General features: G+C 39.8%; 6 protein-coding genes across 6 annotated transcripts in view; 4 read left to right on the forward strand and 2 right to left on the reverse strand.

The window, feature by feature from the left end:
* Positions 1–81,898: 81,898 nt before the first annotated feature.
* On the forward strand, positions 81,899–105,067 carry LOC137661058 (desmoglein-4-like). The gene is made up of 16 exons (XM_068396386.1): positions 81,899–81,946; positions 89,284–89,319; positions 89,697–89,825; positions 90,525–90,680; positions 90,827–90,974; positions 91,874–92,037; positions 92,292–92,426; positions 92,978–93,163; positions 93,401–93,660; positions 94,684–94,826; positions 94,977–95,195; positions 96,373–96,933; positions 99,670–99,818; positions 100,322–100,382; positions 102,373–102,581; positions 104,048–105,067. The coding sequence occupies exons 1-16, from the start codon at positions 81,899–81,901 to the stop codon at positions 105,065–105,067; spliced, it is 3,624 nt and encodes a 1,207-aa protein (XP_068252487.1).
* Positions 105,068–119,515: 14,448 nt separating this feature from the next.
* LOC137660833 (desmoglein-2-like) lies at positions 119,516–142,955 on the forward strand. Its single transcript, XM_068395945.1, has 15 exons — positions 119,516–119,603; positions 125,722–125,757; positions 126,646–126,780; positions 128,052–128,210; positions 128,476–128,620; positions 129,787–129,947; positions 130,802–130,936; positions 131,082–131,267; positions 132,239–132,498; positions 133,360–133,502; positions 134,180–134,407; positions 135,192–135,422; positions 136,451–136,575; positions 137,691–138,035; positions 140,162–142,955. Exons 1-15 carry the CDS (start codon positions 119,559–119,561, stop codon positions 141,167–141,169), a joined length of 3,342 nt encoding a protein of 1,113 aa, XP_068252046.1. The 5' UTR covers positions 119,516–119,558; the 3' UTR covers positions 141,170–142,955.
* Positions 142,956–161,575: 18,620 nt separating this feature from the next.
* Positions 161,576–171,022, forward strand: LOC137661293 (transthyretin-like). Its single transcript, XM_068396790.1, is given in 6 exon segments — positions 161,576–161,614; positions 161,617–161,692; positions 163,060–163,094; positions 163,888–164,027; positions 168,721–168,856; positions 170,744–171,022. Coding segments are annotated over 6 exon segments (534 nt in total). The 3' UTR covers positions 170,852–171,022.
* Positions 171,023–172,825: 1,803 nt separating this feature from the next.
* On the forward strand, positions 172,826–179,216 carry LOC137661275 (transthyretin-like). Its single transcript, XM_068396764.1, has 4 exons — positions 172,826–172,905; positions 174,682–174,812; positions 177,099–177,234; positions 178,968–179,216. Exons 1-4 carry the CDS (start codon positions 172,837–172,839, stop codon positions 179,073–179,075), a joined length of 444 nt encoding a protein of 147 aa, XP_068252865.1. The 5' UTR covers positions 172,826–172,836; the 3' UTR covers positions 179,076–179,216.
* A 4,552-nt stretch (positions 179,217–183,768) lies between these two features.
* B4GALT6 (beta-1,4-galactosyltransferase 6) lies at positions 183,769–218,219 on the reverse strand. Its single transcript, XM_068396865.1, has 9 exons — positions 218,105–218,219; positions 200,958–201,074; positions 200,487–200,600; positions 191,039–191,163; positions 190,392–190,508; positions 188,571–188,758; positions 186,151–186,273; positions 185,199–185,300; positions 183,769–183,933 (listed from the first exon to the last, which is right to left on the reverse strand). The coding sequence occupies exons 1-9, from the start codon at positions 218,217–218,219 to the stop codon at positions 183,786–183,788; spliced, it is 1,149 nt and encodes a 382-aa protein (XP_068252966.1). The 3' UTR covers positions 183,769–183,785.
* A 66,969-nt stretch (positions 218,220–285,188) lies between these two features.
* Positions 285,189–288,358, reverse strand: part of LOC137661483 (opsin-5-like) — a 14,973-nt gene continuing 11,803 nt past the window's right edge. The window contains 2 exon segments of the mRNA XM_068397037.1: positions 285,189–285,454; positions 285,491–285,839. Coding sequence (XP_068253138.1) covers positions 285,189–285,454; positions 285,491–285,839 — 615 coding nt within the window.

The following is a 288,358-nucleotide window of genomic DNA, read 5'->3' on the forward strand; positions in this document are numbered from 1 at the left end:
TCAACACTAGTCCAAAAAGGGGAGCAGTCTGAAAATATAAAGTGTAGTCCTGCTATATACCATCCATTCTGCAAGGCCAGCTATGACCTTGATCAAAACCACTAAAGAATCATCCTACAGGAAGACAGGGGAAATGAAAGCTGCTTAGTTGAATTGTATTGAAATAAGAATTTTTTTATTCTCATGCATATCTCTGAAACATTATTTAAGGAAATGTAGAAATAATTCAGAAGCTAAGACAATGCTGGCATAGGTATTCAGAGTCAATCAAAAGGAGCCTTGAAACCTGCATACATTCTTAGAGATGTATGTAAAGATGTATTATGTTGTGTATCTTACGTTGAAGGCCATGTAATATAGTAACTGACACACACGCAATTGCATGGGTGACTTCACTGGTGTTTAGGACATATTGTTCTCCTACCAAATTTTGCTACACACAGGAATGGATGTAGGATATTTCTTATTGAACTGATTTTCTTTTTAAATTACATCTATTCCTAAGTTTTACAAATGCTTATTGCACACCTGGCTTTAGGAAAGAGCAAAATAAGCAGGTATATAGGGTGGCAAACTTCTAGGATAGTATAAAACAGACTTTGTAAGAGGCAGAGGAAATGGATGACTGTACAGCCCTGTGTACCGAGACTGAACTTGGTGGCCACACAGTTGCCTCCAAAGAACCAGTCCAAATCAGTGGTCAGCAGCTGGTTTTGGTTCCTTCTTTTAACAGCAGTTGCACCTTTCTCCACTCATCTCTCAGGCTTTGCTCGAAGGTCAGCAGCCCAGTTCTGCCCCTGACCACCCCCAGCCCAGCCTCACCCTTTCCTCTTTCCCATGGCAGGAGCAGCCCCATCCTGTGCACACTGCAGCACCCAGTATGGAAAGATAGCGCATATAACCCTCCCATATATCTCCGTATGGGAGTTTGAGTTGGCTGATGGCTGTGAGGGAGGTGTTCCAGATTTTTAAATCCAATCAGCTGCTAAATGAGGGATTTTGCAAGGACAAAAGTGGGAAGAGAAAAAGAAGTTTCTGGACCTCTCTGACACTTTCTACAGCCCCCTGAAACCTCCACATCCTGTCACAGGCCTCTACCCATCTTCATAGCCTGGAAACTCACTGAGCTCCTCCAGGCCCCAGAATCCACATGGGCCTTTCCTTTTGCCTCCAACACAGGTCCCTGAGTAACCCATGTATCTCAGCCCCACCTCATTACACACAGGTCTCTCTCTGAGCCTTCCTACCCTGCCAGATCTCCAGTATCTGACCAAACTCCCAGTTTACCCTATCCTAACCCACTTGCATGTGAAATGCCCTTTCCCACCACCTAGTTTTGCTTACGTTGTTGAGGTGCCTCAAGCCAGTTAAGAGATTAGTTTTGAGATATACATGCCCTGAAATATGTTAATACCCAGTCTTTATCCTACCATAATTCAGATAAATCATTATCTCAAAACAGCATTCATAGACCTATGAATCATTCGTTTTGTTCAGCCACCTGAAGTTACTAGAAGCTTTTAAGTCTGGTGCGTGTTGGTTTAAAAGACTGGCCAAGAGTCTTTCTTCTGCACTTTAGATACTGAAGTCACATTAAGTCATGAACACAGTCTCCCAAGTTCCCTCACTACTCTGTAGGGTGAGATGGGCCCCCTGCAAACAGGTTTGATGGTGAGGGGATTCACCTTTGGGAGATGCTCCTCTTTACTCTCAGTCACTACTGGCCTTGCCTAGGGGTCTCAGCTTATTTTCCTGTATTAGACGGTGTAAAATCAGGCTGCTCTGTCTTTGTTTATTTGGAGGAAAAAACAGTACATAAAATGATATTTTGACTTCTATTTTTGCTTTTTAGTAACTTATCACTCTTACTTTCCCTGTCACTTTACATGGAAGCATCTTGTATCCAGCTTTAAAGCTCTTTCAAACTTCTTTATTCCTGTCCTATTACTTATTCTGGCCCTAATATGATCTTTTTTGCACTTCTCCGTGCATTTCTGTAGCAATTTCTTCCGGGGCTGGAATAATATTAAAAAATTAGTTGTGATATCTGAAGGGAATTGTCAGTTAATAAAGGCTAGGGAAATTACCCCTGGAGACTTTTAAAGTTTTCTTTAACTGTTACCATATCTTGATTATAAGAAAATAAATTACATTAAAATAAGAGATGCCTTTTTTGTTGACAGAACATGCCTAAGCTGCACCTGACAATGTAATACTATATCCTGTCAAGTGATGATTTACAGAACCACAAAATCGCAGAATGACTGAGGATGGAAGACACCTCTGGAGATCATCTTACCCAACCCCTCTACTCTGAGCAGGGTCAGCTGGAGCAGGTTGCTCAGGACTGTGTCCAGCTGGATTTTTAATAACTCCAAGGATGGAGACTCCACAAACTCTCTGGGCAACCTCTGCCAGTGCTTGACTACTCTGACAGTAAAGAAGTTTTTTCTTTTGTTTAAGTGAAATTCCCTGTGTTTCAGTTTCTCGTCACCGCTTGTTGTATCACTGAGAACAGCGTGGCTCCACTTTCTTTCTTTCTTCCTGCCATCAGGTATTTGAGACTTCTCCAGGCTCAAAACTCACAGCTCTCTCACCCTCTGATTGCATGTCAGATGCTCCCAGCTGTTAATCATCTTTATGTCCCTTTGCTGGACTCTGCCCCTTGACCTATTTCTCCAGCCTGTCAAGATCCCTGTGGATGTCGGCATGACCCTCTTGTGTATCAGCTGCTCCTCCCAGTTTTGTGTCATCTGCAAACTTCCTGAGGGTACACACTCTGTCCCACCATCCAGGTCAGTAATGAGGATACTTAGCAGTATCAGTCTCAGTGTCAACCCTTGAGGTACTCCAGTAGTGCCTGGCCTCCAGCTGGACTTTGTGCATCTGGTTGCAACCCTTTGAGCCCAGCAGTTGAGCCAGTTTTCAGTCTACCTCACTGTCCACTTATCTAGCCCATACTTCACTATTTTGTCTGAGGATCTTACGGGGAAACAGTGTCAAAAGCCTTGCTAAATTCAAAGCAAACAACATCCACTCTTTTTTTGCCTTGGCCAGCAAGCTAGTCACTTCATAAGGTTGGTCAGACAGGATGTCTCTCATAAATCCGTAGTGACTACTCCCAGTCACCATAATATGTTCGGAAATGGCTTCGAGGATTATATGGTAAATCGCCTTCCTTGGGATCAAGATTAGTCTGACCGGCCTGTAGTTCCCTGGATCCTCATTCTTGGCCTTCTTGAAGATAGGAGTGACATTTTCTTCCTTCCAGGCCTCAGAAACCTCCTGCAATAGCCACAATTTTTCAAAGATAATCAAGAGTGGCTTTGAAATGTCATCAGCTAGCTCCCTCAGCACTTAGTCCCACGGATCTGTGTATGTTCAGTGTGTTTACATGTTCCCTGGCCTGATCCACCTCCATTGAGGGTAACCCTTCCTGGCTTCAGATTTTTCCTCTGGTCTCAGGTATGTGGAATTGCTGAAGGCAGGTCTTACCAGTAAAGGCGATGGCAAAGAAGGTGTTGAGTACCTCGGCCTTTTTCATGTCCTGGTGGAAGAATTATACCAGAAGCAGCAAATGAACACAAGTTTCCAATGCAAGGAGTCAACAAAGCAGAGTTAATATGACCCTCAGATATACAGAGATTGGGAAAAAAAAACAGAAGATTTACTTCTATATCCAATACTGGTGAGAACAGTACTAGAACAAAGTACCTGAGTCTTTTGGTACAGAATTTAAAGGCAACAGATAAAAAGTTGCAATTATTATTTGAAAACTGGTAGATACTCTACCCTGTGAGAGATTTTAAAAGTGTAGCATATTAGAAAAAGGGAGGGGGGGTTGTGGAGACTCAAGCTCCTGAAGATCTTAAATCAAGACCAGAGACTTTTCAGAATAATTACTTCTTAAGACCAAAAGGATGCTTAAGTATTAATCAAGCAGAAATTACTGGGCCTACTGGTAGAGTAGTTGACCTATGATGGAAAGAAAAGGTCAAAAGATCAGATACTGTAACAGTTTTTTCTGTTTAAGTTATCGGAATACTGAATCGGAGATTGACTGTTACTTTCTGTATACCATACGACATGAAAGAAACTAACCCCAGCTGCAACTTTTAATGGCAATTGAAGAAAGAAGAAACTTTTTTATACTTGGCATAATTTTAGTAATATATAACAGCACATTCTCTGTGTTGTCGAGTAAAATGCCTCATGCAATTCTGCAGGCATCGATAACACTTATGGCTGCATTTAACTGGTAAGCTTGGGTGTCCTCAGTGTTTCCTGCAGTCTTGGCCCTGTGCTTGCCCAAACGGAGAAATATGTAGCAGCATATTGCCATACAAAGGGCTGTCTGCGTGCACAAGTTCCCATCTATTAGAAATCAGGACACAAAGGAGAAGAGATGGTAGGAAGGTGGGATGATTTTCATTTCCATCAGGACATGGCTGGGTTCTCTGTTTGATATTGGAGCACTCCCAAGTATCACTGTATGTGCTAGAATATACATAGAATTGGTATACTACCAAAAGCTGTTTTCAAATTACAAAATAAGTATTTACTTATTTATAGAGAGTAGAAGGATATTTTAAATAAACTCACATATTTCACTTTGTATATTATTTCCAGATTGCTTACATTTGGTCATCTTTTTTCCATTTACTTTATAAAGATCAAAAAAAAATCTGCAAATATGTGCCCAGCTTGAAAAAAGAAATTTAAAATTGCCTTGCTTTATTAGGGCAAAACTTTAAATTTGGAATTAGGTATCTCAGTCCCTAGTTGATGTTTTTACATTGGTGAAGACATGCTGTTCCTGCTGAGATCAATTTCAAATTCCATAGAGTTTTGTTATGATGTTCTCGTTTGTTGACTACAGAAACCACAAAAGAAGAGCCTTTGTGATTTCTACAATGTGTAGAGTACATTTTGGATAAAATTATAATCCCAGAAATATTCATGTAGAATGTCTTTGTCCTGACTGCACCTTGCATTAAAATCTTGAAATTTTAGCAGCTTAATGCCATAAGGATTTTTCCTCTAAAATCTCGGCATTATGGCTTGCATTCACAAGAAATGTTAAAACTCTGACAATAACAGAGCAATTAACAGATGAAATGCTTGTTTAATTATTTCATTGATCGGATCTTATTCTCTCATGGGAAGAGGAAGCTGACCAGGTCCACCTCATCCACACTGCGTTGGTGATACATTCATTTAATATCACCACCTTAAGTAGCTTATACTCACGCACATAAAATTTTCTTTCACTCACTCATGCTCTTTCATGTTATTCAGTTTTACATGCTTTACAAGGATAGGTGTGGTTGTTTCTTTATTTTTCTAATTCCCTTGCCATGTTCTGTTTAAATTATTCCATTTGTAAGCATAGACAAGTTGATACACGTACGTTAGTTTCGGCACACGTTTAACATTTATTAGGTTAGGTGGTTTTTGAGATTATAAAGGAAGATGGCAGAAAAAACAAAATACTTTCCAGTCTAATTAATTTATACCCTTTCTTGTAATCAGTTTGGTTTATGTATCTTTTCTTTTTTCTCTTTCATTTTATCTCAACTTTTGTCTAATATTCAAAACAATGAACATCTTATTTAAAAAATAAAACAGTTTTAATTTCTTTCTTCATTGTGTTACTATGAGCAAATGACATTAAGAAATTTTTATCTTTGGTGCATTATTGCATTGTTGACTACCACAGAATAAAACAGAGCTTTAGCTAATTATGTGAAGATTAAGCAGACCTGAGTTCACATTACACCAGAATATCGTATACTATCTATAGTATTACCAGCATATATATCTGTCATTGACAGATGCAGATCCAGCAGACGGAGGCTTGCATTATGAGGGTGCACAACTGTATAGACAGCATGAGCTGTCCATGACAGGACAAACCTTCCTGGGTTTTCCTCCATCTTGACGTTTGTTCTTGAGCTCTTGTGTGAAGAATTAAACTATGCATCAGAACAAAGAGTTGGTCCTTCAGATTTCAAGCTGTATCATAAAACACCATTTTTGGTGCAACTCAGAACCAGAAATATGGTCATGACAGTCCTGCTTATGGGCCTGACTCTGCTTCTTGGATCTTTTTATAGAAATTCATGTTCATTGCAAAGTAAATTCAGATTAGACTTTGATCTTGTTTTATGACTTTGTACCCACTTTTTAGAAGACTAAATAAAAACACAAAGATGAAGACAGTTGCAAAAGAGTACAATCCTGTCACACATGTTTCTTTCTCATGATAAAATGAGAAAATGGCTTACACGGAGATGCATTTTTCATAATTTTCCATTATAGGGAGCTGCAATGAAAATATGCTAATCAGAAAGCATGGAGGAAGAAAGGAAAGAAAATGTGGCTGAGTAATCAATAATATCCAGTTGGATTTATTAAACCACCCAAACAACTGGTATTAGAAAAGGGAAAAAGAAAGAAAAATGACAAATACAGAAGTCAAACAATATTGGAATAGATGTTGGTGTTCAAACATACAAGTAGAGATCCCTGAAGCAACTTACCAGCATTACTAAGGTGTTCTATACCATATACAGAAAACACATTTCATCACTTACCACTTGTAAAAACTAAGCCTATATCTTCAGTAAAGAAGTTTATGTCTCAGCATTTAAGAATAAAAAAGTTCTTTTTCCAGTTAAGCTTACATGAACTGTGTTTCTATTTGATGGGCTGTTGTATACTGATTTAGGTATTCTGTATGCAAATAGCCTCAATAAAATCTGCTGAGGCACCTGTACTGACACTGAAATTGAGATCTCGTTGTCAGTACTTTTAAAAAGAGTAGTAATTCTTTCTAACCTCTCAGTTGAATTAGTTCATGAATAATTTAAAATGTCATTAAATACCTTCATTATGGAATTCATAGCATTGGACTTATTCAGACTCACAGAAACAAAACAGTGGACTCCACCAGCCTCACCAGCTGGTGGTCAGTGGAAGCCAAAAAGTTTATAATGTCGACTTAGTCAATTGTTGATATTCATGGTGCTTGAATTCCTTGCCTTTATCTATCATTATCTTTACTCTCCAGCCCTCCAGTCTTTCCACATCCTTTGTGCTCCACCCAATGGCTTTGGGGAAGTCCTCTTTCATGTTTTCATTCTTCAGGGAACCACCATCCCTTCTAGGCTCTCATTATCCTAGGAAAGGAGGTTGCTACCCAATATGGCGTACAGTGAGTCAGTCAAAGTGTGTTTACGGACTTTGCAAAGATAGCATTTTTTTTCCTGTAGGACAACAGTGTGTTCAAGTCAGCCTTCTTCCTCATTTGCTCTCCTCCCAGTCCTCTCCCTTCCCATCCCCAGGGCTTGAAAGGCTGAGCAAGCCATACAGGACACTGCCTGAAAATTATGAAAAAAATAACTACAGAGGAATTAGAGGAGGGATAACAGGAGTAAAAGAGGAACGTGAGGGAAGAACTGAATGGACAGACGGGGAAGAAATTCAGAAAGGAGAGAAAAGGAGTGAATGGGTAGAGGAAATAAGGTAACAAGATTGAGCAAGAAGCAAAAGAAAATAATGAAATTTAAAAAAAGAATATGGCAAAGAATATGGAAATATGAAAATAATTAGGAAGCAGGAAACATGAACTAAAGAAAAATAAAGCCACATTGAAAAGCCAGCTTTTAAAAAAATTGGTTTCTTTTCAGTGTTGGAGAAGAAATAAATACTACTTTGAGAAATGTCACAGCATAAGCTAAGGGCATGATTCACAAAAACAGGTAAGAAAACAAGGAGGAAAGTTGCAAAGGGTACCAAAAAAAAAAAAAAAAAGGCAAAATGGAAGGTAGAGGAGGAGTAGCTTAGGCCTTTTTAATGTTTGTTCTCGCCTTCTTTCTTTACTAATGAGCTGTCACTCCCTGAGCAGGGAGTGTTTGGCTAATGGAGTCTCAGCCCCTGGGCAGACAGGAGTGCCTCACCTCACCCGGTAGCCAGCACCTCTCCCTGTTTCGGGAGTGGTATTCACAGGCTGGAAAAAGGCTCCAGGAGAATCCCAGTGCGTGTCCAGTAAGGAGAAGGGGTGGACAACTCCGTACCAAAACTTGTGCCCCTTTCGTCCTCCAAACAATAAAAAAAAAAAAAAAAGGTGGCTTCGTGCTGGTGGTACAGCTCAAAAAGCTCCCAGCACTTCTGTCCTGTGTGTGTTTAATATAGGCTCCTGGAGCTTTGTTATAACTGGAATGGGGAGGCCCAGTTTTCTTCATCAGCTGTGCTGTTTTCAGACAGTATAAAACGACTGGCCTCATGGCAGCGACTGCCTTTTTGCCTCATTGGAAATTACAAGTCAATTGAAGTCCTCTGTTGGCTAACTGGGCACCATGGAATTAGGCCAACACAGTGGTTGTGCATTATTCAGCGGTCCGACTGATTTAGACTTAAGTAGTTTCCAGTCTGTAAGCAGGTAAGTAGACCCTGAGGAAAATAAAGTTCAGGTTAGACTTGTTGGCTTGTCTATAGAAGGCAAATTCCAGGGTCTGTACCCTGATCTGGTACGTGCAGATCTTCTTATTAATTCGGCTAGGTAAAAGCAAACAAAAAACCCGCAAAAAAAAAAAAAAAAAGACATGATACTAGATGGGTTTTCTCATGTTTTTACTTGATCTTCATGTGAACATGTTTAGTCACATGACAACGCCAAACTCCCTGCGTACCTCAGGCATATGGATACAAGTATAACTCTCATCTCATGCTTACTAGAAATGGGCAAATAAATATTGGTGGTTCCCATAAGCTTACGTTCTTTTTGAATGTGCTAGACCACATCTGAATATTTCACTCTTTAATAGCAGAACATCTTGACAAAATTTTATAAGTGTACAGTACCATTTATTCAAATGAATTCTAAATTATGTCATTTTAAAACTCCAGGATATATTGTGTACAAATACATTCGATTGGTGAAGAGATGTTTTGAACCAATTTCAGAAAGTTGCAGCAAGTGATATCATTTCTGATGAGTTCAGCAAGGCAAGCTCAGTCATGCCAGTTTGGTGAGAAAGCTGAACCTCACCCAGCTGTGAGATTTTGCACTGGAACCTCAAAGCATCATGAGCAATTACGTTTGAATGTGGGCAATGACTATAGTTAAAACAGCAAAATACTTTGTATGGGTGAAAACAGTCTATGTGAAGTTAGCGTAAGTGTTGTGGTTGAGGTTTTATTTTTTCCCCTGAATGAGCGATTTCTGTGTACGTGAAACATGACCAGTCTTTGCACAGGTGTACAAGAGGGGATGGGGGTTGCTCTCCCACTTCAGAGCCACCCTGGCTGGCCCTGCCTGGGGAGGCAGTTGAGGGCCAGCACAGCTTGCGGTGATGGAGGCAAACACAATTGTGGTGCAAGAACAGCACTGACTGCTTTCAAGAGATCCTACTTGCATGTAAATGCAGTCTGCTCCACTAAGAGTTTCAAGAGCTAGCCTTCTACAAAAGCAGTAAGAGGGCAGAGCCACCAAGTTTCTCTGTTTTCAAGGCTGATTCTGATGCAGTCCAGTGGTAAAGTATTCCTCCAGAAAAAGATGAAACTCCCAGTGCTGGTGTTTACAGCACTTAGATGTAATCTTGAGAAGAGACTTCCTGCAAATGCAGAGTAATGTGCCAAAGCAGATCTTTGAGGGCTGCCACATTTCCAGTGATTAATGATTTCAATTGAGTGATTATCTACCCTGACCAGTTAAGTCCTTCCTTCAAGGTGCAGCTAGAATATTTGTGGGAAATTCCTAAACACCTGTAATACACTTGGCTTTCTGCCAGGGCAATCATGTAGGTACATAGGAGAAATGTTTATAGGTCAGCATCACCAAAGTAATCAAAGTAATGGTAATAAGAAAAACAAGAGCAAAGTAGTTATGATTTTGACTTCTATAGTTATGAAGAGTGGACAGAATTAAAAAACCTGGCTCAATGCTTACTTTTGGTATAAAGAGGATGGGGCCAGACTCTTCTCAGTGGTACCCAGTGACAAAACAAGGGGCAACGGGCACAAACTGAAACATGGGAAGTTCCATCTCAATATGAGGTAAAACTTCTTTACTTTGAGGGTGACAGAGCACTGGAACAGGCTGCCCAGGCAGGTTGTGGAGTCTCGTTCTCTGGAGATATTCAAAACCCACCTGGACACGACCCTGTGCAACGTGCTCTGGGTGAACTTGCTTTGTCAGGGTGTTGGACTAGATGATCTCCAGAGGTCCCTTCCAACCCTTGACCATTCTGTGATTCTGTGATTCATTTACAAAACTCTCCTAACTTTCACTTCTTTGTGTCATCTTCCATATCTTTGGGTCATCATCTTTTCTTTTTTCTCTGTCAAAAACGAATATTCAGACATATCTGTCTGAAAATAAACTCTGTATACTTGTAATAAGAAACATTCATTAAGACTTAAAGTAAATCATATTCCTATGAAATGTGGAACTGCTCAGTGTAGGTTCATTTCAATGTCTTACTAATGAGCAATATGAACTATGATAGTATTATCACAAATGAGAGAAAATCACAACTGGTAGACATCAGCTATACATAAAAATCTCAAATGTCACTTGAAAATAATAAACTCCATGATTTTAGTTGCAGGAAGAAGGTGAACACAAATGCTTAAAGATCAGGACAAAAGCCCCATTTGAAAACAAATCTTTTTTTTTTTTTTCCCCCACCAGTGACATTATTTTAAAGTGATGCTGTTGTGCAGTATTACTTGGCAGTAATACACTTCAGTGCAAAAGTTAGACTTCCCAGTACAGATTTTTTTGGAAGAAGTCATCTATGTTTAGTATGTCTATATGTTCCATTAGGTATCATTATAGTATGCATCTTTTGACCCTTTGGCTTAAATATAGATAGTTTCTTCTTGTATTAAATTATAAATTACCTTTCACTGAAAGGAAAAATTACATATCCATTTTAACATATGTATAGAAAGGGAATAGTTAAAATTTGACATTGAATAGAACATATACTGATTACATATTCATAGCAGATATACCACAACCACTTGCCTTTCAACCACCATCTCTTCATCAGCTTCATTCCTGTCAACTCTTCATCACTGAATAGCTTTCCACTGTAACAAAAGCTTCAAAAAAATTCTCCTGACAAAATAAATAAACTTTACTTTCCCCAAAATATAACTCTACACAAGTATAACTATTTGTAAGAAAAATGTAGTCATTTGGAGGTGTTCAATATTAAAAGAGCATATTTGTACTGTAGATAGAGTAATAAAGTAGAAAAGCAGATTAATACATTCCATAAGTCTTTTCCTGAAAAAGAAAAGCCAATATTATTATTATTGCTATTGTCCATTATGATATCTACATACTTTTTAATTTTTTATGTTGTAATTATGGTATTAAGGCCTATACTTGCACAGAAAACTCTGTGGTATAATACTTCATGATTAAGGGGGTGATGAGAAAAAGTACATGAGTTTATATTATTTCAACACATAATGCAAACTTCTGATTTATTTTTATTATATTAATAGGCAATTCAGTATCAGCCTTCCCCAATACCTTTTGTTTATGCCTGTAAATTGAGTTACTTTTAATATTCTGAAAATGTTAATGTCTTGAACATAATTTATGAGAGTACTAAATTATTACTTTTGCATGCCCTTAGGAGAGCTTTCTGTTTATACAGAATAATAATTAAAAAAATACTGTTTCTTATATTCATTATTTTCTGAAAACAAAATGGTGAATTATTATTATTGGACAGTCAGTCACCAGTTCAAAACATTTGTAACAAGGCATAGCTAAAGTTGCTAACTGTGTAATAAATTTCAAGAAGCATACACCTTCTGAAGTCACACTCTGGCTTTCAAAGGTGATAAACCACTTTAATTTTTACAAGGCAATGTTTTTCAATCTTGTATCAAAGATACTAAAATAATTTGCCACAGAGTGTTTGAACCATTGGTGTTGACCTATAACATCTCTAAAGACAAAGGACTTCAAAATTATCAATTTTTACTAGTCTGAATTTGGCAGATCAACACTGAGCTTGTCCTTTTCCAGAGTTGCCAAGCCCACCATGCCAAGCTGAACTTGGAAGCAGGCACATTAACTGCTCCATGGAAGACCTGAGCAGGGCTGGCCACATGCAGTGCCCACAGCAGAAGACCAAGGCAAGCAGGCATGTACTTAACTAAAATAGTAGTAGGGGATCCTAAATCAATGCCTTACCAAGCCTTAGCAAAATCAAGGCCACATTTTTTTTATTTCCTCTGCAACTGCCCTAAATATCCGGTTAATTAGGGTGGAGCCACCTTTCCTGTTGAGGCTGGGCCCAACTTGGGCAGGAATGGGCAATGTAAGGAATCAAGAAGGAGCTTAGTGGTTAAAGCACTCAGAGTGCCCTAGTCCTAATAGCCAGAACCTTCTGTGCTTTTAATTTACAGATTATTTGACACTAACATATTTCAAATGGTAGTTATAGGCTGATGCAGGTTACAAGGCTTGACATTTGTGAGATAATGGTCCCTTCTGACCTTAAAATCTATGATAAGTTGATGTCTTTGAATGGCAGTCATACTCCTAAATTTTTTTTTTAATAAATAAGATTAAAATGTAGTGTAATAATTCATGTTTTAATCTAACAAACCACATTGCTGGGACTGTACTTGATTGAAGTGGGTCTGAGATCAAAGACTGATTGCTGCTTTCTTCCTATTTATTTGGGTTTTTAAATTACAATGTAAATAAATTGAAATTGCGAAGGAGTTTTAGAAAATTTTTCCTGTAGTCAGCAAAAACCTCATTTCTAATGTATCCCTTTTCCTGAAAGAAATATTCACAGCAGCTGGGTTTACATAGTGAATCTATCGTTGCAAGACAATTTCAGCTAATATTTATGTCCTTAAAGACTTCACAGAGTAAAAAAAATTCTTACAAGAGGTTGGCTTTTTTTTCTGATAAAGTATAAAAGAAGTTCATTAAAGTTTTGGAGAACTAAGATTTCTTTGGTATTCTGTGGTTTTATTGTTGAGGGGCAGGAGTGAAGACATTATGTAAAAGACCTAATGTGAAAAATTATGCTTTTTATTGGCTAATAAGAAGATACATTCTATAATTATATTCTTGTTCATACTACCTTTCTGCTTTGAAAGTTCATCCCAGTGTCAGGTGAATAGTTACAAGAATCACAAATGTTGAAGCTGTTTTCTTGCAAGGAACCAGCCCTATGGTATGGAAATAAGTTTGTTACTGATGTTTCACATAGGCTGCAAGCCTGCACGCATACCAGCTCATGCATAGTCCATTTTGTAATTTATACTTCTTGTATATTATATGCCATGAATATTAATGTAATTTAAATTTAAGCACACTCTTGTCCTCTAGCTTTGAAAGAATTTCTTTACATGCTGAACTGTAAGTCATTGAGATTACTAGTGGTTATTATGCACATCATTAAAAGTTTTCAAGATTAGGACGATTTTTTGGTTGGGGAATTCAAGAAGATTGTTTACATATGCTTAACAAATGTTCTTAAATTGCATAACATACAAAGCTGCATAAGATATTAGCAGAATGTGTACCTAGTGACAGAAAGAATCCATGCTGAAATATCTGCCTTTCTCATCATTGCTTGAATCAAAAAAATGAGTAGTGATGAAAAAAGAAATGTTTCTTTTGGAACACACAACCAGAGTACCTGAAAGTCACAGAGGGACTGAGGAATTTTGAAAGTAATTGTATTTCATATTCATATGACTGGTGATAACAAAAGTTAAGGAATGAGAAATATTCTGAAGTGCCTTGAAATTAGGCACATACAACTCTAGGCTCTGTCTTTGCCTGTGTTTCTCTTCTCACTGTTAGAGAAATGTGAATACGTGAAGAAGTTTATGGGTATCTGCCATGCTATGGTCACTTGTAAATTAGAGATTACAGACAAGATGTTATAAGTGTTAACAGATTTTCTATTAAAAAATAGGCAAGTGGTTACACTTTCAATGTGATACTGAGAGGGTATTTGATCAATAATCTAACTACCTTATTGGATAGGGAAGATCTTTCTTTTTAGAAAACTAGTGTCACATCATCTGATTATTGTAAACTAAGCAGATAGTTTTACCTGTAAACCAGGTCATTGGAGATGTCATGCACAGCGCAAAACTTAGAACTTCCTTTTATCTAAGGATAAATGGGAAAACTTTGTAATGGGAAAATTATCTCTGTCTACCATACTAACCCACACTTGCATTGTATTTAGTTGAAGCACTGGAGTTCAGAAATTGAAATCAGATTACTATTATATTCTTGCTCTTTATGGAGCTTATCTGTTTATGTACTTGTTTGTCAGTAAGCACTTATTAGTACGCTTAAATTTTGTACCATTTTTCCAAAAAGGACATGTATTCTTACACAAAAGTAATCTTATACACTCCCTGTTCTCTGCGTGATAGGAAGTAAAAATTGCCTTTGGATTCTTCACTCACCAAAGAAAGGGAAGAAATGCATGTGTCCAGTACTGAAATCAGGGGACTATACATAGTACGTTGAAAGTTTTGGGGATAAAAATTTTTGGTATGCGGTGATCCCAGGCATGAGATAGAGACCCACAGGAATATCTACCCTGTCCCCTGGGAAAATGTCAATTATACTCTTCGAAACAATGTTGAAAATATTATTTCTCATTTCTTATTAAGCAATGTTACATATTAAATATTGAAATGTATGTCATCGTATTGTGTAGCTGTATTTCAGGGTCAGATTATTGTCCATCTCAGCAGGTGTACAGCAATTGGCTGTGTATAAAAAGAACACCTTCAAGAAAGGTGTCTTGTACTTGAAGAAGACACCTTCAGGATGATCGAAATCTCCACCTGTGACGCTCATGAAAATAAATATTTTTATTGTATATTCCCACTACAACTGTTTATCTTGGCAAATAAAAAAGTATCGTAACCATAGTCTATACTAGTCCATTTACATTATTACACTCACATATGCACATCAACATACCCACGCACACTGAACTTATTTGCACGTATGCAACAGAGTGGTTAGAAATTGATATATGAAGGTATGCCTGTTACATTATACATCAACATGTATATTAGGACTTTTCAAAACACAGATGTAGTTTGTGGCACATCTACCAGGATTTCTAAATGTCCATTTTAGAAATCCTTATGAGAATTCCACAATGGGCTTAAACAGGGTTTTAGGTAGTAATTAACCTTACCAATTGCCGGAAAAGTGATCTTTTGAATTTGAATCTTAAGGATAAAATTACAGATGTTTTTTCAGTTTGGTCTTACGGGCCAAGTCTGATACATATTCAATAAGAAATTTGCCTAGCAAAGAGATAAAAGTTAAATTTCAGATTTGCCCTGTTTCTTGACTCTGTGGTAGTGGTTTGGTTTCCATATATGTTCTCTCAGTCATACATTTAGCGTAGTTCAAGTGTGCGATCTTCTGTCTCGTCTGGAACCTGGGATTTTTTCCTAAATAAATAGGATTGTGACATTAAATTCGAGAAAGCATAGCCCATTCTTTCAATCATATTAATAGTCGCTATTACAGTTTTAGATTAAAAACATATTATCTTCATCTGCTTGAAAGGTATACAATTCCTTGTCTCCTTTCCCCCACTTCTCTCTCATTCCCCATTTCCACACTGTTTTTGTTACACTTCTTACTTCTTACACATGAGCTCTGGTGTGCTCGGGTACTCAGTCCCCTTGGAGGTGTAAGTCCATAAGCAGTAGACTCATAGACACTCTCTCTTTTAATAAATTTAACCTCTTTTTAATAAATTTTACCTCACAGTAATCATGCCACATATTTCAGTGAGACTAATTATAGCTCCATAAGCTGATTGGGAGTGCCCTTGTGACACGTCAGAATCTACAATTCTATACTATTCCCCCAGAGGAATTTGTACCAGAGGTCTGATCTAGTTATAACCGAGCTATATATTTAAATCAGACCACATCAATGCTTTTATTTTGTAAAAAATGAAGACAGCAGCCACACCTTCCTCTGGTAGCAGCACATCTCCTAGACCCTCCATGCCAGGGAACAGGCAGTCAGGTGAAATCTCAACATGACTCACGTGCTCTTGCAATTGGATTTATTCATGTGTAGGTGTAGTCAATGCACAGAAGCTTGCCTTGCCTCTCACTTCTGCAAGACCAGATTTTGAAATGGTAATAGTAGTATGTACATGCCAGAAATATTTTATCAGATATTTCAGATTCGTGAGGGAAATTTCATTTGTTGTAGTGTTTCCTAATCTGTGTTTAACATGTTAAAGCTTTTGATCTTTTAATTTCATATCAACGTTCAGAAAAATAATTCATAAATCCTATATGGTTCAAATATTAGATCTCGGCAAACTCTCATGTGTCTCTACTAAAAGGAACAACAAGACAAAGCAAGATCCAGTAACTCCTTTACTTATTACTATATTTATCTTCTCACGGATCCAATTTTATTCGACAGATCAATAGGGCTCTGCCTAGACCTCCTTACATAGAACTACCAATATATGTTTTCCTGTTAATTATGACCAACCATTTTGGACTAAAATTACAAAACTTTTTACAATATATGCATAAGATCAAGAATAGATACATGCTTTGGAAAAACTGTCATGAATTTTCCCCATTTACAATAGCAATCTTATTTCCAGTCACTACTCACTAATCAGTAGAAGTAAAACAACCTTGTAAACAGTCTGTGTAAAACACCTTCTTTGCAGAAAACATACCTTCTGACAACACGCTTCTTTCTAAGATAGAAATCCTTTTGAAAAATCTCGATTATACATTTTCTTAATAAAGTAGGACTCTTAAAACATCTTTAAGTCATGTACATTGAAGTACAATGTTTGAAAATAACAGGTGAGTTTTCTTCTAATTTCGTACCGGTTTCTAGCCATTTTCAAGGGACAATGAGGGAGTATTTTAAAAATATTAAAATATTTATTTTTAAGATGTTTGTTAGCTTCTATCTCCCATTGTCTTACTGCTTTCAATGTCGGACCTTAAAATCCTAATTCCACATCAAGCATGGAGGCTTGCATTTATTCCTTTGGCTTTGCGAAGAAGCCTCACAGCTGGCTTCAGAGAGAAATACAAACTAAATATATTTCATAAGTACCCTTAAGAAGACATAGTAAGACAACTTTCCTTAAAAAGGCTTCTGATATATGTTATTGTCATAATTTTCCAGGCATAGATTGCTTTTCAAATTTTACATTCACAGACACACACACATCCCCACAAACCTAAACCCAGCTTTCCCACGTTGTTACAAAATTGCACAGATTAAAAAATGGTAACAGAAATCTCAGTTTCTTCATGTTACATTGTCAACAGTCCACTGTCTTTCTGTCCCTCATCTTCCTCCCAGCTTGCAGGGTTTTATGTTCACCTGCTGCCTCAGCCCCCTGTGCCCCCTGCCCCCATCTCCCTTGGAGATCCACCCTGAGGTCCCCATTTTGACTGGAATCAGACTCCCCTCTAGTGAGCCAGAAAAGAGGTATCAGAAAGTGATGCCATCTCCTGGCTTTCTCCTTTAGCGATTATCCCTGTTCCCTGGGTCACTGTGATGGAAATTGTGCATCTCTCTCTCCCTGCTTATTGGGTGTGTTTAAAAAAAGGCTCAGCATGGGAAACACAAAGAAAGAAACACAGGGGTAGGGAAAGCCCAGGAAATGTAGGGGTTCACCATGCTCAGCTTTTTGCTTACCAGAGGGAGCTCAGCATTGTAGGGTTTATTCAGGCCTGTAGGGTAGGACACAGCTGTGGAGACTTGGCACATTTCCATGGTCAGAGAAACAGCCCCAGTTGCACCTTGGGTAATTAAGAGGAGAGTCTTTGCAGGAGTACATGAAGCATGTATTTATACGTAAGTATAAAATAAGAGTTGAGGCTGGGTTAGAAAGTGATGACTGGGAGAAGAACTAAATATGCAGGCAAGTTGTTGTGTTTGCTTGGCATGGGAGCTGAGCTCAGCCAAGAAGGAGACGCTTCCATTGGTGGTTTTTATTTTTATTAATTGCATAAATGGTGAAGATAGGTTTGAGCCACATTTAACTCTGTTTTAAAAACAGTTTCTGTGGTATAAACCTAAATAATACACAATGCTTGATTATATGCTTTTATGGCTACTTTGTCAATGAGAGAGTGATTTATTAGTCCATTTGCTCTTGCTTTTCTACTACAGACTTGCAGAAATGGCCTTCCGTTCTTAAGGGAGAGACCCAGGCTGGGTCAGAGTGCGGTAAGGATGTTTTAAGGACCGCTTGTCAGAACATGGGGCGTATGCTGCAGCTGTGCTCGCTCCTCCTTAGCCCTGTGTTTGAAGCACCGTCTCTGCCAGGTCCATAGCTTCACAGGATTATGCTCTGGGGCTGTCTTGGCTTGTTTCGTTTTGCTCAAGGGAGGAGACTGGACTTGTCATTTGGCAATGTGGGTATTGTTTGTCTTCATTTCCAGAGCCATTAATTGAATCCTGTATTTTTTTCAGCATTTCTTCTTCACTTTTCATCCTCTTTTTATTTTTTTCTGATCTGTTTTGAAACACCAACACATTTCCTTTAAAAATCTGTAAAAAAAAAAAAAAATAATTTCCACTCTACAATTAACTTTTTTTCTACAGACACAATATATTGTGGGAAATGCAAATGTTTACTAGGTTATAGTCCCCTCCTTTCATTGGCTGCAGTGTGAAGTAAACACATTTCATGTGTGTCTTTGTGCATCCTCTGAAGTATATAAACTGAGTGATGTGCTGTTGGTCATTCTAAATTATTTTGTTGTTGTTTTGTTTTTCACATGAATACCAAACTACAACAAAGTATAAATCTCTGTAGTTATTAGCTGAAATATCAGCTTTCTAACTGTGGTCTGAGTGGCACCAGAGAAGCACAATTTATAAGTGTCTTTGTAGTTTTTATTATTTTTTTCTTCTTCTGTTTTCACGGATTATTTTTTGTATCGTTTTCATCTGTGTGCTTTTGAAGACAGCTGTGTTAAAATGCATAATTTAACAGGTTCCTACTTGCTTTCATGATACTAACTGCATTTCAGTCATGACAGCTTTTTGTAAGGGTTAAGAGTTATATTGATGTCTACTTAGGATTTACAGTTATGTTATTTCATAATGTATTTCTTTCAAAGTATCTAAAGAAAGCAGTAAAATACTGAAAATCAAAAGCAAAGATTGCAAGTGTATCTTGTAATCTAGTACACTATACAGCATTGCATACCCTTCACCCATCTTGTACATGTAACTCATTAACATGAGAGGTATGTGCTTCTGCATGCATTTGTTCCATTTTTCATATGTTTCCAACAAAATACATTTCAGGAGATTGATTATTATAGTTCGGTATTTCTCTTAACCAGGGGATTTCCTTTCTTAATATCTCTGTAAACCTTTAAAATTAACCTAAATGACTCGATTTGTCATGTAAAATTAGTTTGCTAATAAAAAAAAAAATAAAAAGTGAAATGATACGGTCAAACTAGCAAGGTATATATTTTCTTTCTGATCTTACACAACACTTTTGGCACTGACTCGCCTGACATGTTCATTGCTGCTACTGCAAGTATCTTGCAGGTTATTTTTAAAAAAAAAAATAAAATCAATTGCTAATGCTGAGAAGGTAGGAGATTTTAACCAGAAAAAAATCGCAGGTTTAGATATATTTTTAATGAATTAGTTATACGGGGTTATAAAACAAAGCTCTAAACAATAGTCTAAAGTAAAGCCAAATGTTGTGACACAAAAAACAGGAATTGTGGTCAGCATTATATTTTGAGGTGAAAAAGTTATTTGTAGATGTTGTATAAGCTAGCAGTGCTTTAAATGTTTAGGAACAAATTCTAGCTGACACAGCAGGCAGCGTGTAGCTGTGCCTGTCCCGCCTGCATCTGGGTGGCCTTGGGAGCACGTGCAGGTTTGCAGAGTCCAGTGTCCGAGCTGTTCAGCAGATCCTCTCTGACAAAACCCAACGACGCCTTAAGCATCACATGGCCCTTAGGAACAGGGTGTGTTCTGTACACTCTCCAGTGTGCCGTACTGGCCACCAGACACAGCCGACCCCTTCTAAGGAGGGAAAGAAAATGAATTCACAGAGTAAAGAGAGCTAAGACAAGGGCTAGGGAGCGTGCAAGCCCCATTGCATATTTGTTGAGGAAAGAGCTTGTTTAGGACTGCCCTGCAATTTTAGTCCTTCGTTTCTGAGAGAAAGGGATGGAACAGTGTGGTTTCTCTGCAATTACTCCAATTTGGCCTGCAGGTTGTAAATAGAAATGGTTAGATTAGAGCAAATTAAAATGCTAGTCATGCAATCCTTACTAGTTTGTAGTGTGGCAAAAGTAAAAACTCAGGAGCTAATTTGCCATCCTGGTTGAGAGCAAAAGGAAAGAAGTTTAGGTCACAGGAAACCACTGGTTTTTAGATATGAACTGCTCCTATGCACATCAATCCTCATCTTCCTGTACTTTTGTGAAGGTCTGTGGGTCTGGCCTCCCCAAACTTCCTAAACATTCAGAATTCAAAGTTCTTTCAGAATAAGATTTTTGAATAAATTTTGCATGACAGTATTTCTTCTTGGAACAAATTTGCTCTACCTCTGAATCAAGTGAGCTTTAAATCTATTAAATCCCACCTCCTTCAGCTAACCTTTTGACCTCTGTCTCTTTGCATCTATTCCTGTGCCTAATCCTTAAATTGATAGTGTTGCAGTTGTTCAAAATAGGCTGCAAATTTCTCAGGGGCGGGAACCTTGTCTAAATTTGTATTTGTAAAACACCATCCATACACTCTGCACCTGGGACACTATATGGACAGTAAATGACCTGAATCTTCTTAGTGAGTAACAGATGTGTCTAAAACTCATTGAAAAAAAAGCAACTTTTAAAGTTTACAATAAAAGTTATTGATTGGAACATAACATTACTGATACTAAAGATATTTAAATGTTATTTCTTTTGTCAATAATAAATGGAATTCAAATTTAATAACAGCAAGCAAACTTCACTATAATTACCACTTATCTTTCAAAAGCATTTATTTTTTCTAATCGTGTTATTACTACCATAAAGTAAGGAGGTATTGTCATAAAAATGTCACGTTTTTAAACATAATTTGAGCTTCACGAGGATATTTAGATCAAGTGTTTTGCCTAGGCCTACAGAAAAAAATATACACCTACTGTTGTTGGTTGTATACCCTTATAACTCCACAAAATTTCAATGCAATTACTCTTCATTTGCACTCTGCTGTAAGAAACAAGCATCATGTTTTTCCTCAGGAAATCACTGCACCAAAGTTTGCTGTAGGCTGTATGAGCTCACAAGGAACATGCCACCATATACCTGCCTTGTTCATATACACTTCTGTGGATCCATTATTGGCCCCTATCAGAGAGAGGGAACTGGGCCAGCTGTGGTTTTATTTGGTACGGTTGCTTTTACAGCCTTAGATGTCTGCAGAGGTCTAAAGCTCATCCTATAAGATGCAGACCAAACAAGTAAAATTAAAGTAAAATTAGTAAAATTACAACTGTTATTAAAAATTAGTAAAATTTTGCAAACTGTTATTAAATTAAATAAATTAATTTATTTAAATTTAATTTAATTTTTTTATTTTTTATTTTTTTATTTTTTAATTTTTATTTAAATTTAAATTTAATTTATTTATAGAAATTAAAATTTTACAACTGTTATTAAAAATTAGTAAAATTACAACTGTTGTTTAATAATCATTCTTGATACTTTTGCAAGAACCAACATGATTTAGAAGACTTGTTTCCGTAGACAAAAGCCTGGAGATACTCTTTCAGTCTTACCTGACCTTCTGCAACAAACCTCATTGGATTTGATTCTAATCTCACTGCAAATGAGAAGCAAACTTCAGGGAAATTAATGGAATGTCATAAAACTGGATTTTAAATTAGAATTGGGCCAATAACACTGTTTTAGAGGATTGTAACACAATTGACTTCAAAGAGCTCTCTATGATCTAAATGTGAAGATAAGTGGAACTTGGTTTATTGACTTGATTTGACATTTTAGCTTGAAATTACTCAGAATTTAGCTTCTTATTCTTACTTCTAATGTGGATTTTAATGCAACCTAGTTACAGTTCTATAAAAATGTGTAAAATCTGATGAAAAGCACAAAGGTGGATTGAACATGCAAGCACAGAGGGAACGCCAAGTTTCTCCAGCACAGTTACAAAGCGTAGATCTCATATTTCATGGGATTTACCAGATTGTACAGAGTTTGGCAAAGTTTATGTAGCTGTGGTGAACATCTGCAGTGAGCTGTAATCTGGGACAAGGTGACTGCCAGAGCTCAATTTTCCAACTTGTCCTGAGGCCTTTTTATGCTTATATATGCCCCACCTACAAATGTGCTTAACTAAAAGGCTAGTACTTACGAGTGACATTCAGTCAGCATTTTCACACGATTAACTTGCCAATTAAAAATGGGCTTGGTACTGAGTTTAGAAGTTAACTTAGATACTCCTAGCTTGGGCAGAGAGTTGCTTTCAGGCAGGGTGAGGCCAAGCCTGATTTTGTAGGAGATGTCAAGCCTGCTTGGAGAGAGACGCTGTGACTCGCCAGGGAGCTGGCGTGGCCTCAGCCGGAGCACTCGCTCCCTTCGGCCCTTTTCCCTGGGTCGCAGCCAAAGGCAGAAGCATCTCTGTGAGAGAGCAGCGTGACTTCCGTCCAGCGAGTGGCTGTAGCTTTGCCCAGTGCCTCTTCTATGTTTACTGTGGTTTCTTTCATATCCTTGGTATTACTGCCGTACTTTGGCATACTCTACTACATACGATGGTTGACAAAAATAATTTCCGTCATCATTTTAAATTCTTTAAATAATTACTCTGGGTATAGCCTAATTACATGTTGTTTGCACCGTAAGAGGAAAACCATATGTGTCTGAAATTTGATGACTGTAGAGTGGAAGAAAGAAGATTACAGTGTTTTAAGTATATTAATTATATATATTTTATACTAAGAGAGAAGACAGAAAGATACCACAAGATGCCTTTCCTCTATAGTGACGTACAGACAGAACAAAACAACAGCTGTTTGTCTTTGGAAATGTACCTCTGGGGGTTTTTTTTGAGAGGAAAATGCTTATCTTGGAGACCAAAGCATGAAAATATCTGGAAAATAATAAATTGTTCAGATGGCGTGTTGCACATGGAAAATGCACACTTCAGTCTGGAAAAAAAATGATTATTGAATGTATCTAATTATACATATGTATGTGACATTATTCAGTTTTTCAAATAATTGTGATAACTATGAATACAAATTAGTTGTCTGTCATTTACGCATATTGTGTCTGATATTTGGTTTATGTATTTAGACATTAACATGTGAGATGTTGCAACGTAAGGGGTTACTTTCTTCTTAACTTCCCCATGTAATAAACATGAAAATGTTTGGATAATCGGAAAACAGAGCTTGATTATTTTAAACAATTGCAACAATTACTTTTGGTCTGTACTAATATTCTGAGTTAGTCTGAATAATAATGAAGAAAATTATATTTCCCTATCACTGTCCAAATTCAAATTAGCAATACAAGTTCTCCCCAGCAGTACTCGTGTAGATATCGCTCATTAACACCTCCTACTCTTTGCGATCACTTCAAGGGCTTATCTGCTGTACAAGATGAAACTTGATTCATTTACATTTTCCCTTTTCAAAGCAACAGCCAGTAAAAGACAGAAACTCTCTGAGACCTACACTTTTCACATGTTCCCTGTCACTGTCACTCATGCCTTCTTAGTTGTTAGACATAAAAAGCATATTTTCCAGAAGAAATAAATAACACTGAAGCAACTCCCCACAGATTTGTCTCTGACCATCTCACTACCTTTGCTTTCTTTAGCAACATACTCCAGAGCTTTTCAGTGGAGGTATTGTGGTTTTTATGGTGTTATAGCATTTTCTGCATTATCGGTGCTTCCGTAATACAAAAAACCCCAATAATATCAATGAGACTCAAATGTCAGCAGACATATTCTAGTAGCTATTCCAACCAGTATTTTTATAGCACTCATAGGCTTAATTTTTTTTTCCAAAGATTACATGGAACTGTGGAAAAGGTCCATACCATTGAGCCTTAAAGTTTCTTTTTGACTCCTGGGGGAAATTACTTCTCTTTTGTTTAAATGTGATTTTCATTTAACATATCCTGCCTGAACTTTTTGCTCTATTTGTCAGTTTAAAATAATGCAAATAATTCATAGAGACAGAGAGCTAATAGCAGCAAATAACATTTAGTGTCAGTTCATACAGATTAACTGGTGTAGATAGAAACAAAAATGAAAAAGTATATGTAAACCTGCTACGGTGAGGCAGGCTTCCTGCATGCCGGACTTCTCAGCTCTGAAGTTCATGTGGTGATTTAAGCAAAACCAAGATCCTATAGTTTTTTCTTTGTTGACAATGAAATCTGGGAGCTGAATTCTGTCTATTCATTACATTGACTCTGTTTACCAGTAAGCTAAGAAAGACAAATGCACCCCATCAAATGCAAGTTCTTCAGCTAGCATCTATTGGCAGGTGTCTCTGAAGTGAGTGGCACTGTGCCTGGGTGTCACTCAGCATAAACACTTTACTAGCCTTCAGCACAGCAGGATTTTTAAATTAATCGCAGAAGGCTGCATTAACCACCCCTTCATGCAGCACCTTTCTCCTTCTGTCAATATTTGTGGTGCTATCTTTCTTCAGTCAGTCTCACACTGCAAAACACATTCACTGACCAATGTTAATCATGTATGTTCAATTTGTGTACCCAATGATGTATCCAAGTCTGTGCTGGCTTGAATATTCTATTGGTTTACAAGACTGTGTAATGATGTCTCAGAGACATACCTTGATTAGGAATTATACTTAAATTGCCTCATACTTCAATGTTTTTAGTTTTAAAACACTTAAAATAGGAACTTTAGTCTTGTAAACCATCCTACACTAGCTACAGACCATTGGCTCACTCCAAAGGAGCACCAGTTGTACTCCTTCCATGTATAACAAATGGGTTTAAGATCCTACATACCTGACTAACTTCTGTTTTGAAAATGTATTAGTAGGCATGGAAATGAGCAATAATGGGGAAAAGCAGATCACAATGAATTTAAGGTAATACAGGATAACAGTGATATATTTTCAGTTATTAAATAGCCTGATAAAACTATTGAATTCTTTTTGTGAGAGCCAAAAAGTGCCAGGGATTTAATAAGCACTTAGGATCTGCTTGACATTCAAAAGGCCGACACATTCAAGCAAATCTTTGTCCTCATTGTCTCCAGTCTGACTAAATGGCAATAAAATGATCAGCCCAGAGTTGACTTTCATAATATAAGGCTATAAAAGGCCTTTACAGGGTCACAGAGTCCAGCTCCTTGTAAGCAAAACGTCAGAGGTGTCCTTTCCCCAAAGTTATCAAGTTCCCATCTCCTAATAATTAGATGTGTTGTTCGCTGTCCTTTAATTATAACCTCAGTGACACTGCGGAAAACTGATCCTTTCTTTGTTTACATTGCTTTAATTCATTCAAAAGCAGTACACCTTTGGGTGGGACATGCACAGGGTTCTCTCCTTCAGTTACTGTAATAAACCTCTCCTATTACTTACTGTAACAAGATGTAGGTAAAGTGTGTATTACAAGACAAGGATTTCTGCTATAATTTGAGGGAATGGTGTATGATCAGCAATTAGAATATTTTTGTAATAGGACACTGATTCATTGTAATACAGCTTTGTAAAGAAATACAAACGAGAAGACAAAATAATTACTTTTTGTTCTTAATATTAAACAATATCTTCAGAAATCACTGTAGTTTTTTACAAGACAAAGCCAGAAAAATGTCCTTGACCCCAGATATAAAATAGTAATCTTTAAAGGGAGACTCTTTTTCCAGGTGAGAGGAAGGTGTTGTTCACAGGATCTCTGTCACACAGATAGGCATGACAGTCCTTAAAGAACTTCAGTCGTCCAAGGCTAACATTAACGAAAAGCAATATTTAGGGTATATAAGCATTTTTGTTTGTCTATTTGATTTTCCTCTAAAAATGCGGTTTCTGACTGTGAGGGTAAAGAGAGGTTTGAATTTAAGAAATCGGAGATTCCTAAAGGAAATAAATGTTTCCAATTTCAATGAGTCTGGCTTGGTAAGTGTGTTATATCTCAAGGACTTGAATGGCGTGGAGTAGCAGACTTGCAATCTTTGACTATGTGATGGAAATGACATAAAGTCCGACAACTGTAAGGTGTCTCAAAGTGACCAGAAGGGGACAGAGGCAGATTTTGCACTTCTGGTTTCTATGATTTGGCACTATTTCAGGGATCCTTTTAAAATAGAAATTCAATGATCTGACTTGTCTTCCAGTCATTATCACTTTGTTTTGAATTTCCCTCTTCCTTTTCTCTTTACTCAGTCTCAGCTACTCTGAGATGGAGGGGGAGTTTCCAATCCCAGTATTAGCTTTTATACAATCAGCCACATTTATTCCTCATTTCAAACTTTCAGGCGGGTTTGGTCATCTATTTCCCTGCTTTCCAAAGCCCTCTTCCTGAATCGTTCTTGCTGTTTTCCTTTATCTCAACATGATTCTATGTCTCCCTTTTCCATAGTATGTTAAACTTGGGCTCCTTCAGTGCTAACACGATTTACCCATCCGTTTTCAGTCTGGTTCCCTTCATCCCCCCTTCCCACACACTTGCTCTGCTTCACTTAACCATCCATCTCCTAACTGATCACTTAATCTCTTCGTGCCACCTGTTACTGGAAAGATCTCTTACTCTTTTCTGCCAAACTTCCCCCTGCAGAGACCAAGGCCCATCTCTGCCTTTAGATGATGCTTTCACCTTCTCTTTCTCCCTATCCCAAAAGTCACTAATTTCTCATAAACTAGTGCTTTCACTGTTTTACTAGCTTGTGGCTTTTTGTAGAATAATGAAACATTCTTTTTGCTTGAAAAAAGTGGGTTTGTTGTTATAACTTTGGTAGAGATTGTTTTTGATGGACAATATACTTACAATAAGAGGATCACTTTGTTTCTGAGTTTTTTTTAATGACAGCAGGCGGGTTTTTTTGCCTGACAGTTTGAGGCAGTTGTGCCGTATTACAGCTGGTCCATTGTTCCTTTTCTGTTAATTTGATGTGATGAAAGACCCAGAAAATGGTGAGGTTATACAGCAAAAATAATTTTATTAGAAAATGTTGTTAATTATATTTTTTATGTTTAAACATTCCTTTTTCACAGAGGAATATCCCTATCAGGTAGACCTGTGCATTAATCCATCACTCTGTCAGTTATACAGTATTATTGGTGAAGGCTAAAACAAAGGTTATTTTCTGAGCCTGCACGGGAAATTCAGTCTAGGATTTAAAATCAGAAAGTTAAACTATTTCTGGATACATGTATTTAATAACAAAGCAAAGCAAACCTTCTGTATCTCAGAGATTCTTTGATGCTTTTTTGTGTTTTATGCTATAATAAGATTTGCTAGTGTACAAGTCTGCATGCAAGTTGAAGTAGGTTGCAACCTTCAAAATAAAGATACTCAGAAGTTGCTGTTACTTTTTTATTCTCTTTCTTGTCAATTTATGCTATTCTGTTGTAAACAGACTGGGTCTTAACTTATGCTTTCTTTGTATTTGGATAATATAGTAGTGAACTACTAGAAAAGAAGAGGCACGTTAGGAAAGTGACTCCGTACCAAAGTGCGGTTTCTTTGGGCAGTGAACAGCCCTTCCCCTCCAGCACCTCCCAAAAAGGTTGATACATGGTCTCTGGTCCCATTTCTTGCTCTCTGGAGCAGTCAGGAGTCTCTGATTAGTCCAGTCAGATTTCTTTGATACTTCCTACTGGGGTCATGTGGGGGCCTGTGCTATGTGGCTCAGTGACAGGAGAAGTGCACAGGAAAAAGGAACTGCTGTTGATTTGTGTAGCCAAAGTGCTGGAAAGCCCAGGTGACAATCTATTTTCGTGTATTCCATCACTATTGAATAGATGTCCTTGTCTATTTGCTGCTGTTGATTTTCAGTCACTGTTACAGAGACAAATACTTCCCTCTTCCTCAAAGAAAGTAAGATGCAAAGAAGCGCGTAGCCCTTTGCTTTTGTTTATGCAAAAGTGTCATAACTTTCTCATTGACATCTGTGTGTTTTGTTGGCTGGATTCACAATGCCCTTTACAACACCTGCTTAGTGTGGCAAGTGAGCCACATCAATAACCCACTTATATTACCCAGAAAACGTAGACATAGCCTGGCCCCTTTTCCATCCTAAATCTCCTGAAAAAATATGAAATCATCAGATGGACCACATGAGATTATGTTAACCATGAGTCCTGAAACTACTTATCGATTTTTCAGTCTGTCTGAGCACTCCAGTTTTCCGCTTGCAACCAAAGGGCTTTTTACATCTGCCAGATGATAAGAGTAAAGCAGATCCACTAGAACAAAATTAATTACTTCTTCATGGCAGTGGTTTTCATTGAGGTCTGTCGAATGCCATACCAAAATTTTGACTTTTATATTACAAAATTGTCAAGTAAACACATACTTACTGTTCCTATTTCGATGATTCAGCCACCTCTCAATTGCAGGAGTTATATTATCACTAGATTTTCAAGCAAGACTAATAATGTAAAAGAGGTCATTATAAAAATTAACAGATACTAACTGCATTACAGTCAGATTTTTCAACCTATAATTGTCTGCCTTCCCAGTCCTTATTACATACTTTGTGCCTATTCCTTTCAGTTTTAATTGATGTGTATGGTTATAAGCAGAGAATGACTTTTAAAATATATATTTTAGCACTTAATTTCATTGATGGCAAAAGATAATCCTGTATGTATTTTCACAGCAATGTTAAAATCTCTTAAAAGTAGTATAGGCATAATGGAAGACTTGTAAAGACCTAAATTGTATATTTAAGCTACAAATATTTTGACTAGTATTTTATGTTTTCTTTCATTTTAAAATGCAGATCACACTATATTCATTCATATTTTATTTACATTCTGACAGGTTTGCTGCAATGTTCTTTGGGAACTAATTTTGAGAGACATGCTTATAGTTGTTGGATATGTACCCAAAAAGTATAAGTGCACTATATAAATATTCACAATGGTCAGTTAATAAACAAAGAACATGAGAATATCTGTTCTGGACCAGACCAAAATGATGGATAAAACAGGATACCAAGTGAAAAATTCTAAAAACAGGGCAAGTGAGTCCTGATACTTATCCCAAGCATTGCAACAGATTGATTATTTGCAACTTGCGGAGTTCATGAGCACTGTCTGTTCTGTGACCCAATAGATTTTTCTTCCATGAATTTATCCAGTTTGTCCTTCAACCTGTGCAAAATTTAACTTTCACAAAACCCTTTCACAAGTAGTGCTTAGCCTTAATATGTGCTGCATTAATAAAACCACCTCATTTTGTTTGTTTTGAACCAACCACCTATAGATTAATTTGATGTCACTATTTCTGCTATTGAGAGAGACAATGAACAAGTGATGCCTATTCACCCCTCCCATGCCACTCCTCATTTTTTCTGACTTTATCATATATCCCCTCAATTGTCTGTTTTCCAAGCTGAAGTTTCCTATCCTGTGTAATTGCTCCTCCCGTGGAAGTCATTCATGCCTTTGATCATCTTTATTGCTGTTCTCCAGATCTGCTACAGCTCTTCCAAATCCTTTTTTGAGGTGAGAGGATCAGGACTGCACAGAACATTTAGTATGCAGGGACAAAGCAGGACCCTGATAATCAGAAGAAATATTTCTCAAATAATTTTAGTGTTTCCATGTATTAAAATACTTGATTCTCTCAATTTCCTATTACAAGTCAGGATTTTAAATTCAAGTTTGGCTAATGTATACTGCTTTTGGCATAGCAAATTCAAGTTTGCTTTTAAGTGATACAGCTCCAGGCAAGCATATGTTTGCAATTTGAGTTTGACTATGCTGAAACCAGACAACATAGATCCAGTTCTACCTTTGAATGTTTAGATAATAATGAGTCATGCTAATATAGGCTGTCTAGAACAGTTCAACTCCAGCTCACTAAATAGTTTATTATAAAATATAAAAAACAGGGGCATAGACAGAAGTGAGTCATAGATGTTAACAGAGCAGAGCAGTCCAACGCACTGACAAGCAATGCGAGTGAGATGTGTCTTCCTAAAAGTGTCCATGCTCTAGTGATAATGCAGTTGGGACCACTTGTCATATGGTGTAAAAGAGCAAGACAAAGGAGTACACCCTGAAAAAGGACACCAGCCCTGTCCCTTTCCCATATTCTGGTGCAATTGTTCAAAAAATTACTCAATGGAATTTCAACCCAGACATCTGACAGGCCATTTATGAATGTAGACAGGGGATAAAATGGCCTGAATCAGCTCTTTCTGTAAGTGATGCGAGAATTCGACTTCATTTTTTATTGCACTTGCTCTAATTCTATCAGAATTATAACTTACAGGCATAGTTTTGTGCTATAATTATAATTCTGTTCCAGTTTTTTATTTAAGGAACAGAGATTTCTCCTATAAGTTACAATATTCTATTAAAATTAAATATTTCAGCAAGTTATTCTAAACATGGTACTTTAATCAATTTAGTCAATTCATTCCTGATCATATTGTCACATGACCTACTCAGCAGTACAGAGAAGTCTCAACAGATAGGCATATCTTTCTTGAATAAAACCAATTTCTACTTATATTTTACCACGGTGTTTTTACTTTAGACATTATTGTGTTTCTTGGATTTCTCACTGGATTGTTTTGCAAAATTAAAGCTATGGCAAGTATTTTTTTGTCTGTTTCACTTAGTTATGCATAAATTGTCTTTCCATAACAAGCTTCATTCAGGGAGTCCAAAGTGAATACATATTTTAATGAGCATTCATTTATTTCTATGTATTACTTAGCAAATGAAAGCAATGAGAAAAAAATGTTGTCAGTTCAACATTATGACTGAAAATTTAAATAACACAATGTAAAGATGCTTGAGGTTCACATTTCCTATCATATGAATAATTTGGAGTATTTGCATCTTATCACACTGCTGTGACAACTAAAATATTTCTCCCAGCCTTTGCATTCAGCAAGAAATAAATTAATTAATCACTACAACAAAAGCTTGAATTTCCTTATTTAGCACCTGTGAATTAATCAGACCCAACAATCTCAATATGAGTCTATATCCTATGCCTAAGACAATGTTACCAAATTGACACATTTCTTCAAAAACATCTAATGTCAACTAACAAGTTTTCTCTAAATAAAAGTTTAATGAAAAATCACCAAGAGATTCTTGAAATCACTCTGAAACTCCAGAATATATTGTCACTTACAATTTTTAAATGTGTAATGGAGATTTATACATCTATGCAGTAGTTTCCTTCTTGCTGAACAGGTTTGCGTTGCCATGAGTACTCCACCCATGCATGCATGAAAGATTAGCAATGAAAAGAACTGTTGAAAAATACAAGCTAGGTATGAATTAGTAAGTGTATGTCATATAAGTCCACTTTGCTTTGGGAGGAAACAATGGAAAATACTCTGGAATCAGCAAAAATACTACTGAATTTTTCCCATGTGCTTTGAGGATGGGGTTAGTGTTGTACAGAGCTCAGTAGTCACATTACACCCCTCAGGCATGTCTGGCCTTCCAAGATAGACATAAATTTGACTACATGGAGTCAAGTTTACCTTTACTCCCCAGCTCGCATTCAGGTTGCATCTATTTAGAGGAACATAAATAATACTGCAGTAAAAGGAGTTGCTGAATGTGTTGCAAGCAGATTTTGCAAGATATGGGAATTATGCTGGAAAAGCTTGTGATAAGGCAGGACCTACGCAGAGGGTTGTTCCAAGGAAGAGCTGATAACAGTCTCCAGCTGCATGTGACAAATGGAGTCAACAAAGAGAGAGGCTGCCTCAACGTGCTCCAAAACCTGAGACATCACCACGAGGGGACAGGCCGAGAGGGGGACAAAAGGGTGAGCGAGCCTTTACTCAGCACATGTGACTTGACAGGTCTGGACAGGCTGTAGATGAATCCTTCAAAACTGTAACTTCCTTGTTAAGGAATGAACAAGTGATAATGAATGTATGGGAGGTACCATGTTGAAATCACGTACCTTTTCCTTGCAGTCTGTTCACTGTAGTGTGGCCCAGGAAAGGGCTAACTACAATCCAGTTTTATCTAGTGAACGACTAGACATCATCTCTTGCAGTTACCCGGCTGTGTACAGTAGGAGAGCCATGAGAATATTTACAATTAAATTGGTAGCACAGAAACACAGCAATAATTATATGGTATACTGATACTGCACATAGGGCCCAATGCCAAAGTTATGTTTCACGCAGTCCAGCTATGATCATCCAATAGTAGGAAAGTAAGTGGTGTCGATACCATGACAGAGGAATATAAGAGATGAGCTGAAGTGGGGCAATAAAAAAACTTCTTCAAAGGTCTGTAGCCTGCAGTGTAGCCCCCAAGTTTACAGATCCCTGTTCTGTGTCAAAGTCGAGGTGACAGCCCTGTGATGTTTACTGGAAGTAAACCAGAGCTGATCAGGCCTTTGAACTGTTCTATCCTGTGAAGCTGGCCTGTGGGAAACTGATTTTTTGATTGATGATCACCTGTCTTACTCTGCTATTACTTCCTCAAGAAGGGATCATTTTAGGTAACAGAAAAGATTCCTGTAGTGAGCAATCACAGCAATTTATATGAAACTAAATAGAAGACCTTTCCTGCCTTCTGGTTGATATAGCTAGTGCACAATCTGTAATAAAGTTTTTAGTCAAATGAGGCTCAACTAGCCCTCTCATTAGAAAGGAGCACTTGATGAGTGAAGTTCATTTGCTCTTTCTTTGTGATATCTGTTGGCTAAATCCTCAAGACTCCATGGGCCTTGAGCCCTCTGTTCTGCTCTTTTATTCATAGTTTCCATGAAAATTCTTCCCACCTCTAGGACATGCTCCGTTAATGGACAAATCTGGCCAGCGTGATGCTGGGATTTGACTCTGCACCACTGAAGTCAGTGTGGGTTCAGCAGCTGACTTCAGCAGAGTTAGGAACAGTTCCTAACCACTGGAAGTAGGAGAAATATGCTATGTAACACAAGTTGTGTAAAGGGCGCTAATGTTCATTTTTCAGCCATTTCACCAGCAATAGACCACACAGCCCTTAAATTCAATGCCGAATCTTCCTGTAGTGTGTAGGGACAAAGCTTAGGATCCTATATGAGGAACCTGAAGAACTAAGGATCAACCTAAACTGACTACTCAGCAGTATTCAGGAGGGAAATATAGTGGTTAATCCATGACTATAAAGAAGGTTAAGAAGCCATCTATCTGCTAGTTGAATCTCTTGTTCGAGTTAGATGCTTAAATCAGTCCTTTCTCATAAAATGTGGGAAGATAGCATTTAATCCAGCCATCTGTAGTACTCAGGCTGTAGTACTTTATTTATGGGGAATATGCATTTAAATTCGTCTTCTGCCTCATTTCTGCACTACTTATGGGAGTGCCCAAGGTTATTAGGTATTAACCATCTGCAGAGAGAAATTAAGAACAGCTCTCCAGGAGCCTGTTGGTTTTCCCACTAGGCTGGGAGTTGGGAGGCTCAACTTTGAATCCCTGTTCCAAAGAACACAACGTTTAATATTTACTGGTAAATGGAGACTACCCACTCCTCCTCCAAATCTGTGGTTTATGTGTCAAGAGATGTCTTAAAGGGACCTCAAATAGGACCTCACGGAGCCAACTCAGGGTTTCTTAATGCTGGATCTTGTCCTAATAACTTGCCTTTCCATATCCAGACTAGCTTTCCTCAAACCCCAGTGACAATGACAGGGGTGTAAACAACTTTTCATCATGTATATTGTTAGATTTGAAACACTGTAGACTGAATACTTTAAAAATATTGACCTATACATGATCATTTATTTTTACTTAGTGATTTCCAGCTCCCTGTGGCTATCAAGGCTCTTGTGCTGTTGCTGCTGCCTCACAAACTGCTGGATAAACATAGACCTCAGCGGGAGTACTTATGGTGCAATCTGAACCATGGTGTGGCTAAACAATTTTGGGAAAAGAAAGCAATAGCACAGCTATGCTGTTTCTGCTGTTTGAGTTAGTGCATCAGGCCTGATGGAAGGTGCTGAACAAGAGAAGAGAAAGGGAAGGATGATGACAACAAGAAAAATGTGCTCCTATCATCGTTTTACTAGCTATCGTGCAGCTCAGCGTGACCCAGTACTTCTCAGAGATTTGAAGTCTCTGAATCTTCTTTTGTTTTCTATTCCATCATGTTTATATGGGCATGTAGGCCTGTCCCTCGAGGAAAAGTCTGCACTGATTACAGCCCATGTGTCAGCTGAGATACTGTCCAGGACTTCTGAAATTACTATTTAAACCCTAGGGACCTTCCTTTGTAGAGAAGATTCCTCCAGTATGTCTCCCCATACCTCCGGGAGAACTGAGGCCTGAGCTTAGCAATTCATATAAACAGGACATATGGAAATACATGCCTTTTTAACCCTTTGCCCTCCAGTGCATGACATAATGAATGCCGTGTGAAGGATGAATTTGTCTACATTGAAGCATGGAATTGATCCTGAAGGGCAGGTTTCAGTTGGGCCAAGCCACATGTATTGCCTTTCCCTGTCTCTGTCATCTCTAGAAAGCAGACTCATCTCCTATTCTCAACTTTGCTCCTCATGGAAAATAGAGACAGAAGTGGGTGCATGTGTAGAAGGGAAGGGAGTAAAGAAGTCTGGGAAAGAAAGTGATGGATTGCTGAGGGTGAATTACCTGTGTTTTAGGTGTGTCCTTGCAATGATTCCTATGAGTCCTGCAGGATACAGCTGAGCAAGTACAACAAGCACTAAAATTCGTTGGTGCTTCTAAGCTCAAACTGGATGGTTATTAGAGTGAGAGGGAGGAGAACAAGCTGATGGGTTTTATTAATACAGATACATATAGAAAGTTTGTGTTTGGGATTTGATCAGAAATGTCAGTAAAACTTCTTTTTTCTGGTCGTATCAAATATGGGATTCCTTAGGAAGAATTTGTTTTCTGTCCTCTCCTCTTTCTGTCTGTTGATCAATTATTTATCAATAAATTTCAAACACCTGCAAATATTTAGTACTATTTATTATGTTTTTATGATCAGTTTTCATTCAGCTGAATCTGGAATCAGTGTGCTCGGTATTAATGCTTTTAGATAAAGAAAGTTGCATCCTAGATACACTGACAAGTTACTTACAGCTACAGCCAAAAAAGGATGTAGGGAAATAGTTGATACTGTAGGTATATAGGCAGGATCTCCAAAGCCTCTGTCACTTGCTGTCTCCACTGATGGTAGCTGCATTCCTCCATCATTACATTACCACCAGTAAAGACCCATCCGCACCTAAAAGTCTGATGTGAGGACTGCCTGTAATGCCACTGAGCTTTTGTCATACCTGTGCCTCCCGCTGTTTGCCAAACTGAGAATGTGGATCCAGGCATGGCTTTAGGCGTAGGCAAAACAGGAAACCGTCTAGGTCAGTAGGCTGCCAAGTAATCACAGTGCCGGTGGAGGCACTACTGCCAGCAGCAGCTTTGCGCAGGCGCCAGGGGAAGGGCATCAGCTTTTCCAGAGGCTGGGATGGCTTGAGTGGCCGATCCCTGCCGTTTGCTTGGAGCATTTCGTATTGCTACTCCAGCTGACTTGATGATAGCTCAAAAGGAGAGCAATTGCTGTCTCTTTTCCCCAGGAGCCACGAAGCTTTAACTCCTGAATTCCAGGATACTTTTCCAGATTTTCTGTGGGTAAGAGAGAGACATAAAGATTCAAACAAAAATATGTTATTCACAGGTATATCAGAAACATTAAAAAACTCAGTCTTTATAGGGAAATATCAGATAGCAATTAAGAACCAGTTACAAGATAGTGTGACATTTATGGAGGGTATCAGTAATGAGCAGAAGGCCTTCAAAGGAATAGTAAGAAGAACTGTAGAAGAAACTCTACAGCTAACTCAGTGGATGAAGAATATTGTAGGAAAATGCTTACACTGTGTGGTAGGATCTTTTTACCTGTAGAGTCCTTTTTTGTACTCTTAGACAAACAGAAGGCCAAGAGTCTAGTAATGTTCACCATTACTTGGTAGAGAAGATGGAGCAGATGATAGAAATATTCATTGATATGTAAGAGACAACAAACAGTGCCTCAGGCATGCAACTGAGATGGCAAAAGGTAGACGAGCTAATTGATTTCGGTGGATTTCAAGCTCATTGCCACATGGAGAGAAGACTGAGGATAGTACTGAGATCAAAGGGCTTTTAGTTATTATCAGTGTAGAATAAAATTTGTCCTTCACAGAAAGCGTTCTAGGGGGAAGTAAGTTGGAAAGTAAACAATGTGTCATGTTTGTAGAACAAAGAACACGCTGCCAGAAATAATCTTTGTTTTTAATTTCTCACAGATCTTAACGGTACAAAAGTGAGACTTTACATACTTACTACCAAATTGTTTACCTTGTATCATATAGACTATATTGCACATTTTTTACTTACAATATTCTACACATAATGCAAAACAAAGTAAGTTTTCACATGTTCTAAATGTGTGGTGTTAAATATGTTTGTCCTACCTACCCTTTTCTTCTTTGTGCCCTAAATAAATAGAACTGTATAAGAAATAACATATGTTGCTATAGAATAAGCAACAGTGAAGTCATTTAAAAATATTTCAGAATGTATGTATGTATATATATAAATATTTAGAAGGACATATATTACAAAATTCTATGAAGGTTTACTTTAGCATGTCCTCAGTTGTGAATGAAACCTGATTTCCAGAAGACTGCTTGTTCGAAGTTGGGGAAAACATGATGATGATGCCCTTCAAAAAATTCACACTGCAAACAAAAAAATGGAAAAAGCAAACAGAATTTTGCTATTACTATCAAGACATAAGTTTAATAAAGATTCTGTTAATAGAGAATGAGCTTGTGGTTATTTCTTACATGGAACTGAGAACTCACTAAACTTATTTTAAAAATAGAATGAATTATTAAAATAAATTAAATTAAAATGAGTAATTGAGGTCAATATGCTAAAGAAATTGTATCACTGACTTGCAGATAATTGTCCAATTTGCAACTATCTCCCCTTGGACCGCTCTGCTTGATAGTCAAAACCACATATGCCTGTGAATGTATTTATGTGAAAACAGTGTGTTTGTCCCAATATTATCCTTAAATGGAGCAACAGCAATTAATTTCATTCATTTTCCATGGGTTGTACCATGAAAATTTTCATTGCACATAGCTGATTTCCACACTTCTGTTCCATTCACTGCTGCTGCTTTCAATGCAAGATCATTTTGGAAGCTTGTTAGTTGGTGTAATGCTTACTTAATGTGTTTGTCTGGAGAGAGCATACTTTTTATTATTTTGCTGGTGTCTTTGTGGTTAATAACTACTGATAATACAGAGCACACCTTCTAAAACGTCTCTTGCCATTTAATGCTTTGTAGTCTCTCCACAGTTGTTTAACGGGGTAAGTTTGCTAACTTTTCCCAGCCACTATTCCTTACAAGGCTTTGAAGCATATGGGACAGTCTTCCAGCTTCTGTTTGAAAGGCATGTAAACACTCAAAACAGTCAGTGCTTTTGCATGGTCAAGGTCGCACAACCCTATGAGATGACCTTGTTATTTCTGTTCTTTCCATGGCTTATTTGAGTTTCCTGGTGTTTTTATTGGCAAAGTGATAGATCGGTGCCACATCCCTTGCTCTGAACCCTATCTGTCCAGCTTGGGTGATCACAGTGTCGTGCTGGCACCACCACTGCCACTGCCACTGTAGTAGCTGTAGGACCATGGGAACACATGAGCTTTTCCACCACATCAAGGTCAAGCACTCGCTAAATGTTTGTTTTCTTGTTGTTTTGTTGTTGTTTCTAATATCAGTAAGTTACTTTTGAACTTGAACAGCTTACTATTAAAGCTTATGGGTAGATCACAGAAAAGTCACTAACTCATAGCTATTTATATAATAAATGTATACATAGGAGGGGCAGATAGACATAGAATAGTATAAGCAAATGAAATGGTGTGTAGAGACAGTGAGATGCATGCATACCACAGTGGGTTTTATTGGAAAAGAAGCAGAGGGCCCAGTGGTGATAAACATCAAGAAATACTGCGTGTTTTCTCACTTGTGTGTTCCTGGACCCCAAATGAATTATCACTAGATCAGGCTGGCTTGTTTGTTTCATTTTTATACCCAAGCTGACAAAATAAAGAGGGCAACTGTTTTGAACAAAGAAAGGTTAAAAATGCCAGGTTAATGCATTGTTCACTAAAGGAGAGTGAAAGCAGTCCTAAGGACAGACATTACTGGATCTTTTGCATATAGTCACTCTCATAATTGTGATGGTGATTGATGGGCAGCCATTAAACTTGATAGGAGGTTACTTACGGTTCTGTGGCTGTTTGTTCATAAAGAGCATCCTTTTCCTGAAACTTCCTTGAAACATCTCACAGAGCAGGAATACCAGTAGCCAGTTCTACAGGGAGGAAAAACAAGGTACAGAGCTGTGAAGTGACTTGTCCAAGGATGTGGACTCTGCTGGAAGGGCCCAAAAGAAGATTCAGATCAACTGGGTCCTGGTATAGCCTTCAACATTTGGCTGATTTGTTTTTCTTAAAATATTGGAACCAGGAAACTTGTAGAAGGACCTAAATAATGTAACATTTATAACATTACAGGGAAGTCTGTACTGTGCAATAGAGCAGAAATCCCTGGGCTAGTACTGAGCTAGCACAGTTAACTGCATCAGTGGGATGTTGTATTTAGACTAATTAGCTGAAAGCTGCTATGCCGTTTCAAAACCTTACCTAGTGTTTCTTCATGGTGCTATTACATGCCTATGAACACATGTGCTACCTCAGGTATCAATACACACACTCCATGGCATCACACAGATGTTCTCCTAGGTAGGTTTTTTTTTTTAGAATTTTAAACAATACAGTGTCCTTGTGATGAACAGACTTTGTGGAACATTCTGATACATAAAACGAAGCAGTTATTGACTTCTGTAAGGATTGACTTATTATTCTGTAGCTTAGGTACACAATATTTTCAACAAATAGAATCAGTAATTATTTCTGATGGCAGATGATGTGCATTTCAGGTGTCCTGTTTTCACCATGTACGGAGAATGCTGAGAAACAAGATTTTGGCCTTTTGGAAGAACTGTGCAATTATTTGCTACTTATGAATAAAGCAGTACTGATGACAAAATAGTATATATTTTTTGACATGTTTGTCTGAATGTCAAATGTGTCTTTGTTTTGATTTCTGTTTCGTTTCTATATTTGTCAAGGATGATAAATTCATCCAACTCAGATTATCCAACTCAGGTGTCTCCAACTAGGAGAGCTTTGGTTTCAAGGTGCTATAAAGCTGCAAACTTTTGTTTGTTTGTTTTCTACACAAGCTTTTTGTTTGTTAAAACAATGAATTGTCCCTGCCCTTCCTCTTCATTGCAGCCTTTCCTGATCTATCCATTCCTTCTTCAAACACTAATAATTTGAATCACTGCAATTCTTTAATGGCTTCCATTAACTCTCGGCCTCAAAGTGAAGGATTAAGGAATGGACTTACATCAGCATGGTGATTTGTGTGGAAGCAAGTCAGCAGGGACTTCTGGGTCACCTTGCAGCTCAGCTGCACACCCACGCCTGCTGTACCCAAAATGGGACAGTGGGCATCTGGGATGTACGATCACATCCTGACTTCTTCTGCCTCTCAGCTACTCAGGCTTCATTATGCATGTTCTCTGCTCTTCAGTCACATGGCAATATTCAAAAGCCAGCAGCAGAACCTGTGTCTTACTGCCTAATAGGTAAATCTGGATAGTTTTCTAAGCATTTGCAACAGTACTTTCATATTTAAAACACTGATCTAGAAAGAATGACAGATGGTATTTGCTGTGAACTTGGAGAGGGTAGATGATGCATCTTTCCTAACATCCACTTATAAATTCCAATCTTATAGAAAGTTAGATAGATAATAGATCCAATAGTAGGGGATGTTTTCTTGATAAATTAAAGTAGCTAGCATAAGACTAGGTCCTGAGCAATGTGCTGTAGGCAACCCTGCTTGAGCATTGTTAGACTAGGCAATCTCCAGAGGTCCCTTCCTATCTCAACCACTCTGCTTCTGTAACTAGAAAAGGATTCTGCTTTTCATGTATTTATCATTTCTCTCTTTCCTTCCCTCTCCTTTTTCACTAACACTTTTAATAACTCACTTATTAATAATTAAAATTAGTTATTAATTAAATTCAAATAATTCTTTGATATCTTCCCTGAGACAACGCTCATCTTCTAGAGAAACCAAGCTGAAATACGTATAGATATACGTGCTAGTTATATGACATGATTTACAACCTCCATTACAGGAATATCACTGATTTAAATACTGATTCAATTTTATTTTGCTATTCGTATAATATTAGGCCAGTAATGGTAGGAACACCTAAGAGTCACCTTCTCCTCATCATATGAGCCTTATTGTCCTCATGGGATATTAAATTTAAGGTGGAGCCTGTCATGTAGTGTCTGTGGGGTTTCCCTGTGTGACCCAAAAATATAAAGACAGAATCCATAAAATATATAAATAACAGTTATGTTTATCTTCTGGCTAAGTGGGAATAAGGCGGCTGTGTGTGAATACACTATTATTTTCCTCTGTTGAAATGTAACCTTTGATCTTTGGTAACTACTCCCACATGAACAGCACAGTGCAAACATCACGAAGGATGGTGTGAAGTTTCTCCCTCCTATTTCTTTGATGCCTGCAAAGCCCCTTGTTTTCCTGCACAAATATTTTTTGCATGTTTCCTGTATTTGCTCTGGCATGCCTTTTGCATATTTTCAGTAGCAATTTGGCTCTATGTCCTTATGCTTTAGCGAGGATATTCAGAGCTTATTTAGGGCACAGTTCTCACATCATATGCAAGACCCAATGATCTCAAAACATTTTACACCAAGGTGCTGTGCACAGTCCTAGGGGGTCCAACAGGCTCCTCAACATCTGCTCGGCTAAGCAGACCTCTGGGCCTTACTGTGGTCGCCTGCTCAGCACAGAGTCCTGCCTGCTGCAGACTTATGTATATCGGACTGCCCAATCCTGCCGGATTAAGCTGTACCCAGTTCCCATATTCTTGTTCTTTCTCACAGCCTCGATCGCAAAGGCTTTCAAGCTGTATAGCTCATCTTTCCAAGGACAAAAGTGATTTGAGTCTCACAGGTATATTTTTGGCAAGGGTTCAAAACCACATCAATCTTTATCAAGCATAAGAAAGAGCTACATATCCAGACAAAATAACAGCCAGCTGCATGTGCTTTCCTGCGTTAGCTGATTGCTGGGCACTCACTTAGGTCCAAGAGATATAAAAACACTTCCTCTCTCTCTGTTACAAACTTTTCCCAAAACAGAGAGCCCGCTTTCATTCCAGCAACAGACATTATGCTTTCTCTCACCCTCAGTTACCAGTGAGACATCAATATAATCACAGAATCACAGAATCACAGAATGGTTAGGGTTGGAAGGGACCTCTGGAGATCATCTAGTCCAACCCCTGTCAAAGCAGGGTTACCCAGAGCACATTGCACAAGGTCGTGTCCAGGCGGGTTTTGAATATCTCCAGAGAAGGAGACTCCACAGCCTCCCTGGGCAGCCTGTTCCAGTGATCTGTCACCCACAAAGTAAAGAAGTTTTTTCTCATATTTAGATGGAACTTCCCATGTTTCAGCTTGTGCCCGTTGCCCCTCGTCCTGTCGCTGGGCACCACTGAGGAGAGTCTGGCCCCATCCTCTTGACACCCGCGCTTAAGGTATTTGTAAGCATTGATATGATGCCCCCTCAGTCTTCTCTTCTCCAGGCTATACAGACCCAGCTCCCTCAGCTGTTCCTCATAAGAGAGATGCTCCAGTCCTCTAATCATCTTCGTAGCCCTCCGCTGGACTCTCTTCAGTAGTTCCTGGTCTTTTTTCAACTGTGGAGCCCAGAACTGCACACAGTACTCCAGGTGTGGCCTCACTAAGGTAGTGTAGAGGGGGAGGATAACGTCCCTTGACCTCCTGACCACACTCTTCCTAATGCACCCAAGGATACCATTGGCCTTCTTGGCCACAAGGGCACATTGTTGGCTCATGGTGAACTTGTTGTCCACCAGAACTCCCAGGTCCTTCTCTGCTATAATCATCTGTTTACAGTCACACTCCAGCATCTGTCTTCCTAGAAGCCTCCCCCAGATAAATCCATTTAGTTTCTTCCCCTTTGCTAGGGTTCAAACTAGAGAAATGAGTGTATCCCACACAGAGGCCAAATCATTAAAAGCAGTCTTCTTTGGCTCCTTACAAACAAAAACATTAGTAGAATGTAATGAAAAAAAATAAAACGTAATTTCCCCTGAGGAGAAATATAGACAAAGGAGCCACACATCAGCCTGATAGTCATGTTGCTTAATGTAACTTTGGAAAACAATTAGACAGGCACAACACTCAAACATGAGAAGAATGGGATCATTTTTTAAAATTGTCAAATACATGAAATGCAAAAGATGCTTTAATTTTAATCTAATTAACTTTTCTGGAGGTGCTGCATTGGAAATACAGATTTATTTTAGTTCCAGTGGAAAAAAGCATTATGTCAGTTTTACTTAGACACTCCCTAATTTATCATACCATAACCAAATTAAGCTTGAGAACTACTAATCAGTGGGTGTCTATTATACAGCAAAGCATTAGCCTTAGCATATACAATGCCTTTGGCATTCAACAAGGCATATACTGGAAATAAGAATTCCTTTGTCATTTGGCCAGGGAAGTAATTCTCTTCGTAGTTCATGATTTGTATAATAATCAGTTAAAATAAGGTGTGGCATCTGCAGAAGCTTATGAAAAAATTAACAATCTGGTTCTTATCTAGCAGCTTTAACTTCTTAAATACTTGCAAAGTTCCTGAAAACACTGACTGCATATTCATATAACCCTGTTTCTGCAGTGCTGCTTTTCCCTCCTCTCCCCTCCAAAATACACAACTTCTTTAAAAGAAAACTAGAAACATCTAGTCACATTTAGCCTACAGAATTCCTCACATTCTAATTTTATATCTCCAGCTCCGTGTATGCACAGGTGAACTACACATGTTCACAAGTTTATGCATGACATCAGCTCCTTGCTGCTATTTCCGTACTAGTGTGACAAATATTTCAGGTCAGATGTCTGAGCGAGGCATGGCCAGTGAGATCTAGCTCACCTCCATGTACCCTCAGGAGGCACTGTGTCCCTGAGGGAGCCCTCTGCTGCCTCTTCGTCTCCCTCCTTTCCGTTTTACCAAAGGAAGAAGTGATACATGTGCTGTGGACAACACCACTAGCAAATTGTGTCATCTTGTTATGCTGTTTTATATGGTGTTTATCTAGAGTTATTTACACTAAATAATGTATAAGCTATTATAAACACTATTTATTTAGTGTTTACCTAATCCCCACCCATCTGAGTGGAGTTACCAGGCATGAAATCTATGATAGTCCATATATAATTGAGCCCAAGGTCAGGTAGCTTATACCTAACTTCCCTACACAGCATGTGCTACAAAGTAGACCAGCCTTTTGCTGTTAGATAATTGCAAAAAAGGCTGCACTAATGGTATAACATCAAGTGAAAGAGGCTACTCCTATACACTTTTTTCAGTGACTTGGTTTTACAGAACAGAAAAGTAGTAGTAATTAATATAGAATAACTAATACTCTGTGATCAAACTTCAGACCACCATCCATATGCTTTCTTCACAAGACCTTGCATTTTAACCATTGAGGCTTGCAGGTGGTCATCAAAATCCATATTAACAGCCTACATTGTTGCTAGGAAACCTCCTCATTGCTGTGGATAAAACCATCTTAAGCATCACCTCACTCACAGTTCTCACATCACACACAAGACCCAAGTACTTAAAATCAAGTAAATGGTATCATAAACAAGTGTTTAAAGTATTTAAAGTTCTTATTTATTTCAAATAACATTATTTCTCCATCTATGCCAAGACTGTGTTTGTTAGGATGAACCCCTGGTCTAATGGATCAAGCCAGTCTCATGTACCTGTTCCTAAAATCCCAAATAATTTCTTCCTCCTCCAAGCTGCTGTCACTTACAAAAGTTGTTCTGATGACATCATGAAGAATCCTTTTGAACTTACGGTTTTCTGTAGGACTTCAAGAAAACTGTACTCTTGCCAAAAACCCAGCTGTAACATAGTGAGGAGAGCATGTACATAAACACATATGTAAAAACAGCAAGAAGATTTAAGCTACTTACACTATTATTATTTGAATTCTTCTACATCATATTGTTGAACTGAAAAAAAGAACATAAAGATACATTAGTCTGCTCAGAAAGTGACAGAAAGTGCCATCCAAAATATTTTTCCAATTACACATCTCATAGGTGGGAACTGAAGCAGAAATTAATTCATCAGTGTAAAGGAAGTAAGGGATCTTTGTGATCTTCTCATCTGATACAAATAGCCATGCACAAGCTGGACAAAGGGGAGAATCACACCTGGAATCAGAATTACCTGAAAAAGTGTTATTCAATTTATTACAGGTTTATTTTTACTCTGCTAAAAAAGTCATACAAAGCTTTCTCATCGGTATCAAAAGTATTAAATGCATTGACATTTCGGCACAGGTTCCATCTTCCTGAAAGGATGAATCCTGTGAAGCTAGAAAACACAGAAACTGTTTCTGTTTACATATTCATAGGAGTTATAACCACCTAATAAAGTTAATTGACTAAAATATTGTTTTTACAGAAGGAAAGAGGATACTTGCCTACCTACCTTAAAGAGGAAGCGAGCCTTTGGTGGCCTGTGGCCATACCACAGCATCCTGTCCAGTGACCCAGTCAGCCTCTCTCTATGCAGGGATAGCCCTTAATAAGTGGATGCAATATTTTATGGCAGGTGTAGTATAGTGGACTCAACAGAGCATTAAAAACCCAGCCTTCCTGATACCAGTAAGAGCTTGCATAGTCACTCGTATATATTTCTCTTTCCTCTAATAAAATATCTGTATCCCAAAACATGCATAATGACACCTTCCTTACAAATGTATTTTATTGATTTGTTGATGTTTGTAGTGTTATTGGAAGACAAGAAGTTCTTCAGATGTCCTCTTGTGTGAAATCATTACTCATTTCTAAGACAGATGGGAATTGTATTGTCTTCCAGGAGAATTTTTACTGAGTAAGAATCTCGGCTGTTATTGTTAAATTCAAATATTCACGCAAATTGACTGCTTAGCTTACCTTTTGAAAACTCTTATATGTGACATATGTGACAGATGCTGGTACTATTTGGTACTATCAATCAAGACATTTCTAACAGGTAAACATAGAAATACCATGGCAGAGAGGAGAAAAAAATGAGAGCAGAGGCAGGTAGAACCAGTGTCCCCACAATCTCAACTGCGAGGAAAAAGTAGTTTGTTTAAATAAGATACTGGTAACCATTTTAATGAATGGGCTGCTACTACTGAGACATAAGGTTAATGTTTTCTATAGATTTCCTGCTCAAATAATTGAGTGAGTCTCCTGAATGGTCCAGCTGTACCATTAAAAAGAAATCCAGAAGAAAACATTGAACAGATTCAGAGCACTGCAACAAGAAACGGGATTCTTTCTGCTTCTTGAGCTTTGACTTGGTGCCCAGGACAGAGTTATTGTATCTATAGAAGTTCTATTGTTTTTCTTTGCTAATCCTCCTAGTAGCTATGAGAAGGACAGATGATTGCGATAAATCTTTTGCTTTTTTTTTGAGACAGACTGAAGCAGTCTTGATGACAGTTGATGACTCATAAGCAAATAAAGGTAGAGGCTGTCTTTAAAAAAGGTCTCTAAAAGTCATTTTTTAAACTATGATCATAGTTGATGCATTCTTAAATGAGTTATTTTGTTGTATATAGTGTAATGTTTTACATATTTTGGTCATGTTCAGAATAAACGTTTTTAGCAGGTTTGCCCTTTATGAAGTTAAAAGTTTTAGCAGTGTTTACAGTATTGTGCTTTTGCCTGTTCACTGAAATTGATTTTAATTAGAGCTCAGCATGAGCTCAAGGTCTTGGAAACTCCTGTCTGCTTCTGGGAGAGAAAAATACATTCACATGTAATGTGCAGTTGGTCAAATATCTCATAAAATCCATGAAATAGTTTTGGATGCTGTAGTGTGTCATACAAAATAGCTGAGCTTAGGTAGTGTCTTCTCTGAAATGACTACCAGCCAAAAGATAAACCTGTTAGACAACTCTCTAGGGTGGGGACTTTTTGTGAATAATTAGCCTTGAGCAATGAAACTCCAGAGCCACACCTGGGCTGAATCTTTGATCTGTCTTTATACAGCTAGAGCCATGTTATAGAGTTTATGCATCAACCTGATGTTGCAGGCGATAAAATCTTCACTCTTGCATACATACTGCAACAAATACATATGTGTGTGTGTACGTGTATATATTTCTCATATATATATATATGGTAACAATGGATGTTAAGGCTCGCCATTCAATTATGTTTCTCCATTGTTCATTCTGGTGTTGTTTAATCACTTTTAGGATTTGTTATTTTTTCTTTCTTTCACATAAAAGATGAAACTCAATGACACATTCTTTCTTGATGGCATCAGAACAGTATGTACAACAATCAGTGTGCTGACAGGGCAGAATCTTTACCTGACCTATTTAGTAGTACACTTGTCAAAGCTTGTAAAATGAAAAAAATTAATTATTTTCAATGTGTATGTTTATTTTTTTACACATAATACCCATTTTTTTTAGACAGGCTTTATTAAATAAGAAAAAGCGTCAAATAGTCTCAGTTACCTGATCTAGCTGCATATGGTCTTTACTGGATAGTCTACAAGAAGTGTGAACTCAAAGATAATCAGTTTGTCCTCCATTTTAATCCTTGATGCATTTCCAGCTCTACCTGTGGCCTTGAGCAAATCCCTGAACTTCTCTGTCTATCTTATACCTGCAATAAGAATTATAATAATATAGAATTAATTGGTTATTTGTTGGCCATTTTGAAGATTGTTAGACACATTCTTTTCTTGTTTATACCACTGTAATATCCCAAGTGAATGAATTTGTGACTGCAATTTAGAAAAATTCAAACACAGTTTCTACCCTCATACTTAAAGTTGTACATCTCTTCTATCATTAAGTTCTGCAAATACACATGGGAAATGCCCATGTTGTTATGAAAATTGTCATGAATAAAAGACACTGCTTCTTTCACCTTGTGTAGCAATAATTGCTTCTGATTTAAAAAAAAATAGTTGCATGCCAACTATGTATTAAAACTCTAGGATGATTAGAAATATTATTCTCATGTAAAATTATTAGAAACTTGGTCTCCTTACACACTGAACTGAGAAGTTCACCAGACCGTCGTCTATTCAATTAATAAAAATAGGCCCAACACATTGTTGTGAGTGCTAACTTTTTGCTATCTGTAGCTCTTCAGTGACATCAACATGTATCTGTATGGCTGGGCTGTTGAACTTGCTTCAGTCACACTCCTCACGTGAATATTCGGATTTACTAAACTGATGCTGTTGATACCAAGAAGTAGTAACCATCTGACTAATGGACAAACCATCGGACAAGTATCTGTGAATTGTAATACTTTCATATCTTTTAGAGTGTTGAAGAAGTCAGGCTAACTTGCACACCCAAAGAGAAATTCAAGATGAGGGCAAAATTTCATTTTGCTTTCAATATTGGCATATTCAAAGAGCAACATTTTTTACACATTTTGACTTTTCCTGAAAATAAACTATTTTAAAAATAAAATGTTTATGAGCTAGATTAATTTAGAATAATATCTCTTCCCTTCTATATTAGCAGGAGTTTTAGTGAAATAAGTGCTTTACAGGCAGGTAGAAACAGCCTTTTAGCAACACTTTCAGAGCATTTTGCAATGACCATATTATAATGCATCCGATAAAAATACATTAATATTTTTCCTTACAGACAAAAATAAAGTGTCATATACTCCTATTTCCAGATATAACTCATGAATATGCATGTATTTCTCTTCACTTAAGGTTTTATGCAGCTGTATCAGAAATACAATAATAGAGATGTATTTCTGACATCTCTAATGTCAACTCTAAGGAGTTCCATACTAGGCTTGGACTAAATGTCTAAAAAGAGATAAAAAAATAAAGCTGCTTTAACACATTAAATTTAATAGATCATTTTTAAATGAATTCAATTTTTTGTCCATTTGTATCTCAAAAAAAAAACAAAAAGCACATTTCTAAGGACAAAAAAAAAGATTTTTCTGATCCCACGGATGCCAGGAGGCTCTGAATAGAAGACTGCTTATTTTTAAACTGCAAAAAAAAAGCTGTGAATCCTTCTTTCACCCTCTGCTCAGCAGTGATGGCTCCACCACACGGAGTACCTGGTGCGGGACTTGCTCCGGAGAAGTGGAGCCAGGGGGACACCGGGGGTGGGGAGCACTCTCCACCTCCCACTGCAAGGAAGGAACCTGCACAGCTTTTCAGCTCCAGCAACACGCTACTTGTACTGTCATCATCTGGGCTTGTTTTTGTACTCAGACTCACGGCTGATTCTCTGAGAAAGTCCAACGAATCTCACATCTGAGTGAGATTTCAGTCAAAGCCTCAAATAGCATTTGTTAATGATGTTTACAGTGCTGTGGTTTGAACTTCAGACTGAGAAAACAAATATTTAATGGGCAATAAAACTTTTAAGATACTCGAAAAGTAGGGGAATGTGGTTTTGCTTGGCTACACACTGTCTCTCATGCAGAGACACCAAGTAACATGTTCAGTGCGCGGTTTCTTTTTAAGACCCACGCAAAATGATTTTGGTAAGCTATTACAGGGCTAAAATCCACTTCAGTTAGCATTTTAGTTTGGGATCCAAGCACTCTAAAAATTATGCCAGCAGGGTTGGTGGCAACAGAACTGGATGACTAAGTGATTTGTCCAGCATATAGCTCAGAGGTAGAGTGCTGCCCGGTCTCCTCGTTAGCCTTATTTCCCATCACACTGCATAGCTCTTTCCATCATTTTCTGTTCCTGCTGTGGGTGCAGTGTGCTTCCCTATTTCTCAAGTATCATTTTTAAAAGCTGTGACTCTAGCATGAACTTTTCACTTGCATGCTCAAGATTCACTATTTATTTCTTGTTCTTTCTCCCTCATTTGCCCTGTTCTGCTAAACCCCAGCCTACAAAATTCTGCGTTAGTATGACACACGCTCCTGGGACAAAACACAATTCCCGCTTAGTTACAGGTTTGAGAATGATGGTACCCGTCAGCAAAAAATCCTAGTGGGAAAAGATGAGAAACCTCTATAACCTATAAGGAACGAGATAACAAAAGTAGTAAGAATTTCTTCCCCCCTCAGATTTCTCACAGAGTCAGCAAGATCAGGCCAGCGTTCAGCTGCTGTAATTCACGGTCAGGTGCATTAAGCAACATCAGCTTTGGTTGACATTAACACGCCAGGCTGTGAGCTGCCATGCTGGAGGAACTGGTTCACATCCACTTCTGTGACCCAGCTGTGGGGAGGTGACCACGAGCAGAGAGGTGGAGCAGGCATCCCCATTGCTATCCTTTTAAAATGCCTCAGCATTTGTTTTAGTATGAGGTGCTTGTAATTCTACAACTGGCAAAAAACTAGAGAGCATAATAGGACTGAGAAAATACAGGAAAAGAAGATTAAGATTTCAGGCTTCGGTGTAAACTTTAACTTTTACTCTAAATGAAACAGAACTAGTTAAACAAGTTAGGCTGTTACTTTATCCCAGCTGCTTTGTCCATAAGAGTCTGAAATAAAATTCACTTCAGAAAGGTGAGATTGTACCTTTCTGTGGTTAGCCAGGCTATGCTCCACGTCTCTTCCTTACATATTCTCTTCCGCTTAATGCTGTGATCACCTCTCTAAAGAAGCAGGCAGAGCTGATTTCCAGGCTGGTTGCAGATGCAGGCTTCTTTGCACTCGCAGCAGGCTCACGTTTCACCTCTGTGGTGTTAAAACAGTTCAAGCTTGCCAGGGGTGAAATATTTTAGAATCGTGCGATGTTCTGTTTCCTTATGTGGTTATCACCTTCAGACAGTAAATAGAGCGCACTGGTCGCCTAAGTTAGTTAAAATAAGAAATATTTTTTTATTAGTTTGAAAATGTGTCTTTCACATACAGATTTTGTATGCATATGTACAACATACACGCAACATACATGCAATACATATCTGAATAAATATAAAAATCACAAATATTATTATAAGTAAATGGTTTCCTGCACTGGTAATCACATACACATTTAAAAAAAAAAAAAAAATCTGCTTTGATTAGTGAGCAAGAATGATTTATTCCAGAACTATTTCTAAGCATTTTTTTTCATGAACTGGAATAAATTCTTCTAGAAGCATTTCTATGTAGTCAGGCAAACAAAAGGTCTTTGTTGTTAATACCGTTTTATTAGGCTATTTAGGACTGATAATGTAAGTAGAATACATACTAACACCCCTCCCATCCCATTCCTCAGGGTAGACTCAATCTCCATGTTTTCGCTAGGGAAGCACACGGATCCACGGCCAGCTGCCAGCAGTGCTGGACTTGTCCTAGCCCACCTGAGGTGCCAGAGCAGGGCTCGGGGTGCGTTAGCTGCTCTGTCACCTAAGGCATTGCTTCGGCCTAGGAGGACTAGAGCTCTACATCAAATGTGCGGAGGGCTAGATACTCCGGAATGAGAGCTAGGGAAAGTCAGAGCACTCAGCAAAACAAACCGGGGTGGCAGGGTACTTCTCTTGTCAGTATGATACCAGCTACGGCAAAAATTAAAGTTCACAGAAATAATAAACAAAGCATGTACTTATTTTTGAAAGAATGATTAATCTATATAAAATAAAATGATGATATCCTTTCAGCCAGCAAATGAAAATTCAGTGTTTCTACAAATGCAAATATTATAATAATGTAACTTTTTTACGGCATTTTGAACTGTGTGTGTAATTCACAAGTGTGCATTTTTTCTCAATAGATCTAATGTGGAAGCCCATCAAATTCTCTGTGCTTTTCTTCCTCCAAAGCAAATGGAATATGACTTAAATTTACTGTCAGTAATGAAAACACCTGATGAAATAATTTTTTCTCATTCTGTTGCTAAGTAGGTAATGAATGTAAAAACAAGCTCACAATTGCAGTTATTTGTGTAGCCTTTTCACTGCTTCATACACTGTTTTATGGTACAGCTAATACTAATATTTGATCATTTAAAGTAGATATTTCTTCTTTGATATATAGTACCATTTCAAAACAATTCTTTGTTGTATGAGAGTTCAGTAGTCAAGCTTTTTATACAAAAACTTGAAAATAATTAATTGAGCTTGCATTTACTGCAGGAAATCTGTCAGTTTCCTTTATGTTTAATAATTGCTTCCTTCCAGTATTAAAAAGATAAACATGTTTGTCAAAATTCTATTTTAGTGTTTGTCTGGTTAACACCCAACAGTATTTCAGTCCTTATCTGTTTTTTGATTGCTCTTTGTCAGTCTTTTCTCAGCTCAGTCTCCTGGGACAGTTCTGAAGATCAAGGTGCTCTCTCTTTTTGTTCCAGTCATATTAATAAACCAAAGATTTTTCTCCAGGTGTGGCAGAACATTGCCTACAAACTGAAGCCAAAAATGGCTGATGGCACAAACATGATTAAAGAAGAAGCCTCTCTAGGTATGACTGACCTTAGGAGATAATAAAGTGTTAAGTGTTGTATCATAAATTTAATATTTTGTTTAATTATGGTCAACAAAGATAGTTTATTTCTACCCAAGAAATTACTCTTAGGAAAGAGTTAATTACATCTAAGATTTCAGTAACACATTTTATGTGAGAAATATTAGCTATTTTTGTCCTTACTTTTAGTATCGTTAGTCAGCGTAATGCATAATGAACAATTTTGAGCCAATCAGGAGCACTGTTGTTCACACCTACTTTATAAGCACGATCCTGTTGTATGTCATTAGCCATAGTAGTCTTTCAGACAGGAAATGCTTTGAAAAATAAAAAGAAAGATGTCTCCAGAATGATTTAACTCCCTTTGCAGTCCTCCAAAATATTTTGATTGGCAGTCGAATGTTACAGTCCTTACTCAGTCAAATGACCTGCAGAATCAAGCACTCTAGCCTATGTAGTCATTTTTCCCTGTGGAAAGTGTGCAGAAAATAATTACAGTTATAAACACTTGTAATATGAAATATATAATTGCTACTTCTCACATTATAAATGACTGTACGAGGAAAAATGCAGTAGAGAGTAACAGAGTAGAGAGTAACTACTTAATCACACCTTCTGTGAACAACTGTAAGCACAGTGGGCCTTGTTTCCTAATAAACTGCACCTTTTTACATCTGCATAATACTGTCGATTTTTTTGAAACAGCTCTTGATAACATTGAAAGTAGCAAAGTGAACTGAGAAACAAGCTTACTTACTATTCTTCAAAAACATTAATATGCATGATGAAACACATTGGATTGCATGACAGTTAAGTACAGAGTAACTTGTCAAGACTTTTTTTCTGGTGTTTTCTTGGACTGTGTTATTCAGTCAAAGCTAAGCAACAGGCAGTATCTTGTTCTCTATTTGAAGTCTGTGTGCCATAAGGTTCTGCACAATCTCTGAAGTTCTCCAGAGCTCACTGATACGTTTCTTCACAATTTACCATATTTACACCAAACCAAACCACATCAAACTTGCAGAAGACAGCTTGTCCTTTTCACTGTTTATGTTTTTCTGGCATGTTTATCACTTTCATGATAACCATTACCTCAAAGATCATATAAAATCCACCTGAGATCTGAAACACTCAGTTGTCCTTTGTGTGGTTAAATGAAATTCAGGAGGAATAATTTAGCAAACCAAATCTACCTCCAGCCAGTTTTGCCCACCCTTACTTATCTCTCTTTTTGCAAAAAGCCAGGTGAAAACAATATTCTGTAAATGAATGTTAAACAGCAAATCTATTCCACCTTCAGAAGACTATAAAGACTAAAAGCTTTCTTACCCGTTTAGGCTTTCTTTTCCTTCTTTTTTTTTTGAGAGATATGCAGATGTGTTGTACTCCTAAACAAGGCTAACATGTACTGAAAAGAGCAAGGAATGCTCTGATTCATGTTAGTGGAATGCTATGAAAACCAAGCTGCAACATGCATGTTGATGTACAAATGCTAGTAGTGATTTATCAACGTGATTTCCACATACAAAAGTACTCCATTCAACCCACATCAACACGTTCAAACACAAAATACACATTCACTACTAGAAAACTTGTAGCTATGGGAACTAATTCTATTCAGTGTAACAACAGTAAGTTTGGCTTTAACATTATTCAGCAATGTATGTAGTTTTTAAATTTTAAAGGAGGAAGTAATTCCACCTGTGTGAGTTCTGTCAAAAATATACTGCTTCTGGATTAAAATACTTAGCTTCACAAATATGAGATGGAGAATGGCTAACTAAGTAAAAAACATGCAAAACAGATTCTATGGTTTTGAGGATCACAAGACGAATTGGATCCAAGGTTTTCAACTACTGCAGAAAAACAACCAATAGGAACAACAAAATTATTATTATTATCCTCATAACCCTGATATATAAACAGAGGCACTGTTTGTAAGACATACAACCAACTTTCTGACCTCCTAATCTCTGATAAGGCTTCATTTCATGTGGATCATTTGTAAAATGCCTACAAGAGAGCTACAAGGTTGATCAAAGCCCTGAGAAATTTGGCCTATGATAACAGTTTGAAAGAACTTTTATTGCTTAGTCCAAAGAAGAGGAGACCCAGAGGAGGCAACATAACTTGTCCAAAGCTGCTGCAGGAAGAAGAAAGTAGAAGAGGAGGGAGGTAGTTTCAAGGTAAATGAAACTGTGGGGGATCTGTGGGAGGATCTGTCCAAGGATCTCTATACAGAGGTGAGGTGGTCTGGGACAAAACAGAGGAAGATCCTTTCCCATGCCATTTGTGAGCATCTCCTAGCCCCTGAACATGGACAGTGTACCCGCCTAGCTTTCTTTCCTTACCTTCACCCTCCTGGACCATCTCTCCCATCCTTCCCTAACTTCTGGAGAGGTAGAGCTCTCTCAGAGCACCACTGGCCTCCCTTGACACAGGAACAGCCAAATCCACCACAGGCCTTCCTACTGCTAGTCTCTTTCCCTTCCCTTGTGCCTCAGTCATCCACATCAGCCTCCAAATTAACCATATATTTCCAAAGAACCTTGAATGTGGTCTGTGTGAAGGCCCTCAAGGACTTCATGACTGTCAAATAGTGCAGTTCTGTATTACTTGTAGGATAGCATAACTTGCAAGTCTGTTTTTGGGGAAGCCTAAGGGGTTGCAGAAACATTAACTACTTGAGCATTCACAATGGCTTTTTAAGTACTGTCATATGGTCCATTTGGTTTTCAGAGGGAAAAACAGATGATCCTGGGAAGCGGTGTGTCTTGCCATACTTTGATTGCAAAAGCAATCAACATCAAGGGAGAGAATAAACGATTGGAACTCCTGGGCCTTGGGCTTCAACCTCTAAATTCATAACAGTAAATTCATCTCTCTAGAAAAAAGAAGCATTTTACTATTTGGTAGACTTACACTCAGTCCTTGCTTTTGTATATCTGAATACTGATCTGAAATGCATATATAAAAGACTTACTTTAAGTGCCCCTATATTTGGACTGGTTGATTCCAGTCTTAACTGTTTGTCTCATTTCTGTCTATACTTAGATAATCCAGTTAGTAATAAGTTATGTTCTCCCTACTGAAAAACAGGTTCATTCATTATTTTGTGAACTCATCATTCATTTTCTTAAAGGCTCAAACCCAGGCCCCATGTTCTTCTGTTATCAGATGCTTGTTAAACTGCAGCACATCCACACGCTTTCTGAGGTCCATAAACTTAAAGTACCATTTCACTTCCCTGTGATATCATTTTGCAAATTTTGGATTGTTTTAATGAACCAGGCATACTTACAGATTTATACAAAGTCTGAATACCTTTTGGTAGCTTCCTGAGGCATGTTTTGTGGCCAGAGAACAAAAATGTAAGAAATATGGCTGGGTTTTTTGTCTGTTTGGTTTTATTTGTTTGTGCGTTTAGTGGATGCAAGAATGAATATTGCTCCACATTTTGAATAAAGCACACATTTGATTTATGACTGCAGCTATCTGTACTTTAAAGTTGAATTGCTGTACAAAATGAAACCACCTCTGACAAAATTCTTTATTCTTCATTCTAAAGTTTTTATTTATAGAGAAAGTGATTATTCCTTTTCTTGCAAAATGGGAGGTAAAGAACTAAAAAAGAAGATGATGGACTGGAGATGGCATTTCACCAAACCTTTGATACCTTAGTTATTGCATATGGTGATGATATTGGGACGATGAAATCATGTTGTTGAGGTAATCCACTATATTGGAAATTACCTTGTAGGGATCTTTTATTTTCTCTTGGACATAGAAATTAGCCCTTCCCATAGTAAAATTATTGTTATTGCATGTAATTGTGAAACCAGAGGGCCATATTCCATGAGCTAACTCACACCCAAGCTTTTTAGCACAACTTTCAGATTCTTAACAGAAAAAAGTGTATTTATAGAAATGCACAGAACTTTTAGTTTCGAAGTTTTTCTGGATTGCCTTGTCATTTATATTTGTGCACATTTATTTCTCTTTCCATGAATTCTTCTGTAAAATATAGTGCCTTAGAAAAGTGCAATCAACCAAAATTATCTCTTAGTTTTGGAGAAGACAAAAACATTGCCCTGTAACTACAGAATGTTTCTTTCTATTAGAAGGTACTAAAATGAAAATTGTTTTTATTCCACAGGGTTTACAACTGATTGGATTCCTCTACCATTTCCACCTTCATTCACACTCTCTTAAATTCACACATCAAAAAGAAAAAAAATGCTGTTACACCTGAGGTGTAATACTGCCACAACAGAAGCTGCGATCAAATGATAAAGGAAAGGGCAATATTTGAAAACTTATACTGCAACTCATTAGCTTCAGGTTCAGAAGGGGAAGTATTTGAGGGTGAGGCTGCATCCATGTATTTACACCATCAAGGGTCTTTGCTTGCTGTTGAAAGTAACTCTCCAAAAACATATCTGTCTCAGGTTCCTATCAAGGCAAAGAGGATGATGCCTGATAGCATCCTCTCTTTTCTGGATCCAGGCCAACTCCTATTGAAGTCACCAGAAAGAATCCCTCTGGCTTGAGCAAGAAGTTAAACTGGGCTTTCTTGGGTTTGTGGTATAGCCTTGAGCAAGACACAAACCCTCTGTCCCACAATTAATTTATCTACCTGCTACCTTCCAATATTATAGCAAGCCATGTTAATACTACATTTGGAGTGGTAGTTCTTTTATGTTGCATTTCAAGCAGTTCGAAGCAAAGTCTTATTTTAGGTACCTATATATAATTATAAAACTGAGATCATCAGATGTTAGAAGCAGATAAAATCTGTAGGGTACACAAGGATATTACAGAGTTGTTGGGGTTTTTTTTCTTCCTATGAGATAATTAACTTTCTGTTTACTATATTATCCGGAAAACAGACATCGTAAGATAGGGACTGGCTAACAAATAATAATAATAATTTTTGTGATATTTACATGTTTTCCCTTATGTTAACTTTAAAGTTATGGTACACAGATGCCAAAATACTGCATTATATGGATTTTTTTAAAAGTGAAAGTACAGATGGATTCTGCTTCTGGTATGAGAAAAAATACTTTTCATAAACTGAAAGCCTTTTCTTATGGCCTATACTCAGTTTTAGGCAGAAAGTTTCAATTTCTGAGCAAATTTGTAGGAAAATTAAGTAACAAAATGTATACATGCAATTTTTTATTTCAGCTGAAACATGATTTAAAGGACAAAGAACTGGGACAATACTTGCTTACAAACCCAAGTTGAAGCTACTATATTCTACAAAAATTAGATAAATCATAAAATCAGGCTTGCTGACCAAAAAGTATTTAATTGTTTTTACAATGTGGACCAAGTCTGACAGGTTAGGAGGATGTGAAAAAATTAGTAAAGGAAATATTTAACCTTTGTTCCCAAACCCCAAGGCAAGTATCGCAACCCATCTCTGAAAGTTAGCTAATATGTGGGGAATCGTGTGAGACTCATCTGACTAAATGCATGTTTACTACACTGACACAAACATTTGAGTCTGACATTTATAGTCAGCAGAGATCTGGCCAGCAGTTGATGGATATGTCTCATCCTAAACTAGATGCTTACATTTGGTCAGATTCGTTTTGCCCTATGTGGCATTGATTGTATTTACTCTACCTCCGTTGACTACAGGTGGTGACTAGATGACCCTAGATTACCTGTGTGACCACCTCAGATGTAGACATCTACATTGCAGACATCAAAAAGTTAGATAAATTAATATTGGCCTTCGTGATACTGTGAACATTGTTTTTGTAAGATTCACTTGTATGTTAAACAGACCTAATAGAAGAGCCTGAGCAAGGCATAGTTTAAAATAGCCAACTGATTAGATTACTTTCTTAGAACAGGAAAGACCTTGGGACAAATCTTTGTTCTTACTTACTCAAAGCAAGGACTGAAATCACTATATTGTACATCCTATCAAAGCCTACTAACTATGGGGCTACCATAGTTACTATTCTAATGTGAATGGCATTTAAAACTTTGGAAGCTCCCCTTTTCATTCCAGAGCACTACAGGATTCATTTGAAAATCTCTAATAGTTCAAAGGGATGGAAAAAATATCTTTTTGCTCAATTTAGGTCCACACCTTTTTTTGCTACAGTCTGTGCCTCCAAGGCACATTTGAACATCTAATCCTTTTGATCCATCTGGTAGAATATATACACAGAGTGGGAGTAATTTAAAAGAGGAGTTGATTTACTTCCATTTACACAGTCACATAGCTTTTTGCTATCTGCTTAACATGGCACACCCTTACCTGGTCTCTTGGCACACTAATTGAACTAGCCTTAGATTGCCTTGGAATTTCTTAGCCTTAGACTATGAAGGCTAAATTCAGAGGTGATCTATCAGATGAACAGGGAACCCAGTGGGGATCTAAGGTGGTTTACATACCTGGCAAATTAGGTAAACTTAGATTACCGCTAGAGTTATTTCATCTCACAGCTACAGTTACTTTAAATTCACATAAAACTTAATTCCTGAAGGTGGCAGCATCATGAGCAAATCTATATACAGCCTTCAACGCATGCAAACACCCAGAACATGACCATGCAATTGTGTTACTTTAACAGTAGTGCCACATACGACCTTTTAACATGTATAACTGAGAGTAAGTCTGTGCTAGCAGTTGGTTCGAGGTTTGCACTGAGTATTTCCCATGTTTTTCCTTGAGCTGTAAGACTTAAAACGAACATCCTTTCCCTTAGATGCCTTTTAGCATTTCATGCTACTGGTCTTCATGAATTATTATAAGCATTGCATACCAGAAATGGTGAATTTTGAACATTTTTGGCCTGATTATTTGTTTCACAAAGGTCATTTTACGTAACATAGGCACTGTAAAAGGACTCACGTCATAGATGGATTGTCTTCTCTGTCCACTTTAAAAGCCCTCTTCATAATGTGAAGTGAACACTGTAGGGAGTGTTTTGCCTACATTTGCCTACAAGTATGTTTGTTTTTTTTTTACTTCATAGTTACTAGCTGTGTTGGCTGTCTGGTTACAGAAAAAAGGAGGGGATAACCCACCATTGTCCCTATGTATACAGAGGCAGGAATCACCCATTTTTACATATACAATTTTTTTAAAAAACTGCCTTTGGCAGCAAACACTTGAGACCATACTGAAATCAGGGGGAAAAAGTTCCATTAAGCTTAAAGAGTATGAGATAAACCTTTTATTTAACTAGACTCAAATCAGAAAAAGCAGAGAAGAGGTACAAGTCACTCTTGCAAAGTCCCTGGGACAGCCAGAGGGAATCTCACTCTGCCCCCAGAGGAACACAAGCTTTACTCCATCCCCATCTCCTCAGAAAAAAACAGGCTTTTCAGAGAGGGCAAGTCCAGCCTTTCACATTTGGATAAGCAGGGCGAACCACCCCGTGCAGGGTGGCATAGCTACAGGAAGATAAAGCAATACGTGGGCACATTGCCCGGTGCTTCCTCCTGGAAGACAGAATTTGCATCATTCCTTAATAATGGCTACACCTAAATGTGGCAAACTAGCCCTTAGTTCTTCCTAGCCATTTTCTGGTATGCAGAGCACATTTTCCAGTCCAACAGGACTCTCTCCCTGCTGCAGCTCAGGCCTCTGTTTGTCAGGTTCCTGGAGCAGTAACCTCCAGACCAATGTTTTGCCTTTCGGTCTCCTTCAGCTGGTGAGAGTGGCCTGGCTTCCCTGCACCTCTCCTGGCATGCTGCTCCCTCAGAGGCACCCAGCAAGCAGCTGGGTCCCTAAAGCACATGCTATTTAATTCGAAAAAGCATTTAGGAGAAAACATGCCTTAAAAATGTTGAAATAGCATGAATAATACTTAGCTTACCTGCTTGTCTTGTTTTTTTCCACACTGAAATCCTTTAGAGGGTTTGCCTCTGTCTTGCTCAGTCTTACATCTGTCAGTGATGAGATGGGTAAAATGCCTTTTCTCTCATGTCAGAACCGAGATTCTTCGCATTTTCAGATCCTCCGTCTTCTAATGCTTCCCAAACCTGACCAAACTAGTCTAAGCTAGTCCCACAGGGCAATACTTCAAAAGGCTTTTTTTTCTGCTTAATTTTAGTATTGCAGCTTACCCTCATTATTTTCAGTTCCTACAGCAAGCACTCCCTGCATTAACAGATAAGCCAGGAAGACTAACAAACAACTCTGTAAAAATGTGTATATAACCTCAGTAAAGTCAGGATAGTTGCTAATGAATATTCTGTGTTCCTATAACATCTGTAATATTAGCACAGATGAAATGACACTGGTGCTGGCAGCTTGTTATTTGTATTGGGGAGCTCCTGATACAGCTTCTTCAGACTTTCACTCCTAAAATTTTTTTATCAGTTCTCTCTGGCAAAACTGCAGCTGTCAGAGATCCCCTGCATTGCCTCTGGCCCCAGCTCTGCCAAGGCAGAATTAGCTAATCTCTGGTGTGGTTGCACTATCATCAGTGTTATAGCTGTGGTTTTGTTTTCACCTTGGCCACTTTGCACTCCAGACATGCTTGTAGACTGAGACGTGAAGACATGTTGGGGTGCATTGCAGAGAAACCTGGGATGGCTGAGTGGTGTTACCTCAGCTAATGGCAAGTGTTACTTACCTGCCATTCTGAATGATCAGAATAAAAAATAATAATAACAGTGAGATTTAAAGAAAAATATATATACAACAAAGGAAAACAGTTAAACTGAGTGGACATGAGGTCTGTGTCTTCCTTCTGTTTCTGAAATAAAAGTAGACTTTTAGAATAGCCCTGAGTGTAACAGAGTGTATAAACTGGACTGTGCCCAGACACGGCAGGGTCCATCTCTAGAATGCGGTCCTTCCTGTGCATCCTTCTTGCAATGGCAGTTTGTCTGTCTTCTACCTCTGTATCCACTCACCTCTGGTAACTGTCACACAAAGAAAGCAAGAATCCCAGCTCTCTATTCCTCCTTCTGCTCCTTTTTCTCTAAAGAGCAATACTCTCAGAAATCTGTTTTCCTGACTTCTCCCCTGAGCTTTCACCCAGGCTATGACTAGATAAGCCATAAATACAGACCATTCAGGTCAGGCTGAATGAAAAGAAAGGTTGTGTAATTAGCTGCTGCTTAAAAGGTTTTCCAATGTTTGATTTAAATGCTTGTATTTTTAAATTAATTTAAAATTTTACCTGTTTTACATGCCAGATGAAAGTATATCACATATTTTGATGAGTGGAAATGAATCTGTATTTGGGGAGAAAGAAGTCAATGCAAGTGCACAATGAGAGCCTTGGAGCCTTTCCAGCATTTACAGGTTAAAAATGTCCAAAGGTGTTTTATAAAATGGAAAACAGAAACATACATGATCTCTTAGTCATAAGTAGAAAGTTTTACCATTACAAAAAATATTCACAATGTTTTTCTGACAGTGTGAAAGTGGCTGGAATTCATCACAGAGATTTTCTCCAGTTAAAATTACAAACAACAATGCCTGATGTGCAAAGATATTAGAAGTACAATGCAGCCTTCATATAAAAAAATCTTTTTAATGTACATGCCTGTGTTTGATCATCTAATACCTATAAACAGATACTTCCAATTTGTAAATATTTCCTTTTATTAACCTAGAAGAACCAAGGTTCACTGCATAGGTATTTGTGTGTTCTAAAGCATGTTTGCGCTTCTGCTTTTACAGACTTTACTCAGAGAAAGCCTCCAAATGAAGTGTTTCAATTGTATCTGAATCTCTGGATATTCAATAGATATCAGGCTTTCATGGGAACCAAGAGCTTCAGAAAATGGTTTTTAAATTAGGGTGACTTGGCTTGGGAGTTTACATTGGCTTCTGTCCAAGCAGAAAGATCCAAAAGAGCAAATTACACCTCCACACCCAGTTAGAAAGTCTGCAGGTATTAAGTTGTTTGTTAAGTAGAGTCATTGCGTTAGCAATTTTAGCTGTGTTTGTTCTTTGTGGAAGGCAACAGGCTCTTCCAGATAGTTTCAAAACATGGCAGGGTAAAACTTGATCTTATTAAAACTAAGTTTCTACATGAACTGTTGTTTCTCGCTTCACAGGTTTTCTCTGCTCTTCTCAGCCAAAATTATTGCTAATGTATCTTTCTCTGTGAAATATTTTTACAAACATTTATTTCAGAAATGGCACTAAAATCCTTTGCTTTAGGGAAAACAAGCAAAATTATAATGTACACAGCAGACTCCTTTGCCTCATGGGCCTGTCTTGTTGTCCTTGTTATTTTATATTTCTCACAATTGGAAGGAAAACTGTACCTCTCTCTTGCAGAAAAGTTCTGTTACCTGTTTTTTTTAATTTAAAATAAAACATGCTTGCACAAGGTCAGTAAATCAGATAAATGCTTTGTAAGCTTCCTTAGACTTCTGAATTTCAGGATTACTTAAAGCTGTAGCTCAATTCTGATCAATGAATGCCTAATTATGGAGGCCTGGACAGAAATATTTATTTTTCTGAACAGATTTGGCTTCAGAAAGCAAGGATGACAATACCATATGTGTCTCTTGGCCCTTTGCTGTTTTACTGGGAAATTGCTATTGGAACTTCAAAATGAGTGAAAAGGTCTAGAGCTGTTGTCTTTCCTCCATAACAGCAAGGAAACATCACAGCTGCTTTCAGTGAAGTGCAAGATTTACTCCAATTCACAGAGGTGTAACTGAAGGTAGAGTTTAGTTCAAAGGCTGATATACATGTAACCTACCAGCCCAGCTTGTTCCTCTGGCTCAGTGGGACTCCTCATATGAGGAGGAAAAGCAGGATTGTGTTTTGCAGAGGGAAACATTTCTTTAACTCTTAACGTATCAAACCACAACGTAACCCAGAGGAAGTCTGTTATGCAGGTGTCTACAGTCTCTGGCAAAGATAGCTTTCAAGCAGAGGATTCCAGTGAAATGCAGTGCCCTCAATCACCCATATATCTTTAGGGTGTCTGCAGACTACTGGCATAACCTTATGAGAGATGTAGCTGTGGCAACCAGACATGCAGGAATTGCAGGCACAACTCTCTCAAACTTCCTTTGACTTGCATACCACTGTGAAATTGCTGTGCAGACTCCTGTCCCCTCACTGAGGAGCTCACCTGTCCCTCAGGCTCAGTGACTACTGCTGACACTGGCTAGGGTGGTTTGAATTATGCCAGCTTTCAGAGGTGATTCATCCTTCTCATGCCCGTGTCTCCAAGCATGCTCAAAATCAGCGTATTTCAATTTACATATGGTTTCTAGGCCAAAAAAGTTCAGCTGCCATTGCTGTGGATTGTATGGTTAATTTCCAAGTTTAAGAGGTATGAATGCCTCCTTGTTGGCTGAATTTGTAATCTGCAAATGATAGGATAAATTTTCTTTTGCCTTCTCATACCTCTGTGGAATTTCTTGTAAATTCAGCTGCAGCATAGACACTGGAGCTTGTTTTGCAAGCTAAGCAGAAGTGGGCTGGTAACATATCTAAACAGAGCGTAAGCCTTGAGGCTTCTTTTCCAGCCAGCTGTCAAAGCTTTGAAACTATCATATGTTCAAGGCACTGAAAGGACTGTGGAGCATGAGCCTGATGGAATGTGTGGTATTCACTTATCTCTGGAAGTTTACATGTTGTGCTTGATGAATTAGAGCCACTAAGTGACAAATTAAAACATGAAAGAAGCTGCAAAGTAGTAAGAGTCTCTGCAGTTATACAAGCTGCTTGAAAGCTTGAGTTCACCAAGCAAAACTTTGGTCCTTCATTGTAAATACTTTTAGGGATGAACAATTGATCTTGTACCTGGATGGACTGCACACTGATGGTGCTCGACTCCAGTATGATTTATAACAACCACTCTAGAAGAGAACAGTATTTTCCATTAAATGGATAGTTTGAGCATTGAAGCCGAAACATGAGTAGATGCCTTACCCCGTGTCGCAGAGGAAGGGTGACAGGAGAGGCCACGTGTACACCCTAACCACAGTATCATCCTTCTCTCTTTTTAGGAGTCAGCTTTAGCTTTGTGCTAAGCATCCACAAAGATCTGCAGATGACTGTGTAACCAATCTGCAGTTAATACTGTATGTAGACAGCCTGTATTGCAAACTACTTTGGAGTTAAGAGCAGTTTATTCATTTATATATTTGCTTTGAATTTAGCCAAAATGGCAATGTGATGCTGCAAGGCCACTGCAAAAGCTGCTGAAAGATTCATTTAAACATCCAAAAGACAAAGTTTAGAGTTGGACCTGCTGTGCAGCTCACTTAAGTCATACAACATAGTTTCTGTAGTCACACCATGTGGAATAACTTCTGTAAGTGGATAAATATCTGTACAGTGGATTTCTTCAAAGGGATGGAAAGCCAACTCACTGTAGGCCTCTAGCTGATGCTCCGACTTGCTAAATGTCATCATCCTGTGCTCCCTCTATAGTCACTGGGAGGAGATAAGTGTCTCCAGAGAGTAATTGAGATCTTGGATGCTCTGATTCATCTTCTACAGGTGACTTCTCCTCCACTGACTGTACAGGGAGACTGTGCTCCCATTTGATTTACCCAGGCTGGGTGCATAAAGTTAAATGAACTAAAGATTCCTCCAGACTAGCTAAGGAAATTCCAGTGTTCTTCCCTCTTTGTTTCCTTTTTTGTCCTGGAAAGCAAGTTACATAGAATTTGTATTTAAAATTTGTGGTTTTCCTTTTGCATATGAGAAAGGCATATATAGACTGGGCATGATATCTTTTCTCACAGAAATAATAAGCAGGTTTTTTTATTATTATCCTCAACTGCACTAAGACTTTACCCCAAAGATTTTGGGAATGGTTTGGGACCACTAAGCTCCTTTCCTCTTAGCCATAAATCTTGTGCTCCTACACCTGCAGTTTCCAGTCTTACTGATGGACTCAGTTTAGGGGGTGGAAGGAGACAAAAACCCTCCTCCTCCTCAGATATGCTTGTTGCCTTTCTGGGTACTTCCTTCTGGCAGAAGTAAGCTCTCTGAGGGATCACTTTTCCAGTGATTGATTGCATAAGGAGGAAAGGAGAAGGGAAAGCAAAGCAGACTGTGGCCTGGTGTGTGGAGGAAGCATGGTGGGTAGAAAGCAAATGGCACGGGAGCATTTGGATACAAAGCTAACATCTCCTCATCAAGCACTCTTACAATGACAGCCAGTTACTAGGAGTTTTTGAAGGGCTGTTGCCCACATTTCTCGTTTCTCTCCTCTCAACGTCTGCTGTTGGTAGTGTGTAATCAGCCATCTATGTATTTAAATCTAATTGCATAGTTCAGATGCAAAGAGAAGGAAACCAGGCAGCTCTTGATTAAAAGATGGAGACTGGTTTTGTAAACAGAGACTGAGGAAAAGGTCTTGCAGCTCCTGATGTCTTCTTCTGGGAGAAAAAGTGAGCTGTGACTGTTGCTGGTGTTACCATTTGTGACTGGGAACAGAGGTCCACAGGTATTTTTATGTGCCATAATTATGTACATGAGTGGAAGATTTTGACATTAGAGGACTTTTTATCTTCAGTAAACTAAGCCATAGCAAGACTCAGAACCTGGAATCTGTATGCTAGAGAAACACAAGCTGTAAATGCAGTGCCAGTTTTTCAGGTGGAAGTATAAATATTAAACAAATAACCAGGGGAAGCAGTGGAATCTCCAGCACGCAAAGGCTTTAAGTCAAGTCCAGATATATTTCTGAATCATGTACTCTGTTTATAATGCATGGCAAGTAAAATTATTGTAATGGTCCCCTCTAGCCTTAAAACATATGAACTGCTTCCTCTGGTGCAGCAACCTAACACAGCGTGCTGAGGGGAGAAGGAGTTTATTACACCAGCCACTGCTGCTGTTCTTAAAACCACACCCCAAAGGAAAGGTGCTTGAGAGGAAATTGGTGCAGTAGGTTAATGAAAGGCAACCGTGACCAACAGAAAGAGAGGATTCATCTGTACTGCTCTCTGTATCAGTACCATTTGCACCAGCAGGAGCAGGAGGACCACGAGAAGCATCTCGGAAATTGCAACTGAGGGTGAAAACCAGGATTTAGGAATGTTCTTCCATTGGTGCTGGTGATCCAACCCTTTTGTTGTGAAGGTTTTGATGACCTTTCCTCAAATCATTTCGACTTTATGGTAAAATCAGGCTTCAAAATGTTAATTTTGAAGCCAGAAAATGGGAAACTCCAAGACTGTGCCAACAGGTATAAATATAACAGATAATGTTTTCCAGGTATTTCTAGTGATCAACAGCAAAGAAAAGCAGAAATAGTGTCCATAGTGGGAGCTGGTTTTGATAGGGGTTTTTTTGAAGGATTGGCTTTTTATACATGATTGAGCTTTAACAGGATTCTTAGAAAAACTGTTTCCGCCCCTAATCTATGGATTTGGTGGAAGCTGAAAGAACTATGTTCACTGAAGAGAATGACAGCCTGCTTTTTGCTTTCTTAGCAATTTCCATACCACACTACCAGCTGTGTCACTTTCTCGGTAGTTTCCTAAATCCAGTTGTACCAGTAGAGTGAGGTTGATTTATTATCCTTCTTTTAGCTTTTTTTGACAACTGTTAAGAAAAAGGCTATTAGATTATTTTAGAAGATCATGAACATTACACAGAGAGAACCAATAGCATTCATAATATATAAAGTTCTCCTATAAGCTTATTATAGGCACCTGGTCCTATTATACAAAATGTTCAGCATTACTTTATTTTAACAGGGTTTTTTTCTTTTTTTATTTCTTATAGATTCTTTACATTTCTGGGTTTGTCTGCTGTTCCTGTCAAGACTGAAATACCTGAATGATTGCTTAGAGGGGAAAAAACAAGTATCTCTTTTTAATAAAGATTCTGTTACGCACCACAGATATTTTCTTGTTTCCCCATTGTTATCACCATTATTAATACCATTGCTACTAATATGATACGTTTATACCGCACTGTAATTTTTATAAGCATGACTAAAAACAAATTCTCTTTTCCAAAGAGGCTTGCCATTAATTAACAAAAAAAAAGATAGACACAGTTACAGTCAGATCATAGTCCAAAGGTGGGAGGGCAAAAAGAAAATATATACATATATATATATTTTATTTTTTTATATATATATGTTGTTAGCAGAGTGGCATATCCTTGAACAACATGCAGCATTCCTGGAGCTGCGCGCTCCCAGTCGACCCAAAGTCAGTGCTTTGCCAAAGTACTCTTAGGGTTCACACACCTTTCTACAGCTAGTTTGGCAGACCTGCACTTCTCAGGTAAACAGCGGAAACAGTGGACAAAGCATTCTGCCTCACTGGAGTTTGGTTTATCACCTTGGACGTGGGGTACAGAAACTGTTTATCAGTTTCCTGAGTGACTGGCCATTTTCTTAGGGGTGTGCCTGTACTCAGTGCGCTATAAAGCCACACCTCTCCATTTTCACCACTCTCATTCCCTGTCTAATTACGTGTGCACTGTCATACTCTTGAGAAACCAAGTGGATAACTTGCTAATATCATGACAACTCTTTTTTGTTGTTGTTGTTGTTGAGGCATCAGTTTTATATCTAATAATGACTAAGACATTTTTAGTGTTTAATCAGTGCTGCTTCTGACTACATCCTTTATTCATCACAGTCATAAAGGCATAAACTACCAGTAATGATTTACTTCTTTCAGAACAAAACACTAGTGTGAAATCCAGTATTTGAAGACTTATCCTTGTTCTTAATACCTGATTTTCTCTTGTTGGCTTCACTTTCTCACTCTTTGTGTATGAAGAAACCCCAATGGTTTAAAAGTATCTTAGAAGCTCAAAGATGGCAATCTGTGGGTCAGTGGCATGTGGGATTTTTTAAATTTGATACAAGAGATAACTTTCTCTCAAGGTCAAAGTTTGGTACATCCTCAGCTGAGGAATGTATGCAGGGGGGAGGTGAGAAGGGGGTGACTGTGAATTCATCCAACTGGCAGACAATTTAAATTGTTATCTGAAGTTACACAGGGATCTCACCATCTTTTGGCAGATGCAAGGTGTTTATACGTTCCCATTATAGTCATGAATTTGTGAATGTGTGTTCAAGTACACTGTCATATTTCATGCATGCATTATATAGATATAACAAATGATCAGAAATAGCACCTGAAATAACTTGTGTATCTTCCATAGCAGCGAGGGAGCTCTCCTCAGAGAGGACACGAGAAGAGAAAGCTGCGGGAGGGGCTGTAAAGGTCTGGCGGGTGAAGATCCCCCACTGGATGTGCCAGGGAAGGACCTACCATGGTGACAAGTTCTGCCCTCCTGAGGGAGACCCCTGAGACACCCCCCGAGACACCACGGGTCACAGCACGAGTCCCTGCAAGTACATACTGCTACTGGAGGTGTGCAGCAGGCACTAATGAAAAATAGTCACTTTTAGATTTGTATGGCTCAAGTCTGAATCATTTTAGCCAAAATGCCATGCAAACAAAATTAGAAAAATATATATCTGCTGGTTTAAAAGGGTTTTCTAGAGGCAATTAGCCCACATAAACCACCAGAAGGGGGAAAATAATAAAAAAAAGAAAATAGTCAACATGGAGAACACATATTTCTCTAAATTTTCCAGTATGCCTAGAATGATTGTTCAAGTGACTTAAAGTAAGCATGACAAAAAATGTCATGTGTCATTTAGATAACATACACAGGGTGAGTGAGCACCTGGCATCAGTTTTTGCAGTCCCGTTGGCTCCCCCCATGCTCAGAGGCAGCCCTGTCGTCACTGCACACATTGGGAGCTGCAGCTGCTGTGGCAGGCGGTATCTGGGAAAACTGAGAGTAGACAACAGAGAGCAAAGAATTTTAAGAGGTGTAGTAAAAGATGCATTAATTAAACTGAAGAGCAATAGGAACTGAATCTTTGCAGAGAGGAGATGCCTTTTCTCCATGTTGTGGTGACCAAACCAGAAAATTAGTCTCTTGAGATTCAAGAAGAAACAAAACCAGGCTAATTTTGTGAGAAAGACCTGGATACAATGCATAACTTTACAACAAACCTAAATCTCTGCATTGTATACACAATTAATGGAAATTGACAAATGTTTTTGTAAGAAGTATTTTAAACAAGAAACTTCAATAAATGCCAAAGTGGATATTTGCTTGCACAGAATCTCAATTGTACATGTAATCCCAGTAATTGTTTCCTTCTAATTAGACTTGTAATAAGTACCCAACCCAGTCTAGATGTTCTTCAGAAACTTGTCTGAGATGTCCGTGGGCCAGATTGCAACAGAGGCTGCCACAGGAACAATGGGGCAACGCACAGTGAGCCTGTCCATCATTAAGTGATCAGTGCAAGGGTGGGCCACATCTTCAGTTTACGCACAATTTGGAACTCATTCACGGATAAATTGCACCTGTCTAAGTGCCCACCCAACAAAGGCACCAGAGTAAGAAGTGTAAAGTTAGAAGCACGGCCACTTCAACTCTCTAAATAGACAGAAAGAGCCATCTCTAGAGGCTTATCCTTGAGTTGCCTTGAGCAGGTGACACTCTATTGACTATATATGTATTTGTGATGCTTACGTTAGGCAGGTGATATGAATCTTTGAAGGGATATAAAGGAAAGCTGATTCACAGAGCAGGCATGACAGGCTATGGGAAACAGGCTGCGTCATACCAATAGCAGCCACACAACTTACTAAATGCTGCTCAGCCTCTGGTCATCCACTTTAGGCCCTGTGGGGATTTAGTTCTTGGATTTAGGGATGTGAGAAGTCTCCACCATCTGTTCTTCAGCAGTGCATTTGCAAGGCCTAGCAAGGATGGCTGTTTCAGGTCTTCTGGTATAGTGTTCAAATGCACCTGTGCCAGGAGAATAAATTAAAAGTATGATTCACACAATTTAGGACTCTGACTTCATGGATCTGTGTTCAAGCCTCCTGTAGAGGCACTTCTTGCTCTTTGTGTTTACATAAATTAGGGAAACCCATTTTACCAACAGAAACAGATTTCCCCTCATGGGACCTGTTGCAAAGTTCAGCGAACTCAAAGACATCCTTTCCTGTGAATTCAATAATCTCTGGGTCAGTCACTTCCCAGAGATGAAAGACAGAATCCAGAACAACTGGAGAGATAAAACAAGCTGATCTTTATTTCCAGCAATGCACCACGTTCATCCTTAATGGTGCATAATGACTGTTACTTACAGGGAAGGGTGACTCTTGATTAAAAGAGAAGTTTAGTAGTCATTCTTAGAAGGTATGCACTTTATTTTGTTGTGTAAGTCCCCATCATTCAGTACGATGACAGTAAATGACCTGGAGGTGACTAATGAACGACTACTTGCTGCTTCTCATAACAGGGTGCATTCAGTGAAATAATCAGTCCTCATGTTTAAAACAACAGAAGGAAGAACTTTTCCATATTGAACATAACTAAATCTGAGGAACTCATTGCCAGAAGGTGTTTTGGTGGTATAAAAGTGTTAAAACAAATTAATGGAAGAAAGGTGCATCAAATGTTGTTAGGCATAGCCATATGGATGCAATTTCCAGCTCATGAAGTTCCTAACCACAAATGACCCTTTTCTGTGGTTCCTTTCTGAACTTGGCTGTTAACACTAAGCAACTGTTGTTGGCCACTCTCAAACGCAAGCTGTTAGGCTAGAGGGAACTTTGGTCTGATGTCTACAGCTAGTGATGTGATACCTTCTTATGTCATTATCTCCACTTAATATTTTGTATTAAGACATCTTCTCACAAATTCCGTATACAAGCATAGAATATGCAAAGGTCCTCGGCCAGATATAATGCTTTATAGGCTTTGTCTGAAACAAAAAAAAAACAGTTCAGATGCCTACATTACTAGTGCTCATATAAAACTAGAAAATAACTATGTCATTGCATTAAAGATTATGTGCTATAGTTATGTAAATAAAATACAAAACAGAAGTATTACATTACAGAAAACACTAAAATACATATTTCAGGCTCAAGTCTAGGCATTGCTTTTTCCCCAAGACAATAAATAAAAAATCTGACATTTTAAAATATTTTTTGTGGGCGATGTGGAAATTTGCGATCATTTCACAAAAGCTAGTTGTTGAAATGGAAAGAACTGGGGTCACTACTTAGGAATTCAGTATTTTCTATTGGTCACAGAGTATTGAAATAACACAGTTCTCCCTCTTCAAAGGAAAAAGAAAATAGCCTTAATTTTACTCAGTGATTTCCATGTCTAATTACTAATTTTTAATAAAGGACTGTATTAGAGAGATGGTTTTGACTTTACTAGTTACTGTTGCCAATGGTGATATTTTAAAGATGATTGCTGAACCATACGACTTCCACTTTCTCATTGCCTCAACACTCACACGCAGGCTACACCACAAAGATCTGCTCTGAAAAAAAGACATGGGTATCCGTGCACCAAAGTAACTTGGAGGGGCAGGGCAGCACCTGAAGTCATTATCAATGCAGTGATGACTAAGACAGCAAAAACATCCAAGCAAATGGCTATTTCTTCAGGGACCCAGTTCATACTTGGATAAGGCTGGATTCAGAGTGTCTTTGTGCTATTAGTCATGCAAATCACACAGCAATCACTGCCTGAGCAGTCAGATTAGACAAGAAACTGCATGCTTTGCTTGTGGCTCACATGCCTGCTCTATACAGTCAGTTGAAAAGAAGCAATCACACTCCCAGTAGCGTCATGACAGCTGGTTTGTTAGTGCTGTGGAAGTGTAAAAGCTCCCTGAGCCTCATGAAAGGCAGCAGATGAAGACCACTGACCATGCCCTGCAGCAGCATATACAAAAACCTGGTCATTGATATCTAAAGCCTGTGTTGGGATTTCTGTAATCACCTTCAAGCATACTCCATTAATTAGAGTACAGGGTCTCAGGGCTAGAAGGAAAGGCACTGGTTTCCTTCCTCTCATCTGTCCTTCCTTTCTTCCCAGGAATAAGGGGCAGTTAAGGGATTAGCTCTCCTCCCACCACGTGTAAAGGCATTGTGAGGAGCATCCGCCCAGCAAAACTCCTGCTACCTCTCCTCTAGCTCCACTGCAGTGAGAGCTGGAGGGAGAGCAGGCCTGTCTGTCTGTCTGTCTCTCACATGACTTGCAGGTGGGAACAGATGGCCAGACCCATACATCGGCTGGGAGGAAGAGATATTCTCAAATGATGCTAGAAATACAGGTGGGACAGGGCACCATACCAGATAGCCTAATCAGGTGTTTCATTGCTAATCAAAACCAGAAACAAGTGAGTGTGTACGTATGAAGTGCTAAAATTGACAAGCAGTCTGTTCTGAGATAGGTCCGATGCTAGCCAATGGAGATTAGGATGGGAAAAGCTCATTAAAATGCCCTGCCTTTTAAAACCCACAGGTGAAAAACCTTAAGATGTCTCCTCCAAGCTGCTATCCAGAGTTAGGCAAAGCATGCCAGTGCCATTGCAGGTGCCCAGCTCTAGTGCCACTCCTAACACACAGCCCTCCTCAGACCCATCATCTTCACCAGTTCTTGCCTTCAGCACCCTCTCATCTGCCCATCCTGCTCAGCAGCTTTCAGGGGGAAGGATCCAGGTGCAGAACTTGTGCAGGGTATCTGAGATAACATAGTTATCCAGACAACCAGGACTTTGCTTGAGCCAAGATCGGAATGTGACTTTCAATCACATTCTCTTGGCAAGAGTGGAAAAAAAATGAAAGTGAAACTAGTATGAGAGCACTATTCTTCAGGGGTTTACTTGCCTTTGGGTACTGAAAGCAGTAAAACTGGATAACAAGATAACATTGCTCTGGGTTTTGACTCCATGGATGTTTTAGTACAATATATTTAAATAGAGATGGTGAGGTTGCTTGCGTGAGTTTAGACAAACATTCCTGGCTCATCTGGGGCTGATCATGGACCTGCAATATACATATAAATGTATACATATGAATATTTATCTAAAAAATCCAAATTATCCTGTTTCAAGCTTATACACAGACCTTATCCTTGCTGTTTACTTCTCCAGTTCTTAAGTAGTATGTGTCCTTGCATGCCCTCCACCTGTGAAGACAGATGTTCAGCAGCATGCATGAGGCAGCACTGCCATTCTGAAAATAGCTTATTTTGAGGTACGATGAGAATTTTCAGCTGCTACTGATATCAAAAGGTCAAACACACATACCTTTTGGTCTTACTAACACCCACATTGTAGAAATGTGAAATGTCAGTATAGATTTTTCATTTTAGTTGAGAGAACACACTGCAAAATTGAACAGAGTACCCCACATTTTAACAACACTGAAAGTCAGTAAACTTATTCTAAAGCCCAGAAAAAATTCTTGTTACCATATGCAAAAGGTTAGCAAGTCAGCTGAGGGAGGCACACTGGAAGAGTGAAGAAGGGCTCCAGAGACAGTTTTATAACTTTGGCCTTTATGCCCAGGCAAGTTCTGCTCTTCCACTCACTTATCTGAAGTCAAACCTGTTGAAAGTGACACCTGACTTTGCACTGTCTAAAGCAAATTCACCTTTAAATCATGTAAGCATAAGGGTTCATGCTTTAGATTACCAAGCCAAGATTTTCTGGTTGGTTTTTTTTTTAGTAGCTGTTGAATTTAGACTCTTAAAATCATCTTCTTTTGAAGTGATGTTGTGATGCTGTTGCCCAACTCGGTTTTCTAATTAGCAGGCCTGATTTTAGCAGCACTAATCTGGTGATGCTTGACATGTTTGAAAGTCCTGCCGCTTAGATGCTTGGGCATGACTTTACAAGTCTGTTACTTGGTAAAAGCTTTTAGAAATGTCTCTTGAAGTTGAGCCTCCATTTGTCACAGAATTGGTCTTGGGTACCTTCAGATTCCTCCTATATCTCCTAGAGCTTCTTCCTTTTCTTGTTTCTTTGTCTTTTTTCTCCCTTAAAACTAGGATTATAATTATTCTTTGTCCCAGCATGGAGGTTCTTTTCTTTATCTGCAAGCAGGATGGCTCATGAGATTTCTAATGCATTTTCAGTTAAACAAAATATACGGTAAAAGCAAATACACCAAATAAATATTAGCGGTTTACTCTTTAGCCACCAAAAAGCCTGATCTAAACAGTAAAATATAGAACACATTTCAAACATTAGAACTGAGTTTTATTTATCCACATTGCTTTAGCCACCCTACTATTCCCAATACCTAGCTTTAACTTCCCTCAAACGCACTTCTGTCTTTTTTTTTTTCTTTGGCTTCTGAGGATCTAATATAACCCTTTGGCATTATTTAAATTCCAGAAATGTAATCAGATGCCACTAATTATCTTTCACACAACATATTTGCAATTTAATATAAATAGTAGATTTTTTGGTTTAATAAGCTATAATGGCTGCAAGATGTCTGGAACCAAATGTGTATAGATATCTTCTTTTAGAGATAAGACAAAAGCCTTTGGAAAGTACTGCATGCTGTCTGAGGGAAGCAGAGGGATGATGTTCCTGAGACGCCATTCTTTCTCTGCTCTGCTTCTTTGTACACACCACATACATACTCATGTATGTACACGGACACATGGCACATAATATCACCTGAATAATTATAGACTTGGTTTACAGCATCCATATAGTGAATATATCATTTATTCAGAAATTGTGGTATTATACTGCCCTATAAAAATAATTTAAAGTGCATCCTCAATTCAGAGGACAGAAAGGAAAGCAGGATTACAAGTGGAGAAGTGGAGTTCGGACTGGTTTAAAATATCAATTTGAGATTGAAAACTCTTTTTTAACACTGTAAATCCCTTTTCTGCACTGCGAGCTCCTCAGAGGGGAGGCCATGACAGTATGAGTTATTTAGCAACAAACACAATGGGGCCAGATGCCAAGGGCAGCTTCTGGGCAGTCTCTGTGCGTTACTGCAACACACGGGCTCAATCATACTAGCTATGATGTGACTTCAGTTTGATTTTGATGCTCAATATAATACCAAATACAGCATTGTCTGTTAATAAAACATACGTTTCTTGGCTTCTGATGGATGTTTCGACTAACATTACAGTCTCTTTAGTTGTCATAATCTTTCATTATTTATCTAGCTGCCTATATGTATGTCACAGGTACTGCAAAGACCAACTTTCCAATAGCTTTTAATGAAGCAAGATGTTTTATGAAATAATTCCAGAAGCATACTGTTCTTTCTTCACATTTTTTTTACAAAACTGCTTTTTACTTTTTCATGCATTTTAAGGTGAGATTGATTGCTCTCCAGTGTTTCTGAAGTCAAACAAATAACAGTATCCAATTTACTGCTGATTCTATGCATCTGTATTGTGAGTTTGGTTCTTTGCCTCCAACCCTACACCAGAATAGAAACTTGCAGTGGATTAAGTTCAGAAGCTTCAAAATGCTGACAAGACATTGGCACAGCACAGGAAAGAACATTAACTTCACCCATGCCCAAAACAAGTTAGGCAAGTTGTCAGCTGAGATAGATTCATAAATTGACCTGTCTTCAGATAAAATGGTTAAGCCAATGTATTAGACTAACAAAAAGGAAGTTAATTATACATTGCAAATGATGTTTTAACTGTCGTGAATATTAAAAAAACAGTAATATAAACCATTTATTTTGCACTCACATAAATTTTGCTTATTGTTTGAATTAAACAGGTTTTCTTTCTCCTACTGTATCAGAACTTTTTACAATTTTTTTCTTTATTTAGTAAATTAGGAGAAACCAGACCACCATACAGGCGGCTTTATTCTTCCCATGCAGCATCCCAGACACTAGTAACCTGCAGCAAAGCAGCACATAGGTTCTGAACATTTTTCTGTTGCTGTTGACTCTAAAGGTTTGACAGAGAAAGCAGGCATCATCTCAGAGTGAGCAATTTCATGATTGCATTTCTCTCATCATTCTCATTGCCACACACTTTATTTTTCTTTCTTACCTTCTACTCCTTGCATCTTGTTTAATTTTTCTAAGGCTGTTGTTGCAAGGCTGTCCTTCTGACTGTGTTCCTAGGTTTGCCCTGCACATCTTCAGCAACTCAGAAATGACAAAGTTATCATCACAATTATTATTATCAACAGTTACTAACAATAGCAGCCTGAAATTAATAGGCTGCAAAGATCATCTATTTTGAGGAAACTGAAAAATTGCCTTTGACATGATCCTGCCTAAATAAAATTTTTACATTTAATGTCACATCCAGACAGATGGGTTGATAATATAATGCATGGTGTTGTTAATCAGGCTGATAACAAGAGATACTACCCATCCTAGCAACTCTTTTTGTTAGAGAGAAATTCTTTTGGACTGACATGAACACTTACTTAGCAGTCTGAAATAATCTTGACAGGAGAAGCCCATACTCTGTAAAAGTTCTATCAGCAACAACAGTGATCCTGCTGATGTTCAAGTGAGATTCCCAAAACAAAACATATAGTATATGACAAAACAAAGACCTGTATATCGTAAGCATCGCAAAGTGTGTCTGTGTGCCTTACCTGTCAAGTAGTTCCCAGGAGTTTCAGCTTCCTAAGTCTAAAATAAGATAGAGGTAAGTGCATTGCCATATGACACTTGTAAGACATCTTAAAGTGCAGCAGGTGAGACAAAGTCCTGTCCCTGCTTTGCTGAGGTATTTCAGAGAAGTCACTTCATCTTGCTGTGTCTTGGGTTCCTCATATTAAAACAGGGCGAATGGTGCCAAATTCATCACACGCTGTTTTGATAGAGCTAATAGCGTTTCCCATTTACCTTCTCTCACTATTACAGAAACTCTCTTTTTTACCCTTCCATGTAGGTCTGAATATAGCATTGATCAAATAATTTAAATCTACATTCCTGGGTGCTTGCCAGAAAACAGAAAGTTTGGGAAAGCTTTAGGCTGGCTTTCTCTTTCAGAATGAAGGTCTGTATTAACTAAGGAATGACAGATCCTCCAGCTAACTGCTGGGGAAACATGCTTGCTTTAATCAAGATGGTAAGGCTAGAGCAGAAAAGTTTAATTATTTAAGTTGTTGGGGTTTTTTACTTCCCACACAGGAGACTTTCACTCAAGGCTGTCTGAGACTGCAGTATTAGCGGGTGTGTTCATGGTTATCATCTCATGTAGATCCAAGTCCTTGCTACAGCCCAAAGGGGCTGTCCTACCCATCCTCTGCTCCTGGCTTGGCACCCTCAGCTCTTCCTCCCTGCCATCATCTGCTCTGGATGTTTAGCATCTTTAAAAAATGAAGAGTTTAAGCCATTTAGGAAATCTGAAAATTATATGCAGCCTCTCACACAATTGAGAATATGCATGTTCTTTACAGTTGTGGGTAATGTAAATTTGTATGAATACGTATGCTTAGTTAAGAAAGAAAAACTGTGAAAATATTTAACATAAACTTCTAGAAAAAAAAAAAAATCAGAATGAATCTCCCCCTAAAAAAAACAGACTGAAGCGAAGCAAACCAAAGCAAAAAGTTGAACTGAAAAATAAATATTGCTAAAAAAAGAAAAACTTTATAAGATGTGATTGATTGATATTATAAAACTGAAGAACTAAAGGGAATACATTAGAAGTGTTAAATCTTTTAATTTAAAACTTCAATTAAGACATCCACATTAGCCTGCTCTGTAACAGTCTAATACAATCATGATGAATTTATGAATAAGTCAGTTCTGGGTTTATCATCCCAGACTGTACTATGATTACTTTTAAAGGCACATTTATTTTCTTTCATGTTTTTTTTCCCCTTATTGTACAACTCTTGTTGTGAGCTTTAGCCTACGGGAATATTAATGTTAGCCATATATGAAAATACCTGCAACATACATCTGATTGAGATACCTGGTCTGACGCCCCATTTCCCTGAGTCCTTTAGCATTCCCACTTGGTAACCTTATCACTCGTTCTGAAGGGAGGGGGCGTTTGGAGCTGGTTTAACTCTCAAGGATTAGCTCTCCTTGAGCTAAGCTTTTCAACAGCCTCCACACTGAAGCAAGTGCTGAAGATGGATTTATGCCAGTAGGAATTTCTTATCCGCAACTCAGTTCTCTCTTCATCATCAGTGACTACGTCCTCCTTCGCCAGTGACCCAAACAAGCCAAAGAAATCACAGACTTTCCTTTTGTAGTCATATCACATTGTAGGATGATACTGATTCTTCAACCCATCTGTAGCGAGGACAAGCTTATGGGTGGCTTCAGATCATATTGATTTCATTTTCATGCATTTTGCAAATGACAGATAATGTGTTGATCAGTTTTGTTCAATGAAGAGCACTAATTTAGAAATGCAATTAACAATCACAGTGTATTGCCAGAAATTTTATCTAGTGAAAAATTTTATCATGTTTTGCCATCTAGATGAGACACAGAAGTTGTACTTAGCCATCTAAACATTAATGTAGTTTCTGTTGAAATCAAATGCACAGAGCAGCGTTTTATTATTGTTATTACTGCTTTTATATGTATCTTACACCACTAACTTTTCTGCATGTCTCCCTCTCTGGACATCTTACAGATTCTAAGACAAAATCAACCTTTGCATCCAGGAGACCTTGCCACTTTATAGAAGGGCTACTCTAGCACATTACCTAAATTGTTCTCAGAATATCAAAATATGAAAAATTTTATCAGAATACACAAATATGCCTAGTGTTTATGTAATTAAGGCATTTATTATTACTTCATCATGTCATTCTTTGTTATTTCCTCATCTTTTTTTCTAGGTCCTATGAAGCTCTTTCTTGCTCCCGCATATTGTGCACCATGGGAAATATTAAAAAAGAATGTCTCTCCAATGTCTTTGAGTATAATAATAATATAGGCAGGAAGTAAAGCAGACTTTCTGAGTGTGGAACAGATTTATTTATTTTGAAATTCAGAAAGGCACTGAGTGGACGCTGATCCAGTGAGGACAGCAACTGACCCTCGACTGGGGGATTTGCTCATTGATGACCTGAAGCAAAAGCCCTTGCTCCAAGCTCCACAACAGGGGCAGGCATAAGTCACATTGGAGGCTGTGCCAGGAGAGGTGCAGGACCAAACTTTTTCCTGTGAGATGCTCAGAAAGTTGACTTAAGTGTGTATATACAGAGAGAGAGAGAGAGAGAGAGAGTGTGTGTGTGTGTGTAAGTGTGTGTACCTATATATAGTGTGTGTGTGTGTGTGTGTGTGTGAAAATAGGCTGCATCAAACATGGATGAAGCAGATTTGACATCAGCTGTGGGCCTGGGCTGATGATGCTGTCTTGGAGGCTTAAAAGCTTACACGCCCTTTTAAAAGAATGATTCAAGAACAGTGTTTTAAAAGTAATGAGACCACTGCAATAGGAAAAGGGTGCTTTCTGAAGCACTCAAACATGTTAGTTACCACTCGCAAATGGAAGTCACTAGGAACTGGACTCTTAGCGGCTTTGCAATATCAGTAGGTGACTGGCTGAATTCTTAGACACCAAAATATGTTTGAAAAATCTTTCCATGCAAAGAAAAGTGAAATTTTAATTAACTGCATTATATGCCAATTATATTTTGAATTATACAGCTCTGTTTACACAATGATCCAAGGCCCTTTCCTCTGCTGTTCTGTAAGGTGCTAACAGGGTAACTCCAGTATTCCCAAAGGGTATGGTCAGTGGTTTAGGATTTCTTCTTCAAGCTAGATCAAACAACTGTACCTTTTTTTTGTCATTTTTGTTTAGATTAAACTATTTTTTTTAGTTATTAATGTGCAAATTATATTTTTGAAAGTTTGAACATTAGTTTTGAAATCCCATTTGAAATTACGTGACAAGTTTTCCCATTGAACAATTGTTCTTATTTATCTTTTCTGATGAGTCCATGTGCACTCTTCTTCATAATGAGGTATGGCACAGAGAGATATAGTGTAACAGCTGGGGCTTTTGTTTTCACTTTTGCTGGGACTATTATTATTGTTTGAGGCATTTTATCATCTTTTGTAGATCAAATTATCTTCTCTTACAATAAAAAGATTGGCACAACAAAATTGAGATATTTTAGTCTGTAAAAGAACATGCATGTTTTACATTTGCAAGAAAAAGCTTCTCCTATCCAGTGGTCAAAATGGAAATTCAGAACTGCCAGGAGCAGTTTTGAGTGATACACACTTTCAGCCTTTCTTGGTTTCTTATCAAGGCTTCTACACAGCTTTCACATGCAGTGATTTCTCGATAATCTAAATAAAATAATTTTTATCAGTCTTCTTTCAAGGATACTCCAAAAATAGTCTACTGACCCAACTCTCTGAAGGTCTGTAGAGAAGTTTGAGAACTACTCATTGTGAAGCTGCGTTTGCCCTTATTTTATGTATTTCCCCTACAGAGAATGTTATAGAACTAACTCTGAAATGCCAGAATACTGGCCCTCTTCAATCACTGACTATTGCATTAGTAATACGGATATTTTACGTGTTACTGCAATAATGATGAAATCAGTGTGGTATGAAACATTAAAAAACATACAAAAAGAACATTAAAAATATTGGAAAATTAAAAAAATAAACCCTCCAAACCAAACATCTGAAAAATATAGAAGGAAAATGTTTTTAAATTGACTTCTTTTGGAATATTTGATTAAGAAAAAGTTCTGAAATAAGATACTTTATTTCATAAATGAATATGCATATTTTATATGTGCAACAAATTACTTTTTATTTTTACTTATTCCAAAAACAAATTTCAGATTGTTGATTTCCCAGAAAAGGGAAAATCTAGATGTGATCCATTTAACATTGCCTGTCCGAGTTTCCCTCACTGACTCACTGCTGGGCATGTTGAGCTCAGTACCAAAAGCTGAGTGACAGCAGGGACATGCTTTGGCAGCCCCAGCCATCTGCAAGGCATGCTGCGAAGATGCTTACCTAGCAGCAGCAGCATGGGGCCTTGTCCCGGGAGGTGCTGAGTAACCCCAGAGGTGTTGAGCCCTCTTTTCCCAGCTTGAGTTCAGTCCTGGAAGATGTCCAGCACCGTGCTGGGCTTGGCAGGCTCAGGAACACATCAGTCATATTGCACTTTCAGGGATGAAGCATGCACCCTCCTCCCAGGTTCAGTGGTAGAGCAGAAGCTCACTCTATCTTTTTCTTGCCCATTACGGGGCGGTTCAGGTGTCCCAATGATGCAAGGAAGGACTTACAATGCCTCTGCGACAGGATGGAGAGACCATGCTTTTGCTGAGCAAAGTGGGGAACCCTCTTTGATTTCTCCGTCCCTCACATATTTGTTCTCTTGCCACCCAAAATGAGGCCAAAAGTGAGCTGTGCAGCACATCCTCCCTTCGCTGTTGTTTTGAGCAGCTCTCCAATATCTCTGGCACGGAGCATGGGTATACCTCCCTCTCTACTGTGTCAGCAAGAGCACAACCCATAGGAAGGGAAAGGTATGGCATGAGGAGGCACTGCAGTTGGTGAAAGCAGAAAGTCTCCTTCCTCTGCTTCAGACATTCTTGTGGCCTAATGAATAAAACACTTTTTTTCTCCCCAAAATTAATGTTACCTCTTTAATGACAAGCCATTCTGCTCTGAGTGCTGCACTTCTGTGAACAATGTGCATGGAACTGACTTCGTCGTGCCTGGAAGTAAACAAATGGACTTATATTTTAATTTAAACTAATCATTTCTTAAAGCCCATATTCTTTACAGTAATATTCATTAAGCTCTTCTATTATACTTGGTGCAAGGAGAAAACTGGTAATTGCATTCAAAGCAATGATAAGTTACCATTTTAATGATTCCTTATGTTGTGAGTAATTTATAAATCACTCAGTATCTTCCCAGCAAAGCTTGCCTTCTGTTTTTAAAACGTACCTTTTCGTATCCAACAAAGGGTTTCAGTGCAATAAGAATTAAGGTGTGTCTCTTAGCTTTTACCTGCAAGCAATAATGATGTTGTCAAGCGTTTCAGGTGAGACCAGCCCAGGATTTTGGGGTGGGGAAAGACACTCTGTTATACAGCATCTTCAGTGCTTCCCTCAGAGGGAGGCAGAGACACCTTGAAGGGCTGAGTATAAGGACATCTACTAAGTGCCTTTTTAAATAGACACCAGAGTTGGGGGGGGGGGAGGGGAAAAGGAAAAGGCTTGTAACCATAACTCAGTTGGACTTGTATCCGAGAAGGCAGATGCCATGGATTGGCTCCCTCACCGAATGGCTGCTTTTCTGTTCCTTTTATTGGTAAGTCAGATTTTAAAACAATATTTGTAAACTCTCTGATTCTGCCAGTTGAATCTTCCTTAGCAGAGCATTGCATTTTATAGTGTAAACTACCCCCAAAAAAAAATTCTTGTGAAATTTAGCATAAAAAATCGTTATTTTAAACTGCACTTCTGAAGGTTCTATACAAATAATTTATTTTTTCATTAAATGCTGACAAATGTTTCTTTTGATTGTGACTTTCTACAGTCTGTTGATGTTCAATATGTGACTTCCTATGTTTAATGCATAACTTTTCAGGTGAATATTTTCTGTGGCTACTATTTAAGGAGTCACTGTTCTTAATAAAAATCTTATCATTATAAAAATCCTCATAACTTGACTGGTTATTATTTGGTTCTATGTCTTTATTTTTTTAATTAATTGAGGTAATATGAAGAGCAAATCTCTTTTTCTAAACTGATTAGCAAGAGCGCTTCAGAGCTGACCAAATCCTACAGCTATATTTGAGAGAAAAAAATGAAATTTAGTGCAGACCTTAGCGAGTAAAAATCAAGACTTGGCCTATTATTTCGCATTACAAAGAATTCACGTCTTGTAGTGCATTAGTGTCTGAGCCGCCATGTGCTCAGCAAGTGAATGCATGATGAAAGTGTCACTCTTTGAGTTTGTTTTTCTCACTGTAAAAGGAAAGTTGTGGCTATAGTTAAGTGGCATATTTGTACAATGTGTTCATCAAAGCACGGAAATTACCCAGAAAGGACTTGAAAGAATTATGGAGGCCCTTTTACTCCTGCAATCTGATTTCTGTGTGGATTATTTTTACTCATCTGTGTTTCTCTTCTAAAATTATGTAGAGGTTTAAGGCCCTGGAGATTGAAAAGAGTAGGATTTCTATTATAGTTATGTCCTTCTGTGGCTTTCATTTTACACAACGTATTAGTAAGTGTAAATGTTTGTAAACTTCTTGTTACTGATCCCTCTAGAAATTTTATAGTCAGGGGAAAGGTGTTTATTTTTATAGAATATTAAATCCTAAGACTTACTTTGAAAAGATAATCCATTAATTTTAGGTGACAGCTCTGCAATCAGTAAAGTTGAACTAACTAACACGGAGCAGCTGCCAAGCAAACAACGACAAAACTTGGCAAAAGCAAGTTATGGTTCGGATGAGTTTCTGCTTGTTTAACGCAGCGCAGAGATCTCTGACATTGGCATGTTGCACATCACACTAACACTTCTGGATTTTCATGTAGCATTGGTGACTATTCCCTTTACTCAGTGTCCTGGTTTGGCCTAAAACAGACCAATTTTCCTTTCAGTGATTTTTACTCTCACCTGTTTCTTCTGCACCTGGTGATGCATACTCCTGATGTGTCAAAGTTCAAAAAAAAGTTGGCTTTACTGTATCTAAGGTCTGTCCATTCAAAAGAGATTTTACTGCTTTACTTCTCTCGGTAACTCTGGAACCATTTTCATTCTTTCAGTGTATTATTGTTACGATTGTGACTGATGAAGGATATGTGCCGGGTCAGGAAAAAGGAGCAATTGTGAAAACTGCCATTATGTTTTGATGACTATCAAATATTTGAACTTTTACTCCCCAGAGGAAATAATTGTTGTTCTGTTATGCGTTCTTCTGCACAGCAGTGTGCATGGTGGCCTGTACAGCTTAATAGTACCTTTCAGCGCTTTACAGAAAGCTGGCAGACAAACTGTAGAGATCAAATAAATTATAAATTATGTATCCAATTTTAGTATATTCTGAGAAACAGCCTTGGGTTTCAGCTTGATTACTCTTTCATGAAAATCACCTGTCTGAATGGTGAGTCTGGTTAGTATATTGTTAATAAATTCTATCAAAATTGCTGTGGAGTTATAAATATTTTAGCATGCTATCACACTTTCAAAAAAAAAGAAAAATGATAAGCCCTGAAACTGATAATTTTCTTTATGCATTTCACCATTGGTGGGACTGATTCTGAAACCCTTGCTCACGTGACTTCAAAGGCGTTATTCTCATGAGTAAGGGAGTTCTGTTTGTGATACTTGCACAGACATGTTTTATGGAAATAACCTGTTTGATCAGGTATGACTCTTCTCCTGCCAGCTATCATGTGACAGCTAGTAATTTTAAATTCACCACATCTCTTATACGCACTTTTGTCTGGCTACATTTTCCCATGTGTTATCTACGCTGCTTTTTTTTTTTCCAGTTGTTAGGCTGTGGTTACACCTCCTACTCATAACTTGGTTGCACATAAAAATATTAAGGGGCCAAATCTTCTCCTTGCATATGCAAAAGAAATATCTGCCAGGATGTAGTCAGGAACCTGCAGGATCTTCTGCCAAAGAATTTTCTTGTAGAAATAGAAACTAAAGCAATTCCACATCCAGGAATTATTACCTAAGATTAGGTTCTTAAGTCTGTAGTTTTACATTCTTAAGTAAAAATGGTCCCTAAGCAAACATGTATTTGCAGCTAGAGCACTCTAAGCCATATTAGAATTCAGGTTTTATTGAGGAGATTTATTAAGGACACATAGCATGACTAATTTGAAAAACTCAAATTTGAATGATAATGGCATACACTCTGTATTGAAATTACTTTTCTGTTCATTTTTCTAATGGTTAAGCTCAATTACTGTATGGAAATTCATTATATCTGTATGACTCAGCAGAACACAAACAATCTCAGTGGAAACTTTCCCGAAGTGGTCAGTTCTTTGAATAAACATATTTTAAAACAAATAAAACTTTGGAATATATTCTTCTGACTGACATGAGTATTGTCATACTTCTGCTGAAACAGCAATGGATTCTCCATCCTGGGTGCAATACAAAATATTGACATCATTTGCTAACACAGGAAGCAATAGAAACACCTGACTTCTGCAGAATTAGAAAACAAAATGCCAGAAAAATCATCCTGAAAAACTTCCCCTTCAAATTGGAAGAAGCACATTCATTAGTGACCTATAAAAATGAAAAGTATAGACAAAAACACATTCACATTTTGATTTTAAAGTGATCAAATGGCTTCTTTTTAAAATACGAGGTTTTGTCTCATGTTTCAACTCTGCTTCTCGTTATTTCATATGCACCGATTTATCATTTTTTAAATAGATGCAGAATGAATAAAGGGAAGGATTTGTTATTTCAACCCTTTACTAGTCAGAACTTTGGCTGAGTAAGAAAGATGTAAAAGTCTGAAACGCTGACACAACCAGAGCTTCCATGACACCCAGATGACTAATATAATATGTGTGAGTTCTCAGCACTCCTCCCATCCAGGCCAGTAACAATACCACTGTTGACTTCAAAGAGAGAGAAGCAGATCCAATATGAATAATGCTGGGAAGATGTTAAAGGCATGTTCAGTCATTTAGATTTGAGTAGGTGGAGGAGGGAGTATTCCATAATTGCGTATAATATTGCTTGGCAGTCAATTAATGATTAGTTAATTCTTGTTTGTAAATTGCTTTGAAGGTGCAAAGAACCATACACGTCCTATGGGCCTAGTTCTGTTCCCAGTTACATCAGAATAACTCCAGTGTGACTCTAAGGCGTCATTTTGGACACAAGGTTCAGGGTCTGGATCATTACAATAAAAGACAAGCTTTCAGACAGGCCGCTGTGCAAATGACAGTCACCATAAACATGTTTCCTGCCTGTACCTCTCCCAACCCAAACCAGAAACACCTTGTGCAACAAGCCCCTAGCTTCTCTGCAGAGTTTCCATTTTTTCACAGTCTCTCAGAGACTAAAACAGGACAGCAAATCTTGATATCGTTCCTATCAGCCTGCCTACCCCAAGGTCCTCAGGATGCATCCCACACATGCCAGTGGCTCCTATTGCTTTAATTATTGTTAATCACTGAATCTATGGAAAGTCCTGTACTCCGACACTAGTTTAGAATGGAAATTTGTTCACTGCCTAGAAGTATGCTGAAGTTAGCTGTTAGGAGAGAGTACTTCTTTGCTGGAAATAGCTATAGAAACAGTTTGCATCGCAGAGAGGTATTAGAAATTGCTGGTGATAGTGGAGAACCAGAAAACATTAGCTGGGGAGACAGAGGAACCTCCATCCCTGGATCAAGTTGGATAGATGTCACTTCAGAATTGGTGAGGTGAACTAGACAACTTTGGTGTCTGCCTGCCCTCCTTCCTATAACACGGCAGCAACTGAGAGACATACCAAACCCAGACATCAAGTTCATCAGGTCAGCCTCTTCAAATAATACCACAAAATGTACTAAGGACTTCAAAACCATCAAGACTTCTTTCAAGATCTTCCATTAGCAACACATAGCAGAATTAGTTTTTTCTCAGTTAGCACGGGACAAGTGTGGAAATACAAGGCCTAAATTTACACTCCCCAGCATTACTGATGAACAAATTCCTGACATTCCCATTATTGGTGCTCAGAAACAAAGGATGAAACTCCAGTCTAAAAAGTATATTCTTCACTGCTTGAAAACAGAACTCTACAGGTTGAAATCAAGTGTTTTATGAATATTCATGTCCTTAAAGAACATAATTCTTTACAGGCATAATTCTTATTTCTCAACACAGCTTTCCAGTTAGGACTGCTGAGTGTGAGAGTGATGTGGCTGGATGTGGGATATTAGTTTCACTGTTAAGTAACAGGGTAGACCACAGGATGCAGACAGTAGACAAGATTCACCAACATTGCACTGGGAGGTGTATGCCCATACTTTTCTGGGTCAAGACAATTGCTTACATGCCAGAAGGGATTTCAGCCTAAGGGTGGAGAAGATTTCACTGCACTCACCAAAGGAGGCCCTCCTGTGCTGGTGGGATCATCTGATAAGAGACGTTGAATCAGTGCTATTTCTGGTGGCCTTCACCACCCAGGTTCTCTGGTGAGGGTGTAGCCTGCCTCTTCTGCTCTCCCATGTTTTCCCAAGCTCCAAGTAGGATTATAAAAAGGCAGGCCTGAGCTCCCACCGGGGTGAAAAAACCCTGCAGTTTAAACGGAGTCTGATACTGTCCCTTCTCTGAGATAAGTAATGGCTGCACATGAATTTGAACCCCATTCTGCAGCCGAAGATTTAAATAGTTGCCAACAGTTAAACTCAGATTAAAAGATGAATTGATGCTTTTAGCACAACATAAACATATTGTAATGATTTTCCTGCAGAGTACTTTTCTTAACTATTTACGTCAATAGCTTGCTCAAAGAAATAAAAAAAATCCTTACTCCATGAATAGTCTGATAAATTTCAAGCTATATGCACACCAGATGGGCAAATCCACAGTCTAAATTCTTTCATTCAGGAGCAGATCAGGGCAGCCATTATGTGCCGAGGTCTCGGGGAATGGTCTAGGCAAGATCAGATCATTGGAGACATTGCTTTGTAAATGGCAGATGATGGACCTCTTACAGCATATAGGTAAATGGGGAAAAGTGGGAAGAGAGAGAAAGGAGGGTGCAGCTGCTATTCATTAATCTCTTGCATGTAAGAGGTTGTTTTAACATGAAGTAAGTGGAAAAAAGTCTGTGTCCATCTTCCAGCTTTGACAGAACAATGTGATAAATTTGAAGTGAGGGAAGTCCCATGAGGTAAAGCTACCATAGAGAAAAAGATGGTCTCAGATTTTATCCAATTATAACTGACATAAAACCCATTAAATAAAACGTGTCAGGAAAAAAAAAGCTGTTGAACAGTACTGGGAAATGATAAGGAAAGTGGAAAATTGGTAACTACAGCTGTTAACCACATTGAGTGAGAAAAGAGAAACTGAAACACTTTGAGTCACCTAGATATTTTGTTTCTACCAATGATGAATGAAGCAAGCATCCAGTTCTGCAAATCACATATTCTTCACCCTTTATCATCTGAAGAGAGCAGAGGCAGGTCCTAAACCCAAAAGACATGCTCTGAAGAGGTACACTGACCAAGTGAACTTGATTTTCACACCTTATTTGGGAACAATGTTAATTAAGCTGTGCCTTCTTCTAAATTGTACTAATCAAGAAATTGAGGGTTCTCTATTATTTTAATTTTAAAGTAATTATATATTGCATCTGATCCTGCCACCTTTATTTACTTAAGACTTTGGTTGCATAGTTAGACCTCAAATCAAAGCTCACTGCACTCCAGGGAAAACTGCCTGATGACTGCCGTTGGTTTTCCATCTTACATTGAATCTCTTCAAAACCTCAGTGGGAAGTTTCAAGAAAACAGAATCACAGAATCACAGAATCAATCAGGTTGGAAGAGACCTCAGGGATCATCGAGTCCAACCATTGCCCTGACACCACCCTGTCAACTAGACCATGGCACTAAGTGCCATGTCCAGTCTTTTCTTAAACACATCCAGAGATGGTGACTCCACAACCTCCCTGGGCAGCCCATTCCAATGTCTAATAACCCTTTCTGTAAAGAAATTCTTCCTATGTCCAACCTGAACCTCCCCTGGCGAAGCTTGAGGCGGTGTCCTCTTGTCCTATCGCTAGTTGCCCGGGAGAAGAGGCCAACTCCCACTTCACTACAACCTCCCTTCAGGTAGTTGTAGACTGCAATAAGGTCACCTCCGAGCCTCCTCTTCTCCAGGCTAAACAACCCCAGCTCCCTCAGCCGTTCCTCATAGGTCAGACCCTCCAGACCCTTCACCAGCTTGGTCGCCCTCCTCTGGACTCGCTCCAACACCTCAACATCTTTCTTGAAGTGCGGGGGCCCAGAACTGAACACAGTACTCAAGATGCAGCCTCACCAGTGCCGAGTACAGAGGGACGATCAATTCCCTAGACCGGCTGGCTACACTACTCCTAATAGAGGCCAGGATGCCATTGGCCTTCTTGGCCACCTGGCCAAGAAGTTTTTGTTCTTTTTGGTTAAACTACATAGTTAAGTACTCCAGGCCTACTGTGGACTTTCTAAATAAGAAAAAATAAAGAATAAATTATTTAGAATAAATAAATACTCCTTTTCTAGTTTCCTAGACATACTTTTTCATAACAACTCTTGTAATCACTTCTCTCTTCAGCTGAGGTGCTACCACCTAAAATTCTGTGTGAAAGCTGTATTTTGATGTAGGTATAACTTAAAATCTGCTCTGGCACGTCCTTTGAAACTCAAAGGTCTGCTTTGAAAGACAGAATTCATTTTGAAGGTGTTAACTGTCAAGGAATTCAAGTGATAGATATAAAAAATTAATTGCATAAAGTCATTTATGGAAATCCTGTAGCTACTGCCTAGATAGGCTATTACAATAAACTTGAGAAAAGGTACTGGTCCAGTCCTGCAGTATAGCAATGTATGGTGGTTGGGTTTTGCTTACTGCATTTTGCCCTACATTTTTATATACCCATCTTCTTATTGTTCTTGCAGGTGCTCTTGGATTTCAGTACAGGATTCCATGTAGAGGTAATATATATTTCTTTAGAAACTGATTTTCTGATCAAATGAAGTGTAACCAATGCAAAAATGAAATGGAAAATACTGAACTAAGACATTTCTGTACTTGAAGATTGAAAACATATTTAAATATTAAACAGTTGCAGGTAATAACCTGCTCACCCTTTCAAGAGAAGTTCTCCTGAACCTAAATTAGTATCTCATACAAGGGAATAATTTTAAGGTAAACATGTACAGTCTTAGAGTTTGGGACTCACAGACTTATAAAAAACCACATGATCTATAAAAAACCCTTTTCTCCTTATTGTTGGACATTCTAAATGTCTGTATTAATTTTAAATGGATTGAGGTTACTGGTCATATGATACTGGAACTCTCTGTCAAAGGTAAAAGAATGGGATGAAAATGGAACAGCAAAATGGAAAACCTTCAGAAGACAAAAACGTGAATGGATCAAATTTGCTGCAGCCTGTAGAGAAGGAGAAGATAATTCTAAGAGGAATCCAATTGCCAAAGTAAGTAGAAAGAAAAACAGAAGTGTTCACTGACAAGGAAGTTTTTCTAAAGACAAGCTGATAAAATCAGAGAGATTTAAAAGTATATTTGCTTAGAGTAGTGAAAGCAAGGAATGTAGAATAAAAGAAAGATGAGGCAATATTTCCAGCTCTGCTGAGACAGTCTCATAAGATGAATTCGTGTGGCTGCTGAGGATTGGCCAAAGGCTTCCTAGAACATTGCCATCAGTCTACTTCCTGGACAGCTCCAGCCATAGTCTCTTTGCATGCAGCATCTGTGTACTAGATTGCATTATTTTTCTGTTCTCTCCCACTCTGAGAAATCCCTGAGCAGAAGTTCAAGCATAGTGCATGACTTCTGTGAGCAACAGAGCAAAGATGTCTTCCTATCCTCTCACCACGACCGTACCTTTACTGAGGTCCAGCCACAGTGTGATGATCTTGGAAGTTTCTCTCTCCACTTCCCTGCCAGAAGATTTAAGAGAAATAGAAAGCCTGTCCAGCACTTAAGCGGAGATGGATCTCTAGGCTGACTGTTTTGTAGAAGTGCCTTCCATTGGTTCTGTCAATAGAACCTTGTGATAAGTAGCTGAGAAACTGAAATTATATAGAATTTTTTACAGGAACTAATAACGGGGAAAAAAACCCTGCAGGTGTCCTCAGCAAACTGGCATAAATTATTATTATCTATTATTGTAGATCCGATCAGACTGTGAAGAAAACCATCCAGTCACATACAGCATTTCTGGAGTTGGAATTGATCGTGCCCCCTATGGAATATTTGTTATTAACCCAAGAACAGGAGAAATTAATATAACATCAATAGTGGATAGGGAAGTAACGCCAGTATTTGTTGTAAGTACTCCCCTTTTTCTTTTACCTCTACAGTGATGGATCCAGGGTGGGGCAGGGAGAGCAGAAGGAGACAAATTCATTTGTGTCAGATTATTACTTTGCTTATTTCACTTTTGGTTTTAAAACCAGTAAATCTCTTTATCTAGATACGTTGCTTTGCTAAACACTCAGTGACGGGTGTAGATTTGGAACCACCTCTTGAACTTCGAGTCAGAGTTCTGGATATAAATGATAACCCTCCTATATTTGCACAAACTGTATTTACAGGATCTATTGAAGAAAACAGTATGGACAGTAAGTAACTATGTTATGCCTATTATAGTATAGTTAGTGAAGCTCCCAGAATAAAATTAATATAAACCTGGGGTGCTCATTCTACTTTTTCTTAGGCAATGACATATATTGGCCAGGGATACTGAAGAGGTAGGAGTGGCAGATGCTTCTCCAAGTGCTATTCGAGCCAGGGCCGAGCTCATTGCATAAAATTAAGCAGCAATGCTTTCTTCCCCCTTTCCTCCCACACATGAGCACTGAATGTTCCAGTTTCTAACCACACCATCATGCAAATTCTTTCAGATGTGAAAATTCAAAATAAATCAATTCATTCCTTCTCATTAAAAAAAATAACATTACACCTACACTTATTTCCTTTGAGGGTATATAAAATATCGTTTTTCTCATTTTTTCTATTTCGAATATCTGCATTTGTAGCCTGAATATTGCAGTCGCAGTAGATATTACTAAATAAACCCTTACTTAAACCACTAAAATGGTTCTTTTTACCAGAAGTACAATGATCAACATTAGACATGCAAATAGCACTGAGGCAATGGTGCCTAACGCTCATTTTCTACTTTCTAGAAATTCTCATTTAAAACTGGAGATTTCTTACATAAATATCTACAAGCTCAGACTTACTGTTTTTACATATTCCCTATGGTGACTTAAAGAAGTTCAGTGAAAATCTGCATTACTCCATCTGACCTTAATTTTTAATGCATTTTAAAGTCATTAACATTCAGTCAGAATCAGAACCACAAAATCAAACTTTTGTTTTCCTTTGTAAATGTCAATGAGTAGATAGCATTCTATCATTTTTATACACCAAGATTTATCATTGTCTTGATGAGTTGTTTGCAGGAGCAAAAGAGATTTTCTGATCTGATTTCTTAATTATTATTTTTTATTTTTAGACACATTGGTGATGAAAATAATTGCAACAGATGCAGATGAACCTAATCACTTGAATTCTAAAATTGCCTTCAAGATAGAGAGTCAGGAACCTTCAGGTCCACCCATGTTCATTATGAATAAATACACTGGAGAACTCCATCTTGCAAATTATCTTGACAGAGAGGTAACATTTCCCTTTCCAAAGTTAAATAACATGATGTTGTGGTGTATATGTGTGATGAGAGTGGGACAAAAAAAAAAAAAAAAAAAAAAAAAGAGAAAGGTTGTGTTTTTTAAAAAAATTAAGGGAGAAATGCATTTTTTCTATATGTTACAATAAAATGTCCAAGGTAAATTCCTGCATTAGGAAATAATATTTGTAACATTTAAGATGTACAGGTGGTCCTTCTATCACGCTCATTTCTCTTTCTGTGACAGCAACATAGTAGCTACACTCTTGTTGTGAAGGCGTCTGACCGGGATGGAGCTGCAGATGGAATATCATCCCTTTGTAGCTGTAACGTTAAAGTTATTGATGTCAATGACAACTTCCCAACTCTTGCTCAAAGCTCTGTAAGTTTTTAATACCAAAAGCAACATTACTGTTTTAAAACCCAGTTGATAACAGAGCCCTTACTAACCCATAGAGTGCTTTCACATTTGAATGCTGCACTGGATTAACAGGGTTGTTTCCTTGAACCATGTTCAAAATCCAATCCATCACTTGTGCACCAATTCTGATAACATACACATAGATTATTTTTGTATTCAGAGAAATCAAACCCAACACTGACTTCTCTGTATTCAGAGAAATCCAGTCATTCAGCCGCCCAGACAGACCCATGCAATATGGCCAGATTACGTAGATTAACCCAATCTTTGTATGACCTTTTCTTATAGAAAGCACAAATTCAGTTCATCTAAGCTGCCTCTGCAAACACTTGAGGTGATACAGCTCTTCAGATCTGCAACCAGAATCACAATTAATCCAGAACACATGATTTTTTTTAAATTGGCATGGACTGTGGGCAGGATATCCTTCAAGAGAATCTCTGCAGTCAGCTGTGTTTTCCTCACATTATATATTTCAGTGTTTGCTAATAGGTATTTATCTGTCATTCCAGTTTTCAGCAAGTATATCAGAAAATTCACTCAGTTCAGACCTGCTACGAATACAAGCTCTGGACGCTGACGAGGAGTTTACAGACAATTGGTTAGCAGAGTTTTTCTTTATATCCGGTAATGAAGATAACTGTTTTGAAATTGTTACAGATCGAGCTACAAATCAAGGAATCCTTAGAGTAATTAAGGTATGCATAAATATTGTGATTCAATTGTTGAAATAATAATTTTTAAATAGTTTGTTAATAATAATTAATAATATTAATAATTAATATAGTATTAATTAATAGATATTACTTTGTTAATAATTAATTATTACAAAATTAAACAGTAAAAACACTGTCACTCAACCATGTAAAATAGAAAATATTGAAATAAAATTAAAGGAACTTTTATTTATTATCTAGTTCTCTGTTATCTTTTAGGAACTGAATTATGAACAGCTCCAATCTCACTCACTGATTATTGGTGTCAGGAATGTAGCTGCCTTCCACCACTCTGTTGCACATGACTACCAAATATCTGGAACACCCCTCACAATACAAGTAAAAAATGTGATTGAACCACCAAGATTTCATCCATCTTCAGTTGTGTTTTCTATACCAGAAAGCACAAGAGTGAATCAAGTTGTGGGAACATACACAGCCATTGATGAGGACACTGGAGTTATTGCATCAAATGTTGTGTAAGCTCTGCTCTGCTTAACTCCCTGGATGGAATAATTATTTTAGTTGAGATTTCAGTGGGACAAGGAATAGGTATTTTAAAGGGTGCTTTAAAAAATAACTCAAAAAATATTAATAGATTAGCAATAAAATAATAGCAATAGAATAGTATATTCTTCAGCCTATTTTTATGCTATGATTGCTTTTGTTTCCCAACCTACTTTCCTTAGCCTTGTGCACAAGACAAAGAAAATATCATTTTTCTAACAGGCTGTAACTTAAATCAGAACAGATTTTTTTTCCTAACACAACCTAATAATATTTTTTCTTGAAACTTTTGCTACAAATAGGGGATTTGTTAGCATCTCTAAAAAAGCAAGCAGAAAATCCCAATAATGGCGAATATTATACAATCAGAATAGAAGATGTCACTACCAGCTCGTTCTGTAGTAAAAAAACAAAAAAGACATTTATTTCTGCTGAAAGTAACAGGACCATAATTTGCTTTTTAATGTATGTAGAAATAAATACATCAAATTTACACAAGTTTGAAACATTTTCATAAAACCGAGAAATATGTTAGCAAATACAACAGTAGAATGTTATAGGAAGAGATGTGGATTTAACTACTGATATCAACAAGGGTTCTAGTAAAAGTTTACAGGGCCCAGAAAGATTTTATTTTTAGACTATGATGCCACTTTCAAAATATAATGGACTTCTATGCATTTACTTTATTCCTAATTATTTTTCTAGTCTACATCTTTTGAAGTCAACAGGAATTTTGCTTGAACAGGGTGAAATGCAATAGAACCTAGCACAGCCTAAAGAAAAATATTCCGAAGTGACAAATATTATTTGCAAAATGAATATGTAATACTATATAATATATATTATATACTATATACCATATACTATATTGTATATTATATATCATGTATATATTGTATATATATATTGTATAATATATATTATAGATATATTATAGATATAATATATAATTCATAACATAATGCTCAGTATTTTTACTTCACCAAACACAGATATAGTATAGGACGTGATCCAGGTGCCTGGTTCAGAATCAATCAAAACACTGGTGAAATCACACTGAACAAAGTTATTAACCGGGAATCAATCTATGTAATCAATGGACAGTACAAAGCAGAGGTTCTGGCTATCACCAGAGGTAAGAAAAGAGATTAAATTTTCTGAAACAAAAATTTATTTGTTCCAGATTTCTCTCTTTTTTTTTTTCTTGTTTCTAGTTTTCTCACCTGAACTGCATTATTTATAGTATCAATATTCCCTCCTGACCACAAATACCTTCTTTTTACAGGGGTTCCTCGATATACTGCCACAGGCACCATTGTGCTTTCAATGCAAGACATGAATGACAATTGCCCAATTATTAATACTGAATTAAGGAAAGTATGCATGCATTCTCCATCAGTGATCATCACAGCAAAGCATAGGGGTGGTGATACATATGGTACCCCCTTTACATTCAGCATACACGGTGAACCTCAAACTACATGGATTATCAGATCAATAAATGGTAAATTAACCTACATTTTGCAACAGGATAAACCATAGTAATAAGCTCTTATCTAAGATAGCAGATTAGGATAACCTTTTAATAACAAACAAAACAGTTACTAGAATCTATTCTAATCCCACTTAAATGTGATTTTATGCTCACATGAATCCAAGAAGTTGCTCTGGATTTGCATATATGTGTATATATATATAAAAAACATATTAGAATTAGAATCATAATCATTACTTGCTTTGTCTAGTTATCATCTTTTAAAGAAAACTAAAAATATACTGATAAAAATAGAGCAGCAAAACTGTACTTTACTTGACTGTAGCTATGATAAGCACCTCTGTTGGTCTAAACCTAATGAGATAATTCAAAAGGAGTAATTTGATATCTTTTTATATCTATATTATCTAAAAAATTCTAAGCATATGACAAAACTCTCAAATTTATTTATTAGAGTGTAAAGTTATTAGTTGGCAGAGCTTTACTTTTACGAGGGGCATATGAAAATGGCAAATAAAGATTACATCTTTAGCAATTTATGGTACAAATTGTACTTGTATTTCTAAGAAAAATGTTCTAGTCAGTGCCCAGTGGAGCTTTTCCAGTTTCCTCAACAGGACATGACAAACTAATGAGTTAATCAGATCTCCTACATTACTAAATGACAGAATTTGTATAACACACTGTAGGCATAGAAGACTATATTAAGTGGTAAATATCACAACTACTCGTGTCTCCTATTCATCCTAAACAGATGCAAATGTATAACTTTGAATATTTTAAAAATACTGAAAAAACCCTTTGAAAAACACATTTAAATTCCTTGTGAGAGGAAAAAAAGTATAAAACTTGCAATTTTTATGTTCCCCATTGTGCGAATAAAAATCAGGAAAAGCAGCAGCAGATATAAAAAAGTGCATTTGTCTTTTTTATATTTCTCAGGTTAAAAAGTGATCACTAGACTGATCTGGCTCAGGTTTTCCAAAAGAAAAAACTAGCATAGATGCATATTATAAGTTTCAAGTTTGAATAAGTACTGTAGATGCATAAATAACTGAAGATCTTAGAATGGGAAGTCTTAGTCTTCATTCTGTTCTATGAACATTACTCACAAAAACTATAGATTTGTACAGTATTTATAGTCAATACCTTAATCTAAATATTTTTATCTTTCTTTTTTCCACAGCTTCCTCTGCAGAACTAGTGAGTCAGAATATTGACTTTTACATTTATAGGATCTATGTCAGCGTAAGAGATAACCAAGGCCGACACTGCCGTGCACCGCATATAATTCCTGTGCAAGCTTGTCAGTGTGATAGTCGTAATTACTGCACCAGTGGGGCCACGAAAATAGTTATCATCGGTGGTGGTGCCAGTGGTGGCGGCAGTGCCGGTGGTGGCGGTGGTGCCGTTGGTGGAGGCAGTGCCGGTGGCAGTGCCGGTGGTGGTGTCGGCAGTGGTGGTGTTGGTGGTGGTGGTGTTGGTGGAGGAGGCCAGGAAGGTGGAGGAGGAATAGAACAAGAAGGTGGTGGTAATGGTGAGTTTAGACCTGGAGGAGGAGAAACTGAGGACCACACAGACTGGCAGGGTTACACTGATGGATACAGTGAAAGTTATGAAGGATATACTGCAGCCACTGATGATACTTATAATGGACAAGGAAGTTATGGCAGAAATTTCCCATCTTCTACCACACTTAGCGGTGCTGCCATTGGCCTGATGTTTCTTGGTGGATTAATATTTGTTCGTAAGTATAAAATTAAGAAAACAATTTTATTAATTTTCTAAAAAGTGTATTTTTTTAATTGTTCTAAAATAAGGTGACTTTTCTGGTTGGTAGTTAAACTGTAGGCTCCCATGGTCCATTTGACAGAGAAAAAATTATTTTAAATTATAAAAATTTCTATATATATTATATTCTACATATTTATACGCATATTTCATTCAGAAATAACTATTTCCTTCCTAAGACTTAGGGCTCTTTTCCTAAGGCATTATCCAATTCTCAGACCATCAGACGGGGTAAAAATGTTTAGTAGAAGACTCAGAATATTTTGGGCAAGAGCTGTCCCTGTCTCGTACAACTTACACTTTGCAATTCGTACTTCCATTACATTACTAAAAGAAATGGACAAGTATCAGCTCCAAGTTGGGTATGAAAAAATGTAAAGAACAAGCTTCCTTTGAAATCAAAGTCAGATTTCAATAATAGATCAATAAATTCCAGAGGGACCTTGACAGGCTTGAGAGGTGAGCCCATGCAAATGCATGAAGTTCAACAAGGCCAAGTGCAAGGTCCTGCATGTGGGTCAGGGCAATCCCAAGCACAAATACAGGCTGGGTGGAGAATGGATTGAGAGCAGCCCTGAGGAGAAGGACTTGGGGGTGATGGTTGATAAGAAGCTCAACATGAGCCGGCAATGTGCGCTTGCAGCCCAGAAGGCCAACCGTAGCTTGCGCTGCATCAAAAGAAGCGTGGCCAGCAGGTCGAGAGAGGTGATTCTGCCCCTCTACTCTGCTCTCATGAGAGCCCACCTGGAGTACTGCATCCAGCTCTGGGGCTCCCAACATAAGAAGGACACGGAGCTGTTGGAGCGAGTCCAGAGGAGGGACACAAAGATGATCAGAGGGCTGGAGCACCTCTCCTATGAGGAGATGCTGAGAGAGTTGGGGCTGTTCAGCCTGGAGAAGAGAAGGCTCCAAGGAGACCTTCTAGCAGCCTTCCAGTACCTCAAGGGGGCCTACAGGAAAGCAGGAGAGGGACTTTTGACAAGGGCATGTAGTGATAGGACAAGGGGTAATGGTTTTAAACTGAAAGAGGGTAGATTTAGATTAGATATTAGGAAGAAATTCTTTACTGTGAGGGTGGTGAGACACTGGAACAGGTTGCCCAGAGAAGATGTGGATGCCCCCTCCCTGGCAGTGTTTAAGGCCAGATTGGATGAGGCTTTGAGCAACCTGGCCTAGTGGAAGGTGTCCCTGCCTACGGCAGGGGGTTTGGAACTAGAGGATCTTTAAGGTCCCTTCCACCCCAAACCATTCTATGATTCTATGAAATATAATAATCTTAAATTTTGAACCTTTTGGCTATTGCTGCCAAATATTAGACTATTAAAAACAAGTAGTGTTTGAGATAACAGGATCAAAATAGATCATTAATTCACATGTCCTAGTATTTTTGAAGAAATATGAGTTTCAGGGGTAACAATGACTAAAGTTAGACTTTATGCAAGCAATTACTTCTCAGACCACCACAATCAGATGTGATCAGCTTGCTTGCATGGCCTGGGCGTCAAGCAATGGACATCTAAAATCTCCCAATGCAGAAATGCTGACTACAAAATCAGAGGAAACAGATTTTTCCCCTGATTTTTTGAGGACGGGGTTTTGTTTTGGGTTTTGATCTTTGATTAGTAGGAATCAATAAACACAAAGTTTTGAAGCTGCAAAAGGCTGTTTTATTTATAGTTCCCAGGTGGTTAATGTTATATGACAAACTCTTTCTGCCTTTGGAATTCTCTCCTAGTTGGTAGTCTGGAGTAAGTATGTCCTTAGTCGTACAGTGTGAGGTAGCACTTTGTACACCTGTATAGCCCTTTCCCCTTTTCAGTTCACTTTGATGTTAAACTGAGAGTTTTAGATGCTCTGCTTCGTCTGGTGTAGGCAACTGTCTCTCTCCACTCCCTCTGCAGTGCAGTGATATGAGGTTACTAAGCCATCTAGGTTAAGGACCTAAAGACAGCCAGAATTAATATTGCAGTGCCTTTCTAAAATGAGCAATGTTTTCAATGTTGGCGTTTAGAGCATTCAGCAATTTCCAACACTCAGTTCTTGAAGCAACTAAGCATGACACACTGGGAAACCTGACTCACTCTATGTAATCATTTGTTAAAATGGGGTTTGGGGTTTGCCTCTATTGTTTTTTCAAATCAAGCATTACGTATATGTGATGTGAAAAATGCAACTAGAGCCTTAGATCACTTAGCCAAAGATCACTGTAGCCAGATGGGTATCTCACCACTGATTCTCATACGTCTATTATTACTAATGTGTATTTCTTTTCAATTACAATATCTGAAGAGACAAATGCATGCTTATATATCAAGAATGAATATCACTGAATGCTATATGTAGCAAGACTGGTTCTGTTTGTTTAATTTTCATATGCAACTTATATTCATTCAGCTGAGATAGATCAAAGTCTGTTCCCAGGCGTATAAGCATAAATTTGGAGTAACAGCCCTACTCCACCCCTGCTTTGCTCTGCTATAACTAAAGGTACAAATTATTCTGAATTTCCAAATACATACGTTTCCAAAAGCAGCTAATGATTCTGAAAGCCAGACTTGCAGGCTGCTTGGTTTGAAACATTTTAAAAGACATATTTTCAAAAGTCCTTGAGCACCTGCCCTCTGGGGAAAGCAGCTATTCCTGTGAGGAAGAGATGTCCTAAATCCCTGTTTCCTGTTTCTTTCCTGTTCAGTGATTCCAATTTTGATGTCAATGAGCGACTGTTGTGGCTGTGGACCTGGCGTTGTAGGTGGAGTTGGAACTGGCTTTGAACCTGTACCTGAATGCACAGAAGGGGCAATTCATCCATGGGGAATAGAAGGTGCACAGCCTGAAGACAGGGTCAGTACAACCCATGTTTCTAAAACCCACAGTAACTCATAGTTACAGAAAATACCGCATTTCACTAGAAGCATGAAAGTGACTGTAGCATTGTGTCATCTTCTAGCAGAAGCCTGGCATTGTCAAAAATTCCCCGGCAGATATGAAAGGTGATTCTTAATTAGCATTTGCAGATTGAGTTTGTGTTCTAAGTTGCATTCAGTTAGCTTGGCCCAACAGTTTGGTGTGACTGTTCCCTCAGCTGAAACATAATAACTAGCAAGCTTTTTCAGTGCAAAGCAGGACAAGCTAACACAAACCATCTTCACTGATCACCTTTTACCTTGACAATGAAACACGGCTGAACGGAGTCTTTTTTTGTTGTTTTTTGTTAATGAAGACAACAATTAATAGCTGTCATTAACAGTTTAGACTGCTAATTTCTTAACATGATTCACAAAGTTTTGGTCTTCATATGGGAATTTCAAAGTCATAATTCAAGGAATCAAAATGTTTTTTTCCAGGATGTCTCACACATTCTTGCCCCAACAACAGCCGCCGGAGGTGATTTTTGTGAACCCTCTGGTAAGCAGATCCTAAAATTTTCTCTGTGCGCTGCCATAAAGTTATCTTTCAGAACTTCATGTCTTCTGATTCATGGAGCACTTTGGTTTTTCAGCTACCACCCAACCCTTCCCATCCTCCATCTGCAGATAGTCAAACCGATGCTAGTAGGACTTCCAGTATGAACAAAGGATCTGAGGTTTAAGCCTTTGAGCAGATTCATTTCTGCAAAATTTTGAAATATCTGCCAAGGCTTTTAAATCTCAGGCTATTTTTCTTTATCATTCCAGCTAGTGAATAGAGGGTCTTTTCAGGACACCAGCTTTAGTAGAAATCAATCTTGAGGCCAGAATAAGGAAATTTTCTTTCACAACTCAGTGACAAAATGTTCAGTTCTTCCCGATTTCCAGGCTCTGCTTCCCACAGGGGAGAACAGGACCTGTCAAGTAGCCAGTTAATTACTGACCATTTGTGCACTAGCCTAGACAGAAAGCTGGTACATAGCACAAGAAATTTATGCTTCTGAGATAAGGGTCCCCCAGGAATTCGATGGCCATAGAGAATACGTCAAGCTCTGCAGTGCCACTTTCTTTTTCCCTATTCCTTACACCACAACAGGAAGGAAGGATGCTGGCACAGATCCATTTTCAATAGTTTCCGACAGGATGTCACTCTGCAAGACAACGTCTCTGATGACTATTGATTATTCAAAAATGTTCTCATCCTTAAGGTAAAATCAAAAGAGAACGTTTTGGGGCATAAACATGAATTAAGAGTCTTCGTTCTCAGGGAAGTTCTGCTGCCATGGCAATTGAAAAGTTTAAGACACTTATATGTGATTTACTTTATTTGCACTGTTTAGTACCATTATGGTGAAAGCCCCTGGTTCAAATTCTGTAAACTCAGACTAATGAGATTAAATGAAAAACCAATATAATGTAGCCTGTTTCTTGATGTACTCAAGGCTACCGTATGCAATTGGTTTATTATATTACATGTTGATATTTAAGACTACTCATTCCTTGTTATCATACATGAAAAGATATGGAAAAGATAAAAACCTGTAAGTATGACTTTATAATTTATTCTAAAGGTCATTTTCATTCTGCATTATGAACACTGATGGTTATTATGATCAATTGTTTTCCTCCCAAATCTCCCTTAACAATCTAACGACTAGAAAATGTGAAAGGAGTTACAAAGCTATTTCTTACGAAGCTATTTTAGGGGAGACCTTATTGCTCTGTACAACTACCTGAAAGGAGGTTGCAACAGGGAGGGAGTCAGCCTCTTCTCCCAGGCAACTAGCAACAGGACTAGAGGACATAGCCTCAAGCTGCACCAAGGGAGGTTCAGGTTAGGCATTAGGAAAAATTTCTTCACAGAAAGGGTTATTAGGCATTGGAATGGGCTGCCCTGGGAGGTGGTGGAGTCACCGTGGCTGGAGGAGTTTAAGAAAAGACTGGATGTGGTACTTAGTGCCATGGTCTAGTTGATACAGTGGTGTTGTGTCAAAGGTTGAACTCGATGATCCTAGAGATGTCTTCCAACCTAGTTGATTCTGTGATTCTGTGATTCTTTTAGAGAAGAGTTTAAGGCAAAACAATTTTAACCTCAAAGTGATCATAAATATACATTTATGTATTTGCACAAATATCCATAAGCATTATTTGATTTTCTAATGCAAATCCCATGACAGCATGTATGTACACCAGACAGAGGAATCTCTCCAGCCAATTACACAAGTAAATCATTGATTTTCTAAAGCACATATGCACATGCAGCCTAGCTACAGGAATAAAATCAAGGTCTTCGATGTCTGCTAATATGCGCTTAATTTTTATTGCAGTTTCAATGTTTGGCACGTGTGCATGGATCTGTGACTGAAATTAGTCTAAAATACCTTTAGAAGCTCAGTAGTGTCATTGTACTATTTGTAAAAACAACTGGAAAATTCTGTGTAAATTTTCGCAGAGCACAGGAAGGATAACTTTTCTTTTTCTGTTTTCAGACATATATACAAATACATATGGAGGAGGAGGAGTAGTAGCTTCTGGTGTTGAAGAAACTACAGGGGTTGGCTATGGCACTGGTACTGGTTACGGAACAGCTGGAGGAATTTCTGGAACAGGGGAAGTAAAAGGATCAATCGGAGGAACAATAAAAGAGTATAGAGAAGGAGGGGTGAACATGGCCTTCCTAGACAACTACTTCTCTGAGGTAACTACCTGATCTTCTTTGTGTTATATCTGTGAGCCTACTGTTAGATTCTCCTCCCCAAGTTACATGGTGGAAATCCAAGATAACTCCACTCAAACTGAAATTTCTGTGATATGACTGGTGTGAGAGAAAAGCTGACTGTACTAATAGGAAAACCTATGACACTAGTAGTACTACTTTTGAGCTGCTGGCATAGTAGATTTGATTGCTCAACAGCCTTTTTGTAAAACTGATGGACATAGTGCAGTTATGGGTAGCAAGCAATTAAATTATTTCAGCTTCATGAGTGACCACCAAATTTATATATTTGCCACCTCTTTCAGTGTATGAATAGATAATAACTTTGTGAAATTGTTCACACGTGCTTCCTGTACAGCTGGTTTAATGAAATGACTTTAACCCTTAAAGAACTGTGAACACCAGTTCACTTTCTTCCTTATTTTCATTGCCATTTCTGTTCCCTAAAAGACTTGTGAACTGCAAGTGATACCAATATGCAGTTTTGTAATTGGCAATATATTAATTAGCCTTTACATATGGGATAAAAAATGCTACGGAGTTTACATGATTAATGGATTAATGGGATATATTTTCATAACTAGCATGTACTGTGAGGCATAAACACTATAATTGCATATGTCACCAAAATATCAATTAATATATAAGGATTGCTGTATTTCAAAATCTAAGCAAGATTCAGTGGAGGAGAGGACAGAGCAGTCCTGAAGTCCTGAGCATGGACTTCTCCCAAACCGCGATCTCCCTGCCTAGGCTGGGAGCACTACATATTAACTGTCTGCCACCCATAAAATGCCACAGATTACCCCTCCTACTGACCATCTCAATCTCCAAACCCTCCGCCTCTCCCTCCAAGGCCTCCCCTTCTGTCCTTCCCTGCTTCCTCCAATACCACTCCTCTTTCACTTTAAATTCTCCTCTTTCTTGCCCGATCCCTCTGCACTGACCACCCCACCATCCCCAAGGCCATCACAAATCAGTGATCTCCATCCTGCTCAAAATGGATTCCCCTCAGGGCTCACCAACTTTCCCCACTGTGGCCAACCCTCCGTCCCATCCCCTCTGTCCTGGCCTCTCTACTGCTCCCCTCGCCATCCTGCTTTGCTCCTCTTCCTACCACTTCATCCAGATATTGCTGCCCAAACAGTACATTCATTTCCCTGTCCCTTTCACTCTCTCCCTTCACCCCACAGTCAGACCCACTGACGGCAGACCAAATTTGAGATGCTAAGTGTTTGCAGAAATAAGAATAAAATATCAGTAACATTTGAATAAAACTTATTTCAAGGTCACAAAAATGTTGATGACAATTTGTCCAGTTGATGACCTGTTTTTCAAGTCAGCTGGGCTTTACCGTAGTTAGGGAACCCTTACTACTGTTTGAGACTTCATGGTTAAAAACCTCATGAAAAGTCACTCTGTTTTTTTTCCGGTTTTGCAAACTACAGAAAGCATTTGTGTATGCAGATGAAGATGAAGGTCGGCCGGCAAATGACTGCCTATTAATATATGATCATGAAGGAGTCGGTACTCCTGTTGGCTCTGTGGGTTGCTGCAGCTTTATTGGAGAAGATTTAGATGAAACATATCTGGATACATTAGGACCAAAATTTAAGACCCTGGCAGAGATCTGTCTGGGCAAAGAGATCGAACCTTTCCCTGATGCCAACCCGTCCTGGCCATGCATTAATGTCACCCTTCCCAACCCTGAAAGTGATCTAAACCTCCCGCCACCTGGAACCACCATCATTGTCAATGGAAGTGCACCTATGCCTCCCCCAGTCGGCACTACAACTGTTATTACCGAAAACACCTACACATCTGGGTCTACCATACAGCCCCCGAGGCCGATGACAGATCCTTTGCTCCATGGCAACATGACGGTGACTGAGACCTACACCTCTGGCTCCCCTTCTCTTTGCGTTGACCCTCTGCGTGCGTCCAACGTTGTTGTAACAGAAAGGGTTGTCGGTCCTGCATCTGCCTCTGATTTGCATGGCATGCTAGATATCCCTGATCTCACAGAAGGGTCCAACGTTATCGTCACAGAAAGAGTAATTGCGCCTAACTCCCGGCTCCCAGCCTCTCTGAGCATTCCCGATTTGGTAGATGGGTCGAATGTGGTGGTGACGGAAAGGGTGTTCAGGCCTGCCTCTGGCATGCCAGGCAGCTTAATAAATATTCCCGCAGAGTTATCGAATGCCCACAACGTGGTGGTTACTGAGAGGGTAGTGTCAGGGTCTGGGGTGAGTAGCCTGGGAGCGACAAGCCTAGGGGGAGCAAATCTGGGGGGCCTGAGCAGCCTGGGAGCGACAAGCCTAGGGGGAGCAAATCTGGGGGGCCTGAGCAGCACAGGGCAGATGCTCAGCGCCGACTGTCACCTCGGCCAGGCAATGGGCACGGCGTCCCCCGGCACCTCTCGGAGAAGAGTGACAAAGTACAGCACTGTGCAGTACTCCAGTCAGTAAGGCCTCTGCTGGCGTCCCTTCCTGCTGAAATCGCCATTTGCACCAACACTCATTAGCTGCCACCCACCAAGAATATTGTCATTATTTATAACTAGGAAATAGCACTAAAGTTTCAGGTATTCCTGCTTGTGTGAGAATCTCCAAAGGGTGCCCCGTTTCAAGGTCAAATGCAGGACTGTCAGTGAAAGGAAAGTTGAAGTTAGCTTTAAATTTATTTCTTTCTCTCCACCAAGCACTACAAGTGTACAAACAGACACTAATGTTTTTGGAGAGAGATGTGATTACTGAACAGAGCAATGAGAGGGGACCCTTGTGTGCATACAGTATCAGCATGAATTAATGTCATATTATAAAGTGTTAAAATACTGTAGCTCTGAGTGATCTCCCACAATAAGTAGATTTGGGTTAATAGCCCCTCACTGACAAGACAGGAAAATAATGTAATTAATAATTAGTCAACTCAAGACTAAATAAGCACTTTCAAATGCATCGCTTTACTTTGCATGTAATTCAAGGAGTGCTACAAAACAGCACTTTCAATCATTTCTCCCATCACCAGCAATAGTTATAAATAATAATCATATAAACACAATACGTTTTCATCGCTTTACAAAGTTCTCAGTAAAACACTCTGCCATGGTCTTCCATGTTGCTACTCTCATGGCGAGGAGTGTGATCAGCAATTCCCACAGCCAGCACTACCACATTGACACTGTCACCCAGGAAGATGTTGCTTTCATCTTTTCTCCATTATCATTACAGCTTTACTTAAATCTAAGAGGACTTCAGTGACAACCAGGAGCTCTTAGCAGATTGTTGTGCCAAACTATGACTACCATTTAAGACTGCAATGTCAGGTTATATCAAGAGGGCTATGATATACCGTGCAAATTCTCTTTTCTAATACTGACAAGAAAATAAAATCTTAGAAGCTTTGTGACGTGGGGAGGCAATAGCAAGTATTGTATCACTGACACTAGTAGCTGAAGTCCTTCATGAAAAGAAAAAAACACTTGGGAGCAATATAAATTTGCTAATAAGCAATGTGGAGAATTGTTATTTCATATGTCAATGTATTTTGCATTGATATTTTGAAAGTTTATTTGCATGTGTTAATTGAAAAAGTCTTTATGATTCTATAATCTTAATTAAATCTGGCTTTTATTTTCCCACAAAAACAGCTCTACTGGACTCTTATTCTAATAATACCTTAACGTGGCTTAGAATATGATCTGAAGGAGCAAAATACTGAAACATAGTATCTATCTCATTTTACTTCTCTATCATATGTATAGTAACCATAGTGTACGCAACGTCGCTTCAGTGTAAATACAACAGAGTTATACAGAGGGACTAGTTTTTTTGCTAGACCACCAAATCAGTAGTTTTCCCTCAAATTTTGCTTCTTCAGCTTTGATGGATAGGTTAGTGAAAAGTTTAAGAGTTGCCTGTGAACCTGCCACTCTATAAAATGGAGAAGAAACTTTCAGTTGCATACCCAGATTAACTCATCTCAGAAGAACTGGATGACAAGTTTCTGAGTCTGGTATCAGGAAAAGGCTTTTTAAAAGATGCTTTCAGAAGTGTGACAGGATCCACTGTCAAAGACAACCTACAGTGCCCTGTGAGTCAATGCCACAGTCATTAACACCAGTAATCTCCAGGAGTCATGACCAAATCCAAGGCTACCTCGAGAAATGGTCCCTTCCACGGTTTCAAGTTTTTTTCTGAAGTAACTGAGCATGCTAGATGCTCTCCCCATAGTATCTGAAGTATTGGTATTTTTACTTCATCCTGTGCCTTGATTTTCTTCAGTATAACTAAAATTGCACTGACTTCAGTGGGATTAGTCTCTTCTATATGCTATGTACCAACTGTAAGTATGGTTATTGGAACCATTCTTTAAAGAAGGCGAACACGTACTCATATGTAAAGCTGTATCCTTTTATACCTGGAGAATTTGTGCTGAAATTCACTAAAATGCTGGCAAGCTCCCTTTCATTTTGCGCACCACCTATCTACATAAAAAAGCAAATATTTGAAATACGTATGACTCTCTGGACTTTTAGAAAGCCTATGCAATACAGCCAAAGCCCATTAGAGATATTTTTTAATGTAAAAAAATGAAGTCTTGTGTAACTATTTCCATAATCATCTTATGCAAATCAGAAATATTTTTCCTAATTGTGCTTCAAAGTAATACCTAGTCTTCAGAAGCACATGCAGAATTCTTTATGACCCTCTTGAACAGGAATGCTGTGTGAAGTATGAGTGTCTGAACTAACTACAGTCTCTTACATGTCTAGAAATAGAAAGGGGAAGAATTAATAGAGAAAGAATGTTTTTTCAAAGTACAGCTTTGGTTATGTAGTGGTTGTCTACTTCTAGTACTATCTTTTACCAACTTTTTAAAGATAAATACCATACTATTTAATACAGTTTCTTGAAAGATTTCTAGCATTTTTTAATATTGGTGTCTCACATCAAACAGCAATCACAACATTATCCCTCAGCACATTTCCAATGCATTTCTGAATATTAATTTCTATTGCTGTGTAATTTTTACAAACTTTCTTAGAATTGTTATCTTAGTGAGATGTGGACATTTTTAGGTTACTGCAAATTGTGGAGGAAAATGTATCTGAAGATGTGAAGAAATACTCAGTTCATTAAAAATTCCGTGCAAATTCTTTTTTTAGCTTTATTCTTAAAAAGAGCATATAGTTCAATCCTGACTAACAGACATGAGTTTTGTTTCTTTTACTTCAGTTATAACTTAGAAGCCTGCTTGCTGTCTACCTTTAATCATGTTATTTAATAATGAAGAATGAATGGTTTTCAGGAAAGAAAGACAAATTTGAGTAGTGATATTAAACCTGCTCTAAGCCATTCAGGCTAAACGCTCTTACTAAAGTGTCAGCAGCGTGCAACACCGAGTCTATGCCCTTCTGTTTTTCACTTGGGTTTTGTAAAGCAGGATCCTACAATTTTACACAGACTCATTGAGATCTTGGCAGCATAAAAAGTATACTGCCATGTAAGAAAACAGAGCCACCAGCTGAGGGTCTCGTTAGATTTCTGTCTTGGGAACACTGTCTGAATTTGAACTGCGGGTTTCGATTCTTTTCACTCAGTCCTGATTTTGTGGTAATAAATAAGATATTTAAACTGTTGTGAGTAGCACCTACTACTTGTAACATGAAAAGACCGCACAATTTAAGCAAAACCAAAAAATTCTACTGTTTTGCTTGAATTAATGTAACTGCATAGTTCAAATGCTCCTCACTATTCAGTAACCAAATGCATCATTTTCATTCTGTATAAAATACAATTAATATTACAGTGTTATTGTGTTTTCATAAATAAAACTATTAGGCATATGTTTGTAATAATTTCTGAATGGCACTGAAAAAATACAATAAACGATCATTTGGAACATCATGTTTTAAGTAGAGTGGCTCAGGATATGTTTTTTTCATTTATCAGTGGGAAATGTAGTTTCCTTAAAAGTGCTGGTTTGTGAGGAAAATTCTAGTTTTAATTTTCTTCCAGAAAAAAAAATGAAACAAAAGGTGTTGATTTAGAAAGTCAGGGCATCCCAGGGCGAAACTATTTCAAGTGTCAAATGGACTAAGATACTTTGTTTTAGGTTGTCAAGCAGAAACTCATGTCAGGTCTCACAATAATTATAGCACATTTTCCTCAGGCCATCACTCTCTGTTTTTCTCTCTTTAGATGGCCTTTTCTGTGATACCTGACTGTCCTGCAACTCTGAAACAGTGCTTCAGAGGAGCTATAGATTAACACTGGAGTACAAGCCACAGAGAAGACAGAGAACAAAAGACACTTCAATCACAGTATTTGGGCAGCACAGGCATTGCAGGTACATTCAGTGCATACAGGTCAAGCTGAGTTGAGCCAAGCAAAACCACTTTAGTTCTAAAAGTAAAAACGGTAGATTTTGACACTTCTGAATCAAATTCCTTTCTAATGTTCCAGGCCAGTATTCGTGATAGCAATGATTTTTTCTACAGAGATTTTTCAAAAGGGTTTATTTGAACTCAGTAAAATATTGCTTTTAAAAGAGAATCATACATTTATTTCTAAGGTATCATTTTATTATGCCTTAACATTTTGAACATCTTCTTTCTCAGTATTTCATACAGCATGAATTTTGGCACCCACACGTACCTCAGATAATTATTTAAATATCTTTTCAGGAATTTAAGTTAGTTAGAAAAAATCATTTTCCACCTTCCAATTTATAGCAATGATATTGCTCTCAGTCTGATGACACTGCTAATTCCAGTGCAACAAAGATAACTCATCATTTATCTTCTACGTATTTAGAACCCAATTAAGTGGAAATAAAGAAAAATTCTGTTAAACAAAACCATTTGTTTTGCCCAAGCAACTTTCGCTGAAATCTATGGGAGTGCATGTACAAGTCAAAAATGGGTCAACAGACATAAAGTTCTTTCATATTCCAAGTCCACCGAAATTTTAGAAAAAGGAGAACAGTGACAAAATTACAATTGGTGCCATTTTTGGATGCACTTTTATATAATGACAAATCTGTTATATTTTCCTGTTGCGACCAGTAAACAGCATCTTCTAATTCAGGATACAGCAATAAGGTATGAAATGGAATAGTCATGGAAAGCCACTTTAGGAAACAAAAGCTGCTTAACTGACATCCATCATGCACCCTGACCTTTGATAGCAATCATACAATGTTGGGCCTACCTGCAAATTTAGTTCACAGAATCACAGAATCACAGAATCAACCAGGTTGGAAGAGACCTCAGGGATCATCAAGTCCAACCGTTGCCTTGACACCACCCTGTCGACTAGACCATGGCACTAAGTGCCATGTCCAGTCTTTTCTTAAACACATCCAGAGATGGTGACTCCACAACCTCCCTGGGCAGCCCATTCCAATGTCTAATAACCCTTTCTGAAAAGAAATTCTTCCTAATGTCCAACCTGAACCTCCCCTGGCGAAGCTTGAGGCTGTGTCCTCTTATCCTATTGCTAGTTGCCTGGGAGAAGAGGCCGACTCCCACTTCACTACAACCTCCCTTCAGGTAGTTGTAGACTGCAATAAGGTCACCTCTGAGCCTCCTCTTCTCCAGGCTAAACAACCCCAGCTCCCTCAGCCATTCCTCGTAGGACAGACCCTCCAGACCCTTCACCAGCTTGGTCGCCCTCCTCTGGACTCGCTCCAACACCTCAACATCTTTCTTGAAGTGCGGGGCTAGCTAGTTAGCTAGCTGTTTAGCCCTTTTATTTTTCCTATTTTTTAGGAAAGATATAAAAATAAAATAAAACATGTATATTACAGACTTTTTTCCAACTCATTCATTAAAGATTTGATTCAAGCGAGTCAAAATCTAGGTAAAATAAATGGTGATTTTGTACCTGCAGGCTTTGATCTTACGGTGATCCAGTACCAAAGATCTGGGCGAGCGTCTGGCCATGTGCCAGGCAATGCAGGTTCAGGCTGTCAGGGAGGTGAATCATCTTGTGACACCAGACCGGGACTTAACAGACAAAGATCTCCCCAGGACTCCTTATAGGACCTCAGTAAGTTGTTTAATTTTTCTGAATTTTCAATAAATTATCTTTGAAAAGGGGAATGGCGACTTAATTTCTTCCCCTGAGGAATGATTATAAATTCATCAATGTTTGTAAGATGCTCATGTGTTAAGGTGTTTTGGTAATACATATAAATATGTTGCCAGCAATGTGCCTGTAGCACGCATACAGAGGACACTTCTCAAGCCTCTGATGCTGAATGTCCATTCGTATGAATGCCATTTGACGGTAAAATCCACTCTAGATCAATTATTCTTATATAAATAACAAAATATCATCTATTGGACATGCAAAATTTATTAATAATAGCAGGAAATGAATGTTTTACTTGTGTTGTTTCTGGGTATGTATGTCTGACCTCTTTTATCTCCTTGATTTCCTCAGTTAACATATTACTGAATAAAAATGACCATGGTAGGCTGTAGGTGCACCATCAACAGGCTTAGAAAGGGACTAGAGAAATTAATGTGTAACAGGTCTATAAATACAAACTAAATAGCCTCATCTAGGTGAGTACTACGGGCTGGATTGCAAACAATGTCCAGGCTTGCACAGGCTTTCTAAATGGCATCTCCCATTGCCATTGTCAGAGACAGAATGAAAAGAAATACACCTGTTTTTCTTGTAAGTCTTATCAGTTATGCTCCGCTGCCATGCAGGGAGTGCTTTCAAATTTATTACACCCAAGTTCAGAGTCCAATCCGAAAATTCAGCAGGAGTATTGTCAGTGATTGCAAATAGCTTTCTTTATCACCTTCGAAAAGTTGCCTAGTCTCTGTTCAAGGAGGTTGTCTGGGATTTGCACTTTTTATAGAGGAATCATCTGAAAGCATCTGAAATAGTCAATTCTTAATGGAAATGTGTCAGTCTTAACACTAATGTTAAATCAATATGGTTGGCAATTTCTTACATTCATAGCTGTGTAACCATTAGGAAAAAAATGAATGCAGCCCTTGGGTCATTTGGGATTTGGGAAAGTCCAGTGGTTTAAAGGACTGGACCTCACAGGCCCATCTAACTTGTTTGTGTTTTATTCAGTCAAATTGCCTTCTGTTAATGAAAATGGGAACAGAAGGAACTCAACACAGGATCAACTCTACTGCTATCTTTCCTGACAAATGGCCATCCTAACCCTACCATCTTCTAGTAATGAGCCTTCCAGCTGCTACAAGTCCTTTAATAACTACTGGAAATTTCAGCTGATAGCTTACTTAAATCTTCCTTTCTCATCCTCTGTAAATGCAAAGAGCACATAAGCTCTATTTAATGTACCTTTTAAATATCATGGAATCACAGAACGGTTTGGGTTGGAAGGGCCCTTCAACAATCATCTAGTCCAACCCCCTGGGCTTGTGATTCATCCTGCCTTATTGAAGTTTCTTGGACTCTGGGAGGACATGGGAACCAAGATTTCCTTTTGTCTTCAGATCGACCGATTTATCTTTATTAGCTTGAATCATGTGACTCCTCCTGCATGTCCTTCTCACTTTATAAATCAAAGACTTAGAAAATTTAAGAATATGTATATAGACTGTGTCCTAAGGTATTTTGCTTTCCCAGTTAACTTGGAATTATTTTATTAATATATTATTATATGTTTATTATTATTAGTAACTGCTTATAATATTTGTTTGGCCCAATGTGCATTCTCATTTATCCTGCATAATACTTTTAGAGAACACTAGTAATTTTTTAGTGTAAACGCAACTAATGGCACTGTGTTCCAAAATAAAACATTTCTTTTGATAGTTTAGCTATGCAAAGTACCTCAGTGAAAAGAACAACCCAGATAACTTCACAAGAATGATAAATATAAAAGTCAGTTCACAAAGTTCTGCAACAACAGTCCTTTAGGAAATCTTACAAATAACAACAGAATAAATCTCCATTCCATACATTTTTTCAGCCTTGGGTATTTTGTATCACTTTAATAGATTTCTCTTTCATGAATATTCTCTACTGAGGGGCACAGAGGCACCAATCTGCCGACCTGGTGCGCTCTCTAGAGAGGTGTGCTGCCTACCGGGGGCTTGCATCAGGGACGTCACGGAGAGACTACCAAGCCTGGTACAGCCCTCAGACTATTACCCGCTGCTGCTATTTCACTTGAGCACCAGTGATACAGCTAAGAGCAGTCTGAGACGTATCAAGGAGGACTACAGAGCCCTGGGAGCAGTGGTAAAGGACTCTGGGGCCCAGGCAGTTTTCTCATCGATCCTTCCAGTCAAAGGGAAGGGGACTAAAAGGGACAGTCATATTAGGGAAATCAACACATGGCTACAGGACTGGTGCCACAGCCAGGGGTTTTGGCTACTTAGACCACCGGACTCATTTTGAGAAACCCAGTCTTCTGGCAGCTGATGGGGTCCATCTATCAGAGAAGGGGAAGACCATCTTTGGTAATAGGTTAGCCAAGCTGGTAAAGAGGGCTTTAAACTAGATTTGCTGGGGGAGGGGAACCTCAGTCCATCCCAATTCAGCCGGTCCGATGCCAGGGCCAGTAATAGGTGCCCAGAGACTGGAGAAGGATGGCAGGTCAGCAGGAGAGCGCCAGAAGAGCCACGGATAGGAATTTCAGGCTGCAAGGCAGCTTCATCGGGGGCCCAACTGAAATGCCTCTATGTAAATGCACGGAGCATGGGGAACAAACAGAGGAACTAGAGACATGCACATGCCTGCAAGGCTACGACCTTATTGGCATCACAGAGACATAGTGGGATGACTCTGACGACTGGAGCATTGGAATGGAGGGATACAGGCTTTTTAGGAAGGACAGGCAGGGGAGACGAGGAGGGGGTATTGCCCTCTATGTCAATGATCAGTTTGAGTGCTGGGAACTCTGTCTGGGGATGGAGGAGGAGCTGACGGAAAGCTTATGGGTCAGGATTAGAGGGCAGGCAGGGACAAGAGACATTATAGTGGGCATCTGCTACAGGCCACCTGACCAGGATGGCCAAGTGGATGAGGCCCTCCACAGACAGATAGATGTAGCCTCACGTTCACAGGCCCTGGTCCTCATGGGGAACTTCAACCACCCTGATACCTGTTGGAAGGACAACACAGCTGGGCACAAGCAATCCAGGAGGTTCCTGGAATGTGTGGATGACAACTTCCTTCTCCAAGTGATAGAGGAGCTGACGAGGAGAGGTGCCATGCTGGACCTTATTCTCACCAACAAGGAGGGGCTGGTGGGGGACATGAAGCTCAAGGGTAGCCTTGGCTGCAGTGACCATGAAATGGTGGAGTTCAAGACCAATAGGGCAGCAAGGAGGGCACACAGCCAGCTCACCACCCTGGATTTCAGGAGAGCAGACTTTGACCTCTTCAGGGACCTGCTTGGGAAAGTCGCTTGGGATAAAGCTCTGGAGGGAAGAGGGGCCCAAGAAAGCTGCTTAGTATTCAAGGACCACCTCCTCCAGGCTCAGGAGCGATGCATCCGGACAAAGAGGAAGGCAGGCAAAAACACCAGGAGGCCTGCATGGATGAAGAAGGAGCTTCTGGATAAACTCAGGCACAAGAAGGAAGCCTACAGAGGGTGGAAGCAAGGGCAGGTAGCCTGGGAGGAATACAGGGAAATTGTCCGAGCAGCCAAGGACCAGGTTAGGAAGGCTAGATGACCTTTAAAGGTCCTTTCCAACCCAAACTATGCTGTGATTCTATGATTCTATGAAAATTTGAAGGAACTCTCTCTGTTATCACATCCAATCCTGGCAACCACATTATAGAATCTCTTTTATGAGCTGATAGAAATCTGCACAAAAAAACAGTTGAGTTCTTGTCCCTGCATCTCCAACTGAAAGTCACTCCAAATCCCACCAATCTGAGTGTTCACTGTTCTAATTTCCAGACTAAACTTCAGATCAGTTGATATCTGTTTTTGTGCCTGTGGTGTTCTTCACTTTTAAAATGGAGACATCTTTTTTTGCTAAGCCAACACCTTCTAAGGTTACCTGCTGACTTAGTGTAGAGGCATACACAATTTTAAGTATGTTAGCTCATGTACCTCAATTGTGACAGAAAAAAAAAACACAGAATAATACTCTTTTTCTCCTGAGACAGGGAATGCCACATTCCTGTATCTACATTCCCTGAAAACTTACACTGTATTGCATGATTGCAGTTGATACTGGACTTAACAAATTACAATAAAAACAGCAGAGACAGCCCAAGCTGCAACTTTTCAAAATAATCTTCCTGTTTACAGTTCAGTTGTCCAGAATTGATGAAGATTCATGGACCAAGTATAAATTGGGATAGGAGTGGCTGGAGAGCAGCCCTGCAGAAAGGGATCTGGGGGTGCTGGACGACAGCAGGCTCAGCAGGAGTCAGCAGTGTGCCCTGGCAGCCAAGAGGGCAAACTGCATCCTGGGGTGCATCAAGGACAGTATAACCAGCCAGTCAAAAGAGGTGATTATCCTGCTGTATTCAGCATTGGTGCAGCCTCACCTCGTGTACTGTGTGCAGTTCTGGGCCCTACAATTCAAGAAGGATGTGAAGGTCCTTTAATGCATCCAGAGGAGGGCAACAAAGCTGGTGACAAGGCTGGAAGGCATGTGCTATGAGGAGCAACTAAGGACTTTGGGCTTGCCTAGTTTGGAGAAAAGGAGGCTGAGGGGCGACCTCATTGCTCTCTACAGCTTCCTGAGGAGGGGAGGTGGAGAGGGAGGTGCTGAGCTCTTCTCCCTGGGATCCAGTGATAGGACACATGGGAATAGTTCAAAGCTGCTCCTGGGGAGGTTCAGACTTGATATCAGGAAGCATTTCTTTACCGAGTGGGTGGTCAAACACGGGAAGAGGCTTCCTAGGGAGGTGATTGATGCCCCAAGCCTGTCAGTGTTTAAGAGACGTTTAGAGAATGCTCTTAATAACATGCTTTAACTTTTGGTCAGCCCTGAAGCAGTCAAGCAGTTGGACTAGATGATCATTGTAGGTCCCTTCCTACTGAACTAGTCTATTCTGTTTGTTCTGTTCTGTTCTGTTCTATTTTACCAGCTGCACAGCAGAGCAATTGTTGGTTTATATCCACCTAAATGCTCTCTGTCACGTAAGTTTTCCCAGAAACAGAGTCATGCTACCCTGAAAAAACAGTCTACAGACAACTTCAGAGCGGCCTCGGTTGCTACACAGAGGAAAACAACAAAAGAGTTGCTCTGCCACTCCTTGTTTCGTACACATAAAAGACGGTATTTCATGCTGTCAGACAGTAACAAAATGCCTGTGTTCAGGGCAAGGATCTGGTCTGGCATTTTTACAGCTCCGCCAATCCCACAGCTCACAGGTCGGCAGGCGTATTCATTTCTACAGCTGCAGTTGGCACCTGGAAAGTTAAACAACCCAGCCACATCAGAAAAGAAAAACCAGGCAGGCAGCAAACAGGCGAGTGGATATAGGGGAAAGAGCTGAAGAGAGAAAGATAAGGAGAAAGCAGCTGAATGAGAGAGAGGAGGTAAAGCACAAGGAAGGCGGGGATTATTCCTGGTGGTTATAAGGGACTAAACAGCTTGAATTGTTTAAGGAGCCAGGAGGCATGGAGAATCAAAAACACAGTTCACACACACAGGAAAAACAATTACTCCATTCTGAGAGTGCCAACTGTTCACTTAAAGTATCAAACTCTGTCGCTAATGTACTTCTCTCCTCATTTTCCCCCCCACGACCCCTGGTCCTGCAAGCACTCTGAAGCTGGTAACTGTACCTAATGCAACTGCTCCGGTCCCAAGAGCTGTCCGGGGCTTAGGATCCCTCTCTGTGATGCGCATATTTTTTCACAGAATATGAATTAACCATTATATATTTTGAATAACTAAATGTAATTTTGATATATTCACGCACAGCCTCGATACACTGGTTTCTACTGGGATCTTTTCCCAAAAACCAAGTGGCAGCTGGGGCCACAGTGCAGTAAAGAATCTTTAAGCAATGCAGAAAAGATTCATGACACAGTTTCAAACAATGTGAAATATTTGCATAATAGCTTCACATGAATCAGAAATTAATTTCAACATTTCATAACTAAGAATATACACTGGATTTTCTACCTCAACACCATTTGCTAAATACTGCACTTGTCTCATTTGATGGAATCGCTTGTCTAAAAGAAGAAACTGTACTTTTCTAGAAAAAGAAAAAACAGAAAATGCAGCTGCAGTAAAGATACCTTTGCTTTTTTAAGAAGCAGAGGTGGACTCTGCTGGTCTTATCTAAAGCATGTCCTTGTCCTCCACCCCAGGGAAACCAGCAGTTGCCTGGCACTGCTGTAAAGCATTACTCAGCATGAGGAGGGAGTGGCAGGCAGAGCGGGGGCAAGGCAAGGTTTTCGGGGATCACCAAGGGCCAGCCACTGTCCCTTATGCCGAGGCCACTCAGCGTGATCGTAGCTCACTAGAATACTTGTGCTGACAACTATTATCCCTGAAAGCAAACACTCTCCCGAGAAGAGTTAGGTTGTTTTAGAAGACAAGTTATTTGCTGTTAAAAGCTTATCAATCAAGAGAATTTAGACAGATATTTGTACTTTGAGGAAAGAGCAACCTGGTGCACGCCTCACACCTTGGGAAGCCCCTTTCCTCACCAGGTGCCAAAGAAGGGCTCAGCTGCTTTTATGGTTTGAAAAGCAAAGATGAACTTCCTCTTTGTTCTGTGGTGTCGGTGAACTCTGAACTGCTGCTGTCTCCAGAGGGAAAACAAAGATCTAATGTTCCATGGATCCTCCCGTGCAAACTGATTGTAGGGGCAGAACTGCAGCTTGGTTGTGGGAAGAGGAGTGTTTAGAAGCTGCCAGGTTACAGCGGAGGAAAGGCAAAAAGAAATTTTACTTCAGTGGTCGGTGACACAGCTACTAGCTGTGTTAGAAACAAATTGACACTGTTTGACATTTATTTCATAACATCAGGCAAATTATTTCTGTAAAATACGAATAACTGGAGTTTTCCATAGAAGGGAACTGAGGAACCTTCATAATATTTAAATTATTCCTGCTTTGATCAATTAAACAAGTGAAAAAAAGCCCCAAAATTTTTTATGATGACTGAGGGTCTTGTAGGATGTGCAGGACACGTAGCTGACCCACGTGAAAGTTATAAGCAACATAAGAACAGTTGCCTAAGTTCTGGCAAAATAATTTACAGAACAGCTTCTGTCTCTCTGTAGACACTGAGCTCTGTGAAGAAGAGATGATTTTACTCATTCCTCCCGTAAACACACAGGTGACTTCAAAGGGAAATCAGTGCTAAGGATTTTTCAAAGGAAATTAAATTAGCTTTTTACTCTATCATATCAGCATGAAAAAATTGACAAATAGTTGTAAATATATGTATTTACTAACACCTCATTAACCGTGCATTGGACAGGCAACCAAAAACTTTTTTCCGAACTCCAGGCAGGTAACTTCCAGATTAAGAAGAAGTCGCAAATCAAGGTTCTTCTCTTGCAGCCTTTTGATGTAAAGAAATAGTTTCAAGTAATGCTTAACCATCAGACTAGGAAACGTAATATACAGGTAGAATCGGAATCTACTTCTAAATCACCAAATTAAAAGTAGTGTAATATGAAGGCTCTCCGAGACATGCTCTGCCTCATTTATCTCAAATAGGAATTACTAAAAGAGAATTTCACACTACTTCTACTAACCTTACCTGCACTAGCTACATTGGCTGTTAAATCTGTACCAAACGACACCCCTGCCCTTGAGACCCTGAAGATCCTCAGAGGATCTCAGGATGTATTCTTGTGCAAACGTACACATTTCTGTTCGGTTACAAAGTGGTCAGTCCAGCACAGTGACTCAGTGACAGAACCAAGAATATGGAAACCCTTAATACTGTGCGTTTCATGTATTTTGGTTTCTTTGCTTCTGCCTTTTGTTTTCTTGAAATTAAGACAATTATATTAATGCAAGGGTACCATCAAACTCTGTAAAATTGTGATATTCTAAGAAAATAATAGAAATAGATACACGTAACTTCAGAATAAATTGTGAGGTAAAACTGTTTCCCTTGTGATCCCCATGTAAAATATAATTGTTGCAACTGACATCACGCGCAATGTGAAATTATTTCTCGTACACTGTTACAACAGTAATAAGGGGACATAATGTAATTGGAAAGACTCCGATAAGGCTGGTTCCCTTGCTGAGCCCTAATATCACACATAGTATCATAACCAGCCGCTTCAGAAATTATGTACGACAACTGAGTGCGATCTAAGATTAATTAGGTAAGAGCCTCAAGAAGAGAGGATGTACAGGAAGTATATGTAATTGTTTCACCATTATGAAGAATCAGTTACACCTTCGAAAGCAGCAATTAATCAGGTGTATCCAGGAAAGATCTCTACCAGATAAGAGTAGGAAGGATATGGCTCGGAGCGTATTAAAAAGAAGATTACAGGGAAGGTTAGGCTAAAACAACTCACAAATTTATTTTTCAAGGAGACTGTATTCCCCCGTATCAATTACTCCTTAATTTATTGTTTTGTTGTCGCAGTTGCTTTGCGTTTCCCCCACACGCTCCAGCTCGCTTTTCTTGGCTGGGACGGGAGGAGTTTCAAACCAAACTTTGAAAGCCCCAGGGAAATGGCGGCCGCCGCCCAGCGGGCTGCGTCGGCGGCACCGCCGCGGCCCTCGGCAGCTTCCGCGGGTCCCGCGGGCGGAGCTAGGCTGGGCGGTGGACGGCGCTCCCCGCCGCGGGCCGGGCGCCCCGAGGGCGGGCGGGGCTGGGGCCGGGGCGGGCCGAGCGCCACCTGCCCCCTCCCGGCGCGGCGCGGGTCCCCGCCCGGCACACTCCACCCACTCGCGGCTACTTGTGCGTCCCTCGAGGGGCCGCCTCCATTTCCCCTCGCGGGCGGCCGGAGGAGGTGACCGAGTCCCGGACAGAGCGCGGAGGAGAGGGCGGCCATGTCGCGGGCCCCCGCCGCAGCGGTGCGGCTGCTGGCGCTGCTGGTGAGTCCGGGCCCCGGCGCCGCGGGGACTCGTGTGCGGGCGCGGGGGAGAGCTCTTCCCGTCGGGGCGTGGCAGCCCTCCCGCCGCCGGCTGCGTGTGGTGGGGAGCGGGTTTTCTCCCTTTCTTTGGGAAGTAGATAAAAGGGCTCGCCGTTTGCTGTCCGAAAGCAGGTGAAGATAGAAGAAGCCGATAAGAGCGGTATGGGAATGGGTGCTGTTTTCTGAGAGGCCAGGAGGAACAGGAACGCAGTGGAGGGTTCATATTGTTGCCATCTTCGTGTTCAACATATTATCTGTATTAATAAGTTGCATTACCTTTTTGAAGGAATAGTGCCAGGAGGGAAGATGGATCATAAAGCATAATTTAATGGAAGTCTTCATTCCCCTACAGAAACGATGTCAAATTCTTAACAATCCAAGACACTTCAGTCGTCTTCCTTCCCTGCCCTCACTCTGTTTTAGCCATCAGGCTTTAGACCTTTCATCCTATGAAATATCTTTTCAGCCTAAAAACAAGGAGTATTTCCTAACCAACTGAGACCAAAACGCCTGGTTTGTTTGGTTTGGACTGATGCTTTCTAGCCGTTTCTAGATGTTTTACGGGAAGCTTTCCTTCATATCTGCGGCATTGTTCTTTGCTCTTCACCTTTCCAGGCTGGCAAAATGCCTGCAGCCGTCGGGCCGCTGCCGCTCAGACAAAGGCGAGGGTGGAGGCCAGGCCACGGGCTGTGCCGGGGAGCTGCCAAGGAGATGGGCAGGGTTCAGTAATGGCTTGTTGCGTGGTCAGCCTGGCAGGTGCTGTAGGTTGAGACCTTGCTCCCTGAGCTTGAGGTCCTGCAAAATCAGGTTTGTTAGCTGGAGACCTGTTGCCTGATAACTTTAATGTAGACTTGTGGTTGGCCACACAAGTCAGCCAGCAGCAGTTAACGGTGTTCTTTGCAACAAGCTGGGACTTACGGTTTGGTTGGAAAATGTTTTGTCCTTGTTTTTCCCAAAAGAGCAATGGGAAACATTCGGAGTGCTACTTGTACAAAAGTTTTCACTGATCCTTTATGTAATACCTGAAGCCACACTGTCATCTGTTTTGATGGGCTTGCACTGGCTCAGGATGCTGTTGGTTTTGCCTGAAGAAAAGAGGCAAATTATTTTTCTCCATCTTCATCATCCTCAGTCTCAGCTAAAGCTGGGGCAGGGTACGGTATACTGAGTGAACTCAGTTTGGTGCCTAAATGCCTCATTGCCAGATAGAATATTAGAGCAAATAAAAGCTGCCTTAGTTGGTTGATGTCAGGATGCAGTCAGAGAGGCACTGCTGGGTTTTGCATTTTTTGTTTGGTTGGTTTTTTTGGTTTGGTTTTTTTTTTCTCCTAATGTGGACAAAGCCATTCATGTGCTGGAAAGTATAGTTGCTTGTTTGAGAGCATCAGACTAGGGTCATTTATATCTTATGGCATGCAAAGATGGCACTGATAACTTCAAAACCTTAAGAAACTACTGAAAAACAAAACCAGTCTAAAAGGAGTGTCTTCCCAAAGCGTCTTCTACCTTAGAATCATCGAGAACTATAAGTTCTTCCTTTCCCTGTTTTTCCTGGAAGTATCTCTTGGTCATCTACGCTCCCTCCCTGCCTGCGGGCTGCATCCCTGTATCTTCATCCCTGGGTACCTCACAGAGGTCACAGCAGCTTTCCCCACGTCCCTGCCTCTGACCCTTTTCCAGGGATGTCCAGGCATGCCAGATGGCAGTGCACCCGTAGGGTTGGGCTTGACTTGGCGTGCACGGCTAGCGAGGATTATTAGGCTGGGAAGTTTCGTGGTCATTTCTGAAGGGGTGGACATCAAGTCTTCAAGAGAGGAAATCTTAGAATGCTTCCTACAATTTGAGTGAAAGAAGAGTTGACAGATGTATGAATCTTACTACGCGAGCAGCAAAGCTTATTTTTTTCTCTGAGTATCTTCTCAGATTGTACTTCCTTGATGTTTGGGACATTAGACTTAGGTTGGGTATGATGAAATTCAGTCCAGAGTACGTCAGATCACTATGGTAATGTCAGAGCCAGTAGCAATTACTTTTCAAAATTCATAGAAACAAGTTAAATTAAAAAAAAACCCAAACAACACACACACAACAAAACAAAAACAAAAAACCCATGATGCATAGTTTTAGAAAGAGCAAAGGTGAGATAATTCAAAGCAGCCTAGCGTCTATCACCAGTAACGTGTTGAAACATGGTAAAAATATTTACAAGCATCTGTGCATTGATTCAACAACTTAATATTGTTTCAAAAAGGGAGGAAAAAAATGGCACTATGGTGAGATATGAAAGCAGGTGAGAAATACATAATATCTAGTATTTTATCCATCCTGTTGAACTAAAGTGGGTTATTATTTTGGACACCAGACTTTAGAATAAAGTGAGTGCACCCAGGAGAGACTAGAGGAAAGCAAAAAAAAAAATGCAATCTAAATTCAGGAAATCCTATTTTATTATTCTTGAAGTGAGATTAAAGACCTGGGAACTGAGAAAAGAAAGTGGGTGAGATGCGTGATAAGTTTTCAGATATATGAAGGGTAATTGTGAAGAAAAGGGAATTACACTGTTTGATGAGAGCATTATCAACATGGCAAAGAGGGAGATACAGTTTGCGATGAAGACATCTCAACATAGGTGTTTGAGTTCTGTTATGGTAAATGGAGATGCAGTGGATGCAGAGTGCACCTATTTGGTTGGATCAAATTGTGCTTTTTAAGCAAATCCTCAGAGTGTGTGTATCTGATCCCTTCTGGGTGAAACTGCCTTGGGAGATGCATCCATCTGCTCATGGGTGTTTGGTCTGTGGGACGAGGCTAATTGTAGTCTGAAGTAACAGCCACAAAACGTGGGTTGTGTAGTGTCGGGTTCTCAGCAGCAACTACTTTGCTCTACAGATCCTCTTGTACTGAGCTTACAAAGTAGACGTAGCTACAATCAGTGGAGTCCAGAGAGAAACAGCAGATGTTCACTGGCTTTGGGGCGAATTGAACTGCTCTCTGTCTTTGTCTGTACTGGCTATATTTCTGTTGAATGTAACAGAAGTTTGGGCACTTAGCATTCATTTAGACATGTACATTTGTGTGCGTTGATCTGAAACTGAATCTCATGCAAACAGCAGTATGATCAACTTGCAAAGAGCTAGAAATTAGGATAATAAAATCAGGATAGACTTTTCCATCTGTAAGGTTAGCTAGGCACCGCCTTAGGTTAGCTAGTGAGGCTGTGGGACCTCCATCACTCGTTTTTAAGAACAGATTAAACAGTTGTCAGGAAGCACTTCATGTAGTTTATCTTGCCCCAGGGCCAGGAGATGGACAAGTAGATAACCTTGGATGGTTTCTTCGGCCTGCTTCTCTAAGTGTGGAAGATCTCCACTTGCCCATCGTCTTCAACACCAAACTGACTCACAGGACGTGCAAGATCCAATCCTCCTGACACTCAGCATACATGAAAGACAGCATTTCTAGGACTTACTGTTTCAATAGTGTAGCAAATACAGACACATACCTTCTTGCTTGCTCAGTCTACATCTTTATATTATAAAACTAAGCTGTGTGTTCAAAATCTGTCCTTTAGTCACTTCCTGACTATACGTGAATGTGGCTATGTGCAAGAGCAGCCTTGCACTCCCTACACACTGCAGTCACTCCCTTCTTTCCTCTGTCCTCTCGCCTACTCCTGCAGCTTTCCTGCAGTATTTCATTCCATTTCTATTACTTCAGGCCTCAGGTTTTCCACCTCGTTTTCTGTAACTATTCAGTTTTCTTCTGACAATGCCTTCTCTGCTCTGTGTCATCAACAGATGTCATCAGTAGATGTCTATTTTTTGTGCCAACGCTATGATCCACATCAAATGACAGACAGGGCTTTCCTACTCTTAGTAAGCCATTTAATAGAAGGCAGCTCTAGGATATAAAAAAAGGGAAATTCAGAATTCAACACCTGTTGGATACGTGACTTTTCCTTCAAGAAAATGTCATTGAAAAGTGCTTTTCCCCTTTTAAAAATTTTTGGAACTGTTAAAAAATTTTCAATAAAAATGCAGGATCCCTTTCTGTATTTGTTCCACATGTATTTATGCATCTCATAAATAAAATTGCCATTCTTAAACACCTTTTGTAGATATCTTAGAAGTCCCTTATGAGATTACCTGTGGACTATAGATTGAAAAGTACAAGGGCAAGAGTATTTTTTATTGTCTTAGCAATAAAGCAGAGTGTTTTAAGGCAGCTTTGCTACTAAGCAAACAATTTGATTTTTACTTTTAGTTATCTAATGAAAGACTTTCCGTTTATAATGACTAATGGGATTTTCTGTGCTTTCTTGGTATGCATCTCAGTGAGAGACTTGCTGATTCTTGAACTTCAGACACTTTTGTTTACACTGTGGTTCTCAGGTTTCCAATACAAGGAAACTTGTCACCTTGTGCCTCTTGTCTCCATTCAGTATTGAGACAGAAATACTTTTCAGTTCACCAGTAAGAACAAACAAGGATGTTTACGATGACATCTTGACAACTATTCACCTTCCAAAACAGTTGGAGCTTCTGTTGGAAAACCTTGACTATAAACCAGAACTCTCCTGTCACTTCTGTTGGTACAATCTCATTAATCATAAAAATAAATTTAAAAAATCCATATAACTAATAAAACCAAATAAGATTAAGAATATTCATGAAAACACCTTGTTCTAAGGTGTAAGATCCTGTAGCCCTCACAGTGCATAACTGTACAGGACCGTAGTGCTTGCTGATTTTTGTCTTCAGAATACATACATTGGGAAAATTGCCATTTGAAAAACAGTTTTGTTGTGCAAGTTGAAACAGCAGTCTGCTACATTGCTCAACACCCTCCACTGCACTGTGTGGGAAAAAGATAACATCTTTAAAAAAAAAAAAAAAAAAAAGCTGTCATCGATACAGCAATCAAGGCTGAGTCAGAGGGGTGAATAGGGAGAGCCCAGTCAACAGTCTAGAAACCAGTCAAAGAGAATATAAAGAAATACTCCCTGACTTATTTCGGTAGGAAATCCCCTTTTCTGTGCCTGCTTTGCCTTAGGCATTATTAGTATTAAGAAAAAAAAAATCACCTAAGGTGCAAAATGTAGGTAGATGTTCTAAGAACAATAAAAGTATTCTCTGCCTATACAAAGCTCAAAAGCTCTATTTGTTGGTTTCACGTGTTGTAATAACCTGCTTTTGGTGGTTGTTGTTGTTTCCCAATGCCTACATTTTTGCACTGTGTGAGGGTTTTTGTTACTTTCAGAATCTTTGATGCCTGCAGATTGGATGTAAACACAGGGTCTCTGGTAACTTGGTTGATGGCTCCAGTTCCTTCTATCTAGCGTGGTGTTTAAGGGCATGCATAGCTGTCCTGGGCTATCCTGGTACATGAAGATATGGGCAGTCCCAATACTGGATGTTGGCATACAAGGTTTTGTCAGAGCAAGCATGATTTGCTTGCTAGCTTGCGTGTGTCTGCCTTAAGTAAGGGATGTGTGTGTGCCATTTACCCTCCCAGCAAGGTTCTAAGTAGGAGCTGCTTCTGTCATTTACACTTCAGCAGATGTTTTGATTAGTCTTTGCTTTTAAACCTTATCTAACCTCTGTTATTCTCCTATGTGGTCAGTAACCCACCACAGCCTGTATAATTTACCCAGAAGAGACAGCCTCTCCAGGGTGCTCCTGGCAACCAACACTTACTTCAATCAATGGCAAATTCCCATTGTTTTGGAATACTGAAGCACTATTCAGCACTAAGAAAAGGTTGTTTAAAAATGACTATAAAGTCTGCATTTATTTAAAAAAATAATTGCTTATTATCTGTTTCCTGATATTAATTGCTTATTATCGGTTTCATGCTGGGAGAAAAGTGCAAAATTTAAATAGTGTATGTTTTTTATGTGAATGGTTATGGGTAAATTTTTCAGAAGCTTTTATGGGTAAATAGTAAATATTAATTAATAGAGATCAGATGCTCTGTTCCTTATGGTTTTGCTGTTCTTATGAGGTAGGTTATGTCAGTTAAGTTTTAGCACTGCTGAAGTGACATGGAATTAATAATGATTATCATAACTTCCTTTGCAGATCTGTTTGAATTATGGAAATGGACTCTATGTGAAGGTAGGAAATAATGGAAAACGGCTTTTCTTTATCGGTGTCTGAAGAAGGGTTCTCTGAGCAAAGAGCAAGAGTCAAATGCGTTCTTTACTTCAGTTGATAAATATCTTGATTTTTTCCATTTTGTGAAACATGAAAGCTGTGTAATGAATAATGAAATGAAAGCTGAAATGTAGGTGAATAGATTCCTACATCCATCAGAGTGGCATTCAACTTTGAGAAACTTCCCCTAAAATATTAAATCTGTAAATAACTTTTTTTAACTCTCTGTAAATGAAATCAACTATTTTGTGGAAGATGTTAATTGTGGAAACATTTCCAGCTGTTAATCTGGAATCCAACAGACACAATAGGGACTAAGCTGGACAGAAGGACAAAGGGTGTCATGCAGAGTGAGAACGAGGGGTGGTTGAGCAAGGATAGCAGAGACAGTGGATGGGTTGAATAGAGGCCTGCTGTTTCATGTATTCTGTTTCAGAGAGAAGGCTGAGTACGAGACAGTATTGGCAAGATGGCTAACAGGGTAATAAGGCAGAAATGGTGGTTTGAAACAGCCTTAGTGCCAAACCTCTTCCCACATCTGATGACAAGCACTTAGATCTTCCAGAACAGGTGTATTTTCACCAAGCCCTGGTCATGGGAACTTGCTCATGTATTTAAAGCCTAATTCTGTCTTGATGAAAAGACTAGTGTAGTTTTCCTCTTCAAACAACTTGAGGAACCTATGGCTTCTTAGATTGTGGCTCACAAGGCTAGTATTGCTCCATGATTTTGAAGTTACTGGGTATTGAAAGAGTAAAAGCTATTCAGAATTCTGGGCTACAGCAGCCATAAAGCATTCATCTGAAATGGCTAAATGTAATGCTGACATTCAACCTTGTTTTTTCACAGGTTTATAATCGAAATGGCAGGAGTGGCCTCTTGTCTCACCCCAACAGCCTAGTCAGACAGAAGCGAGAATGGACAGTCCCTCCAGCTTTCATACGGGAAGAGGAGGACAATTCCTATAAGAATCCAATTGCTAGAGTAAGCCCAGAAAAGAGAGAAATACAGAATACACATAAAAATAGATACGAAAATGTAAAATAAGGGTGTGGCTGCCCTAAACACATGCACAAATATTTCTTGAATTTTAAAGGACTGTTGAATATCAGTTGAAGATTGGCACGTTTCCTTCTGTTTCCTTCCTTCAGCAGATGAGTTGCTCTTGCAGCCTGATTTGGCTCAGTCTCTCATCTTTTCCCAGCCACCAGTTTTCATAAAACTTCTAGGAATGCAATATCTTTGAGTTTTTTCACTCCACCACACTTACTCAGATGTGCTTGAACTTGGCAAGTGGGTCCCAAAACTGCTGGTGGTGATGGGGCAGAAGGGTGTGTACCTGGAACATGATTATGTATGCCTAATTTTTTAGGAAACGGAGCTAAAAATAACCAAGGTGTTATCCTTTGTGCAAGAGTGTTAGGCATTTGGTTCAGCACTAGTGTTGAAACCTGAATTCACCCCACCAGTTACTTCAGCATAGAACGTAACTGCAGATGGTAGCAGGCTGTTACCCTCTCCTTGGGCTGTCCCTTGATGGTGGTGCTGGCACAATGCACACGTGCTTTTCCAGATGTTTCAGATATTTGCTGACAGCAGAGGAAGGGTATAATCTCCAGTCTATGCAGCCTCTTCTACCTGTTCCTCTCCAGGTCTGACCTTTCTTCCTCCACCCTATCACTTCTTCAGTCCTGGTCACACTTGCTAGCTTAGGTCTAATTCGTTTAAAAAGTTATCATATTTTATTTCCAGGCTTTGCTTAAGTAACTTCAGTCTCCCCTGCTCAATTGGTTGTTCCAGACTCTTTTTTTTTTTTTTTTTTTTTTTTTGACCTTGGTCTTTCTCCACATTTTATTTGCCCCATCTGTTTGATCAGCCAGTTTCCTATTCTTCCCTCACTCCACCTTTTCACCTTGTCACGGTGGTTTTCCAGCCTTTCCTTGCACTTGTATCCTATCCCACTCTGTTGTCCAAGCAGTCTCAATTTCCTCTCCCACAGACCTCTCCATTCCACGGTTCCCAACTTCTTGTGCTGGGCATCATGTTCCTCATCTCCCTGCACGAGATCCTCATACAGAGCATGTAACTCTTCCTGCATTCATCTCAACATCTCCACACTCAAAAGAGTGCAGGAAAATGTGTGTTTAGTATTTATTTCTGGTTGTTCATTACAAAAATAGCAAAAATACTTTATTTGCATTTTTAAATGTGATTTTATTTACTGAATGCTATTTGATCTGTTGTATTGCTGCTAGATACATTCTGATCTTGAAGATACAGGGGTAGTGGTGACTTATACTATATCTGGTCAAGGAGTAACAGAACCCCCTTATGGATTATTTGTTATCAATGGAAAGACTGGAGACCTGAACATAACAGGAAGGGTTGACAGAGAAAAGACTCCAATGCTGCTTGTAAGTTGTATAGTAACTTTCTCCTTATAGGTACCCTTCTATCCCTTTTTTATTTATTTTGTTCAAGTGTGTTTGCTTCAATTAGTCTTAATCCAGTTTCTGGATATTTGTGTGTATATGTATGCTTATATTTATAAGCATATTATATATGCTTATATAATGCGTACATTGTATTTATTATATATATTTCTATTTTGCATATGTGTTTATATATATTACAGTCAGTCATTGCATTTGCTTATTGTTTCTGTCTGTATTATTTCAGCTCAGAGGTCATGCGCTAGATAAGACTGGAGCAAAACTGGAAGAGCCCATAGACCTCCCAATTAAAATCGTGGATATAAATGACAATTTTCCAGTATTTTCACATGAAGTTTTTGTTGGTTCAGTTGAAGAGTTGAGTGAAACAGGTAACATTATCTTTTAAATTGTTTTTTTCATTTAGCTTTTCCCAGCATATGCAAGGGCACAAGTAAATACACTCTTTGCAGCAGCACATCTGCAGTAACAAGGATGCATTCTCTTGCTTGTGTTAAGCCAGGTTATCCACGTGTGAATGCAAGTTTTTACTCAGGGCTAAGCTGTGTGGTGTTATGACGGAAAAGCGTCCACATACAAAGGCAACAGAGAACAACACTTCCTCCTATGGCATCTTTGGTTTCGTGTCAAAGCTACCACAAATCCAGGGACCAGAGTCCTTCAGCAGGAATTGCAGAGGAAATGTAGTCTACCTTCTGGCCGAGCAATCCCAGCCTTATTGGGGGGGACTCCACTCTGCCATGCTCATGAAAAGCCCTGCTTTACCTATGGGCTGGAGAGGTACTTCACTGTTAATGCATATGGCTGTGACCTGACCCTTAAAGAACAAGTTAGTGGCAGTTTTCCTATTCATGTCAGTAAACATAAGAGCAACAGATTATTTCCTAGAAGATAAGAAAAGCTCGAGTAAAACAACCTAATAAATACCTGACATTGTGTCCCTTTCAATGTCACAATAATCTGAAGAAACAAACTACTGACCATCATCTGAGGTATTGAGTTCCCTCAGCTCTCTTTCAAGTCAGTAGCAGCCATATGGTAATTGCCTCTTTTGCCTCAATTCTAGCTAATGTTCAAACTCAGGCACTGGCTGCTGAGGTGCACCCTTTCCCAGAGGACAAAATCCTGTGCCATGAGTTCTAAGGGGAGTGCACTATGGGGACCACCATGCATTTTGAGTGAAGCTGCTGGGAAATGGAGCTTGTTCAAAAATTTTTCTTTCGTCTTTATATGGTATCTACAGTTTTCTAACAGAATTTTTGTGAGAATTCAATCTGTTGCATAATTCTGGTGTATTGGTTTCTTTGAGTTACAGATGTGTCGATACAGTCTTTGTTTGCTAGAGGATGTACTTTTAATGTGTTATTTGGATTTTGGGAATGCTTCTTCAGCTCTATTCATTAAATAAATAAAGGCAAGAGCATCAGAAAATTGTGCAGCGCATCTGACAACAGTCTCCTAATCTGTGACATTGCAGTAAAACTGCTTGCCAGTGTATGGCACTGTAAACATACTATATTTCATTTGCTTTTTCCAGGTACAATTGTAATGAGGATAAATGCAACAGATGCAGATGAACCAAATAACTTAAATTCCAAAATTGCTTTCAGGATTGTTTCCCAAAGCCCTAGCGCTGCATTCAGTATGGATAAGGATACTGGCGAGGTTCGAGTAGCAAAAATAAACCTTGACAGAGAGGTAAAAAAACCCTCTCATTTTTAAGTCTGTTAACAGCAGTCTTCTGATGCCTGTTGTGTCACCTTCAGCTCTGTCTGCCGGGGTGGAGAGCTGGCCCTTCTACCTTCCTTCTCCTCCCTTAATATTAAAGCCTTGTCTGGCTGATGCATGTTTTTCAGGGATTCGGGGGTGGGGTGGAGCAGGTGACAGGATCAAGGTTGTCACCTCTCTAGCACAGCACCAGCCCAAGGGCTGTTGCTTTCTGTCCCTCCCATGTAGCCAGGGCAGCAGTTACATGAAGCAAGGGGTCATTTCTCTGTGCTGGGGAGCATATGGCAAAGACAACCCAGATCACCATCTGCAAATCTGCTGACTGCATCTAGATTTTTGTAGCCTGCTGTGAAAATTGTGGTGCAAAGAGTTAGGATGGGTGCTGCTGTGAAACAGCATTGAAAACCACAGCAGCAATTTGTGGTTGCATGACTTCTCAGTGACCAGCAGGTGGTGATGTGGATGTTTGTTAGCTCTGCTGCTGAGAGCAACATCTCTGCCTCTAGCCCTGTCCTGTCACGCAGGTATCACTGGTCCTGTCCCTGGAATTTTTTCATGGCCAGTCCCATGGCCACTGAAATTTTTTCATTTGCAACCTTAGTACAGCGTAACTCTTTGAGGGAGATGCAAAAGTCCCAAAGCCTTTTTCAAAGCCTCAGCTCTACTCCAGCAGAGCCTGTCAAGGTAGTTATGTGTGAGATTTACTACAAGTTATAGAGGAGTTATAACTGGCCACAAGAGGGATTACCAAAATGTAATAGGGATAATAGAGCGAAGGAAAAATTTTTAGCCTGATTAAAGGCTTCTTTTTCTTATTGTGGCAGACACAAAGTAGCTATTCTTTGGTGGTGGAAGCAAAAGACCGTGGTGGTGAAGTAGGTGGGAATGCTGCAACATGTTCTTTAGAAATCAAGATTTTGGATGTCAATGACAATCTGCCTGTGGTTGAAAGTCGTACAGTAAGTACATTGATCGCAATATTTGACATGTTCCTACACCTGCCAGTATCCCATTGCTTAATACGAGGTTGTGCAAACTTTCTTGCACTGGTGAAACGAGGTAAATCATGACATCTTTTTAAAGAAGGGTGTTTTTCAATTGCAGTTTGAAGGAAGCATTGAAGAAAACAAAGCAAATGTGGAAATTATGCGGATAAAAGTATTTGACAAAGATGAAGAGTTTTCTGATAACTGGCTGGCAAACTTTTCATTTGTTTCTGGAAATGAAGGTGGCTTTTTTCGTATAGTAACAGATACCCAAACAAATGAGGGAATTTTGACTCTTGTGAAGGTGAGTATATTCTTTAGACACTCTTCTTTAAATTTTTTCCCTCTAAGTTGATGTACAAATTATTTATATTGTCAGTGTGTAAACTGTAAATTTACATGGTGGACACTTCTCCTTTGGCATATTCTGTGTTAGTGTATTCAATAATTCCATGCAAAATAATAATTTTGTTCAGCTTTACCATTTACATTCCATGTGATCTCAAATAAATCTAGCGGGGCAGAAGTCCCCAAACTTTCCCTGGAGGGCAACAGTGCTAACACATATGCTAACACTTTTCCATATTTTCGCTCTCCTTGCTGGTCTCAGTTTAAATTTCTTTATTTCCCATGGCCACAGATAACATTGCAGGCAACACCTACTCCATGAGCCATGAGCTACAGACTATTTTATGAGTTTCCATAAATTTAAATTATTAAAAAATTTTCCATAAAGGGGAATTTCTACTTTATGAATTTCATTCCACTTTAGTGCACAAGAATTAAAGATGCATAGTGCCCTAAGTACCTTTTCTCTTTTTCTTTTCTCTTCTGGTTTCCTTATCTGAAAATTGATAATTGTAAAAAATTGATAAGCATTATTAAGTAAATGAATTGGTTATAAATAAATAAATAAAATTGGAAGAGCCAAGTAATATAGAGCACTGATTCACTGAAAGTAAAGACAGAATACATGGGTAGGACTCATTGCACCTACCTTAAATTAGTCCAGATTCAGTGATATAAAGACATACCTGTGGTGCCATCCTTTAAAAATAAGAAGAGTGATCGTCCGTATGTACTTCTAAAGAGTTGAAACATTACATATTGAGTAACATGTTAACCAACAGTTCTTTGCACTGTAGCATCCTTATTATTTAAATAGGGATGCTAGAGTGTTATTTAAATAGTATTATTTAAATATTAAATGTATGAATGTTGTCTAGTTATCAGGTTCTGTCAAATTCTGAGTAATTTTTTTTTTAATTGCTCTAGGAACTGGATTATGAAAAAATGCGAAGCCTAAACTTGGGCTTTGTTGTTACAAACAAAGCAGAGTTCCACAAATCAATTAAACACAGTTATAAAGCCCAAACAATTCCAATCAAAATCAATGTGATTAATGTGCGGGAAGGCCCTGTATTCCCTGGTGGCACAAAAATTATTGAAGCAAGTGAGAAACTGCAGATAAAGCAGGTTATTGGACAGTATCAAGCCTATGATGAAGACACTGGAAAAACAGCAGAGCGCATTGTGTAAGAATCTTCTTATAATCATCGTAACTGTCTTACTGTAAAAATGTGTATATTGGACTGAAATAACTTCAGAGGCAATTGTTTCCTACTGCATATAATTCGCACCTAAAACAACATCATTATCAATATTCTATTATGCAGAAAATAGCTGACTGAAAAATGCTACTTGTCTGGTCATATATGGTGAGACATGAGTGTTTGTGCTGAAATTGTCCATGCTTGCATGCTGTTTGTCATGCCTGTCTGCTTTTGAGAGTAGATTTACTTGTCAGACTTCATTATCTGCAGAAATGTTAGGAAGAAATATGCAGAAACATCTAGCAGTTGGACAGAAAGGTGTAAAGTAGATTAAGTCTGCATGTGTGTGTGTGTTTAGATTTTGAATCATAGCTCTTCGGCTAACATGTCGTTGATCCACCACCGTGGCTTTTATAAATGGTGCAGACCAGCAGAGATGCATCCCCAGTGATGGAGCCCTCTCCCCCACGCCAGTGATACGGTCTCTCCCAGGTGGCTGCTGCTCAGCTTTTGCTGGGAGCAGGGGTGGAGAGGAAGAGGATGATGACCAGCAGCTCAGCTTCCTCTCCTGCTCCGATCTGGCTCCCTGAGTCTACTTTTTATAGTGCCTCCACACCTAAATCCTGGCTCTAGAGGGAAAAGCAGGTTTCAACATTCAGGGTAGGTTTATAATCTTAGGTTTATAGTTGAAACTGATTCCAGTGTCAGGAGTGTCAGACCTCAGACCTAGGGATTTGGTCTCTGCTTTAGATGAAGAGTAAACATAATGTGAAGCTGCTTTTTCCACCGATGGTTGTTTTCCTCATTACAAATGCGTACATCTTTATGTGCAATTTTAATCAGATACATGAAAGGAAGAGATACAGCAAACTGGATCACAATAGACTCAGTCACAGGTGAAATCCGACTTGCCAAAAAACTCGATTACGAATCGCCTCATGTAGTAAATGGTACTTACACTATCACCATGCTGGGTGTAACTACTGGTAAGTTGAGAGGGTTTTGTTTTCGCACTGCTTGGTTTGTTAAGGGTTTAGTTTGCCTTTCTACAACTACGGTTGGTTTAACCCTGTCTTTAACTGCCTAAAAGTTAGGCACCTAGTGCAGTTTCCCATAGGCTCTGTATATGGAGGAGAGACATGGGCAACTCATTGAAATAGGATGAACCTTGGAATGGGTTCCCAAGGTGCCCATTTCTCTTCTTCGACTAGATGGAGGTGAACTTTTACAAAAAGTTTTGCAAAGACTAAGTCTCATAGGAGCATCCCTTGTCAAGGTGGAAATTGCCAGTATCTCCGTATGCTAATCGGCAGACTTCAGAGTCCTAAGTTTTTTCTTGAATGCTAAGCAAGAAAGACTCCCTGAACTTCTTGTGTATCTAATTAGAATTCCTCTTTTATAATCCGCGTGTTACTGTGCAACGATACACAGGAAGTAATTTTTTTAAGTTAAAATAGTAAAACAGCTTGCCTTCAGAAGAACTTCGTCAGTATGTTTATTAACATTAGGAATTAAATACTGCTCCCATAAGCTTCAGGGAGAGCTCTTTCAACTTATTTCAGCAATGTTTGTGTTTTGGTAAATATTAGGGGTTTTTCTTATTTTAAGATAAAATTTTTGCACTTTTCAAATCAATTTAATTTTTCATATTTTAAAATCTTAGATTCTCCTAAGAAAACAGTCACTGGCACAGTCGTTATTCAAGTTAAAGATGAGAATGATAACTGCCCAGTTATTGTGAACCCTCAGCAGACTGTGTGTTCGGATGAAAAATTAGTTCATGTTACAGCTAATGATTTGGATGGTTACCCAAACAGTGATCCCTTCAGCTTTACAGTCATTGATGAGCCAGAAGGGACAGCAAAAAACTGGCTGATTGCATCCGAAAATGGTAAGAAAATATATTTTTAATTACTTTCAGTTTTTTGGAGTCTTAGTGTTGTAATTTGTTAATTCCAGTCAAACTGACATTTTGACTGATCCAGACAAAAAAAACCTCGTATATATGGATGGAGTCAGACATGAAGACACATCACTCGCATTCTGATCCCTTCTCTCTGATGGCTATAAAAGCACAGTCATGTCTTCTGGGGCCTGTCGCCTTCCCTCAGTTGGACCATCTTTGCCAGACTAGCAGTAATTGTAGGGATCACAGCTTTTCCAAATTGGGTGGCATTCCCCAGCTGGAAACATCATCTGAGCATCTCTTGCCTAGTCGTGTCTTTGATGTGACACGGCCACAGGAGCACGTGGTATGTTGGCTCCCCGGTCTCTGCCTGTGACCTACAACAGATTAATCTCCCAAAGACTGAAGCTGTTTGTGAATTCAGCCTTTAGCTATCTGGATGACGTGAAGGTTAACACTGTGTAGGTAGTTGGGCTGTCTTCCATGATAAGTCTCTGCTGATGTGAAACTCTTCACAATTATCTGAGACTGCAAGTGAGCACAGCTGCTTTGTTACCAGCATGAATTACTTGGTAAAAATAAGAGCACATACACTGTACCAGCAGCTAATTAAACTTAATTCGATTGCATTGGCTGGACTTAACTGGAGGGTGCTTGTTGGGAGGCTGTGAAGGTTTTATTTCCTTTAGTTTACAGGAGTCCGCTTTCTCTCTACTCCTTTCTTGTTTGTCTTTTTTTCTTTTTCTTTAACCTCCTCCTTCTGCCTCAGGCACCAGCATACAGTTAGTACCACAAAACCTGAAGCCGGGCACAACTGAAGTTCCCATCCTAATAAAAGATTTCCAAGGGTTGAGCTGTGCTCAAGCACAGTCTTTGCACCTGACAGTTTGTAAGTGTGCGGATGATGGCGTATGCAAAGAGAGAGTCATTGGCGCTAAGTCGGTGGGTCTGGGACCAGGAGCGGTTGCACTAATCATCTTGGCGTTTTTACTTTTGCTGCGTAAGTAATTGTTTCATATTATCTCAGAAGCACTGTAAATATGATCTGCAAAGCATCACGAAAGAAACAGTCTGGCTCCCAGGTTTTATGAACTTGATATGTTCTGTGTAAACTCCTAGTCTGTGTAAAGTCATGGCAAATCCCCAACTATTTGTGGTAACATTAGCATTTCACACTCAAAGGATTTCAAGCTGTGCATTTTAAAATTAACATGTACAACTTTAATATTTGTTTATGATGCTATAAATAACAGGCGGGGAAGCAGTAAGGAATCCTTTTGGTGTTCCCACACCTCCCCATGTGAACCCTAACTCTTCCCACTCAAACCGCAGCACTCTCTCCGCTCTCTTCTCCCTCACTGCAGACCCAGGTCTGGTGCCTTGCTCTGAGCAGCAGGTGACGTTTTTTGGTAAGACAAAATAGAAGCTTGAAAATAAGGGAAGAATGCTTGTAGTCAGGGCGTGGCCATGTGTACCAGTGCTGCATTTAAAATGGCAGTAGTTTATTGCTTGTACTAGTAGCAATCTAGCTGTGGCAAAACAAAGCTCATGCCACGTGAATACGCTCTGATCCTAAAACAGGGTTGCTTTGGGTTCCCCAGGCAACGCTCTAGACGTGTCACAGGAGTGATGAGGTGGAATGTACATGATGGCGTGTTGTTATCTAGAAGTAAAAGAACAGGAGAAGTTAGAAATGCTGAGGTTGTACAGTGATGTTTAGGGCTTGGTTTTGGTATATGAGATCTTTGATAGACTTATAGCTATATACATGCGTGCTCATCTGCAGGATTGAGGCCTTGACAGGTTAATTGTCAGTTTGCTGTCTCGGGAACCATCCTGGCATATGTTTCTAGGAAGTACCTTGAATATTTGGGAATGTGTCTTCAGTCTTTTTCAGCCCTCATACTGATCACTAGTTCACTGAAGATACGTTTCAGTATGAGAGCCGACCAAACTTCGGTACTGGCTGTTAGCACGATTTAACCCTGATCGTCACATAGTTAATGGCAAACTTCTATTTCCCTGTAGTTATTCCACTGTTACTGCTGCTGTGTCCCTGCGGCTCGGGAGTGAAGGGATTTGCTGCGATACCGGACTACAGCGAAGCGATGTTGCGTCAGTGGAACAGCGAAGGGGCAGCTCCCGAGGAGAAGGCACGTATCCCTTATAGCATTTCTCTTTGAGTTCTGGCCAAGTGTTCAGTTTGACACTTGGCGTCTCTTCCCCATTAAGGGCTGGTGTTTCAGGGCTGTACAGCAGATTTTAACCACACATGAACATTAATTAAATTTAACCCTGTGAGGCTCAGTGAAGGATGCATGGAAGATGAATTCCACCAGCAGCTCTAGAAACACCAGCCATGGTGTTTAAATCCTAAAGTAAAGGGGAGGCAATCAAGCAAATATTGATGGTATCTAAGCAGGAGATAGGAGTGTGGGAAAAGCATTGATGCTGTAAAGAGTGAATTGTTTGCATTTGCAAGCCTAGAATGTTCAGCACCCCTTTGGGAGCATGGTAAAGCAGTGGAAGAACGCATTATAAAGCTTAGCTTCTAGTTTAAAGTCTCAGGTTGCATTTTAAATGACTTCCGTGTGTATTTGGCTTCTTAAACAGAGTAAATAGTTTAAAAAAAAAAAAAAAAAACAGAAGGAACAGTGAATGCCAAGATAAGTTTGCCCTTTCTTGATACACTGCAAAACCCAGTTTTCAAAAAAAAGGGCATGACACTGGCATGCTTTTGCACAAGAACAAAGAAACAGAAGTAAGGTAAAAGACTTTGATTTAGGGCCAATGCTCACACCAAGTTCTTGATAAAAGACAGCTTAACAGGGAAGCCAAACTGCTCGAGAAGAAGAAAGGGCCAGGCAGCACCGTAGAGGCAGCAGGCCGTGCACACAACCCCCACTTTGTGTCTGGGGAAAGCTGCGGAGAGTCTCTGTTAGAACAGCTGAGCTCCCTAGAGTTTTGCAAGCCTTTTTTGGTGTTTTTTTTTACGGGGAGGGGCTTTCACTCCCAACCCTTTGAGTTTCAAGAAAACAATGATCTATAGAAACATTTCCGTGATCTTCCTTGGGAACGCAGTTGTGGAAACTGCACCCTATTTCAGAAAGCCCTTTACTCTTTGCAGCAACATGTATAAGTGCAAATTCAAACAAGTTATTAGACAGCACCCTCCCAGGTCCCACCCAGCTCCGCTGCTGGCTTGGTGAGTTCCATTGCTAGACGGCACAGCTTTCATGTCACATCCTAATTTGTGTTACTTATGTAGCCAGTGTTAAGCTTCATCCCACCCACTGCACTGGGGAACTCGAGAGGAGCGACCAGCGGAGCAGCAACAGCAGCGGCGGCAGCAGCAGGAATGAGTGGAGAGGAAAGTGCAGCAGGAGGCGGCAGCTCTGCCTCTCATGTAAGAGAGCATCACAACACTATTACCAAGGAAAGATGGGAAGAGCAGAGACATCTCCTTTCTGGTGCTGAGTATGGAGCCATGGCAGCTGGAGGGGCTGAAGGCATGGCAGGTGTAGAAGGCAAGACGGTGGTAGCTGGAGGAGGAGTCACAGTGGGAGCGGCAGGAGCCATGAATGAAGAATTTTTAAGAGACTACTTCAATGACGTAAGCATATGACCTGAAAATAACAGTATTTTGATATTTACACTTAGCGTTGTGAAATGCCGTTCATGTTACTACAAACACAGATGAGCAGATATGTATATATAAACAGTCCTGATACAATGGCCAATGTTGTGTGCATGTGGAGTTGGGGGCATTAAGGATTTTTGGATTAGGCTCACATGTGGGACTTAAAGCATGACAATGCTCAGTCTTTTAGCACTGGGTGCTTACAAGTTCTCCCACAACAAGACCCTTCTCTCAAGGGAGGTGCTTTGGAATGGAATCCAGAGTATTCAGCAATGACCAAGAAGCCCCTTGCCCAGGAAGAAGCCATGAGAAAGACAATGTGATCTAGATCTCGGGGACTTAAGCACATTAAACTGGCCTGTAGGGAGGCTCCCATGACTCATCGTGAGTCACAGCTACAAACTTTACCACGAAGCAGTTTTTTGAAAGATAAGCCATAGATGTCATACGGTAGAGGGTGGGTCTGCATTTTCAAAGTAGCTGATGAAGTAAGTGGTGCTGGACTTGTCTCTTTGCCCAAGTCTGGGTAAAGGGCTATTCATTAGAAGCGTATGAGGCACATGTTGCAATCCCCATTCTGAGGGGTTTTTTTGTGACCTCTAACCATTGACCAGTAGGCTATTCCTACTCATTGCAGCTATTCCTCTCTGCATAACGCATTTCATTAGTCCTTAGGCTGGTGAGCTCCTTATAGTGAAAGTTTCACTTCCATGTGACAGAGTGTATGGATAGTCCATCACCTGTACAAATTAAAAATCTTCACACCCTACAGCTGGCTGATGATGGGGTTCTGCAGGGTAGTAGCTGTGCAGGTTTGAATCACCACCTCAGGGCAGGGAAGGATTTGAATTTAAGATACTTGTATGTCTCCTGAGTGCTCTAGCTGCTGGTCTTCTGGGTGAACAGATGCAACAGTAGCGGTTCTGCTTTCCTTTTGCTCTTTGCGCTTCCTAATATTAAGACATACTTGAAGCATAGCTGCCTGCTTAAAGTCCTGCGGAAGGGCTTAGTAAAGGTCATACTACAGTACTCTTTACAACTTCTGGGAGGCTAAAATATCTCAGATTATAGGGGGAAAAAAAAAACAAAACAAAAACAATAAAACCCCAAAACAAGTAACCGAACCAAATAGTTTCAGATGTGTACTGATGTTTGTAGAAGTGTCTCAGTAATGTGCGTGCTTCCAGGACTAAACCCAGATAAACATACAGAGTCAATTTGGGTTTGGAACTATACCACATTACACAGATGCCTGAGCTAATATGCACTCTAGAACTTCAGATGTGGCAGAAAAGTGGTTCTGAGCACAAGCCAGCAAACATTGCAAGTAAAGCAGGTTCAGCAGGCCCAGAGGATTTGGCTGTCTTCGCTCCTGGAACTGGAGCTGGTGCAAGCATGTACACACGTATTTGTGCTAGCACTGGCAGCAGCTCCATTGCAGAAACTGCTTTCAAACTGAGCTGGCTCTGGAAACACTGTAGTCAGAACCCGTGAGCCCTCCTTGTTGCAAAGTGGCCTGCATAGAGCCTAAAAATTTATATGCTGGACTGTGTTCCCATATTTATCAAGCCGTTTAGCTTTGTGATTCATTTACTGTTGGGCTCCTTGGGTGTGGTCCTGCAGGCTATGCTAGTGAAAAGGGCCATGGCAGGTGATAACATGTCAGCATGTACTCATTAAATGTGTGTTTAAATGTTAGGCTACTCTCAGGCGTGATTTTTGACACTCTCCCACACAAACACCTAGTTAGAGGTCAAGTTCATTGACTAAACAAAATAAAAGCAATCTCTTTGTGAAGATGGAACACTATCACAAATGGCACAGTTCCTGGTAGGAACAGCAGCTGGTGGTGATAGTACCCAAGGTTTTCAGTTTAATCTCAGATTTTTCTTCTCATCAAGTGTACTGTCAAGTTCAGACTAACTTCAGAAAAGCAAAAAGCACTTTTAGGTACTGCCCTCCCTTGGTTGACAGTTTCTGTGGGTTAAGTTAAATTTTCTTGTTTTAACCTTTTTGACCAAGCGTTCCCGATTTTCAAATTTATTAAGTCTAGAGCTGACATTAATAAACTTTTGCTTGCTTTTGTTTTCTGTCTGTAGAAAGCTGTCTCTTTTGCGGATGAAGATGAAGCCCAAGCAGCAAATGACTGTCTCCTGGTTTATTCCCAGGGAGAGTCAGGCTCCCCCCACGGCTCCGTTGGCTGCTGCAGCTTTATTGAGGGTGATCTTGACGACCACTTCCTGGATGATTTAGGAGACAAATTTAAGACTCTAGCAGAAATATGCATAGGCAGACACATCAACATGAAAGACGGTAGCTCCAGGAATGAATCAGGTTTTGGTCTTAATGACGCAAAGTCACGGTTCTTAGATCAGCAAAACGCTTCCAGCTCCGAACAAGCCTTTGCCTTGGGCAGTCGCTTCCAGCCTGCTCCGCCAGTGCACACAGGTGGTGGTGCAGGAGAAGACACTCTGTCCAAGGAGGTGGTCACAGAAACAATCTTTGCATCCCTCTCCGGGCAGCACGACGCCCAGCCCCTTCCCACAGCCCATGCGGAGACCAATTTCACCGTGACGGAAATGTCCTACTCTGCAGGGGCTCCTGCCCACTCAGCCACTGTCTTTTTAGACCCCAAGTTTAAGGAGAATGTAGTGGTGACAGAGAGAGTGCTGGCACCTGTGTCAAGCTTGCAGGGTATGGTAGAAATCCCTGATTTGCCACACGGAAGTAACGTGGTGGTTACAGAGAGGATGGTGAAGTCGGAGGGTGCTGGGCCAGGGGCCCTGATGGTTCAGGATCTCCCAGACTCCCAGTATGTCGTGGTGAGGGAGCGGGAGAGGGTGCTTGTGCCCGCTGCAGAGCAGGGTTCCCTCAGCTTCCCTGCTTCAGCAGAGGGGCGCAGTGTGGTGGTGACAGCCTCGGGGATGAAGAGCAGAGCCGAACAGGCGGCAGGTGCCAGCCCAGGAAGGCAAGAGCACGTATTGATCACAGACTCCCCGCTTAACCAGGCGGGCTCCAACTTAGAAGGGCCGTCTCCTGCCAGTGCCACACTGAGCAAGTCTTCCAGGGTCACCAAATACAGCACAGTGCAGTACACTCGCTCGTAGCCTGGCGCCTTGCGAGGGGGGCGGTGTCCAGCACCCTTGTGTCTGCATGCATCTCCCCTCGGGCTTTTTCTTGAGCCACGAATTTGCTGGAGCTTTCAGAATGACATGGACTTGCTTGCAGTAGTTTGTATAAATAAGGTTTATGACCAGGAAGCTGGTAAGGAAGTCTGCTGGCAGTGATGGTTTTGAAGTGGAAAGATGTGGGAAATACATTTTTTTTTTTTTCCCTTGTTTTCTGTTTTTGTAGTTGCTTTTTATTAGTTAGTGTAATAATACCACATAACCATAGCTGCATAATTACAGGAAAGCAGAAAAGTCTTAAGATCTAGTGATGGATAGTAGCGTGCAAAGCACAAGGTAGGTTTCTGAACTGCTGTTTAGTGTATCTGCTGAAGTTCTCCATAAGGGGCATCAGTTTCTCATTGTGTGTTTGCCATCTATTACCTTGTGGGCCAGGGCAACTGCTCCTGACCTGCAGCTGCAGATCTCTTCATCTTGGTGAATTGCTAAGAAATCTCTCCTTCCTGAGAAGCCCAGGCCACTAAAGCCAGTACGTCCTCAGGGCAGTGGTGTGTTGACCTCCTGGAGGGATGTCACAACTTGAGGTTATTGGCGTTTGTACCTTAGGCAGTCAATACTTGCTTATTAGCACAGGGGTTAAAGAGAGCAAGTAGCAAAAAAGCTGAGACTGCAGTTTTTTTGGTACCTTGATGTAAAAATTCCATTAGTTGGTGTGGGTGTAGGCTGACATGGACAAGTGAGCATTTGCATGGTATAGATTTTTCACTGGCTCCTAATTGGTCCTTTAATAATGTGTGAGAAATGGCCAAAACTTACCTTAGCTTTAGAGCCAGAGATTCAGGCAGTGGCTTTGCTAGCAAAGTTTATGGCCCTTAGACATCTGTAGGATCTGATTTACAAGCATGGTTAACTAAGTTGTTTTAATTCTGTCTGTGAACTCGCAGATACAAGCACAGAAATGCAGCCTGATGTGTGTGTTTGTGAGGTTCTGCTGGCTTCTGTACCAGAGCTCGGGTGGCCTGTATAATGCCATGTAATGGCAGCTTTCCTTAGCTCTGACAAGACAAGAGAAAGCTTCCTGTAATTCTGCAACACTTAAAATTACTTTTCTTTCCATGAATTTTATGTGGTAAAAGGAGAAGAGAGTACTGCATACTGTTTGGTACTATGTATACATGCACATGTAAATATTTATTTGTATGCAGTTTGAAACATTTTAAAGTGAATTTTATAGTCATGCACTCTGCATCTTTTGTCAGAGTAGAAAGAAGTATTTTAGATTAGGTATTGGTACCATGTTTATCTCATACCTCTAAAATCAGCAAAGCTGGTCATATGGTAATGCAAAGCCTGTGCACCTGCAGAGCTTTCTGGTTGCCTCCATTTCTCCTGGAGTTTTCCTGCAGCTGCAGTGTTACATTTTCCACTGATATGTTTTGTCTTTGACTAGAAATGCTTTCAGTGTGTAGTTGATTTTACTGATAAGGATGTAAAAGTTGATTCAAAAACATAAACATAAAAAGTAGGAACTATGGCAATGCTCAACAGGGTACATCTTGACAGATGGGCCATTACATTAAAGTGGAGGATACTACCAAGCAAATCAGACTACTCGCTTGCTTGGACCTGTTGGTTATTTCTCTCTCACACTTCATTTTTAAAGTATGTATATTTACTTTTAAGCAAGGTTGCAATTTTAAGTGGTCACCACTTTTTCCTGCAGTTAGAGCGAGTGAACTTATTTCTGACTTTTTAATGGAGTATTTCTGTGGTTTTATGCAATTTTAAAATAAAGAACTCTACTGTACTTTTTTTTTATTATTCATCATTCAGTTTTAAGATGGCTACCCTGGTTTTCACCACTGACTTTCCTACTGCAAATAAAAAGTTTAAAGGTAGAATGAGGACTGGGATTTCCCAAACGGCCTGAAGGAATATCTGAAAGATACAGATGTAATAAAAGTTGGTGTCCTGCTACGTTACAGAGTCTGAAAAAAAAATGTGAATTCTGCCTGCTGGTTGAGCACACTAAATTCAAGACAACAGCATCCCATCCACAGATTTACTGGGCTTTGAGTCAAACTATTCTAATCAGTTTATACTTCCAAACAACATCACATAAACTACAGTCTCAGTTTTATGGTTGTTAAGACATATAGTTGTTAACATCCAGAAGAGGATGTAAGAGTCAGGACTGTGTCACAGAAATCCTGACTTCCCTGTGTATTGTTTATATATAAACTTTTATCACAGATTGGGTAATGCTGTAAAGTCTATTTGAATAGATTCGTTAAGAGTGAATCTCCATTATTTGGCTTAGTCTTGTACCAAGACTTCAGATGCTGTCAGCTGGCAGAACATCAATCAGATTAAATAAGTCACTTCTAAGGGAGCTGTGTTTTGTAAATGATGGTGGCTGGTGGGAGGAATGTACAGACCCAAACTAATGGAAATGCCTGGTTAGCATCTGACCACTAGATAACCCTGAGACCAGGACTAGCCCTAGATGCTTATCTTTGCGAGAGATACCTCATTCTGACTTCAAAAGTAAAAACAAAGTCTGTCATTTTCTTATCTAGAATAACAGAGCATGGTTATGCTGAAATACCAGTGTGACAGGGACTGTATCCACGCTGCTCTTCTGTGCTTTGTTTTTCTTGCGGATCCACACGAAGTATGTCAGACTGCATGAGCATGAACCACCGTGCCGCAACAAGGCACAGCCATCCCCAGGAGGAGGGTAAGTGGAGCGCCCGTCTTGTGCACCTACGAGAAAGTATTTCCTGCGTCATGCTTTGGCGTATGCTTGGAGCCAGGCTAGACTTTGCAAGACGGGACAATCTCTTCCAGGCTCTGTTCTTTCCTGGGAATTTGACCACTGTCCACCATCAAAGGCTTAACCCCAACAAGCTTTATCAGCAGTAAATGAGTTTTTAAAAAGTTAAATAAATCAGCTGCTCTCCCAAGGAGAGTAATGGTAAGTGTTTATGGCCTTGAGGCATCCCAAAAATGCATCACTCCCTCTGCTTGCACTGTGGTGGCAGAGATGCTGGCTCTGGCTATCTCTTTGACTGGACCCCTCTCCTGGTACGTTTAAGCTTCCCCTGAACTCAAAAGGCAGTGACAACCATCTGCTCCTCCTGCCTCATGAGTAGGAAAGGTGCCCTCTGCCTGGCACCAGCACAGGCTTTTGAAACCACTCCTCCAGGTGAACCAACCTGGGTGAAAATCAGGAGGGAGGAAAAAGAAAAAAGTGTCAAACTCCTTTTGCATCTGAGGACATGAGGCTGGGCTGAACAGCTCAGAGTGCTCAGGTACAGTTTGTGAGCCCATCCCGAAGCACCCAAGCGAGGAAGGTCAGCCCCTACGTGCCTGAGGGCCCGTAGGTGCTCAGTGCATTGTACAAAACTTGCCGGCACATGCTGAGGTGCAGGGCAGGCCCCCTGCAGCTCCTGGTTTTGTTGGCACGACAAGAAATATGGCTCCTGTTCACCTGGGCCTGTGTAGGCTTTGGCCCAGGGGCCGCAGCTTGCAAGCGCACGTACCTCAGACCTGCTGAGGGCAACTTCCATTGTTACCTTCTATGAGCTGGGGAAGCCCAGGGAGAGGGGGATTTGCACCGTGCAGATGTTCCCTCTAGTGACCTCATTATTTTCTTTTAGTTACTGAAACGTGTACAAAGTGATAGCACTGGTTTTAAAATTGCCTTGAAACTTATTTTCTTGAAATATATAGCAGAAAGTGTCTTCAGCCGAACGGTGAGAATGCCTCCAGAAGGTGCTGCGGACACGCTGGGGGAAGACCACATGGCCAACAGTTTGTTCTGGAGGGCCCTGGGGCAGGAGGGTTTATAGCCCTCACGCCTTGGCTCCAAGCTAGTTTCTGACCTACGATTCAAACGTTTCATCAGAGTATTTCTCTTAGATCTGTTATCTCTAGCAAATAAAACTTAGAGATGAGATAATCACCTCCCAGTGATTAAGCAACAGACCGGAGTGATACCCTGGTTAATGATTATCCAAGATCTTTGGATCATGGCTAAAATTTAAACCCTGGGGGAGCGCAGGAGTTTGAGAGGACAGTGCTGGTAGCCACTGATGGGTCTGCCTCAGGCCTGGAATCCAGCCTCTTGAGGCATCTGACTACCCCTCTCGTGTCAGGGATGTGGTATCTGGAAGCAGCTGTGGAACACAGGATGGTTGTGGATGCTGAGCTGCTGGGAGTAGCTCGGTGGCAGTGACGTGGCACTGGGCAGCAGGAGAGCACGGGCTGCAGCAGTGCCCTGGTCTGGGTACCAGGGCAGGGCTGCAATAGCCTTCCCTGGGTGACCACCAGCCTGGCTGGTTGCCTTTGCCGCCTTCTCCTGGGCCCCACACTGGTCAACATGGTGCCTTCCTTACTTCCCTTGATTTCTTCCCGACATGAAAAACTCCTAATGTAAGGCAGATTTTTTTTTTTTTAATCTGCAAGCATTACCAATAACTCCTTTCATTCTTTCTTGAAAATAAAACTAGAAGCAGAGCTTCCAAGTAGAAAGAATTATGTACTTACAGCATCAGCTTATAGATGGAGGCAAATCACGTCTCCCAGATGATACATTGCACCTGGTGTAACTCACATCTGACAACACAGCTAGTGCTGGCAGGGAGAGACTTGCTCTGTGCACAGGGGCGCTCACCATTTTGCCATTTATCATCCTGTGATACATCTAAAACTTCTGTCCTGTAGCCAGCAAGCTTGACTTTTGCAACAGCAGGAAGGACAAAGCCTCTCACACTCCTTTTGAATCAGGGCCCCAGAGAGATACTGTCAAAATAATAGATCTGTTAAGGAAAAGCTTCTTTGTCATCCATCCTGCCTTTGATTTGTTACTGTAAGCAAGATGTGGGAGAGCTAAAATACAGATCTATACAAGTATGTAATTTTCCATAGTCCTAGTAACTTGGACAGGGGCAATTCCTCCTCCCTATGCTCTGGCTCACTGGAGTAAAATACTTTTTCCTAACACAACCAAACCAAACCATACCCATTCAGAGTTCTGTGTGAGGTTTTTCAGGCATCTCTTAAAACAAACAAGAAAATTAGACTTAGTGTCAGATGGGTACAAGTGTGGTTGCCCCCTAAATGCCCCAAATACCCTTTTCCAGGTTAAATACCACCCTAATGGGTGGTGCTAGTGGAATTATTAGTTGAGCTTACTGCACTTTGGGTAAATGGCTGTCGGCTGGGGCAGATGAAGCCCAAACTACAGCAGGTAAACAGCTGGAGCAGGTCTCAAGGACGTGTCCTTAACAAGGGGTGGAGGATCGCTCTCACACCCCTGTTCTTTGAATTAATGAGCATTTAAATATTTGATACCATGTGAAACAAGTCTAAGCAGAGTGACCTTGTACCATCCTTGAAGTGTTAGGATGCTCTTATCAAAGAAAGGGAAGATAGGATGGAACTGAACACAGGTCTTCTCTCACATGAAAATTTCCCTTACAACTTGAATAGAGGCAACCACCATTATAAACTCTCCTAAATTTTCTGTCTCACTCTACTCATTTTACTTCATGAGGTCAGTTCAAAATAATTGTGAGACACTCAGTATCAAATTTTTTTTGAAACACACAGTTAGAAAAAAAAAATCTTAGCTGCCTTTAAATCCTCACCCATTCCTGTTGTGTTCTCCTCCTTTCAAATCCAAGAAAATTCCTGCAAATTTGTATAAAATTAAAAGAAAATGTAAGTACCTTGCACCTGTTGAGCATACCATAGTATTATGAGCTGGGAAAACAACCACAGTAAAATTGGACTGGTAACTTAATCCAAGTCAGTATAGAAGCATAGTTAGCTGTTCAAGGAGTAAGGAAGTCTTTTAAAGGAGATATTTAAGCAAATGTTAAATTCCTGAGCATTCAAGGCCCCCACTAACCCACTTATAAGAGATATTTCGGTGTATAATTTACCAACGATCTCACCATTTTATTGTGATCCCCTTCCTACAAATTCCACTGGTGACTTCCAGTGCAATGTGGCATCTCACTCTACTGGTTTTGGCTGGGATAGAGATAATTTTCTTCAGAGTAGCTCCTATGGTGCTACATTTTGGATTTGTGACCAAAACAATGTTGATAACACAGGGATGCGTTAGTTATTCCTGAACAGTGCTTGCACAGTGTCAAGGCATTTTCTGCTTCTCACATTGTCCTGCCAGCAATTAGGCTGGAGGTAAGCAAGAAGCTGGGAGGAGACACAGCCGGGACACTGTACCCACAGGGCAAAACCCAAAAGGAAGGGCAGAAGATGGTGCTGTCCCAGAGTGTCTTTACTTATTTTTCAGATATCCTATTTAAGTTTTTCACTGAGAAGGGGTATTCTGCCCTATGACAAAACAAAAAGAATACTTTTGAAGAACATCAATGGAACAGAAACATTCTTGATGTGATCTGGTGCAAGGAGCAATAAAATAATTTTAGATAGGAAGCTCCAGAGCAGTGAGGTTCTGCTATAAACATGATTTTAGGCTCCCAAAAGGTGATTTATTGCATCAGCTGAAGTTTGGGATTAGCAGAAAAAGACAATGTGACACAATACGTGATGGCGAGGAAGAAGGAGAGAAGCTGTTATTTTTGAAGTTGTTTCTGGAAGAGAATGTGCTGAACATACCGCTCAGTCTGAGTTTACAAAATTGTCTGCTGTGTGTTAGAGAGAAATAATCTGTGAGGAATGTTTGCTGCACTGGAAGGAATTTGTACCACAAATAAATTAGCAGTGAGTGCCACCAGGGTTCATTTCAGAGAGCGCCTCCTCTGCAAAGCCCTGCCCCTCAGATAACCCCTCTTTGTTTCTCTCCCCCATCTACCTTTTCCTGCTGTGCTCCATAGCCAGATTAAGGGATCGACAGGAATCGAAATACTTCACTGTGCCGCCTACTCGTCCGGAGCAGACTCGGTGCTTTTTTTCTTTAGAGGAGTTGGAGTTTGACAGTGTCTGACCTATCTGAGTGCATTGTTTGTTTGCGGAGCATTAGGAAAGAAATCCAGGCTTTCAAAGGGAAGGGAAGTCTGCCTTCAGCAGTTTTTTTTTTTTTCTTTATTTACCTTGGTGACAGAATGATTTTTCAGTTTTTTTATGGCTGCCTCTATCTGCCACAACAGATAAGCTTCTGAAGCACCGTGACAGAGGAACGGCAGGCTTTTTCCCCGCTGCCGTTGAAAAGAGATTTGGTTTAGCATCTTTATTACCAACCGATGACCAGCTGCTTCCCTAGGGGCACCGAGGGTGGAAACGCATTTCTTGAGGGAGAACCATTAAACCTTCCCTTCGGTGCAGGAGAGCCTGGCGCTCGCTCCCCGCCTGCCGCTCGCCTCGGGAGAAAAAAAAAAAAAACAAAACCCCCCAAACAAACAAACAATTTTTCCCGAAGTTGGTGAAAAAACCCCAGGGGCGGAGGTGGAGGCGCGCGGGTGCCTGCGGCCACCAGGGGGCAGCCTGCGATCGCGCGTGCCCGCTGCCTCCCCGCGCGTCAACCTCCCCCCGTGGCGTTTGCGGGGGGCTCGGCCGGGCCCGCTCACACGGCGGCACCCGAAAACGGGTCTGACCGACGCCTCTGCCGGGGACGGGCAGCGGAGCCTTCAGAGCCAGCAGTGCCTCGCCACAGCCAGCGAGGCCTTTTCAGAAATCTGAAAGATTTGGAGTTCGGTTAGAAAAAAAATCTTTATGGGCATTAAAATGTAACCAGCTGTGCTCAGTAAAGCCCGCGGGGATAAAGAACGAGGTCCTGGACTGCAATACAGCCTCTGTTTTCTAGTCTTTCATGTAGGTTAACCAATTCCTTCCGAAGAATAATGATTTCCCAGCTTTGCCATCGATCTCTTAAATGAGATGTTCTCTGGCAACATACCAACTCTTTCCTGTTCTGAAAGGACAAACCCCTTAGGAAGCACTTACAGCATTTTTCTTTCAGTATTTTTGACACTTTTTGTAATGAAAAGAAAAACAATACTCAACCTGATTAATAGAACTGCAGCTAACAAACGGCGCCCGGGGGAGCAGTTAGTTTCCTAATTGGTCTTATCATCAAATAATGCTGCAGCAAAGCCTCTAGCAGCACCTCTCCATCCTCCTTTCCTTCACGCTTCTTCCTCTCAACTTTACATGGTTTTGACCTGAGGCAGCTCTACGAGTGGTCTGGGCTTATACAGGTGATCAGTCAAGTTACAGGGGACAAAAAAAAAAAAAGACATCCCAGTTCACTGTGTGATAGTTTCTGCCTGACTGCCACCCTAACTCAAAGGGAACAACTGATCAGTGACACCTTTAGAAAAGAGACCTATTATGGATATAGGGGTTTTTTTAACAGCAAAAATTAAGATGGGATCAGAGAAAAAAATAACACAAAGCAGTACAGGAGGTTCCCTCCCTCAGAAAGCTAACAGTCTTGTTATGTGTTATGCAACACAGTACGTTTTTCACCCCTTTTCTCTCTCTTTGCTTTGTAGGTTTTCCACAGAAAGCTGCTTTTCTTTTATCAGCTTCTTTCTTTCATGGCTCATCCTTTCCATCCCACTATACTGGAAGAGTTGTAAGAGGAGACTAGACTTGACCTAGGGTCAAGACTAGACCCTGTTTGCCATGAGGGCACTATTACATTTGCTTCTTCAGGGTTCGCTTGGTATTTCCTCAGCGTCTAGGTAGGGGCACCACGAGAGAGCCCAGCAATGCCTTTTCCTTCTGAGCAGGGCTCAGCCTGGGATGAGAGGCAAGTGTAATTCTAATGGGAGTTGCTATGTTAATCACAGCAGTAATATAGGAAAATGTATGTAATTACAAGGTCAGGGACAAATTAGTCACCCTGTCATAACTGGATATACTGACAAATAGTGGGTCTGCTGTGGTCCTAGTTGTTTAGTTTTCATGGGTGCAAGGAATTTAGTTTTTGACAACTCTGGTCAAAGATGGAGTTTAGACTGCAGATGACTAGTCACGAAGACAGTAGGATGTCTGTAGGAGTGAAAAGAGAATGCTCTCTATTTTTGAAGGGTATTTTTCCTCCTTCCAAAATGACTTCATGCCCTACCTGATCTTAGGCAAAACCTTTTTTTTCCAAAAGCAGACTGCTCACAGGGACAGCAGTCAAAAGCAGAGGCTGTGTGTATCACTGCTCAGTACACGCTGGTCCCTCTGCCTGCTCACTTTTCTGCTTTCCACCATCTCCACATTGCAAGGTCTCCCAGGCCCCTGCTTCTGGAGAGGTCCCTGGGCACTGCCATGGTGAAGTTGAAGCTATCTGTTGCAGACTGAAATCCCAAAAACTTGTGTCTCAGAGCTGAAGATCCAAATGGACTCAGATGGGAAGGAAAGAAAGGGAGCGACCTGCTGCCCTCATCCAGGGTGCTGTGCCAAAAGTGCTGCAAGGGCAGCAAACACCTCCTGCAGCTTGCTGCTAAGGATGAAGAGAAATCAAAACCAATTCTTTTCTTTGAGTCTGAAGACGACCCATAACATACACGGGAAAAATCTGTTCCGGGGTAGGAACTGCAAAGTGAATGTTTGCCTTGCGTTTGATCAGATGAATTAGCACATCCCACTAAGAGGAGTCACCATTTTTGGACTCACTACTCTAGTCACCAGCTACCCTGGTGTGGCTGCTGAGCTGAAACCGATCTCAGCAAACAGTGTCCTGTCTGAAAATAGCACAGATACCTCCAAAGACAAATTACATGGAAAGCTAAGGCAGAGTGGGGTGACAGGAGAATTACACAAGCTCTTTAGAAAAAAGAACAGTGCATATTCATTCCTCCTAAAATTTGGCAGCTCTGCCCTTCTTTCTGTCTCCTCTTCCTCACACGGTTCTTGTCAGTGCAGCTTTCCAACTTAAAATGATCTAAATTGTTTTTCTACATGAGAAGGCCTTTGCTCCTCATGCTTCTGTGGATGCATGTGCTGTGCACGACCATCCCCTCCTCCCAGCTGACAAATTACATCTCCTTCCCAGACCCCCTTTCTGTCTGCATCCCCAACACCAGCCAGCTCTGCTGTTTCCTGATTTTTCCCTTTTGCCCTTTTCACTGGTTCCCTCTCAAACCCCACTCTAAGAAATTTCTGCCAGAGGTTCACTGTTAACATTTAGCAATTACCTTGGCCACTCAGGCTTGTTTCTTCCTCCACTTTCTGAAGCTGCTTGACCGCTTTTGCTTGAGAGAGTGGAACTGCGTCAGCTGGGAAAAAGAGAAAAAGAAACGGGGAATTTCCTGACGAAGGAAGCAAATGGGTAACCTCTGAAAGACCTGAACTCTCTAAACCGTTTCATACGCTCTTTCCTGCTGTCTCCCAAAATAAAAAATTCAGAAGGACTAGGGTAGGACTTTAGTTTCTGAGACCCCCCACTAAGAGCGGGGACCCTTGGGGTACCCTAGTAGGCAGAGCTACTCTGGGGTGCAGGTGCTGAGCATGGAAAGGAAGGGCCAGTTGTTCAGGATCCTGACCAGCCCCTAAGGATAACAGATCTATGGAAGGGTGAGGGTGGGGTAGGAGCACAGCAGCTAAAAATCATTTCTTAAATAAGTAACTGAAATGTATAATTACACAAGAGCACTGAATAGAGGTTTCTGTTAATCTATGATCCGATAATCTTCTTTTGTTGCCACTTAGCAACAGAATTACAAACTGAGGGTGGAAAGGTGACTTAAAATTCCTCTCTTTGCTGAGCAGAGAGGAGAAAAGGTCCCTCTCTGGGCAGGCACAACAGGTTTTCCAGGTACTGGCTATATTGTGCCTTTCAGCACTGTTATGCAGACACCTGCATTTCAAGTTGCCCAAAGTCCAGCTCAGCTGGGCAAATAAAATTGTTTATAAGAATTAGCAAACTTTACTCACAGAAACACAGGATTAATCAAAACAAATATATCCATGGACTGCATTAAGATCATATGTCATAAGCAGGAGGAAAGTGGAAGGAGGGACCGGTGGGCCAAAACTGCTGCACTGGAAATTACTCTTAATTGGTGGATAAAAACAACAGTCATCACGTCTTTTTGGGGATCCATGGTGTCACAGAGATGCTCAGAGAGTGGTGCAGGAGGGTGTTATCCTACTGCAACAATCCCTACCCAGAGCCACTGGCCTTCATCATCCCATCTTTGAGAGACTCTGCACCTGACAGAGTGCCAGCCTACCTCAGCCCTCTCCTAGGATCAGCTATTTTCATGAACATCACAAGAAGTGCTAGATTTAGGGACCTACCACCACGCTCTTTACATCTCAGCCTCTTTTTTCCATCTCCTTCTTACCTTTTTTTCCTTCCTCTTCTTCTTACCTTTTTTTCTTCTCCTGTGCTTTTTAACTAAAGAGTCTGGAGCAGCCAGACAAGCCATCATCGTTAGCAACATTGCTATGAACCTGGGGGCAGAGAGGCAGTTAAAAGACATGCTATAAGCTGCTTGACAGTTGGTCTCAGCCGCATCTTGGATTAGGTGGTAAGATTTCGTGCCCTGCTTGTCATTCAGCAGATTCTTGCCCGTAGTCCAGCTCGGATGTCTTTTTCTTTGCCTGTGTCGTGATCCCGAGACAAGACTCCAGTGACGACAGCTTCCTTCCACCCTGAGCAATTTGTTCCCCATACGGTGGAAGGGATGGGCTCCCATCCCAGCGGTGCTGCCGAGCAGCAGAGGAGAGAGGGGAGGTATTCCAGCCAAAGGGCAACAGACACAAGGGTGCTGTTAAAATGAAAGTTTAATTTAATATTTACATTTTAAAAGGATTAACTTTGCTTTGCCGGGTTTGTTTATCTTCAGCCAAGGACATGGCTTTTTTTTTTTAATTATTTTTACAGTAACGTTTTGCTCTGAAACTGAGCAGCCAAGACCTGCCTATGCCAGACCTGTGAACCCTGTTTAAGTCACTTCATACCACGACATGACTCTGCTCCAGGTTGATGGAGCTGTTTATTCCCAGTCCAAACCAACCGCGGTGGCATGGGTCTGGCCAAGGGGGCTGCAGAGCTCCATGACCGCAGGGTGCCCTGCCACGGGCCATGGGGCAGGGTCCCCTCGGGAAGGAGCTGACAGGCAGGCGAATGGGAAGGGCAGAACAGGGCACTCTGCTACCTCTCCTCTACTTTTTTGGGTGATTGGGTGAAAGGAACAGCCAGAGGAGTTCCGGCTTTCAAAAGAGCCCAGGGGGTGGTTTCTAAAATCAATTACACCTGTGTTGGAAAATGTTGCTAGAATACCTATGGACCTCTGCAGGAAATAAACCCACCATCCACAAGGCGGCTGCATGTATGCAGCATGCAGTTGTGCATGACACTTCAGGCAGAGCAGGGGAAAGTCTCATAAGCCACGTATAGCTCAGTGCTTTCATGCACTGAGTTTTTCCCAACTTCTGCATGCCAACCATGGGTTTAAAAAAAAAAAAAGACAAATTGCTCAACAGAAAGGAGCGGGACTAGCAATTACACACTTTTCCTGCTATTTACAGCCTTCCTCAGATAATGGCACAAAGAAGGAGCAAAATTAGTACATGTTCCTCTTTTTATGCGACTCTTTGTACTTTGCGGAGGAACTTCAATAGACTCATCAAGCTGATACTAATAAAAGATCTACTGTTCTGTCTATAGTCAAATATTCCCCTCATAATAGTCGTGGGCTGGAGTTATCTGCTGGTTTTGCCCATCTCAGGCTAAGCTTCTTTCATCATTTTTCAAAGACTAAAGCACCTCGTTGCTGAGTATCATCTTTAAAGAAAAAGCTAAAATTCACTTTTTCCCTGTCATCAGGAGCCCAATAGCTAATGTCAAGCTCATGGGCAATCATGAGTAAAAAGTAGTTGTCAATAGTGTAGACAAGTCTAACACAGAGGACAGAGGGAATCTTTTAAATTGCATAAGGGAAAGCAGAATAAAGAAAATAATGCAGAGTGCATAAGTCTTTTGTCCTCTGTTGGGGGAGAATGCTAATTAGCAAGGGTGGATAAGGATTTCGATCTGACATTTCAAAGCATTTTGAAGGATCCAAGTGATCCTAAGGACTTGTGCATTTGGCCGCAGTTGAGAGGTCGTTAACGCAGTATGTGAACATAAAGCATGGTAACTGTTCTGCGAGGTATGGATAATCTGCTAGCCTCGGTGTCTTTTCTGGCCTACATGAAAGGGGATTAAAATTCCTTTGAAACACACTTAGGGGGGAAAATCAAGAGATGAAGGGGATTAAACGAATTTAGTTTCCAGTGGCTGGAATGAGTCTGGTTTCCAGTGGCTCCAATATTATGGGCTATGATGCAGTTTCATGGGATGCTGTGCACTGCATCTTGTAGCAGCGAAGGGACCATAATGCTGCCCTGCAAATAGGGAAGACACTACCTGGCAGATGCCTTTGGGCAGGAGGCCTCCTGCTGACCCCAGATCAGCTCTGCACAAGCGCTGGGGCGATGAGGAGCAGGAGTGGTCCCTGAGCTCTGGTCTGGGAACGGCTGTTAGAAGGGCCAGTACAACAATCACAGTTCATACTATAAGGACTCCAGGTTTTCTTGGATTACTTTAGTCAAGCAACACTGAACACCTCAGAGATTTGAAAAACCCAAACTCAGCTCCTGGAGGAAAAAATGTCCCGAAAGGTAAAAGACAACTAGGCATGTTTTACTGGTACCTTCTACAGCATATGTGTTACAGAATTTATATATTTTAGAGCCAGGCAAGGAGAAGCATTCAGACTAATTGCATGAATGTGTAAGACCTGTGGGCTTATACTGAGGTTAAGTCATTGGTATATAGCATTCAGTGGACAAACATCCAGCATCAAGGGATCCTTTGGACAGCACTGCTACTAGCTTGAATTGCTGTGAGCAAGGAAAATGAGCCTTCATAGGAAGTTGCTTGAGACCTCTACATCCCATGACAGTGAGCAGTGGGAATAATTCCCCAACAGCTCCATGCTCATCCAGCACTGTGGATCACTCCACTTGCATGGTGGTTTTTTACACAACATTTAAAATCACTATGTGGACTCCAGGTATGTAAAACAAGCTGTTGGAGTCAGGAACTCAACCTTCCTACCTCTGACTTGAGTATGGGCATGCATCTTTTTTCCTAACTATAGCAGAGATCTGACTGGCTGCTGTAAGCCAGTTACTATATGACCCCCTGGACTTTACATACTGCATGGCATATAGACAGTCTGCTCAATAAAGTAATTGCTGTTCTGCTTGAGTTTGTCCTAAACACACACCAGGCCTCTGCTTCATTATTGTTATTGATAAAGCACCCCTGGATGCAGCGCAAGTCCTGAACAGTTCTGTGACTGAACAGTTTCTCAGCAATGGTATGTGGTGGGCCCATATACTATGCAGACCAAGGAAGAGAAGCTATATACGCCCCAGGAAGAACATACACAGACACAGGGCAGGGATAAAATGCATACCCCAACTGCAAAAAGCAGATTTTATAACAGCTGTCATTGTAGATCTAGAACAGTGGTACAACGGCCATACATACAGCTAAGTTGTAGCCTCAGATGATATATTTTTAATTTTTGTTCTACAAGAGGTATTCTGAACCTGGTTCAGAGATAGTGAGCAAAGAAACTGCTATTTTTATCCTCAGCAAGTGTTGCACTGAACTATTCACAAGCTTTCACTCTATAAACCTTACCATGTACCTGTTACATGATTAGAATTCAGTATCCCAGCTTGGTGGCAGTAGGTAAGGAGGGTTATAACCACAGAGGCTTAATCAGGGAGAAGTATACACATGTTGCCTTTGTTCATCTATTTAAAGCAGCAATCTGTGGTTGCAATTATGTAAGGCAGACAGCACTTTATACAGAATGCGTACTGGAGAGTTTGTGTATTTACATATATGAAAACATACACAGGCTAGATTTTCCCTTACAATACACCAAATCATGACTGCCAGTTAATCTCCTGTTGACTCATGTAGCACACAGCATTTCAAAGTGTACAAATGATTTTAGCCCCATGTAGTAGAAAACTAGCTTGATTTATTGGTAATGTGGTGAGCAGCACTAGGAATCTCAGAGCTACTCATATCTTTTACAGCATGCCTTCACCTTGCGTATAGAGTTAGCTTTCACATCTACTACAGGTATAACCAGCAACAGCTTTTGGCTCAGGTAAGCTAGTCTAAGAGCAGTGGCTGGTCTGCAACAGCTATTAACTCTTTTCTTCTGCTTATGCATCACACTGTTTGCTGGTTCCACAGCACAGAACTCTCTAGCCCTTCTTCAACAGTTGTTCTCCTTGAAATGTTGTAGTATACTTTATTCTTGTTCTTAAAAGTTGAGGAAGAGCAAAAAGACAAAAAAAGGAAATCCAGATGTTATTACTGCATTGTACATAGGGCTCATAATCTGCCCTGTTCCTGCCCTTTTGAGATACGTTTTTCTTTCTACCCCTCAAAAAATACAGTTGTTTCCTCTCAGATCCATTTTCATGCGGTACATGTTTTTTTTTTGCCAGACCAGTGACACTGGTAAATGTACTTGGAAGCTGATGCAAAAGTTCAGTGAACGCCGTGGTAGATACAGGAACACTGTCTATGAGATAAAATGATTAGTACAGCATTTCCTCAGAGCTTTTGGCAGGAAGCAGGCACCAGTTCAATTAATAAAAAGAAAGGCATAGATGTGTGACTGTCACTGTAACGTGGTAGCTTCCCACTCAACATCATGCCCAGTGGATTTGACTTCAGGGCAGATGGGGATCTTGTTCCAAGGTGGGGCAGATCCGCAGAGAGGGATATAGGGCTGGGCAGCCCAGGACACATGACAGAGTGTAAAGGCGCTCACGGGCACTCCAGCGACAGTTCACATCCAAGCTGCATCCAATGAGTCAGTGTGGTGATCTGCATATATTGATCCCCACTAAAGAAAGAATTGAGTAACTTAAATGACATTATAGGATGATTAGCCATTAACCAATGGCTAATTTGGCCCTGTGCAAATTTGAAGAAGCTTTTGACTACCCAGGTGGCCCTGAATGCTGGAAAAACAGGCATTTCCACACACCTATTTGTATTCAGGTACCAGAATGAAGTGCCTTAGACTCAGCATTTTACAATCTTGAACAGCAAGATGCTGAGCAAAGTACATAGCTGCAATAGCTTTAGCAAATATATCTATATAACCTAAGAAAAGATTGTAATTTAACCCTACAGAATCTTTTAATCGTCATAATAGCTAGGGGAAGATTTTCATTGTCATGTCTGATCTAATTATTAATTTGACAACTGCAGTCCACTGAGAATAAATGGAGAATTTATGGAGATCCCCTTAGAAAATGTCATATACTCCCAAAAGAGCCTAGCCAAGACCCTATGAAAATATGGCCTCTGTTAATTTTTTTTGGTATCATCAGAAACATTTGCATCATGTTGTAGATTTACTGTGTACCTCTTACTGTAAGAAGGGGACAGAAAATACATTTATAACAAAAAAAATTTATAACCTAAACCATTTAATAATTTTGCTAGCAAAGCAAATGACCTTTAAAAACATTGATCTCATGGCAAGTTCCAAGCATCTTTCAGCAACAGGAAAGGTTAAGGCATCAGGGCTGGCACAAGGTTATTCAGTTAGCTTTGTGTATAAATTGATCTGGAATTTTTTTTGTAATCACTTGTCTAGACTGATAGATTAGTATGTAGACATGAATACATATTATAGTTGAAGAACAGAAGTTTGTTTTAGAAGGATCTCAGGGAGTATAGGGGTAGCTAGTGAAGGAGTACCTTGTAGTCGTCAGTGGCCAGTGACCTTGGAGCTTAAACACTTCAGAGCAAAAGCCTGCTGAGATTAGCAGGTGCCAGGTGAATTCATGCATTACAATTGCCCCAAAGCAACAATCATCTATTTAGATGTTTCTTTTTTTGGACTTTGGGCTATGTCCCAGGACGCTCCTTGGACATAACCTTGAAATTATCAAACACTGTGATTTTATACCTGAAGCCCAACCCAACCCATCTGTCTTCTAAATTGTTTGTTAACAGTTTACACTTCCTCATTTTCAAATTAACTGAACTTCATATAGGATACAAGATAAGGATGATTTTCTTATTTTCGGTTCAAGATGGGTAGTGTTTCCTTACATCCCATTAAAATAGCCAGTGTTAGTCCTACGAACAAAGAAATCTGAGAATGATCATTGAAACTCTAAATACAGACATACTCATAGAAAATCAAAATGGGCAGCAGGCTGACAAACGTGCACACACCAGACATGCCTGAAATGCCACTATTTTTTAATGCAATTCTTTACAAATTAAAATTCAAGCTCAGACATGAACCTCCCTGAAGCACATTTTTTAATTAGAAAAGTGTTATCCCTGGCTTTGCAGAGAGGGAAAACATTACGTAATTAGCAAATAGTGAAATCAACAGAAAATCTCTCACCGGCTTCAGCAGTTACTGCATTGAGCACTCGCTGATGTGCCAGAGCTCTGCCACAGCAACTCAGTGGTAGACACCTGGAGTAAAACTCAAAGAGTTCTTCACTCTACTTCAGAAAATTCAGGCAAACTTCTTCGAGAGGTGAATCTCAGGTCTTTTCCTGTAAGTCCCTATGGAATGTTACTCCAGAAAAGTGAAAGAAGGTGTCACATTCAGGTCTCTGTACTGTAGAAAGGATTTTTTTCAGACCTCAGGAATTCATTAATTCTTTGGAAAGTGATAGGGAAAACTATCCAGACTACTGAATGGCTTACCATCTATCAGCGCCTTTCACTCCAATGTCACAGGAGAAGCTTGTAGGTTTTTATGGTCAAAGTCAGATATTCCAGCCTGTCTGAGCATTTTGTCATGTAGAAGCAGTTGGCTTTCTAAATAAAATCATAGAATCATAGAATCATTTTTGTTGGAAAGGACCTTTAAGATCATTGAGTCCAAAAGTTAACCTAACACTGCCAAGTCCACCATTAAACCATGTCCCTAAGCACCGCATCTACACGTCTTTTAAATACCTCCAGGGATGGTGACTCCACCACTTCCCTGGGCAGCCTGTTCTGATGATTGATATCCCTTTTGGCGAAGAAATTTTTCCTGATATCCAATCTAAACCTCTCCTGGCGCAACTTGAGGCCATTTCCTCTCATCCTATCGCTTGTTACTTGGGAGAAGAGACTAACGCCTCCCTTGCTACAACCTCCTTTTAGATAGTTGTAGAGAGCAAGAAGGTTTACCCTCAGCCTCCTTTTCTTCAGACTAAACAACCCCAGTTCCCCCAGCCGCTCCTCATAGGACATACCCTCTAGACCCTTCACCAGCTTTGTTTCCCTTCTCTGGACTCACTCCAGCACCTCGATGTCTTTCTTGCAGTGAGGGGCCCAGAACTGGACACAGTATTCGAGGTGCGGCCTCACCAGTGCCGAGTACAGGGGGACGATCCCTTCCCTAGTCCTGCTGGCCACACTATTTCTGATACAAGCCAGGATGCTGTTGGCCTTCTTGGCCACCTGGGCACACTGCTGGCTCATATTCAGCCAGCTGTCCAACAATACCCCCAGGTCCCCCAAATCAAATAGAAGTGAATGGAGCAAAGAATAGGGAGTTTATCTATGTAAAATGAGCATTAAGTGTGTGAGACTACATGGAAGAGAGAGAAAAATAATGTAGCACAGTTGGAAAAATCCTTGACGTAAACAAGAGTATTAGCGGGACGTGTTTGTTCTTGACCTGAACATTGTAATGCTTCCAAGCATGGAACATGCTTTCATTAAAAATAGGCATTAATTCTGATTCTTCAGTGATGAACTTCAACTGATTTGGAATTCAGATAAGCCTTAAAGCATTTACATATTTGAGGATTATCTAAATTTTTCCATAACTGGAGGTCTCATACTTCCTGGCTTCCATAAGGCTGAGGTTACTGTGCACACCAGGGGCTCTTTGTGTTCTCTTCTCTGGCCCCCTAATCACCTTGTATGCTGGGCCATCACACCTTCTTTTGGGTTTTGTGTGTCTCCTAGCCCCCAAATAGCCTTGTGCTATCTCTGTATTAGCTATGTAACTCTACTGTTTCTTCCATACCAGAATTCCTAAATATCTCTTTCTGAGGAGTTTTCAGTGACGGTTTACTCTTTTCTTACAGAAGGGCTTTTATGCTATTGCTTTGTGCTAAGGCTCTATGTTCCACCGTTTTCCTTGTGGCATGTATGCTGCTAGCAGTCTCTGTGAGCTGCCATTTCCTGCCCTTCATGGCAGCTTCCCTACTCCTTCAGAAGGCCTAGAGTTTCCCAGCCCCACTTACTCCTCAGTGCTCAGCCCCTTGTTATTTCATGTTCCCATATTTTTTCATCTGGGATGTTATTCAGTTTATAAGCTTCAGACTCCCATTGCACAGAAAAGGTTTAACAACAATAGACAAACAACAGTCAATCAGCACTTGTTGGATGCTCAGCAGTTACCCATCCCCTTTCTCTTTTTCCCTCCTCCAATCACATGTTTTGATTCTCCACCAAGGGAGAATCATTCTTCTCAGCCAGCTATTCCAAATTCCTGAGCCCTCCCATACATTTCATGGAAAGCGTTAGCATATTGTGCTAATAGGTTGAGGCTGACAATGCAAGGAGGAAGATCTACTTAGCATTGGTTTCACTAGGCTATAGTAATTTTAAATTATGTTCACATGGAATTTTAGTAAATTCTGTATAAATTCTAGACACTCCATGGCCTTCCAGGTCAGAGAAATAATAAAGACTTTTTTTTTTTTTAACCTTCTCACAGAGTCCACTTGTATCTTAGAACTTACAGAAATAATCTAGTTATCTGCAAAATGTGTGAATGGAGATTCACAAACACACAAAGTCTAGCTTCCCTTCGGAATGGTGCCCCTGCTAACAGTCAAAGGATCCTTATCTAGGCAATGTATGGGATGGCGAGAGTTGAAAAAAACAGCAAATGAAGGACAAGGAAAAAAATTCATGTTTGGGGTTAGAATTTTCCATGCTCCTTATTCACTTTAAAAATCATCTGCCAAAAGGTCAATGTTATAAAAGAGGAAAGTAAAATAGATAATATGGACAGCTTAAATGTACTATCCCTGTAGACCTGATTTTTCGGAAACTGCTACCTTGCAGGAAAACCTAGGAAAAATAATTTTTATTGAAGTCATTCTCCCATAGGAGAGCAATTTCAAATGCAGGCAGGTGCCAATATCATTAGCTCCTTGTCATTATTTCCTTGCTGAACAGCTGATAGCAAATGACAGGACAGTCGACTTGCACTAGAATACAGGTAATTTCTCTTCCTGACATAAAAAGCTTTGCTGCTTCAGAGAAATATTTACAAACAATGAGAGAAAAATAATGCAGTAAAGTGTCAAGGCACAGATCTAAGAGCAGTATTTACCTTTCAGAGATCTGAATACAAGCCACAAGCACTAGATTGCAGCATGATTTGTTACTGCTGGGCACCTTGCATTGACTTTTACGTGCATACAAAGTGAGTATAGAATGCTACGTATGTATCAGCCTGCTTTGCTCTAAGTACAAAGGGCACTTTGATCCCAGTGCAGGAGATTACTGTAATACAGATTTTTTTCAAAAAACAGCTTTGCCTGAAGAGAACTACATAAAGCAGCCTGAAGGCATGAAAGCCACTGGAGAGTATCACCCATGACTTCTCTCTAAGACTTTCATCATAATCCTATTCAAGTTAAGAGGCAAAATTGCTTTTTGTTAGAATACTCTGAAACCAGTAAAATCTAAGTGTGCCAGCTCCTGAGAACAGAAGTGTAGACTCAGAGTTCTTTAGAATGTGGGGAGAAAGAAATGCCGAACTGGGCTGTTTCTTTGTTTCTCAACTTGCACAGGGTACAGTATGGGCAATTTTTATGTGATGCAGCTGGAGAAACCCAGCTACACCATGCCTACTCCCCCAGTTGACATCTTCTCCCAACTTAAGTTGGGTCTGAGTTCACCCCTGAAAAGCCTCTTACCTAAATGTACATTTCAGAGCATAACAATAACATTTCCAGCATAATAAGAGCCTGGCAACTAGAACGTTAGCTAGATGTTAACATAAGCTACCAGTCTATGCTAATTGCCTTGGCTCCTTCTGGGGTACATGGAGCAAGAAAGGACTCATTTCACTTTTCTGAGACCTTTATCTTCCCAAGGGGACAGATCTCTCCAGGTCTCTTGCCAGTGACTAAGATGAAAACTCAATGTCTACCTGAAGATTAGGCAAGATGAATCCTTAGGAACTTCTGGTGAGAGGCAGATGTCGTCAGATCCTATCTAAACCAAGTTTCAAAAAGAAACATTGCTCCTTTTCAACAAGCAGGGGAACTGCTTGGGAATCTGTCTGCCAGCAAGTACCATTGGCAGTGCTTGAGCCAGACAATGAACAAACTCCATCACTCACGTACTGAGTCTGCATCTGTATGTGGGAACTGGTCTTCAGGAAGCACTAAATACATTGAGAAGAAACATGGAGCAGGCCCAGAGAAAGCATTGGTGCATTATCGTGCACAACCTGAGGGCAAAGTAAAGAAGATCTCCTAGAACTGGTTGGATTTCTGGGCAAACAAAGGTCATTTGCATTATTTTGTGAAGGGCTTTCTACGAGTCTAATCTCCCCAGGCAAGGGTCATGTTTGTGTCCGTTACTTATTCTCTTTGCTCTAGTGATCCTGCAGTCCTTCCATTGACTGCAATGGCGGTGCTATTCATGCACTGATTCTAGGATTGGACTGTTTACTAAGCAAATAATCAGAATCAGCAGATTTGGAGTCATATGGGCACCCAATAAGCAGCCTGTTTTGTTATGGGATCGGCTATAAAATCCCAAATCCCCTCAGCTCCTAGCTGCTGGCACCAAGGCTCACTAACAGCAAACAGAATGGCCTTTCACTCTGTGCTCTTTGTTTTCTTAGCTGGACTGGTATTTTTCTCTGAAGCTGCACCACTGGTGAGTCTCTTTTTATTCAAACTCAATCATTACAAGAATGATAATCTAGATTTTCTAGATGACTAGCATCCTCCTCATCCATGAAATTCTGTAACCATTAGGCTTTGCTGGAGTGTTATTTTACTGCCATAGTTTAAGTAGTTTCTTCAGAATTCTTAAAACTGCTTTTTTTTTTGCCATTTACCCATCTATTTTAGGATATTATGAAAGGGTCAGGGATCTAGGAGGTGTGACCTTTTATTTCTGTCTGTTTCTGTCAGCTTGTGACTCATATCCTGTATCTTCAATATAGAGGTAGCCTTACATTCTTCACCAAACAAGTGCTTCTCTAAAGTACTAAAAAAATTTTGAAGTATGACTAAGGATTCCTCATAGTATAATAAAGCTTAAGAAACAAATATTCTTTCAGCCCTAGGGATATCATAGGTATTTCTTTTTTGGTTTCCTAGGCTAACATACTCTGCCTGCACTTACAATAATTTACTATTTTCTTATTCGTGACCTCATTAAAAAGGTATACTTTTTAACATTTCTCAGGGCCGTATGCAACTCTAAATATTTATCAAGCAATCTGTTTGTGTGTGTGTGTGTGGAATAAAGTTATCAGTATAAAGCTCTAAGATACTCTGCTTTAAGAAATAGATGTTTGCGAACTAGCTTTGAATACCATTTGGCCAGGAACTTGCTTTTAAGTTAACGTTAATTCTGCAGTAAGAATCCATCTTTTCTTTGAAAGAAGGTTTTTGCAGGGCTGGTGAACAGCTCCTATACAACCTCTCCTGCTTTCCCCAAGGTCTCCCACGGCTCTGTTGATTCCAAATGCCCTCTCATGGTGAAAGTGCTGGATGCAGTCAGAGGAAGCCCTGCAGCTAACGTAGCTGTTAAAGTCTTTAAAAAGGCTGCAGATGGAAGCTGGCAGGACTTTGCTACTGGGTAAGTTATGTGGTCTTACAGAGCCATTTTCAAGGTGCCTAAGGCAAACAATTGAAAAATAAAGGGAACAGAGCTCTGATCAAAAAAGAGGTATGGTTTCTAGCACGTGTCACACTATCACTGTTAAGAGCATGTGAATTCTGGTCTAAACCCCATCAGATTCAAGTGGAACGTATCATCCATGACTGAAATACATGCTAATTGCAAAAATACGTTGAGATGCTCATATTATCTTTGTACAGGAACAGGTTTAATAATTATTTTTTTTCCTAGCTTCAGTACTATCTTTCCTTTCTATAAAAAGAAAAAAAAATTACTTACCAGAGTTTTGTAGGTAATCCAGACTAACCTACTCTCTTCATATGCAATGGATATAGAGCTTTATTTGCAGCAGTCACATACAAAAATCCTCTCTGTAAGCTTTGTCTGCACACATGCAAATAATAAGCGCATTAGTCAGCTTTTCCTGTGGAACAAATATGCTGGTTGGAAGACACTCCTTGACCAGGAACTTTTAAAGAGTCCCACTGAACACAACACAGAAGCACGATCTCAGCAATTGTTTGTGGTCATTTCTATAGATTTGCACGTCTTTTGCTAGAGTGACAGCTTAATACTTACAAAGCATCCTCAGAACATCACTGAGGGGCAGGCAATAATACTATTATCTTCAGTCTGTGAGAAAAGTACAGGTTACAGAAGAATACAGTTTACTAAAATTCAAATAGGTGAGGTATTCAGGCATTTAAATTTCATTGTTACAGTTCACTGAATCAGATTTTTAAATAAGTCAAGAGAAATCTCTAGTAACAGCAGGATGTTCAAGCACAGAATGACAAGCACAAGCATGGACAGGAGCCACCAGAGCACCCAACTGTCTTTTACTGGATTTTTATAGCATGATTTACATAAAAGCTGCACAAAGAACAGAAGACTACAAGGAGAAAGATACCGTTCCATCTGAAGCTTTTTTTTTAATAAAACTCAAAACAAAAAATAGTTTTCCCCATTGAAAAGGAACAAGAAAGGCTAGGAGATTGAAGGAGAAACAAACACCTCCACTCCCAAATGCTGAGTGCTAATCTAGAAACAAATCGGAATGGATTGATATACTTTAACAAACAGAAAAACCCCATTAAAAAATTACATAATGTTTTCAAGGGAAGCAGAGACAAGGATAATGTCCTGTCCTTAATGCGTATTTCTGCCAGTATTAGGAAACTCCAATTATTTCAAAGTTTCATCAAGTGCTCTTGAACATGTAATATAAAATAGAATTTACAGAAGAACAAGGTAAATGTAACATCAGTGTTAAATGCCCTCACTTTTTGGGCATAACATTTTCTTGTTCAGTTTGCAATGCTGCTCTCAACAAGGCCAAGGAGATAAATCCCGCAGTTATTCTTAGCCAAGCGCTGTTGACACTTTAGGTCAGTACAACCCTGAGAAAATAAATAACTTGTTCTTAAACATGAGAAGATTAACCTTAGGCAAGTGAGAAGTATTCTGCTCGGGGAAGACAAGGGAGGAACATTAAACCACCATTTTTATTGCAGCTAAAGATTTTTACCTTTCCCTTGACTTGCATCTTAACCAAAGATGCTTTCAGCAATACCATTGACTTTAGCTGATGACACTTGTTTGAACTGTTTTTTCACACGTGGTTGCAATTTTTTTCGTTTGGGAAAACCAGAGTTTCTCTGTGTTAAACCAGATGAAAATCTGAATGCAATCAAGGAACTCAATCTGTAACCACTCCTGTCAGGTTAATAATATTTTTAAGTTACAGTACCTAGCAGATGCATATGGAAAAGCTACGTTTTGTACAAATGTCTATAAAAGTTATTTTTGTACCTTTTTGTTTGTTACTACTTTGCTAACGCATTTTAGGAAATTAAGCAAATGTACCTCGCAACTATTGAACTTGCAGTAATAGTATTTAAAAGGCAGGGAGGAAGTTAGCATAGCAACAGCTGATATTAAGAGGCTTATTTCAAAATTAGTCTAGCCAAAACCATGCAAGAAGAGATAACTCGAGCTGAGATGCGCTCTGAGGAAGACTTTAGGACACAGAGACCTGGGAAGCATGTGATTTGGGTTCTTTACCAGCTCCTCCCATGACTAGCTTTGACCTTCTCACTCCTCACGTGTTTTTGGAAATCTAGGTCTTATCATGTAGTTCAACAGTTGCATTCACCAAACATAGTCCTCATATGACCTAGGTTGTAAATAATACAAAAAAAAACCAACCAACTAATCAACTAACCAAACAAATAAAAAAAGACTGCAGCATATTTGAAGTGGTTCCCCCTACTCTCTTTTTTTTAAAAACATCTCCAAAATAAAAATTAATGTTCCTGAGATATTTCCTCCGCAGTCTGCATCTGAGGGCAGAGTTTATCGCAGTGCAGTATGTGTCCCAAGAGTTCATAAATGTCATTGCACAAACAGCATAGATTTAACCTGGTCACAATATACAACTAAGGTCCAGACAGCAAAAAAGAGGATCAGGATTGCAGTCTGGGCTGGAGCCATAGTAACTTAACCAGTGGTTTGCAAGTTTTTTGCTGGAAAAGCACAGCTTTTTTAACTTAACTGTCCATTTACAGCAGATGCTAGCAGTCCACATCCTATCAAGAATAAGCAACCCTACTATATTTATTCCCCCACTCATACAGAAATACAAGTGCTGTTCAGAAGGAATCACTTGTAGCATTTTGCTACCAGGGCCGAATGCAGGGCATCCTCTGCCTTGTCCTAATCTCATCCAGGCTCTGAATTGCACACTGTCCTGGTGGCTGTCAATGCGGCTGTAATGTTGAAGGGTTTGCTTGTGAGACCACTTGCATTGAATGACTACCACTTAATAACTAAAATTAAGCAAGTGCCATTAACTCCTGGTTGTGGGCAAGTCTTCAAGTGAACTCTTGTTTCCAGTTTCCCAACTGTTACGGATGGTTAACATCTGCAACTCTGGATCTGCAACTCTGGATCAGCATCCATTAGGGAAAGCACCATTCAAGCTGCATCCACACTTTTCTTGAACTAAAACTTATTTGTTTACCTGAACAAAGATTTTGAGGCAGACACCATTTTTCCTTTTAATTGGTTTGTGTCTAGACTATCCAACTTGTAAGCAGATGTATGTAAATTGCTAACTTGTACTCTGAACACTTCTGCAGGATCTCAGCAATTCTCTTTCACAGTTTCAAGGACACTTGCCAATGAATTCTTCATCCTTCTACCTATTGCCTTTTATTAAGGCAACACAGGTAAAGCCAGGAAGTACTAATTAAACCAAAAGAAAACATATGTGTACACTTCACAAATTGCCTGTGATCCATGATTCAAATAGTGCTTGGATTCTCTGCAGGTTTGGTCTACAGGTGGATAAAGGTGATTTCAGTTGTATTGGACCAGTGAGACTTTTGTCAGTCTTCAAAGTGCTAAACTTGAAATATAAGAAAACCTGGAAATTAGCATGGGATTTTCAGTCCTGTTACTTCTTAATTTAAGCAAAAGCTCTGTAATTCAGACTTTTTTCATTCACCACCATTAACCAAAGATGACAAATAAGACGAAGGAGAAGGCACCAGCTGGGAAAGAAAAGCTGCAATAGCACATCTGATTCTGTCTCTGATAAGCAGCATGTCACTGCATTCTCCCCTCCCTCTCTTCCTCCTCAGGCTTTCATGTTTTCTGCCTAGATAGCTACTCTGTGCCATAAGACAGGAAAGTTCCACTAGTTTTTCAAGACAAGGCTTTCTTCATTTTTCCTTCAACTACGTCATGTGGTTATGAAGGGCTATAAATATCAAATAAATACTTTCAGCAGAAAAAAAATAAAAACTGGTAGAAAAAAACCAGAAATGAAATAAAATAAAATAAAAGAGGGAAAAGAGATAAATGGGGTTTAGACGCTAAGTATATTTAAACAACTGTCATACAAAGCTTGCTCCTTTTCAAACAAATAGGGTGCAATGCCAGCTATATTTCCTTCTTGTTTCTGGACTTCATTCACCCACAGTTTCTTGTTACGAGCTGAGCGTATAATCTCTCTGAGCTGGAAATTCCTATCGCTCATTTATATGGTACCCAGTGGAAGAGGCCCCTGCTCTTTGACCAAGGCATTGTAATTCAAATTAATAAAATCTTGTGATGCTAAATTGCTTTTCCAAGAGACTACCACTCAGGGTCACATAAAACCACAGCAGTGTATAGGAGCAAAACATATAGCCTCAGTGCTAATAACTACAGAATAAAATAATTTTCCACTAAAATCTCTCTTCTCTCTTTAATTATAATTTGAGATTTGGCATCTTGCCTTTCATAATTACAATCCTTTTCCTAAATCACTAACATTTGGTTCCAGAGGGCACTTGGTACAAGTTAAACATGATATTAAAAGAGGGGCCTTAACTATAATCCCTCCTGTAGCAACAGAAATGACCAAAAAAAAAGCCAGCCAGCTTTGATTTGTGGTGTATACAGATCAGCTGGTAGCAAGAACAGGCTCTGCAATGTGGAAACATACGCTACATAGAAGGAGGGAATTATTTCAGATTATTAGAAACCATTCAATGTAGAATTTGGCTGTGCAGCACCTCTGCTATTTAATATTCCACATGGACTGCTTCTGTTTAGCATCTAAATAACAGTATAAAATATTTATGTAGATATTTTACCATTACAGGAAAACCACAGAGTATGGGGAGATCCATGAGCTCACAACAGAAGAACAGTTTGTAGAAGGAGTATACAGGGTTGAGTTTGACACCAGCTCTTACTGGAAGGGACTTGGTCTTTCTCCATTCCATGAATATGCTGATGTAAGTATTTGCAAATACACCTAATAACCTATATACTGTGCAGTGCCATCAACTGGAAAGAACAACTATGGTCCTTTAATAGTGAAGGAGGAGCATCATTCAATGAAGTGGTTCACTGCCACATAACATTGGGCATATGAAGGCAGTATATAGCCAGCTAAGTCAAAGGAAGTAGCCAACTTCCCTGCAAATACTGACACAGCTCTTCCAAAGTGGAGCTGTGCCCATTCACCCATTCAGACCAGCAGGGGTCTTTGTTCAGAGAGCTACGTTATTCAAAAGTACAGAGTGTTTAAAAAACAAACAAAACAAACAAGGAAAAAAAAAGACTGCTTTTATTGTTGCTGAAGGAATATAGAGATTTGAAAATCCTAATTTTATAGCAAATAAGATCTTCTTTAATCAGAGGTATTTCCCCCATATCGGTCACCTGAAAATCCCTGAATTCTAGTATGCCCTGTAATTACAGGAAAAAAACAATTCTTTCTGATTGCCTTTTTTTTTTAAAAAAAAAATGATGCTCAGTACTGAAATATGCAACAGAAAAAATAAAAGCATAAAAATATAAAGAAATAACCATAGTAGGAAAGGAAAAGTTGGCTGTTTCATCAATACTCAAATTTTTATAAGCAGGCCAGCAATATAATCAGGTCTTGTGCCTCCCTTATCTTCCAGCCCTACACTGATTTATTGTGTGCTCTATTCTATTACGTTTACTTAGCACTTCCAAAAAATGGTTTAAATTATTCAGGCTTAATCTGCCATTAAATTTAAGTTTCCCCAAATTAGGTAGTCTTGAATGGCCACAGGTTTCTTGTAGAACATTTTAAAATACTAGTTTATGAAGCTCTGTGGAAGACTAAAACAAATTACTAAGGCTCAGGTCCATAAAAGTCTGAGGTGTGGCTTGGGTCATTTAGGTCAAATAATCCTCAAAAATCTTTCCTAACCATTTGGATGTCTGAAAGTTGCTGGAGCCTATGGAAGGGCTTCAAATCAAAAGGTTCTTAAAAGCGCCTGTTTGAGGCTGTTCCAGCTAGGCTGTTTTGTTTCCTTTGATGTAATAGCCTACAGGTCAACAAATTAGCCTGGGAAGTGGGAAGAGTTCAATGACTGTCTGTGTACAAGGTAACTGAAGCCTACAGTCCTCATGTCCCAGCAGCTTAGACTTGGGGATGTCAGAGGGAACTCTCTAGTCCTGTTGTAGAAAGTACATCATGGTTCAGAAAATAGATCAAATATTAGGCTAAAGAGAGCCAAAGAAAGTGGGAGCTTAATCCAGATGCTGACCCTCTCCTGGGAATTGAGTGTCCCAAGTTCCAGGGACTGATTTGGAGAGCAGCAAATTTGAATTGTCTCAGGACAAGTGTCTCTCCTTGTTCTGGCAAGTCTAGCGACTCAGTTCTTAATGCAAGAACTGACCCATCACCAGCTGTGTTAAAAACAGGAGTGAGGCACTGAAGTACAGAAAGCAGCTTTGGGCTCCAACTGCCTACCTTGCTTGGACACCTCACACAGAGGCTGTATTTAAGTTCACTAGATGAGATTTCACCTCTCTGTCTTTCTCATTGGTCGTTTGAGATACCTCCCCCTCATCCTCCCATTCCACGTCACAAATAGTTTGCCTGACTCAGGTGCAGGTATCTCCACCTAGCTTCACCTCAGCTGAGGCTCTTTCTGCACCTCAGTCCAAATCTCACAAATTTCTCAGTCTTCAGCAAACATCACAAAGTAAGAGGGAGCATTATCCTTCAGAAGGGTAAAATCATTGACTGGACAGAACTGGCAAAGTATTCTGCAGAGGAAATGGAGTATGCTTCCTAATTCTTTACAAGGTAGTTTCGAACATATGTTGTTCATCGTAATCACAAGTTTTCTCTTTTCCAGGTGGTGTTCACTGCTAATGATTCCGGTCACCGCCACTATACCATTGCCATTCTCCTCAGTCCTTTCTCTTATTCAGCCACTGCTGTTGTCAGTCATCCCCAGGAATAAATATGTACTGTCATTACACAAACATCCTTCTCTGCTAGAACTATCGTAGGCTTTTAGGAGGAAGGGTTTTCCTACTGCTAATGCATAAATTTTTGCTACATTAGTTTTTTTTCCATTTTGTAACCTGGCAAACTTCAGACAAGTCAATAAAATGTTACTTCTTTAAAAGAGTTTTGATTCTATTGGTGAAGTTTTATTGTGTTCTAAGGTGTCATGATTTATGTTCAAGTGCAAGGGACATCTGGAAAACATGCATGGTATGGCACTTGGTTTGGTTCCTTTATCTTCCTCCACTACCTTAAAAAAGTCTCACCAAACGCATTGGCTCAAAATATGAAAGTTACAGAGTTGTGCTACCTTAAAACATTTAACCAAACACAGGTACTCAAAATAAGAAAGTCATCCATGCTACTCACAGTGTACACACAGAAGAGACAGTCCCACCATCAACCAGGTCACAGGGAAAATAGGAGAAATTCTGAAGATCTAGCATCAGAACAAACAATGCAGACACGCTGTTGAAATATATATATCTAGAGAGCTAAAAGAGTTAAAATCTGTGCACCTTTACTTAAAACTTCAGGTAAACCTCAACACTTTGTCTTTTCAAGAGGTAAGTTTGCTGCTCAATCAATCTAGGATGTTCTGAAGCAATTTCAATTAGCACCCATTTTTAACAACTTTGATCTTTAACCCAGCTGGCTACCGTATTCAGGTGCATTCCAATTAAATATCTAGAAAGTCAAATCTCTAGCTATCATTAAAAAGAAGTCCTAAAATAGAAGCATCATCTTAATATTCTCTTCATATATTTAGAAACAGGCAAAGGTAAGCTGTAGAGTGACTGGGATTCAAATAATGTTGTTGATAACCTGACCAAAGACTCTGAGGGCTTTAGCAGTGATTTCTGTAGACTGATGGCCTATTGTATTTAAAATAGCCTGAAGCAGAAGTGTTTTTTAACGGGATTACAGAAACTACAGAGAGAGTTACTGGAATTATGCCATTCAGAAACAGTCAGCACTCACCTGCCACTGACCTTGGAGTTTATCTCTACACCTGGAGCCTGCTGGGATGACTGCATACCAAGTGAATTCGCAAGTTACAAAAGCTTGCCTTTATCGTTTCACTATTTGGTTATTTTTTCCCTGATTTCTGGACACTTATCATGGTTACGCAACTCTTATAAGCAGTGCAAATAGTTTCAAAACAGCACCCATCTTAAAGCATGCCGATTTCACGGGATCCTGCTATTCCTGGAGCTTGAGAACCAGCAGGTTTGACTTGCAGTGGGCTATGCCCAGCCCTCAAAATAGGATGTAAATATGTTCATACAGGTGTAGTCATTAAAAAAAAAAACCTTAAAATACTGTTTAACTGTTCTTCAGAAATGGGTATGTAGGCATCTGGTGATCATGATGGAAACCAAAAGTAACATATGTTTCCTCCAGGGGAATGCATAAGATAAGTAGATAGCCCACACATTAACCACTTAACTTTTTATCAGACGTGGGGAGAAGGCCACCACACAGAGAAATCTCTTGATAGATAAACATGGGTGAGTCAATTATGCCAAGCCATAAACACAGAGAGATTCTCACTGAAATGGAAATTGCTGAGTTGACAAGAAATTTGTGTTTCTCTCAACTATACGAGATATATACAGCACTATTCCTCACCAAAAAGACAAAAATAAAACAGAGTAGACATTGTTTCCAAGAAAATAGATCACTGCAGTTGAGCTAGGCAATATTCACAATATTTCCACAGGCAATGATAGAAAAGACTTATTTTTGCAGACAAGGTTCATGTTTGTATGGGTTACTTATTTTCTCATTGTTTACTAAGTAAATAGTATGAATCAGCATGTTGAAAGTCATATGGGTTTTCTGATAAGTAGCCTCAGTTTAGAGGCCTTGATATAAAAATCACAGACCCCACCAGTTTCTACTTGCTGACACTGAGACTTCCTAGTCGTAGGCAAAATGGCTTTTCGTTCTGTATTTCTCGTTTTCTTAGCTGGCCTGGCATTTTCCTCTGAAGCTGCACCTGCGGTAAGTGTCTCAGGATTGAGGTCCTTCATACTGATGTAGTCCACCTTTTTTTTTCTTTTTTTTTTTTTTCAATACTTTAATTACTGTAAGTGAAAAATTGAATATTCCATTTTATTGCATTTATTTTGATTTTATGGTATGTATTGACTGTAGTTCACTCTTACTGCTCTTTTTCTGGTCCGTCTTTCTCCTCTGTGATGCTTAGTGAGAGGGCTTTGTGGTTAGAGAAGCAGCACTTATCATTAGACTCAGCGACCATGTGAAAAACAATGTAAGACAAGAAAGGAAAAAAATATCATATTCACTACACAAAAGCCTTGGGCCTGTTGAAAAGTAACTAATAGCCCTTATAATACAACGAACAAGCTCCTGTCATGAGGGATTTTGTTTCCTGTTGTGAGATCCATGCTGGAGAAATGCCTTCTCTAGTCCTCTGCCTTACTGCTCTACCCGCTACAGCTCTATTCCATGCAAGCAAGAAGGGATTTCAGCACTCATTGCTGCAAGCAAAGAACAGAGCCAAAGCCAGGATCCCACTTCCAGAGGGCTCACTTATTCCAGCAAGGCAACCTAGAGACACAGATGCTTCAGCCTGAAATTCTCCTAGAAAAGACTTGTCTCTCTCTCTCTCCCCCTACCCGTTCTTCCTCTCAAGCTGTGATCTTTGGGAAAATGAATACCTGACCAATCTTTGTGAGGAAGTCGACTTTCATTGATCTCCCAGGGTGTAAAAGCCAGGAAAATTAGTGGTGGCAGTAGAGCCCTCCTTGCCAATGCCTCAGAAGAAACACTAGCAAGGACCCTCTGCATTCCAGAAAGGGAGCCTGAGGAGCCAGGGCGTACAGGTGGAATAGATACATGCTGATATAGGGCAGGGTTCCTGGCTCATGGCATGTTCAGTATATCACAGACTGTAAGAGAGGATGTAAGAGAGAGCTCTTAGTTTTTACCATCTACACCACGATTCATTTTGCAATGATTAAATGGCGATCAATGATTGCTATTTTGAGATCATCCCTGATTAGCACCTTATACAAAGCTCTATTTTCTCACTTTTCAGCTACAGAATCAGGTAATGGAAGGTCAAAGCCCTGATTCAACTCTACTTTTGAATAGGTAGAACATCAGGGAATAACCACACCTTGTGATGAACATGTTGCGAGTGAAATTACAGCCATCCCATCTTTGAATGAAGGTTTTCCTCTCCTACCCCTGCATAGCTGCCAGGGGCTGACAAATCTGATCCAACATGGTGTTAGGAGAGAGTCTGTATGTGCTGCTTATTAAGTTTATAGCAGAATTAAGATAACTCTATAGCAACAAGACATCAGAAGCTCTCAAATCTAGAAAGCCGTGCTCGAATTACCACTCCAAAATACAGGGGAAGAGCTGCCAGATTTTTAAATATTCCTACCACCTTTGATGACTTAATTATTTCCTGTTGAGGTCACAATTTAGTTACAACTTCATGCTGGAGATGATGTGTAACTAAGCCATGCCAAAGAGAAAACAGAAATGCGTTCTCTCACAAAGCCGCAGTGCCTCTCCAGCACACCATGGCTACACTCCTCCCGACAGTTTCTGACATCTTCCTCCCTGGTTCCACCGTGTCCAGCCTCCAGAAATCTTCAGGGTACGTTTCTGCAGTACAAAGTGATCTTGTTGAGCAAAATATGATATATTCTGTAGATTTACAAAATAATATTTCTTACTGCTTTATTATGCACCATTTCTCACCTTTCTTACAATATAAAAATTCTCTCTTCCTATCTGAAGGACTCTGCTGACCTCAAGCACCCTCTTTTTATAAAAATTCTGGATTCAGTCCGAGGAAGTCCAGCTCCAAATGTTCCAGTTAAGTTATATAAAGAAGCTGCAGATGGATCTTGGGAACTGATAAATTCAAAGTAAGTCATACGAAAATAATGAGTGAAAGAAGGGAAAGGCAATGGGAAGAGGCCAGATAGCTGAAAAACCAGTTTCACATTCTCTAACATAAGTTGTCTTTTTTACTCAAGAGGAAAGAGAACATACTATTGAATGAATTTGCTGCAGACTGTCTTTTAACTGTACTACAGTTCCAACTACCACAATGGTTTTATAATGCTTTATAATTACTGTGAGCACAAGAAAGTATTTTAAGCTATCCTTTAATTCAATCATCACTTCTCTTCAATTTCATTACAAAGGATTATATTACTTTTTCGTACCCAGCAATGAACTGCTGCATTGTTACCAGAAGAATCAGGCAGGCTCTTTTAGTTTGTTTGAAACTAAGACTCTGGTTGAAAATCCTACCTTTATTGGCTATTTTCCATCTTTCTAAATGGATTTTCATTTCATACAACACAACAGCTTTAAAAAGAAAACACGGTTTTGAACATATACCACATCATATTTGATAGCTGCCTTTGCTTCAAGAAAAAGGAATCAGCCAAAAGGAGAAAATTTGGGCATAAAGCTTTCGCACCTCCTCCCCCACAGAGAAGCAATTACATCTAAAATAAGAAAAAGAATTTACCAGATATTTAAATGTTGCCATGTCTTTTAAAAAAATGTAATTGTAGAATTTCAAACGTAGATGACTTTTTTTTTGAAATTGCCCTCAATTTTAGTATATATTAACACTTTAAAAACTCAAAAGCAATTTTTACTTAAAGTATAATCTGGAATGAAATTGAAAAATATTGTAGGGGGTACACAGAATGAACATTCTTTATTCAGCAAGCAAGATCCCACTTCCACACTTATCTCCTCAAGATAGTTGCAAAGTCTCACCTGAGACCTTTCCAGGTCTGTTAACAGTCTTCTACCTAAAAAAGTGAGATAGGACTCATAAGGGCTAAAGCTGACATCGTGCAGGAATTTCATTAGTGGGATCCCAGACTCAGATGCATTTCTAGAAAGTCCATGAGAAACTGTACGTAAGTGGCTCTTTGGTGTCACAGAGCAGTGGGCTGGCAGAAGCTACAGTGAGCTCATTGAAAAATACAGCTACAGTGAAGGCCACACGTTTGTACAAGGTGGGAAAGAACAATCTATTCACATTGTCCTACTTAAATTGCCTCCCACCCCTCAAATGAGAAGATAGTTTCACACATACTCTGTCACTGGAAATGCATGAAATTTTCCATTAAGAGTGTGTTCAGTTTACTAATCTTCAAATCTGAGCTTAGAGGCTTTATCTTTATATAAAGATACAAATGGCGTTCTACGACTTCACAGTTCAACGCTATCTTAAAGCACAAATCCTAAGTAATACACTGGACAATGACATAAAATACATTCAATTCTTTATTTTTCTCTGCATGCAAATTGAATAAAATATGTTCAGAAAAAGATTTGGCATAACACAAAAAAGTGGTTTGTGACTACTGACATCAGGCACTAGAAGCACTGTTATTTGTGGATAACCTACCCAATCAAAAACCTACTATTATATAACTTATTTCACAGAAATAGGTTTCAACCAAGAGACATGCTTGAGAAACATTCAATATTTGTTCTGGAGCCCCAAATTGCTTGGTGTTCAAAGGTCTATAGATTCAAGCCAGTACTATGGCCTTGGATAGCACTGATAGTATCTTCAAATCAAACAAAACCATGTTTGTTGAGGATGGAAAACCAACTTATCAATACAGACAACAGGGAATTCCGTAAGGTTACACTGTTGGCTGACCTACAGTCATTTCAAATAGCAGATCTCAAATTTCAAATAGCCACCTGCAAAAAATATTCATACTGATAAAGCAACTCAATACATTTAAGTAAGAAAGAAAACTAGGGAAAAATCAAAAGTCAACCTTACTTACTTGCACAGTAAGTGCATCATAGAGCTTCCACATTGCTTACAGCAGTGGTGAAGTTTTCCCTCTGAGTGGGTTCATTTAATTAACGCCAAGACTCTGCCAAGAGTCTATGAGCGATAATGACAGCTTTTGGCTCACCCCCAAAGCATGCAGAGTAGTGACATGGCAGGCAGCCATCTGCTGTGGCCATCGTGGAAGTAGCAAATGCCAAGATAAGCTCTGAAGCATCCATAATACAGATGGACGTAAGCCATTCCAGACCAATAGAAGTATTCATCATATTACTTAAGCTACACAACACCGCTCATGTTCAATTGCTAAGAATTGTAGTTTTCTTGGGTTTTTAACAAAAATACAAAAGTGCATTCTTCTGCCATCACACAGACAAACCAAGGACAATGGAGAGCTCCATGAGCTCACAACTAAAGAACAATTCGTAGCAGGGCTATACAAGATTGAGCTTGATACAGCCTCTTATTGGAAGAGCCTGGGCTTGAATCCCTTCCATCACCATGCTGATGTGAGTATTCATTTTCTCCTGTACTTTAGTTGCAAAGAATAAAGATACTTTATATGTCTAGGCTTCAATTACTAATTGCACAGTGAACTTTCTTTTCACTTTAAAATATGTTTGCATTAATACTTCAAATCCAGAGTCTCAAAGCTTTGCAACAACATATTCATAAGAGAATCTAGTTACTAGCTTCCCGATAACTCTCAGTGAGGTCTTAGATGCACTACTTACAAAGAGGTTTTCCATCCTTCTACCTCTACTTACGCCTGTGATTCTTTCTATGACTGTTTCTAGACATCTGAAGAACAGGTGGAGTACTCTGTTAAGTCTCCTGGGAAAAGGATTTTTCTGCCTTTTGGATCTGCTATTTGTACAGCTGCAGACAAAGTTTTTTAATTTAGATTTTTAAAGATAATGGAAGTATGAACTGTGTTCTGGATGTTTGGATCTTCAGTTTACAACAGAAAAAAGTATATCAAGGCTTTTTAGTTTGCATGGGACAGATAAACTGGTTAGATGCAGGTGGTCCGAACCTGGTTCCAAGTGAGGCCAGCTGCAGGGTTTGGGGCTCCTTGAGGGCCATCCCCTTCCCCTCCACAGCATCAGCCCTTTCATATGACCTTTCAGTAGTAGCAGCAGTCCTGTATTAGTTGTTCAGTGGACTGTGACAGATCAGTGAGCACCACCAGCTGTAGTTTGCAACTGCTGCTCAGTCATTCCTCATCTCTTTTTGTTTTTGCCTCCCTGAAATGCATGGGAGATGTTCTTATTCTAGACAATAATGAAGGTTAATGCTGGATAGTCTTGCCTTCTGTGATAACTGAAATAAAAGAGGTAAGATCAAAGATTTACAGTGTGCAAGTAAATTGATTATAGATCAAGATGTTTTAAGTCAATATTCCAGACCAGAAAGGAATTTAATCGAGTGCAAGAGCCTCCTTTCTTAAAAATAAGCCTCAGTAGGGATCATGTTTTTCTCAGTTCACTGGTTGATTCATATGCATCTTTTTTATTAATGTTGAAAGGAGCACAAGCTATGCGTCACAGAATGTTATTAAACTGTGTCTATTTTAGAAGCTGACACCCATTGTCTCACAACACCAAATAATCTACTATGTAGAGAGAGAAATCAAAGAACAGGACATGAGCTGATGGGGGAGATGTTAAAAGAGCTGTTGTAAACCATTCATACGTAAGGTTATTATCACATTGTGGCCAAAGGACTAATGTAGCCCTTCTCTATCTTCTAGATACGTTAAGGTTAAAAAAAGTCATTGCTTCATATTTTGGCCAGATGTTACTGCAGCACTGTGTTTAATTCTGTTCCTCAAAGTTCAGGACTTCATAAGAGCAATAAAAATATTCAAATACTTGAAAAGAACGTGTTTTTTTTTTAAAAAATAAAGAAAATCAATGGGGTTCACTGTAGATCTTCAATGAGGAAAAAAAAAACCTTGTTGCCATTTATGAGTACCAACAAGGAAACCCCAATTTGGATAATAAATATATTTGATAAAATTTTAAATAACGTGACATGTATGCTTTTAACAAAGGATATTTAATCAGTGGAAAAATTGTGTGTAACAGGCAGTCACAGATCACAGTGATCAAATCACCCCAAGAGAAGATATTTCCAAAGTTTTGTGGGAGGTTAGGTAGAATGACCACAATGGTTCCATTTAGGCTTGTATCTAGAGATTAATTCTCATTTGTCTTGTATTTGTTTTTTCTTTTTCCAGGTGGCATTCACAGCTAATGATGCTGGTTATCGACATTACTCCATTGCTTTTTTCCTCAGTCCCTTTTCTTACTCAACTACAGCAGTAGTTAGTGAGCCAGTGGAATAGAAGCTGACATTAAGGATGAAAATTTAGATGTGTAAATTAAAATTTCCATAAATGATAGGAACTTAGTTTCTGACTGTACCAACAGCTTTAGATTTTATAGTAAATCACTAACAGTAACAGTCATTTATTCACTTTTTAACTTTAGGAAGAATGTGTATTGACTTTGTTTTCAAATACTCTTCTGAATAAGAGTATTCTGTATTTCTGTATTCTATAAGTATTGCTCTTCTGAATAAAAGTTTAGGGTTTGAAAATCACATTAAGCTTAGCAAAAATGCATTGAAACTCCATTACTGGGATTCTGAGAATAAACCAGTGTCTTCCATGAAGTTAACAAACTACATTCCTTCTTGCAAAGGAAACGAACCAAACACATCTGAAAGGTGTCTCATGAAAAGTAAGCACACAGAAAATGCAATCCACCACCTATCATCATCTATATTACCGAAGCCCACAACAGATGAAGTCACAGGGGACTGCTACCCAGGACCCCACATAATCATCAGATAAACTCACCTGCCAATTCTGACTTTTAAGATATAGAAGCAAAAGCAGCTTAAAAGTGACAGCAAGGTAGAATAGCATTTAAGGATGCTACTCATACTTAAAATGCCTTCTTTCCTGTTTTCCAATATAACTGGTGACACTTTCAAGAGTAGTGCATATCCAATGTTGCAGAAGACATACTGAAGAAGTTTATTTGTGTATTTTCATAAAATTCTGCAAATACCTTTGTCCCCAGTGGAAGTACTCTCAAAAGTTACTCACATACCTATAACCATCGGACACTTTTGTAAAAGCTGTAAGATACAATGAAAAATAAGAAGGATAACTGAGGATTCCTGAGAAAACCAGCTCCCTATTTAATGCCACGAGAAATACGGATGAATCCTTCTATTTCCCATTCTTATAATCCATATATAAGGAAGATTACTCCTAAACTCCTAGAGAAGAGCCATTACGAGATTCAACAGAATAGCAACCCTATCTTGGAAAAGTACACAAAAAATGTTGAGTCATTTAGCCTAATAAAACCAAAAGCTGAAAGCATATAAATACATATACATGAAAGCATATAAAAGCATATAAAGGGAAAACGATTTGTTAGCCTAAGGCTTGATCCTGTCACAGCCTAACCTGATGTATTTGCTGGCCAGATGTCCCTCTTGTTGTTACTTTGAGAAACTGAACACTAGAAAAATGAGCACTTTGTCTATAAACAAAACACAAAGAAGATATGTTCTCCACAGCACCTGAGAATAAACAAACCGACACAAGCTTTAGAACATTGTATTTCATAAAAGACAATGATAAAAAAGTACAAACATTTTCATGAACAACAAAAAACCAAAACTATGATAGTACACAGGAAATTCCCAGCATTTGTTTCAGTGCATTTTTCATTAAGCTTATCTTACATACCTCTACAAATAAAAGAATCTTAAGTACACTTCCTCTTATTGATATGCAATGGATCCTTTTAATATTTTTAAATAACTGGCTCATTAGTAACCCACTACAACACAGTCATTAGTAAACACGATAGAAAAATAGACTGGCAAGATCCAAGAAAAAGGACATTTTGCACTTGCTTTTCAATACACTGTCTATGGCAAAAAGGATTTTATATTTTATATTCTTCTACTTAAATTTGAAATACAGCAAATGGGCTTAAGAGTATCTTAAGTATCAACCAGATTCCACTGTTAATATTTCTGTAATGTTTTTACTTGTTAATTTGCAAGACCTTCAGAATCTTGTAAAATCCTTCCTCTTTCTTCTCCCTCCATGTTCACTCCTTGAAGAGAAGACGTCCTTAATTTGCCTTGTCAGCAATGCAAAAGCCAATGCGATTGGTTTCTCTCCACCTTTTACAAGAATCATGAAAATATCAAAAGGAATGTGCACAACTTAGTTCTGCATCGCATTTATTTTGTTTGAAGGCACTGTCTATGTTAAAATTTACTACAGAATAGTACTGAGTTCAAGAAGGTAGTATGCAAACACTATTTTGATGGAAAGTTTAAGATGGCAACTTTTAAAACTTCCCAACAAGTGATAAAAGTATTTAGAGAAGAGTGTTGGTTAACAATTCATAATTTAACATCCATCACTTTGGGGGCACCAAAATGTAAACTCTTTAAGAACTCAGCTATATGTCATAATGCATTCACATACTGGTTTTAAATCACATTTTTTCTAAGACCATACATATTAATCACTTAGAGCTGTAAAGTTATATTAGCTCAGCCACAGCATATGTGTAATATAGTATGCATATATGTATGCATATATACGTATATATGAATCAGAATTTTTTAAAAATTGCACATTAATTTCACAGAATGGCTAACATGGGCACAAAAGCATGCTTCAGAAAACAGTACAGACCTACAGTACCAAAGGATGTTTCATAATCATAGGTGTTAAATTGTACGTGAACTTGTACTGAAAACAAGAATTCACTTCAAATTACGTTAGGGATTTAAAAATTTATTCAACTGTTCTTAAAGAATTGTATTAGCCTGTTATGAAATGAGACTAATCTTATTTTGAAGATATAATTGTTCATACAGTGTATTATCTCCCCTTTATCCTTATGCTGCAGAATATTCTATATACTCAGTTATAGAAAAATATATCAGGAGGTCATCAAACCACTTAAGCATGCTTTTGAAGGATGTTTTGTTCACTTTATGTTCACTTTTTTTTAATTTTCATTGCATTACATCATTTCTAAAGTATATTAGATTAACTAGTAGATTTTAAGGTAATTCCATATGGTTTAAAATATCCCTTACAATTGTTCTCAGCCACTTAAACTAAATCATTACATTTTCTACTAAATATTTGGGATGCCTACAACTAAGCTCATAACTTTACTGAAGAATGGCTAAGGGCAAAATTTGCTGCTGGGATGTCAAAGAAATAAAAGGTGTTTATTGGCATACAACTCAAATATACAAAGCACCATGGCAGCAATTCAAGAAACCAACACATAGTAATGAGTTAAAGTTAGCATTCTTTGTCAACACTCTTACAGAACACTCTATGGATATACAATCCTTATTATATACAGCTTTCCGTTCTTCATGGAGCAAAAGTCAATCTTTTGGTTCCTAAAGAGTTGAGTAACTGTGACAAACAAAGTTTAGTAGATCTGGTCAATATCTTTGCATTAACATAGAAAATAAATGATGCAGTCCTTTTCCTTAGTATTAACAAGCAATGTAAAAAATATTAGGAAAAGATAATAATGCTTAGCAGTGGGATACTTTAGGCAGCATAACATTACAAGCAATTGGAAAATAAGAAGGTATGTTTTACATCATAAGCCAAGGAAGGAGGCTAGTTACTCATACATATAACCACAAAAACAGAGAAACAGACAGGACCAATCCTTAGTGGGACTGCACAACCTCAGTCTCATTGTAAGTCATCGACTTGAGGATACTTAGTGCATCGTAGAAGCACTCAGCACTCTACCAGAATAGGCCCTTAAATAGCTATATTAATATATTATGAGTGGAATTTTAAAAAGCACTTGGGATTGGCCTGCTTTCAGTTCCGCTTATGCCATCATCATCATCAGTGGAACAGTTTGACCAACACCATGGTTCTGAAAATCCCAACACTGCAAGCATTAGAACTATGTTTTATTATTTTCTTAAAATCTAGCTTTAATATTCTTCCAATGAAGATGCGTTTTTGGCTCTTCTGATTTTGGAGGAATAAAAGTCGCTGTTTACTAGGATTTTGAAAAAAAAGAACAATACCAAAATACTATACGCACCCAGACACACTGTTTTTTAGGCATTAAAATGCCTGACATTGACACTAGTGGCACACTTTGAACAGTTAAGAGTTCCTGTAGATCGTAATACGCAACAACCGCAAGATTTTCCGTTAATACACATGCAATTTGCATATAAATAGGATTTAGATGGCAGGCAGGGTATCATACAATTTTGCTGGCAATACATAAAATTAAAAGCTTCTTTCTAGCAAGTTAATATATGAAATTGATTTTTCTATATAGATAGCAGGAGGCCTAGAGCTCACAAACTAGTATAACAGTTTACAGTCATAGCTGGCCAACAATTAATATTTCCTTTCTTTTCACGTAAGGTATAACCTTTTTTTTAAGCATATTTACATTTTACACTTGTTCTTTCATGCTAATAAAAACATTCCTACAGAATTCAAACAAGAACACACTCAAATACATACTGAAGCATAAAATATTGAGCAATTTAAAAGCAATGTACACACATTAATTTACATCACATATTTACAAAACTCATTTTAAAAAGAAACAAAAGCATTCATTTAAATACGAGGCAGGGGGCAGTTTAGTATAAAAAATTCCTGGAAGAAGAGGCCTCTGTCCCTACTTCCAGAGAAGATACAAGTCTGTTTTCTGCAGTTTATTTAGTTGAGTAGTTGAGATAGAGAATATGAAGAATGAAGGCTTGAACAGTAGTCTCATGCTGTAAACATCTGAGTGGTGGCTGCTGGCTTTCTTTCAGAATAAAATGCATGGTACATACAATCACTTTACTTCTCATTCCAAATACGCGTCATCAAATGGTCAAAAATCTCTAATTCTAAGCTGCTGTTTTGTTGGTTTGGTTTTGTTTTACAGTGTCTGTTCATAGTTTCCAGTGTTAAAAGTTTATTCTGGTAGGGTAGCTTGTCATTCCACTTCCATCAATAATCTCTAACAGGAGCAAGTTCTGGTATGAGATTAACAGTTATATTTTTATACAATCTACTGACAAGTATTTTAGGAGTATATATTAAATTGTTCAACCCATCAATATACTGACGTTCTCTGGAATATCTCAGAAGTTTATATCTGCAGAGGGAGTTGGAAGAAGAAAACATGAGAAAGATTTGCAAGAAACAACTCAATTGATGTTAGACATGATACTCTAACAGCCATTTCATGTTGAAATACGCTTTAAATTCTGAAACTACCTCTCAGCCCTTTGAAATTACCAAATTACCTACCTAAGATTTAAAAGCAAGCCACTGTCTGTTTTTTAATACACTTAGATTTTATGTTCACATATACAAGTTAACACTAAGACTAAATAACAAAGAAGGCATTTAATAAGTATACTTTTTATGGTCCCAAACTAAACTGATTTTTAAAGAACATGTAATTTCTTTGTTTTCTTTTGCTATAAAGCTCAACTATGGAGCTCAGAGAAGATTTAGGAACCTTCATTGTTCATCATTATACATTTAAATCTCTGAATTGTTTTTCATTTCATTCTTGAGAGTCCTACATTTGCAAACATCTAAATTTCAGGTGATTAAAAAAACAGTTCCCCTCCCCCAGATTACTGATATATATATTTTAGTTTCATATCATGTATTTACTCATGTCTACTGTACGTGTCTATTTAAAAATTATTAATAAAGCAGAAAATAAAGATGTTCCCAGAGACACCCATTGATAACAGAATTGAGCAGTATTTCTAATTATCTGAAAACACATGCCATAAACCCTTTATTTTGCGTTTCACACTCTTAATTTTTAAGTGCAGCTCATCTGCTACATTCTGGTTGCTATTACAACCTAGGGCAGCCAGAACCTACTGGCCAGTTAAAAGTGTTTTGCATCTTTGTAGCAAAAGAAAGGAACCCCAAAAGAAAAGGTTCATGTCAATGTCAGCAGGAAATGAGATGACCTGTATCTCAGAAAAGAATGTGATATGATGGAAGAAACCAATCCTTGAGGAGCTTTAAAGTCTGTTTTCACACAGGAGTTATTTCCCCTAGCTGTACTGCTTCCTTTTGCAGAATACCCAAATTAACCAACTAATGAAGTCCTACCAGCACTAGTGCCCAAACTATTAAGGAACAATAATATTCTCAAAGATTATGATGATAATATCTTCTAACACACAAACTCAGTCTCTCTCATGGTTAAATAAGAAATATCTGAACACCAAGCATAACGCGTTTAAGAAAATACAAAGTTTAGCACTAAAGAGGGAATGACACTGATAAGCACTGACTGCTTATTTGTACGTGTGGAAGATTTGTATGTGTGTTAAGAAAAAATTTTACATCTTTAGCTCTAGGATTTGAACAGTTCTCTGTTTTTCTTACCGTCCTAAAAACTGGACTTCACCTCTGTGATGATGAGGAATGGATTTGTATTTCCCTAAATCTCCCTCTGGTCTTGTTACATTGTATCCAGCATAGTGAACCCTGCAGTATAATATATAAACATTTGCATGAAGAGTTTTAAAAAGATGTTTTTACAAGTTATAGTAAAAGTGAAAAACATGCATCAAATCTTTTAAAGCTAAGTCTTTGCGTTCACTGACATTCTCTCCCTAAAAAACCCAAAACACTCCTAACCCAACAACTAAAAAAGCTGGCAAAACCAGTAAGGTGTGAAATAATAACGATTTCATATTTTAGAAGTTCCTCCTGCTTAGTTCTTAAAAGCACAACAACAGAAAAATATGAAAAATAGTTAAGGAAAAAGAATAAAACATACAAACTCTTCCTTTAAAATAGATCTCTCTATATATAAACTCATGCAGACACTTTGTTTCAACATCTCAACTGGAAGGTTTTACACTTGTTTACCATGAGCAATTAGTAATACAGTGAACATTGTTGTCACAAATTAACCTCTCTCTCAAACACTGCTCCTAAGATATGAAAGATACTTAAACTCATGCTTACTCTACATGTCTCTAGAATGGTATTCCATAATGCCAACAGCAGGAGAGATGTAAATCAAAATCAAAAAGCAACGCACAGAAGACTAGAAGGAATGAGACTAAATATGCCTAATACTGTTATCTGTTGTTATATCCATTATTTGTTACAAGACCCATCTCTTAAAAGCCTTTTAACTGTCCCCAGGCCAAGAAAAAGGAACATCATACTTGTTCTGATATTTCTAAAGTGAACTCTTTAGAAATGTTAGAATTTGTTCATTTAAAACAAATGTTAAAAGGTAACAACTAACAGAAAAAACACCTAGCTGCTCTCAAAAGGTGGATATCACAGAACAATGAGAAAGACATAAGCACTGAACACTCACCTGTTCCAAAGATCATCATCTTCTCCACCCCATCCCCAAAAGGCATTTGGAAACCCATTGATCTTCTTGAATTGTTCCACTGTCAGGCCACTTACACCACCAAAGAATTCATTGTATGGAAGACTGAAACAAAAGACAAATTATGTATTATTAGCTGAACTTAGATGGGCAGCCTTCTCTTTGTACAATACCTTTCAAAAAAACAACAACATCAAATTAAGGACATGAACAAATACTGGATGTATTCAATAAAGGAAACTGGTTTGCAGATCACTGGCATTAAGTAACATGGAAGCTGAAGAAAATGTTTGCAGTGATGTCTGATTTGCATAAAAGGTACTCTTAAACTGTAGATCTGATTAGTATCACCACATGAAACAAAAGTCTAGCATGTATTTCAGATGGCTGATTTAGACCCGTAGCTGAAGTGTTAAGTGGAGCCCTCAAACTGTTGTATATTGACACTATTCAACCGAAAAAAACCTCTCTTGAAACAACTGAAAAAAAATTATAGATCAATAATGCATCAATTCAGTAATTTTAATTCAGAACTATATTCTATAGAACTGCTAAAACTTGAGAGGAACAGTTTAACAGTACATATTCAATCACAGTGAAATACATCTTTAAAAAACAATTTTCCAGTTTTTAGAAGCTAAACTTTTCAATCAAAAGAATCTATAGACTTTTTTTGCCAGTAAGCATACAGTAATTACTAACACATATTATTAAGTAATAAGCAGTTGGCCAGCACGAAGAGCCACTACAGTGATAAAAACATAACACCCCTAAGGCCCAGGCAATGTGATTTCCAGTTCTCAAAACACTTTGTCAATCTAAAAAAAAAAAAAACAAACCAAAATAATAACATTTAATTATCTATATTTACTTCCATCAATACTAACTTGCATCCTTAACCCAGAAGCTGCTACAGTAAAGTGTGTTCCTCTTTCAGAAATAGCACACAAATTCATCAAATAAAAGTAGTTGAACATATTTCTCAGGAGATGCTTCCAAATATGGAACCTTCAAGGAGTTAGGACTATCTACAAAAAGATTTACCATTGCTTAGGACACAATTGCCACGCTGAAGGACAAATAACTCCAGAATGCAAGGGGAAAGAAAAAGAAATACACAGTCATGTAATTTCTGATCTCTGTGGAAACACAGGATTCAACCAAATCTTAATAGCATTTGGGGAAGGCTGTTACTATATATCCCTTTCAATATTTAACTGAAACAACAGGTGTGCTAAAAACCCCCCAAAAAACAAACACCTCCCTCCCAAAAAACAACCAACAAAAAACCACCACCAATCCAAAACCAACTCACCAATCAAAAATAAAAAGAACTGGGATATGATAGTTAATGGAACTGTTTGAGGATTTTATTCATATGTATGTATGTGTGTGTGGCGCATGTGCACTTTTTTGTATATATACATAAATATATATATATTTTATTGTTTATAAATATTTATTTATACATACATTATTCATAACATATACTTTGTAAATATTTATCTGTATTTAGACATTTTATAAATGTTATAAATGCATGTATAAATACATAAAGTATTTTATAAATACTTATAAAGATAGATGAATATACTTATGTATCTATATTTTGTTTATAATATTTTTAAATACATATAAAATTTTTAAAGGTTTGACTGCTACAACCTGAAGTCCAAACACAGAGTCACGTTTTCAATGCATTGCTTTTGATCTGTCAGGTTGACCAGGCTGTCAAGTTGATCAACTTCACAAATAAAATTTCAGGATGGCAAATACATACGTATAGCACGCAATAAGCTACAGCTTTATGTGCAGTGACTGGAAGAGTGTCATGAGATAGCAGAGTGTTAAAAAGCAAGTGAAACATCATTAATGTAAAATGGCAGAACGGAAAGAACAAAACTGCAGGGACCACTACATTCATCAAATGTCAACAGAGACTGAATACAAGATACGAAACAGTCTAGCAGTAAGAAAATTTTATGTTTAAAAGGCAGTACAAAGCAGAAATAAATTGTACATTTATGAGAAAATTAAGACATTTTTCCTATGGTATTTTGCTGCAGATTATCTGCTTATCTTTGTTAACAGCCACCGCAAAGGCTTATGTAGCCAGAAAAGATTTCTCATAAGCAAAGTAAGTTCTTCCCCCTTGACACACAGAGCCTCACTGCAACAAGTTCAACATTGAAAAGTCTAAATAATACTTTCAAATTAGCAACTACCAAATGTAGACACTGAACTTAAATCTTCATTTTAATAACTATTCATTTATGTAAATAGCATGGTAGGAGGCTGTGTTGCTGGTTTCACCTACTGTATATACCATCACAAAACTCATACATACTTTAAGAATGTTTCTGAGTCTTTAAGAAACAATGTGAATAAAGCTAATTACTTACATGTACATATATTTGTCCAGCTTTGCTGCAAAATGGCGTGGCATTTCTCCACATCCATAGTAATTTCGGTCATTTTCAGGTAAGTGATCCACATCATGAAATATTATGCAGTCCCAGACAGCATCCTTCATAGCCTCTTTGAAGCCAACATTAAACAGCATTGCACGATTAAAAGGTTGTGTACCTGACTTCAAACAGAAAACAAAGGAGATATTGTAAGAATCAAGAGAGATAAAATTTCAATACTATGAGAAATACATCCTCTACTATACAAAAAAAAAAGCATTGACAAAGATGTCTGTCATTCCTCTAGCTAAGCAGAGCAATAGCTTAGCACCAACTACATCAACTGTATGTCTAGATGTTCTCCCCTCTTACATAAAACTTAGCACTAGCAACTTACAGCACTAGTAACTCTGAAGTATCAAACATGGGTGGTTTGGATTAATACAGCATGACATTACGAGTTAAAGAAATACTGATACAAACCAGGAAAGAAACATTACAGTTTGTTTCTTGTTACAACAGTCGGATCGAATAGAATTGAATAGAACATTCCAGTAGGAAGGGACCTACAATGATCATCTAGTCCAACTGCCTGACCAATTCAAGGCTGACCAAGTTAAAGCATCTTATCAAGAGCTTTGCTCAAATGCCTCTTAAACACTGACAGGCTTGGGCCATCGACCACCTCCCTAGGAAGCCTCTTCCCGTGTTTGACCACCCACTCGGTAAAGAAATGCTTCCTGATATCAAGTCTGAACCTCCCCAGGAGCAGCTTTGAACCATTCCCATGTGTCCTATCACTGGATCCCAGGGAGAAGAGCTCAGCACCTCCCTCTCCACTTCCCCTCCTCAGGAAGCTGTAGAGAGCAATGAGGTCACCCCTCAGCCTCCTTTTCTCCAAACTAGACAAGCCCGAAGTCCTTAGCCGCTCCTCATAGCACATGCCTTCCAGCCCTGTCACTAGCTTTGTTGCCCTCCTCTGGATGCATTCAAGGACCTTCACATCCTTCTTGAATTGTGGGGCCCAGAACTGCACACAGTACATGAGGTGAGGCTGCACCAATGCTGAATACAGTGGGATAATCACCTCTTTTGACTGGCTGGTTATACTGTGCTTGATGCACCCCAGGATGCAGTTTACCCTCTTGGTTGCCAGGACACACTGCTGACTCCTACTGAGGCTGCTCTGGACCAGCACCCCCAGATCCCTTTCTGCAGGGCTGCTCTCCAGCCACTCCTCTCCCAATTTATACTTGTGCCCAGCTTTACTCCATCCTAGGTGCAGAAGCCAGCATTTCAACTTGTTAAATTTCATCCCATTAATCATAGCCCAACACTCCAATCTATCTAGATCCGTCTGCAAGGCATCCTGTCCCTTGAGAGAGTCAACAGCACCTCCCACTTTGGCATCATCAGCAAACTTGCTAATGGCACATTCAACTCCTGCATCCAGATTGTTGATAAATATACTGAACAGAACTGGCCCTAGAACTGAGCCCTGCGAAACACCGCTGGCGACCCATCTTCAGCCAGATGTAGCCCCATTTTTTTGTCCTTGAAAACTTACAAAGACAATAGATTCAAAGAGGCCGTGTTATCACCTATAAAATATCAGCCCATATTTGAAGAAAAGCAACATGTATCTGGCCACTGCTTAAACTAGGGAATGGAGCTGAACTTTCCTTTTTCATTCAAAGGATTAGAACAGTGGAGTAAAAACGTTTAAATTCTGGATTAATCTAAATCTCGATAAGAATATCAAATCTCTTTTAGTAAGGAATCTTGAAGAGTCACTTTTCAAGTGAATGGTGTTACCTGTTCAACAACATAGAAGGCAAATTCCAGCCGCTGCTTCTGCAACATAGGTATCAGATGACGGAAAAAAATTGGAAGATGTTCATGGCGATTCCGAAAAGGAATAAGGATCGCCACCTTCAAAAAAATTATATATATATAAAGCTATTATATTAGCATTTTTAAATTTTAATGTTTCAATACAGATCAAGTTTCCCATGGCTTACGTAGGCTTTTCAACTTCTACATTTGAACTGGCTCAGTGTTTTAGACTTTCATTCCCACTAGTAAAGTGTGTTGGCATCTGCTCAAACAATTAGAAAAGTAAAATTCTGAGGTAAAACATAAGTAAGATCTTCCATTTATGTTCAACTTGCTTCCTGATTATACTTTAAGCAACATATACATACGACAAGTTGCATCCATATGATAAAATATTTAGTAACAAACAGTTAATGAACCTTCAGAAGCCTCTTGACAATCCATTTCAAGTTTTTCTTCAAGCTTCAGTCTCTTCTCAAGCACAGATAGTATAAAACATATACTATAACATACTACATATTATATAAAATATATAGCAGTAAAAGACTGTGTGCTTGCAATGGTAAGCTATTCTTATACATCAACAGGAAAAAAAAAAAAAAAAAAACAGAAAAGCAGCATCTCACCTTCCATCGTGGCTTACAGTCTTTTGGTTTCCAGTGTCCTCCTGGTTTAATGTCTAAATCTTTTGAAAACACTTGCTGAATTTCATCAAAACTAATTTCACTCATATTGACATCAATAAGGCCTCCTAAACAGAGGGAAAAAAATTATTTATTAATTTAAATTAAGACAACAGCTCTAATGCTACAAGGTATATCATAGACAAATAGCATCAGAAATTTGTAGTTACACTACCTACAGATAAAAATGAAACAATTTACACTATCCTCTTAATATTCACTTTTTACAGAATGAATTTCAGTACTTCCCAATATAAACATTCCATCAATAAACCTATAAGCAAAATACTCATTTCAGAGGACACAAAACAAGAAAGTAATTTGAATTCTGCATCTATTCCAGAAAATTAGAGCCACCTTTCATTTCAAGTACCACTGCTAACAATTCCACATCATCTGCACTACTGAACTGATACTCAAATTCTGGGTGTCTTCCTACCTGCACGTCCACAAAAAAAAAGAAAATGCATCATCGCTACACTCAAGAAACTTCCTCAATTTAAATTCTAGACAATTACACACACTTTATGTACAGCTTTCATCCACTAATCCACCACTGTCTGCATCAAACCCATTTATAGCAAGCGGCTAGATTTGAGAATTACCACTGATAGAACTAATTAGCCCAATGAGAAAAGCATTCTCAAGTAGCTACTGATGAGAATGGAATTCAGTAAGTTATTGAATAAAGACTACAATACGGTAGCAAAAAAATTAGGTTACTATGAGAAAATGTTTACACTTAGTTGATAGCTAAAAGTTGTCGGTCATTAGCCTATGCATATGTGTAAATTTCAAAAATGGAAATAATGATTCATAGTAAATACCCTCAAAAGCAGAAGTAGAAGGAATCAAAAAAATCTGTGGAGAAGGTAGTGTAACACTCATTAACCAGAAGCTCAAGTTGTTCTTGAGCAACTACTGTGCTAAATCATCAAATAAAAAATCGTGCAATAACTATCTGACAGACACCATAAAATATTCTACATATTTTTGTCTAAAAATTTAAGTCTTTTGGTAAGGGCTGGAATTTTAAAGTCAATGAAAGAAATCACTCCTGTTTTCTCCTCTGTGCCCATACCCAAAAGATCCTATTTGTGTTCAAAGATTCCTTCATGTTTGTAAACACTAAAATTGACTAGCTATCTAAATCTTTTGGAAATATGAAATTTCTGGAGCATACTAGCAATAACTATTGTTTTCAGAAGAAGGCAGAAGATACTGCAAGAGCTATTTTAGTTTTGGATATGATTAAATGTAGAACTACTTGTAAATGTAGAAGGTAACTTTTAAAAAAAGAAAAATAATTGATAGGGAAAAAAGGGATCAGGAACAGCACAATAAGGAGAAGATCTTTTAAGAGCAGATTTAAACAAAACCACATTTATTTTTTAGAAGAAAAAGGAAACCTGGCAGTTTTCTGAAAAAGACTGTATAAATACAGAACAAGCTAGATTCTTTATTTAGTATAAATTAAACTAAGATTCGAAGGGGACTGGGGTTGTAGCTAGGCTTGCACCACTGGGGCAACGCTCTAGTGTTGAGGTGTAGACCAGGAGGCCTCCCGTCCCCCCTGGGGTGAAATCGGTGTGCTCAGCTCGCTCCCTGAATGCCTGTACACCAATGCACGCAGCATGGGGAATAAACAGGAGGAGTTAGAAATCCGTGTTCGGTCAGGGGGCTATGATCTAGTGGCAATCACAGAGACTTGGTGGGATGTCTCGCATGTCTGGAATGTGGTCATGGATGGCTATGTCCTGTTCAGGAAAGACAGGCCACTAAGGAGAGGTGGTGGAGTTGCTCTTTATGTGAGTGAGCAGCTAGAATGTATTGAGTTCTGTCCAGGGGCGGATCAGGAGCGAGTTGAGAGTTGTGGGTGCGAATTAAGGGGCAGGCTTGGCAGGGGTGATACTGTTGTGGGTGTCTATTACAGGCCACCGGATCAGGATGAGGAGGGTGATGAGGCCTTCTACAGGCAGCTGAAAGCAGTCTCTCAGTTATTGTGGGGGACTTCAACTACCCTGATATTTGCTGGGAGGCCTACTCAGCCAGTCATCCTCAGTCCAGGAGGTTCCTCCAGGGCACTGATGATAACTTTCTGATGCAAATGGTGGATAAGCCAACCAGGAGAGGAGCACTGCTGCATCTTATCCTCACTAACAAGGAGGGTCTGGTTGAAGCGGTGAAGGTTGAGGGCAGCCTTGGTTGTAGTGACCATGAAATGGTAGAGTTCAGGATATCATGTGGCAGGAACAGAATAGCTAGCAAAATCACAACCCTGGACTTCAGTAGGACCAACTTTGGCCTTTTCAAGCAATTGCTAGGGGAAATCCCATGGGACTGGGTACTAGAAGGTAAGGGGGCCCAAGATAGTTGGTTAGCATTCAAGGACTGCTTCTTCCCAGCTCAAGATCAGAGCATCCCAGCAGGTAGGAAGTCAAGAAAGGGTACCAGGAGACCTGCATGGTTAAACAGGGAACTGCTGGGCAAACTCAAGTGGACGAAGAGGGTGTACAGATCATGGAAGGAGGGGCTGGCCACTTGGGAGGAATATAAGTCTGTTGTCAGAGGATGTAGGGAGGCAACTAGGAAAGCTAAGGCCTCCTTGGAATTAAACCTTGCAAGAGAGGTCAAGGACAACAGAAAGGGCTTCTTCAAATACATTGCAGGTAAAACCAACACTAGAGGCAATGTAGGCCCACTGATGAATGAGGTGAGGGCCCCGGAGACAGAGGATAAAAAGAAGGCGGAGTTGCTGAATGCCTTCTTTGCCTCTGTCTATACTGCTGGAGGCTGTCCTGAGGAGCCCTGGACCCCTGAGGCCCCAGAAGAAGTCAGGATAGAGGAGGAGTCTGTCTTAGTTGACGAGGGCTGGGTCAGGGACCAATTAAGCAATCTGGACATCCATAAATCCATGGGCCCTGATGGATGCACCCATGGGTGCTGAGGGAGCTGGCAGAAGTCATTGCTAGGCCACTCTCCATCATCTTTGCTAAGTCATGGGCAACGGGAGAGGTGCCTGAGGACTGGAGGAAAGCGAACGTCACTCCAGTCTTCAAAAAGGGCAAGAAGGAGGACCCGGGTAACTATAGACCGGTCAGCCTCACCTCCATCCCCGGAAAGGTAATGGAACAACTTGTCCTTGGTGCTGTCTCTAGGCACATCAAGGATAGGGGGATCATTAGGGGCACTCCGCATGGCTTCACCAAGGGGAAGTCATGCTTAACCAACTTGATAGCCTTTTATGAGGACATAACCCGGTGGATAGATGATGGTAAAGCTGTGGATGTGGTCTATCTCGATTTCAGTAAAGCGTTTGACACGGTCTCCCACAGCATCCTCGAAGCTAAACTGAGGAAGTGTGGTCTGGATGATCGGGTAGTGAGCTGGATTGTGAACTGGATGAAGGAAAGAAGCCAGAGAGTGGTGGTCAATGGGACAGAGTCCAGCTGGAGGCCTGTGTCTAGCAGAGTCCCTCAAGGGTCAGTACTGGGACCGTCATTAATGACTTGGATGAGGGAATAGAGTGCACTGTCAGCAAGTTCACTGATGACACAAAACTGGGAGGAGTGGCTGACACACCGGAAGGCTGCGCAGCCATTCAGAGAGACCTAGACAGGCTGGAGAGTTGGGCGGGGAGAAACTTAATGAAATATAACAAGGGCAAGTGTAGAGTCCTGCATCTGGACAAGAACAACCCCATGTATGAGTAGAAGTTGGGGGCAGACCTGTTGGAGAGCAGCGTAGGGGAAAAAGACCTGGGGGTCCTAGTGGACAGCAGGATGACCAGGAGCCAGCAATGTGCCCTTGTGGCCAAGAAGGCCAATGGCATCCTGCGGTGGATTAGAAGGGGTGTGGTTAGCAGGTCAAGAGAGGTTCTCCTCCCCCTCTACTCCGCCCTGGTGAGGCCGCATCTGGAATATTGTGTCCAGTTCTGGGCCCCTCAGTTCAAGAAGGACAGGGAACTGCTAGAGAGAGTCCAGCGCAGAGCCACGAAGATGATTAAGGGAGTGGAACATCTCCCTTATGAGGAAAGGCTGAGGGAGCTGGGTCTCTTTAGCTTAGAGAAGAGGAGACTGAGGGGTGACCTCATTAATGTTTACAAATATGTAAAGGGCAAGTGTCATGAGGATGGAGCCAGGCTCTTCTCAGTGACATCCACTGACAGGACAAGGGACAATGGGTGCAAGCTGGAACACAGGAGGTTCCACATAAATATGAGGAAAAACTTCTTTACGGCGAGGGTGACTGAACACTGGAACAGGCTGCCCAGAGAGGTTGTGGAGTCTCCTTCTCTGGAGACATTCAAAACCCGCCTGGACGCATTCCTGTGTGATATGGTCTAGGCAATCCTGCTCCGGCAGGGGGATTGGACTAGATGATCTTCTGAGGTCCCTTCCAATCCCTAACATTCTGTGATTCTGTGATTCTGTGAAGCTAATCCTACAGAGCTTGAAATAAAAAAAAATTTAAAATTTTAAAACAAAGCTTAGATGGTTATTATGGTTGTATCTGAAACTCTTCAATAACCTGAAAAAGAAATCTTACAAAAAGTAGAAACAATGGTAATTAAGAACAGACAAGTATAGAAATATGTACAAATAAATTAAAAAAAAAAATCACTAAATCAGTTTCAACTATCAAGAGACAGAGAAGCAACAAGAACCTTTCAGTTTATTTATAGAATCTCATAGGAAAAGAAGGATAAATAAAGGTCATTTACTACACCAGAAAAGTAAGCAAACAACACAGGATGCAAATGACTCAGGTGCCTTAGTCTCCTGAGAAAAGTTTAGATGTGATCAGTTGCTTACGGAGTTTAAACAAAAAATAAATAAATAAAAAAATTTTAAAAAGTAAAAAAAAAAAAAAAGAGGAATGGTAAAACAGTATTTATATAAGGCAGCTGCTTCTAACTTAATGGAACATCATGCAATTCCCTCCAGGCTGTTTAAAGAGCAGCTATAGTAAACCCTGATGGGCAAACAGAAATCAGCAGTATTTCCCTGTCTTTGGCGAGGGGGGGCGGGGCGGGGACGGGCAGGAGAAGGCATCTCAGTAAATATCTGGGCTTAGTATTCACTACTTCCATTTCTGTCTAGCATGCTGCAATAAAACATATTTATACAACCCACAAAAAAAGAAAGCTGAGGAAGCAGAAAGCTTCTTCAGAAAGAACAGAATCAGAAAACAAAATAATTTCCAACAAAGCAGATACATACTGAAATCAACAGAGTGAAATTAATTTTAAAAAGTATGGATTGTTACTGAAGGAGAGATGAAGCATACACACACAAACCAGGAAAGACCTGGCTATGCTGCAGTACGCCGAGAGATATTTGGCAGTTTATAATGGATTGCCTATTAATGAGACAATAAACTGTAATACAATTGCACAAAAATGGCAAATCTAATTCTGGAACACATTAACCACTGTTCTATGAAAGACAGAGAAGGTAATTACTAGTTTGTTTTGTAACCAGGGTTTTAGCTAGTTATGATGCTTCAAAAGGAAATCAAATTAGAGAAAGTCTACAGTACAAAAAATGAAGAATAACAAGAGCTTTAGAAACTATGTAGTCCAGAAAGGCTGAAAGTACTAGTTTATCTACACAGGAAGAGACTGACAAAAACATAAGTCTTTTCCAAGACAGAATAATTCGGTACATAGATGGTAACCAACTTTTTTCCAAGCATCAAGAACAGCAAGGAGAAATTCAACTAACTTGCAGGAGGGGGGCAAAAAAAAAAAAAGTAAATGCAGGTTGAGTATCAAGAAAAGCTTAACTATTCGGTTGATGGAATACTAGAATATACTGCTTCTGGAGATAGTAGAACTTCCTCCACTGAGTGATTTAATTTTTTTTTCAATACAAAATAGATATTTCTAGTATCTGTTTAAAATGGTTTAGGTATACTCAACCCCAGCATACTGAGGTGATCAAACGAGAAGATCTGGATGTTTCTTATAGCTCATTAAGAGCCAGTTCTTAGATAAGCCATGAAGTGACTTGGGCAGACTGCTTAAAAATCCTTAACATGAGGGATTTATTTCATATAACTGAAAAAACTGATCTGCATTCCTTTTACCTCTCAAGTCAGTATTAAAATTATGCTGATTAAAGACTCTTTTGACCTGCTTCTATCTTGAAGTAGAGGTGTCTTGCTTATGAATTAGCACAACAGTGCTCAACCGGTGGCTTATAACCTGAAAGACTGAGTCACACACAAAAGGCACTATTTTAAGAGCATATGTACTTCAGACAAAACAGGATTTTACCACACCTCTTTCACACTACAAATTTGGCAAGTTGATGTAAAGAAGAGTAGTTGACTTCTATAATAACCTTAGACTACTAAGCAGGTCAAAGTATACGTGATTCAAGAAGCTTTCTTCCCTGGCTATCTCAGGACCACTTACAACATCTCATTGCACTAAATATTCTTCAGAGAAGTTTTATTTAGATTATAATTAAATACACAGATGGTGATTAAAAAGGTATACATGAAAACGAAAGGGTGAGACATAAATCTCTTTACTGAATGGTAATTTATCCAGTGAATTATTTTCTACTAAAATTATGATTTCTCTATCAAATTAAGCCAGACAGAGTAAGTACGAAGATATTACTAACAAAAAATATGGAAAAGAGAGCAGCAATAAGGAGACCTATAGACAAATTCTGGTAGAAATACATATAGACAATGAGGTTGATTAGCAAGGATGGCAGAGTAGGATGCATCCCTATTCTGGCAATTCCGAGTACCTGTCAGTAGAAACAAATCTGCATCAATTATTTAAGATAACATGCTATAAGTAGGCTGACCTACCAAAGTACCTTAGTACCTTCTAACTTGCCTCATTCCTCTACTCCTGGACAGCAGACAAGTAGAGCAGGTAGCAGAAGCCAATACAGTTTTAAACTAACTAATCTGGCAGAATTCAACTGCCAGATCCCTTGAAAATTTCATTGAAAATACTAATTTATATGCATTTTTCAATCAGCATAATCATCATTCTTGTTTCTCTGGTTATCCAGAGTTGACATTTCTCAAACTCTTTATTTGTTTCCCAAAGTAGCTAAAATATTTACTATTGGAATAATTTAGTTTTATTTGCTTACATGTGCAATATTACAGAAAAGAATATCCACATGATTTTTGAAAGTCAAACCCTATTTCTGGAGGGAAAGGGATTGAAATAAGGATATAATCACACCGTGGCTAATTGCTACTTGGCTTAAGACAATTTTCTACATGATTTAAGTTCATAAGCAACAGCATCTGTTTTATACTTTTTGCTCTATGTCTGTGTATTTACAACGTAAGAGACAAAGTTTAGAATTTGGAGGCATTGAAAAGAAACACAGAAAACAAGCGCTGTTGCTGTACTCTTCACTGGATAAACTCTGTTGAGATGAAAAAAGAAGTTGTAATGGAATCTAGATTAGCCTAATAAAACCCACTGTTTTTCTTTAAAGAAAAAATGATAAGCAATTCAGTTGGGCTGTCAGCAACATTGTTTGGTATGATATGGGTCTGAACTGCCATATTACATAATTACTTGCTCATGCTGAATGACAGCCCACAGCTTAAGTCAGGTGTTAGCCTAAAAGACAAGATCTTAGAATTCTGGAAGGCGTCACAAATATCTTCAGAAACCATTTTAAGTTTTCTCTCTTACAAATAAGTAGTTTACTTGTTTGATTTTAATTATAGCAAGTTAAATAAACACATTAGCATAACAGATACTAATGAATGGTCAGAGAGTTGTTGATTCTTCTTCTCTAGTTGGTACATTCTGACACCAAATAAGCCATTTCAATTTAACTAATTAGCTTTGAGATCTATGCTAATGCTACTATTAGTTCTTCACTCAAAAATAGTAAGTCTGTCTACAAAACATTTACTAGAACTGAAGTAATTCCATGGATTACTGACTCAAGTTATGATTTCTTCCAAACGCAGAGCACAAAAAAAAACATTTATACTTAATCATCCCTTGCTTCCTACCGCAACTCTGGTAATGTAACGAGTCCTAACGTAGAGAAAAAAGCTGAAAACTCAATAGCAGTTTCTAAGAAGGAACCCTGCTTTAGCCAAGGGACTGTAATTTTATAGAGGTTAAATGTAAGAACTATCTCTAATAGCAAACAATCAATGGTGAAGGTCAAGGGAAAGCAGTCACCACCAGGAGCGATTTGCCTCTTTCTTTTTAATGTTCAAAACTGGCCTCCTACCTAACACTTCTTGGTCTTTAAGGATTTCTTTCTCTACAAGCTGGCAGAGAGCGAACAATGCCCAGAATTTTGTCTGATTCTGAAAAATTACAAGTGCAGGGAAGGGGAATTCACAGGAAAATTTACAGTTCTTAACAAGAATTTTTAAGAATATTCCCAAACAAAGCTACGCTTTGTCTACAGAAAGAGGATAAAGTCATGACAAGAGTCTTTCAGCCACTTTATTAAATCAGGTTAAGGACACTGAATTACATCAAGGAACTCTTCCAATCTCAGTTTGTGTAACTGCTTTAATTGTGCAATACCTGCTTATAAGACCTTCTACATACACTGGGATACTGCTACTTAGGACAGCTGTGATATTACAGGTTTTATAAAAACCCAGCAAACCAAAACAACATAGTGCCAAAGTACTCAACTCAGTTTCTTATTTCTGCATGACACTCCTCTGCAACTAAACACTTTCAAACAAAATAATTAGAAGTTTAGATTCTAGGCTTAAAGACAAATAGAGTTACCTAATCAAGTTCTATTTAAGAGCTTGGGATCTAAAACAGCTGAGTTTGAAAGCTTAATTTCAAAATTTCCTGAGGATCACAACTTTTCACTTGTTATGCAAGTACTAATTCCTCACTATAACAGGGCTTTAGCACTTTTTTACCTCTGTCAATTTTCACCTCACTACACCATCTTGTTCAGTTTCCTATATATTGAAGTAACTGTAATTAGCTGATGAAGATTTCAGAACTAGTTTCTGACTCATGAATCTTTGTATTAGGAATACCATTTCCGAAAAGGAAATTTTTAACTATTCCTCAAAATACGCAACGCTGAACAGGTACTTCATTTATAGAGTATTCCTACATATTAATAAAAACATTTAGTATTTAATTTTTAGAAAGTAAAATGATTTGTAAATAATATTTAAAACACATTAGTTGATTAGTAAAGAGGCCAAAAGTTTTAGCAACACAATAGTTACAGGCAAAATTCTGCTAAGCATTATTGTTCATTCTAAGATGTATTTTATTCATTATTTTCTGCTATATATTTGGACCCCTTATAATTATATTTGATATTAAAATAATTGTATTTTGTTTTAAGTACAATCCAATTTACTAGACAAACATTAAGGTGAGTTTAAAACTTACTCATGTAAGGCAGTTTCTCTGGACAAGCCTGGTAAGGAGAGTAAGTGAAGTTTTCTGGAAGATACATTGTTGTTTGAGCAACACAGTCACTAGAATTGTTTCCTTCAGGATAATCTTAAAAAGAGGAATTGATTTTTTGTAAAAACCTATGTTATCCACTGAATTTGTAACATATCATCATGCAAGTGAGAGCATTAACTTTGCGAGTAACAAATTCGTAGCAGTATGAATAAGAAAAAAATTTATTGCTTTAAAGGAACAATAATTAAATTAAGATATTTTTGTTACAGCTATGACGTATTTCCTACTAAAGTGAACCGATAAACAGTAAGCGGCCTACACTCCAGTTACAGAGAAGTAGGACTTAGGTCTAGGTTTTCATAATCAAGCTATGTCATTAAAGTTTGAAATGTTTTTTTTTTTTCCATAAACCTCTTTTAAAAAATGAAATTAAGTAAGAAATATTCTTACCTGTGCCATTCAGTGTAGTATTTTTGTTAGTGTACAATCTGATCATATGTCCTATTGTTTTTACATTTTCTCTCAACATTATACCACGAGCTTGCACCATAAAGAGATACGTGTTTGCTGATAAAACAAAAAGCAATTTTGAATTTGAATTAAAGTAAGGTATTTCCAAATTACTCTAACATCCATTTATAATGTGTTCAATATTTGTTACTGCATCTGAATCCATGGCTAGTGAACATTAATCCTTCAACATGAAGATCCACAAAGTGTGAAACATAACAGCAACAACAAAAGAATAAAATTGATTCATAACCACAGGTCTACATAAAACCCCAAAATTATAAAATGTCAATACACACTTTCTATGACACTTTCATTTGTCTTTAACTTACAAAAAGCAACTGACAGTGCCATGAAACAATTGAATTTACCAATAAAAAGGTTTTCATATGTAGATACATCCCTCATATGCATTTACGTATACATCATAGAAATACAGGACAAAAAATGTCTAGAAAATCTTTTAGTCCCATAGGATAGTCCCCCTTTTTACTCATTAGTTAACACAACTTTCAGTCAAAAAGTACTGCTGTTCATTCACCCCCAACAGCTGTTTCATTATCCAACTGCTACATATCACTGCCAATCTCAAAGTCTTAAATATTTCACATATAATTATCAAACATTATTATAGGCATCAAGGGTGAGTAAATCAACATTCTGAGTAATTAAGCAACTCACTAATAACAACAGCAAGAAATATTCCTCTGTCTCAGCCTTGCACTCAAAGCCCCAAATCTGATCTCAAGACAATTCTTTGTCCTAAACAGAAGCGAGTAAGTAAGCTGGAAAAAAAGCTGCATTTATGTCTGAGTAAGAAAATGTCTATCCAGGTCTCAGAGCTCAAAAAATAATGTAAAAGGAAGGACAAATTCCCTTTGCAGAACAGTTTTTACTCTGAGCAGCAAAGAGGATTAAAGGGATCATCTGTCACTTCACCTAGGTTAAGCATCCATTTGTCCGGCAGATATCTGGCTTGTTGTAACTAGTAACCACCTTAATCAAAAAACTCTCTGAGACTTTGGAGGGAAGAACTAAGCATACCAGAAAAAAAACCAGAATAATCTTAATCTGGCCTAAACAGATCAGAGAAAATTAGAAAATTATCTCAGGAACGCCACTTCATCAGATGACCCAGCACGAGTGGCATGACAAATAACTCCAGATCAGTTGATATCTTCTTGCAGCCCAACACAAAGAGACTGGAGCTACAGAAAACTGTTCATAAAGGACTGGAGCATTTCCAGAGGAACGTACAGTGACTAATTCCACCACATTAGCAAGCAATACTACTGACACCCACACAGACAAAAATACCAACAAAATCTTTTAAGGAACATTATTTATAAACCCTATAATAACGTTTTTTTTTTAAAAGAATGAATGGTGGGCCCTCCTGGCTTTCAAAGAACTCGTTATTAAAACAGGAAATATTATCACTTAAAAGATAGGCTCTGAACATGTCAGGTGCTATGCATGGCACGTAATTCTCAAACTCTTGGCCAACTGGCTAGCTGTTTTGGTTAACAAGAGTTTACACGTGTATAAAAGTTAGTCAGCTGCTAGGATCCTGATGTTGCCTCAACGCCCCCTGGCCACTAAAACAGAAACAAAACAAAACAAAAACCCTACAACCTTGGCCTAATGACAGAGGCAGGAAATACAACAAGAATGATTCTTACGGGGATCCAAGACAACTGGATCCAAGACAACAGATAACATTCAGACTTCCTTACACAAAACTTGCACAAAAACTTTTAAAAGTTTCAAAATTTTAACCCAATTCACTGTAAATAAGCACTTTGGGGTTCCAGTTATTTTCTTACATTCATAGTTTTCCATTCAAATTCTCTTTTTTAGGGTGCCTGTATTAAACATCTCAGGGAATCTGCACAATTCTTGAGCTCATACATGAAGTTACCTACTCAGGAAACCTTCTCCTTTAGGAATCAACATAAAAGCAATTTGATCTGTTCCTCCAAGAACAATTATTTACTTTCAAACAAACAATTTCAAAATTCAAGGCTTCCCTGAAAGTAAAACTAAGTGGATTTTTTGCCTTTCAAATTAGACAAAATTTTCCTGATTAACAAAGAATGACTTTCTTCAAACTTTAACATATTTCAAATTGGTATCCTCCCTTCTCTTTTCCCCACATACTACTGTACAGTTCTTCTTTTCAATATCTACCTGTTTCACCACTAAAAAAAAAGTTTTTTGATATAAATCAGTTAATAAATACTGATTTCAGAGATAACCTCTGGAAAGTTGTATGCTATATTCTCCTTTTTAACATGATACCAAAAGCCAAATCACTTGGGTTTTTAAAACTGTAGAACGGCAGGTTTACAGAAACATAACTTTAATTCACATGTATCAGCTGTGGCAGGTTGACCCAGCTGGCAGGTAAGCCCCCAACCAGTTGCTTGCTCACTCCCCTGCAGTGGGATGGAGGAAAGAATCAGAAGGGCAAAAGTTATGAAAAACAAAAAACAAACCTCCAACCAAACTCACCACCAGGAGACACATGCCCTGCCAGTCCCTAAGCAAAAGCTACTCTGGGGGAAAAAACCCACCAGTTCTATTGCTGAGCATGACACTACTTGGTATAGAATATCTCTTTGGTCACTACAGGTCAGCAATGCCAGCTGTGTCCCCCTCCCAACCTCTTGCCCACCCCCAGCCTACTCACTGTCGGAGACAAAGTGGAAAACACAAAAGCCTGGATGTTGTGCAAGCACTGTTCAGCAACAGCTAAAACATTGTGTTTATCAATCAACACTATTTTGGTCACAAATCCAAAGCATGTGTCTCCAGAGATTTATGCTTAGACCTCTTTCTGATAGCCCATAAATCATTTCATTAGCTGCTTCTTGTTCCTCTTTCATCATCAACACTACAAGTCCCTGTCTTCAAACCTCCTAAGAATGGTACCATCTTTCTCAATGAGAAAGATCAGTGCTTTTTCTTCTACTTACATGTTGACCAGCCTTAGGAATTTCTTTCTGGCTTCTACCAAATCACATTGATTGCAAACACTTCAGCTGTTAAGACAGACAGATGTCACTTACTACACATACAGTGACAGAAATTATGGACCCTGTGCAGCCAGCAAGCACACGCTCCAGCACTGCTTCTGACATGGTTGAGATGAAAGATTTGCCCCAGCAGTCACTGCAAGGAACATTAGAAAAATCTACTTAAACATGTTACTGTTGCAGTTTTAGGAACCTGATACAGTACAGAACTGAGATGAAGACCTTCAAACAAGTCCACAAGAAAGTCAAGAGGGCCATATAACTGTTCTCAATTCCTATGGGAAACTTTACTGTAGCCCAGATAATGCACACATAAACCTTGATAAAACAGATTTTCTGCAAAAGCCTTTGCATCTCTCCTTTGTTGAAGGACAACTTCCTCCTTCTGACAAAGAAGAGAAAAATTAGAATAAACACGCCAGACCTTTGTGAGAGACAAAACTAGACAAGATATTTCTCTCAAAAGCAGGCATCATGAAAAGACAGAACTAAAAAACACCAAGCAGGCAAAGTCTGCTCCCACCTTGGCCTAAGTATTCAAGAGCTGCTCTTGCTAACAGGAAGATCTAGCCTTGCCATGTTTTCATCAAGCTATTCTTGTAGTCTGCCCCAAGCCAACATGTCCTCTTCCTGGCTGATCTGCCTGTCAACTCACCATCCAGCTCTACTCAAATACATAAACACAATGAAACGCCTTCCTTTCTGTGCACTCTTTTTCCCAGCAACCTGGGTCTCCAGCACAATCATACTTACAAGGAGTACAGACCTGACCAGTTTATGCCACTGTCATTCAACAGCTTCTTAGGTAGTAGCAGATGCTTGAGTAGTCAATTACTACTTCAGAAGCTAAAAGCATCAGGCAAAAATTGAAGATATTTATTTAGTCCTAAAAATAAATCTCATCAACTGGCACAGGTTTGTCAGCAAAGACCTGTGAAGAAGAGCACAGTTCACATGTCACGTCAACCAGCAGTGACAGCAACAAAGCATTCAAGACAATCCACAATGGCCAAAGTGTAACAAAGAAATACATCTTTTCTGCTACTATGGTGAGGGACCAAGACATACCAGGACAAACAAGTCAATCATGCCCTCTACAGACAGATATGAAAACAGCCTCACATTCACAGACCCTGGTCCTCATGGGGGACTTCAACCATGCCAATATCTGCTGGAGGGACAACACAGACAAATAAAAGCAGTCCAGGAGGTTCCTGGCGTGCATTGATGGTAACTTCCTGACACAAGTGATAGAGGAGTGCCCTGGTTTGGCCTAAACCAGGCCGATTTTCCTTTCAGTGATTTTTACTTTCAGCTAAGTCTCCTCTAAGTAACTGCACTTTCTGAAACTAACTGCATGTTTTGCAGACAGTGTCTGCTTCCAGGACTGATAACGCTCGAAGTTTGTAGTTATCGCTGAGGCATCGGTAGGGATGTTGTGCAGTAAGGCTCTTGCTGTACTTGCTCTTAGAGAAACCAAGGTCACTGCTGAATTCCTCACTGCTTACGAGTGAAGAGTCGAAGGGGGGTCGCAGCTGCAGGGGGGAGCAGACAGGACAGGTGACCCAAAATTGACCAACGAGGGTATTCCATCCCATACACGTCATTCGCAGTATAAAGCGGGGAGATCACGACGGTCTCGCTCTCTTTCTGCTATGGCCGGTGTCCAAGGAGGACTCCGTCTGTTTTCCTGCTGCCCCCGATCCCGATCCGTGCATTCCTGAATCCAGCTCTCGACCGTCGCTAGGCCCAGCCTGGGCCTTCCCGGAGCCTGCCCTGCAGTGCCGGTGGTGACGTGGCCGACATCGGGGGAGCTCAATCTTGGTTTTGTATATATATTTGTATATATTTGATTATTTCTATTATTATTATTATACTCTTTTTCATTATTATAGTTTATTAAAACTGTTTTAACTTTCCAACCCGGAAGTCTCTCTCCCTTTTCCCTTTCCCTTTGGGGGGAAGGGGGGGATAACAGAGAGCATCTGCCACAGGTTTAATAGCTGGCCCAGCTTTAAACCGTGACAAGGAGCCAACAAGGGGAGGTGCTCTGCTGGACCTCACAGTCACCAACAAGGAGGGGCTTATCAGGGATGTGAAGGTCAAAGGCAGCACTGGCTGCAGTGATAATGAGATGGTGAAGTTCAGGATACTAGGGGCAGGAAGGAGAAGGAAAAGCAAGCTTGCAACCCCGGACTTCAAGATAGCAGACTTTGGCCTCCTCAAAGATCTGCTCGGAAGAGTCCTATGGGATAAGGCCCTCGAAGGAAGAGGGGGGAAGAAAGCTGGATAATATTCAAGGATCACCTCCTTCAAGTTCAAGAGAGCTCCATCTCAATGAATATGAAGTGAGGCAAAAATGCCAAGAGGGCTGCATGGGTGAACAAGGAGCTTCTAGCCAAACTCAAACACAAAAAGGAAGCACACAGAAGGTGGAAGCAAGTACAGGTAATGTGGGAAAAATACAGGAATACTGTCTGAGCATCCAGGGACGCAGTTAAGAAAGCTAAAGACCAAATGGATTTGAATCTGGGTAGGGATGTCAAAGACAACAACAAGAGTTTCTATAAGTACAGAGGCGACAAAAAGAAGACCAAGGAAAACGTGGACCCATTGCTCAATGAGACAGGGACATGGAAAAGGCTGCAGTGCTGAATGTCACCTTTGCCTCAGTCTTTACTAGCAAGATCAGCCTTCAGGAATCCCAGGTCCCAGAGACCAGGAGGAAAGGCTGGAGCAAGGAAGATGTAACCTTGGTGGAAGATGATACGGTCAGGGAATATTTAAGCAAATCAGACATATGTAAGTGCATGGGCCCTGATGGCATGCACCCACAAGTGCTGAGGAAGCTCGTAGATGCCATTGCAAGGCCACTCTTGACGTGCTGCCATCCAGAGGGACCTCAATAGGCTGGAGAAATGGGCCAACAGGAACCTCATGAAGTTCAACAAGGAGGAGTGAAAGTTCTGCACCTGGGGAAGAACAACCCCATGCACCAATATATACTGGGGGCCACCCAGCTGGAAAACAGCTTGGCAGAAAAGGCCTTGGAGGTCCTGGTGGACACCAAGTTGAACATAGGCCAGCATTGCGTCACTGCTGCAAAGAAGGCCAACAGCATCCTGGGCTCCATTAGGAAGAATGTTGCCAGCAGGTTGAGGTGACCCTTCCCAGCCCTCTCTCAGCACTGGTGAAGCCACACCTGGAGTACTGTGTCCAGTTCCGGGTTCCACAATAGAACAGAGACATGGACATACTGGAGAGAGTGCAACAAAGGGCCATGAAGATGACAAAGGGCCTGGAGTGCCTCACCTATGAGGAAAGGCTGAGAGAGCTGGGACTGTTCAGCCTGTAGAAGAGAAGGTTCAGTGGGATCATATTAATGTATATAAAGTGTGGGTGTACATGTATATAATGCATATGAAGGGAGGGTGCAAAGAGGATGGAGCTGGGCTCTTTTCAGTGGTGCCCAGTGACAGGACCAGAGGCAGTGGGCACAAACTGAAACACAGGAGGTTTCCTCTGAACATCAGGAAAACACTTCTTTACTGTGAGGGTGACCAAGCACTGGCCCAGGTTGCCCACAAAGGTTGTGGAGTCTCTATCCTCAGGCATACTCTAAAGCCATCCAGACACAGTCCTGGGCAACTGGCTCCAGGTGGCCCTGCTTAAGCAGAGGGGTTGGACCAGACGACCTCCAGAGGTCCCATCCAATCTCAACTATTCTGTGATTCTGTGATTTTCTTCCACCATTGTCTTCCTGCGTTTGTACCAACCATCACTCCTGTCAGTGCAAGGCAATGCACAAACCAAGAAGGCAAATTTTCACATTTAACCAAAGAAAATATCTAACAATGTAACCACCTAGAACTAGTTTTATTCATATCCTCCTTATTTCACCGTACATGGTCCATAGTAAGTAAGAAACAGCACTTCTGATTCAAGAAATATATAGAATCCAGACTGTCACAGTTTACAAGGTAAACAAATGGCAAGTGCAGTGCGGGATATAAAACAACACACCCATATAGGACACCTTGAAATAAATACCATACTCAATGTTCCACCTAAAGCAACTGCAGTGTGAGCATGGGCGCATACCTAATTCAGGTGAAATTTTCACTAGCAATTGATCCAGATCTGTATCAGCAATCATGGACACACAGCCGTACGTCAGTCATCAGAAGTCCTGGTTTTAGGGCATTATTTAAAACTTATTCTGATAAAGCACATTAGGGCATTAAAGGGATCATCCTGCATTTCAGAGGAGATGTTAAAAATATCAGATGGATCATTTTTTGTCTCCAGTTTTTATAGCTCACTAGTTATTAATAGTTTTATGTGTTAGACTGAAAACAAGACCATTGGCGGGGAGAGAGGGGAATGCATTACTTCTTAAAATATAAAAATATCTGTTAAAATGGCTCAATGTTTTACATCAGGTAGCTTCCTGTTAAATTTAAATATTCACCCTGGGACTATTTACACCTTTTTTTAGAGAAAAAGTCTCATTCACAGATCACTCTCCATTAGGGAATCAAGCTTCTTCCAAGCAGTACATCAAAAATGAAAACACTTCTCACAACACTGCATTAGTTTATCATCCCTTAGCTTCACAGAAAAAGCACAAAACTCAGTTTTATACAGAAACTTAGTAATTTATCATGCTATACACATACACCAAAGCAAAGCCAAAACAATGTGCCATGCACTTAGAAGCAATCAACGTAGTAAAGTATACAACAGCAAAACTGAAGTTAAAACTGGATCAATGACTAACATTCTGAAGAACAGTAGGAAGTTAGAACTGTGATTATTTTAAGAAGGTAGCCAGAAAAGCATTAATTAGATTACAAACTATGATTTCTTAAATGCCAAAGAAGAAAAGGTGAACAGACTTGGAGATCACAAATTTCATTTTAAAATGCAATTTTTATCATACCAAAAAACCCAACCCAAACCCAAAACCAAAAAGACACAAGAAAAAAGCCTTATCTGAAGAACATTTTCAAAGCAATTAGCAAAAAAAGTTAACACCCCCATGTTTAAAAAGTGCAATGATGATCATCAGAGCAGCTGTAGCGACATTATACACTGATCTTCCAAAAAAAAAAAAAAAAAAAAAATACTGAAAAGCTCAGATAGGAGATATTTCACAGAGAATCCCATTCAAATGCAGTAAACACAGCTTTACAGAAAACAGATCTTGACAAATGACCATTGCCCATAAAGTTACTCATCTGCTGGTCAACACCTGTTTTCACAGGACTTCTGAAAAGCACATTCAACACATTGCGTAAAAATTCACATGGATTCAAATGGGTTAACAGAAAGTTCTCCACTAGTAATTGTAAATGGGGAATCATCTCATGGGGACATTTCTAGAACAAGTCCCACATGGATCTCTTCTCATCTCAAGGTTATATGTTATTATTCTCAGCAATACTAGAGTTATAAATACACTGTTGGCAGAGCTCATGCATGGCAAATTAATACAAAAGTGTTAAAGATTAAATTCTACAAACTGATCTAAATATACAGTAAATAGAGCCCAGATGAAGATTGCTTCTAAAACATCACAGTCACGATTCTACGAGCTAAGAATATCTTCCACAACTACAGGATAGGGACTTTAGTCTGTAAAACAGATTATTTGAATAATTTTGCAGTGAAGGACGATACCCAAAGTAATGTAAGACTGCTGTAAAGTGGTTCCTATTCACAAACTAAAATTTACTATGGGATTTGTCTATGTTTGCTGTAAGTATTCAACTTCCATAGGATTTTATTTATTTTTACACATTTGTTGTTAATCAGAAGTTGTTTTTAAAACATATGCAACAACCAGGAAAAAGGCAAAAAAATGTGTGCCTTGAAACATATTTTTTATTAAATATTCAACAATAAATCAAATATCAGTTTTGCACTATTTGTAATTGAACAATAAATCCAATCCTATTTCATAGAGATGGTGCATTTCAGTCTGCATATGTATACCTCCTTGTAAGGAAAATATATTCGAAAGATACAGATCACCTCAGTCTACTGAAAATACCAAAAACTACCGATGTTTCTGGAAGCTAACAGGGATCATTCATATGGTGCAGATGAACAAATCTGTATCAGCTACAACAGAGAAGCTTCAAAATTGTTTTTAGTGGTGGTGTTTTTTCAATACTCCAGACAATCTCTGTATACTCACTTCCACAAAGGACACGCCGAATGGATGAGTACTCTGGCTGCAAGTCTGAGAAGCTGAATAAATGTCAGTTCACTGTTTATTGGAGCCAGTAAAAGAGGAAATCTCATTGATCAAGACTCCATTTATGGGTGAAGAAAAAAGTTAAATCAAAATTTCTTTCTCTAGCAATATTTTTAAGCATGATAAATGATACAATGTTCAATACAATTTCTAACACATTTGATACTATTCTATCCTCCAATCTCGGGCTATTAGTTGTATCCTACAGAAATTTAAATATCAGCATTGCTGCAAGCACCAACAATAAAACTTATATATTTATTTGGTTTGGTTTTGCCCTCCACTCAAGACAGATTCAATCAGGAAAGTAAATATTTTTCCTTGAATTTCCACTATTTTAGCAAAATTTCAACTCCAACTTTAAAATACATAATTAAATTTCATTAAGACATTTGTTCAATTAAGACTGTTCTAGGCAGGCCAACTTGGGACATCAACAATTAAATGGCTTTATATGGACATTTTAAGCATAAGCCTTGCCAATTCTTCCAGAATTTTGTTTTAATGAGTTCAGCTACTGAGAGAAATAGAAAACTGTAGTATCTGTAGATCGAATATTCCAAGTATCACCATAAATTAAATAAAAAAAAGAATACACGCACAATAAAGGGAAGGTAAAGGACAACTGCAAATTCAAGAAAGGGAACTGACCATTGGGGATATCTTGCAAAAAAGCATCTTTTGTATCTGAAAGTCCTGAAACCAATCTCAGCACTGTATTCACAAGAACCTAGCACTGGATCCCACACGATGCACAATCATTGTATGCTGCTCCCCATAATATCATTCATAATTTAAATACAAAAGAGTGCCCAAAACAGACTAAGAGCTGTAGAAAAGCATGCAGAGTTAGTCACTTGTAGAAACAGTATTATTAATGAAGAGCCGGTTGATAAGTTTTCTTTCACCACAGACATATGTGGAAATGGAAGCTTTGGCCATGTCAGTAAAGCACCATAGAATCATAGAACGGTTTGGGTTGGAAGGGACCTTAAAGATCATCTAGTTCCAGCCCCCCTGCCACAGGCAGGGACACCTTCCACTAGACCAGGTTGCTCAAAGCCCCATCCAACCTGGCCTTAAACACTGCCAGGGAGGGGGCAGCCACAACCTCTCTGGGCAACCTGTGCCAGTGTCTCATCACCCTCACAACAAAGAATTTCTTCCTAATATCTAATCTAAATCTACCCTCTTTCAGTTTAAAACCATTACCCCTCATCCTGTCACTACTTGCCCTTGTAAAAAGCCCCTCTCCCGCTTTCCTGTAGGCCCCCTTGAGGTACTGGAAGGCTGCTATGAGGTCTCCCCGGAGCCTTCTCTTCTCCAGGCTGAACAGCCCCAACTCTCTCAGCATCTCCTCATAGGAGAGGTGCTCCAGCCCTCTGATCATCTTTGTGGCCCTCCTCTGGACTCGTTCCAACAGCTCCATGTCCTTCTTATTTTGGGGGCCCCAGAGCTGGACGCAGTACTCCAGGTGGGGTCTCACAAGAGCTGAGTAAAGGGGCAGAATCACCTCCCTCGACCTGCTGGCCACGCTTCTTTTGATGCAGCCGAGGATATGGTTGGCCTTCTGGGCTGCAAGCACGCACTGCCGGCTCATGTTGAGCTTCTCATCAACCATCACCCCCAAGTCCTTCTCCTCAGGGCTGCTCTCAATCCATTCTCCGCCCAGCCTGTATTTGTGCTTGGGATTGCCCCGACCCGCATGCAGGACCTTGCACTTGGCCTTGTTGAACTTTATGCGGTTTGCACAGGTCCAGCTCTCAAGCCTGTGAAGCTCCCTCTAGATGGCATCCCTTCCCTCCAGCGTGTTGACTGCACCACACAACTTGGTGTTGTCGGCAAACTTGCTGAGGGCGCACTCAATCCCACTGTCCATGACACCAACAAAGATGTTAAACAGGACCGGTCCCAATACCAACCCCTGAGGAACGCCACTCGTCACTGGTGTCCACTTGGACATTGAGCCATTGACCGTAACTCTTTGAGTGAGACCATCCAGCCAATTCCTTATCCACTGAGTGGTCCATCCGTCAAGTCCATGTCTCTCCAATTTAGAGACAAGGACGTCATACGGGACAGTGTCAAATGCTTTGCACAAGTCCAGGTAGATGACATCAGTTGCTCTTCCCCTATCCACCAGTGCTGTAACCCCATCGTAGAAGGCCACCAAATTTGTCAGACATGATTTGCCCTTGGTGAAGCCATGCTGGCTGTCACCAATCACCTCTTTGATTTCCGTGTGCCTCAGTATAGTTTCCAAGAGGATCTGCTCCATGATCTTGCGAGGCACAAAGGTGAGACTGACTCGCCTGTAGTTCCCCGGATCCTCCTTTTTCCTCTTCTTGAAGATGGGGGTTATGTTTCCCCTTTTCCAGTCAGTGGGAACTTCCCCAGACTGCCACGACTTCTCAAAAATGATGGATAGCGGCTTAGCAACTTCATCTGCCAGTTCCCTCAGGACCCACGGATGCACCTCACCGGGTCCCATGGACTTGTGCACCCTCAGGTTCCTTAGATGGTCTCGAACCTGATCTTCTCCTACAGTGGGTGGTTCTTCATCCTTCCAGTCCCTGTTTCTGGCTTCTGCGACTTGGGTGGTGAGGCTAGAGCTCTTGCCGGTGAAGACTGAGGCAAAAAAGTCATTGAGTACCTCAGCCTTCTCCATATCTTGTCTCCTGTTTCCTTCCGGAGAGGGCCCACATTTTCCCTAGTCTTCCTTTTATCACTGACATACCTATAGAACCATAGTTCAAATAAATGTTTCCAGGGCGTGCAGTTTCTCCTTCTCAACAGATGAGAAGAACGCATTCAAATAACTGGCTGGCTTAAGTGAAAACTCATTTCACCAGTGGTCTCATACTTACTTTGTCCTTGTGAAGTTAGCTGTGCACCATAAGTGCCTGTGTATTTTTCCCTTTTCTGACTAAGAGCAACACCACAAAATGCATAACACTCCATGAAATCTTATGCAGGCAAGTTCCCTGACTAATACCTAAGTATACCTAAGGGCTTTAGGAAAACTACCAGATAAAGATGCAAAACAACTGATTCAGAAAGAAATATGCATGTTTAGTCAAAGCTTATCTGTTGGTAAAGTGAAAGACAGTCATGAATGACTGAACTGCAATAATTTATTCAGCATCAGGTGCTAGGAATGACTGTGCTGGGCCGACATCATGGAAAAGTCTTTGCACTTCCCAGAATAAGGTGGAAAACTCACCCATGAAACTGCCTGAGTTCATAATGAGCTCAAGCCATTACTCGGGATGCCAAGGAACTTTTGATCACCAGAAATCAGTGATCAAGCAGAAGAATGTGTAAGCCTCATACTCCTCTTTGCACAAGAAAAAAAGGGAAGACCCTATTCATGAGAAACTTGACTAGAAATTTTCTGTTAATGGGTTCAGTTATAATTTGTGGAACTGAAGTGAAATGCTGCAACGTGAGCAAAAAAAAAGAGCACTGCAACTAACGCAGTTACTCCTGACTCCAAACAAAGCCTTTAGTAACAGTTGAACCTTAATAAAGGATTATAGCTGAAAATAGCTCCCAAACAACAACAAGGTCTGTAGTACAGACATTTCCCTGAAGAAATTACGAAACAAAGGGATAGACAAGTTTCATTCACTTAAGAAACTGGTAAGAGACCCATCAGAACAATTTCCTAGAAAAAGAGTAAAAGAAGGCGAAAAAGCAAAAAAAAAAACATGAACATGTACCACATCCTGCAAATCCCATCAGCCTTTTATCAGATGATATTTCCACAGAGCATCAAAGGAGGAGAGTAACAAAGGATTTGTTTTGTTTTAAACAGGCTAGCTGTATTATTTCTAGTTCAGTGCAGCCCTTGAGCTGCATTAAATTTATTCCCTTGGAGACACAGGCTCTATTACAAAACCCTCAGACAAGGTATTACCATCCGTGTATCATTGTGGCAAACACAGTCAACAGTATGCTGCCCTGTATTAGCACCAGCATAACCAGCAGATCTATAGGAGCAACTATTCTCATCTATTTAGGAACTTGTGAAACCATATTTGGAGTACTGTGTCCAGTTTGGGGATCCCAGTAAGAGACAAACATTAACATACCAGAGCAAGGCCAGAGGAAAGCTTGCAAGATGGACCATACGATGTACAAGTAGAAACTTAAAGAAATGGGTTTGTTCAGTCTTAAGTAGAAATGGCTAAGGGAAGGATGAAATTTTTTTGCTGTCTTCAGCTATGCAGTAGAAATGTATAGAGAAGATGAAATTGAACACTTGGAGGTACACAGAGAAAAGGCACAAGGCAATGAACACAAGGTGCAAGATGGGAAACTACGAATACATATTACAATTTTCTCACAGTTATCAAACACTGGAACGGGTTTCCCAGAGAGACTGCAGAATCTCCATCACTGGAGTTATTCAAAACTCAAATGGACATGGCCCTGAGCAATCCGATCTAGTACGATCTGCTTTCAGCAGGAGGTTGGATCAGATGACTTCCAGAGGTCCCTGACAATCTAAATTATTCTATGATCAAACAGCAAGTCTTTAGAAATACTACAACTGCCACAGATGCCAGGAACAAAGAATATTAGCACAAAGGCTGTGCCCATATGTATGGGCTCAGCACCTGGAAGCACTGTCAACCATTTATCTTGCTGAAAGCATTTTCAGCTCTTTCCTCCATTTCTGAACAAGTGAAAAAAGGAGTGATATTGCCCTTTCCTATTAGGAAAATTATTTCCTAATAACAGAATAGGAAATAGATTGATGTCAAACTGTAAGCTAAACCCAATGGAGATGTTTCCAAGTTTCACCAAGCCTGCACAGCTGCCCTTTGGTTTGGATTGCCAGAGAAGCAGTAAAGTTTTAGTAAGAGAAGCAGAAGACCAGAAGAAAGAAAACAGTTTCTTCCTTCTCAATCTCATCCCACCATTCAGGATTTCTAGTTACTGATGTCAAAGACAGACTGCATTTTCCCTGATCACTGCACTGTTCCATAACCAGTTCTCATAAGAACTACAAAGGTCATCATGTCCAAGCTGGCCACGTTAAACTGCAGTTGACTACAATATTGAGAGCTCTAAGGTACTCTTCCATCTAATCCGGTAAAGGTTCTGAGCTGGAGTCAGACAGAAAGGAATAACCCAGAGATGAGTAAGAGACCGTTTTCTGAGATCAGTTATGTTGTCCAATGTGATTTCAGATATGATGCTGATTGATAGAAAATGGGAAAAACAAAGAAAAAAATTCTCTGGCAATACTCAGATTGGCTTGGCAGTGAAATAAGGTCAGCAAATGCTCTCTCTTGGTCATCACTGCCTTGCTACTTTGTCTTATTCTCCTCACCTTTGGATCCTTTCCATGACGTAAACTTGAACCTAAACATGTGTTCTGAATAGCTGTCAGCACCAGATACCAACTACTCAAGTCACTTTTATCAGTACTGTTATCTGCAACACTGAAAAAGAACATATTGGTGCCAGAGACTCTTGCTCTCAGCTAGCTTCTTCACTCTCTAACTGGAGTATACACGGATATTTGTAACTTTCAGTGAAGTTTCAGAATCACAGGCCATTTTCATTGACTAATTCAAAAACAGCAACTTCAATTTACACCTTTTCGTTTCACGTACCAGAGAAGGAGCACCAGATGAAGTTCTGTCAGAAAAGTGGTCTTTCTAGAGAAGTAGCACCTGTTATCTGTTTCCATCAAATACTTGAGACTATCACACAGAACTATCATTTAAACATCTAAATGAGATATTTAAATTTTAAACATTTAAAATGTTTTCTACCAATTTACCTTGCTATCCTATCCCTCTAGGTTTTGCTTCAAAACATCCACTCAATTAAACAGAGAAAATGAAAACTAGAAAAATAGTTGTCTTCTCTAATCAGCAGTTAGAAATCAATCTGCTTCTGTATTTAAGCTCATCTGACTATCAGAAGACCACTGGGGTGTGGAGGTAGGGTTGCAGCCATCTCTACCTCATCCTATCTTCTGTTCTTACAGAAGAGGGGAAAGGAGGTACATGAACAACCCAACATAGTGTATGAATTCTCCTCAACTACATAAAACCTGTATTTTTATATTATGTGGAATATTGTATGTCTTAGTCTCAAAACCCAGAACACTGTCTGAAAACCTGAAATGTAAATGCTTTTCCTCTCCTCATACTCAAAATACATGGGATTACGAAAGTTTGTTTCCCAAAGAACTAAAATTCTGCGAGGCCTCTACCAAAAAAAAAAAAAAGCAATATACAAGTAATTATCGTGCAAATAAAAACATTTAAATATTATACAGAAATAATTAAATAATGAAGTAAAACTCCACCTGCATACGTTATGTAAGATGTTAATAGTTTCACTTACTTATAAAGCTGTAAAAACTGCACTTCGCTTTCTAAATCATACACCAACTGCTTGCAGTTAAAGTCTACTCTGATACTGCACTAGTGTCTCAAAGAACTAAGATGTCTAAATGGACCCTAGCAGCATCATTCTCTCACAAGACTAAATTACATCCCTTTCAGTGGGAAAACACTGACAGACAAGAAACTCAAGAACTCCAACCCACGATATATGCCCTAATTTTTTTTATATTTATTTGAACTGTAACAATAATTGACAGGCATGTCAATATTCTGTGAAGTGCTGTAAGTATGGGATAAGTAACCGGATCATGAAAGGGTTTACAAGCTAAATAGAAGATTGTGAACAAGAGGAAACCAAACAGCATAAAGACACCAGTCAACAGGAAACCATTCCTGCAGAGTCAGTGGTCAAATCAGTGTGGACATTCTGTAGTAACAACTGCAGAGAGGAGTTTTAAGCACTGAGGACAAAGAGCAAGACGGTTTTACAGGTATTTAGGTAGCACCTGCTAAGCAAGGAGAAGTGCAGGAGAAAGTGTCAATGTTCCCTGAAAAAAAAGGAAAATATTGCCTAGCCAATAGACACCCAACACAGTGGAACACCCCGGGAGCCCAGGAGTAAGGCTAACCAGTTCTGAAAGGATCATCCAGGGAGAAAAAGCCTGAAGGTCTCCCAGAAACAGCAGAAGAGCGAACTAAGGAAAACAGCACATTTTTTTGTCTGACCCAGGCTTGCACAGTTATTTAATGTAGGTTTTCTTAAACAAACTGTTTTTCTCCCCTCTGAAGTGGTTCTTTCAGAAGAGGAAGTTAACGAACTGTAAAACCTGTGAAAAACCAATCCCACTGACAGAAGTAAACAACAAATATACAAATTGGTTCTGAATTTCTGTCCACACAAGCTTTATTATTAATGCAGGTACTAATGATTTAAAAGATGAATGCATTCAAGTGACTCCAGCAGGCAGTTTTGCAGTTCTTTCCCGGTTTCTACCACTAATGTATAACAGGATGAAACGGTGAGCTGCTTTTTTGCCTCATTTTTCCGGCCCGGGAAGCAAGAACAGCATTCACCTACCTCGCGATGGCACGTGAATCTTCTAGCGCATTTGAAATCAACAGAACAAAGATGCCAGATTAACACACGTTACCGCCGCCGCCACGGCCCCTGCCAGCCGCCCCGACCCTCCCTCCCTCGGCAGAGGGGCTCGCGTTGCGACACCCGAGACGCCCCTCGCCCGGCGCGCCCGTGCCCTCCCCGCCGCGGTGCCCGGCGTGACAGCCCAGGGCAGGCGGGCTCGCACCGCCGCGGCCGCCTCGCAGCGCCCACCGCTCCCCGCCCGTTGGGCCGCGGCGCTCACCCCCGCCCTCACACCCCCGCCACCCCCGCCCCCGAGGGGGCGGCTCCCGACTCACCGATCCCGGGGGCCACATAGATGAAGTAGAGGCAGGAGGAGGAGAGAGAGAAGAAGAAGATGAAGGCGAGCATGGACCGATTGGAGACCCGCAGCACCTTCCGCAGCAGGGGCATCCTCCCTCCGCGCCGGCGGCCGGCCGCCCCGCTCAATCCCGGCGAGCCGCGGCGGCACTTCCCAGAGGGAGGCGGCCCGCTCCTCCCATGGATCGGGCAGGGAGAAGGTGACGAGGGGGCTCCGCTCGCCCCCTCCCTCCCTTCCTCCCTGCTGCCACCTCCCCGGGAGCAGGCGGGCCGGTGGGGGCGGCAGGGGCAGCGCCGCGGCTCGAGGAGGAGGACGGGCGGGCGGCGGCGCTTTGTGGCCGGCCCGGCTGCCCCCCTCGCGGGCGGCCGGAAGGGGCCTGCCTGCCTTCGCGCTGCGCCGCCGGGCGGGCTGAACCCGCTGCCGCGGCTCGCAGGTGGCGGCCGAAGCGCGAAGGGGCTCCTAGCGCTGCCGCGGGGCTCGAGGAATGTTCCCGCCGCTGCTCATATCGCCGGGCGCCGCGGCCGCCCGCTCTCCCGCCTGCTGGCCCCTCACAAGCGGGCGGCGGTGCCGGCGTGGTAGCGGCAGCAGCATCCCCGCTGCCAGCGGGCAAATCACCCTCCGCGCCCGGCCCGGCCCCGCCGCTCCCACCTCCTCCCGCACCGGCGGGGAGCGCGCTGCAGCCGCGCGCCGCGGCCCGGCCCCGCCCCGCCGAGACCCGGCTACTGCGGCGGTTGGAGCGCGCGCGAGCCCCCGCGCGGCGGCGGCGGACTGCAGAACTGCGGCGGGCGCGCGCCCGCCCCGCGCTCCGGCGGAGGGGGCTGGAGGGGGCGCCGCCGCTATACTGCAGCGGCGGGCGCGCGCCCGTCCCGCGCCCTGCGGACCAATGGGAGGCCAGAGAGAAGCGAGCCCTCTCCCCCGATTGGCTGGTGCAGGGACGAGCGTTTATATCACCGGGGCGGGGGGAGGAGTGCGAGGCGGCCCGGCCACGGCCGTCGCGTGGGCGCGGGGCGGGAAGAGCCGTTGGGGAGGAGCGGGCGGTGAGGGGAGAGGGGGCCCTTCTCTCCGGCGCTCCGGCTGTGCCTGGCCGTCAGGCGGGGATTGCCTTTGCCGTGCCGCGCCACCTCGGCCTTTTGCGGGACACGGCGGGGAAGGGCCGGGTCCCGCGGGCGGGGGCACTGCTGCGCCTCTGGGGAACTCGGCGTACGCCGCCCCTCGCCGCTTGTCGGCGGTGATGCTGTCCTCCCCCTGTCATCCCTTTAACCGTCGGTACTGCCCCGCTGCCCCCGCTGATCTCGTCGTGCTTCAGCTGCTTTCAGTGCAGAGCAGTTGGAAACGGGAGCCAGGGCTAGCGGACCCAACGGCTCTCCACAGAGAAGGTTCGAAAGCATTTCCCGAAGATTTGGCTACACTTGTGCTTTCACATTTGCTGAATTCATGTGTGATAATCTACACGCTCCGTTAGCAGTTCACTCGCAAGACCATTGCACAAAAAGGGTATTTTAGAAGTCGGCAACATAAGCTTCACATCAAGTAGCTGTTGTTCTGTCTTGCTTTAGCAACTAGCCGTGGCTACCACAAGTTGCTAGGTGATCGGGTCAAGTCAGTGATCTCGACATTCCTCTGCAGAATGCTTGTCACCGGTAGGAAGATGTGTGTTAGGGGCTGGCAGCTGGCCAGCATGTGCCTGAGTGCACCTGAGATGGCAGCAGGATCCAGTTGCATAAGAATTCAGGGCTGTATTGTTAACGTGTGTGGAGTTTATTCAGACACAGGGTAAAAAGACTGGAGATACAGTATTGCTCCCCCCATCCCCTAAATACAGTTTCGTCTCAGTAACTATACTTGCGCTCTGTTTTTTATGCAATAGGCATTATTGATAGCTTCATTTTGTTTTATCCAGCACAGCTCATGGTCAAGTAGAGTTGTTTAAGCTGAGGGGATGACCTTATCACTTCCGTCACTTCAATCACAGGCAAACAGCTTCCAAATGCCCTGCAGGCTTCCATATCAGTAGTTTTGTATCATAAATGTAAAAAGCCTAAGTCACTTGACATATAAAAGTCTTAGCTAAAAATACAAAATTGTTGGTTGATCAGTGAAGTAGCGATGCAAGTGATAGTAATAACATGAGGGATGTTATTGCAATGGGTATCAGAAAGATGGATCTATTCAGTGATGCATTTGGTCACAAAATTGTTTCTGAGTTGCCAGTAGAGGCTATGTAACTTGACATATGTAATTAGTTTTATTAAGTGTAAACTAGCTCTAAAAATACAACATAGAACTACTATATACATATATGGCTTAAATTTGAAGCTTCAGCTGACTCTAATATGGTCCCTATGGACATGAACTTGGGCTGATGAAGCAAAAACGTACTGTATCTTTATGTCTCGTTACTATCTCACATTAAAGTAAGATTTATTTTATAGGTGATGCACTGTTATTACTGCTTTATTTTTATGTATTATAGCTACTGATTTAGTGTATTAACTGTAATAACTGAGTATTTATTGACACATGCTTCCCCAGTATTCCACCTTTATTAGTGTTTTTGATACTGTTTTAGAAGATTTTATTCTATGCTGTAAACATAGAGAAGGACCTTAGAAGATGACAACTTGCAGAATCTTGTCAGAGACACGAGTGAGATCCATGGTGCATGAAATCTTAAGACTAGCCCTAATTTTTGTGTGGAGGAACATTAAGTGGTGCCGTGCACATCACTGTTTCTGCATAACTAAATGCAAGTGCCATGTCTTCAGCTCAACGGTATTAGTTTTGTTTTAATTAGTTAGTCTGTTACGTGCACTTTTTTAAGACTTTAAATGCTACTGTGATAAGCATGAGAAAACCTGGGGAATAATATCTTAGCTTAAATATATAGCAACATTTGTGGAAGAATATCAAAATGAAATTTCAGAAGATAGATGTGTCATGTTTAATTGAATCTCCAGCAGTGGAACGCTGCAGGAGCAGCAGCATGACTCACACACAGTTGTGGTAGATGACTAGGCCCAGGTACCTGCTCTGAAAAGAATACTTAAAACATCCTTGATCTTCTTTAAATATTATTTTCTTCAGTAAAAAGATTGCTGCACAATAAGTAGATCACTTCTTTGCATAAGTCACAATATTGCAATTTACTTATTGTCGTAAAAAAAGGAAATTCCATTGAGTATACATTGCTCTTTGCTGTATTTCATACTGCAATGGAATTTATACAGAAAGATTTTTAAACAATTGTAGCTTACTCTGGAAGAAGATGATATTTCAAAAAAACTCACTCCTCATTCCTGTTTTCAATCTAACCATCCAAAAGCGAATTTTCTATGGATCAGCAAACACGAAATCAAACAAGATCTCACCAGAGCAACAACTGCAAAAGCTCACATATTTCATCTCATCCAACAAGTGCTGCCATAGGAAGTACACGCATGAAACTAAGCTAACACGCTTCAAATGTTGCATTGGCACAGCTGTGCATGGTGATGTTCTGTTGACAAAATCAGGGCACTGATCTGTTGGAGGAAAGTAACAGCGCTTTTTTCTGTAGGAGAAGGAGAGGTTTGATGATTTTTCATCTGGGTCACTTCTGGAATCCAGTTGAAAGAGTGACACCACAAACTGTTGTGGCTTTATAATTGTGGACACAGGGTGCTGTGAGACAATGGACAGGAAGGAATGCCAGAAGATCTTGAGGGAAGCAAAAGTATCCTAAACTACTGTACTTACTGAATGTAGAACTTGAGCCTGACACAAGCATCACTGAAGCTGTGGCAGAGGTTCCACTGTCCAAAGAGGTAGAAGGTGGCGTTCTGCTTAAATCATTTGTTAGAGTTGGGGGTTGAAACAATACATGTATGAATGTGCTGTACATATAACATCCAGTTTTACGGTCTGCAATACTAATTTAAAATCTCACATTTTGTTCTCCAGGCCATTTACTGCTGCATGTTCATGTTATTTCTTATTGCTCATACCCAGTCTTTGAATCAGGTATAGTAAACTACTGTTTAACAAGCTGTTTTTTCTCTTCTGTGTCATGATCTACCTTGAGTCTGTCTTTCCTCCAATTAATACTCCTGTGCACATGGCCGAGTTTAACCTATCTGCCTCCATATTCTGTATTGTTCAGGCAGAAAGATTGTGTGACTCTGTCACAACTTTTCTTGTCATTTGTCTGTTTAAAACACTTTTTATCAACAATAAAGTACTAAAAAGTACCACATAAATCTTGCAACTTTTGCATTGTTTTTGTTTCTGCAAGTTTAATCGTTAACACCAACATCACTGTGTCTTCCTTACACACCACCTTTAAATTCCAATACAGTCATGTTTATTTGCTCTCTTGGTTGCTGACTGTCGCTTTGTCTTCACATTCAGCTAAGCCAGCCCAACTGCCTTATTTAGGCTGTAGTTAATAGCCCATGAAGGAGAACAATTCTTTTGCTTTGTACAAGAGCTCTCTCCCACTCATGCCACCTATTCCCCAAACAAGCCCAGGGAACTGCAGCCAAGCCACAAACCTCCCTTGGTTCCAAGCAACTCCCTGAGCCACAAGCAGAAGTGCGTGATCGGCTTTCTCCTCACCACGGGGAATTCCATGAAGTCTTTCCCATGGCTTGGCTTCTTAAACCTTTTGCAGTCTCTACTTTGGTTTTCTCCCTTGCCTTTTCTGTTTCCCTAAATGGTAGTAATAAAAATCAATAAATGAGCATACAGTGGTCTCATTATTAATCCTACATGTAGCAGTTACTTTGTTAGTATTGTTCATAGGTGCCTCAGGTTTTTTATTTACTTGAATTTAGCAGCTTGATTTTTATTAACACTTTTTTTATATAGGGCAGCAGCATTTCAGGATCTTGTACAGTAACTGATATGTAAACATTCTTGTGAGGTCAAAAAGGAGTTAAAATGCCTTGAGTTAAAAAGCTCTGGGTAAGAAGCAGGAGAACAGACCTGACAGTTCCAAGACAGTGCACAGTCTGTGTAAGATTTTTAAAGATTAAGATTTTTAAAGATTAAGATAAAGATTAATTATGATTTTTAAAGATTAAGTCAAGTTGTGTGAGGGTGATTTAGACTGTAATTTAGCAAGGAAAGTTAGTGTTCCTCAATGTGGCACACAAACATGTAAAACTCACACCAATAATACTGAGAACTTGAGTAATGTACTTAAGTTTGAGGTCATGTGACCTAACCTCATTACTTCCGTTATAATCCTATTATTACATCAAATGTGAAACTGGAAGTATTTTAAGAATGTTTTGGATTTTTCTGGTAGTACAACTTTGGACCTGAAACTTGTTCTAGAGCTAATCCATGAGGGAGGAAAACTGTTGGTTCTCATGAAGAGTGTCACCCTAGGATCTCAGGTTGTTTTAACACTGCAGATAACCCAAAATAAAGTAATTTCTCTCAGTAACAGTTAAAACAAAAATAAAAAAAAAATATTTTGGAGGGAGGGATTGCTTTTAAAATGTTAATGTCAAATGTTAGAAAGCTACTTCAATGAAAATAGTTTACTAGCCGGTATATATCCATCTATCAATAACTATAAAAGATGCAAAACTCCTCAGCCAAGTTGTAACACCTAGTTTTATAAAGTCAACAGACAAGAATATATAATAAACTATACATCCCATATTAGTATTTTATGAAAGAAAAGAGAGCATGCTGTTGCGGGCGGGAGTTAAGTTTTAAACTCAAAAAATTAAGTTCAAATATTCCTGTTCAAGAATTTGTCGAGATTTTTCTGCCAGCAGAAGGCCAGTTCATCAAAGCCAAAATATTGGAAAATACCAGATTAGGTGAAACTTTTCTTGGAAAATGTGTCTGAAGTTCAGAATGCCATTTCAGAGGGTTTCGATCCTTATATCCCTAATTTCAGGTGAGTATCAAATAGACCCTAGGCAACAATTTAGCAACTGCAGAAGTTCAGGAACAGGTGTATGTCTGTCTGCATGTGTGTGCATCCATTCTACTACAGAACAAGAATGTTTGCAGACCCTTGCTTCTGCAGGGTTGGAGTTTGGTGCCCTGTAACTTTTGCCATTTTTATACTTTGATGAAATCTATCATGATAAGGAAGTCTTATCTGGCTTATCTTTCCAATGATAGAGCACTGGTGTTCAATCAATTTCACAGAGCCAGTTCAGAGCAGTTAGTAGTTTTTATCACTAACAAAATTCTGTAGTACTGAAAGGGACAAATAAAGGGAGACACAGTAAACAAAAGAATTAATTGTCACCTTTGGATTTACAGATGAGTCTTTTACCAAAATCAGTAGGAGCAGGAGACTGACATTTCAGGGTATCATATGATCAAATAAACCATTATCATATCATTGCACAGCAGCCAACTGTGGCTAGGTATGCCTCTCGCCTTTTCCCCCACAGCGCAGATCAGAGCCACAGAACACGTGCTCTTTTGCGGTCCTTTATTGATACTAGTTAAAGAGAGTAAAGAGAGATCTGTGCAATTAGGTAGAGAGGATAATCCCATCACATAACTTTAGGCTTTCTCATGAAATCAACTGAGAGAAAGAAACACCTAATCTGCATTTTACAGATTGGACCGTTGGCATAAGGAGCCTCAGTTAGCTAGGCTGTGTGATCGATCGCCATGTCATCAGAGGTACATGAGATATCCAGAATCACAAATAATCAATCATTACTGTGGGAAAACATCCATTGTCCTAACCAGTGCTGTCGTGCATCTTAAAAAGAGTGAATCTAATAAGGATTATCGTCTCAAGATTAGGCAATTTATAAATTTTCTATGCCATGGATATAACTATTTTCTATGCCACAACATTATAAGCATCTTATGTGGAAAAGACACTATCTTGCACTATATCATGTACAGATTCCTTTAAAATGGTGCATGCATAGTTGTTTGCAATCTGCATAGCAAGGATAATGCATCAGTAAAAAATATTTTCATTGCTGTAAAAGTGCAGTATGAAGAGAGATTGATAAAAGAGTAGGTTTCCTATATGGGCATCGTGGGAGTTATTTCGCTGTAACTTGTACAGGTGAAAAATAAATGCAAAAGGAGACATAATCACCACTAACGAACACCAAATGCTATTTTTACAGAAACCAGAATTTAAACGACCTGGGTTACTGACATCAGAATTAGTTTGAAACCTCTATTTGCTACATTTGGAGTAATAGCTGTTCCTTAAAACATTTCTGAAAAAGGGGTGTGACTAGGAAACCCTAAGAGCAGCCTGCAGGCTAAGCTTACACTCTTGGACTGCTTCCCTAACCTCACTTTTAAAGATGTGTCCTGGTTTGGCCTAAACCAGGCCAATTTTCCTTTCAGTGATTTTTACTTTCAGCTAAGTCTCCTCTAAGTAACTGCACTTTCTGAAACTAACTGCATGTTTGCAGACAGTGTCTGCTTCCAGGACTGATAACGCTCAAAGTTTGTAGTTATCACTGAGGCACCGGTAGGGATGTTGTGCAGTAAGGCTCTTGCTGTACTTACTCTTAGAGAAACCAAGGTCACTGCTGAATTCCTCACTGCTTACAAGTGAAGAGCCGAAGGGGGGTCGCAGCTGCAGCGGGGAGCAGACGGGGCAGGTGACCCAAAATTGACCAACGAGGGTATTCCATCCCACACACGTCATTCTCGGTATAAAGCGGGGGGATCACGAGGGTCTCGCTCTCTTTCTGCTATGGCCGGTGTCCAAGGAGGACTCCGTCTGTTTTCCTGCTGCCCCCGATCCCGATCCGTGCATTCCTGAATCCAGCTCTTGACCGTCGCTAGGCCCAGCCTGGGCCTTCCCGGAGCCTGCCCTGCAGTGCCGGTGGTGACGTGGCTGACTTCAGGGGAGCTCAATCTTGGGTTTGTATATATATATTTGTATATATTTGATTATTTCTATTATTATTATTATACTCTTTTTTATTATTATAGTTTATTAAAACTGTTTTAACTTTCCAACCCGGAAGTCTCTCTCCCTTTTCCCTTTCCCTTTCCCTTTGGGGGGAAGGGGGGGATAACAGAGGGCATCTGCCATAGGTTTAATAGCTGGCCCAGCTTTAAAACCGTGACAGATTTATTGGCGCCCAACGTGGGGCACGAAAGAAGCTCCGACAGGTTGCTCTGATAAGTCGAATCCCAGCTCCAGTGGGAGGAGACCCGGAGAGCTCAGCTGAGAGAGTATCGGAGTTCTTCCTTTGAGATTTACGAGGGGTTGGAAATTAAAACAGATAGCAAAGATGGTAATGTCATTTTTGATCGCTGTGCTATCTCGTCTCTTTCTTAAGCCTTTTACAGAGTTAAGTGTAATAATACCTTACTTACCGTTGTTTGTTAGTGTTTATGGACAGTTTATCATTGCTGGGTACTGGTCAACATGCATTGTTTTGTTATGGCGTTTCGTACGGATTTATGTCGTGATAAACTCGGTTGTTACTACTCTGACCTCGGTAGCAGAGATTTTATCTGCGCATTCTGGGAGTCCTTTAGCTGATTCTGTTAATGATTGTACTTCCAATTTTACTTTGGGAAATAGTACCTTCTCCTTTTCTGCCAAGGTGATTCCACTAGATTTTGCGAAATTAGGATGGTGCTGTCTAGGTGGCATGGTTTTATTTTCGTTTGTCCTGAATGTGTTTCTGGTGTGGTATGTGATTAGATGTCAGTGCAGCAACAGCGGTAGGTATCATGCTGCCCCTGTAACCAGGAGAAAACACCGAAAGAAATCAGCTAGTAAAGTGAAGGATGATGACTCGGAGCCTTCTAAGGCAGAGCCAGCACAGGACCCAGGTGAGGGCCCTTCTCAGTCAGAGTCAGGGCCTGACACAGAGGGGGGTTTCCTTGATCGTCTTTTTAAAGCAGACCGATTACACAAGTAGGACAAGAAAGGTCCTTCTAAAGCAGAACAATCACAGAAGGACTCGGACTCGGAAGTAGAGATAACCTACCACTCCTTATCCCTGAAAGAACTGCGAAATATAAGAAAAGATTTTAGTCGTTATGACGGTGAGCCAATTATTACCTGGTTGCTCCGATGCTGGGATAATGGGGCAGATAGCATAGAATTGGATGGTAGAGAAGCCAGACAGTTGGGATCCCTGTCCAGAGATGGTGGTATTGATAAGATGCTTCCAAGAAGGTCGAACACTATCAGCCTCTGGAGGCGACTCTTGTCAGCTGTAAAGAGCAGGTATCCCTATAAAGATGATGTTATGAGCCACCTAAGCAAATGGACCACTATAGAAAAAGGTATTAACTACCTTAGAGAATTGGCTGTGCAAGAGATCATTTATAAACACCCTCAGGACATTGCAGATCCTGTAAATCCTGATGAAGTGGAATGCAACCGATCCATGTTCCGGAAGGTTGTGAAGAGTGCTCCACCAACACATACCCATACATTGTCAATATTAGTCTGGGGAGAAGATGCTATGGCACGACCTAGTGTGGGCGAAATGGCTAACTATATACGACAGTATGAAGATAGTATTTCTTCCCCACTGCAGGCCCGTGTCTCGGCTGTGGAAAAACTGACTAAGGAGAACAAGGACTCATTTAAACAACAGTCAGACAAACTGTCCAGGATCGAGAATAAACTTGACTCTCTACCTACACAGGCCCGTGTTGCAGCCTTTAGGAGGAAACGCCCTCCTACTGGACCGGCTCAAAGGAAACGGGACACATCACAAGGTATCCTGTGGTTTATCCTGCGTGATTATGGGGAGGACATGAACAGATGGCATGGACAACCTACCAGTACCCTACAGGCGCGAGTACGTGAGTTGCAAGCTAACAGAAATACCAGTGAGAATTTTCCTAGGAGGATGGCTGCTCCAGTTACCAATGAGCAGGACCCCCAGTCAGGGTAGATGGGCCTCAAATCCTTTTTTTCCAAGAGTGAATAGGGGAAATGAAGGTCCAGTCCCCGTGAGCTGCACGAATCCAGTCTTTAATTAGAGGGGCCCTGCCTCCAGCCAGGAGGAGGAGAGGGACAACAGAGTTTATTGGACTGTGTGGATTCGATGGCCTGGCACATCAAAACCACAAAGGTATCGAGCCCTGGTAGACACTGGTGCACAGTGCACCCTCATGCCATCGAATCATAAAGGGACAGAATCTGTCAGTATCTCGGGAATAACAGGGGGATCTCAAGAGTTATCTGTATTGGAGGCCGAAGTGAGCCTAACTGAAAATGAATGGAAAAAGCACCCCATTGTGACTGGTCCAGATGCTCCGTGCATCCTTGGCATAGACTACCTTAAGAAAGGGTATTTTAAGGAACCCAAAAGGATATAGATGGGCCTTTTGGTGTAGCAGCTGTAGAGACTGAGGACATTAAACAGCTGTCTACCTTGGCTGGCCTCTCGAGGATCCTTCTGTTGTGGGGTTGCTGAAGGTTGAAGAACAACAGGTTGCCAATTGCTACTGCCACGGTGCACCGACGACATATCGCACCAATCGAGACTCCCTGATCCCCATTCATAAACTGATTAGACAATTAGAAAATCAAGGAGTGATTGGCAAGACTCGCTCACCCTTTAATAGTCCTATATGGCCAGTGCAAAAGTCTAATGGAGAAATGGAGATTACTGTGGACTATCAGTGGCCTAAATGACGTTACACCACCTCTGAGTGCTGCTGTGCCAGACATGCTAGGAACTTCAATACGAACTGGAGTCAAAGGCAGCCAAGTGGTACGCCACTATAGACATTGCTAATGCATTTTTCTCTATTCCCTTGGCACCAAAGTGCAGGCCACAGTTTGCTTTCACCTGGAGAGGTATCCAGTACACCTGGAATCGACTGCCCCAGGGTGGAAACACAGTCCTACTATTGCCATGGACTGATCCAGACTGCACTAGAAAAGGGTGGAGCTCCAGAACATTTGCAATACATTGATGACATCATTGTGTGGGGTGATACAGCAGCAGAAGTTTTTGACAAAGGGTAGAAAATAATCCAAATTCTTCTGAAAGCTGGTTTTGCCATAAAAAGAGGCAAGGTCAAGGGGCCTGCCCGGGAGATCCAGTTTTAGGGATTAAATGGCAAGATGGGCGTCGCCAGATCCCGATAGAGGTGATCAACAAAATAACAGCTATGTCCCCACCAACTAACAAAAAGGAAAACAAGCCGTTCTTAGGCGTTGTGGGTTTCTGGAGAATGCATATTCCAGATTACAGCCAGATTGTACGCCCTCTTTATCAAGTGACCAGAAAGAAAAATGATTTTCAGTGGGGTCCTGAACAACGACAGGCTTTTGAAACAGATTAAACAAGAGATTGTGCATGCAGTAGCCCTTGGACCAGTCCGTATGGGACAAGATGTTAAAAATGTGCTCTACAACCGCAGCTGGGGACAATGGTCCTACCTGGAGCCTCTGGCAGAAAGTGCCAGGGGAGACTCGAGGTCGACCCCTAGGATTTTGGAGTCGAGGATACAAGGGCTCCGAGGGCCAATTACACTCCAACTGAAAAAGAGATACTGGCAGCATATGAAGGAGTTAGAGCTGCCCTCAGAGGTAATTGGTACTGAGGCACAGCTGCTCCTGGCACCCCGATTACCAGTACTAGCTGGATGTTCAAGGGTAAGGTTCCTACTACTCATCATGCAACTGATGCTACATGGAGTAAATGGATTGCATTAATTACACAGAGGGCTCGAATAGGAAACCCTAATCGCCCAGGAATCTTAGAAGTGATCATGGACTGGCCAGAAGGCACAGACTTCGGAATGCCACCAGAAAAAGAGGTGATACTGCTGAAAAAGCCCCACCATATAATGAACTACCAGAGGATGAGAAGCAGTATGCCCTGTTCACCGATGGATCCTGCTGTCTTGTAGGAAAGCATCGGAAGTGGAAAGCTGCTGTATGGAGTCCTATACGACGAGTCACAGAAGCCACAGAAGGACAAGGTGAATCAAGTCAATTTGCAGAGGTAAAAGACATCCAGCTGGCTTTAGACATTGCTGAACGAGAAAAGTGGCCAAGGCTGTATCTTTATACTGACTCATGGATGGTAGCAAATGCCTTGTGGGGGTGTTTAAGCAGTGGAAGCGAAGCAACTGGCAGCGCAAAGGGAAACCTATTTGGGCTGCTGAATTGTGGCAAGATATTGCTGCTTGGCTAGAGAAACTAGTCGTGAAGGTACGTCATGTAGATGCTCACGTACCTAAAAGTCGGGCAACTGAGGAACATCGAAACAACCAACAAGCGGATCAAGCTGCTAAAGTGTTCCAAATAGACTTGGACTGGGAACATAAAGGTGAACTATTTTAGCTCGGTGGGCTCATGACACTTCAGGTCATCAAGGGAGAGATGCAACATACAGATGGGCTCGTGACCGAGGGGTGGACTTAACTATGGACTCTATTGCACAGGTTATCCATGATTGTGAAACATGCGCTGCAATTAAGCAAGCCAAACGGTTAAAACCTCTGTGGTATGGGGGGCGGTGGTTGAAATATAAATATGGGGAGGCCTGGCAAATTGACTACATCACACTCCCTCAAACCCACCAGGGTAAACATTATGTGCTTACCATGGTGGAGGCGACCACCGGATGGCTGGAAACATACTCTGTGCCCCATGCCACTGCCCGGAACACTATTCTGGGCTTTGAAAAGCAAATCTTGTGGCGACATGGCACACCAGAGAGAATTGAGTCGGACAATGGTACTCATTTCAAAAACAGTCTCATAGATAACTGGGCCAAAGAGCATGGCATCGAATGGGTATATCACATCCCCTATCATGCACCAGCATCTGGGAAAGTTGAACGGTATAATGGGCTGTTAAAAACCACCCTAAAAGCAATGGGGGGTGGAACCTTTAAAAACTGGGATAAGCATTTGTCACAAGCTACCTGGCTAGTTAACACCAGGGGATCTATCAATCGAGCTGGCCCTGCTCAGTCAGACCTTCTACATACAGTAGAAGGAGATAAAGTCCCTGTGGTGCATGAAAGGAATCTGTTGGGAAAAACTATCTGGGTTCTTCCTGCTACGGGCAAAGGTAAACCCATTCGTGGGATTGCTTTTGCTCAGGGACCTGGATGTACTTGGTGGGTGATGCTGCAGGATGGTGGAGTCCGATGTGTCCCTGAAGGTGATCTGATCTTGGGTGAGAATACTTAATTCTGAACTGCATGATGTTAATTGCTGCATAATACTAACAGTGTTCATAAGTGTCTTTCAGGTGGTGATGAGACCGGAGCTAGCTGCGAGTGGCGTCCAGTAACCTCCTCGAGACTGACATCTTTAACCTGCAACCCGTTGGCATGAACCGTGACAAAGCTCATACCATCTCTCCTACCCTGGGAGACTCCTAACCAGATGGAAGCCCACAATCCTGAACTAAATGAACTTGATGAACTTTTTTTTTTTTTTTTTCTGTATAGAGATGAATCATAAACTAATGTTATCTGTATATATTTTAAAATGAAAAGTTAGTGGTGATCTGAGTATGACGTGAATGGTATGGAATAAGGGGTGGAATGTCCTGGTTTGGCCTAAACCAGGCCTATTTTCCTTTCAGTGATTTTTACTTTCAGCTAAGTCTCCTCTAAGTAACTGCACTTTCTGAAACTAACTGCATGTTTGCAGACAGTGTCTGCTTCCAGGACTGATAACGCTCAAAGTTTGTAGTTATCACTGAGGCACCGGTAGGGATGTTGTGCAGTAAGGCTCTTGCTGTACTTATTCTTAGAGAAACCAAGGTCACTGCTGAATTCCTCACTGCTTACGAGTGAAGAGCCGAAGGGGGGTCGCAGCTGCAGCGGGGAGCAGACGGGGCAGGTGACCCAAAATTGACCAACGAGGGTATTCCATCCCACACACGTCATTCTCGGTATAAAGCAGGGGGATCGCGAGGGTCTCGCTCTCTTTCTGCTATGGCCGGTGTCCAAGGAGGACTCCGTCTGTTTTCCTGCTGCCCCCGATCCCGATCCGTGCATTCCTGAATCCAGCTCTCGACCGTCGCTAGGCCCAGCCTGGGCCTTCCCGGAGCCTGCCCTGCAGTGCCGGTGGTGACGTGGCTGACTTCAGGGGAGCTCAATCTTGGTTTTGTATATATATATTTGTATATATTTGATTATTTCTATTATTATTATTATACTCTTTTTTATTATTATAGTTTATTAAAACTGTTTTAACTTTCCAACCCGGAAGTCTCTCTCCCTTTTCCCTTTCCCTTTCCCTTTGGGGGGAAGGGGGGGATAACAGAGGGCATCTGCCATAGGTTTAATAGCTGGCCCAGCTTTAAAACCGTGACAAGATGTCATTCAAGCCTTAAAAATCAAAGTACAAAACTAAATCATGCAGTTTGTGTGGTAATTGCTTCAGCGGTGAAATAAATTAATAGAAGTTTTTGTGGAAGGCTTGAGGACTTTTGCTTTGCTTTGTTTTTCATGGCTAAAATCTTATCCTCAGAGACACAATTCCTTTGCATATATAAATAGACACAATCTGGTCCCATTCTTTCTACTGCAATTAGGAAAAAAGCAATCAGAATTTGTTAAACAGACTTCAGAGAGTAAAGTCTTACGTCTTAGAAGGCAGATGTTTTCTGATTAAGCTTTCTGTCGCGGTCTCATTTAGAAATTGCACAAGTCTCAGATAACTTTAGCAAAGGTCGCAGTTGGTGCAATTCCACTGCTTTGTTCGGTTCTCAAAACCAGTTTATTTAGTTTGTGAGATAGTATTTAAATAGTTCAAACCTTCTCAAGAGCTGAAGCAAAGCTACTGTCCTCAGAAAAACTCTTTGGTGTACAGCAAACATAAATAATAGAGTCTAAAGTTTTCCTAAAGTGTTGTCTTGCTACTCTTCTGATTATGCTATGCAAAAAGGGAGTGCTAAAAAGGAATACATGTATTTTCATTAATACAATCTCATTTACACAGAGGGTCATGTACTGACAGTCATGTAGAGATGGTGATGCTAACCATAATTGTTGCTTATAGTTCCCACTAAAAAATCTCCATTTATTTGCTTATAATTTAACCATTAATTCAAGATAAAAAAAAATCTGTGTGAAGTGTTTTTCCTAGGTTGAACTTTTCCCAAATGTAGGAAAAAATTCTTTATGTAGAAAAAAGAGAAAGCAAAAATGCCCCAAGCTTTTCACCTCTCTTGCTTCTGAAGAGAAAAACAGCAAGATCATTTGGTCATAATTCAAATTATCTATATTTTGAAAGAGAAATAGTGGCCTTTTACACCATCTTTTTGCTCAGTCATGGGCATGAACATCTTCCCAAATGTTGCCAAATAGTAAGTATTTGAAAAAATGCAGCTGATTTTGTAGAACAAGTGAAATTCCAAAGATTCTGCCCTCACCGAGCATGTGTCAACCTCTCAGACTTTCAAGAACTGACAATAAAAGTATGTTTGGCAAAAAGATTAAAGATTATAACAGTATTGCAGTTCCTCCTTGGGGAAGTGAGACGTTCTGGGAGGAAAAGGTACTATGTGTGTTATACCTGATACAACAAACAGCCAGTCTTTGAAATTCTAGAAATAGTTACAAATTCCAGTGAATGTGCCTGACACCATAAGAATAATACCAAACTGGAAGGTTTTGGTTTTTTTAATCATATTTAGGTCTAGGTTTAAAATAGATTTTGAATCACAATTCTAGCTTACCTTTGTTAGAGTTAGCTAAAACACCTTACTTCTGTGGGTAACTTTCCTTGCGGTACATTTCTAAGTATGTCTGACTGTTATAGATTAGTGGTGATCTATTTTTGATCGATAGCCAGCTGAATATGAGCCAGCAGTGTGCCCAGGTGGCCAAGAAGGCCAACAGCATCCTGGCTCGTATCAGAAATAGTGTGGACAGCAGGACGAGGAAAGTGATCATCCCCCCGTACTCGGCGCTGGTGAGGCCACACCTCAAATACTGTGTTCAGTTTTGGGCCCCTCACTTCAAGAAAGACATTGAGGTGCTGGAGCGAGTCCACCAACGAGTAGGCTGGGGATGCACAAGAAGTTGGGAGGGACACAGCTGGGACAGCTGACCCCAGCTGACCAAAGGGATATTCCATACCATATGATATCACGCTCAGCATGCAAGGCTGGGGGCAGAAGAAGGAAGGGGGGACGTTCAGAGTTATGGCATTTGTCTTCCCAAGTAACCGTTATGTGTGGTGGAGCCCTCCTTTCCTGGGGATGGCGAACACCCGCCTGCTGATGGGAAGTAGTGAATGAATTCCTTGTTTTGCTTTGCTTGTGTGTGCGGCTTTTGCTTTACCTATTAAACTGTCTTTATCTCAACCCATGAGTTTTCTCACTTTTACTCTTCCAATTCTCTCCCCCATCCCACTGGGGAGGAGTAAGCAAGCAGCTGTGTGGTGCTTAGTTGCTGGCTGGGGTTAAACCATGACAGTCCTTTTTGGCACCCAACGTGGGGCTCGAAGGGTTCGAGATAACAACAGATTTGATTGGAATGTGCTAGATTGAATTTATAGCTGTTATTTCTGTTTAGCTATTAATTGACAGGCAATTGACATGTGCTTGCCATGGGGCTAGCTTGTCTTACTGTAAATTAGAGTCTCGTGCTCGTTAGTGGCTGCTTTTTGCTTTTGCTGCTTGCTGTAGTGCCGTGCTGCTTACCATCTTACTCTGCTGTGCCTGGGAACATTTTGATAACAGCAATGGCCATGCACCAGGGCTGGCAGATGGCCAGGACATCGCTGCTGTTTCTGTGCTGCTGTACTGGACAGACTGGAACTCCAGTGTGAACTCAAGTCAAAGGGACTGTGACCTGTGGATGAGTCCATGCAAGAGCAGGACACCCCAAAGTGTCTGTGGCCTTGGATAAGTCCACACCAGAGCGGGTACATCTTGAAACGTCTATGGCCGTGGTTACGTCTGTGCTGCAGCAGGTATTGCTGAAAGGATTGTGGCCCAAGGATAAGTCCACAGTGGAGAAGGTACACCTCAAAGCATCTGTGGCTGTGGATAAGTCTACGCTGCAGCAGATATACCCCTGAAGAAACTGTGGCTCATAGATAAGGCTCCACTTGGAGCAGGTACACCCCTACTGCAGTCTGTGGATAAATCCAAGACAGGGCAGGAGCAAAGGGGAGGAGGTCATTGCAATGTTAAACCCTATGGTCTAGTCCAAAGGGACCAGGGGTGGAGACTGTAATGGAAATACCTTTAAATTAATGTAACCCGGGATTTGAGTTGCACATTATGGCAATTACAATATCAGGAATCCCTTGTTGCTAGCCAGGCTAGGAGCAAGGGGAGGAGTTCATTGCAATATTAAACCCTAAAGCCTGGCCCAAAGGGACCAGGGGTGGAGAATGTAATGGAAATACCTTTAAATTGTTGTAACCCATGATCTGAGTTGTGTTTTGTCGCTATTACTATAGCAGGAACCACCTGAACCAAAGGAGGACAAGCCTTACAAGAAGCAGTGCAAGTGCAGCAGTGATCCGACCTGAGCTGGCTTTTGTGCCCAGTAACTCCACGCAACACACCACCTCTCCTGTCCTGAATAATCACCATAACAGATGGAGCCCAAAGTCATGGACTAAATGAACTCAGTGGACATTTCGTGGATGTTTGTGGACATTTGACAGACATTTCACCGGGGTGGTCTATAGACTAGGGGTATGATATCTGTGTATTGTATCAAAGGATGGGAAGGGGGGGTGGTGGTTAATGAGGATGTGTTGGATAGTGTGGGACATGAGCATGACATAAATCGTATGGAATAAGGGGTGGAGAATGTCCTGATTTTGGCTGGGATAGAGTTAATTTTTTTCATAGTAGCTAGTATGGGGCTATGTTTTGCATTTGTGCTGAAAACAGTGTTGATAACACAGAGATGTTTTCGTTATTGCTGAGCAGTTCTTACACAGAGTCAAGGCCTTTTCTGCTTCTCACACCACCCCACCAGCAAGTAGGCTGGTTAGTCAAAGTCACAGGAGATACTTTTAATAATTACTGATGGACTCAATGGTTCTGTCTGAACTTGTGGTTCCAGTAACCCCCAGCCTGCTGACTGCAGAAACTGAAGAGTTTCTGTGTCATGGAGAAGCAAAATTATCCACTCTCTTTCCTGACATAGTCCTTCTGTCTGGAACAGCATAGTGAGCTAAATGAATCCCAACTATTACAGACATTTAAAACTTTCGCAGTATGAACAATCACAGCAGGCTAATCAAGCAAATAAACACTCTGTTAATGGGACACAGTGGAATAACATTTTAACTCTGAATGTAAATTTGTGAACTATTTACTGGTTTTAGCATAACAGAGAAGTTCTTTCACACATACAGAAGCCACATTATGAAGCTCACAGATCTGGGATATGGAGAGCCAAACGTTTCAGTGGAAGATATTGGACAACCTGCCCCCACAGCAGAACAATAAGGATGAAGACTTACATTTGGAAGCAGGACTAAATAACTTGCAAATTTATTACCCAGCATTATTTATGGTCTTGGAATCTGTGAGCCATGCTGTGACTTCTGTGATTAGATGACTCCCATGTTCATTTTTAAATACTTTTATTTGAAAGGATCAGCAACTAAGAATCTGTATTATCCAAAGCTATAACTATTGTAGCTTTACTGAATATAATAGAGATTAAAGATCACCGTTCAGATCAAACCTTTACGTTCAGCACACACAACAAAACAATACAGAAGTTAATCACTTTGAACGATGAGGTTACTTTTAAAACAACAGCTTAAAAAGAGGAGCTATGTCTAAGGCTCAGACTTATAATCCACACAGATGATTTTGTAACTGGGTGGACATTAGGAGGGCTTACAGTAACTGAATACATATGCATTCTTAGCCCCAGCAAATGCAAAACACTAAGTAGGATTGCACAGGAAGTCTAAGCCAAGGCACGTGATTGCTGTTGCCTGGTCCTGCTCTATGTTCTGTGCAGCGAGGTCAGTGCATTTTACTGTTCAGAAATCTATTTGGGTGCCAAAGCTCAGATTTACGATGTCCCCTTTAATCCTGGGTCACCTTTGTGTCTAGAGACTGCTCCTTCTTCCAAGTCTATTGGTATACATGAGTATGCATGTTGAAGTCAAGATGATGCAGAGGGGAAAGGAAGGTGGTATCTCCTTTTCCTAAAGAACGGGGATCAGAAGAAAACCTTCCAAGTTCCTGTCACAGTAGAGTTTATCCCTCTCCACTTCCAATTCTCTCCTTTTGCCTCCTGTGAAAACAGATGTTTAGACCTGCCTCATCCATTCAGTTAAGGCAGTTTGACTTCCCTCTGACTCTTCTTTCCTCTAGGCTTGGAGGTGCCCCCTTTGGTCTTGTCGAAGGCCACACACAGAAATAGGGTGCAAATATCCATAGCACCTAGGCATCCATTCTGTTCCACCCTTACTTAGCTAGGCTGCTGAGGTTACAATCATCTTTTAGCTTAGGCTGAGGAATTGCAATAACTTTTCGCACATAATTGTGGTTGGTTTTCCAAACTTTCATAAAATAACACAAGAACTTCCCATACCTGAATACAGAAATGCTAGCTACACAATATAGATTAATAGCTTTTAAATGCCTACTCTTTATTTCAGGAGGATCTACTGAGTCGTTTGATAATATGAGTATTTTCGTGCTTAGGATCTATGGTTAGAATAGTGTGTGTAAGGTGGTATGCCCATACCAGCATCGCAAACAAACTGATCATCTCTCACGGCAAGAAGGGCCACTGGCATATTAGCACCTTCCTCCCCTTTACCCCTTCTCTCCCCCTCCTGCTTGTTCATTAGTCATGACCATGCTTCCAAACCTTTATCCAGGTATCTATTGCTAGAAAAACTGCTATATACAGTTATACATATCTATAAAAACAGACTTCCACTACACTAATGGGCAAATGAAAAGTGGAGATGTTTGTCACTGAAATAAAGTGTCAATAAAGGCTTTTTTATAATTTTTGGAACTGTCAGCTCTCAAGTTTCACTTGTAATGCATTCAGATTTTCTTATCAGGGTACAAACTGAGCACATCAGCCTTGCTGGTGACTCGAGTCTCATTTATTCTGTTCCAGATGGCCTGTCCAGGCAAGAGAAGGACACATAGCTTCAGACATTTCAGTGGCAGGAACTAGCAAGTGAGCAGATTTTCTCCTGCTTGTGCTTTGCTTTTCTAATTTATCTTTTTCCTGGGAACAATCTTTGTTGCTGCAAGACCAGTTAGGTGACAGTGAATGTTCATTTAGTCCATTGCCCTTATAATGGACAGACTGTAGGTCTCAGATAATGGTTGAAATGTCTATAACAAACACAGTCTCTCAGATTAGTTTCTTTTGTTCTCTAATAAGATTATATTCCAGTCATTAAAAAGGTACATGTGAGAGAGGAAGAAACAGAAACATTGATCTCTGAATTTTTTTTTCTTTTAAAATCCTACTACCTAATCAATTTATTCCTGCCAGGAATGCAGTCTTATCTGTGGCAGTGATCTCAGCAACGTTAGCACTTATAAAAGTTATTCCAGAATTCTTATTCACAAAAAATTGCAGAACAAATAAGAGCTTAAGAATTTCCCTTTAATGATTTCACTGTCATCCCATTATTTTATTACAGTTATGTAATTTTGTTATAATAAATTCCAGCCATAACTCAATAGTGCTTTTTTTCTGGAAAAAACTGAAATCTGGACTTGTGTTCATCATAAGCAAGTGTGAAGTCCTGTGAAAGTGGACATCAAACTCTGAGTTACAACTCTCACATCTTCATAATCCAACAAAGCTTTAAATCTGTTCCTCAAAGACTAATTGTGGGGTAATTAGTTAATCTCTGAGTGGGTAGTTCAGCCTTCACTAGCTCCTTTTGCAGGTAACTAACTTCTGGCCCGCAAAATGGACATCATGACACTGCTATAATGCACATGGCGACCTTCGGATGGAAAGGCATGGTATTAACATATTTCTAAATGTTTTATTGGATGATGTTTATCTGTGATTTCCTAAATTATATAGTAAGTGTTGAAGTATTTTCTGCAAATACTGCACTTTTGGACATTTCCTAGACATGGCATCAGCTGTTCTGACAGGAAACCAGAAATCACTCGAGGCTCTCTCAACTGCTGTAAAGTGTCCCAGTTCCAGTAAGCCAAAGATCAATCAACCTACTCGGCAGATTATAGAAGACAAACAGAAATACAGTCTTTAGCAATGGTCAATATTTACTGTTGCCTTAGTTTATAAAACAATAAAATGTCACAGTGTCTGAATAGAAGGGAATAGCCTTTAAAAATAATAAGAAGGAAGGAGCAAAACTGATCATCTTTATTACAGAATGCTTCCCAGTGAGACAGAAAAAAACCTGTGATAGAGACAGTACACATGTTAGGGGAAAAAAAGGAAAAAAAAGGTACTGTATGGCAAAAGGAGGGTGGATTCTTAAATAGCATCATTGTGCATATACTGCTGTAGTTTCCAGCAGAGATACATAGAGCATTTTTCTGCGAAGTATCATAACAAATATAATATCCATCTTTCAATCTATGGAAATAGACTGGGTTCTTATATTAAAATATTGCCTGAATAGTACATTATCAGCAAAAATATCGAAAAGAAACCTTTGGTTACCAGAGAGCTGAAAAGAGAGCTGAAGGAGAGAAAAGCACCCATTTCTCCAGGATGCTAAAAGCTAGAAATTATTTAGTGGTGAATAATCGATGTGAAACCAGCAACCTGACTCCATTACCTTATGCTGTGTAGGTCAACAGGAAAGACAGAGAGACAGACACAAGTATTTAAATTAAAGATTATTTTCACTCAGCTTGCATAAATGCAAATCATACTTATGTTATTTGCCTCTTCCATGAACAAGGCAAGGAAGTTTCACATTTCTGGCTTTAGAATTCTGAAATACTTTAAATACATAACTTAGAATGAGATAAATAGCCATCAGGTAATGTTTGGGGTTTTTTCTCTCTCTGTCTTTCTACTCACAGTAAAGCCTAGACAACTTGTTTAAACATTAGCAATTTAATCCCATCTTCAGAGTTTAGGATTTTTAGGTCTGACATTTTCAGACTTTTCTAATAGATGGCCAGGGCACACCAGACTCTTTGGAAAAACTGAGGGAAGGATGAAAGAAAATTAAAATCGTCCAAAATAAATTGTATGTGTAATAGATGAGAATGTATGTTGACTGAAATTCATTCTAGGGCCAGTCCTATCAATAGAATGAGGACTTACTTTCACAGCATCTTCTTCTGATCCCATCATCTCCATCGATTGCTTTCAGTTGGCCTTTCTCACCTACCATTAGCATACTGCAGTACCATTTCTAAAAGTGTGTTTTGTTTGCCACATATATTTTGTTGCATTTCATTTTCATGTTGCAGAATTCCTGTGAAAGAGCGTTGAATTCATGGTCATAGGTCACACTTCATAACCTCAGGACACTAATAGACTGCAAGGTGACTAAAGCATAAAAGACATTATAAAAGCACTTCATGGGAGTTATTTGCAGCAAGCACCAGTTGTTAATGACCCAACACAAAATGTCATCTAGATTCCACCTATTAATGATCCCTTGTAACATAGGTAACTGATTTTAATTACATTTGCAAGAATAGAAAGGCCAGCTTTTTAAAATGAACCAGAAAGTGGTGTTCTGAGTAATAAGCCAGCCTAAAAATTAACTGTAAGCTCCAATAACAGACAACTGACCTGAAAATTTGGAGCATCTACATGTCAAATTTCCTTCTATTGTCTGTTCTTATTATATTCATTTTTTCCATGAAAACAAAATTCCCTGAACGACAATTTTTATCAGATAATGGACACATCATCATTAAAATTTTCAGGATTTTTATTTTTTTTTTAATAAGACATATGCCTGTTTTTTTCTTTAAAAATCTCAGATACAAGGTTTGGAAGATTAGGGTCCTTTGAAATATTGTAATATATTAAGACAGTAGGAGAGGAGGCCATTTGAATTAATGATGTAGGTTGGCTTGTAAGCTGACCAAAAAATTATCTCTTATCAACATTTATTAGAATCATGTTGCTAATCCTAACTCCATGGATCTTTATGAGACTTTTGGAACACTTAATTTATTTGTCATTTAGATATCATTGCATTAAAATATGTTTATACATCCACACACACCTATATTTGTTTTTAGTAAAGATCAGGTAAGTAGCTGGAGATACTGTGTACTCTGAGAAGTAAGCAAGTGCTTAAATTCACTAGGCTAGCCCCAAAACTACAAGTCTCGTTTTTTCTACATCATAGTGTTAAGGAGGTAAAAGACAGATTTCTCAGGCTTATCATATTTATTACATTATTATCAAACAGAAATTGAAATCTCGTTGCAATAGTCATTTTCATATGCAATGCAGGAAACAGAATTTGCCTTGAACAATTTTTTGTTTAATACAAAGGACCTTATTGCTGCCTTCAAATGTAAAAAGAAAAATAATCAAATCCGAAGTATTTTAGACTTCCCTTTTCCCTTAAAAAAAAAAAAGGATAAAATAATGTACTGTGTTTTCTCATGTCTTTTGAATTTTTAAAAACTTCTTTCTGCACCATTCAGAAGGAAGAAAATATCCCAGATTTTTCTCAGGAAAGTCATGTCACAAAGAAAACACAATTGTCAACAGCTGAAAACCAGACAAAGGAATATTATTCCTATTTTATAGATAGAACAATCAGAGCAGAACTAAAAAGTATATGCAAGTATTCCAAAAATGGACCAACCGTAAGTTCATTCTTCTTTTTTTAAGTTTTAAAAAAATGCCATCTGCTGACAAAGTAGATTGGTCTCAATGTTTACGTACAATCCCTTTTGTCAAATAAATGGGTTGTGCTTTTCCCCCCCCCCCCAATAAATTGGAGGATATTACCAAAATACAGATAATTTTGTTGTCTGTTAGTTTATTTCTGGATTTGACTATTCCATGTTGTGTCTGAGTTATTTAAATGTAAAATCAGTAGTGTTACAAATGAATCCCCTACTTTTCACATATTTGTTTTATTTCTCTGAAAGATGAGACCATTTTTTGTGGAAAAGTTGCTGTGTGCTTGGGTTTGACAAGGATGAGTTTATTATAGCTGCAAAGAGGACACAGGTAAGCCCTTAACTTAAATGTGGATAAACTGTGTGGTCAAACATGGAAAGCATGGTGAAAAGCTCTGGGTACTTTCTTTGGCAGGTTAGTTCCAGGGAAATATTTAAAGCATGGCATTGGGACTGGAGATGGAGCAAAGCACTTGTTCGAGCAGCTGCAGCATTTTTGCGGACTTTTGTTGTTACATGAAGTTAATGAAAGGTAGTTAGGGCGCAATGCTTAACTTAAGCCCCAGCACTTCAGAAAAGTATAACCAAATGGGTATAATAGAGAAGACTGCAAATTGGCACATAAACTTTGATGGCCAAGTTACTGAACAGCACAAACACTGGTTATTATATGGAAGATGCAATCAATGTACCAGTGGCACAGAACAATTCTATTAATTAAGAAAATCTGTTGATTTTAAGGCATAGTGCCAAATGTACTAATATCTTTCTTGTCTAGAAAATTAATCTGATTTGTTGCTTGTGCATTGTCCATAACTTGGCTACTGAGCACTGAAAATCTTCTCATCTAGACTACCTCTGTTCCCCAGATTTATAGTTTTGCGTGTTGCTTGTTCTGAAGGTGGAGAGTTTGCAGAGATAACAGTCCTCCAAAACAATCTAGTACACTCCTTCAAGTTCAGGCACCCCAATATTGTCCCAAACAAGAGAATGGGTAAATTTGTGAATAGTTCAGAAGATCGCTGAGGTCATAAACCTGTTTCTCACTCAGTTAAACCAGTTATCCAGATTGCCTCTGTAATGAAAATATAACACTAGCATTGCTTGCATTTCCCAAATATGAAAAGGACTAGATATGCATGAAAACTCTGTGACCAGCAATACCATTTCGCAGTCAATCACATGTGTTCATTTTGGTTGCCCTTTCTGTAAATTCAGCAGAACAAAAAATCATTCTGCCTGCTAAGAAGATTAAACATTACTCATAAAGAACCTTGTCAGCTAAGACTTCAAATAATTTTACAAAGATATTGCACATAATAAAAGATGCCGCATTGGTTACACAACTGGGATATTAGGAAAATTAGGTTCTGTTTAATATACTTACTTGAGTGTGTTTTCAAAATTGCTGAAATATAGGCATAAAATCAGGTTCTGTAAAAAGATATATTCCTACTCTTTTCTCATTTCCAAGTAAAACATCAAGAGGAACCAGAGCCAAGTAGTAAAAACTCCCCAAAGTGAAGGGGATATATTTAACCTCTGCAGAAAAGTCCCTTTCAGCTGACTTGGGAAAGGGAACCAGGTTCTGTTACTCTGCTTGCGCAACACTGCGCCTTGCTTCGGTCTGTAACCAGTGTGCAATTAGGCCATGGACACAACCAAGTGGAAGCATTGCACAAGTTCATTGCTAAATGAACAAGCATATGCTGATGTATTATGAAGAAGAAAATCAATTCACGCCAAAGACTAATCTGCCGTAGCCTCGAAATAAAAGAGATTTTTTGTCTGGCAAAGGGTATATCACGTATTTTAAGACAGTCACGCAGTGCAAGCTCTTAAAGGTAATTACTATGCACATCTATTTATAGGGGACTTAAAACTTCAGTGTCTCTTGAGAACACCATTCCCATGAACGGTCAGTCAGGAACAGTATATCTATAGGAATCAACCCACAATAGTAGTGTACAGGACAAAAGATGAACTTCAACTACAAATACCTGACTGGAACATGAGCCATTCCTCATTTTTTTCTTTTAGAGGATAGCAGCAGTTCACTGCAGAGAAAATTTCCAATAAAAATCAATTCCAGCTAAAGCATCTTTCTGATTTTCTGTATTTTTCTGCATCTTTCTAGATTTATATGACTTCCCTTATCATCTCAACACTGCTCCAGCAATTAAATCATCACAGGGCACTTCTTTTAATGCAGGCAAGAGAGGCAGGCAAGAAAGAACTACTTTCTAGAAAAAGTGGAATGTTTTTGCAAATGCCTCTTTTCTCCATTCAGCTGCTTCTCCTTTGCTCTCATCAGCCTTGTCCTTTTCAACTTTTTATATTTTTTGTTGAGGAGGAAGGGGGTAGCCAGAGCTATTTTTAGAAGCACTGATTCACAGTCTTTTATGCTACCCTATTCCCATTAGGCTGAGATGAGTGCTGGTTATTAATGGAGTACAATATCTGGCATACACCACAACAATACAGCTACAGCATCACCTGAAATTATCTTAGGAATTTGCCAAAACAAAAAGATCCACACATTTAATTAAATGTTGTAGTTTCTTTTTAATGAGTTAGATTAATAATTCAGAATTTATTTAAAATAAGTATTTAGTACATTCTTTCCTTCCAGGTTCAGGGATTTTATAACTTATGTCTGAAGGGTCTCTCACAATCACTTGCATGAAGAAGGAGATCATATCAGTTAGCTTTGTCAATAACCTCAATCAGTGTGAAACTAGCAGAAGAAGAAGAGACAGAAAGAGGCACTGAAGCAGAAGTTATTTCTTAGTCTGCAGTATTCATTAATATTTTGATTCATTTTTGTTCTCAGCCAGTCAAGTAGAATACATTTTATTTTTATATAGCTTCTTACTGCACAAATCTCTCTCTGAATTTCACTTACACTTAATTTATGACCTCTGGGTCAGGCTCTTCTTTCACATCCATCTTGTGCTGGGGAGCTCCATTAATTTCTGTTGAATTACTCCCAATTTCAAATGAAAGAAGAATGCATCTTCCCTTCATTCCCTCTCCACTGGAGCAAAGAGTGAGCAGCAGCTGTGCTCCTGCTTATGCTCTGCAGGGAAACATCTTCTAATTCTGTATAACGTAGCGAGGTAGATATGAGATACCAGCAATAGTGTAACTCAGTTTAAATAGGAATTACGGAACCAGTAAAAACAGACAGCTGTGCAAGAAGTTTCTTGTTTTAGTAATTGTACATTCCTCTTTGCCAGGGAAAGCAGGAACACCACATTCAGAACGGTTCATCCCACTTACCAAGGCAGAGGGATCTAGCTTTATCTCTGTCACATCCATAGTACGCAAGAGAATCAATACTTCTCAGTTGAAGTTTTCTCATTTGATCCCCATCACCATTCAAAGGCAGTGCGACAGCTAATTCCGTTATCAGATTTAAGGGAAGCCACCAGCGCCCATGATTGTCTTCAAGTAGCTGGCTCATGGATCGTGATTACATCTAAATGCTGCAGTCTTGCACAAGAATTGCTCTTAGTCATTATATTGGAATAAAACATGTTCACTTCCCAGTCACTTTGGACCCCACTATTTTTCAATAAAACCAATCTGATTTAAAAATCAGATATGGAGAGATGAACACTATTGATGGAGAGTGACATGTTCTCCATCTGTATTTCAATTAAGAATGCCACAGCATTATACCTGGGCAGATTGAAGGAAATAAAACTTCCTCTTATGCATTTGTTGTTCATCCAGGTATAAATCCACTGAGAAACCCTGAATTACAGTCACAGAAAAGCTGTCCAAAACCATGCTTGGGCATGGCTCAAGAGCTGAAAACAAGAGGAAGCTCTGGAAGCAATTCAATGTAGTGTCTGATTAGAGTATATTTATAGTTAATTGACAAATCTGCCTATGCTTAACTTAATAAAGACACATGTTTTCTAAGAAGATTCAATTATGGTATTTTTCCTTGATATGGGAACTAAAAAGTCACATATCAATTGCTTCTGACTCTTCGAGGTGCTGAACATTCTGTACAGCTTAGCATGTGATGGTAATTGCAGGATTTGCTATTGCTAACTTCTGTGAAAGTTTTCAAATGGCTCCCACCTGAGTTTAGAAATTGGAAAGTCATGATTTAAGACAACTGCAGCTAGACAGCTTGCCTGCCAGTCAAGCAGAATAGCTTTGCTGTATTGCAGTGGTATGGAACTGATGTTGTTCTCCTTTTAAAAAGATGAAAAATATGTAAATGTCTTTAATATATATGATAAGCCCAGGATATTAACAAGATTTTACTTTAGTGTAATGTTCTTGCAATAAGTGCTTTCCATGGTCAGTGGATAAAAATGGTTCAGACCATTAATTTCCTTTCGGCTTATTAAAAAAAAAATCTATCAATGCAAGAAGATCAAAATATACAATAAAACAATGCTTAACCTGAACTGCCAGAAAGTTTTCCAATAAGATATTAGATTTACCCCACATTCTGGATAAAGGAAATACTCATCATGAACTACTTGAAGGTAACTCAGACAAACACACTCACTCATTTGCTCTTTGTGGCACTCAAAACCCCCTAGTTTTAGCTTTATACACCCATACAGAGTCTAGCTGTTTTCAGCGAGGCACTGCAGAGAGCAGAGACCCACCCATTATGCCAGCACTAGACTGTCAACTCAGTATTTATTAACATGAACCTTCCGGATATATTCTATTCTTCCTCTGTACTCGGCACTGGTGAGGCCGCACCTCGAACACTGTGTTCAGTTTTGAGTCCCTCACTACAAGAAAGACATTGAGGTGCTGGAGCGAGTCCAAAGAAGGGCAACAAAGCTGGTGAAGGGTCTAGAGCAGAAGTCTTACGAGGAGTGGCTGAGGGAACTGGGGTTGTTTAGTCTGGAGAAAAGGAGGCTCAGGGGAGACCTTATCGCTCTTGTCAACTACCTGAAAGGAGGTCGTAGTGAGGTGGGTGTTGGTCTCTTCTCCCAAGTAATAAATGATAGGATGAGAGGAAATGGCCTCAAGTTGTGCCAGGGGAGGTTTAGATTGGATATCAGGAAAAATTTCTTCACCGAAAGGGTTATCAAGCATTGGAACAGGCTTCCCAGGGAAGTGGTGGAGTCACCATCCTTGGAGGTATTTAAAAGACATGTAGATGTGGTCCTTAGGGACAAGGTTTAGTGGTGGACATGGCAGTGCCAGGTTAACTGTTGGACTTGATGATCTTAAAGGTCCTTTCCAACCAAAACAATTCTATGATTCTATTCTATGATTCTCTCCAGATCTCAGTAACTCAGTGATTTGTGTCTGTCTGAGGAAAACAAACAAACAAACAAACATAAAAATAAAACTGGTAAATTTAGAATAATTCAGGAAAATAGCCTGTGAGACTCTCTCCTCTAATGAGTCACATTTCCATGTATGCTAGTAACTAATATCAGAATCTTTTTTTTTAAAATATGTATTAACTAAAGAAGTGATCATGACTGGAATAAAGAGTCAGTTCTCTCTGGCTGCCAAAGACCTGTCAGGCTTCACAAGCTTAAAGAGAGATTCACTAGCCTGTCTATATTCTTATGTTTTTCCACTGCTACCACCCCCACATCTCACCTTACCCTTTTGCACTGCAGCACGGTGTGGGGTTGCAGCCCGTCTGCTGCTCTCACATAGCAAGATGCAGCAGACCTGTCATCTCACTGAAAAATCCTGCATGTTGGAGGAAACAGGTCATCACTCCGTAGTAGGTGGGGGACACATACAGCCAACATATTGTAGGAAAGCTCTGCACTCAAAGGGGCCTTGGCTCACTCCCTGGTGTGACCTGTGTCACAGGTGCTCCCTCATCTCATTTTGATGGCCTCATCACATGATTCAAATTGGGTAAAAAGCATGGTTTACCAACATGAGCCAGCATGGTGGGGCTTACATTTTGGGGGCCAAATATGTTAAGAAATCTGGAAGTATCAGGTGGCTTGGAAGTAAGGTTTGCATGTTTATGAGAGCTTCCTCGTGTGCTCTTGTTTATACTTTAGAAAATGATTAGATAGGGAACCAGAAAACCTCATGGAAATGTTCCAGAAACAGCAACAACATAGCACATTTTTTGTCACTACAATTACCATAGATGGTGAATGGACAGAGATTAATTTCTCAAAAGATATTATACCAATTGTATATATATACATGATTATATGTATATTTCCAAATTTAACTTTTATTTAAAACATTTCATACTGTAAAATAGAGTGTGATACAATGTCGTGTTGGTTATCAGTGCAATGCTGAGCGCTGCAGTGAGCTGCAGGGCCAGCCTATCCAGCAATTAGGTAGGTAAATGGGCAAAATTGCATCCTTAGTTTCGGCACGGTGTCGTCTTGCCTCTATGTTTTCATAGTCTTATTCTGCATCATTTCTTCGTGTTTTATTATTCAAATGAAATCCCTGCAGAAGCTGGCCAGTACATGCAAATACCCAGCTGAACATGCATTTTGGAATTTGTGTAGACAAATTTGTTTTCTGTAGGAAGAAATGGTTGGCAATCAGTGTGTAGTAAGCATTAAAAAGAGCTTTAAGAAAGTTCTTGATTCCCTGTCAGTATCCGTACAACCAAGTTTTAATATTCTGTGGGAAATGGTTTCCATATCTGCTCCAATGAAGTTCCGCTTTAGGTCTGCAGAACAGAAATTTATCACAGGATGTTTTTACTGAAAATTTAAGGGGTTTTCTGCCCTCACCCTTAACACAGAACATTTTTTTTTCTCTGAAAGCCTGTCAGATCAGACCCGTACTATCTGACACTGACATTTTCTGACCTTTTCTGTGACTGGTTCTCTTGTAAGCAATGCTCACACAGAGTGAATAAAACCAAATATTAAAATGCAGACAATCCGAATATATTCCTTCCAGGCTTCCAGTTCACATCCCATTTTCTGTGTTCCTGCCTATTCATTTGTAAATTCTTTGTCTCTCATACATTGCAGTGTTCATTGCTGTCACTTAGGAAATTAATAAGGGTGAAAAAAAGTTTTGCATGCACTCACTATGGTAGAATGCCTTCTATCTGACGCACATATTTGCTCTCCAGCCTTGCTGTATGCAAGTGTATCACGATATTGAATATATTTATCCTCAATATCTCTGCATTTTACAACTCCCTCTGCCCTGCAGATTGGGGGCTGAGGTATAGAAAGAGTAAGGGTTAGATCCACCAAAGGAATTAAGGATTTAACTGATTTTCTTTCAAACTTTTTGTCTCTGGGTACGGTTTGCAGTTCTTGATATTTATGTCTTTCATTAGGGGGCAGCAAAGAAAGAATCAGAAGATTAAAGCTTTTTTGTTTCTATTTTTATAACTCATCATTAGAACCTGAACTAGTCACTAGATGTCATTCTAACACACCAAATAATTTCTTCGAAATTATGCATTTTTCTACCATAAATTCTACCTACCTGTCTTTTGAGTTTCCATTTAAAGCTAAATGCTTACTCCACTGTGATCTCTATTCATTGCAGCTGCAGCTAATTCAGTGCTCCAATGTTCTGATAAAAAAAATTCTATAAAAATGTTGGAGCTGAGTGATGAATAGGACAAGCAAGTCATACATTACATTGAGTTGTTTGCTGAGTCTCATTAAATAATCAGCCACTGTGAGTCCACAAAACTTCAAAGATTTCACAAATTCTAGCATGTTTGAATATTGGCTGAAAGTTCATAATGAAAATGTATTATTCATTATTATTTTATTATGACAGCCCTCCCAGGAAAGCACAAGAGCAGTGTTATGTGACTTCGGTGACCGTTATGCTACTTTAGTGAGTAGTCACAGAAAACAATGCGCTAACAGATTTTTTTTTTTTCAGAAAGTATAATTCAATCTCTTGACATATTCTGCATATCAGTGGAATTAAACATCATTATGTGGTGCCATCGTTCTGCAGATGGAGGGGGATTGGGCACTGCCAGGGGCGTGATAGCATGGAATTCAGGAGAGTATCCAGTTCTAACTCACTGGAGGAGGATTCTGTTCTTGCTGCCTCCTTTTGCTCTTCGACCAATAGGGTTCTTACTCTGCTTGTTGGTATTTCGATGTGGGTGTGATGGCCTAAAACATGCACCCAACATTAATAGGCCAGCACATACTCAAATTCAAGATTGAAGAAGGTGAAGACAAGGACAAGGTCAGCCCATTGTTATCATCTTTTTCCTTTATTTTTTTCTGTTTCTTCTTTCTCTTACTTTTCAGTCCTCATTCATTTCCCTTTGAAGTCCCTGTGATATAAAATGGCTATTTTCCAACTAAATCTATTCAATATTGCAGTCATTAAATTCCTTAAGTTTTCCTCCTATTGAAACATTACCTTAAGCTCCTGCATGCTCCTGGATACTCTTTTTACAGATCAGTAGCTGATATATTTGCTGAAGAAATTCCCACCGTTGTTTGTTCATGGCTCTTTATTGGAAATTATCCCCTGCTCCTCATTAAGTAGAAGAAAATGTGTAAATCCTCAATCCATGATGATCAAAATCAGTTACTTTAAATCAACTAACCAATGAAAGAAGTCTCAATAAACCCATCTGGTTTTTATTGAGGTCCCTCTGACATGGATCAAGAAGGGAACAGCTGTCCACAGCAAATGTGGAGGAACAAAAAGACTTTTAGAGAAAACTTTAATGTAAAAATGCACCAAAAGTGAACTGAACCAAGCACCTTGAGAAATTCACGCATTGAGAGCTTGCTTCTCCTTTTTTTTTTTTCCCCTGGCCAATCGTATGACAGATTAAATGTTCCTCCTGCTAATCCATGCACTATGGTAGCAAGAAAGAGTGGCAGAAATGTTAAACTGTGGATAGAGTCTCATAAACAATTGTCCCATTAAATTAATTTCTAAAGTATTATATGGCATATTGTTATACAAGTGAGTACAATTTGTACCAACTGATGACTGAAGCAATATAAAAGAATGCCTAATAAAAGGAATGAAGCTCATACTGTTTTGTATGGGATCTCTGAATCAGTGTAATTTTTAAATTTCAATTTAGGTAGTTCAATATATATACACACACAAACACTTTTTTATAAAACATTGCAAACCTACAATGTGATGCCTGATGATTTACAGCTGCCTAGAAGGTCCACGAAGTTAGTTTGCTGCAGAACATTTTCTACACTGAAAATTACTTAATTTTTATAAATGGAGGACGTGACTGCAACCTAAAACTTTGCATTTCTGTCCGGTTCTTACTTTGTGCAACCACTCCTTTACCATAAACATTATATTGTTGATAGGAATACACATGATAAAGGAGAAGAAGGGGCAAATACTGTTGCAGTAGGGGAAGGTGAACTTCTAGCTTATTCATATTTTTTGTAGAAACTCAAAACTTGTACTTTAATCATCATTTTTACAACAGCAATTAGCACAAATTTACTGTTGGTGGTAACTCAATGGTAGGTATCACTGGTAGATTTGTCTCAAACCAGAGAGGGGCAAAGACCTTCTTCATTTCAAGAATTTCCATTTCCAAATATTGTTAGACACATGGTTCTCCTAGACTACCTGCACAGTGTTAGGGGTTGCTAATGGTGATTGAAAATGGAGTATGAGGTTTCCTCTCATCTTCACTTCCATGGATTTCCTCTGGTGCACATGGGGTAGTTGCTACATTTCCAAAAACAGCATGACAGTAATGTGTGATCCTGCTGCAGATCTGGAAGGTGTATTCTGAATTTTGCCTTCTTGATGTGGGACCCAGCCTTTCTGGAAGGAGGCATCTTCATACCAACTGCAACAGTCCTTTGTGAGGGGCAGGGAGGGAACAGGGGATGATCTTAAAAGTCTTATTATGATTTTCGTTGCATATGCCAGAAAACAGAATGGCCAGGAATAGCCCATGCCCAGTTGGATATGAAATTGTCTTAGTTGAACCACTAAAATATTTCAGGGTTGCAACTAGAAGAGTAGCAGAAATGAGGTATCATTACGTGAAAATGTTTCTCGTGCTTTTTGCAAAGGGGACAAAGGAACAGAAAGTCTGAATGCAAGAACTACAAAGAAGAAAAATAAGTCCTTCAGATACAATGAAATGTTTTTGTCTCCCAGCCTTTTAATGAGGCAATGCAGAGCCATTGTCCTAACCTGAATGACTCACACTAATGCAGTCTGGAACCAGCAAAGTTAACTGTCTTAAATTATTCTAAGTTATAGCTTCTCTTTGATACAACATTCATAATCTTATTGAAAAATTCCTGGGATTAAATTATCCTCCTAACAGCAGTTATCAGAAGCTAAACAGGAATCAAAGAGATTAATTACTTAATTTTCCAATGAAAGACAGTAGAATTGTTGAATAGTTTTACATTTCTATTTGTCACCCTTTGTCAATTTAATGTTGGCAGCAAAATGATTATACCCCAGACACTTCCATCTCTGCAATTTATAGAAAGTATCTCAGAAATATCACATGTTGATTTTATGAAATCCATCAGTGTGGAGCTATTTAAAAAGACAATCATAATTTCAAGCAATAATCATGACCAATTGGCAGACAAAAACTTCATTCTTTTGTGGAAGAGAAACTCTCTGTTAGTGTAATTCAGGGCTTTATCTAACAATTGTAGAAGCCTACAAAATATTATTTTTCTTTCCACCTACACATATTTAAAGCAAACTAAGGGCTTAAATGAAGTTCTGACATACACGTGAGATTCTTCAACATGTCCAGATTTCTCTGGTTTGAGCCATTTTTAGATCCCTGTTGCAGAAATGCTTCTGGTATAGCTGTACCAGCACAGCTTGTGTTGGGGAGATGCAATATTTGCAGAAAAAAAGATTTTTCACCCATTTAGCTCTTATACTTCTCCAAGGTCTGCAAGCAGCCAAGCCTTGCTATAAGCACAGCGGGCAATGGCGTTATTTTGCTGACCAGCTGATACAAGTCTAGGGTGTAGGTCAACACCACTCAATCTGAGCGCTGTAGACAGAAGTGATATTTCTCTCCACTCCTGGCAGACATAGCTGTGTCACCACAATCCTCATGCTGAGAACAGAAATTCTAGTCTTTACCATAGGCAAGAATTTCCCATGTTGTCAATGCTAGTCAGATAAAGTGAAGTTTATTTCTGCAAAGTCGTTTAAAGGCTTGGGCCAGGGCTTGAGGTAGATTTCAGAGTATAAATCAATTTTTACTGGTTTATTTACATAAAGTGTATGTGAGTGCATGTGTGTGAAAGCTTTAGGACTTTTGATCTTCTTCCTGTGCATCTGAGACCCAGTCAGTCTCTTGGGCTACATGTATAATTGCCAAAATTATTGTTACTTGTAATTAACGAGCACATGAAAAGATGGCTGGTTCTAATAACTCACCTCAGAGTACCCTGTGCTGTTGTTAAATTACCTTGAGCCCTGCTGCCAGTGATCATTAGGTAATTGCTGCAGCCCAAGGGATTGGGGCTCACTTGAGTATCAGATTATGTCTTCATTTTGTTGATTCACAGTGGTAAATGTACCTTTGCTGAACATGAGGAGATTGAAAAAAAAATGGCATCTAAGAGGAAAGTGCCAAGAACAGGGAAGAGGTTTAGCTCATGCTTTGGCTTTGACATTAAGATATTTTTCATGAAGTGGCTAGCTTCTATTGAATTATCACCTGAACAGCCGTGCACTTTTTGTTGCTTTTATAAGAAACTAAACACTGCAGCTCATTCTGCCCCTTTGCATCCTACTGGAAGTACCTTATCTCCTCCTTCCGCCACTCCCCTGTGTCCTTCCTCAACTTATTCCTTATGCAAGGAGCTTTAAGTGTCCCCTGTCTCTCTGTATAATTATCTTCCACCTCCTCAGATCCACCAGACGGATATGCCCCCCTACACATACATTAGACAGCCTATATATCCCCTCTCCAGCCTTTCCTTCTTCTGCAATTCCATACTTTATGTGAGCTGGTTCTGGAAGGCAATCTAGAAGTTCTCGGGCTCACTTTCAAGTGATATTTTGTAGCAGCTCATTGAAAGAAGTCATAAAATAGCTATGCAGTGTCTTTTCCTTTTTATAGAAGAGCAGGAAAAAGCAATGTAGATTATTCCTGATGGAGCTAAGATTACTGTTCAAGGTTATGCAGCTATAAAAGTTGTCAGGCTGGATCAGTTAGAAGTGTGAGCAGCTTTTCCAAAAATGGTAACTCTTTGTCTCAAGCCAAAGTTCCAATGTGCTAGGAAGGACCTTGCCACATCACAACAGGGCAGTAGTTAGATGGCGAGAGGTTCACCCCAGGAGTGTGTTGGTACAGGACCTCTGTCCTAGTACAGGCTGTATGGCAAAAGAAGGAAGAATCATAGAAAAAAAACCTAACACTTGTTATCTGGGCAAAGGAAAACTTACTTGATAGCTCGAGAAATACCTCTAAAACCACATATCATACATTTGCCTTCTGTGTATGTAAAAATAATACCTATCATAACAAAGAGAAAGGAAGAGCCTTCATAGCACAGCTACTTTCTTTTGCAAAGCACTTGTATTCTGTTTTCCTAGAAATTTGCACAAGAAACTCATTTGACTACTGGCAGAAGGGAAAGGAAGGAAGCAGTTTACCCAGTGGTAACCTTTAGCCATCTAAAGACTTCAGCTGCTATTACTCAGCACTAAATTGTCTCTGACAACAGAGACAAAAATCAGTCCTGTTTATTTTAAAAGCGTAGCTTTTCCCCTGCTTCAGCTGGAGGACAGCATTTGCTGCCTGTCACCACGTTGTGTTGTGAAGCTGAGCAGCCTCATCTCACCCAGCTGAAGGCGAACCTCTGCGTGCACACAGGCTAACTCACAGCATCTGCTTCCAGACAGACCAGGCCATTAACGCTGCAGCTACAACACGTTGCTTCAGCCTGGTGGTGTCCACATGGCACAAAATTGTGCAGCTATGTAAGCTGAAAGTGTTTTAAACTCATCTCTTGGATTTTGCACTGAAATTGGCTCAGGGTGCTTACACAGCCAGTTACAGCCCAAAGGCCCCTCACTGCCTTTGGCAGAGAACTAATCTTTTCCAGCTCAGAGCAATACCTGACAAACTGGGGGCAGACTGAGTGTGTCCAAAAAGTCATCTCTGCTGCATTAAGAAGCCATCCATAAAGGAAGTCTTAACTACCTCCCCACGTCTTGTGGGATCTCATTACAGTCAGGCGGAAAGGCTGATGAAAGAACCAAGCCTGCAGCACCTGGGTGCAAATGCCGTGCTTTAGGCATTGAGCCATTTGTCTTCTATTTAACTGAGAGTGGGAAAAGAGTGAAAATATACATTTATTCTGCAAAAACTGATTTAAATTTTTAAAAATCCAGAAAGCTGGAAACTGAAGGCTTTGGTTCATGGGTCTGTAGCTCAAAATTAATTGCTAAAACTGCTACCACAATAAGATCAGTTAATTAGGGCGCTCTGGTTCCTTGAGCACTAGAGGACACGATCATCTGACTTTGCTGTTTGTATACTGCAATGTACTGAAAACAGGAAATAAAAGTTACACATGACAAAGTATTGATTAATTGTCTCCAAAAAAACCAAAAAGACAAAACAGCATTAACCAGTTATACAAATCTTTAAAAGACAAACTCATGAAAACAACATTTCCTTCTGTTGCAATTTTGTTTGGAACAGCAGGCTGTGCTCCCAAATTAATTCTACAGTTGAGACACAGCTAATCCACAAATAAGCCTGTTACAGTTGGTGGGCATAACAAAAGTAGTGCTTGCCAATAGGCGCACATGACATCTGGATCTTGAAGACATTTTCACGAGGAAGAGTATGTTTAGTAATATATTAAAACTTTGGGAGTAGGTCCCCACAGAAACATTTAGCCACAAAACCCCCATGCTTACCATAGACACCCATGAAAAGCACATGCTTACAGCGCATCTCTAGGTATGAGAAAAGATTTTTTATTATTCCCATTGATATAACATTGTGTATAAAAAAGTGAAACCCCATGCTTTTCTCATTCTTTAAGCTAATTTCTTCTGCAGAGAGGACTAAAATGGTAGTTCTCTATCATTTCTATCAGTTTCTATGATAGAAAATTTTAATTTTAATGTGCTCCTATTGAAATCTATTTTCAAAAGATTAAATATTCAAGTACAGAAATCTTTCAGTTTGAAAAGGATTGTGTGTAGTACAGGTGAGATCCTGGCCCTTTGAAGTCATTGGCCTATCTCCTACTAATTGTAAGGAGACCAGAATGTTATCCTGCATGTTCAGGTCCATGTAAAACCTAAATGTGATAGGTGTAAGAGAATTTTACTCTGGAATACTTAAAAGTATTTAATTTCCAAGAAATTTTGAAAGTTCAGGATTTTCACATCTGAAAAAGGAAAAGTAGGTTCATTCACATCCTCTCCCTGTCTGACAGACAACACCACCCAGGAGAGTAAGCTCACTGCGTGAGGGCTGGCACTGTTATTACACCCAGGCAATATCAGACTTTTTAAACATCCACAGGCCAAATCAAAGCCCTGCCATTAGCGTGGAGATGAAGAAGAAATGAGGTGCTAGCAACAAGGAAAACTACATCTGTCACCTAGCTCTTGTATGTACCTCTCTCCTAATTAAAATTACATTAAGACAAACACTTAAGCACGTGATAATTTAGGTAATGACTTTAATAGAATGATTCTCATGCTTAAACTTTATATGCATAATGAAGTGCTTTGAGAAGTAAATCTGTCACTCAAAGAAAGAAGTATGAGGTGATTTTAAAAAGCCAATGGTTATTAGTTTCTCAAGCAAAAAAGATTTCTGTGTTGGTCAAACTATACAGAGTTACACATCCGTAGAACAGTTTCATTCTCAGTATGTATGACTAAATTTAAGCCATGTGAGGATGGCTAATTATAGTCCCATTAAAACTATGTGTTCCACATCATTTAAGGAAAAATGTAAAAGGATACCAGTAACATCAAATTTAATGACAAGAAGGAAATTCCTAGTTTATATGAAATGAATTATTAATAAGGGCTTTAATGTGAATAAATTGATGCTTTAATGCCAATTATTTCATTACAGTGTGTACTGTTAAACTTAACTGCATGTAAGGGAGCAACTATAACTTGAAATGTACTGGCCTTTGCCCAGTAGTCTGGAAAATGTCTGTGTAGTTGAAATTAGGAGCCAACTGTGTAAAACATTTTGATGTTGTATCATGGAATGAACTGTCTGATTGCTATTAAAAGCCATGTAAGTGGCAGGGCTCAGTATCATTTTTGCATTACTTTGACAGTGCTACCCCTACAACCCACAATATTTATAGTAAACTCAAATTTTAAAAATCTAATCCTTAATACTATAATTTCTACTTATGGAACAGTTTGCGTTAGATTTGCAGCTGCTCTGCCAATAGCATTTATGTAATAGAATGTTGTTAGTGATACTAAAAATTTGATCTTGGCTTAAGACATTGGCAAGTTCAATTTCAACTTATTTGACTGCTTGTTGCCTTTATGGGTTTCCAATAGAGGTGATCCAACCTCTGTTTTACCTTCTGGAGGAGCACTGGTGAAACGTAACAGCCAGTCGTGTCCCTGACTTCTCCCAGAAAAGAGTATATTCATCAAGGACAAAAAGAGGAGTTATAAAAACCAGCTGTGCCAGCTCTGTAACTTCCTTGTGCAAAACCTGTTGTGAGACCTTTGCAAAAAACTCACGCATTTTGTTGTTCTTACTTCAGGTTGGGATGGGATATAGTGGTTTCAGGTGTCAGTATTTTCTCAGGAGAACCTTAATTGTTCCCTAGGCTTCACTATGTTTTTTGCAATAATAATGCAGCAAGAGGATGATAATTTGGAACATACATATGCCATTGGGACAGCTCTTCATTATCTTTAATCTTCCAAGATTTGCTTATCTTTTCCTAAGACAGGAATTGCACACAGCCTAAAATAACCTGAATTAGTGGTGAGAACGGAAGTTGGCAGCTGCCTAGGAAGCAGCAATTGCATTCAGTGGGGCCAAGCTGAGGTGGATCCATGCTGATAACATGGTATGAAGCAAGCACTGGGCTGTTATGGGAGAGTTAATTTCTCAAAGCTGATGGAAACTTTTCTTCCATGCTTATCATGGTCATGTATTCAAACAAAAATGTGAGTGAATGTACATCAGTACAGAAGCTGGTTAGGGCCCCATATGGTGTTTAAATCCCGAAGTAAGAGAAGCTTCGCAGCAAAAGAAACACTTTGACCAGAGAAATGCTCGCATCCTTTGTGTGCTGCTCTTCTTTTCATCCTCAAGTAGCTTCTAGGTTTAAAGTAGTTTTCTCCTCTTCTCTGTCATGGATGGGAAGAACAAGATGATGATTGTCTTTGTGAATGAACTCTCTGAGCTATCTCCTCAGCATCAAGATGAAGAGGTCATTGCACAATAGAAGCAGGTCTTTCAACCTATAGTTAGAAAGGATTTTCCAGCATAGAAGCAGCCAAAATCATGTACTTGGGGAGCTTTTTAAGGTAGTCTTTGTAAGTTCATTCACAGATCCAGCCTTCAGCTGTGAGAAAACACAGTGCAGTGCAGTGCAGTCCAGAGTGGATCTCCTACAGTCGGGAACTGTAAGGTACTTTTGTTGTTGGTAGATCTCCCAGCAACCCCGTGACTAGTCCCTGAGCCTCTTTTAGTATGCCCCAGCAGACCATGATGCCAGCAACGATTAATATGGATTCTCCATTTTAAAAGCCAGGATAAAAGCAGTTCAAAGATTTATAGTAGTAAATGTGTACCATAAACTGGGGTGAACTCAGTCTGTTATGGCACCAATAGTTCAGTGCAAAGAAGCTGGAGAACAGTTTAGGATCAGTATCTGTAGACTCCCATATCTAATTTAAAAAGCATATTAAGAACATCCCAGCTGTTTGCTGAATCTGAAGACCTCTAGCAAAAGCTGGCTAATTTCTAAAGGCCAAATCAAAAACCAAAACATTGGAACATAGTCAGTATTGTGTGATTTTTTTTAAAGTGTACAATCAGATGTTTTCTAGTTAGTGTATCACTTTTACTAGACTTTTACTGGAAGACCTCACACTTGGCTTTCCCGAGTTGAAAAACTGAGCCCTGTTAAAAAAAAAAAAAAAAAGAAAAAGATAAATTGCAGTATTTGATGCATCATACCAGCAGTTTGGTTTCATATTTTTTTTTCTTTTCTGCAGAAATATTGGTTTTCAAGGAGAAGGTGCCAGTGATGAACAACTCACTGATTCCCAGCTATACTACAATTTTTTTAAAAAACCTTCATGATGATGTTGTTTGAAATACAACTCAAGGTATTTGAAATCCAGGCTTGTATAATAGTTTATGAAACAGCATTTTACGAATTCTAGAATTCTGGATAAATCTAGTCAAGTCAATTATTTTGTCAGTGGAAAACCTGGTTCTGAGGAGAAAAAATACTGATCTCCAAATTATTTTTAGGCAATTTCATGCGCTAAACTAGAACAATCTTATCTGCTTACTGGAAGATGAACTCTTATCTTCCTGGTAAACAAAACTCAAGGTTTTGGTTAACTTGTTGAAGAGTATCTTTAGTGGAAATGCAGAGTAACAACAGATTTATATGTATTAATAGCCATATCTCTGTTCATCATCTGCAAAAAACAATTCTTATAGAGCATATGTAATATCCAAGTGCCTCATCATGGAAATTAAAAAAAAAAATTGACTCATCCAAATTAATTGAAAGACTTCGATTCTTGCTCCTCTGGTTTCTTTTGTTGAGAATGATTTTGCCATTCTCATTTGCTAATGATCTCTTTTTGAGAGGTCAGGAGTGCTGCCTCTTTTTGCTATCTTAGCAGCCTTAAATTGTGATGCTATCAATCAGGACTATTTCCATTAATTTTTCAAAGAGACTGAAAAAAAAATCAATACCGTCACTATTAGCATCTATCTAATAGAAAGTCTTGTCGATAGAGCATTAGTCAGTCATCTGTCAAAAAACACGGGTATGCATCTTACAGTTTCTCAGCTTTAAACAGCAGATTGAAACAGTCTATAAAAATACTTGCTTTCTCTTACCAAAAGAAGCATTAAAACCTTCTGGTCATCTGAGGTACACAAGTGTAGCAGAAGGTCTCAAATTACCCCTCAGCAAGAGTGGCCATGAAAGAAAATTTGAAGAATGGGTAACACCTTGGGAGAAAAACACCGCATATTTGTAATACCTTATTAGATTACTAATATGAGGTAATTCTGTACAAAGAACCTGTAAGATATAAAAAAGCATAAAATAAGATAAAATAAGACTTTAGGTGCCTCCTCTTTCTTGTGGCTGGCATGTGGCAGGGCGGACATTACGGTGGGAGTCTGTTATAGACCACCCAACCAGGATGAGCAGGCGGACGAGGCGTTTTACAAGCGGCTGTCAGAAGCCGCCCGGTCGCCGGCCCTTGTACTCGTGGGCCACTTCAACTTGCCGGATGTCTGCTGGAAATACAACGTGGCAGAGAGGAAGCAATCTAGGAGGTTCCTCGAATGTGTGGAGGACAACTTCCTCATGCAAGTGGTAAATGAGCCCGCTAGAGGAGGGGTCCTGCTTGACCTGTTGTTTGTGAACAGAGAAGGACTAGTGGGAGATGTGAGGGTCGGTGGCCGTCTTCGGAGTAGCGACCATGAGATGTTAGAGTTTTCGATAGTGGGGGAAGTAAGGAGGGGCAAGAGTAGAACTTCTCCCTTAGATTTCCAGCGGGCTGACTTTAGCCTGTTTAAGAGGCTGGTGGACCGAGTCCCTTGGGAATCGGTCCTGGAGGGCAAAGGAGTCCAGGAAGGCTAGACATGCTTCAAAAGGGAATTGTTAAATATTCAGGAGCAGGCTGTCCCAGTCTGTAGGAAGGCAAGCCGTCGGGGAAAAAGACCGGCCTGGTTAAACAGAGAACTTAGACTAGAACTTAAGGAAAAAAAGAGAGCCTACTTGCTCTGGAAGAAGGGTTGGGTAACTTGGCAGGTCTATAGGGACGTGACCAGGTCGTGTAGGGAGAAGATTAGAAGGGCCAAAGCTCAATTAGAGCTCGATTTGGCTGCTACAGTCAAAGACAACAAAAAAAGCTTTTACAAATACATCAACAGCAAAAAGAGGGTCAAGGAGAGCCTCTACCACTTGCTGAAAGAGGAGGGTAGTGTAGTGTCAGGGGATGAGGAAAAGGCAGAGGTGCTCAATGCCTTCTTTGCCTCGGTCTTTAATGTCAAGACCGGTTGTCCTCAGGAGACTCGGCCCCCAGAGCCTGAAGTTAGGGACGGGGGGCTGTGTGAACCTCCCAGGATCCAGGAGGAGATGGTTAGTGACCTGCTGTGCCAGTTGGACACCCACAAGGCTATGGGCCCGGATGGGATTCACCCTAGAGTAATGAAGGAACTGGCAAATGAACTTGCCAAACCACTCTCTATTGTCTACCGGCAGTCCTGGTTAACTGGAGAAGTTCCAGCTGACTGGAAATTAGCAAATGTAACACCCATCTACAAGAAGGGTCGGAAGGACAATCCAGGGAACTATAGGCCTGTCAGCCTGACCTCTGTGCCAGGCAAGGTGATGGAACAGATCATCCTGAGTGCCATTACACGGCACATGCAGGACAATCGGAGCATCGGGGCCAGCCAACATGGATTCATGAAAGGCAGGTCCTGCTCGACCAACCTGTTCTCCTTCTATGACCAAGTGACCCGCTTAGTAGATGAGGGCAGGGCTGTGGATGTAGTCTATCTAGACTTCAGTAAGGCATTCGACACTGTCTCCCACAGCATCCTCCTGGACAAACTGGCTGCCCGGGGCTTGGATGGGTGGACTCTTAAATGGGTTAAAAACTGGCTGGATGGTCGAGCCCAGAGAGTGGTGGTGAATGGGGCAAAGTCCAGCTGGCGGCCGGTCACTAGCGGTGTTCCCCAGGGCTCAGTTCTGGGGCTGGTGCTGTTCAATATCTTTATAGATGATCTAGACATAGGGATTGAGTGCACCCTCAGTAAATTTGCAGATGACACCAAGCTGGGTGGCAGTGTCGATCTGTTGGAGGGTAGGAAGGCCCTTCAGAGGGATTTGGACAGGTTAGATAGATGGGCCGAGACCAACGGCATGAGGTTCAACAAGAACAAGTGCCGGGTCTTACACTTCGGCCACAACTACCCCATGCAGCGCTACAGGCTGGGGGAAGAGTGGTTAGAAAGCGGCCCGGTGGAAAGAGACCTGGGGGTGCTGATCGACAGCCGGCTAAACATGAGCCAGCAGTGTGCCCAGGTGGCCAAGAAGGCCAATGGCATCCTGGCCTCTATTAGGAATAGTGTAGCCAGCCGGTCTAGGGAAGTGATCGTCCCTCTGTACTCGGCACTGGTGAGGCCGCATCTTGAATACTGTGTCCCGTTCTGGGCCCCACACTTCAAGAAAGATGTTGAGGTGTTGGAGCGAGTCCAGAGGAGGGCGACCAAGCTGGTGAAGGGTCTGGAGGGTCTGACCTGCGAGGAACGGCTGAGGGAGCTGGGGTTGTTTAGCCTGGAGAAGAGGAGGCTTGGAGGTGACCTTATTGCAGTCTACAACTACCTGAAGGGAGGTTGTAGTGAAGTGGGAGTCGGCCTCTTCTCCCGGGCAACTAGCGATAGGACAAGAGGACACAGCCTCAAGCTTCGCCAGGGGAGGTTCAGGTTGGACATCAGGAAGAATTTCTTTACAGAAAGGGTTATTAGACATTGGAATGGGCTGCCCAGGGAGGTGGTGGAGTCACCATCTCTGGATGTGTTTAAGAAAAGACTGGACATGGCACTTAGTGCCATGGTCTAGTTGACATGGTGGTGTAAGGGCAGCGGTTGGACTCGATGATCCCTGAGGTTTCTTCCAACCTGGTTGATTCTGTGGTTCTGTGATTCTGTGATTCTCCAAGCAACTCTCAGTTTGCATAAACAGCTTCAGTCTCAAGGACATCTATATCTTTTTTTTACTTTTTAAGTGAACTGTTTGAACTGTTGCTTTTAAAAAGCAGACAATATTGCTACAGGTTGTAGAGTTTCTCACCTGAGGAAGTCCAGTGCTTCTGTTTCTCCTGCACGCGTTTCTTAAAAGAAATATCTTCTATCCAGGCAATCTGCTTCTTAGATGTATGAAGTGATAATGTACACCAGGCTCAAATCCAGAGGGCAGAAGTCTGTAGGAACTCAGAAAGACTTTCTCCTCTTTAGAGAAAGATTTAGATTTCCAAAATAGTTCACCACAGGGAAGTTTTTTAGATTTTCAGAGCACACGGCGGATGTGCTTGTCTGCTTTACGAGTAAAATGCATCACAGCAACAAGAGCCTCTATTTATAGTCATAAAATTCAACAGTATGCAAAGACTGAGGGGGAAAACAGAATGAAGGTTTTGCTCATCTGTTGCAGCAAGAGTGGCTTTTGACATTTTTCTTTGAAGAAATGCATAAACCAATTTCAAATGAAGAAGGTAAGTACATAAATTGTGCTTTTCTAAGTCAAAACTAACTAGCACATTCTTTTCAGTAAAGTAATTGTAGGACTATGAATGTCTACAAAAACATAGATTTAAAGACAGCATTCTGCTTGCTATTCATTATGTTAATCTTTCATTTTCTTTATTTAAGTTCATATTCTGAATTTTATTCCTGTCCGTATGATTTGGGTGTTCACTGTATAAGCAAAAATTCAATCCATGAAAGTCATTTGCGTATCAGAATAGTTGACTGAGCACAAGACTCTAATATGGAATTTTAATCTAGAGGAACATAAAACCTACCAGCAGGTACTGAGCTAAATCAAAGTTTAGCTTTGGCCACCACTGAGAGATGTTTATAATAAACAAATGTATGATTATTTGCCTGCAAGAGATTTTACTTCCTACTAGTCAGAGTGTGGCAAGTGTTCTTGAGCAAGGCGCTGGTTTATTTTCATTCCATATCCTTGTATTTTGTTTCGTTTAGGATTATTACACAGTTTATTATTTAATTCTGTATCTTGTCACCTGTTAAAAGCAAACTGTGTAATAGGTTCAAGAAAAGATGTAGGATCAACATTTCACTTTCTGTTCAACCTCAGTACCACTGCCTCTGTAGACACCCTCAAGAGGGATCGTTCTATGATTTCCTTGTTTTAAATTAACTTGTGGTTGTGCATCACATTAGTTTAATTAGTATAAGTGTCAGTAAGTCAAACAGCTGTAATGGGTAATTATGCAATTAGACATAATTACTTCACTGATGTGAGTTATAATGCAGGAGTTTTTATTAATCTTGAAAGTCAGAAGGAAAGCAGTACGTACAAGCATTGGCCTGGTATTAGCCAGCCATAAGATGTCACGACATTGATTCTTGCATCATGAATATGTTGCAGCCATACAAGGAGACAGAGCCAAGTAAATGAATATTAGATTAAAAGCATGTGTAGAAAGATGATCTCAAGTACTCAAAGATGTGCTGGAATTTTTAAAGAGTCATGGTCGTCATTTCAGTCTGTTAGAGCAGGCATTTAGCTGCTTAGGGCAACCAATAAGTGCATTTCTTGGATGAGAAGATATCTAGTCATCAATAGCTCTACTTCTGGTAAAAAAAAAGAGTTAGGAAAAAGGCAGGAAAAAAAAAGAAACATGGGAAATGAAGCTGATGAAAATCTCAAGAGTGAGGAGAATATGTAAGGAAGAAGAAAAATGGGTGAACTAGAGAAAGCAAGGGGGGGAGAAAAAGACATTAATCCACAAAAAAAACTACAAAACAACCTTTATTCTGTCAGAAGTTAGCTTTGTGTGTCACTAGGAGGTTATTACCATCCTGACTTTTCACAGGAATCTTTCTCTTCTTAGTAAATGCAAGGATCTTTTCCCCATGCAATTTTTTCCTACTGTGACATGAAAGTTGAAAAAAATCTGAAATTATTTCTCTGACATTTCCCATGGAGGATGATCATGCTTAAGAACAGAAAGAGTCCCCAGTTTGGTGCCTATTTTGAGGAAAGAATAGAATGTGTGAAGAATTGATACACCTTCTGTCAACAGAAAGTCCATTAAGACTAACACCTATTCAGCCAAATATTGCTGAATTCAAATATTTCACACGTGTATAAATAATCTGGGACCGGTATAATTGTTCTACTCATCCCAGAAACCACTGTGGACTAACAAGAAACAGTGAAAATCTCAGCATGTGTTAAGAGAGTGCATTAAGTTACATAAAACTCTGCCATGGAACTGCTAATACAAAAGAGCACTGGAAATGTCTGGTTTTGTCATTTTAATAAGTAACAAATTATTAGGAAACCCAGAACCTCTTCCTGCATAGGAGCCAGTTCTGAAATGCTCTCTACACAGAACCTCTTTTGAAACATGAGTTTATAACGGAAGTTTGTTTTATTGGGTAGTGGATTTAAAACAAACCAAAAGAAATTATTTTTACCTGTAGGATTCCTTACTACAGGATGTTGCTTCTGCTGACCCAGTGTGAACAGGTTCACAGAGGAACTGGACAAATTCATGGATTAAGAGTCCATCAAAAGCTGTGAAACTCTATGATATAAATCCAAACTCTGGCTTAGGAAGTGCCTTAGAAACAGATCACTGGAAGTATATGTGGAAAAGCGGAAGTATATGCTCGCCCTGGTATATTTTTCTCAAAGTATCTGCTCCTGATTACTGTCAAAAACATGGTACTTAGGCAAGGAGACCATTCACCTGAGTTGCATTAAAGAACTTATCCTTTGGCAAGAGAGCATAGTGTTTCCCTGCAGTCCAGGTGCTGTTTGTCTCAATTATTTCTCTAGTTTTTCTCTTTTTCTCTAGTTAATTAAACTGATTTCTGTTCTGATCAGGTATCTGTCACATTCAATGTAGACAGGATCCTGCCCATCTTCCCTCTCTTTACCCACCTGTGTGTCCAGCCTGACTTTACAAGAAACACGGGTAAAGTGGAGCAGTATCTCTACTTTGGTTGCATTTCAAGTCAAGATACAATGCTATTCAAGTTACTGAAAAATTGTGGCAATGTAAGGAGAAGTAAAACATTATCCTGGGGCTGTTTTTTTGGGTTGGTTTTTTTTTTTTGAAGCTGCAGGCTGGTCTTTTCAGTTAGCTAATTGCTCAGGACTCAGAAACTTGCTTTCCACAATGAGCTTGATCAACGCAAGCACCAATAGCCAACATTACACTGAGAAGTTAAGTTTATTTTATGATGTGTAGAATTGACAAGATTAACTGCAAACCATCTAGTCAGTGCTTTCTGGAAACCATCTAGTCAGTGCTTTCTGAAGTACAGTTGTGCTCCACTTTTCTCTTGTTTATTGAGAAAATAAGTGCTCCTGAGAAAAGGGATGCACACAAATTCAGATTTAACAGCTATGGTGGTGCAAGTGTCTTGGCTACAACACACATCAATATTGTTTTGGCTCCACAGAGTGCTATGCAAGGAAGGAAGCCCTACTGGTCACAGACCTAGGGTGCTTAGTTATAAGCCTATCATATTAAAAAGTACATATAAAAGTCATAAAAGCTCACTGAAAGATGCAGATTTTAAAATTCATCTCTTGTTTAATGTAATATGTCATGCCTCAGAAACACAGAGGCAAAACACTTTCTTGGAACAGATCCAAGCCAACTCCAAGAGCCCAGCTCGGGAAAACAATGAAGTCTTTCACAAGAACTGTAATAAATTGAGTATAGGTCTTCAGTACTTCTCTGGGAATTTCAGCTTACCACTACAGATTGTGATTCACGGTTTATGGAGGAACAGGAACTCATACACTCACATATCCAAACTTTATTCTCACTGGGGTCTGCTGCTACCTCTCTTCATTTGCCTTTCATAACTACTTCCGTCCACCCTCTCTTTATGTAAATGAACAAGATTTCTTGCCAGACAACCCAGCAGCATTTAATGCAATTTATAAAATACGCATTGTAAATTGTAACCATCTTAAAATGAAAACAATTTGCATGAAAAGATGTAGGAAAAAGACATTATTTAGCTAGAAATTAATGTAGCTGTGCTCCAATTGGCTTTATTGTGGCCAATGTCTGACATTTTACTGATAATGATCAGTTAAGCTGTCAGGAAAAAGAAGGCTGTTTCAGATGAGGAAGACTCATAAGACTATTAGATAAATTTTTCTTGGCTACTTTGTGTATAGTCCACTGAAATCAATGTAAATATTCATACTGACCTTTGGTTAAGGTCCATTTGAATTCTTAATGAGTTAGTTCATTTTAATATTAACAGAGTTCTGGATAAAAGGCTTCTATATGTTGTTGATAACTAAACAACAGAATCAAGCTAATCCTTGGCTTTGGATGAAACTGAAAGACATACAGATTTGTGGGTTGAGCCCTGTTCTCATTATATATTTTGCTATTGACCAAAGACAAACATAGTTAAACAATTTTCATTGGTGATTCTTTGGTCAAGATGCAACTTCTTGACAGAGTGTGCTTTCCATCTGAGCATGTGTGCAGAAAATGTGCGTAATGTAGCACAAGGCAAAGATCACCAGCGGAGCTATGGCTAAAGCTGAAAGCACGTTTTGCAGCTCAAGTGGTACAATCATGAGCTAATTAGCCTAAATATACCTCTTTTAGGACCTGTGATATTATTTCCATATGGCATTGCACAGTGTGGTCATTCCAGCAGACTCAAGCTCTTGGAGCTAGCTGCACAAATTTGCACTGCACAAAGCACATCAGTGTTGCCTCCAAACAAAACCCAAAAATTTATTAATTAAATGAATTAAGATTAAAAGATTTACTGGAAGATTAAATATAAAGGGCAGAATTTTGCAGCTGTATTTCTTTGCCTTCCAATTAACTTCCACTGGAGTCTCCAGTTCTTTTTGATATGTGTGTTGATGTAGGCCACAGTTTCTGCACTAAAATACCAATGTATTTGCACATAACAATGGCAAGTACAAAGGGGCACAGAAAGAAAAGAATATTCACTAGTCTATGTAATTAATGTTTGGAGAAAACAAGTAAGACAGTGTCACGGTTTAAAGCTGGGCCGACTATTAAACCTGTGGCAGACGCTCTCTGTTAACCCTTCCCCCTACCCGAAGGGAAAGGGAAAAGGGAGAGAGACTTACAGGTTGGAAAGTTAAAACAGTTTTAATAAATGATAATAATGAAGAAAAAAATATAATAATAATATTGGAATAATCAAATATATACAAATATATATACAAAACCAAGATCGAGGTCCCCCGATGTCGGCCACGTCACCACTGGCACTGCAGGGTAGGCTCCGGGAAGGCCCAGGCTGGGCCCAGCGACGGTCGAGAGCTGGATTCAGGGATGCACAGCTCAGGATCGGGGGCAGCAGGAAAACAGAGTCCTCCTTGGACACTGGCCAAAAGCTCAAGCCACAGAAGCAGCCCGAAGCAGCAGAAACACTCAAACACAGCCGAAGCAGCAAGGGAAGGGGGCAGAAGGAAGGCCAGGGGCGAAGGAAGGAAGGGGCGAGACCCTCGTGATCTCCCCGCTTTATACTGAGAATGACGTGTATGGGATGGAATACCTTCGCTGGTCAATTTTGGGTCACCTGCCCTGTCCGCTCCTCCCTGTAGGTGCAACCCCCCTTCAGCTCTTCACTCGTAAGCAGTGAGGAATTTAGCAGTGACCTTGGTTTCTCTAAGAATAAGTACAGCAAGAGCCTTTCTACATAACATCCCTACTGGTGCCTCAGCGATAACTACAAACTTCGAGCGTTATCAGTCCTGGAAGCAGACACTGTCTGCAAAACATGCAGTTACTTTCAGAAAGTGCAGTTACTTAGAGGAGACTTAGCTGAAAGTAAAAATCACTGAAAGGAAAATAGGCCTGGTTTAGGCTAAACCAGGACAGACAGATCTGAAAGAAAAGAGGTTGCCTGAAGCTCATTACAACTGGTGGTTAAAACTTGTTCCACTAGAACAGAAGAGCAGGTAGAGTATGTGTATGTATCTACGTCTGTTTCAGTGTCCATATGTATATACGGAGCAGAAAAAGAAGTTTTAAAACTAAAAATGCCATTCCCTTCTACAGAGACATTGACAAATCAGGATCTCAGGAACTTTAAACACCATGGATAAAATTTCTAAATAAATTAATTATATGGGAAACTAGAAAGCATCTTTACTGTCCACCTCACCTCATCAGCTAAAAAGATGATCTTCTCCTAAACATTAACAAGATGTACTTTCCTGTGCCAGAATGTACAGAAAAAAGTTGTGTTCTCACAAACGACCTCAACCTGGAGACATTCATAGAGACCTCACATAGCTTTTGTACCATTTCAAAAAGTAGTGGATGATGATTTGTAAACATAGAAAGTCTTGCACTTTGAAGTAACTGCTTATTGAATCCCATGCTGACTGGTAGTTAATGGAGTTAATTACAATGCCTAAAATCAGCCATTGCACTGCTTTACTGATGACGATTAAATTTCTAAAACATGGCCTCATTGTAACATACATGCTTGGGACTCTAGAAGAACCATTTTTTGCATAAGTGACTGGGAATACACATGTATGTTAGGAAGTGGAAGTGAAAACTGAGACATGTTTCAAGATACACTACCAGTTACGCCCAAAAAAACCACAATGGGATCTCAATGTAGAAGAGGCCATCCTGGCTAAAAGGAGGCATAGATCAGAAACAAGACATTGAAAAAAGTAATATGGGTAAAAGGAGGATAGGGAGTATAATGACCATTATACATTAAATAATGACATCTATAAACGAAGCTGAAGTAAAAGAAAAGAGCTTAAAACAAAGAAAACAGGAACTACAAACCTGTGAGTCTGTCTGGATCTTAAGTCAGGTAGTAGAACAGTAATTTAAGACTCTATCAAAAATAATTTAAGGCTAAAAGTACTATGGCTGCTAGTCAATGGGGTTTCCAGGAAGCCAGTCCTTGTCAACAATCACAGGATCTGCTTGTAAGCAGAAGGGCCTCCAGGTTGGCGTTTTGGCTTGGCACAATATGATACAACAATTAGCATCCTAGATATGAACAGAAAACTTCTGCTGATGGCAGTTTTCAGAAGATGTAGACCAAAAGGATCATAAAGGGGATGTTTCTGACAGGAAACTTGATCTGGTTAGATAGCCACTATCCAAATATATATATGTGTGTGTATGTGTATTTTTGTATATATATATTTGTGCATATATGTACACAAACAAACACACATATACGTACATATATATATTAAACCAGCCATATGAAAATGCTAGCAGAAGTTTGGAGAAAATCCACAGAAATACCTCAGAGCTCTCATAAGTTTGATCAGGTGAAGAAACTACATGTTTTGAGCCTCAAACAGAGAACGTTTGTTTATACAGTAACTTCAATCACATGAATTACTATATATAATGCAAAAAAATGACAGCAAATTTCTATGATGTAGCAACCAAAACAAAAATTGTTGCAATTTGGCACTCATGTTAGTAGTACTTGTCTTTGGTTATCAGCTGCCTATATAGCTGTCCTGGTTTGGCCTAAACCAGGCCGATTTTCCTTTCAGTGATTTTTACTTTCAGCTAAGTCTCCTCTAACTAACTGCATGTTTTTGTTAGCTTAGAATTAAACAAATTAAACAAATTTTGATGTTTTTTCTTGAAAGGATCAGATTATTAAATGTATGAAAAAAAATTAAAACTTTAAATGAACAAATCTTCTTGAACCAGCTAGCTAACTAATTGCCAATAACCTCATTAAGAGTCAACGTGTGTGTAAATAACGAGCACAGTATTAAGGAGTGAGATGGTTTATTCTGATTGAAATGTAATCAAATACAGTGATATATTTAGAAAAAGAATATATACACTGGATTATAATCTGAAATCTTTACTGCGTGAGTCTAGGATAAGAAAGCGTTGCAGGTCATTTCAGAGAAGATTAGCCTACCAAAGAAAGGTAATTTTGGTTTAAGTTTTGACTATTCAGGTCAGATACAGAGAAAGTACTAGTCCAGTTACACCTGGAGGTACACAAGCTCTATAACAAAACTTCCTAGCCAGGGCTTTCAACCATAAGGATTTTCTACACATGTATATAAAATCCATCCTTCAGGTAGTGGAGTCACATACCTAGCAAGAGGGGTTGTCACAGCCAAAAATTGTTCAGGAATAGTGGCCTCTGTATAAGATAAGAACTTTCCAAAGATATGGGCTTAATATAAAACCAATTCGTCCTCCTTCTCTCCTACCATTTAATGCAGTTTTAAAAATTCTCTGGGGCAGGTGCAACATTTCACTACACATGTAACACTGTTTTCTATGGTATCATCAACCATCTTGATGGATGAAGCTCATATGAGTCCTACTGCAGTGAAATCATTGTCATAGTAGTAGGTTAACCAACTGAAGGGGGAGTGAAGCGAAATGTGGGAAAAAAAATCCAATGAAAGAAGAAAGAAAGGAAGTATTTTCACAGTAGATCAATGACGGCAGAGCAAGAAAAGTCAAGCCTAAAAGGTAGTTTAAAAAAAAATCTACCTATGTTTATAGAAAAATGATGTCACCTACCCTCAAGGATTTATCTTCATTGTCAACCAGTCCTCTAATGCTAGAGCTAGTACCCAAAGACGTCAGTGAAAGAGTTAAAAACCAAGTACTGCTGCACTGCAGAAATACAGACACATCTTCCTAAAGATGAAAAGGTGGATGGTTCATACATACTGTATTTAAGATTTCAAGATCAACATTACATTTATCAGCAATTTTGCTGTCATTCTGAAAGCTCTCTAGGACCAACCATCAGGTAAAAAGCATATTCTTCACTGCTTTTGGGTTGCTGAGGCTTTGAGGAACGCAAGTGCTATGCTAGTTCAGTCTGCTAATATGATACAGATGTGTAACTAGTATAAATCAAAAAAAGACTGGAAATCAAAGTACAGTTTTAATGTCTTAGGTGTGGGGAGGTAAAAGTGCCAAAACCTGATGTTAATTCTTTAATATGATATATGAATCATTGAACACACAGGTCTGCATCCAAAACCATCTGAAGTCAACTGAAGTCTTGCCATTAATTTCACTGGCTCTGGATAAGACCAATGTCTTCTAACAGCTAAATATTAATTTGGCAAGTAAAAAAGCAGCTGCCATTATACTTGGCTGTCCCTGTTTACATCTCTTCCCTTGAGGAGAAGCCTATGCATCCATAATTTTACTCCATGTGTATCAGCATGCATTAGGCAATGTAAATTAGGACCGCATTGTTTTTGATTGATAGATTTCTGTTCCTCATCCCAAAATCATGAAAGTACATGATTATAAATATATTCAATCTCATTGTATTTTTGTAAGTCAGAAAATTATTGTCCCTATTTTACTTACAGTTATTTCAATATGAAGTCCCAGACTGTCAGAGATTTTTAATCACATACCTCTCCCTGACCTTAATCAGCTTAAAAAAAAAAACAGACTTGTTTTTTCCCCCTGAAGTCCTTAATTTTCTGACTTGTGTTGGGAAAGGTGAGGGGGTTTCCATATCAACATCACATCAATAGGTTTCTACATCTCTTTCACAGGATAGGGAAAGGGCCTCTGTCTTCATTGCAGTCAATTGCTGTCGTATGTGTAGAAAGTGCACATAAAGGCTCACAGGAGAATAGAAACAGTCATTTCCAATGTTGCAGTCATCAAAACAAATAAAAAACTAACAAAAATATAAAAAAAGAATAGCTAATATAATATTATATACTAATATAATACTTCTCAAATACATTACTTTGTCTCCTTTGTGCAGCTTGTTTGCTCTGCATGTATGAGATTATTTGTCAGTAGTTCTGCGGTTACATGACACGCAATCCAGAGTTATTTTAACAGCTAAGCTATGGATGCTTTTTGTTTAAAAAAAGAGTATCCTTTGAAGACTGGTTCAGACATCTTTTAAGATGAGCACTGTTCTCTGGAACACTCTGGAAAAAACAAAGCAACATCTCTGATGGTCCTCACCCTTTCATAGCTATTGTCTTTCAGGTCTACAAAGACAATTACAGTCTTCCAGTTCATATGACCTGTCACTTCCCTCCTGCTTTTGTGATCTTAAGGCAGATTAAATACCAGAGCAAGACAGGATGCTCTGCAGACTGGTGCTATGTAACACACAGAATAAGAGGACCAAAATATCAAGTCTTAACAGGGAAAGAGAAAAACCTCCCAGCTGTGGGGTTGAACTCTTCATCTAGATTGTAGCCGGGAAAACCAGTCATGTTTTTGCAAAGGGAGCCTAATGACAGAAGAACAATTGGCCTTGTGAGAAGAGGAAGATCTGCTATGAAACAGCCTCCCTCCTTGGATGAGCTGAAAGAGAATTATTCTTCTACCAGCTTCAGCTATCCATCTTCTATGCTCTGAACGCAGCAGAGCAACACCATTTATTATTTTGCTGCCCAACTCAGAATTCTGTGATATGACAGGAGGGCCAAGAACATTTTTTTCCTCCCAAATTTGTTTCCCTGAGGATTAGGGACCCTTGGATTAGGGCATTTTGCACTTACACTGTTACAATACTTAAGAAGTTACCATTAAAAATAATTTCTAAATTAAATCCTGTGATGCTGAAAAATGTATTTTTACATAAAAACCAGTGTGTCAGAGGGAGACAGAGGAAGATGGAATATGTATAACACCAGGATCTGTAGGATGTGCCCCCTTCTCACTGAGCTGTTGAGATTGGAAGAGACCTCCGGGGTCCTCTGGTCCAACCTCCTGTTTCAAAGAGGGCCAACTTCAAAGTTTAAGCAGGTTGTTCACACCTTGTCCAGTCTAGCTTTGAAAGTATCCAGGGTGGAGATTCCAAGGACCTTTTGGTCAACCTCTTGCAGTGCTAAACCCCTTTAATGATGAAGAATTTTCTTCCTTATGTCCAACTGGAATTTCCCTTGCATCTTTCTACAGTATGTGCTCATTACCCCTTATCCTTTCATTTTATATTTCCAAGAAGAGTCTGTCTTCACTATAACCCCTCCTTAGGTCACTGAAGACTGCACTTAAAACCACCTCTCCTTAGTCTTCTTTTCTCTAGGATGAACAAATCCATGGTGGTAGTACAGCACACAACTTGACATTATAAGCCTTGCATGGAGTTAGCAGCTCAGACTCAATACCAGGGTATCACAGCCACTTGCATTATAGATTAGAGCTGGCTTGCATCCTTGTGGTGCAGTCTGCAGGCAAAGCAGGCTCATACCAGCCTGCAGTCTCTCAGGCTGGCAAAGCTGTAAGGATACTACTGAGTTTCTAACAAATATTTAATCTGGTGACACTCACTAGAACAGAGCACAGTAATAACTAGTTTTACCAGCTGAGCAGCATTAGCAGGGAGTTAGAGGCTAAGCTGCTGGAACTGAGCCCAGACACTTGGCTCCTGTAACACTACTTCAGTTTAAAAGGGTCTACCATGAATCTTCATAACACTGGAGAAAATAAAACATCCATTATCGTTATGGAACTGTATTTCTGTAGCAGCTGGATCTCCCCCCTATTTTAGGTAAAGACGAAACAAGCACAGAAGAAATTTGGTCCCTGGTCAAACACCTTACAAGAACTATATGTTCTAAAAAATTTTGTTATAAATAAGAAGAAAAAATATTATTTCGTCTTCCTTGAAGGGAAAGGTCAACACGTTATAAAACACTGAAACTTATGTGCCAAGAGTACCTTGACAACATTACAAAACAAGTTACTGATTACCAAAGAGACTAGTTAGTTTTTGTTATTATTCAAGAAAAAGGTTATCACTGCTGCAGGACAAAGCAGATAACATCCCTCCTGACTTCTAATTGTTTCTAATACAAACAATTAAGCAGAATATGTAATTCATCACCTTTCATTCAATGAAGGACTAATGAGATTCCATCTAATTTTAAAACTTCAGTAGCAACAAATTTTATCACTCATTTTTCCCATTACCTCTTTAATCATATCACTACTGTAGACTTTTCTTGAGGTTGTCAGAGGGTGTTAGGTATGATTCTGATCATATATTTTATTTCCAATTAATTTAATTCAGTAGAAATACTTCCCTACTGTGCTCTGGCATTCTTGATAGATTTTCTGTCACTCTAAGGTTTTGCATATCAAGACCTCCTAGTTTCCTAAAAATTTTGTAGTATTCAAGGTGGAATCAAATTCTAAGAAACAGAGAAAGGAAGAAGTACCACACTGTTGGCTTTTGTAGCTACCATTTTCAATGAAGCTGTGGAAGTGAGCATGCACTGGTGTGGAAAAAAAACACTATTTTTTCTGACCTGAATTTCATGTAGTAAAATGAGGCAGCATCATTTCTACACCTGCCCTCTCTTTCTGAATCAGTCACTACCGCATTTGATGAATGTGCCAGGCAGGTTTGCTGCTTAAGATAGTACAGTATCTCCCAGAGAAAGGTTTCCCAATATTTTCTCTCAATTAACCATAGGTCAGTAGGAGTTCTGTGTAATTACAGACACTGTACAGTAGCAACATTGGGACACTCTGGCTGGATTAACTTGACTTGCTTGAAGTGTGCTTTTGCACAGACTAACACTTTTGGTTAGCAGCAAAGCATTATGGATCATTCTGTCACCTTTAAGTGAAACTAAGACTGCAGTTGTGTGTCTGCAAGCATGGAGAGGATATCTTAGCCTATCAATCAGCTCTTCCAGCTTCCACTTGAATGATTATTGGATAGATTCTTTGTTTGAGGATGGCTGACATTGTAGGAAGTCATTACATGCATGGGTGCTTGCTCTAGGAGTTTGGCCTTAGAGTATACTGGTGATGCTATTAACATCGACACATAAAAATTGGCTTACTAGTATGATGCAGTGACATAATCACGAAACAGCTATGTCACACATAGCAGATACACACATATCTCAAATAACAGGGACACCGGAGCCACTTCATCCACTCTTCAGCTTCACAGCATCAAACTCAGCATCAAATGAGAGGTACCTCACATTGGTTCAGGAAGATGTGGACAAAACAACACAGTCTTCCTGTGTATCTTCTCTCTCACATCTTTTTCCTTCTTCTCCTCACTGCTGTTCCAAATCAATAAATTAATTTCACTTTAAAAATGCCAGAATTAAAATCTCTTTACTTGATATTTGAAAAGTAAATGCACAGAGCCAATAGTGAATACAAGTCTAAGAGCCAGGAAAGCACTTCCAGCATGTTTTCAGGTATCGGAACACCCATATGCGTCTTCATTCTCAGAAATACATATTTGGTCACAGACACAAAAGCTTATGTCCGTGCCAGTTAGGTTTCCTACATTATTTTCCTATTTATTGTATTATTACTACATTATTGCACCTGCCTGTTAAGGTGACTAAAATCCTTATAAAGAAAGGCTGGGTTCGGGACTTCACTGTTCAGATTTCTTTGAGAAAACATCCCTTGCGAAGCTGGCATGCAGATTTCCATTCTCAGCAAACCAGTGTGTACATTAGGCAGCTGGAGTCCATTGCTGACCCCACTCAAGCTTCAGGCAGATGAACCAGGCCTGCAGAGATGCAATTTTCTCATGTTCCCTGTCCCATAACAGCAATCAGAAGTGCCATTCTGAAGCGGTGTTCTTCCCTTCTAGCTGATGTTATCTACAAAAGTAGCACCTTTTGAATGTAAAACTAGCAGGAAAGAAACATTTGAGAACTTAATACAACTGCAGTTGCTTAAATATTCCCCAGGCTAAGTAGCCAGATTGGGCCAAGATATTAGCCATTACTAAGAGATACACCCAGGGTTTTAAGGCAAAAAGACCTCAGGTATTTCTTCTGCCGAGGCTGAAAGAGTGCTTTCCATAATCACTGACTTCAGTAAGTTTGTCCAAGACTTTGTGCTGGATGGAGCTCACTTCAGTGCACCTACCCCACACTTCTGCCAGAAGTTCCCTCCAGGTAGAGAGAACAACATCTCGGAGCAGCACAGGGAAATCTGACAGTGCTCGTTACATCAGAGCCCTTAAGCTGCTGCTAGTACTGTAAGGAAAATACCTTATTGCCACACTTCTTGTGATGCATTAAACATCCAAAAGACTGACTGAGATGCTGGGTTCCTGTTTTGTGAAGACACTGCCAGAAACTCTACAAAGTCAAGCCATGCCACAGAGTGGTTCAACAGCTGCAGTTTCAGCAGACTTAGGTACTCCACCTTTTACAGTGCATGCATAATCTTACCACATCACCTCAGGTTGTGTACATTTCTGTGCCATCTCCCTCTGTTAAGCTTTCCCAGAAGATGCAAATATCTGTATGTTCTGTGAATAATTTCACACAGATAATGAATTCTTCAATATGAACTTTAAACAGTATTTTTATTATTATACTACTTTAATACCTGGTAGTAAAATTCAGCATGATTACAAAGCATTTTGAGAATGATGTTTGTTGTAGATAATTGTCATTGATTTTATTTGTTCCAAAGACAATTAAAATGTATTACTTCAGGGCACACTATAGTGGCAGAAGGAGACCACCAGCTTTCCCAAGGAGAGACTTACGTAAATGTGATTTTTTAAAGCAGCTGGGCTTCAGCTGTCCTACCTAGAGTAATAGCCCACCTGGTGTAAATCCAATTGCATGCTGCAGAAACTATTGGAGAATTTTTTGTCTTGCATCATGCAAGTCACACTGTGTATGGAATTACCATAGTTCCTCTCTGGCATCAGGCTCTTGGGAACCTGCTCTCATGAAAGAGAAAGTCTCCAGAGTCCATTTATGCAATTTCCTCTGTAAAGCTGCTTAAAATGTCAAAGGGAAAATTTAAAGGTTTTAAATCCTCCACCCATGCCGAAAGAGAAGACATTGTCTTAAATTCTCTATAAAACACTGAACAGTGAGTCATATTTCCAAAGCAATTCCCTGGGGAAACATGTTCTTCTACCTTTTGCTTTTAAGACTAGATAAATAGTGAATACATATCTAAAATAGTTTTCCTTTTTTCAGTCCTGTTGCAGTTTTTAGTGTATTACATAGATCACTTAGCAGCTCTACATTTTGTTTCAGTTTTCTAACCAGCTGTCACCAGCCTCATATATTGTAGCCTATACAGCTTTTTAAAATTAAGTGATAATTATGTTCATTTTGGAAACATTCACTGGAAACATTCAGAAGATGCACTGTGTTACAACAAAAAGAAATAACAGTTTTGTAACATAAGCCATAATGGGTCTGTCCTATGTCAGACAGTACAGTCAGTACAGTGAGAACATCTTTCCTTTATTTCAGTTCTGGTTTTCTGGTTTTAGTTAAATCCGTTGAATACTGATACCAGAAAGCTGGCGCCAGCGAATGCATTTGGGCCAACACAGCAATCTGCCAGTGCAGAGTGAGTTGCAAGAGCAAGACCACAGAGGTAAGTAGGGAGCTGATAATTGAAAGAAGCAGAACAAAAGCAGCTCTCATTCAGCTGGGCTGGGCAGGGACCAGACTGAAAAGAAAATAGGACCTAATAGTGTACCTTCTGGGAAATCACTCTGCCTTACGGTTTGGTTAACACCTCGGTTTCATTGGCCTGGTCAAATTGGGTTTAGCTGGGAGTGCTATTTATTTTGATCTGCTGAGCAGGCAGCGTGCTGGTGCGGGCACCGTGGAAGCATAAAGCTGCTGTAGGATTCCCTCTGCCTTGCAAAGCGGCCAGCTGGCAAGGCAGGCGAAGTTCGCCCGGAAAATCCACATTCAGAGTAGATGTTGCAATGTCACTGCTTCAAGAAAAGTGAAAAAAATTGCATGAGAAAACTGTTACGCAGTTTTGCTCCCTCAGATATCCTGACTCAGGACTGTGGATTTTGTAGGGGAAAATGAAGGGGGAAAATCCACTTGCAATTGGGAGTGGAACGTAATCCAGCACAGGTAAAAACTGAAAAGAATAAAGTATTTTGAGAGGAGAAATGAGCTGAGATATGTCACCTACACCAAGCTGTGCAGAATGCTTCCTGATACCTTGAGCCTGTACTGAACTTTCCCTGCAAAATATTTAAAAGGTTCTTTTTTCTTCCAGCTTGCTGGCTCTGCCTCTCTACTGGAGGTGCAGCCAGGGCATATTGAAGGAACCCCCTCCCCAGGTAATTAGGCTGTTTGGGGTTGGCCTGAAGTAGAAAGATGCTTAAAACCCAACTGTGGTGACCCGCAGTCGGGGAACCCTGGACCGCACAGTGAAGGAAAATCAAAGCGTTTTTAAGATGCGGACTTGGCTAGTATTTTAAACCAGCATAGTAATTTCTGTTTTACACTTCTGTACCTCAGAGAGTACACTGACTGTGACCACAGTCCATAGAGAAGCTGTCTGCGCTCATGCACGTAGAATTGGAAAAATTGCCTGTAGAAAAAACGTCATTTTCCCCCAACAGCAGGTAATCACCATTCAGCATCAGCCTTGTCTCGGCATGAAGCCTGACAGGAAGCAGAGTATCATAGCAGAAAAATAAGATAATTGAAAAGGAAAATGTTTCAGCACTCGAGACAACTTCTGCCAATCTCTCTGAACTAAATCTCAACAACTGACTGGCAGACAGTGTCTGCCAGTGTCTCTCTGTCAATGGAATAGGTTGGCCCTGACCCTCTTCAGAAAGTGAGAGACATCAAACAAAAGACAACAAGACTTATCCCCATTTCAGCTTACAGCTATTAATTTTACGGTGTGACACCTCCAAATAACAGATGTGTAGTCAGAGCTGTTCCCAGATTCGAAGTGATGGGAGACCAATTTCCAGCACCTTGACTCCTCTAATTACACTGACAAGTCTCCTGAAATCTCTGCTGTGGTCCTTCATCTGAAACAAAAATGCAGACGATTCTCAATACCGTCTGTTGAGCTGAGAGGAATGAGAAGATTAATTAGTTGCAGTTCATAAAACAATAAGATTAAAATCCATGAGTAACTGCAAAGTGTAATTGGCAATAACGATGCAATCACCGCAGTGCAAGGACAGGATTGGTCCCAGATATTTTACATCTGGAACAAAATATATTCACTGCACTAAGCCCATGGACCAGGGAGAAGCCTGGATCACTGGGCGGCTCCTCAGCTCTGCTGGCCCAGGCAGCTGCCTGCTTCTTCTCAAGGCTGGTGCGCTGGCAGAGGAATGGTTCTCTGGCAGAGGAGCTCTGATGGTCTCCATGGGTCTTACCTAAGGGCTGTACTGGGCACCCTTCAGCTCGCTGGGGAGGGTTATGGCTGGTTGTGGTCTTGGGGCCTGTGAGGTGCCCTGTAGAGAAGGGGGCGTGCAGCAGACAGTGCAGTCTTACCCTTTTCCCTGCCAGCCCCACCAGGTGTGGTGCAGGCTGCAGGCTGTGGGATGTCAGGCCCACCATGCGGCTGTCCCCACCGCCCTCCCAGGCACCCTTGGCCATTGAGCATCTCCCCAGGACAAAGGGTTGGTCTGGTCTGACACCTTCTGAATGGTACCAGAACACCCTTATGATTCCAGACTGAGAAAATCAAAGCCTTTCACTTCAAAATTGCTGTATTGAACAGTTTTGACATTTCCAGCAGTGTTCCCCGCCACACACACACAAAAACATTCAATGCTCTCACCTATCTCAGAGTTGCATTTTGCAGTTCACTGAGAAACATATCCCACACATTATAGTCTTTTTTTTTTTGGTGGGTGAAGTGCCCTTCTGTCTCACCGTCACACTGCTTGCACTGCCTGAGCACACCGAACTGCTTCAAAGTACAGCTCCTGACTCCCTTAAGGGCACTAAACTTGTAGCATGCCAATCACAGCTTTTCTATCCAAAGAGCCTCTCTCCTTGGCTTTTCTTTCCAGGTGGCCTTTACCCATGATGTGACAGGAGTTCTCTGTTAAAAGCCCATCTCAAGGAAAAGGCATATTTCTCTTACAGAGGGACCACAGCATGAGAATCATGTACTGAAGTAATGTCTTGACTACTTCTCTCTACAGATAGCATTTTTGTCTAAAGGGGGAAAAATAATGGGGATTTCCCAGTCTCCCTTCCAACTCCATTGCAAGAACATGTCACCTTGGCAGGTGTGCTAGAGAAAAGCTTTCATGGTATTTTGCTAAAATAAAGCCAGAGAGTCAATAAGAAAAAAAAATGAAACACAGCATGTGCTCCTGGCCTCCACAGACCAGCTCAATCTTGATAATGATTGGAAAAGCAAAAGCCATCAATCACAAAGGTTTGACATTGCACACAGAAACTGGGCAGTTCACAGCTTTTTACTGCTCTGTTGGGTGTCATGAGAGTGCCAGGTGCCTGCTACAGAGCTCCCCGGGGGTGCTGAGTGCCGGGGGGTGGGGAGGAGAGAAAGAAAGACTGGAAAAAGAAACAGAAAGCTGAAGGAAAGCAGAGAGCAGAGCAGAGAGGAATGAGAGAGCACAGCAGGAAAGGACACAGTGTAAGGGAGGAAAAGTGCCACAAGAGGAGCAAGAAGGCAGCAGAAAAGTTATGAAGAGCTATTTCCAGCTCTTCTGGCTGAGATGGGATGTAGCCAGCTAGTTCACTTTCTTTCTACAGCCTCTGACAGACTCTTCTTCCACTGGAAGGACGTCGCTGCCCAGCACATGAAATGACTTAAATAACAAGAATAATGCTCCCAAAATATGTTATATCAACTGCCTATAGCACACATGGCCTGTCCACAGCAGATACAGAGCAAAGCCAAGAGCAGCACGAGCCTCTCCACACTGCCTCCAGAAAAGATCCTCAGCCCTCCTACGGCAGTAAGAAAAGACCTGGTGTCTCCCACTTGGTTTGAAATCCTTTGCATGCACAGGAGAAAGCATTTCCCACCCCAAAAACTTACCACCCTCTGTAAGACAAAGGCATAAAGGAATGCAGGGTGTAAATACAGAGGGGGAGTGAGGGTGCTGTTATAATGGAGCACAGGCACACACACTGCCAGTTCCTGCTGTTCTGGCCCAAGGACTAACCATCCCTAGTCCAGAGCCACCACCTCTGTCCTGCTCTCCTCAGCTCAGCCAGCTGAGGCCTTTCTTCACTTCAGTCCGAGCAGAGAGGGATTTTTTTGCACACTTTCTGTACTAGGTCTTTGCTAAGCTACGTGTGTGCAGTGAAGTCAAATTATCTGTTAGTGTGTGAGCTGTGCCTGTCTGCATCACTAACCCTCCCAGCAAGTGGGAATGACTTTTGGTCCCCTCTGGTCAGGAGCAGGCTTAGATCAGTGACCTTTCTGAGCAACTGAGCTTTGGAAAAACACTGTTTCCCCTTCAAAAAGCATAGCAGGCAGGCAGGGCCCACTACGTCTTCCGTGCTATGCTACACTAGCAACCTCACTGGTTTGTCTTGCCACTTCTGCCACCGACACCATAAATGTATTCAGTGTACTTAAATAGATTGTTAGCAAAAAAAATGATAAGTTCATTTGTCAGGTGAGAATAGGTTTTATTGTTTTATCTTTAAACATAAATATTTTGTTTAAATATTTTTTTAATTCCAATAATCCTTTGACTCTTTCATCAGACCTTAATATATAATAATAAAGAGCCCTCACAATTGATGGCATTTGATTTATGCATACACTTACTAGCAGTAACTTATGACTTACTCTGCTGAATAACAGGTGGGAAAATCCAAAAACTGGCAGGTTTGAAAAGTTTCTTGGAGATTGTGGTTACTACAGAAAAAGCTACCTGCACAAGAGGGAAAACTTCCCCACCTGCCCAGTGGGAACCTAGTCTGAGTGCACTGTCATTCTTAATGTCTAGTGTATAGGGAATTCTCTGCAAAGGCACAGTGTTCCTCCATTAACTTATAAAATGAGCTGGCATGTATTCTAAAGTCATTTTTAAAACATTACTTGTCGTACTCAAAGTTGAATGTGACCTTCTACGTAAATGTTTTGCTCTATACTCAGCTGACAGCCATGTTCAGACAGTGCAATGCCAATTTGAAGGAATCTAAAAAGATACAGTGGTTTTTTTCTTCACATTAACAAATAGGTATTACGTAAATCTATGTTCACATATTTTCCACTAAAAAAAGTAGCATCTAGTGCAAGTCAGCCTTGGCTTCCACTATAGGGAATGCTACATTGAAAGTGACTATAAATCCAGTCACGGAGACTCCAAACTTCCTGACTTCCTTATGTAGATCTATTAGAAAAATTATATTTGTGATTTAGACTAGTAGCTCATAACATTATCTCTCCATGTAGCTAGCAAGCAGCTCAACTCAAAGAGCAGCCACAGCACAAAAACCTCCAACATTTTTCTGATTATTTTAAAGAGCTGCATGTTATGGCTGGGATTTCGAACATCTGCATGGAAGCTGGACACACAGCCCCTCCACATGATGCAGATTGTAATTTTTTGTGTTTTGATAGTATGACATTTTTAAGCTTTGCAATGATAAACCAGTTAAAATCCCCAAACATACGCCCTTTTCAGTGAGTCCTCCAGAGATTTATTCACATACTCAGCTCTGTGCACTGACGTCAATGGAGCTTGGAGTGGGAGGGACCAGATGACCTCTGAACATAGCTTCCACTCCTGTTTTTCACTGATTCACCATCTGAAAAGGTCAGCATTGCCTAAAGGTCCTCAAAGCCTGATCCCACCTCATCTGAAGTCAAAGACAGTAGTTGCAGTAATTGCAGCCCCGTAGAACTAGGTTCCTGTTTGTGCTGCGCTGCTGACCCATATGTCTTGGGAAGTCTTGGAGAAAGCACACACTGAAAGGACTTTCTGAGCATTCAAAGTCCAGCTGCCTTTTCTGATTGCTTTTTGAGAGTTCCTTAAGAAACATGGTATTTTTCATCTTGAGGGGGGATTGTCTTTTCTGTAATGCCCTGTAAACATTTTGTACTCTTCATTAGGTCGTGTGTTTTAAACATATATGCATCTGTGGAAAGCCAATAAAATATATCTTAATTATTGTTCGTATACAAAAACATGGAGGATAAAAGGAGGCTTTGACAGGGGCAGGCAGTGACAGCGGTTGAAAAACAGGACAGAAAACTCGTCCTGAATAAATATGCCAAAGGCACTCTATAGCAACGAAAAATCCCTTAAGAGAGACTTCCCTAGAGTTTAACATGGCAGTCCCTTTTGCAGTCAGGTACATTTTTTTCATGTCACCACAGAAATAGCAATGAAATGTGATGCTGCCAAATCATTATTGTTATAAAGATACAGGCATTCCCCTGAGGCTTTGGTAGAGTCTCCTGGGGAGCGTAGGAGGAACTGGCCCTGCAGGTGGCAAAGTCCTTGAGGGGGGGGACTGCCTTATTGCCCAAAGTAACCCCAGCTGGAAAACAAAGCTATAGAAACTTTTAATAACAAAGCTACAGTAATTTTGGCTGTAGCCTGGCCGAAATGAGAGCCTGGCACTCCCAGTGTGCCCTTGCTCTCACAGCAGCAGCAGAGGATATGGTGCTTCTTGCTGGCAAGCTGTGAAACAGAGCAGCAGTTTAACCAAGTCCTTCCTAACCAGTAGAAGCAACCATTTCAAAAGCCCTTTCTCCAACACCCCTTCATTTTCTTTTCCTTCCTCTTCCAGGGGAGAAAAAAAGGAGCCCAAGACAATGGGAAAGAAGAGCTGTGCCTATTCTTACTCTATTCTTACTTTTACTCAGCATTGTCCTTGTAAGCCAAATTCAAGAATTTCTGGAGGACTGGCATCTTCACACAGGGTAGTTTTCACAGGTTTCAGTGGTTTGCACCAGCAGAGATTCTTTCTTCTTATGGTATTTCTGGGCCAGGTCTTTACCCTCCTAATTGCAGGGTCCTATAGGGGAAACCGGGAATAATAACAATGCCCTAGGGCAAGTTCTCCAATTACACAAAAATGTAAACAAAAGTTACACACTATCTTGAAGTTACCAGAAATATTTTTATTTTATTCATGTGGAATGAGGTCAGAACCTGCTTGTTCATCTCAAAGCAAGGAAAAAAGTGACCTATACGTCCCAGCAAATGCAACATATGCAGTCGTTCAGCATCACTTCTTGGAAAACAGGCATTTCAGTTAGCATTTATCTTTTCAGTTTCTATAACAAATAAAACAGCATGACCCTGTCCTTTTAAAACTCTACATTATTTGTTTTGAACAGACAGAATATAAAATGCACATAGTCTAGAAAGGATAACAGCACTTTATGGAAAACCTTTCAATGGCTAGTGTCTTCTCTTGAAAATGGAGTAAAAAGATGTTACAAAATGCAGAGAGGATTTGTCTGACAGTTCATGATGTGAACACAGGTAGCACAATGTACTTCAGCTGGCATGGTGAGAGTCATACAGCATTTATAGCATGTCCGTGCTCTAGCATGTATCTCATCAAAGAATATAAGAAAAAACAGGAAAATAGTCTAGAAAAATGGGGTAATAGAAGGACTCTTTAGAAAAAGTTACATTCATAAATCCAGTATAACAACATTACTGTCAGAGGGCTTCATGGAAGCAGCTCTAGAGGTCTGTAAATGTACGATGCACAGGTACGGCTTCCAAGGTGATTTCCAAGGTATCAATTTCAGTGCTTTTTTCTCCCCGCACAACCACCTTTACTGACTTTTTACTGCCCTGTCTTGCTTTTGCTTGGAGGTTGCTCTCCAAGCATGCAGTTTCTTGAGGAGGGCATTCCATAACGCTTAGCCTCTCCTGGCAGCATTCTGGACAGCTTTGAAAGCATTCAAAAGTACCACTGCACTTTTCACGGGGGAAATAATAACATTCTCCCACAATTGGCAGAGAATTACAGAAATAATAACATTCTCCCACAATTGGCAGAGAATTACAGCTGGATTCATTTTTCCCCTTAAATGTTCTCAGGCTGGTGTTCAAAGTTGATCTGTAGTTCTGTGGTGCCTTGACACAAAAACAATTCCTGATGCATAACTGTTGAAGAACTGTGAAGTCTTTGGTGATGGTGTTTCGGAAATTGGGCTTCAGGAAGAGATAGATAACTGGATTGTAGAGTGTGGAGGATTTTGCAAAGACAGCTGGCACGGCAAAGGCTAATGGAGGAATCTTATCTATCGATCCAAAAGCTGCCCACATGGCAATGATGGCATAAGGGCTCCAGGCAGCAAAAAATCCAATACACACAGCAACACTCAGCTTGCAGAGAAAAAGAGAAAAAAGAGTTAAAAAATCACGTGCATGAGAAACATATCCACCAAAATAGTACATGCATAAAAATAGCACCTGATTGAATCCCCATGTTAAAAGTCTCCCCAAGTCTTCCATTATAACTCAGCTGTTCTCCAAATGCATATTTGTCTAGCAACTTAATTCCATCTGAAACTTAGTTTTGCCTGAACTTCAGAGTTAAAATATATCAGCTCCTATATTTCTCTTCCACTTCACTAAAGTGCTATGAAAAGTCTTTTTAGATCTAAAACCTAAAGAAAAAGATACCATTCCAGGGAAATGCTTGTCTGGATTGCAAAGCCATTCCTATCTACTGTCTAATTCATGAGTAATACTGGTTTTCCTGGCTACAGAATGTTTTCCATAACTCTATTGTTGGTGCTCAACTGGAGCCACACACAGGCATCTGACAGCAGAAAAACAGATTAATCCTGAAGGTGAATCAGATTCATGAATTCAAGTTAACTCCTACTGCACAATTTTTTGTCCTAATAAACTCTATCAAGAAAGCTTTGATAGGCCTTTTTAAAAAAAAAATTGTGGGATTTATATATATATATATATATATGTGTGTGTGTGTATATATATATATAAAAATTATCAGAGAGATATGTAAAAATGCAACAATAAATATCAGATCTGCAATAAACATAAACCTCAAGAAATCTAAAGTAAACTGTAAGCATCAGTATGTATAGGAAGACTATCCTGCGCATCATTCTAAGCACTGTGTGTATTTCCAAATGAGGAAGACAGTACAGAATCCATTCAATTTAGAGTAGTATTGGATCCAAGGGAACAGAAGAAAATGGATAAGGAAAGTACTTTTGTTTTCAGCTGCTACTTGTGCCACCTCCCTGAGCTGCCCTCTGCAAGTGGGAGTAGAGAGCTGCTGACTAGCTCAGTTAACTGCAAATCCACCACTTTTCTCAGTGAGGCTTTCGCTATAGATTCAATGTTGCAAAAATCATGAGGTTTTCTTTTAATAGAGATGACATTGTTGTATTCAGAATGAGAATGAAAGAAGCCTTGAGCACTAATACTGGAGGAACGCACATTAGACTCTTTAAGGCACAGAGAACTCTTCTAAATGCTATTATTTTCTCCTAAGTTTAATAGTCTCACAAATTTTATTTTGCAACAAGGATTGCATGGTGATTGCCATGAAATATATACCATGAGTTTTATGAGGAATGTCTGTGCCGTTTAGCTGTTTTTTCTACTAGACTAAAACCTGTTTATGAATTTGTGTATGTCTCTAGAAAGCCATCCACTATAATAATAGTGGCGCAGGAGAAGTTTCCCATTTATGGGTGATAACTATTTAGAGCTCTAACATGAAATCCAAAGTTAAAGTGGTTTGGCAGAATTGAGAAACAAGGTGTTTTGACAGAATGAGACTAGTTAAGAAATGACAAAGAGGCCAATCCACAAGATGGGGTGAACTTAATTTTCCTCTTTGTTTCCATAGCATTCTATTTCTTTACATCAGCTGAAGGTCTGGCTCTATCTATGGATATGCTGGTGCCATCTGCATGGGTTTTGTGATCCTCAACTGTCCACGGCCAGTATTCAAGACTGAAACTAAAAGCAGTCTGTGGCAAGTAATATGCCTTGGCCCTTTAGAATCACATTAAGAAGAAATGGACATTAGAATCGATTGGTGAATTTCCCAGATGGCTTATTTATGGCAGCAATTAATCTTTGGGATTGCGATAGGCTTTACACTGTTCCTGTGAAAAAAAATCAGCACGTATTTTCAAGGAGCTCTCAGCCAACTTCCTGAACTGCATCAGTACAGTTTCTACAGCAAGAAGGGGATTAATCTTACATACCTTGAGCTATCCAAAAACTCATATGCTAAATTTAAGCCAGTCTAGGTTCTTTATAATGTCAAAGGAAAGATGGACACTTCTCCTGAAAGCAATTTATATCATTCAAAGATGTATGTCTAAAATAGATGTGATGGATTACTCTCAGGTCTCTGTCACTGACAATTTTGAGGCTGTACCTCAGACAACTAACTTTTAGTTAAACTTCTTACCATGGGCAGAGAATGTTAAGTGCTGTCCGAGCTCTGTACTGTAGTTAGCTGCTAAAATTGTGGTAGCAGCAAACTGAGCCTGTACAGGCCACAAGGAAATCCAGTGTAAAGTTGTGTGGCTGATTAAGGAATAAAGAACAGGGCTGAACCACTGGTGAGAATATCCCTGATGCAATGACACTCAGCCAGCCACCCAGGCGCAAAGAGGCAGCAGTACCTTGGTCTCAACCTACTGGAAACAAAGTCATGTTACTTGTTCCCATGAAATAATTGGAAACTATGTAAATGTACAAATCTTTCATAGCTTCCCTCCTAGGATTACTGTAAGTTTCTTTAGTAAGAATGCACAATGCTGGGAAAGGATACTGGCTTAAAGTAAGTGAAAAACAGATTTTATCAAATCGTGTATTTTGAAAACTAATTGAAAAACATGAACCACTTG

Source organism: Nyctibius grandis, chromosome 3, assembly GCF_013368605.1.
Source record: "Nyctibius grandis isolate bNycGra1 chromosome 3, bNycGra1.pri, whole genome shotgun sequence".
NCBI classification, from domain to species: domain Eukaryota; kingdom Metazoa; phylum Chordata; class Aves; order Nyctibiiformes; family Nyctibiidae; genus Nyctibius; species Nyctibius grandis.

Coding starts and splice junctions, on each gene's coding strand:
- LOC137660833 (XM_068395945.1), top strand. CDS start 119,559: ATGTCGCGGGCCCCCGCCGCAGCGGTGCGGCTGCTGGCGCTGCTG. Junction 119,604..125,721: donor TGCGGCTGCTGGCGCTGCTG/GTGAGTCCGGGC, acceptor CTTCCTTTGCAG/ATCTGTTTGAATTATGGAAA. Junction 126,781..128,051: donor ATAAGAATCCAATTGCTAGA/GTAAGCCCAGAA, acceptor TATTGCTGCTAG/ATACATTCTGATCTTGAAGA.
- LOC137661058 (XM_068396386.1), top strand. CDS start 81,899: ATGGATTGGCTCCCTCACCGAATGGCTGCTTTTCTGTTCCTTTTATTG. Junction 94,827..94,976: donor GGTTCTGGCTATCACCAGAG/GTAAGAAAAGAG, acceptor TTCTTTTTACAG/GGGTTCCTCGATATACTGCC. Junction 96,934..99,669: donor TGGTGGATTAATATTTGTTC/GTAAGTATAAAA, acceptor TTTCCTGTTCAG/TGATTCCAATTTTGATGTCA.
- B4GALT6 (XM_068396865.1), bottom strand. CDS start 218,219: ATGCCCCTGCTGCGGAAGGTGCTGCGGGTCTCCAATCGGTCCATGCTC. Junction 191,164..200,486: donor AGAGAAACTGCCTTACATGA/GTAAGTTTTAAA, acceptor CCCTCTGTTTAG/GAGGCCTTATTGATGTCAAT. Junction 190,509..191,038: donor ACTGTAAGCCACGATGGAAG/GTGAGATGCTGC, acceptor ATTTTTTTGAAG/GTGGCGATCCTTATTCCTTT.
- LOC137661275 (XM_068396764.1), top strand. CDS start 172,837: ATGGCTTTTCGTTCTGTATTTCTCGTTTTCTTAGCTGGCCTGGCATTT. Junction 172,906..174,681: donor CCTCTGAAGCTGCACCTGCG/GTAAGTGTCTCA, acceptor TCCTATCTGAAG/GACTCTGCTGACCTCAAGCA. Junction 177,235..178,967: donor CCTTCCATCACCATGCTGAT/GTGAGTATTCAT, acceptor TTCTTTTTCCAG/GTGGCATTCACAGCTAATGA.